At 37.5% G+C, this 288358-nt stretch overlaps 1 protein-coding gene across 6 annotated transcripts; it reads right to left on the bottom strand.

Moving 5' to 3' along the window:
• Positions 1 to 70619: 70619 nt before the first annotated feature.
• Positions 70620 to 179540, bottom strand: epha3 (eph receptor A3). 6 transcript variants are annotated; one of them, XM_032567246.1, is made up of 19 exons: positions 179241 to 179539; positions 169583 to 169647; positions 162008 to 162019; positions 160608 to 161268; positions 115101 to 115256; positions 111450 to 111809; positions 105785 to 105909; positions 99061 to 99223; positions 97526 to 97631; positions 97029 to 97093; positions 95875 to 96000; positions 93637 to 93822; positions 88680 to 88741; positions 85915 to 86124; positions 83420 to 83569; positions 82702 to 82895; positions 77064 to 77219; positions 74494 to 74609; positions 73496 to 73624 (listed from the first exon to the last, which is right to left on the bottom strand). In XM_032567246.1, the coding sequence occupies exons 1-18, from the start codon at positions 179332 to 179334 to the stop codon at positions 74531 to 74533; spliced, it is 2970 nt and encodes a 989-aa protein (XP_032423137.1). In that variant the 5' UTR covers positions 179335 to 179539; the 3' UTR covers positions 73496 to 73624; positions 74494 to 74530. The 6 variants fall into 6 exon arrangements, with proteins under 6 accessions (XP_032423133.1, XP_032423132.1, XP_032423135.1 ...); XM_032567245.1 differs by having other exon boundaries at positions 74494 to 74612; positions 179241 to 179536; XM_032567242.1 differs by lacking the exon at positions 74494 to 74609 and having other exon boundaries at positions 70620 to 73624; positions 97526 to 97628; positions 179241 to 179540.
• Between the last annotated feature and the right edge of the window lie 108818 nt (positions 179541 to 288358).

The raw sequence follows: 288358 nt of genomic DNA, 5'->3' as shown, positions 1-288358 counted from the left end.
TTCTTGCCCCTTTTCTATAAAGTTTAGATGTTTAGCTCAAACTGTAGTGTACTAATAGTTGTTTTTTTCAACAGATTCACACACCTGAGCTGTGGATCTTTCCAGCTCCCCATGTGCTTCTCGGACGTTTCTCTGATTAATTGTTGTCTGTTAGTTTAGGCGAACAGCCATGACTTGGTTATTGCATTTGCACTCTACTCTCTGATGGTGTTTTGTCAGATATTCAAAGCGTGGGGTATTGTTTTGTAATATAAATCTGTTTTAAAGTTGTCCACATCTTTATTCCTGATCTGTGTTCTCTGTTCCTTGGTCTTCATGATAATGTTGTATTCACTATTGTTAACTAACAAATCTTTGAGGTTTTCAAAGAACAGCTGGATTTACTCAAAAATTTAATTACACACAGGGTACTTGCCAATTATCCGACTTCTAAGGGCAATCAGGTTCCCTGAATTTTATTTAGGGGTCAAAGACTAGAACATTCTGGATACAAATACACATTTTTCAGAAGTAAAAAGAATTACAGTAAATTGTACAATGTTATTTGATCCCACATTAAAATTCTGGACTACATTGTCCTGGTCTATCAAATAAATTTTCAATAATACATAGACATTTGAGGTTTTACATGACAAAATGTGAAAACCAACGAATTTATCATCCCACTGAGATGTTTTTCAGTTGGCCTGATATCATTAAAAGACCCACCAATCTGTCTTTATGAAATGCATTACAGTAAAAGCAGAGAAGCTTTTCAATTAGCTAAAATAAGGTATCATTCAAAAGCATGAAACACAGTTTAAAACAAACAACCATAAATAAATTTAGTCTTTTCTCCTCTCTCTCTCTCTTAAGGAAAGATTTACTGTATCTGCTGCTCCAGTCAGAAAGTTTAGCAGCCACTCATAAGTGTCATTGGGTTATAGATTATAGCGGTGTCACCCAGCCCCGCTCTTTACCTCCGGGACTTCATAAAGCTCCTGACTCCTGGCCAGACTCTCATTAGGCCCACACACTCCATACGCTTTATCTGACAGCCCTTGGCAAGCGTTGTAACAAATGTGTGTGTGTCGAACTTCTAGATTTGTGAAGCCAAAGTTTATACTGTACATCACAGCTCACTGACAATGTTGTAAACACACACACTTAGACGCAGCTCTGTTCCTCAGATGATTTAGAGTAGCGAGGACAGCCTTTGTGTGAAACATGTCGATGAGAAACTTAATCTCACCAAACTCTGGCAATTATTTATTTATTGGTGCTCTTTGTTAGGGCAGCAGGGTTCCAGAGAGTATGTGGTGCACACTCTACTGTGGAGAGAAACAGATTAAAAGACTGAGAACCTCATGATTACATAAACTAAAAGAAGAAAATAAAGGTTCAAGGCTACATCATAAAAAGTTTCACAGATTAACTGCCCATTTATTTGTTAGTTTTTTCCTCTCTTTTTCATAATCTGTAAACCCAAACAACAATTTAAAAAAAGATTACATTTTGTTAGGCTATGCTGACCAATGACTATGCTATGTTTAATGCTGCTTTTTTTATTTAATTATATGCAAAAAACTATTATTTGCTTTTCATATTTCGAACCATTTATTTTTATATAAATAGTTTGTCAAGAAAACTGGCATAAGGGTATGAGATCTTTCCAGGCACACGCAGAAAAAGATGCATAATGGCTTGGAAGAAATAAAGTAATCCTGTAGTTTGATTAAAAGTTAATTAAGTTGAATAAGTCTGAATAACATGAATATAAGTAATCACTCAATAACTTTCTGCAAAGCATCTCTGATTAATGATCTGTAATGATTTAAACATGTAATGATTATGTTAATAATTAACAACAAGGAAAAGATGTGATGTATTGTCAATGAATATGAAGTTATAATCATCTGAAATCAATTTAACAACAGGTTGAATGTGTTTACTGAGTTTTAATAGAGAAAGGGAGTTATAGAATATAGAAAAGACGAATGTGCAGTACAGCCCTGAAAACAGGAAATGTCGCAAGCAGTTCTGAACAGATGGCCAAGGAGCACAGGAAGAAAGGAGAAGTACGGGAAATTCCACTGTGGTCGGCAAGCAGGTTGAGAAATGGGGGGACTTTTTCATGAGACACAGCGGCCGTGAAGAAAGTCACGTAGGCCAAACCTTCCCATACACACACATGGTGGAGAGAGGCATAAAAAGGGGCTGAAAAGAGGAACCAGCCGTTCCCAGTCCAGCGGCGCAGAAGAGGAGACAACATACAGGAGCAGATCGAACCACGGACCGCACTTCAGAACTACGGGGGAGCTCCGACTTCACACCGCTAAGAAAGGACTGGGTCCCATCGCCCCATCTCTAGTTCTTTATTTGACAGACGGTCTCGTCTCAACTCAGCACTTAAACTCTGCAGCAAGACTTGGAGGAAGGACAAAGGTCCCACGGGGAGGAAGAACTGGGTCTTGCAAAAGGATTCGGACCCGTTCTACTTTGTTTCCTTTCTAAGGAGGATTTTTCCACACAAGGCAAAGACCTCAACCAAGGATGCAAGAAATTCCTGTTGCCAAAAGATCCACCATCGTCTGGGTATGAGTTGAATCTGCTCATTGAAATTCCATTTCAGAACTTGCGACTTAACTCTTAGGGAAAGGAGACAGAGTAGTATGATTATACATGTAAATTTTATTACACTGTTTTTGATCTATATATGATTGATAATTGATTTGTATGTCGCATATCCCTGCTTAAGCTTGCTTAATAAATTTATACTACAAAATTCTAATGAGGTTGGTGGACATTGGAATTAATAGAGTCATTTAATCTTTGTCCAGTTCTTTTAATCAAGGTAAAACTAATGTACATGATTCCAGTAAATAGGAGGCTTCATAATTTCCTTTGGTGAGAGTAAATAATGACCCTGGGACTTACCTCTAAGTCACTAAACATAATCTAGCCGGTTCCAAGTGCAAGTTATGATTTAGAAAGTGGGCTACCGTTAACAGAAGTGGTTATTGGAATTATGCAGCTGCGAGGGCTACTCAGCTGATTGTTTCTTAACTGTAAAGGGTCATAACTTCTGGATTGGAGGTAGTTAGAGCTAGACGAGTCACTTTCGCTACCAGTTTAAATAGATTATCTCTTGTAGAGTACTTTTAAGGGTAATACCCAGGTCTCAGAGATTTTCCGGACCTGTTAGACGGAGAACTGGTCAGTAGGCAGCCCTGGGGAGTAGTGAGGAGTGGGCAGGGCTGACTATTGCAGGATAACCTACATGGCGCCCAACGTGGGGCGGCGCACAACTGAGTAGGCGGGCCCCAAAGACACCAAGTCAGTGAAAACAGATGTGAGACTCTGAATAGCTCACTTGGGTTGCTAACTCTTAGGGAAGAGAGTTAGTGGTGACTGATAAGGCCATCAGTCACAACCCTCGCAGTAACTGTATAGCATACAGGTGAGGGAAAGCTTCTACTGAGGATAGAATGACCAGATCCAGACAGTGAAGCCAGTAGCCAACACAGCCTGGACCCATCCCTACTCGAAAAGCGCAAAGAGAGGCTTTGGGGGATAGGCGACTCGAAGACAAAGACAACTATGAGTGAGGAAGAAGAAAGAGGGGAACTGAATCCCCTACAGAAGCCAGCAATGGAACAAGAGGCAAGCAACATCGGCCAAGGCGGGAAGATTCGTCAATCCCTTCTTTCCCAATCCACATTGTCACACTTACCGGTAATGTTAATATTACTCGGTGATGGATTAGAATCCTGGATTGAGATAAATAAGAAGATGTTCTTTGAATCTCACTACAATCAGGACACTGCTCTGGACACAATGAAATACTTGATACAGACTCAGATGTACTACTGCTCCCGGCTTAGGAATGGTCACCGACTGGGGGTCGTCAAATGCCCGGTGAAGGTTACCAGGAAGCTGGAGGTTAAAGAATGGCTGGAATGGTTCGCCGAGCTCCTGGAGGGATGGACGGCTGGCGAGTTGCGAATTGTCTACAGCCCCTCTGAAAAGTACGACGGAGTGGTAAAAACCGCTACATTGGCAGCAGGCATCGACGGGATCCTGGTGAACCAGCTCGCTAGGGGGGTGAGTCAGTACAAAGAATGCAAGGAGGCCCTACAGAGGCTCCTGACCTACAAGGAAACCAAGAAAAAGGAGCAGGCCCTCGAAGAGGCAGGGTCGGAGGTGGCCGAGGCTCCGTCCCGATTGCCCAGCAGAGCCACGACACCGACTCACCAGCGGGAGCAACCTTCGAGGGTTCTGATAGACCTGACGGGCGGCAGCGACGACAACGACGGCGGTGACAGCAACGACAGCGACGAGGGTCCCTCAGCTCCACCGGGTCCATCGCGGAACGAGGACATCCCACCTGCACCGGCCAATGAGGACGACCCCGAGGGAGCGCTCGTCGGCGGACTCACAGAGGAGCAGTGGGAGGATGCAGCCAAGGAATGGTCCCCTCAACGGGACCCGGAGCTCGGGTTTCATCCCCGAGTCCACAGCACGGAGAGAAGGTGTCCACTGCCACCTACAGAGACCACAGCGGCCAGCAGTTCCGACGAGGACGGGGAGGAATCGGACGAAGAGCAGCGGGGCCCCGGCCGCCCCAAGAAGAAGACTCAGAAATCGGACACCTGGAGGATGGCCCGAGAACTGGCCGAAATACCACCAGGGACCGGTAGCATAAGGCTGCAATCCGGGCTCATGATTTATCAGTTTATTGGAGGGATATGGGATCTTGAGGGTGATGGACTAATTGTGTTCACCAACGACAGATACAAGATCCACAATAAAAACTTCCGACGCAACCTTAAGAGCCAGGCAGGAAAGTGTTACAAAACAGACTCAAAATTGCTGGAAGCTTCCTCTAGTGCAGCAACTCGAGGAGACATAATAATAATGAAAGGCCATAATCTCCCTTATGGTGCTGTAATCCTAGTCCCGATTGACGTTTACCAAGAAGGAGAGAGTCTGGAGGAATATCGGAAGAAGATGTGGCACGGACTCGAGCGGGGCCTGACGGCAGCCAGCAACGAATGCATGAGAAGAGTAATAGTGAGTGTGCAGGGACTAAGATCACCGGATCTGCCGAGGGACACCGCCAGATCAATTGCGGAGAACGGAGTGGTGAATATAGCCAGAACCAACAGTCATTTCTTTGTGCTCAAAGAAGTGGTGGTGGTGGTTGACCCCCGTCTGCATCGACTCCGCACTGAGCAAGGGGTGAAATTGGCAGCTGAGATGGAGGAGCAATGCCGCATTAGCCATCCATCCCAAGAAATCAAGAAATATCCCTTAAAAATTCCCCAGAGTGAGGTTTCAAACACCACCCAGAAAGGTAAAGCCAAGGCCGTGCAGCCACCCAGGATAAAGATAAAGGAGGCATCTGTTGAACCAGGGTTCTCCGCAGCAAGGTACGTTAAGGAGTTCTCGTTTGAAGAGAGCCGCAGTGAACCGAAAAAACCCAATGTGGGAAGAGTCAAGAATGAGCAGCCGACGGTCCCGAAAGAAGAAGGACCGATGAAACCAGCTAAGATTCGACCGCTGAACTCCCCTGGGAGAGAACCTCTTCGACAACAACAGTATGAGGGCATCAGCGACTCGGAGGACGAAGAGGAGCAACCGGAGATCGAACATCCTGGAGAAGAAGAAGAGGAAAGTGATCACGGCAGTGTCCTCTCCGACCCGAAGCAACCACCGACAGAGCACAAGACACTCCGAACAGGACAGCACCGGGGTAAGAAGAAAGAAATGGAGACCTTTGACATCGAGAAATCTTCTGAAAGACTGGCGAGAGACGTGACCTGGGGTCCAGTGCAGGCTAAGGACGGACGGCGTACGTATGTACCAGAGATCGGCCAAACCGAGTACCAGATCCCGGCAGGATGGGCCAGCAGGTTGGGAGACCGGGTGCAGCTCGAGGTGGAAGCGACAATCGGAGAATGGGCTAACATCCTGATGACACCATCCTGCTCCACCCTGACAGCACACTATTCCCTGACTACCAACTTCAGGAACGCATACATTGGAATTATGTATGATGTGATGCTGCGACGACTGAAGAAAGCCGCCTACAAGTACTCCAGGGAAACTCAACAGCAGCTGGACGAAGTGTCGGCTGATGAAGAGGAACCTCAGGCGACGTCTTCGGAGCCAGGACCGCAGATCCCGGCGAGACAACCAGAGGTGTCAGCTCAGCTACCTGCCACTAATACGGGACAGGACGCTTACGCCGAGCTGAAGAATCTAAGGCTGGTGATCAGGAGTAAAAACGCAGACGAAAACAATGAGGAATATCTGAAAGATGTTTGGCCAACTGTGCTGTCTACCACCAACCACGAGGGAGCCAAAAAGTTGTGGCTGACCAGCGTGACCTCGGACCCGATGGTTGGAACAGATTCAGCGCAGAGCAACTATGAAAGGCTGGTGTTGGAGGACATGGATGATGAAGAGTCCCAGGTGAAGAGAGCCAGAGGACGGCTGGACAAGGGAAGCCGGTTGGAACCGCTGTGGCACACACTTAAGCAGACCGTTTCCCCTGCGAGATATGTGAAGGTACTGCGTGAGGTGACAAAAGGACGCAGAGGAGAGATCGTGTTCGTCAAGTTGCCAGTGAGAAGCACAACAATCGCTCAGATGGATGTAGCAGTGCAAGGATTCGACCTGGAACAGCAGTACTACGAGGACAAAAGGAAGAAGGAGGCTAGCCAATCGGCAAAGCCACCTGGAAGGGTCAACATCAGACAACCATCTAACTTCCAGGGTAGACCGTTCCAGCAAGGAGCACCGCCATCCAACTTCCAGAGCAGACCGTTTCAACAAGGAGCACCGCCATCCAACTTCCGGAACCGGCCGTTCCAGCAGAAACCACCAGGACCACAAGGGAAACCGACCAACCCTCCGGCTTCATCAAACCAGCCAGGAAAAGGTCAGTTCCTGACAGATGAGGAGTATAGGAAATTGAGCCCAGAAGAGAGGACGGCCCTCCGTGAGTCCCGTAAAGCCGGGGCCGGAGGGTCACCAAAGTAATGGCGTCCAGGTCGCGGGTCATTCTAGAAAATGCCTACTGGGAGGGGGACGAAATCTACGCTAAAGTGGAAGGAGTGCCCTACCTGGTGGACACAGGAGCGGAGGTGTCTATGACCCGCAAAGACCTAAAAACAGCAGGACACCTGAAGGTTCAGTTTGCTAATGGAAAAGTAGAAGAAATGCCATATGGGACCTGGAAAGGAGTAGTGTGGGTGAAAGGTCCCTACAATCTCCTCACAGTAAAAGACTTAGACGAACTCAGTAAAAAGAAAGGCACACATCGCCGACTGGAGCGAAGGCTGACAAGCCTGAAAGCAAGATTGGTGAAAGTCGGCCCGACCCAAACAGGATCAGAAAAGCAAGACTGGTACAAACCGGTCGACATACCAACGGTGACAGAACAGAAACTTGAAGAGAGTGACTTCTCCCCGGCTGGGAAAGAGAAGCTGCGTGAGATCATTGTTACGGCGCAGGTGGCACGGTTCAAGAACGATTGTGGAGATTTGGGCCCAAAGTTTGTTCATCACATCGAAGGTGGGGTTCATCCACCTGTTCGGCAGTACCCGTTGAACCCAGGAGCAGTCGAGGAGATGGACAAGATCGTGAAGGAACTGGGTGCCCTAGAGATCATTAGAGAGGAACTCAACCCGATCACCAACAGCCCCATCCAGGCGGTGAAGAAACCTGAATCGGCTGGAGGGGGTTGGAGGCCAGTTATCAACTTCAAGGCCCTGAATCGGAGAACAATAGCAAACCGAGCCAGTCTAATCAATCCACAAGGAGCGCTGAAAACTCTTCGAGTCAAGAAGTTCAAGTCTTGCATCGACCTAGCTAATGGATTTTTCTCCCTACGCCTCGCCAGACAATCGCAAGGTAAAACTGCATTCACCCACAAAGGCAAAAGCTATGTGTGGCAAAGGTTACCCCAGGGCTACAAGAACTCCCCAAATGTGTTCCAGTCAGCAGTGATGGAAGTACTGGGGGACGTAGGAGCAACTGTGTACATTGATGATGTTTTCATTGCTGATGACACAGAAGAAGAACACTTAGAAAGGCTACAAAAAGTAGTTGAAAACCTCACCAAGGCAGGGTTGAAGCTAAACCTCAAGAAATGTCAATTTGGACAGTTCCAAGTGAACTATCTGGGTTTCCAAGTCACGTCGGACTTGGGACTCTCTGATGGGTACAGAGAAAAGCTGACGAACATTCAACCACCTCAGTCAGAAAATGACTTACAGAAAATATTGGGACTGTGCAACTATGTCAGAGACCATGTGCCCAACTATCAGAAATATGCCAAACCCCTGTACCACTGCCTGAGGAAGAGTGAGGACGATGAGAAAGACGGAAAAAGACCCTGGGTTTGGACAGCAGCCAATCAACAGAACCTAGAGGAACTGAGAAAGGCCATTCAAGCAGCCGTGAGACTGGAGCCAAGAAGTTTATCAGAAAGACTAGTGGCAGAGATCAGCTGCGAGAATGACGATGCCATGATCAAAGTGAGTAATGAAAATGGAGGCTTGGTTACCCTGTGGAGCTACACCCTAACTTCTGTTGAGAAGAAATACCCGCAGGAAGAGAAAGAGCTAGCGGTGTTAGCTCGCTATTGGGGCGTGCTGAAGGATTTAGCACAAGGACAACCAGTTAAAGTCATCACACAAAGTCAAGTTCACAAGTACCTAAGAAAAGGGACTGTGGAAAGTACTAAAGCAACCAATACTCGGTGGGGAAGATGGGAGGACATCCTGCTGGACCCGGAGCTTGAAATTGGGCCAGCGCAACCCACCAGTAAGAAAAAACCACAAGAAACACCTGAGAAGCCAGGACAACCGGAATGGACAATCTACACCGATGGATCCAGAAAGGGGTCCGACCAGTCAGCATACTGGGGATTTATTCTGAAGCAGGATGGCAAAGAGAAATGCCGTCAGAAAGGAAAGGCCCCCGGTAGTGCTCAAGCCGGAGAAGTGACGGCAGTACTGGAAGGATTGCTGGAGCTGGTAAAAAGGAAAATCAAAAGTGCCAGGTTAGTAACCGATAGTTACTACTGTGCTCAGGCCCTTAGAGAGGACTTGGCCATTTGGGAAGAAAATGGTTTCGAGACAGCAAAGGGCAAGCCAGTGGCACACAAAGACTTGTGGAAAAAGATTGCTGAGCTAAAACTGCAGTTGGAAATAGATGTTGAGCATCAAAGAGCACACACGCATGAGGGAGCTCATTGGCGTGGGAATGATGAAGTGGACTGTTATGTCCAACAAAGAAAGATCGTCTTTGTCGGTACCGAGAAGTGGGACAGTACTCCCAGAGGACGGGAGGTCCCAGAGGAATACGTGGTCGAGGTCGTGCGGAGCGTGCATGAGGCCCTTGGACATGCAGGCGTGCGACCTACCCGTAAGGAACTGGAGGAGCAAGATCTTTGGATCCCAGTAAAACAAGTCCAACGCGTGCTAAGGGACTGTGAAGTGTGTGGTCAATACAACGCAGGTCGCCGAGGGCAGCGGATGGATGGGTTGTCCATCAAAAGCACGGTCCCCTGGGGCTCAGTCTGCATGGATGTTGCAGGTCCCATGGGGATAACAGGAAGGAGAGGTGAGAAGTACCTCTTAGTGCTGGTGGATTCTATGTCGGGGTTTGTAACTACAAAAGCAGCCAGAAAAGCAAACGGCAATAGCGTTGTCGGCATGCTGGAACAAGTATGCAGTGCCCTGGGAATCCCGAAAGAGCTGCGTACGGACAATGGAACTCATTTCCGTAATTCACAGGTTGACCAGTGGTGTCAGAAGTATGGAGTAATGCGAGTTTACTCGCCACCCTACACCCCACAAGCTAACGGAGTGGTGGAACGAGCCATTGGGTTAGTGAAAAGCTGGATAGCTAAAAATGCTAACACCAACAGCTGGAGCACCCAAGCGGTGGAAATAGGGCAGGCCCTGAATGACAGAAGCAGAGCCGAAAGACCCGCCCCTGCGATGGAACTCAACCAACGGCCGTTCACCACGAAGGAAGTGGGGCGGGGCTCCAGCGACAAAAAGGAGAAGCTGACGCCCAGAGTGCCATTCCGAGAGGGACAGCGCGTGTGGGTCAAAGCAAGAGAGCAACCTGTGCATGCAGCAGTGAAACCCAAGTTTGACACAACTGACATCGTCAAGCGAGTACTGGACAGGAACACAGTATTGCTGGAAAGAAAAGGGATCCAAGGAGTTGAGCAGCTCAAGCCAGTTCCTGACTAAAGCGAAACAGAAGCCGGTGAAATGGCCAGTGAATCATGTACCATTCCACCCTATCTCGGACTGGCCACCGTGAAAGGGGTGGTTGTAATTAGAAGAACACCTTCAGGGATTTGGGCAGGACGAGCCCTGAAGAAATTGGATTGGGCTAAAAATGGAGTCCTGTCGGAGGAGAGGGAGATGCTGGTTTGGGGGAAAGCTAAAAGCGGCTGTCCGGTCTGTTTAACGGACCACCATCTCCCCATTATCTGGGAAGGACCAGGCCGTGAGAAGCCAAGGCACCAGGGGGCTACCGCAGAGATGCTACAACACCTTCGCGTCTCCCCGGTCACGGTGTTGAACAATACAATCTGTGGGAACTGCCGAGTGGGTTACCTGCCCCGGCTTAAGTTGGAAACCCAATGGGGGTGGCTCAAGGAAGAACCAAGAACTTGTTATTGCACGTGGGATGGAAATGAGCTACACCACTGTCCTGTGTGCGAGGAACAGTTAAGGAGCGGAGAGGTAACACTGACAGGCGAAGCTGAAGGGTGGCAAGTGGCAAGGTTCTACAGCTCGCTGCGGTATTACAGAACCTACGGGCGAGTGCAATCGAACTATGGGAGCCCCATACCGATAATATTACCAGGACCTTCCGCTCCTCCGAACACTCCAGAAGAACTGGACCCATGGGTGTGGAGGAGGGAAGAAGGACCGCATGATGTCCTGTGGGATTCTGTTCAAGCCGCCTGGCCGTATGACGCTGCTAGAGCTTCCCTGTCATTTCCACCATTGAATGCCAACCACTCTCCTGTGGTCTTCCGGGTACATCGGCCTCATGCATACCAACCATCAGCCGAGGAGCTCAGTGCACTCCCAGATGACGCCCGAGAGCAAGCCGTTAGTGGTGGGTGGACAGGCCCCTGGGAACTGACCACCTGGGCACATCTGATTTTGGAGGTCATCAATGACTGCACAATACCAATAGTAGATCTGCCGGATGTACCAAGGGAAGATGGGGTGCGCAGCTCAGATATGTATTACTACACCACTGAGGTGGACGGATGGGGCAGCAATGCGGTAAGACCAAAGGAGAAGTCTTGCCTGTACTGGGTGACAGCGGAATCCCAGTTTCGGGATGGAGTTTTGCAACACCCGGGAGGCGTGGCTCACAGGGCGGGCACGCCCTCTGATCCTAGTACCTCCTGTCACGTCCAGCTGTCAGTGCGCATGATCACCGTCCCCTATAAAGGGATCTACTCAGTCGGAGCAGCCATCAAAGTGGTACCAGACGAGCAGACTTACGCCACCGTGTCCAGTACGGAGCCGGAGCCCCCCAAGAAGAAACCCAAAACTCACGCCTGGCAGAAGCTCGCCTTAGCATTTCCATGGAGAAAGACAAACCAAAACTGATGGACGCACCGGAAGGAGAAAAACGAGTCGTCAAGTCTAAAGGTCAGCAAAAAACCAAAAAGCGAAAGGGGAGACAGTGTTTTGTGACTAGATTGTTCAAAGTGGGGGTTGGAGTCTCATCGGGACTATCAGACAGAGGCCCGTTTTTAAGACTCCCTACCACCTCCATTCTACTCGATATGCCAAGAGAAGATTTCACTGTTTCCAATCCGCTTACCGAGGCCTATTTTCTCAAATATCTCATATATCTCCGACCCACCAATTTCCAAAACACAAAACAGGTGGAGGAAAGTGAAGAATACACGACGTCCCCTCCCACGAAGCCACATATATTTATCCCTACCGCACCGCCTGCTTGGCAAGGAAGAGGATCTGAAAACACGGTTAATTTTGCATCAATCTCCCCTATGTGTCCAAGATCTCTACCATGGACTTTTAATACAGTGTATTTCAGGGTACGGGGGATCGAGCTGCGGGTTAGGTGGGGTCCCCATTATCTTGAACCACTGCAAGGACTGTATTGTGAAATTACAGTTAATGACATGATCATTTGGACCACATCACCAAGCATGGCGAAAACCATAATACAGAGGGAAACGAATCCAGAATGTTATATATTTAATAACACCAAGCTTCCATTGAAATTGGAAATTGACAGGGTCTATCCCAATCCACCACACCAGAGGATTTATACTCCGTCATCCTGGGGGTACCGCACCAGGCTAACTCTGCATGGACAATCATTGTACACCTACATCTCAGTGCCTGCCCCAATAGGGTACAAACACGAATCCTGGTATGACCAGGCGCTGAAGACTGGCACCGCCCAAGGCCCATTTCCTCGGCCGGACTACTGGAGGGTGTTCCACTGGAAGTGGGTGTGGAGGGGGTTGGAGCCTGATTTACCCTACCCCTCTCCCATATTTACAGCCCTGCAGCAGAGAAGGGCCACCAGACGGGTAGGAAAGAACCCTGCCAACCAAGGCCACCTCAAGGCTTTGAGGAAAGTCTGCGCAAAGCCTGATACATCAGACCCCAGAGAGGCACTAATCTGGCCAGGATGGACGCTATCGGCTTGAAGCGCCGACCTACAGACCCGGAGTTGCTGGATGTTACATCGGAATCAGACAACTCTACTGACACTGACGACGACTCGGAAACCTCTAACGAACCTTTGCTACGGAAAACGACTACGATAAACGGAAAGTCCCTATGCCTGAAAGGGCTGCTAACGCTTCTTGCCCTGCTGTTTGCTGCTGCTGTTCTTGCTACTATCTTCTACTTCATCGGAGTTGGACCGTGGTATCTTACGCATACAAGAGTCACCTACGGACATTCCAAGTACGCCAACTTCAATTGTTGGAACACAAACACCACGGCTATTTTTGTACCATGGGACAACGAAACTTCTGTCCAGAACCGAACCGGACTGTTCGCCAAAGACAACGGAAAAAAGTACGTGGAACGCCGAGCTTTCGGATTGAACGACTCCACTCTGGACGACCTCTTGAATCGCACCTGGGAGATCTACAACTATGACTTCCTCGACACCGGAGTGCTCTGCTGGATACGGGTTCTGCAAAACAAAGAACGACGAACCGTCAGATGCAACTGGATTCACCCGGACCGAGGTATGCCAGAATGGCATTGCAACATGGCTTGTCGATCGCTGCTATTGTTGCCAAGTCAAGGGTACTGGGATACCGAAGTAGTATACCCAGCCCCACACAGGTCCTCAGGCTGTCGAGCCTGGCTTCCCCGAGAGGAGTTTTGGGGAGATTATCACCTGAATTGCAGGGTGGATGACACCATCCCAACTGCACCACCGGGGAACTGGACCTTCCGAAATGCCTCCCGAGGTAATCTTCCAGTCAATGCAACAATTTCGCCTACATCAGCCAATTTGACTAACATGACGGCTTTCCTGATCAGACAAGGACCTAGACGGTTTATGTATGACAACGAGCAACAGCACTGCTACAACCACCACTTTCGTTGGTTAAATCCTTGCCTCTGGAACAAGTTTGTGAAATGTGTAGGACAGAACTATATAGTATCAGCCATAGAAGAATACTGGGCTGATTTTTGGCACTCTACACGTCCACACCGTACAGAAATTGAACCCTGGCTGAACAACACGTTCCCGTGGACATACATAGCCAAAGACCAAACGTTCTTTATGGGAGACTTCCCAGAGGGGACAGTTCGTTCTCACACTGGATTAACGGATCTATACATTGCCAACTTGCGTACGCAGCGCCTTCCGACTCCTGATGACCTTCTCACCGTTCCTAAAACGGACTTTGCAAAAATTGACAAGTGTGTTGCACACAGAATTTTCGAGAGCCTAAATGACACCTGCTGGAAGAAAACCCTCTCATCGCCACGGTGCGACCTCTGGCAGGTCGGCAACGCTTTGCACTCTACCTGGAGGTATAACTGCCCTGATCCTGATAAAGCTCCTACGGCCAAATGGGCCCTACGAGCCTGGTACGAGGATTACTATCGAAAATGGGACTACGAGTGGTGGGGACTCCAACAACATGAGTTTGAAGCCTGGGTTACACCATGCCTTACAGAATCAACAAACTATTGGGTACAGTACCAGTACATCGCTACGGTCTACTCTAAGGAACGCATGATTTGGCCTGGGATTTTTTGGAGACCGGCCAGTTACGTTAGCCCAAGACCTTGGCGCATGACTTGTAAAAACAACACCAGAAATATCCTTGAATGTGTAATAGGATTGGCCAGACGACCCTGCGGAGAGCTCCAAGGTTGGGAAAGCTACTGCAACGACCATTATGCAGACGAGTATGACACTCACTCTTCTGAGGTTACTTGGCGAAAGTTCAATGGAACATGGCGAAGGGCGATAGTGAGCGGACGGACCTGCACCGATGCAATTCTAGGATATCATCTCCAGAAGCGCAAGAGTATACTTGGTCTTCCTGTTCCGTTCATCCCTGACTCCCTTATAGCCATCGCAGAAGGACATGCTTTCCGTAAAAGTCTGTGTAATGGCCACATAGATTCAGGATTTGACTGGGTAGGACCTAACCTTTTGTATTCCAATCTCACCTGCTCAACCACTACAGAGAATTGGCAAAAATGTGGCGAAGGCCCTGATCAACATGATTGTTACTGGTACGAGACTATGGGGGCAACATTGGTGGCCGCCATTTCTGAGGTTGCGGAAGAAGTTGCTCATGTGGTGGAAGAGGGCCTCAACATTGTTGAACAATGGTTGATGAGTGCTTTGAGTCTGCTGTGGCCATACCTCTTGGGCCTCCTGGGCGTCGCTGTCGCGTTGATCATCGGTAAAATCGTCCTGGAGGCGTGGCTAAAAGCACTGTGTCGTTGTAAAAAGAGGAACTACCAGCCCCTCCCCCCGAAGGAGGAGCCTACTTCTGCATAAGAGAGAACTGCCGTGTGCCTGCGAGCCATTCAACCTTCACCGCAGCTGCCGAGAAGACCTGATCCAGAGCAACCATCATCGGACATCATGGAAACCAACTCTTCATCCAACTCTTCAACCAACTCGTCGAATCCTAACTCACTTTTTGCACCAATTCAAGTGAGTACCCTTGAGCATTTTGGGATTACCCTGGCCTGGGTAGTCTTCTGCCACACCGGTCCTTGGCCTAAGGAACACCCTATGAGGATCTTCGTCGCGCTACAAGGATATGCCAAGCTGATCCTCCGTCCCGTCGTTCTCCACAAATGGGGGTTGGCTTCATCCCTTTTTGCTTGTTACTTGATGGGCCGTACCCGCATTAATTGGCGCAGGGGCGTTGTGGTTTGCCTATGGCTCATCACCGACACCATAGCCCTGATATTGGAATTGGTCCTTGGGGGCATACAAGCCACACGAGCCGCCCCATTTAAGATCCTCACAGCTATTCTAGAAGGGCTATTCGCAGTATCTATCCTCATCTATTTAGCGCGCCAGGCCTTGTCTATCAAGGGTCGGGGAAGGCGAATTTGGATGCAAAAATGGATAATTCTGGCTCTTTGGGCAACGGTTTGGGGGATCCTGGTGGTCCTCTACTGGCTCCGTGAGACCTCGGACCTAGCCATTGTTGTATGGCTGATGACCTACGCGGCGATATTCCATGATTCAGCTCATGTCTATGATCGAGGTGAACCCGCTCCGGATCATGACCCTCCGGCTCCTGTGATTAATTCACCTTGGCTCGCAAAACAAGCCGGCACACGGGCTTAAACCAGCCTACTCTCTCAGCTTTCGCTTTTGCATTTTCGTCGTTGTAAGTGAATGTAGTTAATCAATAACCACTGATCATGAAGTTACCTGGGTTACTGTTTCTCCTCAGGCATCAACCTGCTGTGTGGGATGTGGGATCACTGCAGAATCTTATGGATTCATTTGGGTTGCATCGTCTTCCCGCTGGTGTCACAAATGCGTAGGCGCCAATTTTAGCAATGTAACGGCAATCCTCTGCGCCACAGGGCTGGAGGATTTGCCCTACATAGCGGATTCCACCTCTAGATCCCTGGAACGGGTGCACAAAATCGTGTGGACCTCTGCGTTTGGCCTAGACGACGACGACTTCACAACATCTCCGTTGTATACGGGACTACGGCTGCCCGTGATTCATAAGTTATGGGAACACCAAATTACTCGGCAATGCCTCCCAACTTTACATCTGTTGGATGGCCGAGTTGTGGCGGTGGGCGACTACCTTCCGCCTACACGTCCCGGGTCTCCGGATTTGTTTATCGACGTCGGATGCCAAGCCGGCAGTGCAACTAACGAGAGAGGTACCCAAACTGAGAACCTCAGTTCATCTCCCCAAGCATGCCAGACTGAGGACATCCTTTCCCCTTCATCTCCATCACCAAGTGATATGGATTTCCAGAATCTGCTGGCAGAATTGGAAGGCTACTGCAACAACCCGTCCGCGCTGCCAGACTTTGGCATGGACTTGCCTTCGCCTCTGCAGCCTCCGCTGGAGCGTTCCACCCTTTCCGTCTCAGGTGAAACTACCCTTGACGACGATTTGGGTGCAGAACACTGGCTTTCTCCGCCATCCAATCTGTCGGAGTATGAGGTCGTGGATTCCTGGACACCTTCATCGTCTCCGGTTACCTGCTATGAGCGGGACATCCTCACTGCCACTTGTGGTGATGGACTTGATCTCTTTTGACTTTGGACTCTGTGTTTTCTGCGCAGCACCGTCCGATCTCATGGAGGGGGTGTCAAGAAAACTGGCATAAGGGTATGAGATCTTTCCAGGCACACGCAGAAAAAGATGCATAATGGCTTGGAAGAAATAAAGTAATCCTGTAGTTTGATTAAAAGTTAATTAAGTTGAATAAGTCTGAATAACATGAATATAAGTAATCACTCAATAACTTTCTGCAAAGCATCTCTGATTAATGATCTGTAATGATTTAAACATGTAATGATTATGTTAATAATTAACAACAAGGAAAAGATGTGATGTATTGTCAATGAATATGAAGTTATAATCATCTGAAATCAATTTAACAACAGGTTGAATGTGTTTACTGAGTTTTAATAGAGAAAGGGAGTTATAGAATATAGAAAAGACGAATGTGCAGTACAGCCCTGAAAACAGGAAATGTCGCAAGCAGTTCTGAACAGATGGCCAAGGAGCACAGGAAGAAAGGAGAAGTACGGGAAATTCCACTGTGGTCGGCAAGCAGGTTGAGAAATGGGGGGACTTTTTCATGAGACACAGCGGCCGTGAAGAAAGTCACGTAGGCCAAACCTTCCCATACACACACATGGTGGAGAGAGGCATAAAAAGGGGCTGAAAAGAGGAACCAGCCGTTCCCAGTCCAGCGGCGCAGAAGAGGAGACAACATACAGGAGCAGATCGAACCACGGACCGCACTTCAGAACTACGGGGGAGCTCCGACTTCACACCGCTAAGAAAGGACTGGGTCCCATCGCCCCATCTCTAGTTCTTTATTTGACAGACGGTCTCGTCTCAACTCAGCACTTAAACTCTGCAGCAAGACTTGGAGGAAGGACAAAGGTCCCACGGGGAGGAAGAACTGGGTCTTGCAAAAGGATTCGGACCCGTTCTACTTTGTTTCCTTTCTAAGGAGGATTTTTCCACACAAGGCAAAGACCTCAACCAAGGATGCAAGAAATTCCTGTTGCCAAAAGATCCACCATCGTCTGGGTATGAGTTGAATCTGCTCATTGAAATTCCATTTCAGAACTTGCGACTTAACTCTTAGGGAAAGGAGACAGAGTAGTATGATTATACATGTAAATTTTATTACACTGTTTTTGATCTATATATGATTGATAATTGATTTGTATGTCGCATATCCCTGCTTAAGCTTGCTTAATAAATTTATACTACAAAATTCTAATGAGGTTGGTGGACATTGGAATTAATAGAGTCATTTAATCTTTGTCCAGTTCTTTTAATCAAGGTAAAACTAATGTACATGATTCCAGTAAATAGGAGGCTTCATAATTTCCTTTGGTGAGAGTAAATAATGACCCTGGGACTTACCTCTAAGTCACTAAACATAATCTAGCCGGTTCCAAGTGCAAGTTATGATTTAGAAAGTGGGCTACCGTTAACAGAAGTGGTTATTGGAATTATGCAGCTGCGAGGGCTACTCAGCTGATTGTTTCTTAACTGTAAAGGGTCATAACTTCTGGATTGGAGGTAGTTAGAGCTAGACGAGTCACTTTCGCTACCAGTTTAAATAGATTATCTCTTGTAGAGTACTTTTAAGGGTAATACCCAGGTCTCAGAGATTTTCCGGACCTGTTAGACGGAGAACTGGTCAGTAGGCAGCCCTGGGGAGTAGTGAGGAGTGGGCAGGGCTGACTATTGCAGGATAACCTACAAGTTGAAAGTTGTGTGCTCACTGCAAGTGCAATGCCTTACAAAGGTTTCATGCCCAAAAATGTTTTATTTCACATTTTGTCTCATAGTTTTATGAGCACAAATCAGAAAAAAAATTGCTGTTTATATTTATTTATCCCCCTTTTCTCTTGTCAGGTAAAATCCAGCCTCTCGTACCCAGTCGTTAATTGTTGGCCGTGACATATGTAACGCGCCAGTTCAACGCTATGATGCTTACTGGGAATTGCCTGTGCTGTAAACAACAGTCCCTCACTGTGAAGAGAAAAGTGCCGATGTGAACCAGACGGCTGTTAAATTTGATTCAATATTTGGAAGCGTGACGTATTAAAAATGTGGAATATTTTAACAGTGTAATTTTGTAAAAACAAATAGCATTTTTACATGTGTCGTACTAAAAGTATAATTTCCTAAGTCATTTGGATTATTTATTTATTTATTTAGCTACTCTATCTTTCAATATGCATGCTGTAATTAGGAAGGTTTAATATGCAAGTATAACCAGCTCAGCTTTTGAGTACAACTTTTGTGAAGTGCCTCAAGATGGCATTTGTTGTGGATTGTTACAATATAACAAAGTTTAAATAAATGGATGATTTTTGTGTTCTTTAGTCAGATAAAAATCCAATAAAACAAATTAAATTTAGTGATTGTAATGCGATAAAATGCGGAAAGTTACAAGAGCTGTGAATACTTTCACAAGGCACTGCAGTGCTGCAGTGAATAAAGCACGTTTCTCTACTCTATAATAATTATGATGTCCAGCCACTAAAAACAAACAAAACAGCCTAAAGAAAAGCTGAAGAGCCTCACTAGTGTGATGAAAAACTCATACAAACTGTCTGTTTGTATGAGTATGAATCTTTATGTTACTCCAAACAGCCTGCTTTTTGATTTTTTTATTCAAACATGCACCGAAAACCTTGAAAAATAGGTCATGTGAGAATATTCACACAAGAAACCAAAACATTTCCCAAATAAATCTGTCTGTGCTGACTCTTACAGAATATCCCTTTAATTTGCCAATTATATCTGAATTTATACAGAAGCTGTTCTCCCACCACGCTTGACAGAACGGCTGTCAGTGAGAAGGCAATGCCATTCATTTTCACTTTTCTTACCACATCCTATTTTTCACTGTCTGTGAACAACCTCTTGAGTCAATTTAAATAGAGTGTATTTAGAGGAGATAGTGGGCTTCACCCTGAAAATGACTACTGACACTTAACAGACATAAGGTCTATGCTGGGAATGGAAGTGGAAAAAAAAGAGGCTAATCATGAATAAATTTCCTTCCTCATCCACATGGTCATGATATTCTATTTACAACCCATCTCTTTGGGTCTTTATATCAAGTTAATGAGATTTCAAATAAATGTGAATGGAGCTGCATTTAAATTGCTATTCAATCTGGAGGCATGGAACTGGAAACAGGAAGGATTCCACCAAATGACAGAGGCGCTATAACTAATGTATTCACTGACTTGGGCAGGTCTGAAAAATGCAATGAATGGTTGATAACTATTTGTGAATTTTAGACTTTTAATCTGATGAAAATGTGGAGTAAAAAAAGACAAAGGAAAGGATGTGAGCTAAAGGAGATGAATCATTTTTGAAAGTGATAATTACATGTTTTTCCATCATTCTGTCACATGAAAGTATAGGAAGGGTTCAAACAGTTTTGACAAGTTTCTATATTTAAACATACAACAAATTAAAACATTAATAAAATATTTTAGATGAGTAAGCAGCGACAAATAGCGCCATGTCTTTAACATTTGCTGTCCTTCAGCTCTCAAGAAAGTTCAGAGGATTTAGTCTAAATTAATTAAATAAATACCAAAGATGTATTTTGGAATTCAGCATTTTCACTGAATTATATTCAAATATTGACGTTTGTTGATTTTTTCTTTGGTTTGCTGTTTTTCTTTACTTTTATTGTCATTCATTCCCTATAAACCTGATCACTTATAAATTTGAAAAAAGGTAATTCCATTAAAAAATAAATGGATGTGGACATTTTATCTTACAATGAATCATTTACAATCAAACGTTAGATTATATATGTATAAATTAGCACCAATAATTTACCACATAGCAAGAGATTACATTTTCATCGCTTAACAGATTAAAGGAAAACATTCAGTTTTAAAATATTGTTGATAATATCAAACTCTGTTGCTCTGAGCCAAGAATGGAAAGTTTTAATTAAAGAAATAGTTTTAAGATAAAAGCAGAATATTGTAAAGGAGAACATCTGTCAATGGGTTGTTTGTGCTGCAACCCAGTTTTATCTTGTTTCTCTGGGTTAAAATAACTGATTTGGTGGATCTGGATATACATGGCTGAAATTCTTTCATTCCATGTTATAAACATGTCAAGATTGAAAAGATATTAAAGATAGTATTCTAGATAAAAAAGCAGCAGACAAAAACACCCCACCTGCATTTACACACACACCCCCACACGCAGTCCCAGTTTGACATCTCTATTAGCAGAAAGAATGAGATGACAGGATGAATGAATGGCAATGAGCATGAGAGGACGTCAGAAAAAGACACAGTGTGAGGAAGATGTGAATGAGAGGCAGTGGAAGACACAGTAAAAGACAGGGATCAACTGTTTGTGGGGAAACCAGGGGCCAGGAGCCTTAAGCAAGGGTCCCTGGGGACCTGCCAAATGCTGACAGTCTTCTCCATGACACCCCATTATATTCCAATGGAACTGTAAGAAGGGGGAAGGGAGGAAATAGTTTTTGTTCTGAGTTTTGTTGAGAATTTTGACAGGATTGTGTGTGGCAGGTTGTTTGTTTTGTACCCCATGCCTCTAAGTTTGATTTAACTATCAGAACAACCATGTCAGGATTATACATTTTAATTGCTTATATAGCAAGAATGACATGACTTGTTCTGCAGTACAAAAAAGCTTTTTCAATAATTCAGTTTCAAAATGACCAAATTGTTGCAATGAACATTAGCCATATATAAAAAAAAAAATCACTGACAGATTACGGAAGCTGCAGGCAGAGTTCTCACTAACTCCAAACAGGCAAACCGTCACAGCAATCTTTATATCATTGCAGTAGATCCGTCTTTTCTTAATGTCTGATCTGAGGAAGGCAGAGCAGTCGTGTATTTCACGTGTACGTCATGCAGATATTGTGCAACATCAGGTTGCGTAAGAGTTTAAACTGAGTGAGCTTGAGAAGATTTCAAATTTCAAAGAACTACTGAAAAACAATAAAACTATTAGTTCTGCTGAGGTATTCTACTGGGAATTCTTGCATTAAATTTAAAGTAAACCTTTGCTCCAATTCATTCATCTGTGAATGTGTTTTTGCTTTATTTGAATGTGCTTTCGTGTTGATGTTTTATGATGCATTTCATTATTTTTTATCTTAAATTGTCTCCTAGTGTACTTCATAAATGTCTTGTAATTGCAATACATGCTGCAATAGAAAGTCAAGCTTTCATAACAGTTGATTTACCGTCACCCTAAATTCAGAATCAAAAAAAGATTTAAATACATTTATAAGCAATGTCAATCTTTGTAGACATACTGTATATTTCCAAGTAAAGTAACATTGAGCCTTTTGACAACTCAGTTTGGCTACAATACCTTAATAGCAATTCACACATGCAAAACAGAGGCTGCTCAGACCAGCATTGGTATAAGCTTTCAGATACCAAGGTTGTAGAATTAGCAAGGTGACATGTTACTGGTCTGATGGAGGAAACCAGAGCATCTAACGTAAATAAAGATTTGCACAGCTGAGGATTGGATTGGAGACCTTCTTCCTAAGAGGCAAAAGCAGCAACAACCACACCTCAGCCTTGATGTATTTTTCTTAGAGTGAATTATGCTGGTACAGATTATCACCCCCACCCCAGTCTTTGTTCTTTCCCTCCTCTTCCTCTGGACGTCTCAGTTTGCGCCCCATCCTGTCTTGGCCCACTGAGGCTCTGTCATGTCGGTGCAGGTTCCACTGATTCCAGCTGAAACCAATACCTTCGGATTCCGCGCAGGAAAAATGTATGCAGACATCAGTGCAAGACATCAAAATGACAAAGCTGCCACAGTTGTGCTTCTAAAATTTCCTTGTGAATAGAGCACATAAATACTGATTGGACATTTTGACTTTTGGACAGCTGGTTTTCTAATGCAACAACATTCTTCACATAATGGTTTTTGGGGGATTTTGCAGCCACTGTTGCTTTTCCTCACAGCCGACATTGAGAACCAGGTAGCAGTGTAATCCATCTTGTCAGGGATCCTGCAGAGTCACTCACTGTGGGTCCTGGTCCTGATTCTACTACAAGATATTTATCATGGCTCCTACTCTTAAGTTGTACTGATTGTAACTCAGCAGTTACTTGGAGAATTTACGAGAAATGTAGGAGAACACGATTATACTCATCATCCTAATAAAAGCAGCTTATTTGTTCTTTCCCAAAAGAAGAAGTTGTCCTTCAGGGGGGCAGTTATGAAGGTGTTTAGAGTTATAGACACACTGCTAGCATTAGTTTAAAATCTTGAACAACGTAAATTTCTTTTGGATTGTTGTACAGCACATAAATACTTCAACATATCCAATTCTGATAGGGACAAACAGCACATTATAAAAAGAAAGTTATTTTTTCTGCTACATCTTTTTCCTTTGTGAAACTTATTATATGTGATCATAATGTTCTGCCACTAATCTCCAGAAGTCAGTGTCTAGTTAACAATAATACTCCAAATTCGATGGGCTACAGCAAAAGTACAGTAGATAAAGAAACCAGCAAAAGGGCTGTTTTTATAAAGAAAAACAGGAGATCTGCTGATATTGCTGTTTACTTATCTCTCTGGGAAAACAAGGACACAAAAACTGAATTGATATTCAAGTGAGAAATAACTTTTTTCTCAGTTGTTTTCTTCTTCACTTCTGAGAAGTGAGAAGACAGACTCGTACATTATTGCCCCCATGAGGCTGGAGGGAAAAATGTACATAACTAAGTTAAACTCGTTTTTCAAAATAGTATAAATACTGACGGATGACAGGAATCTTTAAACCTTTCATTGTGTGAAGGAACACTGCTAAGCAACGAATTTCCACTTATTTCACTCCTTATTTATCCATTTGTTTTCTGTCACTTTTTTCCTTCCTCTCCATCGCTCACTTCTTTCTTCCTTCAGTCTCCTGGGTCTTACTGACAGCTGGTTTTTCTGGCTCGTGTTTGCCAACAAAAGATTGTCTGACACTGATCACTCAATACTCCTCTGTCCAAATATTTCAGACTGTTTCCATATCAGACTTGAATCGTTGGAAATTCGACAGCATCTCTTATTCATGGTGACCATGAATTATTCTCCCTGATATGAGCTCCAGTCACGTAAGGCAACACCGGAGATGTTGGAACATGACAGAAAGATAAATATGGAGCGTGACAGAGATTGACTGGCAGAAAAAAATATGAACTGTGAGAGTCAAAAAGAGATTATCTGAACATAGAATCGCATCATGCATCAGAGTTTTGTGGATTCTTTGGGACCTACAACACAAACAAGCAGGAAAAGATTTCAGAATAAACTGCGACCAGACACCAGTGGGACTGGAAACACAAAATAATTATAATAAAAATAATTCATTTACTTTATCATGTCATATTGTTTTTGCTACACTTATCATTCATATTTTTAGTGCTTTGTTGCTATAAAAATTTCCATCTTGTGGTATCCTAAAAAATTTATTTCACTTAAATTCAGTACAGCTCATTTATAAAGCCCCAAATCACAACACATGTCAATTCAAGGTACAGATTCAATTCAGTCCAGTTATTCATACATTTCAATTGATCCTACTTGTCAAGCAATGCAATCAAGCTCAGTTTGTCCTTGCTTGCTTGCTTCCTTCCTTCCTTAACAGTCTGTATTTATAGTGTTCACATAAATGTGTGCTTTGCATTCAGTGAATTATTACACAATGAATTAATCCTAGCTGAAAACTCAATTTAGTTGTGTTCAAACTTTACAGCAAATAAAGTCACTTTAACATAGTATTTATTTTTTCTTTTGTGTTTTCTGTAAGAAAATGGTTAGTCTGCAGTAATACATTTTGACTTTGTTCCACGTTACAACACATTTAACTGCAAATGCAAACAGACTTAGATGAAAAGAACACTATATTATAATTTGGAAAATACTTACATTTTTTAACTTGTCAAATTGTACCAAGCAAAAACAATACAACCTATTACACAAAATGTATTTTATTCTAAGTATACATTACATTTTAGAAAAAAAAACTTAATTCTTTGAGATTTTTTTGCCATTTCAAATTTGAAATTTTTTAAAACAATACTTGGATAAATTACCTGTCTAGTTATTAGAATAAGGCTTACTACTCACAATTACAGAAATATTGCAGAACTTTTGTTAAATCTGTTTCTTTTTTACATGGTAAAGAGAAAGTGAAATGTGTCTGATCTGAACCATATTCAGACCAGATTCGGGTGGGGAAATTTTATTTTATTACCACATGCTGAAGGGTAACTAAAACACACACGCCGACACGCCCACACACATACAGAAAACACATTCAAGGTCATGTTCCTACAAATAAGGGACAGATCGGCATCATAATAAATCTGCTCCGCGTTTCTTATAGGTGTGTGTGTTATTATTGAACCCTCCAAAGCTCAGCACTAAAGTCTTTGATCCATGAGAGTGCCGATGTGTGTCACAGTGATGGATTTAGTCATTACTATGTCCTCCTTGTCTCAGAATCTGTCTTTATGTCGAATGTTTGTCTATTTCTTTTTTTTATTAGTTTCTAATTTCTCTCAATATTTTTTAAACTTATGAGACAGAAAAAATACATTTGTGACAATCATAAAGTTTGTGTGTATGTCCTCAGATCTGAATTAGTTTTTTACATTTATAGATTCTCAAAAATTTCAAATTTATAATTTCCAACATATTTTATTTATGTATAAAAACATTGATGTATGATAGGACACCACTAAGTTCCAAGGATAGCATTTTATTATTTTTTTTTTTTTTTGGTTAAGAAAAAGTAAGTATAAATGTAACTTTCCTTGATAGCTTGGCCTCAGCTTTCCCAATTCTTTCACAGGTCTTGTGTCTTTTTTATATTGCACGACTCTAATCCTTTCACCCAATGGTCTATTTGAACTTTCACACCACTTCAAGTGGGAATACCTCATCAGAAGGTGTAAAACCACCTCTGCGTGACCTCTCAAGGCCTTCAAGTGATCTCACGTTTCCTGCTTGTAGGGGTGCACTTATTGTCTCGCACATCAACCAGTTGTGCAAATTGCTTTCTTTTACACAGAGACCAAGAGACTCGGAGCACACAGCTGAACTGACAGTTGATATTAAGCAAAACCCTCTGTGTTGCTAATTATCTCTGTAGAGAAACAAGGCCACAGACGTGTGCATGGGCCTCTAACCCTGTTTGAGGAAGTTTTAAGTAGAAAAAGATTATAGATTGAATTTGAAAGCCCTGCGGACATGTGGACAGTTTCATGTCTCCAACAGGAGTATCAAGGTTCTCTTCATAGCTTTGTCAGACTTTTCAAATTAACCGTGTCATTAGAGTAGATTTGTAAAATTCTGGATAGGAGTTATATCTCAGAAGAGCTGATTGTGCAGTCCACCAAAAGAAAAACAACATAAAAACCAACTCAACTACACTAATCAGACAGAAGCTGACCAAGGATGAGTATATTTTGAAGCTAGTCCAATGCCAAACATGCTCAAAATTAACAAGGGAACAAAAAGAAGGGGCTTATGTTAATTCCTTTGATCATTTTTATTTAAATATATTAATTATTTCTTTAATCATGCTCATCTTACTTTGCAGTTCCTTCAGCATCAGTTTTATCTAGAAACAATTAGAAATGGCCAAAGTTTTCTTCTTGTTTTCTTTGTTCTTTGTTTTATTTATTTGCACGTCACTTTGAAAAAGGGTTTAAGGATTAATTACAGTATTTAAATAGGATTTTAAAACATTTATGAAGTATAAATTCTAAACGTGTTTATATTTATGTGGTACAAAAAGAGTGAACAGACACATTAAAAAAAATAAATAAAAACTTCTGTTAAGCAGAGTAAAACATCAGGTTCCTGGTTTAAGTTCAACATTTTAAACACGTTCAAATCAGAATATCACCCAAAAGACGAAAGTTTTCATTACACAAATGGTCAGGGTCTTTCTATTTCACAAGATAATGGTTGATTCCAACTATCAAGATTGTACAACAGAAAATGAAAAGAGGGGGAATAATGTCTTTTATTCAGTTTCATAATCAGATGGTTCTTATTTGCCTGAACATGCGGCAGTGTTTTTAATTGAAAATGGAAATTTCTCTATTTAAGTGCTGATTACCATAGCAGGTGGAGAGCAATTAAAATAAATGAATGGTGAAATGTCCCATATATGAGTTATAGAAATCCTCCAGGCATTTTAACATGCAGCCATACTTTTCTACATTAAGTCTTAGATCCTTTTCCTTACTCTTCGCACAGTATTAATTTAGCTGGTCTATATTCAAACGAAGTAGAAAAAAGAAACGATAGGTGTTAGGTGTTGTGCATGTGCTTGCGTGTGTGTGTGTCTGAGCACCCCTGTGGCTTTTGGTGCTCGGTCAGAAAGCATGACTTTTATTCAGTTTGCGACTATTGAACAGCTGAGAATGCAGGAAACTGAAAGCAGAAGCAGAGTGGAGACATGTGCCATATGGAAAACTGAAAGTTCACATCATGTATCATTATCATCATCATCTTGATCACAGACAGCTACCACACGCCCATACACACAGGCATAGAGAATGACAGGGTGATGAATCCCAGCATGAAGGGAGGAGTAGTGTGAGAGCTTTGAAGAAAAATAATATTTATTTTATAATGTGAACAGGGTCTTTTTAATTCCCTAAAATTAAAGTTCACCTCCACTGAAATACTGTTTTCAGTTTCCCAAGCACTGACATGCTACCTTTAAAAGTTTTTATATATACATATAATATTATCCAGTATACCACACATTCTAGCTACTGTTACTGATGAATATGCATGTTGTAAGAATACCATCTGAAAATATTAATGATTAACAGAAAAACTCCTTTTAGATATATATACTGTATATATATACAGTACAGACCAAAAGTTTGGACACACCTTCTAATTCAATGGGTTTTCTTTATTTTCATGACTATTTATAAGGCAAGAAATCCCACTTATTAACCTGACAGGGCACACCTATGAAGTGAAAACCATTTCAGGTGACTACCTCTTGAAGCTCATCAAGAAAATGCAGAGTGTGTGCAAAGCAGTAATCACAGCAAAAGGTTGCTACTTTGAAGAAACTAGAATATAAGGGGTATTTTCAGTTGTTTTACACTTTTTTGTTTAGTGCATATTTCCACATGTGTTATTCATAGTTTTGATGCCTTCAGTGTGAATCTACAATGTCAATAGTCATGAAAATAAAGGAAACTCATTGAATTAAAAGGTGTGTCCAAACTTTTGGTCTGTACTGTATATATATACTGTATATATATATAGTGCACTGAAACTTAACCAAAGTTTCATGCTCAAGTTAAACACCTTCTTTATAGTTATATATTCACTAAGAGGGGATAAAGTTAAACATAAAAAAGGCCCAACAACCTGGTTGAGGTGCACAGACTAATACTTTGCCTAACACACTTTCTGATTAAATTTGGTCAAATTTTACTCCCCTTTGATAGGTGTGTACCACCATGACAGACCTTGATTTTGAAATATTTTCCAATATGTTTTGTGAAAGTTCTCAAATTCTCTCGGTAACCCCTCAAATTTTCAGCCATATTTAATTCAGAGCTCTTCCTGAGCATTCCAATACATTCATTTTCCTTAGTGAAGATATGCCTTTTTTTGTGGGTTCACTGTGATGCTGACCTAATATAATCCCTCTTGAGCTTTCCAGCAGACATCTGAAGGTTTTTGATCAAAACTAGAACTGTTAAATGAATGTATCTCTCTTTTTCAGCTATGTCCAAATATTGATTGTTTTTAAAGTTAAGGAATCTAAGAAGCAGTGCAAAGGAAGTTTTATCAGAGCAAAAAGGCCATATGAGAATGATACCCAAAATACTTCTGGAGACGAAAAGACGTAAGAAAGTTATTGGTGTTTGAAAGAGATCTCAGTAGTGTGTCTGACAGGAAACAGAGACAAGGTGTCATGCAACACTCCAGCTGGGTGTCGTCCTCAGCTCCAACCCCCAATGATGTATGGTGAGACACCACTGGGAGCCGACTAGTGAGGCAGGAGACGGTGAAATGGAACCAATATCTGGAGCTGCCCTCTCTGCCATAAATTAAGTGAGGATGACAAGGATTAAATAGCTCAAGCTTTTGAGTGTTTGTGTGTGTGACTGTACTTTTGTCTTTGTGAAAACTTTCAAAATCTGACATAACAGAGGAGACAGTTTTATTAAATGAGATCATCTTTGTAGAGTGATGAGGGAAAAGGGTGAAACTGCATAAATGTCTACATTTTATTCAGTCAATATAAACTTTTATCACAATCCACATAAAAATCAATATAAACACAAGTGTGAATGTAGATGACAAAAGGTAACACAAAGTGAATTCATCTGGGATGTAGAGAGAAATATGGCCGTGTGAACAAAATAAGTCCATGTATGAGCATTTTTGCGTGCTTGCCCATGCGTGACGATCCAAGGGTATTGACTAGCATATGTTTGGAAGCTCATATTGCATCCAGATGTCACAGCAAATCAATTCCAGTCATAGAAGGCCAAATGTTTTTCATAAGCCTCGCAAAGCCTGGCAGGTGCAAGGTCTACAACAATTCAGTCGTGGAAACAAGGGCAGAAATGGAAAATGCACAGATATTAAATGTTAAATATCTGCTTTATATTAAATATCAATCAGCCATGTGTAAAAAAATAAGGGGGAAATATTTTTTTATAACTTTGTGCTGCTTGTTTAAAGGGGGTTAAATTTACAATGATTTGGTGAAATGTTTTTTGAAAAGAAAAGCTAATGTATTATAGGAAAATCGAATGGGTGTTTATGGGCACAATTAGCTCACTAGAAGTACGCTTAAGCTCCTGTTTCTATTTCTTGTCTTGCCACACATGTTGGCTTATTTAAATACAAGTACTGTGAGGATGTAAATTTGACAAAGGAAGAATGTTTTGTAAAACATCAAGTTCTGATGTGTTGCTTATGATGCAGCGTTGTCCATGTATTGGAATGAAGAATGTCAAATTAGGAATTTTCTGTCAGGTTAGAGCAAGCTAGTTTTCCCCATAACATCAGAGGTTTATTTTCCTTTTTTCTCATACTTAACTATAAATTCAGAACAAAGGTTTACTTTCTATACAAAGCATGCGAGTGTCTCCAAGAGTTCAAATAATTACCAGCCAAATTACAACACCAGAGTGCTGGGGCCAATTCTTGGATTTGACATCACCAGGTGATTGATTGATTATTAAATAAAATCATCTGTTGCAAACAAAATGAAGTGATGCAATAATAGGGGCCTTGCTGCACAGTGCCACAGAACTTTTTAATATGTCCAAAATTTACTTTGCCTTCTTTATATCTGTAGATCAAATTGACATATAACAGCATCTGATGCAAAGAAAGGTTATACTGAAATTGTACTGACTTAAAGCAACATTCCCTCATAGGACATAGAAACACCGGGTGGATATGCTACATTGTGATGGACATATTGAATTCCATTTCCAACTAACAGAAAATGACAAGTTTTAGATCAGTTTTTTAAAATCTTTTTTGACACTTGTTTTTGGCACGTATTTTATTTCACCAGTTCTCAAGTTTCTATTTGAGTTAGGTTACCAAAATGTCTTGATTCTGTTTGAGCTTGAGCCAAAAACCCAGAATACAATTTGTTTATGGGTGTTTGGCTGTAGGCATGAAGCTGGTGCACCATGTTCAAGGTTGCTGATTCCCCAGTTGAGCTGACCTAAGTTTTATTTTCAGCTCTCAGGCCTTTGCCCTTCCAGCCCATCCCATCAAGCTACCACTCAAGCAACAACAAATAATACCACACAACTTTTTCATTCAACACATCAGATTAGGGTTTCCTTCCTACATACCTTATGTGCATAGTCAGGATTTTAAATAAGGTGTTTCAGTTTTGGTAAATAAGTCTACAGACTTACTAAGTCACTATGGCATTGTAGACTCATTTTCCAATGAAGCTAGACAGAATAAACATAATAAAAACCACTTATAAGACTCTCATGTGTGCAGAAAGACATATCAAATTTGAAGATGAGCAAATAAAGACTTGTCAAGACAGGCAGAGGGACTTTAACAAGGCAAAGAAGCATTTCATTAAATTTAATTATGTATTATCAAGACTTTGATTGGGTTATGCCACACATAACATTTTAATATGAGTATTTATCAGCCCTCAACCTCTGTCAAAAGCCAACTGCATTAAAAAACTGTTAAGTATTTATTCTAAAAATTCTCTTTGGAACTAGAAGCTGCATTAGAAACATAGTTTTAAAAAATGGTAAAAGTGAAACTTATTTTTCTTCTGCCCTAGAAATATATGTTGGATATGATGATTACATGATCGTAAAAGTAGAGAAGCCTAATTTTGCATCAGTTATGGTTGTTCTTGGCAGTCTCGCAAGACTTAAATGTTCCCAACTTGTCTTCTTAAACAGGAAAGATTAAATGCTGAGTTTATTTTTAAAAACAAAATACTTCAGTTTTTGACACTTGACAGAAAACTGCTGCTATTAGAAATTTTCATGGGAAATTCTCATAAAATCTTTTTGTATGGTATGAAAACATGTTGTATAGTGGAGATGAGTTATATTGAACTCTGAACCTCTAAATCAAAATCATGTGCAATGATAACTCCCTCTGTAACTTTTTGTTACCCAATGTAATGCCTTAACCGTAAAAAGTTAAAGAACTTATACACACTTAAAATTGCTCATAGCCTTCAGACTCCATGGCAGGTTTATAAAAATATTTGTGACATGCCAACTACATTAAGTCGAAGTCATTGTCAGAACAATATGATCTATTATTCTAGATGTACATAACAAATAGTATTTTTACAAAATTGCTGGAATGAGAAGCAAGAGTAAAAGGGATCTCTGCTGGAAAGAGGAAGAGAGACATCGAGGGACAATTTGTCATCTGTCTGGTTTAGATTGTGCCGGAGAGAAAATGTACTTGGAGAGCACAAAGAAAACACTATAAATTACTCTCTGTACAACACATTCATAACCCAGCATTATCATCTCCGATCCATATATCACATGGAGAGAGCTGTTTGCATTTTGCACAAATTCACAACCATATGGAGAGCGGCACATCTGAGGACACACACACGTATTCACACTGAGCTGAATCTACGCCAAAAACCATTAATCCACTCTGTGACTGGGAACAAGTCCAAACGGGCTTGTTTATCTGCTCAGGTATCTGATGTTTTAATATGAAGTATGTAACAATTTAACTACCAAAATATTTATAACTGTGTCAGCTAAAATATGCAACTTTGATGGAAGTAACTGTGGAGTTTATACTAATATTACATAGAAGATGCGTGCTAGATAAAAATGTTAAAAAAAATCTGGAGCAGTAGTCTGTGAATAACAGACATTATGCTCCACAGCATGGTGCTGATTATAATTTCTTAAAATCTTTTGTGTAGATATGTTTTTAATTCTACCTTTACTGTTCAAATCAGTAAAACTTGCTTGAACTAAATGTTCCAAAATTTCCTTTTTTTATTATATCCTTGTTGATATAAAACTATCAAAAGTAAATATAATAATCTTTTGTTAATGACCCTGGAGGTCATTGTTGTCTAAAATATCCCATCCTTCTACTTTCTCACTTCATCTTACTCATCTTTTTACATTTCATCTATAGATACACATAACGTCTCTTGTTCCCTTTATTTCTCAAATGAACAGACATGGTAGTTTACCTGGAGATATGTGAATTATCTGGAGCAGTGATATAGATGGAGACTGTGACCTGCCAGCACCTCAAAGTTGTTCCAAATCAATTTACTGTTCCATCACTGTGACCCAGTTATTCATCCTTCTCCCCCTGCCCTGTCCCTACAACACTGAGCAATCTCCATTTATCAGTGTCTCTGTCTCCATTCTCTGCTCTCATCTGTTCTTTTAAAATTACTAAGAGTCAGATTTTCTTGACAATGAGAAAAGTTTGTCTTTTTGGGCATCACTTCAGAAAAAAGAAGGAACACTGGAAAATGAATTGGGATTTGAAAATAAGCTTGCCCTGAAACCTTTTGTTCCACTGCTCTCATGCAGTATTCATAGATCTCGATGAACAATTCCTCGCTTTGCATTCATTTTTTAACCTTGCTAGTCAGGCGCATGGTTAATGACCTTGAGGGAAAAGCAAAGCAGTGTGACTCACACCTGCTGCTTCTATGGGAAGAACGCATATGTGTGATTCAATTTGTGTTTATATGCAGGAAATGTCTTTTTTTCAACAAAAATTTATATGGGGTTGGATGTACAAAAGCTAGTAGCACACTATATCAATTGAAAATTTGATAATATAGATCCATAATACACAGAATAACATATTTCAAGCAAATATTTTCACTATTTTGATGATTTCCCTGAAAATCTGAATTTTATATTAAACAGAAAACATATATAATCAGACATTTGAGACTACTGAAAGGCAGGCTCATGTACTATACTCTTTTTCTACAAATTACCACATTTGTGGCAAATAGGTCATCAGTGATACTGCTAAGGTGCTATGGAAACCCAGGTTGTTTTCATAGTGGCTTTCAGCTCATCTGTATTGTTGGATCTGACATTTCTCATTTTCCTTTTTGGAATCCACTATAAATTCTCTGAGGGGTTCAAGTCAAACATACTTTCTTTCACAAATTGCTCTAAGAATTTTGACAAAACTGACTTGAAAACATTGTTTTCCAAATAATCCCTGAATTGGGGGTCATGTCATCAGCTGGATCTCAGATTACTTTGGATCAGAGCCTCCCTACTCTTCGCTCAGATTCCCTCAATACCCGAAGAAGATTCATTCATTTAAAAAATGGCCTTGGAGCACTCAGCCACACAGTTATCACTTTCCTTATGTTAAGAAACTTAAGGAAAATGGCAGTTGTAGCTCATGTCCAGGATACTTTTATGTGTGGTTACTCTCGAAGTTTGATGTCAGCTGCAGTCTACGCCTTTAGCACTTGTTCGGAGAATTATCCTTTCTCCATACTAAGTTGTTCATGTATGAAGTTGAAGAATAGTCAGTGAGTTGAATTCATGAATTCCATTTATTGATATCAAAATACAGCTGGTCCACTTCTCATGCTATCCTTGTGAACTAACAGAGCAAAATAGCATCAAACAGCAGTTTGTAATTCCCTTTATTATCCTAAGCTACCCCCTAAAGAGGCTGTTCCCTTTCCTTTAACCTTAGCGCATGTGATCTATGTGAATGCATGTATGTGTATATGAGCATGCAAATAGCTAAAAGAGATAGAGGGGAAACACAGAATTATTTATTCTCAATATACTCTTGAATTAACTTTCCTTCACAATCTTCTATTCATGCTTCTAAGACAACTTTTTCTACCTCACTTCTTAATTATATTTAACTTTCAATTTTATTGCATTAAGCACTTGGTGAACAACCAGCTTCTTTGCAATAGTGTTTTGTAACTTAATGGCTATCAAATCATCAGTCTCTCAATACCCGAAGAACATATATATGGCTGTATAAAACACAGCCATAGATATATTTGTGAATATAAAAGCCTTTAATTTCATTCTAATTTATGAAGGGATGGGATTTTTAATCCACATTAACTTTAAACTATAACATCATAATCATTTTTTTTTTGCTTTTTGAACTAAATTACTAAATTAACTAGTCAATGGTTTTCAACTTTATTGCACTGCACCTGTAGTTAATGAGAAATATTATTCTCAGAGGTAAATAACAGTTGCAAAACTATATTTTGAGTTTGGTAAAATATATACATTTTGCACCCATTAGTTTGCAGTAAGTCTACATGTAAATCTGAAATCTTAAATTTGTGAAATAGCTATTTTTATAACCTACTTCAGCTAATGTGACTTTGATATTTTGACAGGCAAAGAATAAGATTTGGGTAAATCCCCTTTGTGTGTGTTTAAGATAAATCATGTTTCTTTTATCCTACAGGGTATTAGAAACACATCAGCAATAGTATTTACACAATCCTAATCACATTGCCTATCTTCTGTCATCTAAAACCAAAGGATTACTTTTATATCCTGTCTCACTGTTGACAGCAGAGGAAGTAGTGGGTGGCAACCCTCTTTTCTTATGTTTTATTGTAAGAATAAACATCATTTCCAGAGCAAAAGCACATATTTTCTTACAATAATGAGTGATCTGTGTGCAGCTTTTTACTTTTTGTTTTTCCCTTGTTACACTGATCCAAGCAGAATCTGTAATAGACATTTTAGTTTATGCAGCTGACCACAAAAAAGTAAGTTTAGGTATGGATGTAAACAGTAAAGGACACCAGACAAGGGCAGAGCAAAACGGTTACATTTAACAAAAGGAGAAGAAGTGGATGAGCAAGACTAAAACTTGCAAAGAAAATTACAAAGCAGGAACATTTCTTTCACTTCTAGTAAAAGTGTAACAACAGAAGAATTTGTTTTGTTGAATTCTAAACTCTTGATGTGGTTAGCAGTTTGATGAGGGTGAGCACTGCAGAACCAGAACAAAGAGCTGAAACGTACATCTGTCCCCTCTACTCTGCATGCAAGAGACCACCTCCAGCTGTCTGCATAATAAACACTCCCTCATCCACACATGCACGCACACAGAAAACAAGAAAATATTCCAGCCACATTTCTGGACACAAAGATGAACACACATTGTGAGCTCAAACATTAAGATGTTGTAATTTTTGGGATAATTAGTTGGCCTGTCAGTTTTATGGCTGTTCCTTGCTAGCTCCAAAATTAAGCCTTTGAGACCTCTTGCTCTGTTGCACACACATACACACACGCACATTTTTGTCTCTTTATGTTTGTGCGTGAGAAAGAGAAAGACACATGCAAGAAGAGAGGCAATTGAAGCTGGGTGGTGGGGGTGCGTGTGTGTGTGTAGGGGGGGATATAAACCCACTATTTAATTAGGAAAAAATAATCTCAGCTGCTATAGCCCTTAACAAGATCAAGATTTTCTTCAGTCATTGTCTTAAATGTGCATTTGCTCATGCGATAATTTAAATTTGACCATTTGTATTCAAATACCCTTTGCGATCACAATCATCCCAACTTCTGTAAGCAATTATTTCATTAAAAGAAGAAATTTTGATGATGAAGTTGAAATCCTCATTCTGAAGATTAAAGAGAAAAACTCTTGAAAACGTTTGAACATGCAGGTTCTTGTTTTGCTGGGAAAACAGCAAACGTAAAAAAAGGTATAAACACTGTTGGTAGTTTTAGCTCAGGCCACTTCTTTAAGCTTCCAATTTTCTTTGCTGAATACTTACTGAAATTTAAGGCCATTATCACATATCTCCTTCGATTAAGTGACTACCTTTTGAAACAAAGCAACTTTTGTTCATTTCTATAAAACAATTCTGACTTATTTTTGAATAAGCAAGGTCCAGTCTAAAAAGTTATTTAAAGTAAAATAAAAAATCTAATTTTACTTTAGGCATTACAGCAACTTGTTGACGACTTAAAAGACTGGCCGTGATCCACTAGCTTATACAGTCCGTTAGTAACTGCAGCCCTATGGGTACACACGGAAACATACAATGACTCACATCCACAAAGTGATTATTTATGATCTGAAACAGGTGAGGATAAGTAATTTAATTATGTTCCATAAAAACAATAAACTCAGGAGAAATAAACCGGCTGCTTCTGCACTCCCGGCTTTGTACTCAACCCTCTGGCAAGTAACTGGTGTGTAACGTACATAAACACCGTTTCCTTTTTAACTGTCTAGGACTCTTGAACACCAAAAGTGCCTTGCTCTACCGCTGACTTTTATGAGTCAATGTCCAAAGCTATCCCACAGTTAAAACATTTTTCTAAGCTTTCAAATTTGCATTTTCCCTACAGCCAAACAAATATAGTGATTCCTTTTTAAGTATATATCCTGAGCAGGATTACTATAGCAACAACACATTATCAGTAGGGTAAAACTAACCTGTCTCATGACGGTCTGATCCCAGCTCACGTTCCCTATTAGTGGGTGAACAATCCAACGCTTGGTGAATTCTGCTTCACAATGATAGGAAGAGCCGCCATCGAAGGATCAAAAAGCGACGTCGCTATCAACGCTTGGACGCCACAAGCCAATAATCCCTGTGGTAACTTTTCTGACACCTCCTGCTTAAAACCCAAAAAGTCAGAAGGATCGTGAGGTCCCGCTTTCACGGTCTGTATTCATACTGAAAATCAAGATCAAGCAAGCTTTTGCCCCTCTGCTCCACAGGAGGTTTCTGTCCTCCCTGAGCTCGCATTAGTAAATATAAATATAAATATTTCCCTACTTAGAATATCCTAATCTTCTCTTTTCCAATGTTGCTTTTCTATCTCAAATATGAACAATTCATCAGTTTCAAAGACGGGATGGTACTTTTACAACATTAAAAGAACAGCAAAAAAGCATAATATGTAATGAGCATCAACTTAAATTGATCATGTGTAAATGCACTTGATTTTATGCATGATCACATTAATTCTTTTGCATGTCAGCTTGAAAAAGTTAGCTTATCAGCAGAATGCTGTTTAATATGCTAGAAATTTATACAGACAATAGGCTCAGTCTGTAATTCTTGAAACTGACCATCTGATTTTAAGTTGACTTATTTCTAAAATCAAACTTAGGAATTCAAACTTGCTGTTAGGCTTGAATACTAATGAACAACTGACAGAAACTAAACTGACATGTTTCATATTTTCTAGCTAAAAGTCAAACCAAGATTGTGCCAATGAGTCCTACTGGTTTGGATGGTGTATAATTAACTTTTTCTTTCAAAATGATATTCTTGTATACATTACTCCCATTCCCAACCTAAAGAATGCCTCCCTGGCACTCTAGAATCTGGTGTTTGGGCCTAGAGTTACATTATCATCCATCTCTTGATTCGTGCTTGTCTCCAAAGGTTATTTTCCTTTTCATACTTACTGCAAACAGTCTTAACATAACAGGTTGGGAATGAATAATAGTCTGCCTGATTTTTGAATATCTGCAAACATTGCTATTTAAAATCTAGTAGATCAGCAAAGAAAAAGAAACTAAAAATGATATCCATTAAAAGCAAAGAGGCTTCTTGGCTCCCAGAAAACTCAATAAGTGTTTATATCCTTGCTATCATTTGCACAGTTTTTCCTTGTACAAACTCAGTTGTTTTTATGTACAAAAGATGTACAAAAATAAATGCGTGTTTTGTTCATTTTTTGCACATTTCTATTAATCTGAGAATGCAAATTTTCATAATTGTACAGTATTTTTCTTATGCTGTAAATTTGCCCTTACCGTACAGTGTCCTGCTTGTATTTTCTGTTTTTAGATTTTATCTTTGTGTGAATTTGCATGCTTCTGTTACCCTGCAACCTCGGATGGCTGAGGGTAATGTAGTAGATGATCTTCCCTCAACGTGTGATGCTGCAATATATTAAAGACGAGACACAGACGTTGAGCTCCTTTTACCTTCAACAGGAAGATTTATTCTTCTTATGATGACCGTACTCCATATACAACACTACATATGCAATACTTCATATCAAATACTTCATGTATCACTGTATAACTTCAACAAATAACCCTTCGATTCAGTACATTACAAATGACTGCAATATCCCTTTAAACCGAACGAGAATTATTTTAACATGCTCCATCATGAATTTTATTGAATGACAAAATATTTTAGATAGCTTTTAATTCTCCAAACCAATTAGCTTTGTTTTAACTCAAATACCTTGTCCCTTTTCCTCAGACCTTTTATATTTTTAACTTTCAAAATAAAAATATATGGATTTGCTTTTAACTATTTTAATAGCTTTTACAATTTTTATTCTGCACAACATATACTTTAATATTTAAGCAATGTAGCTTTTAACTGTATCCACTGTTTTAACAACATTACAGTATTTTATCTCTTACACAAAAAAACTACAAACTGCTCCATTAATACTGTCTCTTCATGCAACCATTTACTCATTGAGTTTGACAACATTGTTTCTGTTATTGAAATAACCCATAAAGAAAAGACACCAGAAAAATATCTTTTACCATTTCAAAAGTGAAAAATACAATAAGTTCAAAATGAACTAAATCTCTAGTCCTTCAACTGTTTCTCAGCTAGCTCAACACATATGTACAATGTTCGCTCGCATTAGCATTAGTTAGCCTCCAGAAATACGTCCCGTTTTCTACACAATGTCCATCCAAAGCTGTACAAAGTGACCCACCAGTTGACTTTCGAGTCTATAACCTCTTAACTCTTAAAGGACACCACATTTATGCATCAAAATAAATTTTTACTGACCTGCGATATAGAAAAGACGAGACACACACGTTGAGCTCCTTTTACCTTCAACAGGAAGATTTATTCTTCTGGTGTGCTCAATCTTTTCTTGGTCACTAACGCGTCAGCGCCCCTAGCGGCCATGTGTAGAATTGCACGGACTAACTGAAATAACACTACAGAACTTATTACGACGAGAAATTAAAGATACAAAATGAAAAATTATGTTGGGGTGCCTATTTTCTTACTTCTTGGTTTTGTTTACTGACTTGTTTTTCACCCCTCTACACTTCCATTTACCTGAGGGACAGTAAAATGTATTTTTCTATTCTATTCTATTCTATTCTATTCTATTCTATTCTTTTCTAATAAATCAAGGCCACAAGGCTACTTGCCTTAATAATACTGGTTTCCCTGAGTGACCTTACAACCTTTGTGATTTGAACAGCATCTAGCAGGCATCATGGTGAGTCCTCTCCGGAGGCGTTACCCTGACCAAAACACACTCCCCCAAACACAGACTGTTCAAATTTATTCTCACATATCCCCTGGCTCTGTCCTGGGCAGCATATGGCTGACCATGAGGTTCAAGGACACCAGCCTTTCACAGATTTAGGAAATCCATCACTGACATACACACATTCATCTTGGCCTCACCCTGCAGAAAATAAACACACACACTCCGACCGTTCACGGACACACAAACAAGTGGGCACTACTTACATGACGGAGAAGTCATGCAGAAACAAAGGTAGTTGCTTTCTCTACAATGAACGGCTTCTGATGACAGGAGGTGGATGATGAGGTTCAACAAAAGGGCCCAAATGGAGAACTAAAAACAGAAACATGCACACATCAACACCCAAACTAACTGCCTGACCTTGTGTTGCGAATGTGGTGTTTTGTTTGAGTTGAAGCTGTGACATAACCCTCTTTTCTCTCTAACAGTTTACATCCTCAGAATTGTTTAAATCCTCATATTTACTTTTTTTTCCAACAGCAAAGTGAAGCCTTGAAACATTCTCAATTCCTTTGTTGATGTGAATAGGATTAAATATAATCCATCCACACAAAACTGAAATATATAGACATGTTGAACATGATACGGAACGCTGGTGCGCAGACAGGAAATGTAGCCAGTGTGACATATAATCAACAAAAACAAGCGTTGGCCAGCTTCTCTTATTTGTCAGCTGCCTGGCCTTGGTGTCTCAGCTTGACATGTTTGAATAATCCAGGTTGTGCTTCAATAAGCATGGCTCCTATCAGCCTCACATAGATTTGATGGATCATATCTATTGGTCCAATCATTTGTCACAACAAAAGGAGGGAACAAACACAATGGCTATAGTAGCTCAAATTATATCTAATACCTCACTTCCCAACCTAGAATGGCTCCGCAGGATGAAAGCAAAGTAGGGATGTCTTTTTCTTTGTTTTTTCACAATCAAAATTTTACAGTGAGTGGATTTAAATATTGTTTAAATATTTATTTGAATGACAATGATAATGTTAACTCTTTCAGAAAAGTCAGTCAAACTAAGTAAATACATATATATATATGTAACCCCTTAAATTTCTGCAATTTGACCTGGAAGTATGTAAAGTACCATATGCAGGACGTACACAGTATTGTTGAACACACTTGCATATTTAACTTTCATTATCAAAGGAATATTTTCTTCTTTTTTTGTTTTCTTTTTCAGACATTTTAATAGAAGAAAATATTTGAAAAAAGTATTCAATCAAAACCCAGTAACCTCTGGATGTCTCACTGTGGCACGGATTGTAGGCATAGATGTAAATATGGCTAATACTTAACAGGAACTAAACATTTTTATCATAAGATTCCAAAACTAGCTTTTAATTCTGCCATACCCCAATCAGATTTCTTCTTGTAGAAAAGGTCTACGTGAAGTGCTGTAGTTGATCAGAGTACTGTTGCAGTAAAATGTAAATTATGATCTTACGTGTGTGTGTAGGCTACTAATTAGTCAGTTTGTTCTACATGCGTTTAGGATTGTGGGGAGGACGGCAGGATGGGGGCACACAGATTTGTTTCCTACAGAGGCCATCTGTTGAAGAGATGCTCAAACACACACACATTCATATTTACACTGGAGAAAAACCATAAATGGAATGCATGAGGGGCTCACCATTACTTGTAATTTTTAAACCAATTGAAAATATTTAGTCAAATTGCCAACAACAATAATTTTTATCAAAATGTTGAGTAATAATCTAGAGGAGTGGGATAATTATCCAGGTAGAGGAGTAGTGGATTAGAGAAGTTGGGTTAATGCTAGGGTTTGTCAATTATGTATTCTTACTCAGAAGTGGGATGAATATGACTCCGAGGAAGTGTGAGGGTGGCTAAGTTCAGCAGGGGCTCAGGGAAAGTTGATAAGTCTTTCAATGTTGCCATATCTAATGATTTACTGGTGTAATGCTGGAGGGCAGACAGCAAATAAGTAGGAGTTGCACCGAGGACCAACGGAGGACTCTTGTGGGAGATCAGAGGGAATCCCAAATGAATATTGCAGCAGCAGTTTAAACAAGAAGGTAGCTAGAAGTTTGAAAAGTTACTTTGGTGGAGACATGAAGTAAATCTTAGGTAAGTGGTTCCAAAGCACTTTACTAGGGATATACACACATGGACATATTATTGGTGTCTTCTTCAGACTTCTTCACCTGTCCACAGGTATGTTGGCCCACTCTCTGTGGCCATCTGCTGTAGTTGTCTCAGTTTTGAGGGATGCCTTCGCTAAATGACATGTTTCAGCTGCTTCCACGGAAGTTAAATAGAATTTAAACCATTGCTCATAGAAGGCCAGTTCAGAATAGTCCAATGCTTTGCTCTTAGTCACTCTTGGGTTGTTTTAGCTGTTTGTTTTAGGTAATTTTTTTGTTGGACGACTTGTGACCTGTGATTGAGACCAGAGCTTTCTGACATTTCTCTCCAGAATGCCTTGATAGTCTTGAGAGTTTATTGTACTCTACTTATTCAAACTCCCTGTGCCAGATGCAGCAAAGCAGCCCCAGAACATAACTGAGACAAAGAACAATGAGTGGTCTGATCTGAAATTGATGTACTTTGACCTTGGACTTCCCCTTTAATTTCTTTATAGGTTGTTATGGCCCCTTTGGTTATCATTTGTGTTATCCTTCTCCTCAATTTGTCATCAGTTTTCTCTTTAGCCAGGGATGGTTGGCTGCAGTCCTGTAGACCTCAAACTACTGAAAAAAATTGAAACTATAGTCATGGGAGCATGAAGCTTCTTGGAGATGGTCTTTTATCACTTAACCTTTAACATGCTTGTCTATAATTTTCTTTCTAATCTCCTGGGACAACTCTCGCCTTCTTTTGCTGTGGTCCATGTTCACTGCGGTACACACCATGTCACCAAACAGCACAGGGACTACTTCTCACCCTTTAAATAGGCAGAATGACTCTAATGCTAATTAGAGAACAAGTTTTACATGTTCCTATGGTCAATTTATTTTCAGTCTTTTCTAAAGGTATCAACATTTTTGTCCCAGTCTTTTTCATCAGTTTAATTTTTTATAATTATGTTGAACCTAAATTCAAAGACAATCTTTGACTTTCACAGGTTCATTTTCAGTAATGTTTTAAAATGTATTATTACTTTGGTCAGCTTGTTGTGGCAACTGTTGTGGAGTTTTCAATCATTAACAGAGGGGCGTCCACATGTGAAATAGCAAGGATAGCTATTTCACATAGAACTGCAACTGTGGCTGGATAATCTGTCAATGTCTAGAAGTCCCTCCGGTCTCCTTATGTTGTGCTTTGATGAGCAGATTAACTTCATGTGAGTGAATCAGGCAAAAGCTCTGACCTCACAAGAGATGAGAGTGGAAGAGAAAAACCATAGATAACAAATTGACTCAATCTTGAAGTCCATCTATTACAATTATCATATATATAAATTATTTTTTATGACTTATAATGTACCTTTTTAAAATCCTTGCACTGGTTTGGTAAATTTAAATCTACTTCTCTGACCCATCTGCCAACCATGTCGGAAAGTTTTACACTTTTGTGTACATTCAGTTTCGCTATTAATAAACTTATATGCCTTTCTATCGAGCCCAACTTGGTTTTTAACATTTTTGTCTATTTTTGTGGAGTATGTGAAATGGCTCTCCTATTTGAAGTACTGTGGTATTTCACTTAGCAAGATCAACTTTCAAACACACATTCGAGGATTGTGAAAAAATATCTTTCAGAATCAAAAAGTATCCCTTCTCCTCATATGTTTTTAAAAACTCAAAGCCTAGAGGCTGTGAACAAACTGGTTGAATTCATTTGATTATCTTGCTCCAACACTGCTCAGCTCAACAACTCAAACAATAAGGAACCCCCAATACACCCTATCAAAAAACCTCCACAGCAACACAAAGAAAGTCTAAGGAATCAATATTCCACCTTTTGGAGGCACATATAACTGTGAGTCTGAGCTGTAACACATTGTGTGGTAAGCTCTTTCTCACTTGGCTGACTTTGAATGAAGCCTCAGATGAGAAGAAAATACTATTTTCACCTCACTCCTGGACCAGAAGTGGCTTGCTGTTGGCTATGTGTGTGCGTAAGAGAGTGTGTGTCCATTTTTGTGTCCTATTTCAAGTTAGAAATTACTTTCATAAAACTGTAACACCATCTTGGTATGCTGTGATCACTAAATTTCATTGATGAAAAGATTGGAATATATTGATTCCTCTTAGGTAATGCTGAATACTGTTGAAAATAATATTTTCTGCCAACACAACATAATTCATTAAAGATGCAGTAGGGAGTTCTGAGAAAACTGTAGTCTTAACTTGAAAAATTCAACAAACAAGTACAAAATAACATGTAGCGTTGTAACGCTACATGTTATTTTGTAGAAATGATAACGTTGTAGTTATCATTTTTTTTCTCTGCCATTTGCACAGCGGCAGCAGACCAACAATCTTGAGCTTGAACCATGGTATGTGGAGGACGGGTGTGAGCAGCATGTACATGAGCATAATTGACATTACTAAAGATGGTCCTCGTGGCTCTAATGGTTTTCTGACCATTATGACTCATTATGATTCTAGCAAGTTTAGCATTTGTTACGATGCATAGACATCTTAACAAATTATGTTTACTCATCATTTGGTACGATGCATAGACATGATGTTTTTTTTCAACAACATATTAACATATTAAGTACATAGACTTTCATCATCGCCTTTCTATACATCTAACACTGTAACAATGTAATCTTCAGCTTAATTTGCTGCCACTGATTATTGGATATGTTCTAACTCTGTAAGTGGTAAAACTTCTAACTACATACACCACACATGCAGCCGAGTGCTCAGGAAATGTCAAACCCAGGAACTAATTATAGTATTACCCAATGTTATGCTATGCTGCACAAATGCTCTACTTGTACTGATAATTTACCAAAATTCACACATCTTGGTAAGTCAAATGCTTGGAGTGGCTGAAATGGCCTCAAGATGCTCAAGATAATTATTAACAAAGTAACTTATTCTGTCCCAGACCAGCAGCACACACTAAAGTTTGCATCTTTAATCCCAATAAGATTAATCAGATTCAATCTAAGAATCAGTGATACAGCGACTGAAATTATTTCTGAAGTAAGACCTTAAAATTAGATGACAATCTCCAACAGGAATGGTAAGATAATTTTTTTTTATATAGCACATTTTCAGCAAGAAGGCAATTCAAAGTGCTTTACATGAATTAGAAGGAAATAAAACAAAACAACATACCAAAGGAAAGTGCAAAAAAAGAAAAGAAAACAAAAACATATGGTAGGATTTTGGGCCTACCATCTTTCTTTTGAGAATGACAACAAAGAGAGGTCAACAAGGCCTGTATTCAACAAGGAGGTAGTTAAAACCATGTTTCACATTCAGCTTGTAATGATATAGAAAGTAAAACTCCTGTAACACTATTTCCCATCTCACTGTGTATGATGGTGTATTTAAAAAAAGTTTCATGTGACACTTTTACAAACCAATTCAGTAAACTAAAATATTATTGAAAAGCCCATCCATTATAGGAACTTTATCACTAAGTAAAACACATTATATAAATTAATTACACACAGTTGGAATCTTCAGACTCTTTATTTCTGTCAGTTATGATCATTTTCCTCTGAGAGCTAATCGAAATATGACATTAATAATTAAAATATTACATCAAACCAATAAAAAATGTTTATTTAAGACACAAATGTGAGCTTACTTCAAAGTATGTTTAATACCTGCTGAAATGTTATTTTCAAGAGGTACTTGAAACTGACAGACGAGACTAATCAGCACATGTATTCTAATTGATTGAATAAGTGTAAACTTAAGAAAATGAAGGATAATTTTTAGTAGTATGTGAGGAATCAAATGAATCAGAATTTGATTAAGATAAATAAAAGCTAAAACATTTCAATTATAGATTCATGCTTCCTACCTATACACCAAATCACAGCAGGATGAATTTTTCATCCTGTTGAAGTTCATTCATCTTCCAAATCCTGTCCCGCTTATTTGTTTGGATGTAAAAGACCTTCATCACATGTTTTTCCTCTTAAACTCAGAGTCCCTTAGCGAGTTTCTTGATTCTGAACAACTTTCTCTGTCGGTGACCTTTTAGGTTACATCCTCTCTGTCCCTGACCCTCTGACTGAGAGCAGCCTTGGGAAAGCGTCGGCAGACTGATTTACACATTCACGGGACAGTGGTGCATTAGAGAGGTCATAAGGGCTTTGTATTTCTTCACTATTCCAAGAACCAGGCCTGTATTCTAAGTTAGTGGTGATTTACTGAAGGGTTCTGTGGATCTGAGAGGCCATGTCAAAGGACATGTGGAAAATATGCAGAAATCTGAGAAGTGTTTTGCAACAGAGTTATGTCTCTGTTTGTAGTTCAGTTATTTTAGACAAGGAGAGAATGGAAAGGCATGACTTCAGTTTATTTCTTACTCAAAGCAAAGAGAAGCAGATTATTCCATCTCCTAAACTGAAAAAAACCGAATCATACATATTTTATACTTTTATATACTTATATATAATTGTTCCTTCATTTTAAACAAAGGAAATTGCTGAAGATAGCAAATTTTGGATAAAACTTTTACTTGGTCGGTTTGTGGTTCTTCACTTCTGTTTATTGCTTTTGTTTTCATTCTGTTTATTACATCAGTGTTTCTTAACCTGATTGTGCTGACGGCAATGGAGGGCCATAACACAGTAATTACATTTACATGCTAGAAGTATTTACAATAAATGGTCGATCAGATTAAAAAAGTGTAAACACCCCAATCCAAATATTCTGATGAGATTCAGATCAATCGGAATGAATTTCTTATCTAAATGAGAGGTTGTAGATTATATGGTGTCCATGTAAACACTTCATGTTATTCTGATTGTGGTAAATTGACCTGACATGGTGGAAGCAAAACTGGTCTACTGCAGCACCAGAAATACTTTCACTTTTCTGTCATGTATTTGTTTTAGAAAGAGAAATCCATTTTAAGTGATGAACAGTTATACAACATCAAGTAAACACCCAAGAGCAAATGCTGAGACTTTTGTTTTTCTTCGATTTTGAATATGGTTAGATGTGCCATATAGCTTAAAGATCTGTATATATTTTAGTTTGCATCTCCATAAATGGTAAGTTTCAAATGCAGCTAAGACAGTAGAAATTGACATTGTTTTGGCATCTAACAGATTTTTTCTTCATTGTGAGAACACGTGTAAAGAAAACATTGAAGTACAAAAAGAACTGAATGAAATTTGGACTCAGAAAAAAAAAACCTTTTTCATGGGCTTGTTTGACATTGAGTACTACTGATATAAACACATTTTGTTTATTCAAGCATGCATTTTATTTATATGTCAAACAGGATTAAACATGTGGTGTGCTAAAAGAACCGTGTGTCTCCTCCATCACTCTTAGAGAATAGTGAACAGCCATTTACCATCTGCCAGAGTACTTTATTACATGAACTGCGAAATACCTCTAAAAATGCAAATTTCCCTCACTGAATCACTCACTCATTATGGTTATAAGGAATTAGCATGTTCAGAAAATTTTGTTTTAACAACTTGACATATAATGTTGTGCAGTTTCTCAACAAACCTAAGGCTGACGCAGCTTGTATATTTTTGAGAAACAGCTCTTTCATTGACGCCTGGCATTGAATTTTGTTTAATTTCAGAGACGACAAGAGAGGTCTATGAAAATGGTTTGAAAGTGCCTAATATTCCTTGTATCCTGCCTTCAGAGTCACCATCATGGTGGTCTTTCATTTATTGCTTCTATTAATCACCTGGTAGACATTAATTCAGTCATGGTTAGTATCCCATGGATTTATGTCATAACAAGCTTAAGACATTTCTGACATCTTGAGAAACAATGTCAAATTACTTATTGACATCTCAGAGTAAACTGAAATTTAAGTCCATGATATATGCTAGAATTGTTCCCCCTTTATGAAGCGTCACTCTAACATCATTAATTTTGTCAAATTTATGCCTTGCCTTTGTGATTAGGAGAAAAAAAATTATATTTTCAACATAATGTGTACACTATTTATATGAACTTACATATGTACAAACTTCTACCTCATAAGAAAAGAGCTACCAGTGGGTCTCTGACAAAACATACAGAAGATTTTCAGAAAATGGTTGTTGTGGAAACTTTGATTCCTTAAAAAATTGTACATGGATAATTTAAACAGCACATGAATTAGATGTAAACATTGGTATTTAGTATGCAAATTAATCAAATCAGGCATAATCTGTTGGCAAAATGCAAATTAAAAGAGAAATGTGATGTAATGTGGCACAACCAGAAAAAAATTGTCAGAGGAGGAACTGCAAAAACTGCTTAAGAATGGTAAACTTGGTGTTTGAAATCAGCTTATTTACACAGTAAACCGGAGCCATTTCTAGGGTGGGAAAAATCCAGTGCTGATTAGCATACCGACTTCGTTTGGCTATTCACATACTTTTCTTATTGGTTTCAGCCAATTCGCTGCATGTTCGGAAAACACACATGGCTACCAAACATTGCCACAATCACATTTGAAGAAGACAGATACAGTGAAATTGTGAAGATTCGTGAACTTTTATTGTAAGTCCTACCAGAAAAGAAAGGAGAAATCTCCACTTGGGACACCAGTGTTCATGTACAACGTGAGAAAAGATTCTTTAGCAGAAGAAAGAGCAGCAGTACATCAGAAAACACGGGCATCTTAAAGCTATGGCAGACATCCTGACTTCTGAGATGGAAACATCCAGAAGATATTGGTGGAAAGAAAACACACCTGGACCACTTATCTGATCTGAGGCATTTGCCTCTGCAGGAGAACTTTTCAGTTTTTCACAAGGTGGGTTTCATAACTTTTGTTATTTTTAAGACATAATTACAATACATAGCACTATTTTTTTTTGTGAAATGTATAAAATAATTTTTGCATATTATGATGGATTTGAAAGACCTCCTTGTCCATCATACATTTAAGTCTGCTCTGCTGCAACCTGTTTGGTCATGGAGACCAACACGTCACCACACGCAGATCTGTGCTGCGCTGCTGCAGCTGTCCTGACTACTATGACAGTAACCAGGTGGGTTTTTCCCCAGACAGCATTTAGATCCGGGCCAAATTCATTTATAAGTTATCAAATCTGCATAACAGTCAAAGGAGGTTTACGCACATGCGCCAGTTCTGGCGCTCAGGCTGGGATTATGAGCCAACCTGCTTTCTCACTAATCTTGTTTGCAGAGTGCCAACATTGAAATGGTCATAGCTTAATTTTTCTTTTATTTCTTTTTATTTGACATTGGAAAGCTTAGAATCCACACTGTCAGAATCTGTAAATAGCTCCAAAAGCCCCCGGGGAAAACTTGTTCCTGGTTTTTTATGTGGCCAGTCACATATGCCACCTTGGCTATGTGGTGGTTTGGGGTGATGTTGTTACAATAGTCCACAGGGGAACTATCTCCGTACTGAAATTATGTGAGGCAAGGCTTGCATGTTAAAACATCATATAACCTTCATCTGCTCAATTTAAATACCATCCTTTCTACTGTACTATGTTCCTGGATATAGTACATATGTTTTTTATCCAGTTACAAGGCTGCAGGGGAGCTGTATAGAGGGGAAAAGTTAGGACAATTCCAAGGGCCCCTGATCGACAGGGGGCCCTCCCACAAAAATAGTTTTTTTGGGGGGTTTTTTCTTATAGAGATATATAAAAAAAAATGGGGCCTCTGTCAGTTACAAAATTAATCACATAATGTTTTTAAAGGTGTTTTAGCAGTGAAAATGAAATATTCCCACTACCAGACCAAAAAACATACATCTATATTTGAACCCCCCCTGGATGTGCATAAAATGGTTCATTCCTGCTTAGCACGCTTCACGGTGAAGGTGTTCAGTAGCAATCAGTGGAAGACAAGAACGACTGTGGCAGTTACTACGCTGCCAAGAAAAATTATAGTCAGGTTTTCAAAACGAGAGAGAAAGAGTGTCAATTTATAGCCCAGTTTTTCTCCAACAGAGGTGGGTAGACTGTGAGATTATCAACCATTTAGCATAGTTACCTTAGCTACAGAGTGCTGTTTGCCTCCATTTCACTACCTTTAATGAATTAAGGAAATAATTTAACAACATATTCATATATTTAACTTGTCTCTGTACCTTTTAACACATTTAACAGCAGAAGAGTCAGTCAGCATAACCTTATAACCTTTAAACCCTGTCCCTGTGAAAAAGATGAGCTTGTGTTCAATGACAAGCTAGTTAGCATCATTTCAGGGAGTCTATGTGTTTATGTCTCTCTATTTGTTTTACAATTACACAACAAAAGTGATTTATTTATTATTCACAGAAATTCTAAATAAATAAATAAAATCTTCCATTAGCACACTTAGCAGTGTGCTAAGTGCTAAGACTGTCCTCCTGGTTCTGATTGGTTGTTTTGGTCGGAAAGTTGCATTACTTTAGCCAGCAATAGCAGCTCAGGGAGGAGGTGGAGGAGATTGATTTTTTCACAGATTATCTATTTCATAGCAAACTGTCACAACATGGTGACAGCTTTAACAAATATGGAGAAAACATATATTTTTTATTAAAGTTATATACTGCAGCTTGAACAAAATGCAACAAAATAGCATTTTTTGAGAAATCTGGATTGTTTTATGTATATTTTGCACGTTGCCTGTTACTGTTGCTGGAGGGAAGAGACATTTCAATAAGCTAAAACTAACAATAAAAAAAGTTTAAGCAACCTTTTCGCATGCAGTATGTGGACTGTAATTCACTAGTGAATATTGTGCTAGTATGAGTATTGGACCAAAGAAAGCAACACAGTTGCAAGCCTTAAAAATTGTAACAGCAGCTGCTAAGAGGGGGCCCAATTTAAGTTTTCGTCATGTGGCCCAAGATTTCTGGCGGCCCCCCTGCAAGGCTGATTTATATATGTAGAGCTACAGTAAATACTGTACATGTAGATTTAAAAAGGTTTGTTTAGCAACTTGTTCTGTAAATGTCGCTAAGAGAAAAAGTGGAAGTTGCATGTTGAAATCATATCCACCCATCCATTTTCTATACCTGCTTAATCATTACAGGACTTTGTAATGAGACCCTGCAGGACTCAATTTATATAGCACTTCAAAATAGAAACATATTCAGTCAGCCATACTCAGTATCGCAAACTCATTCATACACTGATACAAAGATACAAGGCTACATGAGGTTAAGCACATTGATTGATGAGGAAGCTGGAATTGAATGCATAACTGTCATAACAAAGAAACACATATGACAGGAGACCATGCACTCTCACATACCTAAAAGGAATTTGTAGGGACTAATTAACATAAAATGTGGGCTTATGGACTAAATTATACACAGAAAGTGATAGATTAGAACACAGGAGCTTGCTACAAAGCAACAGCGTGAAGACATTGCCTCTTTGCAGCTCTTGCTAAGAGATTTGGAAGGCAAACAAAGATCTTGAAAAGATAGGTACTGTAACACCACAAAAGAGAGTGACAACAGGCACTGCAGTAGTTTAGAGAAAATAAGGGGGATGAAAATCAACTGGAAACTATAAGGGGGAAACCGTGTTATTTTGAAAAGTGAGAAGGCTGTACCTTCAGGGCTCTCCCAGTGGAAATTATGCCTCTGCATGCAAGGGGAACTATTGGCAGCCTGCGCTGGAACCCCGTATGATGTTTTTATTGTCCCTCCTGTGGCTGGCAAGTAGATTATTTTGTAACTCCAGCATAAATTCAATTCTGATAAAAATAAGAACCACATCATAGCGTATGTTTGTCTGTGTCTGATCTTAGGAGAAAATTTTGAAAAGGTGGACTAATAAGTGATATTTATTTTTCCACTCCATAAACTGAATTCTTATTTCAGTCATACAGTTTAATGCTAAGTTTTGAGCATCGCGTGCTATATGCAGGAAATTTAAAAAATGTAGAAGACATAGGAAAAGATCAAGGAACACACCAGAGAGGTCCGGGATTTCTTTTTTTTTTTCTCAAAATGTTATGTAAAGTCTTGACTAAAAGAGGCTGAAAATAAATGCACACACCTATTTTTTCAGATTATTTTTTTTCAAAAAACAAATAAAATAAATGCATCCATGCATATGCTTTTTTCACCTAATTATGCAAAGCTTGGATTGGTGAATCACATAAAGTCCTAATTAAATATGATGCAGTTTGTAGTCTTAAGTGATAAAATGTTAAAAAAGTTTAAGAGTTGTGAATACCTTTAAGGGCAGTGTAAGTGGTGCCAAGTTAACCTTCAAAGAAACCTTAGACATTTGATTCTAAGAACTTCCACACAAAGCAACTTCAACTTCCTATACACAGCTGCAGCCTTACAGCTTTAGTTATAAACTGCATACTGAGAGAAACTTAAGGAGGCAAAACCTTGACACATTAGAGCAGCCAACATTATGCCAGCTGCATCAGCTACAATTCTTTGTAATAGCTATTAAGTTTACACCAACTATAAATATCTTCATCTTCACACCACACGATCTTAGATTCAACATCTTCTTTGACTAATGTTTAATAAGCATAGTCAGATTCAAAGCATGCATCAAACATTAACACAGGATTTACACAGGCCTGGTCTCCAGCACGCCATCCTTTTAATGCAATCAAAGAAAACTATTCATCCTGTTCAAAAGGAAATCAAGCAGCACACTCGCCTCTCTTCTCTGATCAAAGCATAGCAATTTTGCCCGACTTTTTTTTTTTTATTGTTTCGTATTTTATTGAAAAAAAATTATGTTTTCTTTTATTTGAACAATCAATGTTTGCCTTCTACTGTGATGTATTCTGTTTTTCTTTTTTTCAACGTTTGAAGAGACTCTGGTACTGATCTCCCGACTTTGCTTCAGACGTCGCGATCAAGTGAACTTTCTGAGACCTCAGAGTGGCAGGTAAGGGGTTTGTCAGAGTTTGTGTTTTTGTTTGTCATGCTGACAACATTTATAATAAGGTTCCAAATTGAAGGTATTATGACATTTTTCCTAAACTGTAGACCTGATGACTAAGTTTAAACATGAAAAGGGAAGCCTTCAATATTTACCAAACAATTTTCTCTGTCCCTTGCTCTCTCAGACTCTCACTTTCACACACACACACACACGCCCACACACCCCCACACACCCCCCCCCCCCCCTCACACACACACACCCACGCCCGCACACCCCCCACACACACACACCCACAAGAAAAAAGGAAGGAAGAAAGAAAGAAACAAGGAAAGAAAAAGAATGAAAGAAAAAGACAGTCTGGTCCTTGTTAGGTCCTAGCTGAATAAACTGTACCTCCATTTTGACATTAATTGACAGTTGGATTAGCTGTTATCAGAAGCAGATTGGAGGAACTGTGGGACATAAGCTTTCTTTCATACACCAATAATTTGGCCTCTGTTTGACTCAACAATGAAAATAAGTGCAAGCCGTGGTTATGATTTTTGTGACTACTGCCCCAGTCACACATTATTCCAAGGTTTCGATACCTTCTTTTTTCATGTCTCCTGTAACATTTAATAAAATGGTTTTATAATTCTTTAAGTTTTATGATGTCTTTGTTTCTACCAAGACAAATAATGTGTGTAGATTAACAGTATATTTAGTTCCAAGGTGGGATTAAACCATCGGTTGTTTTCAGAACACCAAAGAAAAACCCAAGATGTAAAACACAAATAAAACCCTGAATGAGTGGTCAAAGCAGAATCAGAGAGAGAAAAAAATAATTTTTGAGAAAATTGTGCTTTTTGTTTTTTTGCTAAGTATACTACTTGGAATGAAGAAGCCACCTCATGCTTTAAAGAGGAGCTTCAGAGGTTTTAAAATGGTAAACTTTGTGTCTGAAATCAGCTTCTTCCCAGAATACAATTTTATTTACCTAAATTGGCAGACAGACTGAACAGTATTGGGACAAGCAGACAATGAGTTCATTGAGAAATGCTCACCTATAATTGAATTACCTTATAAAACAAAATCCAAGGTTGTGAACATGACATGGGGCAATGCTAAATTCATCATGTACAAATTTAAAGTGTACAGCCCAACTGCACCCATTCAAAGACATGATTGTGCACCAAGTCACCTGTGTGACTGCAGCAGTAAAAAGGTTCATGGTTACTCTGGAGGAGCTGCAGAGATCCACAGACATCTAGCAAATAGTCCACACCTGAAACCAATAAAATATCTGTGGAATGACCTAAAAAAATCATCTAATCTGAGTGAGATCAATTGATTTTGTAAAAAAGTATTTTCTAAAATTTCCATCTCTACATTTTTGACGGAATACAAACGCATATTCACTTTTAATCTATAAATTTGTTGTTATTCTGTTTTCACATTGTACAACGTTTGAGTGGATCTTTCATATGAAACACTATTAAAATATATTAATGTTTCATAAATATATTAATATTTCATTAATATATGATTTTATGTTTACGTTTTGACAAAACGTAAAAAAGGTCAAGGGAAATAAATATGTTTGAAATATGTTTGAAAATCTAAAGTTATTAGGAGGTAAGAGTAATATATGTTCCTAGGAATCAAACTTGAATGTTTACGTGGGAGCAGTGGCAAAGCGAACACATCCAAAGCCTACTTCCTATTATCACACTATATTTGATAAATTAGAAGGCAGACTATGCTTGATGGCGCAATAATTAGGGGTCATGAATTTTTGCAAGCAATGTGTCACCGCAAACATTACTGCCATTTATTGTTATGAATGTTTAACAAGGCTTGCTGGTTATAAATATATTTGTTCACATTTGTATGTACATATTAAGTTTGTGGAAACTTTTGCTGAATACCTCAGTTTAAACTTTTCAGGTAGCAACTTTACCCCTGATGCTACTCCAGTTTCTCTTACATGTGTTAAATTTTTAGGAAAAAGATAAAATTATCTTTTCTTGTGCAATTGAATGGACTTTGAATATTTGAAATATATGTATTAAATTTGTTAATCAGTTAGCTGCTTCTAATAATGTATTCCAGAAACTAGGAGTAAGACTGAGTGACAGGAAATGTAAAAATTGAAAATCCTGCAAAAAGGGTAAATAAAGTCAACACACGTTTTCAAAAGTAAATTAATCATTGAGACAAATCTGCCTACACATGTTTGGGCACAAATACATGGTAGCACATTTACATCCATCAGACACACACAAAGCACGGTACAGTTGCAGCTCTTTTCCCTGAATAGCCTGATTCACTACACAGAGTCAACATCAGACTACTCACCTTCTTTTGGTGCTTTCTCTCTTCTTTTCTTGTAACTCCCTCCCTCTCTCTCTTTCCACTGTCACGGAGCTCTGCTGGAGTTAATCTTTCATCTCCAGGAATAAAATATCAACACCTAACGTAGGTTAATAGGAACAAAATGACAAGTCATCTAAAAGAACTTAACTCTCCATTGTCCAGCGTATAGGCCCCAGAATGAGAAGAAATTTGTTGAAGTTTAGCCCATAAGTGGGAAGCAGCTGCAGCCTTACTGCTGCCAGGATTTCATTTCTTTAAGCGCACATCGTCAGAAAGTTCAACAATTACAGCAGAGAGCAGATTGTAAATATGATTACCATGGATCCAGATGATAATGGCTTTACCATGCAATTACAACAAAAGGGGAATTAGCAAGTGGATGGGAACATTGTAGCCGAGGAATTGAGCATGACATTTATTATGATATTTTACATTTCAGTAAGTTCTCATCAGCCTTAAATTAGGTGAAAGATATATGAAAAAATATATAGAAATATAGTTTAAATCAACAATTTATTTGGATGTGAAAAGTTTAAATACAGCTATAAAAGCACTAAATAAAACAACAGTTTTCATTTACATTAATTTAACAAAGTAAGAACTGTACAATGCACTACATTAGAATTGTTTGGCCATAAAATTTCATGTGCCATACGTTCAGACTTTCCTTGACAGTAATATATTTGATATTTGCATTTTATGCCAATCTGATTTGACTTGAAATCATTCAATAATATCATCTACTTAATTGTGTAGATCCAGCCAAAGAAAAATAAGTTAAAAAAACACTTAAAAAAGTAAAAAATATGTGGAGAGTAGAAATGCATTTAAACGCCCACAGATTAATGTCAAAACATCAATTGTCAGAATTCTTTCAGAAATTTCTGACAATAATACCAAAAATAATTATCAAAAATAATAATAAACCTGTTTCTCCAGCAGAGAAACTGATTTATCCTGATGTTTCTAGTTGCTGTTAAAGCTTTTGTCAGTGCTATACTAATTTTAGTTCATAGTTTTAGTTCTCTGATTATTTTTGGGCATGTATGCTATACACAGAAAGTAATGAACAGTTTTCAAGTTGCAAACACACCTTAAATTAAATGCTTTGAATATTTAGTGGTATACAATTTGTTTTTCTCTCAGCAACCTTTAAACCTCACTGTAATCTTACAGATGTTTTTAATGAATAAAAACCCAGTATAATGTACTTTTATAGTTATTGTCCTAGTTATTGTAAAATAATCTAAATATGCTACATAAACGGTGCACACAGATTTTACCTTTTTTTGTAAAATTATCTAAAAAATATCAGAAACTGTGAAAGTGATGCACATACTCAGCGGACTTAAGGAATCTCTGACTTAGATCTGGGTTTCACCAGCAGAACCCTCTTCTGAAATTTGCAGCTTGGCACCTTAGAATAACGGCTTGGAGAACTAAAACATAACTTTTGACTATTGCCCGGCAATGCACTGCATTTATATAGTTTTGTCAATTGTTTTCACCATCAATGTGTCTGCTCTTTTATACTGGTATTCAGCTACAGTGCCAAGCAGTGTTGAGTAACCCTGAGTATAAGCTCTACAGCTTGTCTTGGTGTAAACAGATGGTCTGAACTGTGATGACTAGTTTCTGATTTCAGCCAGATAGGGATAAAGGCTGTCAGCCGCGTTTTCCAAGCTCTGCAGAGGTAGAATGAGTGCAATAGTTTGAAATATGCAAAGTTTAAATAAAATACGAGGTCCAGTTTCATAAGGGAAGGGATGTTTAGATATTTTCAATTCCACTGTGAAGAGTGACAAGCTGAAATCTAAGAACTCTTGGTTTTAAGCTTGTGTGACTATCCACCATTCTTCCACCATCTATGCATGAGCTAAATTCCATTCATATAGAATTTACTTCAATTTCTACATATATGACAAAATTATGTAAATAATTTATAAGTGCCCTAATAAAACAATATTTCTTTGCCCTCCACATCACATGTGTCTCACTTTGTGTCATTCTAATATCATATCCTAAAAAAAATTCTTGAAGTTTGTGGACATGTGACGAAATGTGAAATAGTTCAAGCAGTATGAATCCATTTCCAATGACCTGTAATAAACACTTTCTTTTATGTCAGATGATTTGAATAGCCTTCCAGAAATGTGCCTTTGAAACTGTTCTGTAAGCCTCAGAGTACATTTATTTATTCCATTGTTATTATCTTGTAAAATATAATCTCTCGTCATCCAAGATGAGAGTCCATATGATCAGATATCTTTGACCTTGGTTCAAACTGTCCTGTTATCATGACATCCGACACACTAAAATAATTCTTCCATTTTCTGATGTCGGTGTGAGATTGATTTTCATATCATAAATAACACAAGAACTCTTTCCAAGTGGGATGACGTTATGAAATTTTAACAGAGCTCTGCAAGCTTGCTGAGAACTAGAGCTATGAAAAGAAGCTGCCTAACATGAATTAAATGTTCCTTCTGATGTTACCACCTCGTATTTCAGATGGCAGGTGGAAGCGTGTAGTTTATGTGGGTTTCATTTGAACAGATTGGAACTTTACAAGAATGTCTTGTCATATTTTCCATCTGAAAATGCTGGGGAGTTAGCAGACCATCACATTATTGCAAGACCTTTGATAAGTGTACCTCTGTTATAAGGGAAAGTCGGCAAGATGCCCTCAGTCAGTGTGAGATTTTCTGTTCCTCATTTGCCAATTTATTCCATGTAGACGTGCCAACATGTGCTCATGAAGATTTTTAGTTTGGGTCAATGATAAAAAAAAAATCACATTCATGCCAAATCTTTATTGCATGCTAAACTGAAAATGATTTGTTCTTACAAATGACAGATGACATAAAGCATACAAACATTTGATGTGAACGACAACTTACAAAACTGTCTTATAGGTCACTTCACAGTCCTTGTAGAACCATTTGTTAAAGCAAATTTATTGTCATGTACCTGGTCAGTGAATGCTTTTCAGTTCTCAGAACATGATGAGTCTACAACCTTGTTAGGCTGTTATTGTTTCGTTTATTTAACTGAATGCCTGATAAAACATTGAGATAAGACTGAGGAAAGAATTTTATTAAAGGCAAAAATATTACATTTAAATTAGAAGTCTAGAACACTTTGAAATAATTTGTTATTAGCCTTAAAATGATTGATTGCTGAATGTGTCAAATTTTGAAAGTGAATGCTGTGTACTATTAAATGAAGTGAGTATGTATTTGGGATTACAGGATTCAACCGTCATCTAAAATATGGGAACTTCACACCCACAGACATGCAGGATAGATCTACAAGAGCTGAAACAGCAATAACTCTAACCTGAAGTGAGGTACTTTGTTCTGTTTTACTGTGGTGTTTGCCCAATATTGACAGTGTTCATTTCTGACTTAAATAGATTACACATAAAGCAAATATTTGTAGCTTTTCAAATTTTACATAAAGATTTTGTCTTTTTAATGGCACCTTCAGCATTTCTTGGCAATGTAATTAAACTCAAATAAAACAAATACACCTGATATGTGAACCATACACAGTTCAATTAATAAATAATGTGAAATTAACATAGAAGCAAAGACATACAGTATGTTTGTTCATCCATTGGTAGATTAACAATATAATGCCCCCACTTGGGCACAGTATCATCTTACAAAATCAATACAAAATGTCTGACAGTCCCCATGAGTCAGTCTGTCTGTCTGTCTGTCTTTGACTTGCTCACTGTTCATGTAATTAGTACATTATGGCAGTCGCTTCCCTGAACTGCTTGGCCAGCTGTAAGTGGAGAGGAAGTCAGAATCACAGAGCATGAAAACCCAGCCCATACAGCTTGACTTATAAATGTCTTTTTCCCTCTTATGACAATCATCGGAAGTGGAAAGGTTTAATAATTTCTAACACAATGAGTTCCCCATGGTTTTATGTCAGTCCTCAACGGGCCAGCAAAATGTCTTTCAAAATGCCTGCAGGTGTGCGTGTTGACAATGACAAAAAAAATCCCACCAAAGTCTCTTTCACAAGAAATCTGGGCCCTGCTAGTATTTGTTTAAACCTGCAAAATGGAAGCATGAGTTTGAATCGTATTTCTGCACTCATACTTTCCTTATTCTGCACACCCCCTCTACCATACACACAATCCATAAGGCCCCTATGAAAGCAGGGCTGAGATCTAAGGAGACCTAAACCAGGCTTGACAGTCAACAACGCTATTAAAGCAAGACTCGGCTGCAACCAAACACTGTGGTAATTGTAAATGTCAGGCAGGATTAACACAGAAATAAATACCTCACTTTCCTTGCATGTTTATGTGAAGCAAGAAAGAGAATACAACAAATGCCAGACAAAGAAAGTCAATCATCAGCTAAAATCGGAGCATCTATTCAAAATTTTGATGATAGCCAGAATATTAATAGGCCATAAAAATGGTAAAACTTGACCCTGCCACATTTATAACTTTTCATTATAATACATTTGCCATGAGAAAACTCTATACTTTTCCAGGCAGAGAGTCACAGAGGGCCTGGTGCCTATCTCCAGGTATCTTCATCACCACGATACCCTGGACTGGTCACACCATAACCGTATCAGAGACATACAACCAAGCACGCACACACACAATTCAGAGACCAATTAACCAAACAGTCATGTTTTTTGACTGTGGGAGGAAGGACCCCTGAGAAAACCCACACATGTACATAGAGAAAAAAAAAGAGGATTTAGAGTAACTTTATGCAGCATTATTATCATCAATCCCGATGCCAGTATTGATCTTGGTCAAACTCCACTCAGTGTTGGGTGGAGCATACTCATGCTATGCTAACCTGGTGAGTCATTGAACACTATTTGGCATCTTGTTGATGCCTCTTCCTTGGTGTGCTCATACACTGATGGTTTCCAGATGTCTCCTGGTCTACCTGACATTTTCCAAAGTGAATATCATCCATTGCTTTTCTTCATCTCATTAAGCTACTTTTTTGATACATTTATTTTTTCAGATCTAATCCGTGAAATTGGCTGTCCACATTGTGGGCAATTAAGTCTCAAAGTTTAAGATTTGCCATCATTTTATCAGCTACTACATAGTTTTTTGGGTAACTCTTATAACTATCTTGAGAGGCCAGAATTTAGTTAACACATCTAGTAGAGATAATTATAAATTCTTTGACCTCAGTAACATACTGCAGCTTCTTGTGTGTTTCGAGTCATTCAAGTGTTATGGAAATATATATAAAAAAACATGATTAACAATAACAGTAATAATAATAATAGAATAGAATATTATAACTTAAAGACAGTGTGGAGATACTACAATAGAAATATAATACAATCCAGAGGATGTGCAACTGGGTGAAAACTCTAACAATTCATTGTATTGTCTTTTATCACCTGGAGCACCTGAAAATGAAGTTGCAACAATATTGCAACCTACTTTCCAAAAATATGAGCATTCCTTATTCACTGTAGCAGCTGGTAAGGATTGACTTCAACATCCTATGCAATTTATTTGTTTAAGGAAATGGTGACACTAACATGTGGCCGTTCCATTCACTGAGGTCAAGCTGAGTGAGAAGGCAAGAAAAATGTGGGGAATAACAGTGGTCAAAGCAAAGGCTTGTCAAAAATGTATCTATGGTCTGCGACAACGCTCATAAAAATCTCTCAGACACAGAGGAAGCTCCCAAATAAATCAGCCCATGTGCTGTGTCTTCCAGACAGGGTTTGATACAGGTGATATATGGTTTTAATAAATTGACAGAAAGATGAACCAGTCAAGAAGATGAAAGGCAGAAGTAACAAATAAAAAATAAAAACTATTTAAGTTCTGTGAAAGTTTGTCTCAGAAAAAAAAAAATTGTCGAAAAAAAAAAAAAAATACTAAGATAGTTTGGCTACGAATGTTCATCTTGATACAACTGTAGTGAAGCAATTGTTTGCAATGAAGTTAAACCATAGATACATTTAAACATTTCAAGCAAAGTCGTGCTATCCTCAAAATCGTAAAAAAAAATCATACACAGCACATAAAAAAGAAAACCTGACACCACTACACATTTTCATGTGAAATTGGTTTTGTTGCTTTTGATTTTATCCTGTAAATGCAGTTGAAAAGTGAAACGTATAACTGTTTGCATCAACATGTCTATTAATGCCAAAATATTCTTGGAAATGTGGTTGTTGTTCAGATGTGCCAACCAAGCCCGACTTTCAGTGTCATAGTTTAGACACAATTTACAAGGACTTAGAATATATAACTTTAATTGCTCAAAACATTTTCTTTTTTTTTTGCATATTTAACATTTGTGTGGAGGGCATTCAAGTGCACAAATCCAATTAGCAGCCCTACTTCTGCTCTGTACTTATTCATTCACTGATTATAAGCTGCATGGTTCGTCAACATTTTTTTACAAAAAGGTCATAGAATCTATGATTTACAAGAACTTACTTGACAAAAGTACTGTTCACATGACTGTAATATAAAAGAGACTGAGCCCAGACATGATGACGTGAGTTCTTTTATGTGAAGAAGGCAATACTGATTTGTGTTCGGTGAGTACTTTTGGAGCACTTCAGCTCATTTGCTTTGAGGAGAAGGCAGAACAGCTATTCAACTGGAGCTTTGTAATTTAACCAAATGTTAAGTGAATAAACCAGATTTAATTATTTTTTTAATTTGTATTATGCATCATGACTCTTTAAAGTTCTGTGCACACAGACTTTTCCAATTAAATATGCTGTAGCTTGGTAATCTTTTTGGCATTCTTAGCATAGGTTTTTGTATTCAATTTCAGAAAATGTATGTATTCACAGAATCAAAAAAAGTAAATGGACAGAATTTGTCATGCTTTTTAAGTCATATAACACTAACACACATGCATACACACGCCTGGCATGGAAACATAACTTTGTGAATGTGAATCTCTTCATCAACAACAGCATCCAGACTGCTAATTTTAACAGAACAAATTATTTTATTAATAATCTTAAGGTTTCTTATTTACGACCTAGAAATTTTAGGTCATTTTTGTAACCTAAAATGAAAAATATTGATGTGCACATTGTATTAATTAATAATATCCTTTCATGACAGTGAAACATGTCATGTGAAATTAATGTGCCTTGGCTCTTAACTTTATAAACTTATATTCTTCATGTTAACGTTGTGTTCAGCGTTATTCAGTGTGCAAATTTTCATACAAATCAACAACAAATTCTTCTCCCTTTGGCAGCAATCTGAGCAAAATCTAAAGCTGTGCTGTAATTAAATAAAGGCCTGAATTTTTAATGCACTAAATATAGACAATTCCATTCAACTGGGGAACAATAGGTGAATGATGCAAACACGCACAAGTGGAGGAAATGAGTCTTTACCCCCTTTTCTCTGTAACTAATTTTCTTGCTGTTGAGCCAAGATTTAAAAAGTGAAGGAAGCCAGATATGTTTGTTTGCTTTTTTGGACTGATATGCTGAAAGTAAATTGTTCTTATATGGCATATTTCTTCTGATGTTAATTGGGCAAAATTAACACCAACTGAGAAACAGTGAGGAGAGATGAGAAACAGGAAGCGAAAGGTAAGAAGAGATCTAGGGGAGAATGAGCATACAAAAAGTTAAAAGTTCCAGGCACTGAAGTATAAGGGAAAGAGACAAAAACTTAAAAAAAGATCGGAGATAAAAGAATGAAAAATGAAGAATGAATTGAAGATGGTCTAGAACAGGGGGTTCAAATGAGAGATGCCAAAGTGCTGATATTACATTGGCAACAGTCCCACTGCATTGCTTTGCTCTACTTTTATGGAAAATCAATTGTCCCTAAAACAGTGTCAACAACAGCTAAGTCCAGCCTCTCCATAGCCTTTCTATGTAAAAGACACAGCAATCTTAACACCACTAACAGAGCTTTATTATCTTTATGAGCTTTTGTCTTTGTGGTAATAATGTCTTATTCACAACCCGTCAAATAAAGTGTTACCAAAATTTTCATACTAAAGTAATTCTCTGGATTTAAAAATGATGTTTGATATTTAACATACCTAGAATATTGTAAATAATTATCGCCAAATACATTTTGCTAAATGAATTATTTTAAATCATCAAAACCAGAAAATTAAAATCAAACTTTGTTTCTCTGGCCAAACCTTTTGTGTCTATAAATGAGTTTTTGTCATCTACAGTGTTTTGTTTTTTTTAGATGTCGGATGCCTCAGATGTCTATTCTACAACCCTTTCTTTCCTCTCTGGTTTTGCTGCCCTTTCATTTTGAGGACATTTGGAATTGTGTTATGCTGATGATTGTCAAGTCTACATTTGAAAAAAACAAATGTCGACTGCCTGAATGAAATTAAAGACTGAAGATTTTGAACTACAAAAGTGGCCCTTGCGACACCCAACATTTGACTCATGGTTAGTTGACTCTATATTTTCAATCCACTGCCACCAATCTGAGTAAAATTCAAGCAGGATTTTGAAACAATCATTCACATCTTTATTACCACATGCCTTAACTATTGTAACACAATTTATTTTGGGATCAGACTGGCTGCACTCTCTTGCCTTCGACTTGTCCAAACCGGGACTTTCTTCACCTGTACTCTCCTCCTCGGTCTCTAAGTCCAGATGACTAACTACTCTTGGATTTTTTAAAGACAAAGCTAAAAATCAGAAGTGATCAGGGTTTTAAGGTTGTTGCCCCTCAGTTAAGGAACAGTTTGCCTATTTTTTGACTTCTTTTAAATCCTTTTTGAAGACTTTTATCCCTGGCACTCAACACAGTATGAGATGTTTGTTCTTTCCATAACTTGCCACACCAAAATATAAATGCTACTTCCAGTCAGTTCCTTCAAATGAGAAAACATACTGGTAAAATATGTGGTCTACCACAATAATTTGGAACACTGACTTTAATCTCATCGCAGCCACCTAAACAGCCACTCATTTTGGAGGAACTCCCTTCTGGTGTAAGAAATTTCCCTTCGAGCTATACCAGGAATTAAATCAGCTCTGGGTAAATACTGTACTTTTAAAACTATAATCACGACATAGAATTTAGGTTAAATAAGCTCACGGTCAAAATTACAGGTTTTGCATGCCTTGCTTAGACTGACACCACCTTGTTCACCAGTGTCATTGTTTCACTCATGCCCACATGGAAAATCAAACTAGTTTAGGACATTTTTAGATGACTCCTAAGCAACTTGGCCAATAAAAGAAAGGAATACAATTCTTGGGTTTGGGACCAATTGGTCACAAGAGAATGAGGCTTTAGTGTTCCCACACTTTAGACTAAGACAATAGCTGTAATTAAAGCTTTGGGTCTTGGTCTTTACATAATCTGAATTTCTCCCTGAAATGAGGACATAATTTCCCTTTGAGTCTCTATACCATAAAGTATGTTATGACACTCTTGTTGATGTAAAGCCATTATTTGCCAAACCAGTGGATATTTGACTCTTTCAGTATTGAAACATTCATCTTATATACTATATTTATTGCACATGGTAGTCCATCAAAGATTAAATCCACTGAGAGAGTTCCTATAAAGAACTCAAACAGGTCCAAGTCCAAAGCAAACAGTGTTTGATCTTCCAAGTGTGTTCACATGTACACATCACCATGTAGTTTAAAGCTGTGACAGGTTGGTGCTCCTTGCAATGTACACAAGGAAATTATGTGTTTGCACTTGCACTCTGCACCACACTGGTAAGGCAGAACCATTCTTCCACAATTTTCCACTGCAGTAAGACTAACATGGTTTGTAACACAGATAACCAGCAGATGACATCTTGGCCCTTTATCAGTGAACTCTATTTGCAGGAAGTGATTTTACAAGACTGACATCCTCACAGCAGGCAACAGGACTTGCTGAATGAGGCATCAGGAGTTTGTCATCAAGCCATGAGCAGCAGCTGCACACAGCTTGGGGCCACTTTTTACTGGAAACCTAAAGGAAAGAGCAGCGAGATAGATGGATGAGACCACAGAGCATGCTTCAAAGGCAGAAGATGAATTTTCGCAGGGAGGAGATGAACCTTCACAGAGAGGAGGGGATGTGGGTATCTGTCTGCACAGCTTTTTAAAAATACATTATTTCTGTCACTGTGTGCATGTAAAAACTGTGCATATTCTCAATAATATACTCAAAGTCTATACAAATAAAAACACTGGCCTACAATATACAGAATATTTAATCTTTTGCTATAAGGAACGCACATTATTCAATCATGAAGACCAAACAGAGGTCACTAACAGCAATGGAATGAGTAATATCTATGCTCTAGTGCAGTGGTGCCCAAAGTTGGTCCTCGAGGGCCGGCATCCTGCATGTTTTAGTTCTCTCCCTGGTTTAACGCACCTGGACCAAATGATGGCTGTTAGAAGGCCTAAGAAGAACATTGACATGCTGAATAGGTTGTTACTACCACCAGGGAGAGAACTAAAACATGCAAGATGCCGGCCCTCGAGTACCGACTTTGGGCACCCCTGCTCTAGTGTTTCAAATCTATTCCCACTCCTTGAACTTTACTACAGATTTCAACAGTACAGCCACAAACAGTGAATTTTATAGAACTAATTAGCCAAAAGTATCCATAATTGTGAAGTTGAAGGGGAAATGTCATTATTTTTGACAATACATATCTGAAAGGTTTTTAATTTTGTCTTTGACATTACATGAAAACTGATTTTTACACAGTCTCCAATCAGATTGAGCGTCAGCTGTGTTGCCATGAAGAATTGAGAACATCTTTGGCCTGCAGACAAGCAAGTTTTAAATATGTAAAACTTGCTACACAATATGTCTAATTGCAGGGGAAGGTAGTTGAATTAGAGAGCTAAATACGATTACACACACACAAAAAAATGCATTACTATGTTTTGGTATTACATTTAATTTAATGCACTACAATAAATTAAATGTAGTGTATCACATGTGAATTACATTAAATAAAATTACAAGTTGACTATAAAGTGACAAAGTTGGAAAATTAAATGGATGAGAAAGCTTGCATAGTTACCTTATGCATCATTGCAAACCTATTTTAGTTGGTAGCATATCTTGCATATCTCTCCGTTTCCATTATCTATTACTTTCAGTTAAAAACATGTTCTTTGTTTTTGCTGCTATATTAACAGTGTAGGGCAAAACAAAAATAAATAGTGCTAGTCATATATTACGCACAAAAGTAGTTACAAAAAAAAAAAAAAAAGTTTACTTCTGAAACAATAATTACCTCTCCAACATAGACTTCAACATTCTTTAAGTTTCACATTTCCTGGACTCTGGATCCACCCCTTCAGCTAGCCTTCTGTTTTTCCTATCTCTCCAGTGGTTTCAGTGCTGTGAGGTCTTATACGTGAAAATAAACCAAAGTGGTGGAGGTAAGCATACGGTCTTCATTGTTTTCTGACTTGAAATGGCTAGTACAATTTTTCCCTTTTTTTTCTCTGTGCACATCTGCCTCAGAACATCTGGTTATTGTCAGAATTTGGACATTGGGCTGAGTCATCACCATTCTTTTCCCTCACTTGTCTCCCCAAAGAAAAAAGAAAAACAGATAATCTGCTTTAAAGTCAGACAACAAATCAACTTTAACCATGGATGATCGGAAACAAAATGCTTTATTAGATTCAGACGAGGAAACAAGGAGCAGAGTGGGAAGGTTTAGCAGTAGAGGCTTAACTTGGAGCAGATGTAGAACATTTGTGAAAAAAGGAAGGTCTTGTAGAGGTAGATGAGTTGTGGCATAAAATGTCTCAAGAAATATGTTGTGGAGATAAACAGTTTCTAGGAATCTTTTAAATATTTAACATTTTGTTTTATTTTCACATGTACAGTTGTATTAATCTGATTATTGAACTATGCTTAAAGTAGAAATCAAGGACTTACCTTTGCTCAAATTTATTCAAACCATGTATAACAATAGCTAAAAGCTAATGAGAAATTTATATTTAAGTTTGTCAGATTTAACATACCCTATTCAGAGACTCAGCGGTCTTAAAAAAAATATATATATATACACATATAATAATTATATTATTTATATAATAAATAATATTAGCTACACATGTATACATACACATCAGAGTCAAGATTAGCAGAATATGTGTTGGGTTTCATTATCATCATTGATGTTTTGCTTGTTTGCTTAATATAACATGTAGATTTGGGATATTTTCTAAACTGCCAATTGAAACAATTCTGCAGTAGTAGAGTGAAAACCCATTTATATTGGGCTAAAATGATATCAGCTTAAAGTGAAACTGAAAAGAAGTATTGACACTGAAAAATATAATTTTAAGTATAACGAGCTGGGATACTTTGGATCCAAAAATACAGCAAACACACATAATTGCCCGTTTAACAGTCTTTATTTAAAATGATTATTGCAGTTCTGGACACTGGAACCGTTTAGAGATCTGGAACAGTGAAGTGAGTGACTGAGGCATGACAGTTTAGCAAAATCTTGCCCAGAATGGAAATGACCGACCTGTTGAAATTATTTCATATGTGATGGAGAAATCCCAGGGGAGATGTGGTTGAAGTAATGGTCCATGTTTGGTGACATGGGCACCACTCTCCAACAGGCTTAAAAATCCAGCACAAAGAGAATAGTCAAAAATTAGATGAGGTCCAAAATGAAAGAGCAAAACCTAACCAGACAAGAAGCTGGCAAAGAGGCAGGAGTTCAGATGACAGAAAAAAAGGTCGACTTACTTTTAACTTGGCTTGAAAAGGCTTAGAGCATCTGCATGTAGGTTCTGATAATTTGCCACTAGTGCTGTGGCTGGGAGAGGCTCATATTCTGAAGAGCACAGGTGGAGCTAATTAGGCACAAATGAGCTGGGTTTGGAGTTGGGACTCAAAAGTTCTGACCTCCTGGTCCAAAAAATCAACTGGAATTTGACTTCCCATTGTGGGAGAAACTCAGTCTACCCCCAGTCAGAATTTATAAGCCCAATTTTGCGTTTCAATATGGCTGTTCTTCACATCAACATCAGTAATTTGTGGTGAAAGCATATTTATCTTGCAAGACACACTAGTAAGATTCTGTCTACAATTTAAGCTGCAGAAACATCGCAAGGATGATCAGTGGAAGAAGCTTAATTTTGATCTTCCTGGCAAAGGCTATGAATACTTATGTAGATGTGATTTCTGGGTTTTCCATTTTTAATACATTTGAAAAAATCTCAAACATTTTTCACATTGTCATAATGGGGTATTTGTGTGTAGAATTAATGCAATTAGAAATAAGGCTTTAACATAATAAAATGTGGAAAAAGTGAAGCACTGTGAATACTTTCCAGATGCACTGTACCAGTCAAAAGCTTTGTTTGCATTCTTGGTATGTTCAATGCAAAATCTGTGAGAGGCTTTCCTATCAACACTGGAATAAAACATTAAAGTTGGCACAAGGCTCTTTAAATAAGTATGTGGAAGAGTTGAATCTGTGTATCAGGAGACCTGTTTAATGGATACCTCACTCAGATCTTCAAGAGGAAGCATATGCAAGCCCACCATCGTTGTTTGCCAGGAATAAAAACATAAATACATGTCGAACAGCCAGTGCTGTCGGCGTTTACATTCTTGTACATCAAATTCAAGAACAAAGTCAAAAGAGAATGATCAAAGCCATTCTTTCCCATGTTGTGAATGAGGAAGTTGATATATAAAATCCATTTGAAGTTAGCAAATTAATACTTTTATTCTTGGTACATTGCTGTTTTTGTTCTTTATAGTGGAAGATGAATGTAAATGAAACTGAAGAAATGTAAACAAATGTGACTTAATTTTACGGAGCCTTCTAAAAGTAAGTCTGGAAAAAATATTTTTTCTAAGGCAACATCATACATGTTGAACCATCCTATAAGAGAGAAACTTATATGGTTCTACATTTAACCACACTGAATTTTTCTTTTTTTTCTTTTGATTCCTAAAAGAAACTTGTTAGTGTAAATGTTCATCATGATCCACCACCCTCCACACTTTAATTTCACAGTGAAAAGCAGTCAAAGTCTCATTTTTTCTCAGTTATCCAACTGCATTTCTGCCACCACAAGTACCATTTCTGGGCCAGGATGTTTCTGCAAAATCTGTGGGATTACTTAAGGTATGTATGTATGTTTCTGGGATTACACCTTCATTTTTAGCCTTTCTGTAGAGTAAAGATGTGCATTGTTTGCATCAGCTTATCGGTTGCATGCAAATATGTGAGAACGGGTGTCTGTGCAAAGCCCTGCACACTACTAAGTTATCCTAATATGTGGCAGTGCATATCTACTCTACATTACCAAAAATAAAGAAAAGGCTTCAATGATAATTTTTAATATAAAGATTCATAGGGTTTTGTTCCATTCTTCACAGTCACAACAGCTGAAATTATACTGTATGCAAATATTAGTACTGTGTTTATGGGATTATTTGACCATTTTCTCTGAGTATTTGTGAGGTCAAACACTATTGTTGACCTCACAAATACTGTTGGACGAGAAGGCCGGTTCACAGTCTCTGCACCAGTTTATCATTCAAATCTCTTCTAGGTCGAGATAAGATCTGCACATCTGTCAAAGTCCTCCACACCATGTTCATTTGAAAAGGAAGGGGACCAGACATCAAACATGTCTTGATGTACTACTGCATTCTGATCTCCTTCCACTGGAAATAAGCAGCTGAGCCATCTTTTAAAAAACACCACACAATGATGTCCTTTGCACCAAACTTCACACAATGTAGCAAAACAATTACTGTTCTATTGAGACCTGCCAATTCCCAGACTTATTGCACAGGTGATATCCCATAATGCTACCAGGCTGGAGTTCCTCAGAGTGGGCCATTCTTTCACAAATGTTGGTTTCACAGAAAATGTGAAAGCTATGTTGCACTTATCAACGTAGAGATGATCAGTTGTTGTTGTTGCCAGCCCAGTGTTGACGTGATAAACTTGTTGTCTTGGCCAGCAGCACCTGTAGCTGTATTGTTGTACTCACTGTGTTTAACTTGAGATTTTCCTTTTAGTAAAAACAAATATTATGTTATATGTTAAAAAAAAAGAAACAAAATAGTAGACTCTGCAGGCTAATGAGTCTGTGTATGTGTGTATGTGTTGCATTATGTGCGTTGGGCCTTACACTGTTTTTGTGTGCCACGCACATGGTGTGTGTTGGGGATGTGCTCATGTGGGTCAGGTTCAGAGATAGCTATGTGTGTGCCCCATAATATCCTGCAGGCGCCCCTGGTCATGGCATCGATCCAGTATGAACAGTCCTGCTTCAAATTTTCTGATGACCAATTCATGTTTTGTTGAATATAGGCTATATACCATAAGCTGCTACACTGGCACCTGGAGTGCAACATTCTCAGGACCTAAGAATGCTGCCATCACATAAATGAACTACCACAGTTACTTCCTTACAAAAGTTTTAAACATCCTCAAAGCAGTTGGGGAACTCTCTTGTTTAATTATGGGACATGGGGAGAGCGCTCCATTTATGATACACCCCAGAGGATCACATTCTAACAGATATTGATGCCTTAGCCCAATGAGACAGAGCCTGGATTGTGTGAGTTTTATGTTAATTATCAGTTGTTAAGAATAGCATTCTATAAAAGATTTTTTCTATTTTGTTTTGCTTTTTTTTTTCTAGAGTACATGTGAAATAAAGCACAGGAGCATTTGTGTAATCATTCATTTTTTTTGAAAATATTTTGTGAATTATTTATTATAAAAATATAAATGTTTTCACTACAAACCATTTTACATTAGTAGACAAGGCCATCTACATTTGCAGACAAACTCACACAGACACACATGTCAGTCTTTAGACATAAAATTAGGGATTTGTATAGGGTCCGTAACAATATTGCTCTCTCAGATGTCTCAGGTTTATGAAGTTTGTGTTAAAATCATATCAAGACATCACAGACACATAATTTAATCTACGCTCAAAAATCATCAATGCATTGTATAATGTTAACAAATAAATAATGTAATCATAATTGCCTTTTTATTGTAGAAAAAACTAACAAGTATGATTCAAAGTAGGATAAAATATAATACAGATGATTTTTTTCCTCAATTTTAATTAAAAATGTTGCACAATTTTTATTCAATCATTTATACATACAAACATTTGTACAAAAAAAATGGATGGCCATGTATATAGTGAGATCCGGAGTGCTAGTTGCTTTCTTTATGATGGTTTTACATTATGTACATGCTAATTTCAAACACATATCAGCAACAGCAGCATCCACAGGTAGACCAAGTAAAGGAAGACAGAATTGACACACTGAACAGGGCTGGGTTTCCCAAAAGCACCAACAGCACCCCTGTGCTTTAATCAAGCTTAGTCTACAGCCAAGGCAAAAACGTTGTCATTCAAAGTGCTACAGTAATGTGTACCAAGTGCTTAAAGAGGCATAAAGACAGCATCTTCATTGTAAATATCACGCGTTCAAGAGCACAAAGTACCAAAGTGCCAGTTCAAAAATACTGGGTAAGTGTTGCACTGAGGGACCAGCTGGGTGACATCAAAGCAGAAGACTAGCATCGTTAAATATGTACTCCATTTACATAGATATTTTAAGGTGCCTTTAGGAAATCCCATGATGGACGTGGCATATCAAGTTACTATTTCAGAAAGCAATAATTTATTGGATGTATTGCATTGTTATCAGAACATTTTAATATTGAGTCAGACTGGGGCAATTGATGATTGAGCTATACTCTAAAGAAAACATGAGAAACACTTTATTACATTAAACTAAAAGAAATGTTTTCTTGGTGATTCCACCATGATCAAGACCAACTACAGGAGGCACTCTATTTTTTTTGCTTGGAAAACAACAAGATTCATTAGTTCTAAGTTAGTTTTCTATATTTTTTTAAAATGTAGTTCAAATTATTTGAAACCAAAATTTAAAAAAGAGAGAGCTTTTCACATGGCTTTATTCATTGAGTTATTGTGTAAAATCTTCAGCTTGACCACCTTGTTTACTTACTTACCTTGCCCATTCAAAAAAAAAAAAAAAATCAGCTGTTTTGAAGTCTTGGCGCAAACTTGTCTTTCCCAAAGAAGAAACTTAATCTCAAAGTCATATTTGAAAACAACTCTGCATCACAAAAAACATTTCATACAGACAATTGGGTCTGTTCACCCCTTTGCCATCCTGTACCCCCATATCTTACCTATGCAATGCTACTTAGTTCTTTTTACTTCCAGTTCATACTTGTAAACAAACCATTTGTTATCCATAAAATTAAAATATTGCTTATCAGTATTTTTAGTAACATTTTTTATGAGTAACAGAACTCCCTCTCAAGAACTGTAGAAATCTCCAGAATAATTAATCTTAACTGTATACTTTATGAAAAATATTGGTACTATACCATATTCCCATTTATTTATGATACGGATGAACCCCTGATCAAACTACAGTAGCTCTGACTAATCTCCTGCTGGGTGCCATTATAAAGTGAAGTAATAAGGGATCACTTTAAAATAAAAAAGTGAGTATTACTTAATGGATGATAGGTGCAAAGAGTCAAACGATACATAATGCCATTGTGAACCCAGAACAGCTAGGTTTTGAACAACCACAATTACAAAGGTATGAAATGGAACAGGGTGAAATGACCAGCAACCGACAGATCACTTTTTCTCTTTTGGGCTCCTTGCATTTGCTCTAAGTATTTCCTCTTTACCTTCATGTCATTAAATTCCTTCCATCTCAGCTTTCCACCGGTTTCCTGTTGTAGGAAAAAACAGGATATACTCATCCTGAGATTCCACATGAAGGTGGTGGGTAATAGTACGTAACATTAGCACATGGAACAAAGATGTCACAATAATGAAAATTCTGGGTGTGCAGTGTTATGGCCACTTCGTCTTCAAAGCACAGCATTTAATACATACGATGAATGGATTTGATGGATTACAACCTTATTGCTTTTAGTGGCATGTCTACTGAATGCAAATGCTTTATGTTAGAGCTACAGAGTCAAACAATAGGTGAGTCCACATGAATTTGGCCATGTCTTGGACTGAGTACTGAATGTAGGTAGCTGCAACTCATATCCCAGCCTCAGACTTCATCAATTCAGATGATATAAATCAGCTGTGGATGTCTGCCATGCTCTTCTACTCATGGCATATCAGCTGTTCTCCTCCCTTCGGAAGACGCCGGCGTTAGCCAAGGACAGCTCCAGCATTTTGTCTCTCCCTGCTATGTTTTCCAATAACGACCAGGCTTGCGTTCCTCATAATGTCTTTCTGACCTCCTTACCTTTTGTTTTCTCTCTCCCCCCTCTATTAGTCAGTAAGGCATCTCAATGTGGGCTTGTAGGGAGAGGGGTGAGCCAGTCAGCTCACAAGGTAGCAGGTCAGTTCTGAACCCTTTCCCACTTCTCTGTTAGAAAGCTTTCAACAATGTGTGAAAGACATCACATGAGACATTTCTTTTTTCTTTTTTTTTCCATCCATTTGCATCTCCATATTATTTAGATATGTAGCCACTGTGTTAGTGTGTGTAAACACAGACCAACAGAAAAGTCTCTGGTGGTTTTCATTTCTTGTTATTGTTTTTAAACAGGTACTGGACCATTCTTGGTATGGGATTCTAGGGCTTTCAGGCTGCTCACAATCTTCTTTTGCGGTCCTGCAATAGTCACTCCAACCTTTTTCAGATCCCTGGTGTTTGAAGAACATTAAGAAAAAAAAGACAAAGAAAACAATCAGATAAAGAGAAGACAGGAGATAAAGATTTATCTGTAGAGTGCCTTGAAAACATAGTCATACCCTTCAAACTTTTCACATTTTATCTGACTTTCTAAGAGTTTTTTCTTTTTTGTCAATTGCATCATATTTACCTCCATCCATCCTCAAGAAAAGCATCCCCACGACTAAGTTTCTTTTTCCTTTACATATACAGTATGTACTTCTAATTATTGATCTTAATTATTGATTTTATGTATAATAAATACATAAACATTTCAGGTTGTAGCACAACAAAATGTAAAATATGCAAAGGGTATGACTTATGCACTGCAAGAGATTGTGAATGCAGTAGTTGTTAAATTTGATAACATGGCAGAGACGTTTGGTTAATACTTGCACAAGCAATCTTTTTTTGTACATGCATTCAGTAAAAGAGCAATTATTTAAAAAAAAACATTTGGGCCACTTAAATTATAATTGCTAGGAGCGTTAAGTGGCATAGACCTGAAGAAAAGAAACATAATTAATTGTTAGCAAATTCTGAAGAGACTGGCAACATTTTTGAAATACACAAATTACTAAAACTACACAAACAAAACCATTAATGTGACTACGATACACACAAGACACTGCTACATGTCAAAAAAGTGATTTTTTTGTTATGTTTTCCAGATTAGAGCATTGCATTAGTAGAATTGGTGGAGTTGCATACAAAATTATTGCAGTACTACAACACAAACTTTGCCATTATTAGATTGCAAGTTGTGAGTGGAAGCCCAGCAGCAGCTCTGGAGGTAAAGCTTTGCTCTCAGACAGGGTCTGGGCCTTAGTCCTTAACCCACCATCCAGAGCCTTTTTAGGGTGGAGAGGAGCTGGGCGTTAGAGGGTGGTGATTCCCATTGATGGCTCCCATTCTGGGCATGTAGCTGGTGTGATGTGGACCTCCGTCAGAACCACTCTACTGAAAAATAGCCAGGCCCATCAACATGTTATACAAGATATCAATAAGAGTTGGTACGTCCGGGATAAAATCCAACACTTAATGTATTTTGACAGATTTTGCAAGAGATTCATTTGAACTTGAAATGAGTTGATTGCTATTAGATTATTTGTACAGTTATACAGTATTTTAAATCTAAAACACCCTGTTTAAAGGTGTGTGAAAGACTTAAAATTAATATTTTTTTCTTGTGGCTGGATGATCTCACATTTGAAATGTGGCTAAAATTCCAACATTTAACTTGAGTGCATTTTAAATAGTATGAAGATATTTAAAAACTAACAAATTGTAAGCTAATTACTGGCTGTTGGTCCGTCTAACAGTCTTCTTAACATACTTTTAACTTTTTACTGAAGCATAAAACCAATTTAGGTTTACTATTTTCAACTATATCGGAGCTAATTTGTGACTTTCTGTCTTCCCAACATATGAACATGATCTTGACCTGACATAAAAGAAGAAGTAAAAAATTTATTTTCTGAAACTTTAATTAGAACTGTGAATTACTCAAACTAGACTAAGATTGACATTTTTGGAACCAAATACTTTGGGTGGGTTGGGGTTTATGAATTCATGGGCCTACTTTTCCTTCTAATGGCCTGGGAAAATGGCAAAAGAAATCACTCGTTCTGTGAATTGTTATTGGAGAAGCATTGTCGACTGCTGTTTTTTTGGCAAAATGGGGTTGAACAGTACTGAGTGCCAATAACTGTTCCATCACTAATTCTTTTCATAACAGGATTTCTTCCCTACTTAATAGAGTAACACAAATTAATTACATAGTTGATTTTATGATGTCTGAAGTTATCCCATTTATGGCAAACAATTTATTTTAGAACTTCAGTCCAGGGGTGCAAAATAAATTTTTACATATCAGTATGCTACTTCATGTGCTGTGCAGTTTAGGTAGACATTTTTTCACACTGAAGTTTGCAGATGGAAAATATGCTATTCCAAAGTGGTCAGTATTTTCTCATTGGTCCATCCCATTTTTGAAAAAGGGTTAATCAATTACTCCAGCAGATGAGTCAGCACAGTGTGCAGGAGTATGACTGTTCATCTAAGGTCAGAGCATTGCCAAGCCTTGTGCTGAATGTCAAGTAATAGATTAAAACTGTACAAATCAATAGAGCAATCTATATTGAGCAATACATAATCTGAGCCAAGGCTCTTAGCCTTGTACCTGAGCTTGGTGTCTTAGATGGAGTCTTCAGTGGATTAATACAACACTGATCCAATCAGACATTTACCAACAGGAAAATCACTGAGGACCAATGCATTTTTTCCTGTGTGAGATTATTATTTCCACTCACTCCCAAACAAGATGATTGAAAAAAAAAACTTTCAATATTTTAACAAAATCCATTGAGTAAGTGGATGAAACATGGCTATGGATAGTAAACCAATGTGTTTTTACAAACCATTGGAAATGGATAAAAATAATAGAGGAGACAAAAGGCAGATACAGAAGACTTCTTCAGAATATGCCAATGATGACCAACTGGTGATATCAGCTACACAAACCAACATTGTCTAATTTGTTACAAACTTCTTCCATCTAACATGTTTAGTTCAACACTAATGACTGCCTGTTTTTAGAAGCTGCACTGATACCAGATTCTTTAAAACTCAGTTTGAGTGCAAGTACTTACATTTAAGTATGTATGTATTTATGTATGATTTATTATTCATTTTTCTATGTATAATTAAAGGTTTCTTAAATCACAGACTTAGTTTTAAATATTCTGCTACTAATGTAAAATGGTCTAATACAGATTTTCAAGTATTTTAGTTTGATTAAAGATACTGAATGTTGTGAAAAATCAGTTGTATTTGCCCTTTAGCCATTTCCCAAATGGCAAGCTACAGTCACAGGCCCACTTCAGCTTTATGCAATGTTATGTCTGCAGTGTGGAGATACGTAGTAAGGAATCTCACATGTCAGCATACACAGAAGGCGTCAAAATCCCAAATTCTCATCAATAGATAAAGTCAATTGCATCCGTACATTTCGTCTTCTTGTTATGTGACTCACATTCAGTTGATGGTGCATTACTGTCACTTGCTGGGTTAGAAAAAGTATATGCAAACTAAAACTGTCTGTTGAAGGGAAACAAAGCCTCCATCACGCTGGCATCAGGTCCTGTATTATCAGAGTACGAACACACGATGTCAAACAGATATTTGTAGTGACATCTGTGAATCTCTAAAGAAACCCCCCCCCCAAAGAAACAAAAAGAACGAAGGACTTGGTAATGGCATTTGTAAATGATGTCATGACCTATACGTTTTAGGTCCTAAATGGACAAGAACTAGCTCAAGTTAGACCTGTGAACCCAGTTCAAAATATTTTGGTGATGAACTATGAAGATTAATCTATCCAGATAGTTTATCTGTTTGTTGGAATCTTACTCTGTAGAGGTCTTGGCCAGGGTGTCACAGGAGCTGTAGCTGACCCCTGAGAAGGCCTCCTTGCAAGGCAAGGTCCTCATGGCATCCATCCAGTCACCCATCGTCCCCACTGAGGGAACTTCTGCACTGCTCCTGTCCAACAACAGGTTTGCTGGTCTAAGGGACAGAAGAGACAAAGGCAGATGACAAATTGAGAAACAAATGTACAAAAGTGCCACATGATCTGTAAGTTTTCATAATATTTGATAACATATGAATTCAGAGCATCGTTTCAGGAAAACAGGTGGATAAGCATCACCTCGGTCATCAGTTGACAAACTGATATACTGCCTGACAGGTGCTGTCTGGCTACCATTCAACCACAACTTGTGCAAAGCAGCTTTTGCTATGTGATTTAAGTGTGTACATAGTTTATATTGCTGTCTTGGCTCCAAGCTTGTCCCGCAAAGCATGTGCCATGCAAGCAAATATTTGAGTGGGGTGTGATTGAAAAATATTTCCCCGAAGGGAAGTTGAAGTTCAAAGGTGAACACAATGGGGGCTCCTTGAAGGGTTTGTCTCAAATGTAATCTCCCAAAATCTTACTGACACCTATCATATATTATCACACAGCTACTGTAGAAGGCAGACAGATACAGATATTTGATACATTTTGACTGAGGAAATGCTTTGCTTTTAATTCTACTTAGTTTATGTTTTGTTTAAAGTTTTCAGAGTTCATCAAAATTTTTGTTGCAAGAGCATGGTATAGGAACATTGACAATGCTTTCAGAAACCCTTTAATGGCACAAAGTTCTTGAAGCAAAAATCTATGATCGCTTTATGACACCTAGTAAAGAACATAAGAAATGCCAGTTCTTTCATGAAAGTTAACCAAGAGGTTTTACATTTTCCATTACTGATGGTCACCTTTACACAGCATTACATTATAGCTAAGAAAAACCTTCCATGATAAATAAACTATTGTGCATGTGTGTCTGTGTGTATGTGTGGGAGTCAATTATTTTCATTATATATATTTAGAGCCAAGATTGCCATCAAAACCAGCATCCGTTTCTGTTTAACTTCGTTACCACTTCCTGCTGAGCATGTACTCTGTAGCAGAATGCAAAATTGGATGTTATTACATTGGATGGTTCAAATTAGATCAAATGAAATGTACCATGTTAGCTGGTGCTCAGTAAAACTGCCAACTAACAAAGATACGGAAAGCGGAGAGGAAGCTGAAGATGAAAAATGAACACAAGTTGACAGGACATCACGTTTTCAACGTCACTCATGATGCTAAAGCAGTCTGGCTTCGTTCGCAGTTGGGGAAACTGGATCACATCAACGCAGTGAATATGAAACCGGGTCAATCTATCTTGAGATCAAAGTGGAACTAACGATAACAGCAGAGCACTTTGTGTCCTTTCTTACTTTTTAAGGACATGCTCCACCTGTCTTTCCAAAAAGGCACCTGTACCGAGACAGGACAAAAGAGGAAAATGGAAAGCAGGAAAGTACAGCACCAGAGAAAGAGGTAGAGTTCCCTGGGGGGATGCTATTCATAGCAATGTAAACAAACTCATTAGAATAGCAGGAAGTCCACTTCTTTCTGGCAGACATAATACCGCTGAGGGGTTTGAGGCACTATCAGTGGTAGTTTGTGTGATCTGGGGAGATGCAACTCAGAGATAAATGCAAGAATAGAGACGTTTGAAAAGTCAAGAAGTTTAACATATTTTAAATAGAAGGCCTTTACACAAAATGTTGTGTTTTAGTTTTCATTCACTTTCAACAAGAACTCTCAACAATTAGGCATGTTCTCTGCAGTATGCATGATACTGAAGTAAGGATGTTTTTAAGAGATTCAAAATATAGTCAAGAGAAATTTACCAGTCTGCTATTAGACAACGCCATCAAAAGCACCACACTGAGGCAAGGCAGTATACTGAGAGAAGAAAAGCGACATGGGATTTCTAACGGAGACAGTAGGAGAGAAGAAAAAGGTGGAGGAAAAAAAAGATGCTCTTGAGGTGGTGGAGTGGGTGTTTTTACAATGATTGAGTCTTTTCCTGCCAGATCAGAGGCCTGTCAAAGTGCTGAGGGCCCCCCAGGACTCTCTGGAAACACTGGTTTGTCTGAAAGGGAGGGAATTTGTAGCTGGATAGAGGGGGTGGTTTGCTTGAGAAGGGAAAAGACAAAAATGTGAATATTTAATTTAAAAAAGTTCATTTGTTAGTTGTTCTTTTTCTTTTCTTGTTTATTTTTATTTAAATAGATTGATTTTATGTTGTTTTATACTGTGTAAAAAGCAACTCAATTACAAATTATATATAAAATTCCACCAAATTATACTGTTATAAAGTATGGAGCTTCATCTTTCTTGCAAGATTATTGATCTTTTTCTCCATCTTCCACCTGTACCGATTGCCTTCATGTTCCTTTCTTCTCTTTCTATATTCTGCTTACATTTCCCCCTCCACTGTGTCCACTGGGAAGTAAACTGCAAATGACCTTGTTTCCTCCCTCTTATCATTTTCTTTGTTTCCTATGTTGTTACATTTCTTGCGGCAACTCAAGAGACAAGATTATTGGTGAGGAAAGAGAATGATGTGATGCAAGGGGATAAACAAAGAAAAAGGAAAAGAGAGCAGCTGTTTGATGCCAGAGGATGTTTTTAAAGCCTCTTGTGGATTTAACAGCATATAGAAATGCAGAAAAATCCCGTTTGAGCAGAAGTAAGCATAAAACCACTGCAGAGAATTAGTCTGGCCCCTTTATTGGTGTCAGTTTCTGTGCTTTGTAGTCTATCTTTCAATTTTTCAGGCTTTCAAATACCACAGTTATGTAGTTTTTTATGGAGCTCACAGAAGAAAGAATAGCTGGATGAGTGCAACTTTAACAGATAAAGTAGATGTGGAAAGGGCATTGAAGGGAGAAATGACCTCACAATAGGTAGCAGCAAAAGCAAATCTGAAAGTTTAGAGACTCAGCTTAACTGAAATTTTTAATCAGGCTGTATATCTGTTTAAAAAACTGTGAAGTAGGACAATAAGTCAGAACTGATGCTGATTCCTCTTTAGCCCACTTTGCTGGAATTTGGACAGTCTCTGCAGAAAGATTTCTTGAGAGTTTCTCCCATTTCTCCCACTGTGAGAGTTCACACTCTGTTTCCTGAAGGAAGACATGTGGGAGAATCAGAAGTTATTTATCAGTGATGTGCAACCAGAACATTCTATTTAAGAGAATCTGAAACAACCAGCCTGGCTGCATGACCAGACTTCAGTCATTTTACAACCACACCAGCATGGTGGCAATGAAATATTTCTTGTAATATATAGATTGATACAGCTGCTATGCACCTGGCTTTGGTGTCCAACAAGATATCCAGGCAATAGAATAGACAATCAACCATACCCACTATTTATTTACAGAGCCATGTTTATTCCCTTGCACAAACAGATTGCTATGCTCTGGGTTAACCTCTTAACTGTCATGACATTATGTTGTTACCAGAAATTCTTAGGAGCTTTGACTGAGAAGTACTTTGGATGATAAGCTCAGCACAGTTTCTCCAAGTGTTTGACAAATGCTGCTGCTAGTGTTAGTCTAGAAGAGCCGATAGGTGGAAAGAGGGCTGCTCTGTGAAGAGCTTTGTGGAAATGGGCGGCACTTTGTGTGAACCAGCGTGTAGGAAAACTTAAATGACTCCCATGGGAGATTCAAGAATTCCTCAAACATGCAAGAAAAAAAGCAATTCTCCAGGTATGTTTTTGATTAGGCTATAGCATTATAACATGATGTGAAATAAAAAAACTTGAGTTTTTTGCTTTCTTTCTTTATTTTCTTTATTGCTTTCCCTGTAGACCCCATCCATCATTCTTTAGTGAAGCACTCTAAAAATAATCACTCCTTTTTCATTAAGTAATCACTTCTTGCCTTCTACGATCATTACTTTTATGTATGCTTTATGGAACAACTACAACAGATTAAAGGTGTCTTGGCGGTCTCGCCTAAACAGTGACGCAGAGCCATTTAAATGCTGAACTTTTCCAAAATCAACATCTGAAAATGCCAGCTGCTTCCAGACAGTGGTTTTGTGTAAACAAAGCCTCAGCTTGGTTAACGTCATGCAATATTCGGATTGAAAGAAAAAGCACCTGCAGAAACTTTATAAATGCATGAGGGCAGCATGCCAGACTACATAAAATGAGATTTGAACATATTATTTTCCTATCAGGCAGTAAACATATTGCACTACAACCTTTCAACCAGGTGTATCACTAAGTTAGATTTTTTGCCACTGCCACACTTTTTTTTCAAAATGAACAATGTCTTTTCTCAGAAAACACAAAAACCTACAGTTTCATGTTTTAAACACCTTGAAAAGCAATTTTGACAGTGACCTCCAACCCTGATTGGACTCCTGTTGGCCTATAATTTGTCTCTGACAGCCAACCTTGGCCCAGTGACCCCAACTCTTTTTCTATCCGCATGCAGAGACAGTAAACTCTAACCAACTTCCACCTCCCAAGTCTCCAGATGCTCGACTCTGGTCGCAGGCTTCGGTCCGAGGTTGGGAGGGAGGGGGGCGCAGTACATTAGCCTTCCAGGACAGCCCTGAGACAAACGAGGTGTGTTGAGCTGAGAGCAGCTGCTCCTGCTGTGCAACTGCCGCTGCCACCACACATTCTCTCCCTCGCTTCCACATACACACAAACATATCCGCACTAGCAGTTCTAATAAATCACCAGGCAGGACTCAGTTGGCCAGGCCGCGCTCACCCAGTGTTAAAAGCCAATCAAGAAAATTACATGCAAACTCCAAGGGACCTATTTTCACTTTCTTAAGAAATCATTAGTCAATGTTATGAGCTCTGACATCTCCATAATACCATTGCCGTCTGCTGTAGACCCAACGCCAGTCTCTCTCCCCACTCAGAACTGACAACTGTACATGTGCTGCCCTGCTTCCCCACGGCCCCCTGGGAGAATTGTCCCCCAAACAATAGAGACAAGCCCAGTGGAAGAAGAAAATAAGAAGGAAAAAAAACACAATGAGAACAACAAAAGGGGGCAAGAGGATGAAGAAATAAAGTGCTGTTAAAGATAAACAAAAACAAAAAATAGTGTTTTTGTATTTTTTTTTTAAAGTTTTGCCAGTTGTTCTCCCAGGAGAGCAGTTCTTTAGTTGAAGTTTTGCATTATGCACTGTCAAGCTGAAATAAACTATATAGAAATGCTTTTACTCACACATAGTAAACTTGCAGTTACCATTAAAACTATCATTTCAATGCCTTTGAGTCTTCCTCAAAGGCAGGGGGCTTATGACATGGGGTCATAATGTATGAGTAGAGAAAAAGATATGATTCTGTACATTTAGACTGTAGCAAGAAATAAACCAGAGCTTATTAACAAGTTTGATTGCAAATCAAAGCTGAAGAAAAAAATGAAGAAATATTTCCTTTGTTCAAACTACGACTTTCACAATTCCCAGAATTTACTCTCTTAGATGATTATAAAATATTGTTTGTTTTGGAAGATCTGGCTTAGCAAATGATGGTATATCCTTTATTGTTTGTTTTTCTGTGCTACATTCTCTATGTGCAAAATATCAAATGAAGAAAATCAAAGATTCAGTATACTGCTGATACCTGGATGTAGTGTTGGCTGTGATTTTGAGGCTGCAGGGGTTGCGAATGAGTTTGTCAAGGATGCTGACAATTTGGTCAAACTTCGGACGATTATTCCGCTCCTTCTGCCAGCAGTCCAACATCAGTTGATAGAGTGTGGCAGGGCAGTCCATGGGTGGTGGCAAGCGGTAACCCTCGTCTACAGCTTTTATTACCTGCAGGCAAGAACACACTGGATTAGAATGAATTTATATAAAGTTTCTTTAAAAATTTTGCTTTCAATTGTTTTGGATTAGAGATGGTTGAGTTATTAGGATCAACGTCAAATATATTCTTATAGCACATATAAAAACAGCAAAATTAGACCAGGTAAAAAAAAAAACAACAAAAAAAAAATTTGTTTATTCTTGCTTATCAATAACTGGTTTATGTTTTAATACAAATATTTGTTTAGAATTTAGGTTGTTTTATTGTTTTTCGTTTCGTATAAAACTCTCCAACTGTGGGAATGTAGGTCATTCAGTTTGTTTCACAAAACTAATCTTAATCTTTCAACAGAGGTAGCTGGTTTTGAATCATTTAGTTTTTGCAAAGGTTCTGAAAAGGATGCGAGAGAATCTGGATGAAGCTTGAGCGAAGCTGCCAACTCTTTTGGTGTCGTGGTTGCCCCACACCACACTAATAATAGGTTTAGTTGTCTCCCCTTCTTAAAAAAGAATAGAAAATTGGCAACACTTACATCCTGATTGGACATCTCCCAGTATGGCCGTTCTCCATATGACATCACCTCCCAGAGAACGATGCCATAACTCCAAGCATCGCTGGCTGATGTAAACTTCCTGTAGGCGATTGCCTCTGGGGCTGTCCACCGGATGGGGATTTTTCCTCCCTGTGATCAGTAAGAGAAAGAATTATCATATTATATGATTTTGCCTTAATATTTTTTTGTGGATGAATCCTATAAACATAGCTCAGAAAATACGTAAGACAAAAAAAAAAAGTGTGTTGCAGACATTGCTGGCTCTTGGGGGAGTCATGGAATCAAATCTGGCGCGATGAAAAGTGCTAGTCAAGTGTTGTTTCATGTAATTTGTGACCTTCATGTGCAAAAATAAATTACTTGATAGCAAGGCATAAAGTATAGGAGTGAATTTTCCATCCTAGGCTGGAATCTTATGCCTCTCCTTTGCCACCCTATCATCTCACTAACACTACTTTGTATTTTGTTTCAATGGTGTAGGAAGATACATTGTATTAGTTCAAAAAGCTCCATCACTGCCTTCCTACACATTGTTGGACATATTAAAAAGTTAGACAGCATTGGTTCTATATGTATATTACAGACGTGAACCACTGCTACGGCATTTACTGAACTGCAACTCAAATATGGCGGAAATTGCCCAACAGCAACATTTCTTAATGTCATGCAGCAACGTACAGACGCTCTGTCTGCAGCAATGAAGATTCAGTTGTCTTAGCATGCCAGATCCTTAAAACTAAAAGTGAAACTGACAGGATGACTGTCTGATTCATTCAGCTGACTATTATCTAAAACTTAGAGGTACTCACAGAGTATTGAAATTTACTTCCAAGTATGGAAACATTTGTGTGTTAACGTGTCATAATACTGATACCCACTCGCAATTTAAAGCTGAAGCACATGAAAAAAAATACACACTTAAAAATTTAGCAATACTCAAGGTTCCAAAAAATATTACTTTTGTCCCTCACATATAGACCAGCGTGGCAAATGTTTTCCAATATACAATGGTAAATGGCAAATTAGAGAACTTTTGAGATTTCTAAATTTACTTTTTATTAATACAAGTGTACTCAAACCAGTTAAAAGTAGAAGATGTCTGGATCTAAATTTCTGATTAATCAAATAGAAGCTAAACTAAAATAAGCCATCGGGTTTATAAAAACGTAAAGCAAAAATATTGACTCACAGAATTAAATTGTAACAAAAATATTTGAACAGATTTAGTCTCAATTAAGATTAATTCACATCAACATTAAAGAAAGGAAGGAAAATATAAACCAAATTATATTCCAATTATTTCCTTTGTGCAATAAAATTTGTTTTTCTTCCTGAAAAGCAAGACAAATGAAGAAAATAGTGCTAAGGAAAGGATGTTGACATTGGCCAGTCGTAGCAGAGACAGCCAAGTCAGTTAGCCTTTGCTTTGGAATGCAGTTATACAGACTGTTATCTAAAAAGATCTAAAATGTTATGCTGTCTAGTGCTGAACGAAACACTGGAAAATGCATGACAGTGAAAACACAGACAAACGAATAAACTTATAAATCTCATAAATATGACATATTCCTAAACTTATGCTCTATTAAACTCTGAAGTGGCGGTAAAGTAAAAAAAAAGTCTAAACATGCATATACGAAAATCAAAAGTTTATTCAAGTAGAGACAAGAAACAATAAAACACACTTCTACCAAGCCTTTGAGTCTCATGGATGATGGAGTTGTGAATCTGTGTTATTATTCCATTTTATTCATTTTCTGTGAGAAAGGCAAATGTCACACAGACTGTTTATTTGAAAAGCAATTCTCAACCAGCAAATTAAACCCTGTTTTAAAGGGTTGCATGCATTGTTTAGACCAGAAGACGCTATGCTGACCACTTATGCACATACACATATACACAGCAGAAAAAAAGACAGATGAACGTCTGGAACATGACACGGCTCCTGCTATGTTTCAGTTTTTGACAAGATCATCTACTGCAGAAGTAAATCAAGAACAAAAAACACAAAAATGCTAATGAGGTTAAGACATTATTTTCATCACAAATCCTCTTTTATGTTGTTTTTCTGGATTAACCTACATAATGTTTGCAATTATATATATATATATAATATGTCAACTGGAAAAATATATTTTGGGTTTTATATTCAATCTACAAATTTCCAGAGTAATCTTAAAACTCATTCTACTTTGAAGGGAACTGAACAAAGAAAAAATATATCTTCACATAATGTTTCACACTTTCTAAACAACATACTTCGAAAGAAATAAATCTGCTTTAAGAGAAGAAAATTCTGTTAAAACTTAGTGTGCAGTTTTGTGACAAATTAAAACACTATATTATATCTGTCCATACTATGATGTGCAAAAATAAAAACTTAAGCTTAAGAATAATGAGCCGCAGGACCTTTCTCAGTGCAATAATTCATGTAGTTCGTTGTGTTCTTGATTTGACTTTGTGGCTCAGCTTACCCTGGTGGTGTACGCAGCCTCCGGGTCGTCCTCCAGCACTCTGGACAAGCCAAAGTCTGACACTTTGCACACCAGATTGCTGTTGACCAGAATGTTTCGGGCTGCCAGGTCTCGGTGAACATAGCCCATGTCTGACAAATATTTCATGCCCGAGGCGATACCACGCAGCATGCCGACCAGCTGGATTCCTGTAAACTGGGCATCATGTTTCTAAAAGAGAGAAAAACAGGCAAGGGAAAAAGAGTTATAGGAAATAAACGTACAAAACTGCGAATGCTGTACTTTTTGAATATAAATAAAAGAGGTGGAGTCTGACCTTTTCTCATTAGCATTTGCAAAATTTTTATTAACCTTTAAAAAAACACCTCTGACATTCCTGTACTCAATCTTAAGCTTAACTGAATCCCACGGCTATAAAAATGACTGGATGAAAGTTAGGCAAAGAAAATTGAATAATTTGAAGAAGTATTCATACCCCCTAAACTTGTTTGGCACAATACAACCACAACCATTATTTGGATTACAGATAATGAACCAATGAACCTCCATTCTTGGCATCCTGTAGCTAGAAACGACCAAAGAGTCTACTAGAGGACCAAAAGTGTCCAACATTTCTTGTATGTCTCTGTTTTGTATCAGTGGTCATCTGCGGGTTTCCTCTTGCTCTGCTTTACCCTCTGCTTGTCAAACACCACAAGGAGAACTAAGAGTAAGATGAGTTTGTATGATGAGCGTGTTTTTCTTTGAAAACCAATCAGACCCACTTCTTCTCTTATTTCATCCGGACCCTTTATAGGCCAGGCCACCTGGTTTAGTCACTTCAAAGCTTCGGTGGATGCAGTATGCTGACATAAGCTGCGATGCATAACACAGAGAACATGAATGTGCGTGTATTTGTATGTGCGCCCCCGTTCTTGGTGATGAAGAACAGGCCTCCGGGAAAACATGAGGAAATAACAGTTATAGCCGCCATGGGTATGTTTGGATACAGTACAGACATGGAAAAAATGTGTAAAACAGGCATTGGCACTCATGCTTTCAAGCCAGTAATGTAACTTGGCTGATGCACTTTAACTAATTTCAGTGAGTGGATCAATTCTTCAGCAAACAACTGAGCCATGGCAACAGTAAAATTCCAGCTGAACTGGAAAAGCAATGAGAATACAACTGAACAAATACTGATATTTTATGAGACTGATAAAAAAAAATCTTATTTCCAGATTTTTTTCTTTTTTTTTAAGGTGTGTTGACAATTTAAAGTCAATGTATGTGAAATATGGACATGAACCTTATAATTGTGTATGACAAATTACACAATATCTATTTGGAATGTGATGTTCCAAATAGCAGAAAGGAAAACAGTTTTGAAGCAGAAAGGAAAAACAATTCCTTTGCACTACAAAGTAGAACTTGTGGTATATAATGTATGAACCTCATCAGACAGAGCAGAGCTAAAAGTTGAAAAAAAAAAACATGAGATAGGAAATAAACTGAAGGGATTCTGAGTTTATAAGTAGGTTTAAACATATTTTGTACATTAAATTATTATGTACGTATACATTTTGTATTCCTTGTGCTTTGGTAATTAAAATAAATAAATAAAACAAATATAAATACTGAATTTCTAACTAGATCCAACAACTCCTGATCCAGCAACAAATTCATTGAAGAAAAAGAGAACAGCAAAATCCAACCAAAGTATTCTCCATTGTCATGTGACTATTTTAATTTTTAGCAAGATTTCCCAAATGTCTAATTATAGGGTTTTGTATGGATTGTATGGCGTCTGCAATCATTCCACTTGCATGAGCTTAGCCATGGACAGATTTTTTTTCTTCTTTCATAGCAAATGAACAGATCAGAAAGTGCCATGGAAGAAAAAATAACAAAAAAATGTTTTAAATGAAAAATAAGTTGTTTCAATTAAACATATTGAATACATAGATATATACTATTTTCTTTCCACGAAAAAGAAAAAAAAACATAAAAGAATTTGCCGGCCTGTCTGTTCTTTCTCAACAACTGTTCCGTCCATCAACTTCAATTACAGCTGCTGCGTTGCCGTCATTCAAAAGAATGACGGTTTCATTTTTGGAATAGCACTGGAAGTTATTTAGAATGTTGTTAGAAACACAAACCATAGCTCAAACAATGGTCTTGTACATCAAGAACAATTTTTTAAAATGCCATCTTAGATTACCAACATTACTCTATCACTTTGTCCCTTGACTTGTCCGGTTAAGTAAAAATACAGACATGATGTGACGTGTTGCATTATTATTTCAGTTTCAGTTTATTGTACAAATTCATGAAAAATGTCATCTCCAGGCACTTTACAAAAGCTAAATAATTAACCTAAATATAAGACTTGATTTAGCCACTCAAATTAAAATTAAGTTACATACATTTTAATTTGAATCTAAGGCAAATTCAATTGATAAAGTTTAGATCAAAAGATGCCCAGCTGATTGAATCAGGTCAATGACTTTACAGCACTACCACCTAATAAGGAAGCATGTGGTGACAGTGGCAAGAAACAACTTCCTTTCAACAGGAAACGACCTCTGACAGAGCCTGGCTCAGCTTGTCATCTGCCAAACTAGATTGGGATTTTTAAAAGAACGCAGATGCAGACAACAAACTGTTGTACCTTTGGAGCAAAGACACTGTTTCTTAATTTTCAGTAGTTTTATGATTCGTCCTTCTAACATGCAAAATAAGTCGTCCAGGGCTCCATTGGTCCATGTGTTTGTGTAATTACTTACTCTTAGGAAGCTATCGAGGGATCCGTTCTCCATGTACTCAGTGACAATCATAACGGGCTTACCTGGAAATTGAAAACTTCTGTTAATGGTTATAATTTCTACAAACACAGACTATCACACTACCATAAAACTTGCAGCATAGAGTTATTAGCAGAAATGGGAAAAATCAAATTTATTCAACAGTGTGGTGAGTTAGGGCGTGCCGTGGTGGCGTAGCGGTTAGCGCGACCCGTATTTGGAGGCCTTGAGTCCTTGACGCGGCCGTTGCGGGTTCGACTCCCGGACCCAACGACATTTGCCGCATGTCTTCCCCCCTCTTCTTCCCCGTTTCCTGTCAGTCTACTGTCATATAAGGGACACTAGAGCCCACAAAAGACCCCCTGGAGGGGTAAAAAAACCCCAAAAAAAAACCAGTGTGGTGAGTTAAAGTAAAGTAAAACTAAAAGCCCCATTATGGGGACTAGACTGAAGATGGTCAATATTTTTTTTAATACAAGTATCGGTTACATCTTGTCACAGGTTTTCTATAGGTCAGATGTTAAAGTGAAACGTGTTTAATTCTTTGGATCATCTGATTGTATAACCATGCTTCCTTGTGCCATCTGTATTTGATCAGTCATTGGCCAGGGAATGTTTGAAAATTGCAGGGAATGTAAAAAAAAAAATCTTCAGATTACCCAGATGTTGATTGAAGAGAGTCAGAGTAAGGACTTGTTTGTGTCCCAGATACGTTCTCTGTACGTCACTCTTGACTTAACTGTGGTTTGTGCTTCTTCTCCAGTTTGATTCTGATTTATGTGCCCTCCTTCCCCCTGTCCCTTTTTATTTCTGACCTACCTTTCCATTGTTACCTCATCCCTCGATCTCTTCTCTAACCCTTTTTTCTATATTATTGAGAATATATATTTTTTTAAAGGACAAAAGTTGAGTCTTTTGTGTCATTTGTTAAAAATTTTAACTAAAATAAAAATCTAAGAAAATTGCTGTAATAATATTATTTAATCCAAATAAAGCAAAAACATCATACTTTGAGTAAATTAATATTCTATTGAAAAATATTATCCAGATTAAATTTAATGTGGTAAAATTGATCTATATCTACAAATTACTTTGAATTACTGTGGAATTACTAAATTATACTTTTATTTATTTCCCATAAAACCATTTTAATTCAGACATTACATTTGTGTATTTTTGTTTCTGTGACTATTTAATTAAGAAGCAAGGATTTTGCCAGAAATTTCAAAACTTTCAATAACAATTACAGTAAAACATCTCATCATTCAACTAGAGCTAGTGTAAAACAACCTCTGCCCACACCCACTTCCTAAAAGGCTGTGATGGATTGTTCCCTTTACCAACAAATGACTTTTATAGTGGCCGACAGGAACACACGCACACACGCCTACTATCGTCCTGCTTGTCCTCCGCCCTCTTCCCTTCCCTCTTTCTCTCTATTCTCAACTTTGGCAGTAAAGATAAAGGCCCCAAGACCCCTTTGTTCCGTCAGCTAAAGTGTGAGAGTATGTGTGCAAATGCAGATGTGTGTGTAGCGGTTTGAAAGAGAAGAAAGCACATGTGAGCACGCGGGGTGAGCGAGTGTGTGTGTGTCTGATCCTGCAAACATGCAGCCCATGGATCAGCCAAAAGCAGCAGCAAGGTAAATGGGGTGTGAAAGTCTCAGGATTATTAAGAATTAACAGGAGCAGCTTAATAAATCACCCTCCAGCTGTGTGTGTTTGGGCTTTTAGGTGTGTGTCTGCATGGGGAAGCATATCAAATGGACCCTCTAAAAGTAGGACTGCACTTGTGCTGCTCTGACTTGTGCACACGTGTTCAGAACATCTCTACAAATGTCATATGCACACACACATGCACCCGATGTGTCTTCCAGTCTTAGTGTAACAACTGAAACTAGTTGTGACAGAATTCAATGCTGGTTCAATAACTGCAGAAAGAGAGACATCATTCTCATCATACATTCGGTTTCAACTTAATATAAAAAGATCATCAAACATAAAGGTGTGTTTCAGTTAATTAGAAATCATTGAAAAATCAATTTGTTTCAACAATTCAGTTAAAAAACGTGGTGGTTATGACTATTTATTTTTTCCCAAATATGAAAACGACACAATAAAAAGTATTTTTAATATAGTAATGTTGTGATATCGCCTACACAATCATAGAGGAGACAGTTGACTTGATAGTTTTCCAGCAGACAGTCAGTGATACCCACCAATAGCAGGGTAAGCCACAAAAAGTCATGGTTTGAGAATCTGGGTTCACAGTGTGCGGTATCTTAAAATGTTTATGGAAAGTTGAGTGGAAAAAAAACATTTTCCCATCCATGATTCTAAAGCAAAGCCTATTCAAGATTTTGGGGCAGTTCATGAGCCAGCAGTTTATCAAAATCCAGATGAGCAAAAGCCAACCACTGTAGCCTCACAAGCTTTTCATCTTTATCTCACACCACATTCAAGAGAGTGCATTTCTGTATTTAAAAACCCTTTTCATTGGCCTGATATTACTTTTTTCTGAAGCTGTTTTTTTTTATGTGGGAGTTTTAACCAAAATTAACAAAATTAAACATTTGACATATCACTCTGTGTGTAAGTACTCTGCTTAAACAGTTTGAATCTAGACTCCAGAGTGGTGCAGTTGACCCTGGCATCAAGAAGGTTTCAAACCAAGCTCAACGTTTTGCATGAAGTTTTATTTCAGTGTTATTTTTGCAAAAACTAAATGCAGACGGAGATAAGAGTGATAAGAGTCAAGTACCTGAAACCAATTTCAAGAATCAACTAAGGCACCAAGTTTTTTTTAGATAGTGAAAATCAGGGGATGTAAAAATAAGAAATAAATGTGAGATAAAAAATCTGAGAAAGTAAAGTCAGAAAAATTTCTTCAGGTATTTTAAGAAAAACTGTAGCGGTTGAACTACTTAACTAGGCAAGTGCCGCAGGGATAGTAAGAGGCCAGGTCTTTTTCTTAGCAGCAAAGTTCAGACTCATTATTTTCCTCTTTCTTCAGTCGTTCCCTTTTAAAGAGGTCTTGTGTGTGCTAATGATGGTCTTATAAAGAGGCCCAGAGGGGTGCAAGTCAGAGATATGGATTTATGGATTTAATGCTTGTGCCTGACATAGACTTTGATCAGAGCACATTGATCTGCAGAGATTTATACCACAGCAGCTCAGTAAAAGTCATTGCTTTTTACACAGAAGTGTCGGGCATTTGTGGAACCATTTGTCACAGACAATTGCAAAATCCACAATTGGTCTAAAAAATAACAGACCAAAAAACAATAATCCTATCCTCGTAAGGAAAATATAGAAACCGTGTCATTTTCTGGTCAATGTGTTTTCTGTTTGCAAATTGTTTCTTTAAATAATAAACAAAACATTTAATTGACCTGAATTCTGGCTAATCCAACATACTATATCTTACAAAAGTATTTGTAACCTGGAATATTTGTAAATTTTATAACAATGGAACCACAAACTTTAAGTGTATTGTATTGGGATTTTTTGTGATGTATGAAAGTTGTGCATAATAGTGAAGTGGAAGGGAACATGGTTCAGATAGATTTGCATATATTTAGCCAACCTTCTGCTGCAGTTACAGCTGCAAGTGGAACTTCATATCCGGTATTAAAGCTTTTTCAGCTCTTATTAGTTTTTTTTTTGTTGTTGTTTTTGTCAGAATTTCTTTCCAATGTTCTGTCAGCTCTGACCAGCTTCTCCATATCATGATGCTGCCACCACCATGATTCGTGATGGGGATGATCTATTCAGGAAAATGTGGAGAGTAAACTTTCTTCCAAGCAACATTTTGCATGAGGCCAAAACTTTTGAATGTCAGTGGACCAATGGATCTTCTTCTACGTGTTTTCTGTGTGCCTTACTTGGCTTAAAAGCAAATGCACAGCCATGTTATTTTAATTTGTGAAACAATTCACACTGAAAAACATTTTTTAATGTGTCTTTTGCATTCTTTGTTCATGTGTGTGATTTTATACTACTATAATGTTTGAAAAAAAAAAAAAAATATCACTTTATCTTTTTGCTTTTTCTTTGGAAATATGGAAAACATTGTTTGGTCCATTATATAAGATTCTAATAACAAACACTGCACTTAGTGGTTGTAAAGTGATAAAAGAAAACAAAAGTAGAACAGCAGAACATGAAAATGAATTCTAATAGTTGTCTAATAGCTGTCACCTAATAGTTGCAGACTCAGTTTACAACTTTCATATGTATTCTTTTCCCTCTACTGTGATTTTTGTTTATTACATCAAATATCATAAATATTCATAGCAGTTGCATGTGATAAAATGAAATGTATCAGGATTATACATTATTTTGCATGTTTCCATCAATGTTTTTTTTATGTGCATCATGGAGTATTGCATTAGAAAAGATTTGTGGAAAAAGTATAATTTGAAATAATTTACTCAATTTCTCAACAAGGTTTTTAAGCTCACTTGTGGTGGTTTTTGGCTTTTCTAAAAAAAGAGTTAATGCACAAAAAAGGGAGATGGAAGCATATTTACTGAATAAGTTGTGACGTAGGAAAGTTTCCCCTCCAGAGTGGGAAATAGATTGGGGTCCAAACCTAAAGCTCGGAGGTGAAAACTCTCTCTGTTTTTCTAAGACATGAGATCCACACTAGTTTGCAACCAATACTTCTTGTTTACTACAGCCATGCATAACGTCAACACCTAAGAAAATTATCCTGTGTGTAGCCTGGTTTATTTGCCCCAAACCAGCAAATGGTAACATGCCTTTCTTTTTTTCCCCCGTTTTGAAACATGTCAAAAGTTTGCTTTAAATTTGTGTGGCAACATAACTAAAGACTGACACTTAAGATATTATTTGAACAAAATTATTTTGCTGCATTGACTGAGAAAAGAAATCTTTCGATGTCTATAAATGTCTAAATGGATTATGAATGCACTTACTGCGTGTCACTACACCCTCCAGCCTGATGATATTGGGGTGATCAAACTGTCCCATGATTGATGCTTCTGCAAGGAAGTCCCGCCTCTGCTTATCTGTGTAACCTCCTTTAAGAGTCTTGATGGCCACACAGATCTCCTTCTTGCTGGGCAGTTTTAGGCGACCACTGCACACTTCTCCAAACTCACCTACAGTTAAGATAACATAAACACAACACAAATCACTTGTTTGAATTAATATAATTTTTAATTTCAATTGTCATATACATTTAACTTCTTTCTGTCTGTCTGCCTGTCTTTTCGATAATATGATTTTTCAAACCTTTGGCCATCTGGAGTTAAATAGTGTTATCAGTATTTCAAGAGCTCATGGAGCTTTATTTGATCTTGAGGAGTCGGCTGTGTTTTGTCCATCGTAAGATAAACTGAGAAAGTCTGTGGAGAATGTGTATGTTTTTGTAAGGGAGTGCAAGCTTTTGAGGTAGTCTAGCCACTTCATAGGCCCATGTGACAGACTTCTGGCTAGACTATACAACAACTGCAGTCTGGTCATACCTCTTTGTGTTGTTTTTGAATGTGTGTTGAGCCTAAATGCATGCACACCCTAAATAAGTTTAGGTGAGGTGACGTCAGAGCTGAGACGTACAGATCTTTTTCTTAATCCAGTACACTTATATCCAAAAGCAGCTCTGGATCAGAGAGTGTGGGTCAAACAGTGGACATGAAGCAACAGTCTGGAATGACTTAAACCAGAATAATTACAACCTGTCTAAATACCAAAAAGTGTTCCTGGTCTTTCCTGGTTTGCTTCATTCCCCCGGTCTTCAGCTATGCACAGAAAAAAAAAAAAAAAAAACAGGCAGAGGCACTTTCTTCATGTGGTCACTCTCAGAAAGGGGATCCTGCTCTAATAAGGCTTAATTAGGAACACTCACCCCTTTCCTGTTTTAGGAGAACCATGGTGTTTAGATTTGATGCTTAGCTTTGACCTATCTAAGAGGACTGGCAAACTGTGTTGTTCTTGCTTTATAACACAAGTTCACAAGTTGCCAACAAGATCAAAGTCGACTTAACAATCAGAGGGGCTGAGGCAGAGTTGAAGAAATAGGAGGTTTGATGAGTTTCGGTTTTGTGTCCTCATTAAAGTTTCAAATTTGGATAGTAGGCAGGATACAGATAATGGACAGCAATGTTTGCATTTGGTAAATGTAGGGGTTCAGTTCACACTTTAAGTTGCCAAAATTAAATACCAAGATCAAGCTCCACTTACTTTTTTTTTAAAACATCAAAGGAAAGATTTGACAGTTACGTCACATATTTATTGGAGACTGTAAAGTTTAACTTAATGAGAAAAGTATTAAGTAGGTTCTTGATTTAATTCCTTAAAAGTATTAAAATTTGAATCACCCCTCTAAAATGAAAGCAGCTTTCCTGATTATGGCCCAGCGTCTCATCTGGTACTATTTTCCCAGGTCATTCCATCAGTTTTTGCAGTGTGAAGGTCTGATGGGACTCTAGAAAGTAGTCTGAACTTGTGTGCTAGAGGCTGAATTTATCTATTCTGACTGAACTCGACATGAATCATAATTGATCACTGTCCAGTCTTCACTCCTGCTCAAGTTATCAGCTTTACCATATGGGAAGTGATGGGGGGAAAAATAACAAGACAGGAATTTAGTTTTATTTCCAGAATAAGGTTCATGGTATTTGCTTACGGGTAGTTGATGGTTGCCTCACATTACCTTCTGTTTTCCTGTACTATAAGTAACAAGTAGAAAGATAGATGGAAGTTAAACCAAAACATAATATGTTTCTTATTGTTGTACATAACACAAATATAACTCATCCAGACAGTGCTTTGAAAATGTTGATACATGTAGAATTTAATTTATTCCTCATAAAGTACTCTTGTGCCATGTAGATTAATTATGAAGAAGTGAGAAAACAAATGGCATTAATGGTGATGTAATATTGAGAACTTTTTCTGCATTATTAATCTTAATATAATTGGTTCAATAGGTCATTCTGAAATCAGGGTCATGAGGAAATTTCTAAATTACACATTGCTACAATTAAAAATATTGGTGAGTACAAAAGGAGTATATTTTTACAAGTCTAATTAGAACCTAGGAGATGATTATATTCATTCTTCAACATAGTCTGGTATTACTAAAGACCTGTCCAAAACTACCCACATCTTGCATGTGTGACTATTGCAACGGTGTGTTTCCTCAGTCCTACCTGCTCCCACGACTTTATCAATAGCAATGCAGGAGGCGTCAAGTTCCTTGGCAAACTCATGAACAGCCTGGCTCGGGTCTTCATACGTGTGGGGATCCACATAAGTCCTGATTCCTGGCAGGCGCACTGCAGAAAAAATAAGAAGGAGGGATCAGTAAAATATAAAAAGGTAACTTAGGGAGAGGTCTTTAACTTTAGAAGAGGGTCACCATATATAAAGCTCTGGAAAAAATTGAGACCACTGCACTGAACCCCATTGGTTATTCCACCAAATATTGACTTCTGAACTCTAACTCATTGGTATCGTTATTTCTAAAAGCATATGAACTTCATTATTTTGACAATTTCTCATTTTCTGCAAATAAATACAAAATTTTTACCTGAACATTCAGAGACATAATGTCTGTAGTTTATAGAATAATGAAAGAACAATGTTCATTTTACTCAAACATACATCTATAAAAAGTAAAATCAAAGAAACTCACCATTTTAAGTGATATATATACAGTATATATACAGTATATATGTCCCCACCACATGCCCATTGACTGCTGGAGATAGGCACCAGCCCCCCTCGTGACCCTGCAGTGTTTGTATTGTGTTTTAGTAGTCTTGTCATGATGAAATTTATGTTTAGTAATCGACCCAAACAAATTATTCACAATGTAGCAGAGTCTGTTTGGTGCCTGGGAAGTTAGGGGCTGATGCTTGGACAAAGGTTAAAGCTACAATAACGTAAAATAAACATTGTTGCTTTAACAACAAAAAAAAAAACTAAACTTTGAATAAAGTTAATTTTAATTATTATCAAATGGTATTTAACAGAACTTTATTAAAAGCTAAAATCCTTAACTGTAAGCTAATTCTTGTGAAGAAAGAAAACTCTAACAGATTCTTAAACTTGTGCTGTTTTTGGACACAAAAACTTTTCCATTTTGTAAATTAATAACACATTTTCATAATAACATAAACACATCCTTTTCAACATGGCCCAGTTTCTGTTAACATTTAAAATAGTTAACGTGGAATCAAGTTGAGCTCAGCAACATTTGGCCTTAAGCCAGCATTGTCCGAGACGTAATTCTGCAGCTACATTTTCAAGTTCATGAAATGACAGAAAACGACATGAAAAAGACAGTGCACAGCATACTTACAGTGGCCATTGCCAAAGTGAAGTCTTTTCTCATCAGGATGTTTGGATTTGCTGCGGCAACAAAACCTGCCAATTCAGAGAGAAAAATCCAAACTAGAGCCACAATTTCCAGTAAGACTTCACCCAATGGCTCAGCCTGGAGACTGGTGAGAGCTTTGTGTGTGTGAGAAATCAGCTCTTATAAGCCTAGTGAGGATAAGTAAGTCTTGTAATGTGCCATGGATTTACAGTGTGGTCTGTCTGAAGACTCCTGTCAGCCAACTTGAGCCACACATCTGCTTGCAACCACCACGCACACAAATACACACAATATACGGATAGCTCAAGCGCAGATGTTTTGAATATAAATTTGTAGTGTGTGATGCATAAGGTAAATAAATTGTTTTAAAAACACTTATTCAATTAGTAATCATTTCCAACTGAAAGCAGAGAGTAAACAAACTGATGTGATTGAAGGAGACTACAATTTAAAATCCAGATGACTGACTGGGGACAGACCTTCCAATCAGGATGTAGAGCAGCACGGTGAGCAGTATGATGGCCACCGCACAGGAAATGGCAATTAAGACAACCTGGCTGTTCTCACTGGAGATTGAGAAGGCTGCTGAAAGAGAATCAAGCACGTGTTTAGGAACATCAAACCACATATATCATCTGAAAAAAGTAACATAACTAGTGCATTGTGGAAGAGTTTTTAATATTTTGTTGTACCACTACCATAAACATCAATGTATTGGAATTTTTGTTAGAGACCAACACCAGCTAACAGTTATGCAGTGAAAGAAAATTAGATTTGAATTTAATTTGTTTACAAATGAAAAATTCAAAAGTTTACTATCCATTTTTATCAAGCTTCCATTAGTAATTTTTTGTGTAACTACCTTGAATAAAGTGGTTCAAGCATCACACATCTAGTAACTGAAATTGTTGCCCATTCTATGCAAAACAACTCAATCTTTCATATTTTTGTTATTATTTTTTAAAAATTGGGTAGAAATCTTATCACAGATTTTCAGTAATGTGTACTGACATCAACAGAGCCGGCAAACACATCAGTGTGATTTGATCTAAACCTCATTCCAGTTCCAGAAGTACGTTCAGTATTATTTTCTTGTTGGAAGGTGAACATCCATCAAAGTTTTAAGTCTTATTCAGCTTCTAGCAAGTTTGTCTTGTTTTTCTGAAACTGCCCTACATTTAGTTCTGTTTGTATTCTCTGACTTACAAATGCCCAAAGCATGATGCTGCATCACCATGGTTGACTGTAGAGATTGTGTTCAAGGCAATCTCTAGTTTTAGTTTTTCACCTCATATTGTATTTTGGGTTGAAACCACGATGCACAACCTGTTTATAACTATTCCTTCAACATGTTTGCTCTGTCCCCTGCATGGCTTGTCTGAAAGTGCAAGCAGAGCTTCCCAGGGTTCCCCTGCAACAATGTTATCCTGTTGTCTTTCTTCCATAAAAGGCAGATTTATGGAAGAAAGACAACCAATAGATTTCTTTTTTACTTGTCCTGCCATTTCTTGGTGGGTTTGCAAATATTTTCTAGACTTTAAGTTACATAGTGGATTGGATTGGTATTATTTTATAACCTAACCCTGCTTAATACTTTTCTACAACTTAATAAACTTCATGTTTGGTCTTCATGATGTTGCTTATTCTCCAATGTCCAATGTAAAAAATATTCAACGCTTCAAATAACAGCTGGATTTACGCAGTGATTCAATTACAATTTACTATCAAATACACAGTTGGTTTCACTGGATCTTATTTAGGTGAATCAAAGTAAATGAGGCTATATAAATGTGTCTGCCAAACTTTTCAGATTTTTATTTGTACAAAAATAAATAAATAAAAAACAACTAAACCATTTGCTTTCACCTCAAAATTACACACTACTTTATTTGGTCTGTAACTTAAAATTATGTGTTGTTAGTGGTAGTGACGCAACAGAAATTGAAGAAAAAGTATTCTTGCACAGCACAACAGATTTTCAGTTAGAAAAAAATCCTCTGCATGCTAAGCTTACAGTCAGGGCTGGTTTCAAACTGGAAGCTGGGGCTGCTGGCTCCATATCCAGCGGCAGTGCGAGCTCTGATCTGGAGCAGGTAGGCTGTGTTGGGCTTCAGACCATTCAGGGTCACATTACAACCCCGAGCTCGAAGAATGGTATAGCTGGTCTCCTGTTCTTCCTGGAAGACAGCAGAAAACGGTTGGAAATTCTGTATTTGTAATACTAATGTTCTATACTCTCTTTATGTTGGTGCCATAACGGAATATAGTTCACTTAATACACAATGTTTAGTACTGTACAGACCATATGCATACCCATTTTTGAATACATGCACGTGTATACCGGAAAAGGGAGGGTAGAGGATTTGACAGCTTCCTTCTCAGGTTGATGAATTATCCTTTTTATATTTTATGACTTCTTTCCTACTGATCTCTAGTGATAGGACAACAGGTAGATTTACACACCAGGTCTGCATTCAATTCATTGTTTCCAGATGTGAAATGGAAGAAAGGACGGAGGAAAAAACAGAGAACAGAGCAAAGGTTGGATGAGAAAGAGAGGATATACAACATATCCATGTGTATATTTTACTGAGTTTTCTTAAGGACAAGACGAGACTCAATTTAGCTGTTAGATAAAGAAAATCACTTTAGACTGAAACTATTTACAACAATGAAAAACCAAAAGTTCGCAATGCCCCAAAGGTTTAAATTTTTTAACTTTCTTTATGCCTAAGATTATGTTGTCAGTCCATGGCCAACACAAAATTGCAAACACACTATTGTTGACCCAGTTCTAAGCAATGAAACATGGTTTTACAGATAAAAAACAGCACAAGCCTGACTTTAACCCTAATAAAAATCTGTTGCAGATGACTTCATCATCAATCCCAAAACTGAGTTATGCTTGGAAATGTTGACAAACTCGTAAAAGTCAGTCGAGACTAGAACATGTCAAAGACTCTTTTTATTGACCCAATTTAATGCCAGATGTTTATTTGAACAGGCAGTCAGCATAGGGTCTTCAAGACACACAGACATGAACACCCAACCCTGTGTAGTCAGTGTCCAGAGGAAGCTTCACGCTTCTTCATGGGGAAGAGCTTTAATGGTACGCAAAGCTTTTCAAACATGTACGTGTCTGAGGAGGAAACTGATACACCAGACCTGCGCTGGAACAACTTTTCATCACGACTATAAATCTTAGGCAGCCTGTCACAGGGCAGTGATTGAGACAACATGTGATCCCCTGAAAATAAAACACAGGTGTGATGAAACAACAAGAGAGGGCGGGAGACTATTTGCATTACACAATATAGACGTTTCACTAAAATCCTGTTAGGTTTTAACAAGGCCCCTGTGTTCAGCTTTGCCTTGATAGTCCAAACAAAGCTGCAGCTAATTACAGCTCTTATGTGTGCACATGCAGTCATGGATGCACAACAGAAGTCTTGCAAATACCTGTTTCAACAGGCATTCCTTTTGTTTAAGACTAAATAAACAGCTTGAACTCGATTGGTTTTTAAGCTATCTCTCAGCTTTTTAGATTAGAATGATAAAAAGTACAGAAGCAGTCAGCAAAGTCTACCCCCACAAATTATGTTTTCACAAAGTGCCCTTGTGAATGTCTTAGTAGCTGCAGAGCGCCCCTTCTTGCCAGTGGAAGCGACTGACAGATCATATAGATCATACAGGTCTACTGAAGATGAAACACATCTTTTCTTCTGGGAAGCTTTCTGGTTGGGAATTCCCAAGAATATCACCAAAGCTGTGTAGATCTTGCTACGTATGGGATAGGAAATGAACAACACGAGGGCTCTAACACGTAGAACATTTGAGCTGGTAGTTCCATAACTGTGTGACATATAAATAAGGTATGTAGGATTGGAAGTTATTTTAGAAATTAAAACATGTCACAGAGTGACGCTTGGCCAGAAGGATACTGCTTTAAAGTTTGATGCCAGAAATTCCTGATTAAGTGTCTGCAGACCAGGAATGCAAATGTGTTAAATAGATCATCTTTAAAAAAAATCCCTATGAAATGTTTCACTTATGTCCTTTGCTGTGCCAGGTGTTCCATTAACAATCAATCACTTTAATGAGCATTTTGTAAATTTTTCTCATGAACTATTGCTACTTCATTAACTTTTCCACATTTTATCAAGTTAGAACCACAATTTTTAATGCAATGTACTGGGATTTAGAAGTCATTAACATTGCAACATCGTGAAATGGAAAGGCAATGATAAACGGCTTAGAAATTCGAATTCAAATGAAGATCTGAACATTATGGTATCTGTATTAGTCCTGCTTTGTGTTGGTTTATCATACGAAATATGTGGTTATAATGTTAAGATATTTTGGATTACACTACTTATTATCTATGCATATTATCTTATGTTTATTTTTTTCTAAAGACCATATACACACAGGTAAAACTACATATTTGTGTAGATTAGAAAAAGAGACATTTCAACTTTTTTCACAATATAACATGAATTTAGACAACACTTTTCATGTTTTAGGTCAGCTATGATAATCAAATATATTGTTAAATGCTGAGTTAATCCAAAGAGATACAGAGCAATCATCATTGCAATATTCTTATCACAAAGGACAGCTTAGAGTGCAATAAGCACTGGCAAAAACAGTAGAGTCACAGCGTTATGAGTTTGCATTTTACATGCTGATTAAATATTTAGCCAGGTGGGCAGAGTCTGGCGGAAGCAGGTGCTCTTACCAGACACACATGACATTGCTCAAAATGCTAAATGTCAAAGACTGATGGAAGCACAGAAAACATAGAGAGGAAATAAGGAAATAGGCACATATCACACCTGATAACATCACAATATTTACCAATATTATCATATCACAAAATTATTTAATATCCTGCTACCTTAAGTAATATGTTTTTAAATCATTTAGAGAAGCCCAGGTGATGACGTTCTGGCTTTGCAAGCTTCTGATAGGTTAATTGAAAACATGTGATTTAAATGGGGGTAATGTCTCTGGATAAACTTTAACCTTCAAATCTACTTCATTATGAGACATCATGACGCAATCAAAAGAAATCACACAAAATAACATGTTTCATTCTTGTGCACAATTTCCTGATTTATACAGATGCCATATTCATATGTTTACCAATTCTACACAAGTCGAAGTATCCATTATAGCGCTCAGAAAGGAGAAGGATTCTTTGTCTTGGTGGAAAGGTGTACATCAGCATTAGAAAACCAACAAAAGACTATGTGCAGATGCTGACTGACACTGGAAAGAGAGTGTCATTATCTACAGTGAAATATGCCCTGAACTGATATGGAATAAAAGGTCATTTATATTGTAAGTAGCTATTACTCCAGGAGCAACATGGAAAGCCAGCTCACAGTTTGCATATGTTCTCAGAGACAAAGACCTTAACTTATGGAGAAAGGTCCTGTGGTCTGATGAAACTAAAAGTGAAGAGTTTGGCCATAATAACCATCATTACATTTAAAGGGAACAAGAGGGATGCTTTAAAGTTTGATAACACCATCACATCTGTACAGTCTGATGGGGACAGCACCATATTGTTTTGCTGCAGGAGAAACGGGACTCTAGACCTTCCCAAACTACATGGTGACAGTGAAAAAGAACATTATGAGGAAATGTTAAAGCAACATCTCAAGACAGTCAGGAAGTTGCAATTTGGATGCAAGCATGTATTCCGATTGAACAATGATACTGATCACAATGTAAAAGTGGTGAAACAACAACAAAGGCAACGTTTTAGAGAGACAGTCAAAAAGTCCTGATCTCAATCTCAAATAATGTTTGAGAGTAACTTTAGATGGTATGAGAGAAAATAATAAACTTAATATGACTTGACACGACTTTACATGACTTCAAAAATAAAACAGTACCAAGTGTAATAAGGAAGGGCAAAAATGCAAGTCAGCAATCAGAGGAAGCTTGTTGAAGGATACCTAGCATGTTTGACTCAATCACATAGTTTAAAAGGCAATTCTAGAATAAAATTAATGTACTCTTCTGAATTTGAAGACTGTTAGAGCCAAAAAAGTGATCTTTCTTATTAAGTTTAGCCTAATTTAATGTTAAATATAAGGGAACGAAATATTTTGCCTTTTATTAGGTGTAAACATATGATTTTCAACTCTGCATTTCTATAAACTTCAATGCTAAATTGAAGTATGATTTTTACAAAGAAAATTTTGTGTTCAGATTTGTGCACCATGGGCCCTAATAGCTGGTATGCTCAGTGAGAATCTGCATGCTACACAAAGGGGCCTCTCTCTTTCAGTGATCTAGGAGGAGTCTTGTCTAGTTGGTTAAGTTCTGGTTTCTGGAAGGGAGAGCTTTTTGACAAGGGATTAAAATCCTTGGACTGAATATTTATTTTTCTTGAAGGTTTTCAAATACTGGGACTTGGTGCAAAAGCGTCAAGATTCTCCTTTCCGTCTATCGTCTGAACTGATTCTGTTTTTAATTATCAAGGGTTTGCCATGGCAGAGCATATGCTAGAATTTCAGCAATCCCCGTTTACAATTAGACATGCAAAGAGATTTGACCCTTTGTTATTAACTTTTCTTGTTTTAACATCTAAGAAAAATATATCAAAGAAGAGAACAGAGTTCAGGAAGCAAAGAGCTTCTGTCAGCTTACTAATCAAGACATAAAGGGCCACCATTGGCATTCAAGCAATATGATCTGAGTTACACTGATGCTCACACATACACATGCATTAATACACAGAGAATAGGCCAGACTGATTAAACTTGCATCCACGGCTAATTACACCATCAAATGTCAACCTAGCACAGCATCGGCGCTGAAAGCCAGTGTAATTCGTTCTGCACTAATTTCCCTCACAGAGAAATGAGGGGCCCCACAGATGCATTTACTGTCTGCCATAAAACTTGTCTCCATTAAGGAGCTAACTGCAGAGGAGAACAGCATGAGAGATTAAGGAAAAGACGGAAATGAAGGATGAAAAATAAAAATGTGTTCAATGTAAGGGGAATGAGTATAAGGCATAAAAAAAAATAAAGGAGGACACAAAAAAACTATAGCAAATATGGTGAGAAAATGGTTGTTTTACAGTTTGAATTAAAATGCAGGATCTCTCTTTGAGCTGAAAGCCATTTGGTTGGGTAGTGAGATTGCCGAAGTGCGCCAAATATATTTCCAAGCTCAAGTGCTGATACAAGACCTAGAAAAGTATGAGTACAGATTCAGCTTAATATTTAATAAAAAATATAGAAAAAGCACATTCCTTGACATGTGTTTTATGAATTTAGTTAAACTTTGGGGGATGGAAAATGCTGAGCATTAAACCTTTTTCAGACATTAATAATAAAAATCACTATATTAAAAAAATTAAAACACTGACACAACAATTTCCCTAAGGACAGAGCTTAAAATACTTCCATTAAATAAAGCTAGTACTGTTCAAGAATACCTTCCTGCTCTAATTGTGCTGTGTCTGCAGTGTTGTCTGCTTCACTTTCATCCACTTCCTCAGTGAGTCACTCTTCTTGTCAAAAAGATTACATTCGGGAAGCTCTCTGTCGTTTTAATTATATTATGCCATTGCATCCTGTTAAAGACTGTTGTGTACCAATGGATGAACAAAGACATAGTTGCCTTTTGATCAGTATCTCATCTCTGTAAGCTGGAATCAAGTGGTAGTCTTTGATATGGTTGATATTAACTCCGAGGACAGAACACCTTTCTATCAGTATAAACACTAAAAAAAAACAACAAACAAAAAAAAAACACGTAACATTTGCATCTCAATTTTTTTTGCATAGATTGTTTGCATTGTTATTTGACATGATACTGAGTCAAAGTCAAGGCCCTGAAAAAAGGGTCCAACTCAAAAAAATGTAGCTAATTTGTTACAATTAATCAAAGTCAATCAAACCTAAATAAAGTAAGTCTGACTAATGTAATTTGATTAGATGTAACAAATTAATTCCATTTCTTATTGTTGGAGCTTCATTCTCTTTTTCCAGTGACGTTATGAGTATTTACTGTGTGCACCCGTTCATGCGATGTGTATGGGGTATGATCAAGTCTCATGGTGCTTCATGGCTATGTTATTGTGTTTGAAAACTCTTGATTTCTAAGTATAATTTTTAAAGCAATGTACCGGTACACAAAAACAACACCTACAGGCTCAAAACTGGTCAACACACTATTTCTTCCTGCAGCTAATTGGTCGGCATCATTTTATGGGAAACGCATAGGAGTGTTTTCATACCTGAATTGTTCAGGCTCTTTTAAACAAACTATAGTTAGTTTCCCTCTTTGGTACAGATCATTTATATAGACATGACCATAGCAATAACACTAGGGTATGGAGAAAAACAACCATACCAAGATCGTTTGGATGAGGTGATCTCAGTTCGGTTCCAAAGTTTAGAGAAGTTTGTTTGTGGTGTGAATGGGATCTGACCTCAGTCAAACAGAGCTTCCAGGTGTACACTGAAAACTTGAGTCAATTCAGTAGAATAAACAAACTCATAAACAACAGTGGAATGTCTTTTTCTTAAAGCATACTAGTATGTGCTATATGCATTTAATTGCTTCAGTCAGTTCTAAGAAAAATCATTTAATATATTTTTGAAAATGAAATCTAGCTCAAAAGAGGGTCTATAGATCACCCTTCCTTCTTTGAAGACACATGGACTAAAGGTTTATGTTATTATGACCCTTTAACTATTTTCTCCACCAACCTTTTCATAGTATTTAATCTCATAGTCCAGGATGATGCCGTTGGGTCTGTCTGGTTCCTGCCAGGACAATGAGACGCTGTTTCGAGATGTCTTCTCCTTTCGGATCACTGTTACTGGAGAGGGAGCTGGGCCAGAGACACAGACAGACACAAGGTGTAGGAGGGAGAGAGAAGGTTCTGTTAATGTAAGGTTCAATGGAAGTTCAGGGTCTGGTGCTGAATACTGGAAACTGTCTGTAGCTCCTATTAGCCTAATTCAGTTTGCTGAATTGTGAGGGTGAAACATGGACAGAATCAAGACAGACAGATAGATTAGATAGATTAGATAGATTAGATAGATAGATAGATAGATAGATAGATAGATAGATAGATAGATAGATAAAAATTATTATAGTTTGAAAAACAAAGAATATAACCCATAGCTCTACCTATAGATTTTTCCTAGTATCTTTACCAGTACCCCTTTTTATAGTACTATTCTTTCAACTGAGGGAGCTTCAATAATATATGATAAAATGAACAAGGCTTTAAAGACTCAAATCTACTTCCAAACATTTCAGAAAAACAAAAAACAAATAATACACCAAAAACGCCAAAGATCCAGCAACTAGCTAACTAAATAAGTCACTCATTGTATTATAAAGTATAGTAAAAAATATTCATAGTCTCATAGACCAAACTTTAGCCCAAATGTCATAATTTGTCTGTCAGATTTTACCGCAGATTCTATTATTTCAACACATGTTTGGAGGGCCTGTGATACTTTTCTGTGGAAACATTGGGAACCTTTTACTTCATTGTCTCCATCCACTGTCCTCGTTTCTTTTGGTTTGTTGAGCTCGTCTCCTTGCCAATTTTCCTTGCCAATCCTTCACCCATGCATCGCCTTGCCTCAGGGAGTTCACATGGTCCCAATCTAGTGATTCTACACATCTCTCCCTTTATCAAGCATTGCTTTTCTCCCTCATTCTGCTACTCTATTTCTATCTCTCTCTCTTTTGCTTTCTTTCTCTCTCTCCCTCTGTCTTCTCACTCCCTCTCTTATTTCCCTTTTTTTCTGCTCTCTAATTGCCAGGCAGCTTCGGGCCCAACTCAGCATCTGAGGCATCGACTTTTAATTTTATTAGACCACAGGAAAAAACATGTTTGTCTTTGAAATGTTCAAGCCTCTCTTGATTATGATTATATGGCCACAGAATGCGTCTGAGTGTGCATATGTATGCTTGTGTGTATTTCTGTGGGAAGTTATTTTTTCTCCTGTAATGAATCCAGATGGGTAGAATCTGCTTCTATACCCCCATGCGCCTCCTTTCCTCCTCCTCTCCCTTTGGCTCCGACAGCGGGGTGAGGCTGTGCTTTTTATTGGCTCTGTGGTTTATGGTGGTAATGATTTACTGAGTCTGGGTCGCTTGGAGGCAGCTTCAAGTTCCTCTCCTCCTTTTTTTTTTTCCACACCCCTCTTCTATCTCTCTCTTAATGTCTATCGCCAAGCACTTAAATTCCTGTCACTCTCTTTTTCTGTCTAAGGCAAAACTGTAAAAGTGACACAGCACAGAATGCATATAGCCGCTTTCAAAACTGACAATTGGTGTAATTCACGTTAGGAAATAACATACAACAATCGGGGGCAGTGGATAATGATTGTTGATTGTGGGTACTGTCTTTTAAAAGTGTTGTTACCATTTTAACTTTTACATATTTTCTCATAATGATACCATTAGTAGGCAGTACAGGGTATGTACCTCATACATGTGAAATTAAATTAACTTTCTTTTTGCAAATAAACACCTGAACAATGGGATGGTCATCTTTGTTTGGCCTCTGTTTACTGTGTTAATCCTATAAGACACACTGTGCATGTGTAACCAAATGAGTAACTAGAGTTCATGTGTGCAATTTATATCTCAGTATTTAAAAATTGCTGTTATTTAAAAGCCTCAGAGGAAAAAAAAGTAAACAGCTTTTTTAAGATCAAAGAACATACAAGACAGGTCAGTGTTCGGTTATGCAATGATATCCCAAACGTTCAACTGTACAATCCATCATCTGAAGAATGAAGTACAGCACATCTGTACCTCTATCAAGACATGGCCATCTACCTAAACTGACTTGCTGGCTGAGGAGAGAGTCAATCAGAAAAGAGGTTGGCAGGCCCATAGTAACTCTAGAGGGACTTCTGAAAACCACAGCTCCAGTAAGAGAATATGTCTGAGGGATCTTCACTCCGTAAATGTGATCTTCGAGGGTGAGGGGCAAGCAGAAAGACAATGTGGAGGGAAAGCTTTAGGAAGTGTCAGGGACACAAACATGTAAGAAAGGTGCTTTGGCAACATGAGATCAAATTCAAAGTTTTTGTCCATGATGCAACAAGCTATGTGTTAAGAAAGGCTAATGCTAAACATTGCTCAAAACTCCCCAGAGCTGCACTGAACATGCTAGTGGAAGTGTCATGTTGTTGGAATGTTATTCAACTCAATGAACATGAAAGCTTGTCATGTTTTTTGGAGTGATGAATGGAGACAAATACAGTATATGGCAATACTGGAATACCTGATAGAGACTGGAAAAGACATAAAACTTAGGAGATTATTCACCTTTTATCATACTTTTTGATGGTATTTTCCAACAAATTTAAAACTGTGGTCGCAAAGTGAGAACACTTTGAAGGAATTTGACTTATATAGGTATTTTAAGTGTTTAAAGTAATCAATACAAAAACTGTGACACAAACAGCCATGTTACATCAATATAATAGTTAAAATGAGTTTTCAAGATGTATCAGTCCAAATATAATGCTCCCATGCTTCCTTGTAACAACCCTGCATGGCAAAGTTCAACTGCAGTTACATCTCACCAACTCTATTCATGTGTGGATCACAGTTACTGTGTTGTTAGCATACTTATGACTGCAAGTGGAGGGCAATGGAGGAGAGAGGAGGAGAGCTATCTGACAGCACCTTGACAGGCCAGCCAGGACACACTGCTCCTTCCCAGGGAAACACTTAATCCAGCTTTTAACAGCTTTGGCATCTATAGTTGTGTGCGTGGGGGTGTGTGTGTGTGGGGGGGGGTTGTGGGGGGTGTGCGTGCGTGTGCACGCCTGCGTGTGTATTTGAGAAAAACTAGCAGACGGATAGGGCTGGTGCCCTGACATACCTAATCCTTGTAAACTCTCAGGGTTGATGGAAGGTGTGCAGCTGCAGTCTGAGATATTTGTTAGAGAGCAAGAGGTCTGTGTGTGTCTGTTTTGAACCGTGGGCACAATGTTAAGATGCGTGCTTTGGGTTTTTATGTATGTGCTGCCATGTAATTTAACTCTGTGTTTGCTAAGTACTGATAAAGGAGCTGATTGCTCAAACATTGGGTTGGTGTTTAAAATTCCTAGCACATGCAGGCCTCTTAGTAGTGATAAGCCTTCTTCAAATCTAATATATATTCACATTGGCAGAGAATACCCTGACTAATAACACGGATTATGAAGCTTGCTAAAGAAGGTTTTAAAGCTTTACTAAATGACCTCTTCGTTCTCAGTTGCATTGTTTTTTTGATACTTGATTTTTAAACACAGTTGACCTTTATCCTAATAACAATAACTTGTTTGTCATTTCTTTGATCTCATCTGCACTAACAGAACTACACACTGAAAATAGACACTCTTTTTTTTCTATGACACAAAAGAACAGCTAATGGAAGACATGTTATAAATCCACTTGCAGCAAGAAACAATGAATATTACACTTTTACTCAATGTCAGCTACTAGGGATATAGTTTGTTATTGCTTTTATATGAAAATGAGGGGAGGGGCAAAAGAAGTTTGCTTTTACATCTTGTTATCAGGTAATTTAAAAATAAAAAATTGCAGGCATGTCCTAAATTGCAATGAAGAGCTCCAAGGGCCTTCAGTGTATCGAGCTTTAAGAGGACCCAAATATAAAAACAGAAAAATAAATTTAAGTTTCAAGTTCCAATCAATCAATGTAATTACCACAGTTTATCTGTGGTAGAATAGTGTAAAACCAAATTGATTCTGAGTTTGAAAGATATTTTGAACAAGGAAAAAATGTCAGTCAGAAACTCATGAGATGATGATAAAGTAGAATATCCTGCATTCTGTTCTGAATACTTTCAGTCTCAAAATAAATCACAGCAGAAATTCTGATAAATGTTCTGATCAGCCTATGGGTGTTTTCATTATCTGCAATCAAGCTGTTCTACAGATGGTTCACACACATTGAAAAAGAAACTGAAGATTGAAGCAAAAGCAAGACAAAAATAGTATTAAGCTACAATGTAACCTTACTCTGTACATACAGTTTTAAAGCAAAGATCTTGCCTTTTTCCAATAATTTGTATTGTGATGAGTTTGATGTCTGCGCATACTTGATCACCTGCTAATTGTTTCACAAAGAATTCCTTTGTGAGAGAAATGTCTTTAACATGTCTCAAAAAAACCAAACAAATTAATAAGAAAAATGTTGTTAGATGTAGTTTGGCTGTGCAAAGGGACAGTTAGAAAGAAAAATGACTTCGAACAAGGGAGGAACTTCACCAAGAAGGATCAGGGATGTTGGAGAATAAACTATTAAACTGGCAGCACATTTAAAGACTGTCTGTACAGAAGGAGGGAAGAGGAAGTAAAAAGGAAATACAACGTAGCAAACTAGAGCTAGATCTTTATGCATTCCTTGCTCGAGTCAAGGATTTCTGAGGTTTGGCACTAGATTTATTTCATCCGTGGAATTTCACAACAATGGTTCTCTTTGCCTCCTTGTTCTTCAAAGAATGTGGATAGAGAAAGATGTTTGTATAAAAAGATTGATGGGAGATTTAGGAGGTCATCCTTATGGTATTGGACTTTTTAAAGAGAAAATACAGTTCTTTAGAAAGGAAGGAGGTTATATGATGCTAGTCGTTAAACAAGAGAATTGCAGTTGGGAATCGGCTTGTAAATGTCCGGATCTGATGGCTTGAGTACATATGTTTGGAGCGTATCAAATTTAGGTTGTTATTATATGATAAGAATCATAGGATATACAGTGAAATGTTCTTCTGTTCGTATATGATGTTCTGCAGCTGTTAAACATTCCTTTGTTTTTTCTAGAATCTTGTTTTGTTTTGCCTTAGAGGATTAAGATCAAACCCACAAAAATGTGTCAGATATCACTTCTAGATTTCCTTATGAAACAATCAGCTGAGTGAGAGATCCTAATCTATAAAATTAGGGAGTTAAGATGACAGTCTAGCCATCTTCTGATGTTTACATCCAGCAGCATAATCCATTATGTCCCAAAGTTCAGATCATCTCAATTTGGTTTTTTGAACATGACAATGAGTTCACTGTATTCCACTTGCTTTAATAGTCTCAAAGATTTCACTCACTAGATCAATTTGCAATGTGGTGGAAGAAAAAATCTTAATATGTATTTATAGTTGTCAAATATTTAGCAACTGCTTGATGCTTTCATGTCAACATGGACCAAATTAAACACATTGTTAATTATATGCCACAAAGAATTAAGACATTTCTTTTTCAAAACTGATGCAGTTCTAATGGCAAAGAGAATCCAATGAGGTACTAGCAAAGTGTTCTTAATACAGTGACTGGTGAGTGGTTTAAAGAAATTAGTCAGGCTTTTATCTGTCTAACTGTTTAAATTATTGTTACCTGCTTGATTGGTGGTAATGGTGACAGCAGCATATTGTCTCATTTTGGGAGCCAGTGATGATACGCCATTCTGTGCTTCAATCTCGAAGGTGTAATTAGTATGAGCCAACAGGTCACCCACTGTCACGGTGGTGTTGTGGAGACCAGTTGCTCTTGGCAGAAAGCGGACGTTGCTTCGACAAGGCTCACAATTCAGAGTCCCACTGGTGCTCCCATTGGCAGCAGCACCCCGGCAGCGTTTGCAGAGGACATTAAAAGTGATATCCCTACGTCCTCCTGTGTCCTCCGGCCAGCTCCAGTCCAGGATAACTGAGGTCTCGTTGATGGAGGAGATCACATTCCGGGGAGCAGAAGGAGGGCCTGGCGGGAGGATAAAGGAAGAGGTTGAGGCAAGGTGGAGGTGTCAATTCGATTTACAGAAGGGAAGAGAGTTTGGGGTAAAAAAATGATATTGCAACAGAAAGAGGGGAGTAAAACTGTTTAGTATACACCAGCAATCTAACTATATAAAATAATGTTTCTAGAAATTTCATTTAAACAATGGTAATTAGATTTATGACAAATGCTTTGGCAACACAAGAGATGACAATGTTTTGTTTGTAATTGCATGTCTTGTCATTATTATTCTCTTTTAAGATTTTGCTTTAAGACACATTATGTCTCTCTTATAAAAGGATTAATATGTGTACAATTAGTGTACAGTCATTCAAGATCCCTCTTTGAAAGCCTGACAAATACAGTTTGTATTCATACTTCAGCTGGAAGAATGAATACAACAGAAAATGACTCATATCTTCCTTCAGTTCAACCTGTGCGCAATCTGGAGTTGTGAGCCCTATTCAACAGTGAACCCAGCTTGTTATCTCTCTGTGCAAGATGCCTGAAGGTGGCACTGTGTTTATTGTCATGGAGAGTGAACTTTAATTTGAATTTGATTGTTCATTTCAGCTGGTGGATAAAATCCTTTTGCCATTTCAGTGGGAGCAGTGGTGGGAAGCAATGCTCAAAGAAGCTGAGCCTCCAAGTGCCTTACAATAAATTACTCAATCGCTGCAAACCTGATGTGAAAGGTATTGAAGCCTTGGAAAGAGGTCAATGTGGTCAGTTCTACTTAAAATTCCCTAGAGACTAGACCCGTCGACAGCAGTTCACATCTGCTAACTGGTACTTTCACACAAGACCAAGGACTAGACAGGACCCAGACTTTAAGCTTTAAATTTACGCTTTAAGTCTTGATTTAAATTAGCAGACATTTTAAAAAGATTTTTGGAACGCAATTGCCTTGCTTCAGATGTCACAAAACACATCTTTGAACAGTAAATCAAATATGCATTTTGTCTCAGAAACATTATGCATTAAAGAAACGAGCAAAAGTGTTTCACATTTTGTCTTATGACTTAATACTGGTCAGTGTATTATTTCAGTTTGTGCCAGTTTTCTTCTCTGAAACTACAAGAAAAGAAGGGTATGTCAGAGCATTTGTCAGAAAAAAAAACAGTCGTTCTTGAATAACCTTTTGACTGACATATAAAAGTACAATGTGCTATTACAAACAGATTTCCAGATCCTCAGATCAAATCTGTGAACAATGCACAGAAGACAAAACAAGACTGACATATAACTCAGTTAAATAGTGTCCAGACAGGGGAAGAAAATAAAAGGAAATGAAATGTTTAGATTGTGACTTAAGATAAAGTCCTTTGTTTAAATGGTTTAAATAAATTCTCCAGCTAAATTCGGTTTCAGATTTTTTTTGATAGATTACTTTAAAGAAAACCTATAAAAGGTTAAAGTGAGTCTTTTCAGTATTTGCAAGTCTAAAAACAATAATTTGTGGTGCAGGTGTTACAGGAAGTCCACCATTAACAAAAAAAAAATATATATAGGCAGATTCCAAACATGGAAATAAGCAAACACTATTAAAAAAGGGCCAAAAAAGTCAGAGCACAATATGTACAGTTTAGTTCGACACAAATAATGCATATTTAAAGTAATGCAAAAACGAATTACTTTGGGTAACAAATCTGCTAACACTGACATGTCTAATATGTTTGATATTAAATAATGAAGAATGGTACACTGTAGTATTTCTCCTCAACTGTCTGCGCTAACAGTTTAATTTTCCCTCTGCCCGACTTTCTTTTCCAAGAATGTAAATTAAATTTTCCGAGTCAACTTGAAACAACCTCTAGAAGGCTGCTAACAGTAAATTTCCTCTCCTGAGATAATCATGATCATTATCTCCTAACAACTCATCAATTCATTTTCATCTCTTGCGTTGCTCCAACTGTCCCAGTGAGGTGAAATTTGCGTAGTTGACAAGATGATGTTGAGATAATCACAACAGGGACCTTGCGTGACTGTCTTTCTAATTAAGATTCTGTCTCTGACTGTAGCCCCTGATTTATACTTTCTACTGTTCTCCGCACAGCCCATTTTGTAACGGATGCATACATAATCTACCATCAGGGAATGAGATGATTTATAGTTTTGAAGTGAAAGCATTTTGGAATGCCTGCAGGAGGCACCTGCATCTGCAAGCCAACCTCAGAAATTTCTATATTAATTTCTCACTTTACTTGAAAATACTTGGATGTTCTAGGATATTACAAATTCATAAATTTGCAAGAAAAAACTTTGATTTTCCATGATGAAAGACACAGATTCATCATAAAAATATTGATAATAATTTTTAAAAAAGCTTAGGATATTGTCTGGCATTGTCAAGTCAGAAATTTGTAAGAAAGGAACTAATACACTATAGTTTTTAGAAATAGATCATTTCTAAAACGTGTTACAGCTGGGTTGGTTTTCTGTATTATCACATCTCCCAGATACACACTTGATGAAGTCATGTCGCATCTTCTCCCTCTCTGTCCAAGACATTCTGGATCCTGTTTGAGGTGTTCACGGCAAATGTTCTGATCCAGGAAAAGAGTCCAAATATCCAGGATAGCTTCTACTCACATGTAGAAGATATCCAGATGTGCATCTCATAATTTTACCAATTCAATGTTACAGGACATTTGGGATTATTCAGCACAAATGTCTTACTTTCTAATTTCAATAAACTTCTAAGATTTAAATTGAAATTTCAGATTTTTCAATGTCAGAGAATTCATTTTAATTAACTTTTTATATGATAAATGCATGCTTTAATCATGGAAAACAGCTTTTTTTCCCTCACATTTATGACTTTTTGACACCAGAGAATATCAAAGTTTTGTATAGTAATTATGCAAAATTAATCTAGAAATTTCTGAGGTTTTTAGGTAAAAGTGTACATTTCTGTGGCCACATTATTTCTGTTTTTATTTATAATGGCCCTTATACTCCCACTTCCATTATTGTCTTCAAATACATCCACAGCTGGGCCTCCAATTAACTCAAATATTGCAGTTTATCTCCAAGAAGTTTGCAAACCCATAACATAATCATCTGGGGTTCCCAAAATGTTTAAAGGAATAAAAATCTTAGAGTACGTGAAACTCTGAATTTGAAGAAGGTAATAAAAAAATTTATGTAAAACACTTTTGATATCCATGTACTTCTAGAGTAAAAAGCGGATTGTTCTGGAAACTCCACACATATTGATGTGTTTGATATTAACCAAAAATGTTTATGCTAAGAGAAGTCTGAACATCCACTTACGAGTACATGCCATGGAGGCAGGATCTCCTTCAGCCCGAAAATAATTTTTCTCACAGCCACAGTGCAATGACCCCTCATGGTGGGAGAAGCTATGAGGCGGACACTTTGAACACTCCATGTTGCCGTGGGTAGATTTGTAGAAGCCAGCCCTGCACACTGGAAACAAAAGAACACAGACAGATACGTGAGCATCATGCTGAACCAGCACATCGACAGCTATATAATAGCCTGATTCTTCTTCGGGGCAACTACAACAATAGCAAGCACAAAATGAAAGATGGGGAGTGTTTAATGCAGTTCGTCTGTCACACACGCACACACACACCCCCGCACATAAACAAAGTGTGGGAAAAATACTGAATGTACTGTAAATCTGCAGTTATTGTACCAGGGACCTGCTGAATCCTTGTAAAACAATATTTTTCCGAAACATCTTTGTCTCTGTAGCTCTCAGAAGGCACAACATGAATAATGCAAATTGTCCCCTTAGATGAAAAGGATGTTCTCTTTAAATATCTGTGGTATTAAATTTGCACTCAGCAGCTCTTTTAACTCCTACTCAACAAAAATATGTTGCAATCCGCCCAACTGGGGTGACATTTCACCAACCTATATTGAATTTGAAATTAAATGGGTGACGGTAGGAGGGAGAAATCAAGGGGAAGGGGAAAAAAGAAATCGGATGTTTTATTTTTTCCCCCTGTAAATTCTTCTCCAGCTTGGTTTCATTTCTTCTTGTTCTCGGCTTCTTTCTTCTTCTCAAAAGATTTAAATCCCTATTATTCTATGTCGTCCCACTCTGAGATGAAGAACATTTGAACCAACAGAATTGTTTTTACTGACATACCTAAGCTGCTCCGTTATATGTTAACCTCAAGATCACCATGTCTCTAAAAACTAAAAACAGGCACTCGATCCTTTATAATAAAACCATGTTAAATCACTTAATGATTTAATAAAATTGAAGCGATTCAATCACAAGTACTTAACAGTGACGTATGTTAACAAACAAGCATGTTTTCTTTCTGTCTTTCTCAAACACACATACTCGTGTACCTGCACACAATATTAAATAAATGGCTAACAGCAAAAGCAGCAAGCCAGCAGAATGTGTGGGCTCAGCAGAACAGGCCTGACAGATCCCAGTGGTAGGCAGCACAGTTCTGCAAAAGCCAATACTCCCATATCCATCACTGACACTGCCACGCCAAGGTCCCTGCGCTGCACTAAATACTCAACAACGCATACATGTGCACGACTGCGTGGCAGCAGGTATGCTCCACTGTGTGTGCAGGGTAACAGGAGGAGGAGTGGAGTTTAAATAGTTCTGTGCGCTCCAGCAACAACAAAGCTCCCTGACAAATGCAGGACAGACCACCGTGATTGGAAAATACAGTGTGAAATTAAAAATGACAGCCAGCATTCCTGGCCAATCAGGTAGTAGAAACTGTAGTGGATGCTGGGTTGTGGAAGTAATGTTCCTGGGATGTGAAAAACACATCAAAAGAAGAAGGCAAAATGGATAAGCTCAATGTAACAAATATTCAGAAACAAAATCTGACATAATATGTCCAGCCCAAGCATTTCATCGCTGTATATCACTAATCAAAATTGCCAAAGCTATTTTAATGAACCATAAACCACTGGATTTAGCTTCAACTAAACTTATTGGAACACTACGATGTGAGATAAATCTGTGTTACCATGAAAAAGGAGGTCGTGGGTGGAGAAAGAGCAGAACAATGAGAGCGTAGCTGTCCAGACTTTTTATTCAACCTTTACGTTAACAGAACAGAACGTCTCGGGCCCTCTTAAAAAAAAGAAACAACGAAGAAGAAAGAAACAGCTCCTCTTAAAGGCACAGCACAATGGACCTTACCAGAGGGGTCGCTTTTCATTGGCTGATGCCCATTCTACGTGGTCACGTGCGTGGCCGTCTCACAAACACACTTAGCTTCCCGTTAGCTAAGTACAGCATAATGGCAGAACTGATACAACTTCTACACCTTGAAGCCTGTCTGCTACACAGTCTTACGTTAGCTAAACAGATCAATATTAAATGTGTGCTGTATCTGACATACACTAAAGATTTTATTTGAGCAGAAAAGGCTTTGGACTAAACTGTTACTCGTGTTAGCCACTCTAGCACCAAGTACAGCTAGTCAATCAACCATCGCTGTGTTCAGGGAAGCGCTGATTAATAATCGAGAAATAAATATCAAGCCTGGAAACTTGATATCGTAACGGACTGAATGTTATGTTTTTAACGTAATCTTTGCGCGTCTTGCGGGGCGCAGGCGGTTGCCACGGTAACAGGTGTGCTTAAACTACAAAGAGAGAGAGAGAGTAAAAAGGTAAGAGTGGTTTTGAGTTGATCGCCTGTTCGGGTTATTTTACCTTTGTTTCCCTTTGCTGTGGCGCATTACAGCCCCTGTAGTTTCTAAACGTTGGACTAATTACCTCGTTCGTTTGTGAGTTTACGTCATTCACAACAAACATCAAATAGAACAAACATATTTCATACACAACAAATGGCTTCTACCGTGGTAATTATGTGAAATTAAATTAATTATATCCCAGCTTCAGAAGATTTGTCTTTACCTTTACAGAGCTCTTTGGTTCCTCCTATCAGTCTGTAGCTTCTCATATTGACGTCATCAAACTAAATTTCAGATCTACCATAACTGACTGACACCTGCTGGCCTCAGGTTTGCAACCAGCTTGTGACTGAGAAACCAGTAACCTCCTCCCAGATGATGACATGAACTTGTTAGTTCCTCTGTCCATTGTAGTAGCTGATATATTGTGAAAATCCGGTAGCAATGATGCACTAATCCAGTCATGTTTACATAGAAACAACGCGCCGCGAGGCTTTGCTTGTGAGACTTGCGGTCACGTGGGTCGGTTGTGGGCGGAGCTTGGTAAGGTCCATTCCTTAGAAATGGATCAACTTTAGTAAGTAACCCATCTTGTATGTTACCACATTAATTGAAAAGGAAAAATAAGTCATCTTACATTATCAACTAATTTCAACTTTATATATATATATATATATATATATATATATATATATATATATATATATATATATATATATACAGTACAGACCAAAAGTTTGGACACACAGTTGTGTCCTCCTGTTACCCTGCACACACAGTGGATCATACCTGCTGCCACGCAGACACACAGTTGTGTCCAAACGTTTGGTCTGTACTGTATATATATATATATATATATATATATATATATATATATATATATATATATATATGGAACGACATAACCAAGTTACAGGCATAGTGTACAGAAACATCTGTGCAGAATACGGACTGGAAACCCCGAGATCAAAGTGGGAAACACCCCCAAAGGTGGCGGAGAACGCCAGAGCTAAGATCCTGTGGGACTTCCAGATCCAGACAGACAAAATGGTAATGGCGAACCAACCAGACATTGTCGTAGTGGATAAACAACAGAGGAAAGCCGTTGTGATAGATGTAGCAATACCAAGCGACTACAACATCAGGAAAAAGGAGCACGAGAAACTAGAGAAATACCAGGGCCTCAGGGAGGAACTGGAGAGGGCCTGGAAGGTGAAGACCACAGTGGTGCCTGTGGTCATCGGGGCCCTCGGGGCAGTCACCCCCAAACTGGACCAATGGCTACAACAGATCCCAGGAACAACATCAGACATCTCAGTCCAGAAATGTGCAATCCTTGGCACAGCCAAGATACTGCGCAGAACCCTCAAGCTCCCAGGCCTCTGGTAGAGGACCCGAGCTCAGAGGATAAGAACCACCCGCGGTGGGTGAGAAGGGAATTATTTATATATATATATATATATATATATATATAAATGGTAAGCCACTCAAATGGAAACATTAAGATTTTGATATTGATGTTGATTAAAAAAAAGTAATTCAGATTTGTATTTTAAATTTTAAAATGTTTTACTTTCAAACCCACTTGGTAATGGCCTTAATAAATGTGCATTTTTTTCACTTCGGCTGTCTGGACTTCAGCCATCTGGTTTTAGCTCTGAAGCCAAACTTACTGGCTCCAATCTAAATGGAAACATAATTAAAACAGAAATGTTAGCATATGGGAAGACATCACAGATAGGAATGTGATGTTTTTATCTCTGCTAAATTGTTACACTTTTGGAGGATATAAATGTGTTTGGCTAAAAATACCTAAAAAGTATCTATACACCAGATTGTTGCTTTTTCTCAATGCTAAACATTGGGAATAGAGGGATGTCCCTTTCCCCCTTCAATAGTTCTTAGAAGTGTGATTTGTTCCAAGAACACCTCCTCTCCTAACACTTCAAACATGCCAAACTCACATATAGTTTGCACTTTTCAGTTGTTATTTTTGTACTCCTGTTTTCCTTTTGGAAATATAATAAAACTGAAATGAAAACAAGAGTTTCTTTTTTTTTCTTAGTGAACAGTGCCTAGTAAAAGTATTCACCCTACCAGTTCTTTTGTTACATTACAACACCAGGGTTTTTCATATTTTATTAGGATTTTATGTGACAGGCCAACAGAAAGTCAAAGCCATGAAGTAGATGGGAAATATCTGGTTTTTAAGTTTTATTTAAAAGAAAATGGAAAAGTTTGGCATGAATTTGAATTTGCTTTACTCTGGCATTTTAATCAAATCCAATGCCTTTACAATTCATCCATCTATTAAATAAAGTCCACATCTGTGGTCAATCAGGAGGAGCTGCGGAGATCCACAAGTCTGTTTACCAGGCAACTATTAGTTGTGCATTCCACAAATTCAGCCTTTATGGGAGGTCCATCTATTGATTTGTAAAGGTGGTAGAGTGATAGGAAAAGTAAATCTACCAAGTATTGATAAAGGGGAACTGGATAATAATAATAATAATAATAATAATAATAATAATAATAATAATAATAATAATAATAATAATCAGTACGCTTTTAGGGTTTCAATTGTAAAATTGGAAACATAATATTTTAGTCCAAACCTGAACTTGGAAAATCACCATTTATCCATGTCCTGTCCGATCTTAAAGAGTATAAGCTATTTGACATAATTTAGCAATGAAAAGTATTCACCACCCTTAAGATTTTACCTTTTTTTGTTGCTTTTACAAATAATTCATAATCAACAAATTTTTGGCTTCTTTTTTTTTTTTTTTTTTTTTTACTAAAAACTCCATTTTAAAATTAAAAGAGAAAACTGATTTCTACAAAAAAATGATATATAACATAAAACAAGTAATTTCATAAATATTCACCCCTTGTAAAGTGACTGACCTAATTTAACTAAGGTCCAGTCAATCAGTGCTACTGATGCCACAATGAGTTGAATGGAGTTCACCAGAGTGTAGATTTCAAGTGATTTTAGCATAAAGTCACCTGTGTCTGGGAGGTCCATTTACTAGTTAATCAGTATTTCTGGCTTCCATTACAGCATAGAGACAAAAGAACACACCAAGCAAATCAAAGAAAAGGTTATTGAAAAGTATAAGCTAGGGGATGGATACAAAAAAATCTCTAGGGCACTGAGCATGAAGTGAACGCCCATGCGTAAATCTAGCAAGATCAGGACATCCTCACAGACTGATTTACTGTGCAAGAAGGTCACTTAGAAGAAGGCTTATCTTTAGTCAAATTGATTACTGCAAGAGTGTATTCTCAGATCTGCCAAAAGACAGCTGCGGCTGATCCAGAATGCTGCTGCATTTACATTTGAATTAATGGAAAATAAAATAGAATAAAGCATAGCAGGAAAAAGATATTGTTTGAGCAATCAGATTACTTATAAAGTTGATAACCAAAACTGGTGTTTTTTGTGACATTTTTATGATATATATGGATTTTTGTTACCACAGACCTGAAACTCTTTTTACAACTGTTGGAAATGGATATTATGGCTCAGTTTAAAACAGCCAGCTTTGTCAGAGTAAAAAGACTCTGACTTATGCTGATGGTAAAATCAGATTTTGCTTGCATAAGGTTTACTCTTCATTTTGTGGAAAATCAAGATGCTTTGCCGTAACATAGCAGTGTGGGGGAATCTGAGCTGAGAGTATGATACCATTTGCAGAGAGTTTTTGTCTTGTGTGTGGCCCTCTGCATCATTAAGTGTGACAATTTAAAATCTGTTTATTTTTTCTTTTAGTCAAACCATTTGATCTAAACAGTCACAATATGGGAACTAGTCTTTTATGCAAAACTATTTTCAGTCTTAATGTCATGAACAAACAGGAAAATAAAAGAAAGCGAAAGCCCAAATTACATGTGTGGACTGTCTCACTGCCACTGCAAGTCCAGGAAGCCTATAACACAGTGATCTGTTACCAACTGTACAATATAACATGTAACATGATCGTTTCACTTAAATGTGTGATGTACAAACATATCTGAACACATGATATGGGGGTTGTAATATAACTGGGGTTGCAATTTGCTCAATCAATGACTTGGGACATAGAACACCCTATCAATAATTAACATTGCTGCTGGGTGCTTTAGTGGTAACATGAGGTCTCTCTTTTCAAGACGTATAAGTGATGACCTAATATAAAGCATGATACACAAAGTACATTGTGTGTCTAAGTTACTATTCTTCCAACAGGTTTGATAATAAGTTTTTTATATATTTAGCATCTGCATGAATCTCAAATTAATTTAAAACTTCTTTAGATTTTGAACCATTTTGAGGGTGACTGACATACAATGATTTTAAAAGCAACAACATTAAGTGTTTGAATATATTTTGTATTTGGTCTAATTTATGTGCATACTTTTTGTAGCCATCAACTGGCTTCTGAAATAATCCTGGCTGGATATTTAATCATTTATTGCATAAGAAACAGTAAAGCCCATGTTAATTGGTTATTTTCCTGATATGGACTTGGCTTTCTGCATAGTCTTTACATTTTTAATAGGGTTGAGGTAGGGACCATTCCAGAAGGAAGCCTGCTTTATGTATTATAAAACCTGTTTTGATGTATTTGGGATAATTATGCTTAACTGAACACTGAAATGAACCCATGTTTCAATCATCTAAATGTTGATATGAGGAAAAGTTGATGAATTTGGAGGTACATGTAGTCCTCCTTCTTTATTATGTTGTCCACCCTGTATGATCCACCACTTACTGCGAAACAAGACTGTCAAGAAGATCCTGTTGGTAGCCTGTGTATAATGTATGCATATACTGTACATATTCAATTAATTAGATTATGTGTTCCAATGAGTCTTTGTGGGACTGTGAGATTAAAAGTATTTGTTGAAAATAATACAATCTCACATTTCTATTTTTAAAAAATGTTTTTCTATTGTAAGTGGAAATAAACGGTCATGTCAGCTGAAAGGGGGAAAAAAATCATAATGTCATAACTAACAAAAATAAAAGCTTAAAAACATCAGTCTGTGAGTAATTAATCTACATATATTTCACTTAGTGAATTAAGCTGCTGGAATAAATTAACGTTTCCGTAACATTATTTGGTGAATGGCTGTGTGTACACATTACCCATGTATGCATATTTCTATCTCCCAATCAGATATAATTGAAACTTTTGTTCCAAATGCTTGCTTGTGAAAATCACCAAAGTTGTAGGTGGACACATTAAAATTCATATTTTTCTGGACAATAATACTAATAAAAAATACATAAATGCTTGCATTGCTGATGTTCAAACATCAGCATTGCTATTTGAACAGCAATGCTGCAAAAAAAAAGGCAAACTTTTGTTTTTCATAATTTAACCCATCTGCTTTTCTGCACTTTTTGCTAAGCCACTCAGCAGCCGTCATGTTGACCATCTCAGTGCATTCACGTTCTGATTGGGTCAAGCATGACCCGGTCAAAGCAAGTTAACATAAAAGTTATAATTTGCCAGCCAAATAGAAAAATCTTGCAGGCTACATATGACCCAGCAACCACCAGATGATAATCATTGAATCACAATTTAATTAGAAAACTATATACAGTATATATATATATATATATATATATTTTTAGCATAACCAGTAATAAGGGTCATATCAGCATATTAACTCTCACGTGACTCTTGTCCATATGACCTCATCACTGATGATGCAAAAGCACGTCTCCTCTGTTCCTGATCTTGTTCTTATCTGCTTGAGTCACACAGTCAGGCTTGGTCCTGATTTTCTTTAAATGCAAGAAGGTTTAGTCTTATAAAAAACTGTGCTAGAGTAAGACTAATTTCCTGCTTCCATTCCTCCCCCTGCCTGTTTTCTCTTTCAAACTAACAAGCTTGAGATGACTTTTTCACTTTCCTTCTCCGCCCCTTCTATTTCACTCCATACCCACCTCCTCCTTATCCTGCTACCCCACTTCCACTTCTTTTCTGTTTGACTCCCCCTTCTCTTTATGTTGCTCCGTCCTTTTCCTAATTGAAATCACTCCCTTTGAAATGGAAAACTTATGTGCTTTGACAACTCAGTCTTTTTTCTGGCAGTCTTATCCGGAGCCACTTGTAACGGTGCTGGAAACATGGCAACAGTAAACATCACACCCCCTGCAATGAAATCTCTGTTGGGGACCAGCAGTAATCTGTTAAAGAAATCTAAAAATACACATAGTTGTATGATTTCTGTTTATCTTATAAGATTTATGCTATCACAATCTCTCTCTCTCTCTCTCATATATAATTTGAGCAAATTAACAAAGTTAATTTGTTCAAAAATTAAACAAGGACTTAGGATATCTACTCCCATAACAAGAGGCAAAGGTATCATTGAAATAAAATATTTTCACACTGAGATACTGGCAACTGATTCATGATGACAGGACTCTACACACAAAGTGACATCAACATCCATTATGCTGAATTACAATCAATTTGGTGAAGCTAATATGTCGACAACCCAATAAAATAATTTTTGATTTGTCAGAAGTATAAATGAAACCAATAATCAGACTAGCTGGATTGTGTCTTGGGGCAAATACCCATGTTTCCATCTGAGTTAATTTTGATTATTATGTCATTTTCCATGACAATCAAGCTGGAAACCCAGTAAACCCATGTGCCTTAACTAAAGCAGACCAGTGAGCTCATGCCTGCCACTCATAGGAGAAAAGTTAGACTTAAGTACCGTACCCTCCAAGTCTTAAATTCATCTACTGGAGAAAACATTAAAATGTCCAAACTCAATCCTCAAGTTTCTTTTGATGAATATTATGACAGTCAGATAAGCAAATTGTAAAATACTGATACAAAATAGTGCCTCGGCATTGTATGGTACAAAAATCCCACTTTTGAGAATCTTATAATGGCAAATGTTAAAAACAATCTTTTATTTTGCTTTATAATCAATTCAATGCATTTTTGGTTCCTAAGAGCAAAACTTTTTTTTTTATATAAGTCTTTTAAATTTTGCTTCAGTTTGTATTTATGGAGATAAAAAGTTATTACACACTTTTGAATGTCATAGCACAAATTTCAATTCATACTGACACTATAAAAATACATGCATACTCATTCACTTTTAAATACTTTGACATGTTAGAACCACAAACGTCAGCATATTTTACTGGATTTTCATATGAAAGACCAAAAAAAAGTGCATTGAAAAGTGAACATTTTCTTACAAATAAAAACCTGAAAACTGTGGATCATAATATCTTTGTAGTCAGTCTCCATTTTTCTGATACTACTAAAAATCAAGTGCAACTCATTTATAAACAACTAGTATTATGAAGACCAAAAAACACAAGAAAGGTCTACGAGAATATTATGGAGAAGCAAAAAAAAAAAGTTTAATTCTAAAACAATATCTCAAGCTTCAAACAGGTCACACAGAACATTGTTTAATCCAGCATGACGATCGAGGCACAACTGACTGTCCAAGCAAGACATGACAGTGTACCAAATCTGTGAAAGGCCAAGTACAGCACTGACCGGAGAAGCAGCTGAGAGGCTTAATTAAACCTTGGAGGAACAGCAGAGATCCACATCTGAGGTGGGAGAAAATCTTTTTTTAGCAGAAGAACTATTGGTCATGCATTCCACAAATCCTTAGAAGAGTGGCAAGAAGAGAGTCATAAAGTCATAAAATTATTTGGTGTATGCAAGACACTGTGATGGAACTTAGAGGTGGCATCATTATGTTCTGGGAGTACCTTTCTCAGGAGCCATAGTAAATTTTAACACAAAAAGTAAAGTCTTACACATAGGTTGAACAGAGTATCTAAAATTTACATACGTGTCTGGATGATGCATTCTTTTTAGTAACATGAGTTCTCAAGTTGTATTCTTAGCAGAAATATAAATAAGTTATAAAGTTGGCTTGATTAAGTGAGTATTAGAAGCTTAAATGCCCAGCATGGTGGGCATGCTAAGCTTCTGTGAAACCCCTCTGACTGCAGGATACATCATGATGTTTTGGCAAAAATAGCTGTGGTTTATAACAGTATAGTAAACACAGTCATCATGGCAAAGAGGAACAACATTAATGAGTTCACAAGATCAAAAAAGGGAGGAAATAATGATTGACAAGCTGATTTTTTTTTTCTTTCAATTTTATCAGAAGTCAGTAAAAAGATATGTAGGCTGAATGTTCTTCCGCTGCATCAAACCAGAACTGAGCTGGGGAAGTTTGGTGTTTTGGTACAAAAGTTGCAGCAGATGGATTGAGAGAAGTACATCATCTACTTTTGAGTGACTGACACCCGTTTTAATGACCTCATTCATTAGATTACCCCATTCCAACTCACACCAACACACAGCATGCTTGTCTCTGTACCGGAGAGGTTGGCAGTCACACTCCGTTTGTTAGCTTCTGGGAGCTGATAAACTGCTGAAGCTGCTAGTTAAAATTTAGGAAAATATCACTGCTGAGCTCTGTCCTGCATAAATAAACATCCATAAAATTCTGGCCAATTCCATAATAGTTTCGCATTCAGAGGGAGGCAAAGCATGTGCCAGAAGTGTTGTGATAAGAAGAGGTAGACGACAAGAGTTTGAGAACAAAATTATACGATTTTCATCAAGTAAATGTAGTAATGAGAACTAAATACAGCACGTTGGCTAAACCACGCTGGGCTCTTTAGCTAACTGCAGACTAGCTATTTATCTAATTGAGTTTGTTTATCTTAACTGGTTTAAATAAATGCTTCTGTTCCCTAAATGCCTTGTTTGTCTTAATGTGGGCCCGCAATGCAGACCTCCATTTGCTAATTGTCACCACAGCACCATCAACTGTTTCTTTCTGCCCAGGTGGGGGAAAAAAAAAAACCTTTCCATGATTATGTGAGTAGTCTGCGTTCCTTGTGCATCTGTGTGGGTGATCGTACACACAGACTGGCACAGTAAAGCTTAATTAAGTGGTCAGATCCACTTCTGATTTGCATAATAAAGCAGCCTGATGAGGAGCATGCTGCAGAAAGAGGAGCCTAAAAGGAGGGAGAGGGAGATGAAAAGAGCTGGAGAAGAAGTGGGAATGTTGAAAGAGAAGGGAAGCAGGAAAAGAGGAAGAATTAAGTAGGGCCATCATCACTGACACTATAGAAACATGAAAGCAAGAGTCATGAGTGTTGTGGCAGTTAATATGAAATAACAACAAACGCGATACTGTTTCTCACAATTCGTCAAGAATACTGTTTAAGTACAAGTGGCCAAATCCACTCGAACTGTTAACAAAAGGTATATTTTCAGCAAAAAATGATGATGCAAAAAGTAATTTTAGATAACAGCAAATATTGACCGTCATATGAACATCTAATTTGCATATGGAGTAGCACTGGATGAAGGGGCAGAACTCCAATTTTTCTCTTTTCCTTTTTATCAAAGCTCTCATGAGCTTAAGAGGAAATTACCAGAATCAACACAGCTGATACTTATAAGAAAACAGACTGGCTGAAAAGATGTGCTACAGCACTTGGCATCTCTCCAAACATGAGAAGGACTAAACAAGCTTTAAATCTGACATGGGGTGTTTCAAACCCAAACATATTTCTTTTCTCTCTAAGCATTGCAAGATTTTGCTTCTGAATGCGTCAAACTTCTTTTTTTTTGTTTCTCTGCTTCTTCTTTGGATCTATGCATCGCATCACATCCTTTTGCTTCTGTCCTTTTTTGTCTATCAGCCATGTACTAAGCTGACAAACACAAAATGAGAGAGAATGAAAGTGTGAATTCAAATGAGAATCAGGTGTTAGTAGATCAGCTTAAGCATGATTTAAGCATAAAGTTGTCACTATCATACAAGTTATGAAACTGTCTTCCATAAGTTTGTTGTGTCCCCTGCAAGGACTGTGACAATCTGAAAACAAAAAAACATAACTTTTTTGTGGGCTGTTTTCAGAATCGTTTTGTTTTGCCATTCTTTCATAATGGCTAGATTGGTGGAGTGCAAAACTAATAATCTTCATGTCAGTAGATTCCCTCCGCCTGAGTTTTGTAACTCCTTCTGAGTTATTGTGGGCTGCTTCGCTGGTTCTCTGATTAACTGTCTCTTGACCCGGTACATCAGTGTATGTGGAGAGCAACCTACTTATCCACTTTAATCCATCTCTCTTATGGTAGCTGTAAAGGGCAAATATGTGATTAATGCTTCACTGAGATTAGGTACACTGGCTACCAAACTCAAACATACTTGGGTAACATCGCTGCTCAAGAAACCTTCCCTCCATCATACTCATGTGGTAAACTATCAAATCTCTCTCCTTCAAATCTCCTTTCAAGTTCTTTCATACTTGAAAGTGCACTTCAAGCAGGTTACAGAACATCATACACCAGATAACCAAAATCACCAGATTTTGGGTTTTAAAACCCAAAATTTGGGTTTTAAAAAGGCTTGTTCCAATTCTGTTGGCTGTGACAGAACCCTTAAGAGAAACTATAGTGACAGCCTCAACTTATCAGCTGCTACTTAGTCAAACATCCTTTTGTTGCTTTCATCACTTGATTGTGCAGCTTTTGATTACTAAGCACAAGAAAGATCAGGTTGTAACAAAGCTAACATGCCACCCTGCTTCTAGTGTAATCTATGGTCATCTTATTCCTTGAATACTGGGACACTCGACTAGCTTCCACCACTGAGTTCCACCAGCTACTTTTAGGCACTCGTATCAAATCTGTTAATGTTGGCTGACAGAGTGTTTCATGAAACAAACTACTGGAAAGGATTTTGACATGACTCGGTCACTCCGGTCATCAGAGATTATGACATAAATATCAATACAATTCAGACTCTTTTTGCAAGTTGCTCCACAATGATGCGATAACTTACCGAGCTCTATCAGAACACTTTCTCCTATCTATCCTTGAGAAACTCTTTGGCCTTGAGTGAGCATTGCCTACCCTAGCACTTGTCTCTAACTAATGAGACTAATGTATCTAACTCCTCTACTGCATGCTATATGCCTACACTCTATTTCCACATTGTCATTCCCTGTTACCTCTGGAAGAGCTTGAGAGGTAGACTTACTTTTAAGTAGCTTAATGTTAGTTTTTATATTCCCTGCATTGTTGTATCCTTATTTATAAATCACTTTAAATTAAAATGCCTGCCAAATGCATAAACATAAATATGCTTGGTTCCATTTTTAAATGACGGGTTGACGTGTTATGTGAAATGCATAACACTCCTTAACTGTCTGGTGGCTACATTAGTCTTCCTAATGCTGTTTTTTTCACTGATGTCCTCTAACAAACATCCAAGACCTTGTATTTATGCTTACCTGGTCTCTGCTACTTTTTATTTTCAATAAATCAATAAATAAACTTAAATGCAACACCAATTTCTTTATTTCCCTAATTAAATATCTTTATAGAAAAAAAAAACAGTTGTGGGTCCTGCTCTTAACACACAATTAACAGAGAATGGGAAGGCAAAAGCAGTAAAACAGCATGCAAATGGGCATCTGTGTGCATGTGTAAAGCTGCTGTGGACGACAATAAATTGGGACAAAACATGGCAAGAACTGTGCAAACACATTTCACAGAGAAGCATGGATCAACTCCCTCCTGTACACATTAAGGATGCAATTACTGTTTCCTAAACACTTCACACTCCAGAGATTAGCCAGGTCACTCATATCCAGGGCATCCAGCACACTAGTCCAAATTCACTTTTGGCAAACACACACACAAGCTGGCATACATTTAATTTTATATGGAAGACATCAAAGTATATGGGTCTAAAGTATAAAGACTAGGGAAGGAAATCTGATGATTAACACTATTGTCAAATAGAGATAAGGCCACTGGTTTATATATTCACAGAGGGCTTTCAATGTAAAGTTGCCATGTCCTCTCTATGAATGCCTGGGATTCCTTGGGGTGAAACAGCTATGCCCCAGAATCCAGAAACATGCTGGGTAAATTGGAAGCTCATTACTTGATTAAATGCATTGTTATCTGTCTCTGTCTCTGATACACAACCTGTCGTCTACAGACCACTGGAATTTTCCACCCCAAGTTTTTCAAGTTTTTGGTTGATATTTTAAAAACACTAATGTGGCACTGTTATGCTTTGTTTTGTGCAAATTTGATTGTTAGAGAAAACAACCTATAGAAGGTTGAACATTACAAAACATCTACATTATACATTTGGCTATTGATTTGCAATCGGTATATACTGTATATACATGACTGTGCCTGTAGAAAATCTCATACTACTAAGGCAGTCAGAGCTTCAAAGATATCTTTACATGCCACTGATCTGATACATTCAACATACATGAGCATAAGTACACATATGTGAAACAATATACGTCCCTGTTTCCATCTATGTTTGATTTAACATAATGTGATGTGATGCGATACAAATATAATAAACATGAAAGAAACAAGAGAACATATTGAAACTGAATTTGAATTTTTAAAACACTGTTCAACAAACAGCTTTGTATTTTCTTTCCAGTATAATGAGGATCAGTGTAATACAAAACCTTCCATACAACAGATGTACTCAACTGTCTTTTAGTAGTTCAAAAAATTGTGCAGGGAAAGTGTTGTTTTTTTCCAGAGAAATAGTGCCATTTTATAGCACAATCAATATTCAGTTGTTATAAAAATGCTATTTATATAAAATTTGACTTTGTAATTTAATGCCTTGAAACTGGGCTTCTGTCTCTTCACAAACTCTTGCTATTTCTGAAAGTCCATCTTCAGGAAGTCATCACAACTTCGCTCCTTTATCAAGCCTTCAATAATGTTTTCAGCAGAAGCTCGGAAGTTTAGAAACTGCAGCTCTGAGGAGGAGCTGGGCCTCGAAGGCATTGCTAGGTCCACTCAGGCGTTTTTCACAGCTGAACGGTTGCCAAAGGAGAATAAAGGATTTCTCAAACATGCATGAAAGAATCAAGGTAACACTCCAGGTATGTTTTTGATGGGGGAATAACATTATTACATGATGCAAAACTCAAAATAGATGATTTTACATAACACTGCCCCTTTAAAAAAGACACTAAAATATTCTAAACACACAGACTGATGACCTGTCCAGAGTGTACCCCGCCTCTCGCCCGAAATATTAGCTGGAGATAGGCACCAGCACCCCTCCTGACCTCACTAGGAACAAGGGTGTAACAAAGGGTGTTAGAAAATGGATGGATGGATGGATGGATGGATGGATATTCTAAACATATTAGGACCCTGTGACAAGTCAGAACAATAGTGCTTTCATGCTGCAAGCACTACATCTAAACCACATTCCATGCCATATGGTGAAAATGGAGTAAGTTGATTAATGTATTAAAGGTGACCTAAACTGGTTTGATGAGGTCATCAAATATTTTCAATGTTTGCTTTGTTACACCACTACAGTTCTCTTCCCAAACCACAGCAGGAATGTCAGTAGAAAAACAAGAAGTTCATTCATAGACATAATTTTCATCTGAATGGAATTTATTTTAGCATTGAAGAATTCTTTCAGGTCTGTATCTGGTCACGGCTGGTACACTCGCGTTGTACATATAGATGTCCATGAATCTGTTTCGTACAAAGATGTGACAATCTTAGCATCTCTGCACCAACCCACTACCAGCAGCATTGTCTGTGTTGAAAACACATATTGTGTTGTGATTTTACTTAGCATTGTGAAGAAGCCACTGACCTATTAATGGAGCCTGACATCTACTAGAACAATCACATTCCTGAATTTGAATCCCAGGAAACAGCACACAATCCAAACCGACTTTAAGCCTCTTTGCTTCTGTCAGTCCTTTACACGTCTTTTATATTTATCTTTACACAACAGATAACCAGTCATGTACACCAGATGCCTTTTCACACAAGGACATTAGCTGCCTTCAAATTGGTGATTTAACAGGCCAGACCATTGTCCCATAATCCTATGTATGACAAAAGTATCCAAAGGCAACCATCTCACACTTGATCAGCTCATGCTGATAAGAGAAAACTAATAATGAACCCATTTTGATTTATATACTTTGCTAAATATTTCTTTTACATGTGCACACCTGCTTATTTGCAATAAAGCTGAAAAAAGTTAGCCAGTGTCAGAGGAGATATGTGAATATTATTTAGAACATTGCTAAACCACATTCCATGCCATATGAATGTGGCATATGTCACTTTGCTCTATGCTTTTACTTTGCACAGAGCAAAGTAAAAGCTTTTGACATGGCAATGCATTCCTTCACGTTTATTCCTTCATCATATCATAAAGAATTACGATATGATGGCTCTATCTATACTGCTTTTGATATATTTTAGCATTTGTACAGAAATAAAAAAAAATGCTTAGAAACAAATAAAGTCTTTTGAACTTTCAAAAGTGCATTTGAAGGCAAATTTTACAGAGTTTCAGGTTTTTTTGTTGTGTAAATGATACATTTTCCTGAAATATTTTTCAATGGCTAAAAGTATTACAGCCATTTTTAAAATATATTAAACTATCACAGTGTTCTTAACATGGCAACTGTTGGGGATTTATTTATCATTTTGGTTCTCATCTTAGAAGAGAACAAATGGGTTTCTGACTTGGGACTGAAGGTCAGAATGTTTTTGAGTGGCACACAACTTAGATGGCTAATTGGATTTTCTTACACGCAGCTGGGAATACAATGAGAGGCAATTTGATCATGGCCCCATGTAACTAAATAATATTAATAAAGTTCACAGCTTCATGCCAGTTTGTAGTTTCCTACTCAGCTCAGTCATATCAAATACCTTTTTCCATTTTCTCATGTTCAGGAAAGAAAAAAAGAACAAACAGAAAGCAAAAGATGCTTTTTGTGGGTGACTTGGCCTCATGTGCACACAAAAAAAACCCAGTTCGAAAATGAATTAACTTCTATTTCTCCACGTGTTTTAGAATTATAATTTACTGAAGACTGAAAAACATCTTTAAAGAACACTGAAAAGCAGATTTTGTATAAAGTTTTGGACTGATTGAATTTGTCATTGTTCTATGATGAGATTTCACGCTAACTCTAGCTGTCCGTGCACACCTACGGATTTTGATCATAAACACCTCCTTAAATTGAATCTGTTATTTCAATGTGCTTAGGATCATTTCATTTTTACTTAAAGGCAATCATTTGGTGACTGCTGTATGTGTGTACAAATGGTTTATGTTTTATGCACGTGTTTTGTAGGTAACCAATATTATTAAACAGTTTTTCCCCTCACTTCCAACTTGATTTTGATATCTTCCTTTTATAGCTATATTATAGCATTTTTTTGCACACCAGCCTTGTTGTTCTGTGCAGATTCCTGCTGCAGTGAAAGGGTTACCAGGAGGGTATCTACAATTACGTTTATGAGAAATACATAAGTGCTTGACTTGAAGTGCATCCTTTCAGAGAAGATATCATAAAACCTACGTTTTGGTGAAATAAACCATATTTAAAATTTTAGGATTATCATGGGAAGACACATAATTTCATTGGCTAGATTAAAATAAATGTTGTTTCTTGACTATTTTAGAAATTACCTTGACACTTAGCTGATAGAGTAGAAACACCGCAAGAACCATTATCCCTGAATAGAAGGACAAGCTCTGACATCAACCCTCAAAAAAGTCAATGATGAAGTGTATTTGCTCTAAAAAGGATTAAGTGGCTCATGACACTTCTGGAATTTATATCTAAATGCTTTAAACGATGAGCTGCAATGCTTTGCTGAAACAGATAAATGGAGTCTCATCTGCAGGGGAGTGATGCATGAGGTGGTAATAGTAGTGCTAAACTACTTTGTGCAAATGTGTCCATCATATGGGTGCGTCCTTGATGAGCAATGTGTGTGTACATGTGCGAGCGGGTGTCCATAGGAGAGAGAGCTGCAGGATTCCTAGGGCAGGTGTCTCAGCAGTGGTTAGGGCAAAACAGCACTAAATCACTCCTCAAATGACACACCTCTCCACGGGTGTCCTACCATGTGTTGCTGCTAAGAAAAAAACCCAGAGAGTTACTGTTTCATGCATCGACTGAGAGATATAAAACTCTCTATAAATCAGCACTTTGTGATTCTGGTGACAGACACAGATTATGTATGAATATATGCTATCTTTGCCCTTGCTGAATGCAAGTGAGCGCACATTTCTCTCAGTTTATTTGTAAATGTATGTGTGCACATGTGTTTATGTGTGTGTGTGTATGGATGACAGACTGGCGCAGGTGAACCACAGACAGGGCCAGACATCCTGGCACGATCCAAATACACATCAAGACTCTCGCCTTACGCCAGGCTCCCTACCTTCTTGCTTGCTCCTCCTCCTGAGACTGAGATTGCCCTCAACAGCAGACGCGCACACGGAGGTGCTTAGACAATTAAGTTACTGATTAATAGTCATTAAATTGTTGTTAGCATTTATCATTTATGATTCACGTTGAGCAAGTAATACATATAATGCATTGCTCACAAGAAATTTGAAAAAAAAAATTGACACCAAGAAAGACTTCAGATAAAATCATAGGATTCATTTAGGATGCATTTACAACATGTAGTCTGTCTAGTCTCTGTTGTGTTATAACTCATCACTGATGACAGAATCATAGATACTATTCACATGGGTCCATTCAACATAAACTCCCTGAACTACTGTAATTTTAGAAAATGCCCAATCACCAGAGATCCATTATAGCTTGGTGAAACAACAAAAGAGAAGCAAAATAATATAAACCCCGATGACTAAAATTAATATATGAATATACAAGAATTGAAACAGAGATAAATGACATGTATATATATATAAAGTTAAGCTATACATCCAAATCACTGATACAAAGGGCAAAGGACTTTTTTTGTGGTTTAAAAAACCACAACAGAAGTCATCAATGGTATGGTGTAGTGCCACTAATAGCTTAGGAACTATTACATTTTATCTTTAGATTATACATTAATTTCATACTTAAATTTTGAGAAATAAGAAATAGTAAAATGTATAAAGTGAAAGAGGGCAGTATGCAACCCAAACAACCAATATTTTATCAAAATCTCAAATAGAAGCATATTTATAAAAAAGACACAGATGCACAGCATTTTATCAGCAATAAAACCTTTCACAGTCCATGACCTTGCAGAGAAACATGTTTTTTTCAATGACTGGGTGTTTGGGACACCTAGAAAAGCACACATTCAGCAGAAGTTTATTTCCAGAGTAGAACCCCGCAGAGCTAATGCTAGTGTAGTCATGTCCGAAACGTCCCAACTCATTGTGGTGGAACAAAGACGTTAAATTATAGGGTTTCTTCTTGTCCTCGAGAAGCACCACTCACAGATTTCACTTAAACTTGTTCCAAGAGCAACCACATATTGTTCTGCTGGCAAAAGAACCAATTACATAGATGGACAAACTGATTCTCCCAACACAGTCACAATTAATTTGGTCCAAACTTCATAAAAAATGCAATGCAAACCAGTCATCAATTTACTTTAGGGTCCAATTACATGTAGCACAATTAAAAGCCATCCCTCAGTATGAGCAAACATGTCACTACAGAAGACAGTTGATATCACAAATTGTTGTCTTCTGCTTGGTGTCCTAAAATATGCTTGAATTTCTCACTCTGTGTGGAAAGAAGCACTTGTGCCCTTTTATCCATTTTTAAGTGCTTTAAACTTTTTTATGGCTTATTTTATTGTTTAGACATTAGAAAAGGACAAATGTAGCGTAAAGACTTTTTTCATTTATTTTCTGAGTTCTGTATTACTTTTAATTCTGGACCTTTTGTCTCTCCCATTTTAAAGAGTTGCTAACAGAAATTGCTAAAAATTTTGACACAGATATTTTGTTTTCAAAAAATCTGTTTAATAATCAGACTTTTCATCACCAATTAATTGTGTATAAATCAAATAATCATTTTGTTTTTTACACAAGCCTTCTTCTCCAATTGTAATAATAATATCTCATGGCCTTTTCCACATTTCAACCAAGGGTTCCAATAAATGTAACAGGCACTGTACATGGTGTAAGAGCTGCAATATTAGTTTAGTTGTGTTTTGTTTTTATAATAATTCAATTGTACACACAACATTTTCACATACTTTGAAGCAAAATCTCTGTCTTATAAATAAGAATCTGGTCTTGGACTGGTCTTATTCTTTCTCAACCGCAGTGAGTGAAACCAAACTTGATACTCTGTAAAAACCGCAATGAAACCTCCACCACTCTATTATAAAAAGAGTGTTATTGTCCCACAATGGTCTAAAAACACTTTTACAACTTTTTTTTTTCTGCCCTAGGTGGAGTCGTTGGAGTTTTCTTTTTCTTTACAGGTGTATAAAACATCTTTATTAAATTGTAAGAAATCTTATAGGTTCTGGCATGCTAGTAAAGACCCACTATGCCCAGGCCTCCATGGGCTAGATATAAAAAACAGAACAATTAGTCAAGCTCCTTTTTTTCCACAGTTCACATAGTTTGTTGACACTGTCACTGTTATTAACTGTGAAACTGTCTATAAGAACCAGACACCAAAACATCCAATCAATTAAGTCTCACTCAAGGAAACTCTGTCCTCTTTGGAAACACTGGTTAGCATTAATTTAGGTTGTTGTTACGAGGAATGGCAAGAGCGAGAAAGGCTTTCACTGTCGTCATTCATCGCAGGAGAAAGTAGACATTCATCATGAGGGCTGCCAATGCATCTTGTAAAGAATGAGCTGCCATGGCCCATTTAGATTAAAACCACAATTTGAAATCCTTTGTGTATTATTTTAGTATTAGGCATCAATTATTAAGACCCAAGTGTATCATTTTTTCCTATTTGGGAAATTATTTGCAATTAAAGTAAATGTGATATTTGGAAAATCACATAGCTCCATGGACAGTCTCTTTTTCTTTGTATCACTTATAGATACGTTGGAGTTTCTCCCCAACACTGGAGCCAGTGTCAGGCTGAAAGGCGAGAGTGATGGATGGGCAGGGCTTAATCACCTTTAATCAGCTCTATCCCTGAATAATGATGAACAGCCCTTTTTATACACGCATAATGAAGAAAGAAAGAAAAGCTTTGAGAAGAGATGTGTATTGTGTATATTTTATTGGATTCATGACCGGTGGCAGATGCCGTTCTTCTCTGTTTTGTGGTTACTATGTTCTTCTCCTTTGGAGTCTCACACACAAATTTCTCACATCGCAGATTTATAGTGATGTGCTGACCAGGATTGTTTTTTTCTTCCCCACAAAACCCACTTTGACTGTGTCCAATTAAAAGATCAGCAGGTTTGAAGTAAGACAATCTATTACAGCTTTTTTCAAGTTAATGATGTGTACAAGTAGATTTTAGCTTTTAGAAAATAAAGTTGCTTGTTAGATAAACAAAATAATGTGCAATTCTTGTAGTACAGTTTCACAAGTTTGGACCACAAAACTGGTCAGGAATTAAAAAAAGAAATCAAACTAAATGTCACATGATTTATTGAGGGTGTGCCAGGCATTAAAACTCAGGCAGTGCCCAACATCTTTTAAAAATGCATGAAAGGACCCCACTAAAACTTTTTGGAGTTGGAGTGAATTTTTGGGAACCTCACATCTTGTTCTCTCTGAATAATATGCTGTTCTAAAAGTGTAGGTGTACTGGGATAAAATCACAACATTTAACTTGACCAGGACAGGGTACATTGCTTTTCCAAAGTTGCTTTGATGCCAAAGTCTATTTTTTCCTCAAAATTTAAGAATCCACTGACTCGCATAAGTTATTACAACTATCAAAATGCATTACTCAAAGAAACAAAGTGAGTGTCAATGTCATAAACTGCATTACTTAGCTTCCTTTGTTTGAACTGGTACATTACATGTATCTTGGCCATACAGTAGTGATTGGGAAAATCAGATTAAATCGATTCTCAATAGCCAAGAGTCCAGACCTTCTGTAAAAAGCAAGTGCTGGTTTTTAACAGGCTTGATGTCCAATAGTGCAATAAGGGCATTTACTTACAGTTAAACCTCTCAATGCCAAATACAAGCTAGCAGACAAACCAGTTATTAATGAAGATACTATTTTATGTTAAAGGATTAGTAAATATTTTCTCTTCAAGCAGATTCTAAAGCATCTATTAACCTGGATACAGTTTAATCCAGAATGTACAAATTATCTTTCAGTAGCAACCAATGTTTGATTATAAATATTCACTGTAAAATAGCATGTGTGTAAACAGCAGTTGCAAGTGACCACTTAACAGTGTTTGCTTCATCCTTGGCCCCATTTCCCCCATTCCTCCCACTCTCCAATCACCCTCTGGAGCCTTGGTGTGGTTGACAGGCAGCTGAAGGGCAGCGCTGTCAGGGAGGCCAAAGGCTGAAGCGTGGGGGGCCTGGTGGGGTAGCTGAGCCCCAGCACAATGCCATTACAGTGGGAAGAGAGCTGAATGAATGACCTGAGGAAATCATGGGGCCAGCAGGAATGTTCCCCTGCTGAGCAAACACATGGTATTGCACTCTGCAGCAGGGCGATAACCCTCACTCTCCCAACAAAGAGTAGTCCATCATCAAAAAGAAACCTGGTGAAGAGCTGTCATTGCAGGCAGATGTAGGACGTGTCATGGTTACATGTAAACAAACACACAAAAGTGTCGGAAAGTTCATGACCTTTGTGCTCATCAAACTTTTAGATGGACACATATCCATAGAATGCAGACTCTTGGTTGTGCTGCCGCTTCTTTGGTTTTTATTTCTTCAAATGTTTGTAACCATATATGATTTTGTAATGATTATTGTACAATTACAAATAACTCTGACACTGTCCAAAGATTTAAATCTAAAGCTTTTCTTTGCATTATTTGTGTGGTTAGCAATCAATGAAACATTCTTAGTTAAGTGGAAGTTGCAGCCAGTGAAACATAGTTTGTAACTGGCCTCCAATTCAAAGTCCAGTCACAGCATAAATAATGTTTACACTGTGCACAAATAAGTGTCAAGGTTTATGATTCTTAGAATCTCAGCAACATAAGTGAGATACATACAGTATTATTACTGCTAATCAGAGATGACAGTAAGGCAGAAATATAACAAATCTCATTAGAACTTGATTGCTATAAGCAGGAATCTGTGACCAAATGCATAGCAAGTAACTAATGTCCTATATCATCTACTTGAATTGAATTCAATTAAATTAAAGAACATCACTGAAGAAAATACATGTATATCCTGCTTTTTTTGACTGAGGACATGAGCTCAGCTGCTCCAAAGAAGGCTTTGAGATTGGTTTGTAGCTCTTTGTTTGATAAACTCAGAGCATATGTAGGCATTGACACCTGTGTGCCATGTGTCTACACTGCCAGTTCACAGCAGAGTTTCTGCTGCTGCTGAATACAATGGCAACTGAAAACAAATGTTTTTTTTGTTTTTTTTTTACCAATACTGCCTCAGCGGAAAAAATTAAGTGATGAGAATTGCCAGTCAGTGAAAACAGTAAGGTGAGCCTTTACACAGAGTGGCAGAGCTTTGAAAGGGAGGAAACACCATAGCAGCATATAGCCTCAGGCGTTTTTTCAACTCAAATCACAGAGAAACAAACACATCCAGAAGATGTATTTAAAACTCAGCAAGTGTCACTTGACACTGCGAGTCTGAAGAACAGAAATGGCCATAAAAAGTTACATATGACTGTGCTGCTCTTGCCAATCATAAAAAATGCTTGTATCTTGAAACGACTATATTGTTGCATGTTATTTTCAAGTTTTTTAAGAACATCGACAAATTATAAATATTTTGAATACACCCTAACCACTACCCACAGGAGTGACACTGGAGCAGAACATCTGACCTTACAGTTAGTTATGGTTTTACCGGGAATCTGCCATATCATACTGGCATATCAGATGCTTATTTCTATGACAGCTGTCAGTCACTGAGTCACCTATAAAATTCTTAATTCTATTCCTCTTAAATAGAAAAGCCTGCTGCTTGGCAAACAATGCAAAAAAAGTAAAAGGAAAAAAAAGAAATAATAATAGAAATAATCTATTACGGTAATTTTACTGACACAGTCAGAAATTAGACCAGATTAGATGTTAGCTGGTAATGACCAACAATCAGAAAAGAAGCTCAGTGAAGCTGTTATAGAGCACTTTTGGTTCACTTATTTATTTTTACATATACTGCAGAATTTTGGCTGCATTTGGATTAATTGAAAATTAGCCAGTGTATTATGTGTGTGTTTTTAATCTGACTTCAAATGTACCTGATTTTAGAATTTGGAGAGAAATAAATTTTTTCTTTTATTTCTTTACTATGACCTGATTTACGAAATGTAAGAGTGGAGGGAGAGCCTCCTTAATCTTTTCATGACTGTACATGAAACTGTTCACCAATGATAAACAGATGTCTGGGGTTGAGTGCAATTAACTGAAAGCGATGTGGTGCGCTCCCTCTAGTTCAACAAATCCTGAAGTCTCGCATGCATTGGAAGTATTGTGCCAGTAAAACCCTTCTTCTTTTTCCCTATTGTTTTTATGGGACCATAAATAGTCCAGCCTAAATTAATGAGGCCACAGAGACAGTGATGGAGGACTGAGGGGATAAAGGAATGAAGACATGAAAGAAATGATAGATTGCATCATTATAATGCAGCATATCTTACTTAACAATAACTGTTAGCTTTGGAAGTTGCATATTTCAACATGTGCTAGTTTCAGTCTCAAAATGTATGCAATTATACACACACAAACACAAAGACTGAATGTTTTTCATAGCCTCACATCGTCTTGGTGAAACTTAAATATGCATTCACACATGAACACAAAAGCTAACTCAAGTGCAAGACAAAAAAATCCTGCTCAAATCCTGCTTAGTTTTAGGTGCAACATCACCTGCAGTTACAAGAAATAAAAATAGTAAATTTTCCCCACCGTTGGACAAGTTATTGAGTATCTTGTTTAGGCTAAGAGAAGCTGTAATTAACACTAAACCTCACTTAGCAGACAGCAGATTGCTCACCACACCACTTTGTTTTACTTAAAAACCACACAGCCCTTTTGTGAATACAACAATGAGTTATTCTTTACTAGAACATCCTCAAGCTTTGCGGAAAACCTAAATTACCATGGAATAAAAAGTAAAATACACTTAATGTGATTGGCTTCACATTGGATCCAAAACATTTCTGTGCCGCTTTGAACTAACAAAGAAAAACGGCTTGAATTATTATAATGTTTTCCTTTTTTAATGAACTCTAAGAAAACTTTCCAAAATCTTTTTTTTTGTTTGTTTTTACTTCAATGTCTCTTAGGAGCACAATTTACTGACGACAGTTTGAAATAAGAAAACTGCTCTTTACACCTAAATTTTCTCAGTGCAGAGTGCTCAAATAAAACTTGACAACTAGAGACACTGTAGTGAAAAATTGACTGGTGACCAGAAACAGCTGAGTTTATAAGCTCACAATTCCTCCTCATGAGGAATTACAAAGCTGTGGAGGGTTGTTATTTTAACAGGATTTCCAGCAGCTTTCCACAACAAATCATTATAAGAGCCTTTAATGACAATGAAAAAAAAAATGTATGAATAAAATGAGGCACTACAAAAACAGCAAAACAAGAAAGACACACTGATGAAAGACATTTGGATCATAATTATACGTGTTCACCTGTGGTTGAGTTGTGGCGTAGTAATTTACACCCTGTTTAACTGATAATGCAATGCAGTGCAATCTATCAACCAACAATCAAGGAGTCTGGAGCTATATTTGTCACACAATCCATCACACCCTCACCCGTTAAACTTTTTATGTGTGTTGATGTGTCACTCAGAACAGCATTAGCATGGTAAGTACATGCAGATCCAAACCACAACCAGTAACCTTTCAGGAGCAATTTACATGTAAATCGATGGATTAATTGGCTAAAGCTCATTAGAGTTGAGCTCTCATCAATACCTTACAGCTCAATTAACCCAGACTTTGAACTGTAATTCCCACCTGCCCAAACACCTCCACACACACGCAAACACACCCAAGCAATGCCAAGTAGAATTTATGACAGAGAAGCACAATGGATATATTTATTGGTAAACTTAATACTGATGTTTTGAAAATACACATAGACTCTTTTTATCTAAGTTACAATCCTCTTTGTTAATGCACCCACAAGTGACACAAATTATAACAAAAGTGACGTTGTTCTTTAATAAGTAGGGGTGTAATCACACATTCAGTTTATTAGACAAAATTATATGGCTTTATGAGGAGAAGATAAGATTTTAGTGATATTTTTGAGAAACCTAAAAACTATGAATCTTTGTTTCTAATAACATTACTTTCTTGACAAATTAGAAACTGTTTATAGAATATGTAATATGAATATCCCAGGATATCATAATCCAACTGCACCAAGACTAACAATAAGACTGATATAGTAATGCCATAAACATGACAATACATGTCATGAACATGAAAGAGTCTTCATAAATATTTATGACTGTGGTCATGAAGTGTCATTTAGTAAATAACAAACTTTTAATGGAAAGTTGACATGTTTAATGTCAACTTTCTAACACAAGTTTGACACAACTTTTCTCAAATGTGTCATTATTTACCAAAAAGTGCAAAGTTGACACTTTTAATGTAACTTTTAATGCAGCTAAAGAAAAACCATTTACCAGATATTAGTTACACAAACAGATCTATTGATCATAGCACATTTTTTCCCCTCAATTATAAGACAAACCTATCTAAAGTGACCTTGAAAAACTAAAAAGTGGGTAGTCGTGGAATTGTTTTAATCAGTTTTCTCAAGCATTTCTCAAGATTTTGCACTTTGACATCACCTTCAGGCTCTGAAATTGAACCCTAAGAGTGAAAGACCAGCAGAGCAGAATGAATGGAAAAAATCAGTGTGTTGTATCTCAGGGTGTGGGCCCTGCTACCTTCACCTTGAAAAATGTCTCCTGCCACCCATTTGAACAGATAGGGGAGGAGGGAAATGAATAAGCGAAGGTGGGAAATCTGTGGATGATGAGTACAGTAATCATGTCGGACACTGCTGTCTGCCATTTTGCCCGGCTAATCTTCTCACTGCCTCTAACCTGCCATGCATATTTGCGGGATGAATGTGTGAATGTGTGTGTGTAATCCACAAGAAAGGTCAGTGCTCATCTCTGAAGCATCCTTCAACCTTTAAAGGTTGGGTCCTTTGTCCTGGTGGAAATGACACTTCATTCAAGCTGTCGTAAGAGGAGAGGCTGAGACAAAGACTGATATTGAGGGCTTCAGTTTGACAGAAGAAGCAATTTTGTCAGTGCAAATGCTTGCTGCTACAAAGGCTACTATTAATGAAAATTGACCTTAAGGGCTGATGGGGTAACTAAAACTACTAACCTGTGTCAGATATAAAAGCATGTCAAGAAAAATTCTATTATTTTTGCAATTCTTAGGACATGAATATAATGGCAACATATGATAATAATTTAAACATGTTTTTAATGTTTTTCAAAGCCAGGAAAGTAGTTGTCACCTTAGACGAACACAAAGGAAACATCAGAATAGGAAAATATGCATGCACAAACACATCTGCAGGACTTTTAGGTGGTCCTCTGTGGTCTTAGGCTGGAATGTCCATATTTGGCTCTACTGAGAATGTGAACGGTTGAAGAATGTACCGTGCAGGGAACGCTAAAGGTTTGACCACTGAAGCCTGACTGCGTTTAATCAGCACTTGCAAACTGATACACACATACGTGTCCGCCCCCAGCCGAACATTTATCACACACAAATAACCTACTCCTCTCTCACAGATTGTACACATGCAGACACACCCCACCGCGTTTTGTTCCGTCTGACATCAACCGACACAGATGAAGCTAAAATGTCACCACTTGGCTCCTCGTGGTTCGCTCAAGTACTCCACATATGAGTGCAGAGACCTTTTACTTCATCTCTATCAACTGTGGCAGCAGGCAGGATCATGGATGCATGGAGTCAGAATCTATAGATCATCTTAGAAAGACCGGTTAAGATCTGGGAAATCACAGATGTTTGAAAGGGCAATATCTTAACTAACATACTGTGTGACATTAGAAAAGGGAGTGTGTCTTAACCCTCCTGTTATGTTGCAGGTCAAATTGACCCGTTTTAAAGTTTTTTGTTTTTTTTCCAAGATTCTCTCACCGCCAAGAAAGCGCAGATAAATTTCCCGTCTGATGCACATTAAATATATTTCAAATCAGATTAAAGTTTTCAAAGCAAGTTATCAAGCTGTCATCTTTGAGATTATGTCAGACTTTTTTGTCATCCTTTTATTAGCTGATAAAATGCTTGTTACAGCAGGCATATTTACTAACAGTGACTCTTACCCAAAACTGCTTTTTTAGTGTGCATGGGCGTGTACACTATTGCATACAGCGTATTTATGGACCTGAAAGTCTGAGAAAATCAGTTGTGTAAAAGTGGCTTGTAAAAGCTTTTCTTTTCTTTTGTCAACATTTTCTCACACCCACAAAGTGTTTGAATTTTATGTGACACACAAACACAAAGCACTGGACAGTTGTGAAGTGAAAGGAAAATAAATTACATTTCTCTTTATTTTTTAGTAAACAAAAATCTGACAAATATGATGTGCCTTTGCATTCTACCCCTGTTAGTCCAATGTAACAGAACCAGTAGTTCTAACGTGGTTTGATGTCTCTTAATTAGTAAGCTGAGTCTAAACTCAGCTGCAAAATACTTGAGAATGAGAGGGGAGGTAAACAAAAACCTAGAGTTGTGACAACAAATAAGCCATCAATGAAATGAACACATTTGCAATTGCAGAGATTTTTTTTCAGTACAAGTCAAGTCTAAAGTGTTAGAGCCAAATCCAAATCAATGCTTAAGTTATTGAAACATAAATAAATGCATGTACAACTTCTGAATGAACCAAAGATGATGTGATTTTATTTTGATATTTTCAGCTGGATGTTTCCCTGCAATGACAGATGCATATTTTCACAGTAAAACATCAGCTGAATCGCAGACACCGGTCTCCTTTCTCTAATCATTACATGAGGTAAATCTCTTACTAAGACTTGAAGCTCAGACCAGGAGTTTAAGTCAAGTCTCAAGTCTGTAAAGGACAAGTCTAAATCAAGCCTGAATTTGAGTGACCTTATTTGGATTTACAAAGAAAAGCATACTTGGCCAAGTCCTAAAATACTTCAGTGAAACAATTAACATTGACATTGACCGTTTTTAATATATTGATATTGGTCCAATAAGTAAAACAGGGCAGAAGTGAACAGTCAATGTTTATTTAACATCTAAAAGTAAAATAATTGGTTTTACGGTTCTGTGGCCAATCTATAGATTTGAGTATTTAATGATTACAGAAGTATATTTAAGTTTTTCTGTATTTATTTTGTTACTGTTTTAACATGTCACTTGTTGATTTACACAAGTGACATAAAACATTATGTTAAACATTGTAAATGTTATTTTACTTTTTTACCCCCACCATATATTTTACGTTCAGTCCCACTTTAGTGAGCTTCCATCTGGCTTTAATAGTCACAGCTTTGTACCCTCTAAATTGCAAAAAGACCAGTGGAAGCCTGTATGTGTTATAATTGTTGCAGCATTTTACCTGAAAAAAAAAAAAAAAAAGATTTTGCTTTTGAAATGAAAAGCTTGTTAAACACTGACATCTGTAATGGAGACAGCCATTTTAAGAGACATTTAGGTGGTGACACAATGACTTTTCACGACTCTGCAAGGTCTCTTTTCACAGTGAGTCCATAATGATTCTGACAACTATACGCATTATTATACATGCCTGTAGGGTGTGTTTAGATTAACTGAGACACTTGATAGCAGCAGCCCCTAGAAGAGCCTAAGGTTACAGCTTCGGGCACAACCAAGTATTGTACCATGTATTTTACAACATATTGTAGTTCATAATAAAATTATCACGTCTTAAATGCATTGTTGCTTATGAATATGACACTAATTTATACTAAAAATGACACACAATCATTTTAGTCCAGAATTGTTATTTGGATGATATTCAGTTGTCTTTGTGTGCTGGCGCTTCCTCTGAGAGAAGCGATCACAGAGATCCACACTAGCTAAAAACGACAAACATCATTATTCAATGAAACAGTCGTGATTAGAGGTGGATTTTCTGACAATAATTTACGGTGTATTAAAGCATAGCAGACAAATAATAACAGTAATCAAATCAGTATTAGTAAGGAAGATTGAAAGCAGCAGAAAGACAAAGAAGCCTTTTGATTCTCAAATTTCAGCATACAAAGAGAACAAAACCAGGATGAAGAGTTTCTTGAGTTGAGTCATTTGGTTTGAGTAGAAATGATGAAGTGTATGTCCTGGCTAACAGATGCAAATCTCATCAAAGTTAAAAAAAAATCTGTCAGGAGAGTAAATTCGGAATGATTTCCAAAGATATTCCACTGACCACATCTGACAGGCCAAATCTTTTTCAAATAAAAGGACATTTGCAAGGTAAAAATGTTTTTTTTCATTGTCAAACAGTTATTTTATGTGAAATGAATAAAATTAATGTCAGCATTAATATATCAATAAAGTTGCCAAAAAGAAAACCTTACACAAAGTACCTGGTTTTCAGCATGAGCAAAAAGACAGACATTTGTTTTACTCCTTGCTCAGAACACGTCAACTTTTTCCTTCGTCTATCCAGCTTGCCTCCTCTCATTTATCACAAATGACAAACTAACTCCCATGTTCTGCTCCGACATTTCTCCTTCCCTGGCTCTTACATTACATGTGTATCCAAACATTCATTTTGTGACAAGCGAGACGTTTCCTACTGTTTTCATTCTCCTGTCCCTGTCTGTCGCAGAGCGTGAAGAGCCCAGTCCCAACAGAAAAGGTGCAACACTGTCAGATGCTAATGTTGTGATGGACATACTCTAGTGGCCGATCCCTGAGAATGTAGAAATGTGGCAAGAAACATTGAGGTTTTTGTGTGTTTTACACAGTGAACCAATGTAGCTATCACCTGTTTCAGACGGAAACATGCATCTTGAAGCACAAATGAGTTATATCAGCAACAGCAAAGTTATGAACGATAAATGAACACAACAAATGATTTCTGAAACATGTTTAGGCTTACTGGACTTTTTTCCCCCTTTCTCAAAAGTATTTTAAAGGGGCGGCATTATGTATTTTCCAGACACATTGTGATATTTCATAACACAATAAAGTAACAATGTTATCTTCAGTTGTAAAAATGCTATATATATATATACAGTATATATATATCACAGTGCTCCTCTATGATGCTGTTTACAGTGGTTCTTAGTGGCAATGGACTGAAGGAGTCCATATAATGAGCTCAGCAGACTCATAGTTTGCTAATTGCTGCTGCCGCTAGTCTGGAGGATCAGAGTGGAGAAGACTGTGCTCTTTGAGGAAGGAATTCAACTGAGGACTGCAGATCCAAGGAGGAGCTTTGTGGAAATAGGCAGTGTTTCCACAGGAGATTCAAGAATTCCTCAAACATGCATGAAGGAATCAAAACAACACTCCAGGTATGTTTTTGAAGGGGGGTATTTTACACAATACCCTCCTTCTACCTTATTAAAGCTGAACCACAGACTGGTCATGTGGAGCTTCCCTGCATACATTGAGATGTCCCCATGGGAAATAATTTTAAAAGCACAAACCTAACTTTTTCCAAAGTTTCTGGAAGAAAATCTAGAAAACCTAGGTAATGTATTAATTTATTCGTGGGGCGGGGGAAATTATGTTAAGAAATACTTGCTGAAACTTAATCACCAATGCCACAAGTTTTGGAAACCCTGCTGATAATTATTTTCACAGCTCTATTGCATAAAGGGCAGCACTTAGTCTTCTGGCATATTTCACAAGGCTGAAGCATGGAGAGGGATGGATTGATTTTTCCTTCTTCTATTATTTCTCATATTTTCTCAAATCCAGAGGTCCTCTTATGCTTACTTCCCCTTGGCGCACCTTATAGATTTTCAGTAGTATTTTGTTCTGGGAACTGAGGAAGTAGGTTGATTTTGTGTCTGGTCAGCCATTTTTGTGTGTCGAGTTGTTGAGCATCACAGATCCTCCAACATGTTTAACAATTGGCATGAAGAGTTTTTACACATATTCATCCTGTAATACACTAGATCTTAATGTAGTGTTTGTTGCTGAAAAGTGACATGTTCAGTTAATGTCACACTCAAGTTTAGCCATCTTCCCAAGTGTAAAATTGCAATGGTAAGACAAAACAATTTTTCTTCCTGCTATTACCCCAAGCAACTGTTTGTGAAAAGTATTGCATGGTTGTGATGGAGACTTGGTGACCCCAACAGTGAACGTTAAAGATTTTGTTTTACCTTCTTCACCACCAGCCTCACTGTGTGTGGTGGCAAGATAAATGTGGGTCCTTGTCCTTTCTAGCAACCAGCAGCTAAGTGAAATATGCCTCTGTAATGCTGTATTTTTACCCCAGGGAAACAGAAAGCTTTGCATTACTAATAAGTTCCTAGTATACATTAAAATAATGTTTCTGTTACATTTGTTTTAAAAGGATTTGAGTGGTTATGGGTCCCAATAATTATACCACTGGGAATTTAGTTAAAAACAAGTCGTTTCATTAGAGTTTATGTTTTTCCCACATCAAATAAACAGACACACATTAAAGGTTGGATTTCTCTAAATTTGTCTGTGTGCAGTTATGGAGCTATTTCTTGCAAGTGTTTTTAAACAACTATAACTAAACTAAATGAGTGCCAATACAACTGTCTATGTCCATGAATTGATGATACATTTAAAGAATCTACTGAAGATATACATGCAATGACACACCACACATACACACGTAAACCTATAAATTACCTACTGTAAAGATGTTCAGTCAGCTAGCAGGGCCTCTCAAACAAACAAACGCCCCATGCATTCAGACCTCCATCAGTCTCCTGGCATCATTCTGTTTCTATGCATTGGTGTATATTTGTGTGCAGGCGTGTGTGTGTGTGTATGCGTCAGCCTCAGAGTTAAGTTGAATTCCTGAGCCTGTGGTTACCAACAGCTTTGAAGTCCCAGCAGCACCAGGGCCCCGGGGTGACAGGCTTTACCCGCTGCCCCCAGCCTGCATTGGAAGGCCCACAAAAGAGAAAAGCAAACAGGCAATAATACCCAGAATGAACAAACCTTTTCTGGGTCCCTGGCTACAGCTTCCTTTGCTATTCCATGCCAAAAACACATTCACACACACTCAGAAGCACTCACAAAATCCACTGATGTGAGCCACTTTATGTGTGCAAACACAGATGAAGAAGAACCTAGTAAATTAAATGGGGTTGACATACATTGTATCAGAAAACATATGATACATTAATCTCATATTTTGTATGGCAGTGGTGGCTCAATTTACTGTATTTGCTTTAAGAACATATTAAATTATTGAAAAGTTTTCTTGTTTGGTGTGCACTGCACTGCTGAATTTGAAAATAGTATATAATCATACGCTATGTTTTGGTTATTGTAACTTCTTTCCTTTAGAACACATAATTCTTCTGCTGCTTTACGGAGAGAGTAAATATGATTACTGTTATGTTCTCAGCATGACAGCCCTAGCTCCACTTTTATTTTATTTCCACAGTAAGGATGCACTTATAGAAAAAGTTAGGGCTGATGTTAATAATTTACAGCCAGTATCAACATAATCCTTTTTGTATTGCAAACAATGGAAAATGAACAAAAAAAATATGTTATAAAAAGTACCAACATAGATCTGTAAGCTATTTTAGCCACATTTAAAGAACTGCAAACTAAGTTTGTCACAACACAAAAATTTCAAATGATACTAAGAAAAAATTATGCTCAATATGATTTTCAATGCAGTAAGAATTTTTTTAAGACATATGATTCTTTATATTTTATGAGTAAAAAATATAATTACAGTCTACCATTTGACTGTGTTAATTAAACATATTAGTGTCCTAAGGCTCTACAACTACACTTAGGAGTGATATAGTACCATTAATTTGTATCACAGTAGAACAAAGCATTGTGTGATTTGAATGGAACATGGTTCTGAAGTTCACACAAGGGAAGTGCGTCTTAGACAGACAGAACACCGTCATAGGAATATCTGTAAAGCCTATACATAAACACATAGTCTTCTTTTTAGCATTGATTATATCCAAATTTCAGTTATTTTGAAAATCCCCAGAAAACTCAATTTTAGAAAAGTGCATTACTTGCTTCACATAAAAAAGTTAAATTTTTAAAAAGAAACTCAAATGCTTAATTTAAGGGAAAAATAATGAAGGAGCAAAATAAATCTTCCCTTATTGCTGCAAGGCAACAGCTCCACAAACTGCACCATATATACAAAGATATTCTGTATATCTTTGTATATATCTTACAAGTCTAACAAATCCTGTTAGTTTAAGGGCAAAGTTGATCCAGGACACACTACACAATATTGGTCAGTGCCATCGAGTGATTTCCTTTTTGTCTTTAGGCCAATGGAAGCTTTATATTGATCAACACTGATTTTAGGCCAATCAATTGGTGCTTCCTGACAAGTTCAAACCACTACGACCATGAAATAAAAGCATTATCAAAATATATGCTTAGACATCATTTTTAAATGGCCATTTGTTTACTTGCTTTCAGCTTTGGGCTTGTAGAATCATGACTTTAATCTCCTTCATTTAACTTTATACATTATGGAGATTTAATTTTTCTACTTTTCTGTCACATTATAGTCAAATCAATCAAAATGACAAATAGAATGGCATGTAGGGAAATACAATAAGTAAATAAATTAAATCTGTTACATAGCTTAGAATGACAGGAAGAGAAGGTTATTTTTGATCTTAATGTGTTCAAAAGTTAATGTAAAATAGGTTTCTTTAGAACATAAACTAATGAAAAATTTACAGCAGCTCATGTGATTATTGATTTGTACAGACTAATGATGCAACCATGTTAACCATCCCAACATATTTATGAAACAATTCTTCTTAAGGGTCCAAGCATGAAATTTTTTCAGAATCAGGACAGCATCTCTTATTCACATTCAAGGATGTTTAAACAAATCGCGAATCGTTCTTTTTCTGTGACAAACTTTAAGCTTTGAAACAGTTTTTGGTTGCTGATCTAACCCAATAGCCCAGTTGTTTCCAAACCAGGAGGCTTTACAGTGTAACTACATCGCCAGGTAACCTATCCAACTTTAGATACAGTACAATGATTCCTTATGTGATCATAAAAGTGACTTTTAATCTATGAAACATCTGACCAATGCTCTAAGTCTATAGAAAACTTCTCCAGAGTGAGTTGCTACAGATGTCTTTGAAAATGGAATACACTGTAAAACCATTTCTGTAAAATTTACAGAAGCTTTTTGGCAGCTGGAGGCCAGGAAGTACTGTAGGTAATTTTGTACATTAGTATTACTGTATGTAAGATTGATTAAAGGATGTTGTATTTTAATGTAGATGTTTGCACATAGTTTCCGAGGGGCAAATGGCTCACGTTTTCCATTCATCCATTTTCTATACCAATCTAATCCTGTTCAGGGTCACAGGAGGTTCTGAAGCCTTCCAGCGGTCAACGTGAGAATAGTGGAGCCCACCCTGGACAGATCACCAGTCTATTATGGCAAGAGGGCCCGGGTGTAGATTTGAATCTGGCAAATATACTGTTAACAATCTGGTTCAAGACCTTTCCTATGAGAACACTCAATTCAGGGCTTGTCCTTCTTTTCCCGCCTCTGTTCTTCTTTTCAGGTCCAAGAGGGCTAAATGCCAGGGAGCACACAGCCAAAGAGTTGCAGCAGCAAAAGCCTCCACTCTAAGCTAAACTGACAAGAGAAGAGGAGAGGAGACTTAAGCAACAGAACACCAGTGTTAGAACAAAGCTCTGTACTGTATCCTTGGTTCACCCAAACAAGTACGCACAGGAAAGATTGAATTGATCTGACTGCCTGGATTCGGTTTAGAAATTTGTAGCGGAAGTGTAGGATACTCAACCGTAAAGAGTGAAGGTGCCCTTTAACAGGGAATTTCCAGTAGGAACAGGACTATGTAGTGCCTGTTTTTCGCCCATTGTGAGTGTACGCCGATACAGACAATGCAATGAAAAGGGTAACAGCTCACACATATAAATATACAGTATGCAAACACATGCTTGGGTATAGATCCACAGTAACTGAGTATTTTTCTTCAGTCCTGGACAAGAGGAAGACACTGCGCTTGCTGCAACTCATGGGGGACAGACAGCACCACTGCTGTGCGTGTGTGTGGATTTCAAAGGGGTTTGTGAGTGTGTGTGGAACTGACGTGTTTTTGTGAGAGCCGGTGGTTATATAATGGCCAACAAAAACAAACAGAGTCCTTCCAAGGGGACAAGAGGAGAGCCAGCAGCTCCATGTATTCACAACACTCAATCTCAACAGTCTGGCAGACAAATATACAAAAAAATGCAGTTCAAAGACCAATGTGTTTGATGAAAATCATGAGGAAAGAGTCAGCACAAATGTGGGAGCTCTGCAGTGACGCATCATTTTAATTTATTAATTCAAGTAAAAAACACAGCGTATTATAATGATGATATTTTCATATTTTATCCATTATTGGGGCCTGCCCATAGCAATGCATAAGGAGAGCAGTACTGACTTGCGAAGCAAGTCAGTACTGCCTCCATGCATTGCATGGCAGGCACCTATTATTCTACACCCAATAGAATGTCTCTTTATTTATATCTTTATTTATTTTTCTTCCATCACCGTTAATGCGGCTCGTACCGCTGCGTGCACCCCCACAAAAGTGGTATCAAAACGTGCGGCTCGGTGCCGAGAAGGGAGCTATTATTTTTATAAGGAATCGGACTTACGATGGCGACGTAAAAAGCGTCAAACGAGCCAAATTTCCAACTGCCGAAACGCAGAGCCTAACTGACACCAACTGCCGCTTTTTTAGAGTGAGAAATGAAGAGAATTTTTGACCACAAAATAATTTTGAAATCGCCCTCATGCCCACAAATATCGCCCAATTGGTATCAAACTCGGTCATGACATTGATACGCCTGCCTGCTCCGGTAAAATGTTTTCGAAATTTCTCTAGGGCTTACGGTTTTCTGTCAAGGTGCTTCAGAGCGAAATCATGCGCCAGGATAACTGACGCTCTCCCAGATTCACTTCCATGTATTTCTGAAAAATTTCTGAGCTCTGCATACACCATTTTTGTCTCATCACTGCAATTACTGTGAGTGAGCTACAAATATGAATCGCGGAACTATGGGAGATGACAAATAGCCCTCTCATATGCTTCAAACGGTTTTCCAATACGTCTCTCGGTTCCTGAACGGCAAGGAGTTGTTCAGGCTGCTTTTTCCATATAAACCAATGGGGTGTCTCACAAAGATAGAAATCTTTTTCCACCTCTCTGTGTCACACACACATGACAGTTAGCAGAGGATTGATAACCATAGCAATGGAACACAGGAGGGGATTGGCTGCTGGTTAGGACTACAAATACGCATCACTGTAGTTCTAATCAACACTCAGTTAAAACAGAGGGCTGAGCTGCCATTTAGAGCTATTGGCTGTTTTGGCCAGTAAATAACGGATTTAACCCAAACACTGTTAGACATTTTAATTAGTGTGATCATTTAATATGAAGCTTATGTATTTTTTCAAAATAAAAGCCTCAATATCCCCCTCAGGTTAATGCACCGTCGTAGCCGGTGCAATAATATTAGCATGCATTATATTTTTCTCTCAGGTTAGGGAACTGCCTTGCTGCGCAAGGCAGTTCATTAGCATTAGCCTTTCTATTAGCTATTTTCTTACTTATTAGCCATGTTTAATATACTGAGTGGAGTAAGTCAATTACAGACAACATTCTAATGATATGCCACTGCTTCAACCAGTTAGAATTCTGTCTCTCCCTCTCTGTCTCACTCACATGACAGCTGAACTGCTCTTTAAAACTACAATGACTGAAGGTTAGAACTACAACATGGCGGACACTGAGTGCCTACAAAAGAGGTCTGAGCTGAATGTCAGAACTACAACATGGTGGAACTGTCAGTTACTACAGAGGAGGACTGAGCTGGCCTTTAGAACTACTTGTGTTTTGGGCATTATATAACTGATTTTACCCAACCATTGTTACACATGGGATTAGTGTGGCAATTTAAAATTAAGCTTAATAAAAATTTCAAAATAAAAGCCTTGAATAGTTTTACATCATGTAGTTGCTCTTTTTGGCTTTATTTGACTTTTTCATCCAAAGCACTGTTACACATGATATTAGTTTAGCTCTTTGAAATGAAGCATACTGAAAATTTCAAAATAAAAGCCTTGAATATTTTTACATCAGATAATTGCTCTTTTTGGCTTTATGTGACTTTTTTATCCAAAGCACTGTTACACATGGGATTAGTGTGGCAATTTAAAATTAAGCTCAACAAAAATTTCAAAATAAAAGCCTTGACAATTTCTACATCAGATAATTGCTCTTTTGAGCTTTATATAACTGATTTAACCCAGCAATTGTTACACATGGGAATAGTTTGGCACTTTGAAATGAAACTTAACAAAAATTTCAAAATAAAAGCCTTGAGAAATTTTACATTACGTAATTGCTCTTGAGCATTATATAACTGATTTAACCCAATGACTATTAGACATGGGATTAGTTTGGACCTTTGAAATTAAGCTTAACAAAAATTTCAAAATAAAAGCCTCTACATTCCCCTGAGGTTAGTGCACCGCCGCAGGCGGTGCAATAATATTATTCTGCATTATCTTTTTCTCTCAGCTAGCATTTTAGCTTTAATAAGCTATTAGCTATTTATTTTACTTTTTAGCCATGTTTAGTCTACTGAATGGAGTAAGTACATTATAGACAACATCCTAGTGATGTCCCACATGCTACTGACAGCAATCACGCTAACATTAGCATTTTTGCTAATTTTAGCTGATACACTTAGTTTATCATACTGAATGGTGCAAGTCCATGTTAGTAAACATTCTTGTGAATCTCCACATGCTATTGATTACATTGCAGCTTTCTTTAGCATTGATGCTAATTGCTAGCATCAGAACGCTGGGTCCAAACCGACGGGCACACTTTGGCAGGCCCCGGTTAAATTTCTTCAGGAATTTTCTAGTTGTTAAATGTACTATACTTTAGATCTCTAAAAAGGAACAGTGAGTACAGTAATAAAGAAATCTTTATTGAACCATAAAATAAAGATTGAATTATATAAATTTGATTACTTCAGACTCAAGAGCAAACTTTTTTTGAAACATCTGTGAGAAAGAGAGCAAAAATCTATCTGTGTGCTCTCACCAGGTTCTACGTAGAGGCAGCCACAATGTCATTACAGAAAATCATTTAATTCATTGCGTGAGCGCACAATATTGCTGAACAGAGCTTTGGTTATTATTAAAAGCAAAAATAAATCAGCTCAGGCCCAGCCTAAGTATATGATTGGTCAAGTTGATGGAGGCTCGCGTGACAGCCTCAGTGGAAGATGTATAATGCGAGTTCAAAATATCTGCTTGAGAGCGAAGCAATTCTGTGCACAAGGGCAGCCGCTAAATCACTTAAGCCGGAGAGTGAAGAGTGATATAAAACATTTGACGTGATATGGACCAAGTGCTTTGAACTCGGCAGCCAAGACCATCAGGCAGTGGGATGAGAAGAACATGTGGGACGAAAGAGAAGGAGCAATCACCAGACATTTTTGTTTGATTTTGGACAGCTAGAAACTCACACAAAAAAAAATTCAAAATAAAATCTGAGTATTTATTGATTATTTGTGTTTGTATTTATGTTTTATGGATGATATATAGTTAAAATGTGAACCAGAAAACTATAAATTTACATTAATATTAATAACAGATTAGAATGTTTATTTATTTATAGTTATGTGTTACTTTTGAAGGAAAAAAGGATATATAAAAAAATACTTTGTATATGTAATATTTAATTTAATTTAATTAATTATTTTTTAATTAGCTTTCCTTTTTTATTGCTGAGAGGAAAAAAAAATTAATTTGAACATTTCAAATCTTTTACAGTTTAGTCAGAAGGATGAATTGTAATTTATGACTGAATGAATTTAAAGGAAGTTATTGGTAAAGTGCCTCAAGATGACATTTATTATGAATTAACACCATATAAATATAGTGTTAATTGCATTGAATTGAATACTAATTATATTATTCAATTTCCCAGATAAAAGTCTTGTTGAAATTAAAATATCTTTTTCAAGACTGATCTAGGCTGGGTTGATGTAATAAATCACGTCTAGGTCATATTGATATATTGTTTAAGTCTAAAAGGACTTAGAAAAGTAGGAACAATATTGAAAGCGAGAAACTGACAAAACAAGACGTTTGTGTATAAAGCTAGATTCTTCACTTCAAATAAATGAATGAACAATTTCAGGAAAGTGATTCATATGAGCTTGAAGTAGATTCTATAGTGTGTCTTTGTGCAAAGATTTTTTTCTGCAGTACAATGAATATTGTGGAGCTGGCTAGTTTCAGGGCTTTGTTTCTTGATAAATCCAGTAAGAATGTAAACCTGGATCTCCTCTCACCGTACAGCAGAACAGCTGCTTGCTCATGCAACACATAGACACACACACCGACACACCCAATCCTCTGAACACACACCGTTTTCACAAACAGGCCGCCGTTAGCTGTTTTAGGATCAAATTAAGGTTGCAGGAATTTCACACTGATGGTAGATACGAGTAGGTTCACCTGCTCCATTTTGTTGTATTGACAGATGAAAGATGGACTTAGCGAGATTAGATCTGGCTTCACATTTGTGTGGAAAAGCTGAAGGCTTCTTGCAAGATATACAGTAATCCAGACGAGTGACACCACTATACATGTTGGACGTTTCTGATTACTCTGCATCAGCGCTGAATTTCTACATGATGAATAAATCAATTGACACCAGCTGCTCTGATAAGGATCATATAACTAAAATATGTTCACATAAATACTCATTGAATCGTTTCAGTAATGCATTCAGTCTTCCACAAAAAAATTTAAAATAAAAAAATAAAAAAGTACATGTACTCTCATATATCTGCAGCTTGGATTTGTACTCTCACGGCCTCACCCAGGCAGAGTGTGTGTTTTCTTTCAACGGCGCCACTGAAAAAACAGTCTGACATTTAACCAGCAACTCTGACCTTGCACACAAGCAAACAAACATGGACACAAAATTACAGCCCAACAACGCAATGATTGTCTATTAGTGGTGTGTACTCAAATAATTAAGTTAAACATACTTTAGAGTCTCTGGAAATAAAAACAAATATTCTCACACTCCCACAATCCCACTAATAAAATATTTTACTGAAATAGAAGAAACTACATTAAAATATTAATGAAAACAAAAATAAAGTTTATTTTAATAATTTCACCACTCTTTAGTAAATCTTTCTCCTCTCTTCTTTCATTTGAAAATAGACAGTGGTGTGAGAAAGTATTTAACTCTTTCCATATTTTTTCCATCAATGCTTCTTTGTTTCCAGTTTATAGAAAAAAAAATCAAAGGCACTCTGTGTAAGTACAAAAACAGTTTTTAAATTATGATTTTGTTTAATCTAGGGGAACATTTTATTCAAACCAGCATGGCATTTTGTGAAAATATGAATGCACCATAAACCTGAAAGATATGCATTTGAATAAATTTGGGACATTTTTGAAGAACCAAAAAAAATCTCGGAGTAATTTTGGAAGGTCAATCTGTAAAGATTTTTCACCTGTTCATGTTTTTGCCAATTGTAGATGATGTCTCACTGCATTTCTTTGGACTCCCAAAGTTTTAGAAAACACATGACGTGTGGCTTTTTAAGATCATTTAGCCTGCTTTATGTTGTCAGGGAGATTGCTTTGAGTGATTCTTTAGCACAAATAGTACTCAGATCTGGGTGTGGCTAGTAAAGTTGAACATAGGCGTCCAAGACATAAAAGTTAATTCGCAATTTAAAAATGGGGGCAAATGTTATTTTTGTGTAGGGCTTAGGTGGACAGTTTTCTTTTTCTCTTAGCAAGAAAAATGTCATTTGAAAACTTACATTTAAAGGTGCAGTTAATTTTTCACAGCTGATTTTGCGGTTTTAGCTTAGAAATGATAGACATTTTTAACAGATTTCTCAATGTAAAATCACAGTGGATTGTACAAGTACAATTAAAGGCTTTCATGTCCATTTACAATAAAATTTTAAATAGATCACAGACTAATGCGATAAAGCTTCACAACATGTGCCGGCTTGAGCATCTGTAACATGTGTATACTTGATAAACCATCCCTCACGCATCTGTTTCTATCATTTTACTCCATGTGTGCAGCCTTGTAAATATGTTTTCCTCCTCTTTATGGTGCCAGCATATATGGCGACCTAACGCCATTTGGCCATCTATCTGTTAACACAGAGGGCCTGGTGAGCGTGCGGCATGATGGGGGCCCCTGACGGCTGCTTGCAGGGGGCTGCAGGGGCCTCTTGGTGCAGCTGTCCCACTCCGTAGTAACACAAGACCTTATTAGAGTCCATTAGAGCACTCTGAAACTAATAAGAGATTGTCAAATACATCCAAACATTCACACAATTCACAGAGACGCAGGAAGTGAATGGAGGGTGACAGCGAAGTGGGAGGGGTGAGGGCTGGGGTGTGCGTGTGCGTGTGTGGTTGTGTTGATGGGAGTCCAACATATATTTCCATGACATCATTCCATTATATCTATCAAACTTGTTCTTTTGTTACATTTTTGAGAAAAGTCTGAATAACAGATAGAAAAATGCAACAAAAATATGACAGGTTATGTACTTTTTCTAGCTACTGAAATATATATTCATTCGATATATATTTTATTCCCGGTCTCTGTTTATTATATTGTTTTTTTCTGACTTTATCCAGCGATGCTGACTAAAATTAACCTTGCATCTGGGCGATGCGAAAATGCTTGTCTGGAGTCCAGAGTTCCAGAAAAAGAGCGTCCCCTGGCCCTGACAGCAGGGGCTTGACCTAGTAGACTGCCTTTGATCTTTAATTAACACCGGGCATGTCTCTGGAGAGAAAAGCACTGATGAACAAGGAACCGTTTGGGACAAGCTACAAAAGCTGAGAATGCAAAATGGAATATTCTTTGCTGTAATCCTCAGTATTGTTTCTGCTTTAAAGCCATTATAGGAAGTAGTTACTGTCTTCCCACATCTAGAAACAGACAAGTTGTAAAAAGCTCAAGATCAGTAAGATTACGTTTTCTGTCGGAGTCTCAAGTCTTTTGTAGCTTCGAACAAGTTTTCTCTCACAATTGCCCTGTTTTTAGCTCCCATCTTCCCATCAACTCTGACCAGTTTCCCTGTCCCAACTGAAAAATTCTCACAGCATAACATTGCAACTACCATTCTTCACCCCAAGGATGGTGTAATTAGAGTTCTGTGTGGTTTGTTTCACACTCTACATAGCATGTGGCGTAAATGCCAAAAAAATAGGCTCAGATCACTAAACTAGGAAAGAAATTTGAGCTATGTGGCTGTGACCTCTACAAGTTTCTTTCAGGTTTCTTGTGTATCCTCCATGGATTGTGACAAACTGCAAACAAAACTTACTTTATGGCTTTCTTTCATACATGGCTTCTTATTAGCACATTTATAAAGACCGGATTGTGATCCACATCTAATGACACATGGACATGACCAGGCTCCGTGAGAGGTGTACGGAGCCTGGTGCCGGAAGAAAAACGACGAGTGACTGAGGGTCATTGCGCGTAACGGAAACCCTGTAAATTCTAGACACTAATAGGTACCATAGCATTGCACAAAAATCAGTGAGGGACGGCATAGTCCCTGCTCGAAATTCCGTGAAAGAGGTGTACGGAGCCCCATGCCGGAAGAAAAACGGCGAGTGACTGAGGGTCATTGCGCGTAACGGAAACCCTGTAAATTCTAGACACTAACAGGTACCATAGAATTGCACAAAAATCCGTGAGGGACAGCTTAGTCCCAGCTCGAAATTCCGTGAAAGAGGTGTACGGAGCCTTGTGCCAGAAGTCCATTAAAATGCTGTCTACATCGTTTTAAACTGTGTGATTGTGAGCGTGAGTGGGAATAAAAATAGCAATAGGTATTTTGTTCCATATAACACAGTAGGAGTGTAACAGGTAAACCTTCTATGGATGCAAACTCGACTAAAAACCCACCTGTTTAGGATTGTATTTGAAACGTAATCAATTACAAATTTATTGATGGAACCTGACTTAATGACGTGTTTTGATTGTTGATTCTATGTTGCATTGTGTTTCTGGGTTTGATATGATGTAAAGCACTTTGAAATGCCTTGCTGCTGAAATGTGCTATACAGATAAAATTTGATTTGATTTTGATTTTTGACATCTGCCACAATTCCAGAGTTTAAACCATTTAAAATTGATAAATTACGTTCTCCAGCTTCACAACTACATTATAGTTTGTGTTGGTCTGTAAGAAAATTTTTCCAAGGAACTACAACAGGAACAATTTCCCTTTCAAAACATGTGTGAAGATTGTGCAAGCAGCAGAACAGTCATGATGACCAGACAATGATATACAAAGATATTTGCATCAATCTCAGTTTAACCTCCTGCCATACTTTCACCCGCACCCACAATCATCACCACAGCTATTCCATTATAATCCACTCCAGTCTATTCCCTTTGTCGGACCTGTCTGTGCAGTTCTAGCTAAAATCTTCCAAAGCTAATGATGTGTCAAAGAAAAGGTTACTACCAAATTACTGCCGGCTGCACCCGCCTGCTGACGGACCTGGATAACACATCGTCTACATATAGAGAGATACATGTGTACAGCTGGACAACCTATCCAGAGACACCTCGGGAGCCTTGGATTTGTTTGAAGGTTTCCCAAACAGAATGCATCCACAGTCAAGTATGTAATGTGCACACAAAGACCAAGTATTTCACATTAAAGCCCTTAAACTGACAGATATGAAGTGTAGAAGTCTTTACATCAATCTGTGACCTCAGAAAGGTCTTTGACTTATTTAGATCAGAGAGGTTCCACACACAGGAAGAGATGAGACATTGGACATTAAAGAATGCAAAAAAATATTTTTAAAAAGTTTCTTACTTTGGCAGGTGCTGATTCTCTCCTCGTATCCTGGGTTACAGAGACACTTCCCAATAGGCACGAGCCACTCCCCCTCTGTGCTACAGTACATTCGTGGGGGTTCCTCCTCTTTTGAGTAATTGACACACAAGCCTTTGACCTCAACCAGGGACTGGGAGTCCATGGGCACAGTGTCAGGGAAGGAGGCCAAATTCTTCACAGTTTGTGGACACTTTTTAAAGTAAACTCTGACTGAGACTAAAGCCACACAGGCACCCACGTCCTGGAATGCCAGGTAGAAACCTTTCTTGCTCAAAGGGCCCACCTCACGCACCTCAGTGTTGAGCTTGAGGATGCGATCTCCAAGGTCTGTTTGGGTAAAGCTCTCATCGGCAGCAATGGTGTCAATCTTCAGAAACTGATGCTCCCTGAAGTGGCTTCCCTGGTCATCGTCTGTCTCCAGGTAGAGGAGGTTAAAGGTCTCCTTACATGTGCCAAGGACCAGTGGGATGGAGTTGCAATCCCGCAGGGTGAACTTCAGCTCCACGTAGATCTTCTGCGCCGACTGGCGAGTGATCCAGTTGGTGCGAAGCCAGTTGTTCTGGCTGTACTCCATCACATTGCAGACCTGGAAGGTCCTGATGGGGGTGTAGTGCTCGTCCACACCACTGATCTCCTCCCACTGCAACAAACGAAAAGAGGGAGGGGTCGAAAGGAGAAGCAGAGGGAAGCAGGAAGGAATAAAAGAACAGAAATGCAGCGAATAAAGAAAGTAATGAGAAAATTAGGAAGTGAGAATGGGAGTAAAGATGGTGAAAAGAGAAGAAAATAGAGGCAAAGAGATTCATATAATGTTGAAGACAATTAGGGGTTTGGAATTAGAGGAAAAAAGAGGGAAGGAGGGGAGATAGAGAGAAAAATAGTTATCTCCACCCTGTAACCATTTAATGATGAATTATTTAGATCCAGATTCATTCTTTCTGAATACTAAACATCTAATAAACACTTAAGGGTGAAAAAAATCACACTACCAGATCTTTTGTAAATGATTCAAATTAATTAAAAGCAAACTTGCTGCCATAGCCAATTTTTCTCTATTAGGATGCTGTGAAAATATCTCTAAGATAAGCCATGAAGTGTGATGTTTCCATCTCAGTTGCTCTAAATTTGTGTGAAGCTGCATAATTAATATTAAATATTAACAAAAATCTCATAGTGGTTTTTTTTCACCCTTACACTAACATGATCTCTTTAATTTCTCTAATAGTGAGGACTTTCAAGCTGTAGTCTTTGTTATTTGCATCACAGAACTACTTCTACTTAAAAAAGAAAACGTGCTGAATCCACTAAATGAAACAAAAAGAAGCTACGAGGTATAGACAGATGTGAGTGTATACCAGGAACGTTCGTGTCTATCTTACATTTTCCCTCCACTGGGAGAAAGCAAAGAGAGGAGAGGAGAAAAAGAGAGCTGGGTCATTCCTTTTGAATTCAACACAGCGGGAAGACTCATTGATCATGCTCTTCGGCTTTGCTGTCTGGGCAAATCAACATTGAGTCACAGCAATGAGGGATGGACACCTGTAACAGTGGGCTTATAATGGTTAAGATGAGATAATGGGTGTAAATGAGCAAATGGTTTTCCTTTTTCGTTTTAGTGAAATTTTAATAGAAATTTGCCTAAATAATAAGTCCCTCTGTTGTGTTCAGATATGAAAGAGTTCATTAATTCACAAAGACTAGAACAATTATTAATACCGATGTAACTTTTTCACATTTTGGTGCATTTAAGATTGCATGCAATAGGCCAACATAAAGAGAAACTATTTTTATACATTAACAATTCAGAACTGTACTGTGCATGTGTATCTAATTCCCTCTTAATCATGATGCACAACTACATTCCAAATGCTTCTATGGCTGCATGTGTTTTGGGGGTAAAGTCTGACATTTCTGTCCATTCTTCTTAGAAAAATATTACAAGTAACTGGATTCTACCTCCATCCTACTCATTCTAGCTCAACTCTATGCCTACATTTACACAATTTCAAATCTTACTGTATACTTACTGTACACATTCCCTGAATTTAGCTTTATCAAATGTTACATCAACTCTGAGCATTCATATCCATATTGAGATTAAAATACATATGCAGGGACTCTATTTAATAATTATGTAACCTCTGAAATCTATTGGTTGGACTGCACTAAAGGTGATCAGAGTAAAGAGGGCAAAATACAAAATTACAAAACTGTCTTTGTTAAAACAACAACAAAAGAAAACATTGAAAACTTTGCACCCTTTTTCTTTGCACGTCATAGTTGAACGTTGTGTTGGTCACGTCTCATAAAATCACAGTAAAATACACTGAAGTTTTTCAGGCAAAATAAAAAAAAATTAAGGGGTATGAATTTTTTGGAAGGCACCGGAGACAAAAGTAAAAGCCTTAAAAAGTAAAAGCGGAAGTAGTAAAAGAGAGGGACATAATTAAAGGAAATCTCAGAGGGAGAGATTTCGTTTGTGTTTAGTCTCTCCCGTCATGGTTCCTTTGGCATCCCCTCATTCATCTGAGAGCAGTGAACGGTCCCTGAAGCTCTTACAATAACAGGGAAATGATGGGAGAATTCAAAGGAGTTAAATATAGAGGTGAAACTAAAGTTAACATTTCACCTGACTGTACTCACAGGTTTAAATGCTCAACTATAAATACAAGCACTAAATGATGTGATGACAAGCCAAAAAGGGTTGCTGACAGACTTTAACAGAGCAGAAACCAAAAGGAGTACCAGCTTTGTCATAGTGATTACTGACTGCTGACATTGTGTTTGATAAGAAAATCTGCTAGTGTGAACACACTGACAAATGTGCATGCTTAAATGTGTTTCTCCATTATCATTAAAGATTTTGGTGTTTGTTTGCATTTTTAGGTCAACTTATTTTGTTGAAATTTTTTGCAGAGCAGCAGGTATCCAATTTTTCCAGCAATTCACAAAAATATGTTTACTATATTAAACATATTTTTGTTTAATACCAATAGTACCAATATCTTTTTAGTACCAAAAAGATATTGGTACTAAGTGAACAATGTAGTATATACTAATACAACTGTGCTTAATTAAACTTTAAACAAGAGTCTGGACATTTAAATATTTTAATTTTTACAACTGGATTTTTAATTTATTTTAACTCTGATTTTATGTGTTGAAGTTCAATTTGTGAAGAGTTTGTTCTAGATGCATGTCACCCCTGTTTAAATATGTTGGTTCTGATTCATGAATCACTTTGTATAGCATGCAAACTTGAGTCTACATATTCACTAATACTCATAGGTATTGCACAACCTTGCTTTAAATAGGTTTTCACCAACTATGGTCATTTAATAAATCAATGTTTCAGTTGAAGGAAGTCATGGCTGTCCTATCTGGTTATTTTCATAAAAATCAAAGAGGTTCTAAGATAACTGCATGAATCAAAGCATAACTTCTTCCATAGAGTTTCAATAGACTGTTACTGAGTTTGAAATTTTACAATTTACAAACATGATCAAATTTGTTTGAAACTGCCTCCACAAGAGAGAAAGATTCACGATGAGTTACATTTGACCACTACTTTGAGGTAATTATCTTGTTCTGCTGCATTCAGAGCATCTGTTTTTCTGTTTGAAATGCTCCCTGGATTTTCTACTCTATCTTCCTCTGCATGTGTGCATTTGTAAAACATCACAACTGTGTGCCGAGTCTACAGCTTTGACCTCAAGACCACATAAAGGACTTCATTTTGACAGCATACTCTGACATTTCACTTCACTTTGCATGTCTTCATGCATCAGTCCCACATTTTAAGACAGTCTACATTTCAATATGTTGTGAAATATCCAAGCGAGTTCAGACTGATACATGTATTTTCTCCTTTAGATACGCCTATTCTGATTCACAAATGTTTGCAGAAGCCTTTAAAACTTTAAATTGCAACATCTTTATGACATAAAAAATAAATGCTATACTGTATTTTGTTTTCTAATGCTTTTCAAGGGTAAGTTGTGTTGCAGATGCATGTAGCTATATGAAGATTTCTATAAAAGTTTTCAAGCTGAATGTTCTCTAATTGTGTGAATCACTCACCAATATATTTAGAAAACTAAAGGTGGATTATTTGCTAATCAGGAAAAAGAAAGCCATCATCTTATATTTCTTCAGCGCAACTCTCCTCCTCGTTGTACTCTAATTGATATATAACAACATAGTGACCCTACACTAGTCTCTATGACCTCTGACCCTGACCCTTAATGGTCGCAGCTGAGGCACAGGTTGGTGTGATGCTGCCCTGGGTTCTCTGATCTGTGCTGTAGGTGAAACAGCAAAACGGACAGTAATGAAATGTGGTAACTTGAGCTGATCAACACATAGCTATGGCAACAGGACCTCCTCAAAAACACCTAGTCAGCACTCTAATTCACCTAGTTCAAAGATGTTAGGGTCTTTGGTAGTTAAAGGGGGGCTATATAGGGTGACAAAGCACTTAGATGTAACAGTGACTGACATATTTTGGAAGAAGTAAAATAGATCAACACCTGCCGGGAGTCTAAAACATCTTTTTTCAGAATTAACTTCATTATTGAAACATATTCCACATTGGTGCTTTCAGATCTGAGTTTAGAATGTATTTTGATTAAATTGGCCATGAACCAACATAGTGTTGGGTTTGAGGATGATCTGACGAAGGGTGTTCTTTTTATGGCTTAGGGTTAAAAAAGAGCTTGAGTCATGAATGCATTTGGCAGCTCCATCAAAGACACAGCCTTGGCTCCAATGCAAGATTGGCGCAATCATATATGATATCACTAGTTCAGAAAACATAACCTGATGTGCCAGATGGTCTGCTTCACGGAACCATCTGGAAAGTTCTTCTGGAGTTTTAACTATGCTCAGAAAAAACAAAATTGTAATTGTTAGTAAAGCAAACAATGTTGCGTGACTAAAGTATTAATTGTTGATACTGCTAGTGAGGAGTGCTCTTAAAAGCTGAAATATCTATGATAGGTCTGCACCTAAAAACGACAGCAGGGCAACTGCGAGGCTATTTCATTAGCCGAGCTTTGAGACCTTTCTGTGGATGACTCTTAATTTGGTGAGCCTAGTTAATGCTTCTAGTTTTTAAAGAAATATAAAACACATCACTAAGGGATGCTAAATTTATAGGAGCTCTCTAAAAGTTTGTGTTAAAACAGTTTTTGAAATATTAATATAAGTACTATCATTTTAAAACACGTGTTATTTTTTAAATTTATTGTATATTGACTATTTTCCAAAGGCAACACATCTCTTTACTTTAGCAATAATGATAATAAAATTACATAAAATATGGACTTTCAAAAGGCCACACTTCTAAATATTGGATTAACAGTGACTGCCTAGTCCAGATCGGCTCTTCTATTTTTGACGTGGACCACAGTTGTTTACAGTGCAGGCAATTTGTAGGAGAAAAAAGTTGATTTTTCATCTGATCTGACTAGACCATTCTTTTTCCACATGTTTGATGGGTAACCTACATGTGGCAAACTGCAATAAAAGATTTGTTGCAGCTCCTCCACACCAACTTGCCCAGGATTCTGTAATAGGTATTTGACTATTAGTATGCCTGCAGTTGTTGCACAAATACTAATGTATTGAACCAACATGTTGTTGGCTTCATATTTTTCAATGAAATTAATTTTAATTTAAGGACAGCCCTTTTGCTGTAAAGTGTTTATGAGGAGCAAGAGCTATTGTTGATCTTGCAGGCTTTACTGTTGAGATGGTCACAAATTCCTTTGCTGTAGCATTACTTTCTTTTAGTTGGTTTAAAACTCACATTATCCATTTTCACATCTAAACTGAAGTCTAGAGTTGACTCTCTCCATTTTGAATCAAGATATTGAACACAGAAGAAAGTAACCTTTCTGACTTGTGACTCAATGGAATGTGAATCCCAGAGAATCCTCTGGTATAATACACCCTTGCTATGTCCTATCAAGCAAAGCTCCTCAAATGTAAAAACACATTTCTATCCTGCACTGCATGTGTGAAAGCAGCTACCTAAACTTGTTTAAAACAAATTAATATTGGTAGCCATGAATGAAGATTTGAAATACTGCAGCAATAAGCCAAGTTCCTGGCAAAGACAGCCACGTTGTATCCCCCGTTGCTTTGAAGACTGTACTTCACTTTGTATGTACCCATTAATTCTATTCTGCATGCAGAGCCGGTGTCTGGGGTGTTGGTTTGTTGCTGAAGAATGCTTTCAAAGCATGCGAGAATGTAATCTTTAACAGTCTTTAGTGATGGGTTAAGCCCCCCGGACACTGCAAAGCAATCAGCCTGCCTCCCAGACAGATAACAGTATATCTGGATCAAACACACTCAAACACACAAACGCACAGCCATCAGTCCATTCGGTGGCTCCCGAGTGAACATCCTGGGGAGGCTAAGCTCTTAATTTGTTCTGACCAGAGCACGTTGCGTCTCCGTAGGCCAATAGTTGAAGCCTCTCTATCAGTGTGAATGAGTTTGTATCTGCGTGTATGTGTGAGGGAGGTAGAAAGGGTACTCCGCCATAGCCACACATTTGGAGAAATCATTTCTGAGCAGCGTTCTCCGAGGGGCATGCTGCTTATCAGAGCGTAGTCAGTGGATGACGTGAGTAATTACAGATGATTCACCTTGAGGACCTGATCATCAGCAATATTTATCTGTGTCTGTGTCTCTGACTTTCTCCCCTCTGAGCTTTTCCTGCTTCCTTCACAGCCTTTCATTCACCCTCCTTACTCATCTTTTTGATCTCCCTGTCACTCACTTCTTTTCCATTCTCAAAAATGAAGGTTCTCTGGTCAGATGAGACAGGCAGCATCATGCTTCGGAAGTCTTTCTCATAAAAGAAGAATGGGTTTTATTCAAATAAGATGAAAACTGAACTTTTTATCCAACATACAAAGTGCTATATAAGATGGAAAACTCACATTTGACATCTCCCTCAACACAGATATCTAGTGCGTGTCATGGCAGTGGCAAATACTTTACTACAAAAGCCCGATTTTTACCAACATTTGTCTTTCTACATCTCTGTCATTTTCTCCTCTCACTTTCCTCTGCATTTTCAACACCTCTCCATCTATTCTTTCTCCTCATCTTTTCAGCCCTTGGTTAATTCCCTGCTCATTCTGCTTGGAAAGGTTCTCCGTAGGGAATAACATCAACGGTCATTCTCATAGCACTTTTACAAATTGGATAACCACAAACTTCTTATCTAAACTAGTTCAAAGAAAAAAATCTGAAATAAAACAGACGTTTCTCTGCAAACTGCATAACCTCTGTCACACATTCCAATGGCCAGGGCTGTATCAAGTACCCGTATCAGTGCACATTTTCCTAGTTGCTCACACGCAAATAACTTAAGCCGGCACAACATCCATCTCTTCCGTCATTTAGTCGCACAGTTGCAATTGTGTAGTCTGCAATCGTCTGTAGACCAAATGGATTTTAAAGTGCATGCAGTTTTTTCTGTGATTTTTTTTTGTTTTTTTCATTGCGGTTGATCCTCATTGGAGAAGTTCAGCATACTCCGACAGTGCCAGCGCTGTATACGGCCGAAGGAAACTAGGTTTGGCAGTCCAATGGAACAAATGACGGGATTACCTTAAGCTACTGCCAAAGAGTAATTCTAACACTTAATAAAGGAAAAACAGGGAATTGTGTATGTGTGTGTGTGTGTGAGAGAGGGGGAAGGCGTGCGTGAGTCTGTGTGAGAGAGAGTAAAAGAGAAGTGGGGGTGGTGGGTGACAGGAGGCCAGCCCAGAGGCGCAGGAGTCTAACTAGTTAGACAAATAAACACTGAACAAGAGCCCACTGGAGGGCTTTGGTGGAGAAAGACAGACTCGCAGATGATAGAGGCTGCATTTTCTTTTTTATTTCACAGCTTTTTCCTATAACTTCTTTACATAAAGTGTTGTATTATTTACAAAAATGTGATATGTTTTGAATTTAGGAGGAAAAAAGGACAGTTTAAGATTTTTCAACATATGTTCGAGCTGCAGAATGAACAATATGCTATGTAAATTGTATTTTACTCTTATTCATACATTGGTTTCATAATTGTAAACCAGCACTAAAATTTTTAAGGGGTGACAATGCATGTAAAAAAATGTTTTGAACCACATAGAATTCTGAAAATCTTCAAGTAAATAAGATTGTGGTTACTATTTTGTGGATGTTTCATTTAAATTAACCAAATTATTAAGAAAACATTTTATCTCTTCTCCTAATTGATTAGGAGTACCTTACATTGGTGTTCAGATATTTTTTTTTATTAATTTATTAGGAGTAGATTAAGAATAAGCAATACTTGTTCAATTCACAATAAAAACCATACTTTTTTTCTATGGTAAAAACTTATGAATAATAACATTTGAAGACATGTTTTGTTCTAAATTATGCGATAAACCTTTTCCTACAAATACAAATGTGGTGAAATAAAATAAACTTTTGATATCAAAATAGAAAACGCTGTGGTTTGAAGTAACTCAAATAATGTTCAACAAATGAGACTTCTAAGTTTGCATGCATTGTAAAAACACAATCAATGTTGTTCTTGTAATATTTTATTAGAGGTAGTCATTTTTATATCTCCTCTTACGAGGATCATTTGGGGGCAAGAACCTGAAGCCCGTTAATGCCTTAATCTCTCTTTAAACACACACACATATGTGCACAAACGAGAGCACATGAATGCCGTACAGTTTCCCTTACGTATCTCAACCATACGGCACACTGAATACTTAACCTTTGACCTGCAAGATGAAAAACAGGCAAAAACGTCTGAGAAAGTGGGTTAATCTACACTTGATTCTGTTGTTCAATAAGAGGATCAATGGAGTCTAAACATCATGATTTTTGTGGTTTAAGTCTTCATGCAGTTCAGGCATGATTAAAGTGGTGAAGGTAAAAGACTTAAAGATACTCACCCCATGTGATGGGTAGGAAATCCATCCTAGCTCCCCTTGGCTTGCTTTAGAGTCTAACAGGTTAACTGTGGTAGGAAAGAAAAGGAAAAGCAGACAGCATATGAGTGACCAGTTCTTGTTAGCCCCAATTAGCCTTCATTTAATCCCAAAGGAGAAATCTCCAACCTCAAGGACTGATTATTTACTCAGCTGCCACACACTGTGACTCACACGATGGCATTAAATGGCTCCATGGCTAACTTTGTGAAGACAGTGATACAAATAAAGACTCTCTGTTTCTGTTTTTAAACCTTTATTAATTATTAGGTTCCTAACCTGGTCTGTAGCTTAACACTACAATCAGACCTAAACTATTTTAGATGTTAACAATCTAAAATAGTTTAGATTGTTCCTTATAATGCATAAGGAACAACATCCTCATTGTTGGTCCTTACAGATTATAGCAGCTTGCAAAAGTGTTCATACGTGTTAAACTATATCTGCTTTCTGATATGTGACCAAAAATCACAAACTTTAAAGTATTTTATTTTATGTAAGTGACCAATTCATGTGAAGTGGAAAGCTTTCAATTTTTTTTTTACAAATCTCATGCTCCTAAATAAAGTATAACAGTGGTGAGAAGAAAGTCATTATTGAACAAGAATGACAAGTTATGTTATATTGATAAGATAATATGATGCTGTTGAATATATATATATATTTTTTCAGTAGCAAGAGGATGGTTGAACAGAGTTAACTGGAAGCTGGAAGAAGCTGTGTCAATTCAATCCAACGTCTGAAAATAGAAAGATGATAGGATGAGGTCAAACTGAACCTTTTGCCTTACATGCATGATGCTCTAACATTTTTTCAACACATCATCCCCACAAAAAAACATGGTGTTGGCAGCATCATGATGTGGGGATGCAAGAAGAGGTATGCTAGTCAGAGCCATTGGTTTAATACAATGAATGGAGCTAAATCTGTTTTATCTCATTAAATCTCAATAACATACAATAAATCATGTGTATATATTATGAAAAATTGGAAGTTGCAATTTCATTATTTCAGTGAACTGCAATATAAACTTGATAAGGAATATTAAAAGTTTCTAAATGTATATGCCATTGCTAAAAGTTGACTTTCACAGTAATAGAAGGAGCATACCTCTGATCCATGCGAAAGGGAGAACCCAATGCTTCAACCCTGCAGAATGTTTCAGGATCCTGACAGAGCTACTGAGATGTTAAGATTGTTTAAGCTTATATTTAGTAACTATTAGGTTCTAGGTTAATGATCTCGACTGTTTGATGGTAAGCCTTAGTAAAAGGTTTGCATGAAATAATTAAATCATGCATCTCTGAGCATAAGACTTTGAAAATTCAGCATTACTACTCAGATATGCTTCTGACTCAGTGGAGTTTAAGCCAATGAATATGTTTCACAACTAAAATAACTCTCCTTTTTCCATTTAAGGCAAATGCTGCATTTTAGTTTGTATTAGCTGAATATGTTTTCTCAACTGTGAAAAAGGTTTATATTGCCTGGAAAACTACAAACACCCTGCATAAGACACAGATGAACACAGAAAGCATATCTTTCCTCGCAGGTATTTTGAAGGTGGTGAACAAAAAATACGGCCAGGATTTAAAGAAGCCAAGAGACAAGCTTAGTTTCAAAGAGTCGTGCTTTTGACCCATTCAAACACCAGCCTACCTTGCTGCACACTCATTCATGGCGACAGAAGTGTAACCAGGTAAAGCAAAAGTGCTTCAAATCAAAATTTAAATGCAATCACCACTTTCAGAGGTAGTCCAAAATTCCATTGGCCACACTATGACCAAAATATGAATCCATTTAGAAAGAATGGAAATGTAGCCTGCATATGTGAGTGTGTGGGCGTGTATGTGTCTGTGTGCTCAAGAAGCCACTGTCAAGAAGCCGCTCTATTTTTCAAACAGGCATTCAACAGCAGATAGAGTAAATCCATGTCTAACAGAGGAAATATGACATAGGACAAATAAGACAAGGAACTCAGCGGTGCTATGATGCAAGCTGGGACCCTGGAAAACAGTTTTCTGTGGTGAGCTGAAGTCATACCCTTGTCAGTGGAGCAGAGAAGCAGAGTTTTATTTTATTTTTTAAATTCTGCAGTGCTGATAGAAATTCTATGACCAGCAGTGCAGGTAAATAGTACTATTGGAAAGTGTCATTCCTGCTGATGGATATGTTGAACAAATTACCTCTGACATACAATGTATTCCTTGAGCTCTGAATGGAATTGGAGCATTTTCTGCTGTTGTGTTCTCGCAGAGTGAAAGATTGCTATTGAAGCAAGCTGTCAGTATGGGTCACGCAGAAAGAAGAATATTGAGACAGCTTATTTGCTTAACATAAACCTGACTTCAGCAGGCAAATTGTCACAAGCAGAAACACAAACTTGTGATGCAAATCAAACATCCAGCCATGAAGGAAAATTAATCCCACAATGCACTGCATCAACCCACTTTGAGATTCAACAGGAAGAGGAGGAGTTTTAGGAAGGAAACTGTGCGGTCGAGGTCTATGGCACACCTTTGTAAAGTTCTATAATAAACGATCTCTCTCTCCTGCCACCTGGGAGGGCGATCATGGGGAGACAGTGGACTACCTGAACCCCGCCCTCATTTTTTCTACAGGCAGAGAGAAGGGTCACTCCAGAAACCGCAGCAGCTCTGAATCCAAAACTATGCAGGTGACTATATTGACCCAACCAAAAGACTAAGTCTTGGTTTCATTCAAAAATGTGCAGAAAGAACCTTGTCCAGTTGTTGCCAGTTCCCCAAAATTGCCATTGATAACCCAATGCTAGCTGACTCCTCCAAGAGAGAGAAGAGGAAACAACCAATTCAGCTCCAGTCCAGAGCTCAGAATCACATCTATGCTGAGTTTGATGCAAAAGAAAAACTCATTTTATATGGATTCATTACACAAAGAATGCGTGTAATGAATCCGTTGCCAGGCAAAAGCCACAGATCACCGTTTGATGCTGCTTTACCATTGCTGGAGAGCCATGCCAGTCTGATGCTGAGCTGAAAACGACACGTTGTGAGTCAGTAGTACAACATGCTGCAGCTGCTGGCCGATATTTTTCAACATTTATTTCAAAAAAGTTTCCTCATTTGTTCAGAAGCACAACTGAGTATCTCATTTGAATCTGCAAGTGTCAAAGAGAACTCTAAGCTGTAATTCAGTTTGCCATTTTTTTGTTGAGAAAATGCTCATCATTATTTTAATGTTTTTATTAGTGAGCTAAAAGACTTTCCAAAGCAGTTTTTTTTTCTTCTAAAGTCACAAAAGATCACAAAGTAAAGCAAAAAAAAAAAACTCCCTGAAAGATTACTCTTCCAACAAAACTGACTCATCTCTATAGTTCATTTCCTTCCAAAAGCAAAGTGATTTAGATCCAAGCACGTACAAACAAGTAACTTGCACACACCCATAGCAGAGGGAAGCAGCAATGCAACTAGACCTTACAGCTATGACATCAAGCACTGCAAACGCATACTCCCTGGATCCTCCTGGTCAAACTAGCGTACCGAATCCAGTGACGATTCTTTTCCAAATGTTATCCCAGGATAGCTGGCAACAATCTAATACGGACTAATATAACAATTTTCTTTATAAATATCCGCAGATTTGGCAACAAAGAAGTTCAGAAAGGAAGAGAAACAAAGAGACTTATCTACTTCTGGCTTCTAAGTCGAGCCACAGCAATGCAGCAGCACTCAGGCAGTTGAGTGGCAGAATACACATTACTATTAGAGTCTAATGAAGCTATCTGTTCATGTCAGATAATAGCAGCTCCGCATCCAGGCCCATTGCTTCCAATTTACATTTCTCAACAAGCCAAGCCCACATCTCAAATTGAGCTGAGCGAAGGAATTTGAGTGCAGAAAATTAGACGGCTCTCATATCGCAGGAAGGGAAAAAGGGCCCTTCAGCTGTACTTGGCATGAGGAATCAGCACCGACGCATATACAAGTAAACACAAATAAATTTTCCCATCAAGGAAACAATGGGAATACACAAATAGAGATGCACAGATACCGGCTACAAAAATACAATAAAAATACAAATAAATATATAAAATGATGCACACAGCTGCATCGTTGTTGTGTCCTGTGTTGCTGTGTCAGTCAGTTAGACTCTGTTCAACAAAAATGAATGAAAGTGAGATATTTCTCATGTTGTTTGATTTACTTCAATGTCTGAGTCTGTATTGCTGGTTCTGGTATCTCTTATCTTCCTCTTCACAAAACTTAACAGATTATGGGCTTAGGTGAAATTCATTCAGGTTTTCTGGCCATTCATAGTTCTTTAAGCAGGTGTCCGAACTTTGACAGTGCCATCACGTGTCAAGTCCTTCTTAAAAATAAATATCTAAAATCAAAGTTTGTCAGCATAGGTACTCAGGAAATGCTTCAAAATGTTTTGGTTGGTAGCTGAGCTTACTTTGGACTTGATACAAAACAATGAACCAACAAAGCAGATTATGTTCCTGCACAAATAATTATTAACTCCACAACTCTTCATTAGGTGTGCTTAAAATCTTGTTAAGACTATGGTTAGCCCTGTCCCTTGTGCACATTTTTCTACTCCATTTCTTTCTTCCATTCAACTTTTTATTGATGTGTTTTGGTGCAGCTACCTGCGATTCTTTAGGACTAACTCTCAAGTCAGTGGTCTTCCGTATGATTGTGCAGGCCAGAATTTCTTTTTTCAAAAATGTGTCATTATTATTTCTCTTATATACTATTACTGTTTTCCTAATAAACAAGATTTTTGGACTTCGTCACATTTGAGCCATTGTCAAATTTAAACACACCACTGTGCGTAACATGTCAAACACATGAGTTTCACTGCTTGGATTTGGTAACATTGAGAAATATTCAAATACACCAGAATGTACATGTAAATGTGTGTCTATATTGTTACCATTGGCAATCAGGTACCAGATAAAGTTCAAAATTTTTAAGGCACATGTCATATGCCCTCGTATGCAGTTGTGCCCTGAGTTACGTATGCTGAAATTTCGCCACAAGATTTCTGCTATTACTGCGCCTGAATCCTCAAACTAACACAAAATAAGACTGTACACAAAGATTTGCTGACAGTCTTTACGCTCTCTCTCTTTCACACACACACATGGACCCACAGAATCAGTTAGCAAGCTAACGTCAGCCAAGAATATGGCCCCTGCCCCATCAGGGAATGCTTCTAAACGGGAGTATTAATAGCAAACTCAGCCAGCCTGTCTGAGAGGGAGCAAAACATCAGAGGTGGAAACAGGTGAATCAATATATATAAAGCAAACCAAGACCACCGTCTAAAAACCCACAATGTGTAAGCTGAACCTGACAAATGGAGGCAGTCAATGACACTAGATATATGATGATTGTGCATGCTGTATAATCATATATCTGGTATTGCCCAGCGTAGTATATGTTGAGCAGGGGAGCACGGGCACGTAAAGGGGGAGAGGGACTGCTCATTTTGATGTCTGTGTTCTCATAATTTACAGCTGCTGATTTTTCCAGCACACATTTTAATTCGAGCTTCCCCTGCAACTAGTGCACAGCTGATGAACATGCAGAGGCAGACTAACGGCATCAAGATGTTGATCAGGCACATAGATTGGAGTAGAATAGAATAGAATAGAATGTTTCTGTGTAGGATGCTTCTGTGCATGTGAGAGCTGGCAGGCCGCACTGCAGGCAAAGCAAGGCGACTTGTGTCTGTGTTAAAGGGTGAAGTGTTCACCTCCCATTATGAATTATTCAAGAGCAAAGTCGCTCTGTCTGATGTTGTTGCTACTTGCCCAGCCCCTCTGTCCCCATTCTTTCTTTATTTCATATTCTTTCTATCTTTCTCTCTCTTTCTTTCTTTCTTTCTTTCTCTCTTTCCTTCTTTCTTTCTTTCTTTGATTCCATCTGTTTTCACACTTTATGCCTTATATTTTTGCCTTACTGTAAAAACAAAAACACTAGCACTGACATAAGTATGTTCCTCTGCATACTGTGTACATCATGGGAACATGTAGTATCTACATAATAGTTAAGTTTCACTCTAAACTAGTTGAAACCATGTTAAACTGACGTTGCCAGTCTTCCTCATTTGGTGAGCACACACAATGGCTTACAGCACATACAGAGAAGCTGGGATTTATTTATTTATTTATATATATATATATTATTATTATTTTGTGAGTGCACTAAAATTTCCTGCAGTTCTGAAAGGTACCATAGCTCACAAACGTTCATGTGTCCCAGAGGGACCGCAGCTCTGGGCTCTTCGGGGCGAGCAGCTAAAAATACCCGCGGCCTCCAGGCGTCCCGCAGCGGGCCTGTACCTCACACCACCTGAGAGGACAAGCTGCGCCAATTCACAACTTTTTTTTGTTTTCTTCCATCAGTGATGAAAGAAAGAACCGCGACAATCAAATGTAGCCTGCAACTTACTTAGTTGAAAAATAGATAAATAAATACCTTGCAACTACGTCGAAAGGTTTCAACGAGATCGTCGTGACCCACTAAAGGCCACACGAGTGCATGAAACAAAAAAGAAAAAGTAAAAAACGGTTGAGCCATAGCTGGACATGGGGAACGAAAGTACAAAAAACCTTACATTTTTTCTCAATGAGGAAGAACTAAATAAATAGAAAAGGGTTCATTATCGCTTGGTTAACCTGTGATTACATGTAGCTTCCTGCATAAACATTTGTATTTAATTTGGAAGTAATGCTGCAACACTCTCCATAAAATCTGTAAAAAAAAATTAAAAAAGAAAGAAAAAAAGGCATTTTCTAAAAAAAAAAAATAAAAAAAAGAGAAAAGGTCTTTCCCTTCTAGACCTTTTTTTTTTTTAATTATTCTCTACCAGCTAAATTGCTCAGTGACTGAAAGATCCCGAAATATTGCTGTATAGCAGGCATGTTCAAATGAATATCCAATCTACTGCAGGCAGGATATGTAATTACCAGCGTGTTGAGTAATAACTAACTGACCAAATATATAAATAAACAAAAGCACCTACTCACAGAGGCACACGAAACAATAGACAAGAAGAAGAAAAAACTTTCTTTTGTGATATGGCAAAAGTGAAATTTTAGAATTTCTTCATCATATAATTCAAACAAGATTTATATTTATTAAAATAGTTTTGTTTTTGATTTACAAAAACTGAGCTTGGAGCACTTTCCACTTATATCGTATATGGACACACCCATAAGTAAGGTAAAGCAGCTTGTAGTGGTTTTGTAGTGACTTTGGAACATGAGTATGGTGATTAATAATGTTAAATCAATGCTTATCGTGTGCTTTATAAATCAATAGTCTGCGTTCATCAGCTCTGCTATGTGTTTTTGATCGTTAGGCAGTAGCCAGATCCGTCCTAATGATGGACGCTGTTATATATTTTGCAGTGCATTTTCACTCTTGCGAGCTGCTTTTCGTGTTGAAATTGTGTTTTCACCCAGATCATAAGCTCCTGATATCTGCATGTATTTCTGTAAGGACGGAGCAGCTCCACGCTGACGCTCCCTGGCAGATTTATGAGATCGAAAACTGTCAATTGACTTAATTGCCTAATTTCTGGCATGTTACGCTTTTAACTAGCCACACTCTAAAGGAGTTGGTTTTGATGCGTTTGTGTGTATGCCTTTTTTTCACGAATGCCGAATGATAAAGTGTCTTCTCAGGAAAAAAAAATACACAAGCAGACACACACACACACACACACTCCACCGTGATATATTTTTCTTATATTTTGTGAAGTGTTTATCTCTTTCAGTTTCACTAACGTGCATCAGCAATATATCTCTTTCACACATTCCAGTACTGATATCTTGCACCATTGAATAAAGTTCCTCGCGCGGAGTCTGAGCTGTTTGCTGTAGGTCTGCGTAAGCGTTTGGTTTTTATTCCATTTTGTCACGCAGCATATTCTCCTAACTCACGCCGTCAAGGAGCGACCATAAATTACATATAATGCTCTCTCCTCTCCTGCACTGCTTTATACAAACGAACCAGAGTCCGATCGTCCCTGACTGCAGGGAGACTAAAGCAGACAACTCTCTTCTGTATTTTCTAAAAAAAAAATAAAAAATAAAAAAAAGTTTAATGATGTCGTTCAACAGGCATTTCAAAGCGTACAAAACCGAAATCAGCTTCAGTTAGATTTATCTGTCTTACAAACGAACCTCGGAGTTCATAAGGACACTTTGCCCAACTCTTGAAAAGTACATTTTCAAGTTCATTCACTTGGGAAGTCTCAAATAGGGAGACCACTGTGTGGCCTAAAACTTGAGAGCTTCCAGAGAGCGGTGGCAACAGAAAAATAAAACATAATTTGATAACTCTAGATATGATTCGTATATCTAATAAATTTGCTTTTTTTTGTCTTTGATCAACCACTTTCCTAAAAAAAGATTAACCTATCTGCACTCATTTGAAACATCAGTGAGTTTGTGTCCGACTAACTAAACAAAGAGGTATAAATACAGTGCATAATTACTGTATTTATAAACTCTTAACCAACTATATTATACGTCAGCCTGTTTAGATTGCTTTCCGACTTTAATAGTGTTGCGAGATGAGCATCTTCAATACTCGTCTGACTTTTGCTTCTCTGCTCGGCACTAACTGATATCGGACAAAATTACAGCATTTTTGAGAATATACACTGTTTTAAGAATTTCGTAAAGCTTGTCAATATAGTAAAAATTCAGCAATTTATCGTTTTTAAAGTCTTTATTTTTGCTGAGCGTCGTTTTACAGATATGGGGAAGTGACAGTGTAGACTTATAGGACCCGTCTAATAACGGGCGAAAAAGTCTCCTTAACTTTCACAGGGATCACAACTGAGAATTAACGAGTTTGATGAGAAGGTAAAATCCATGTGAAAATTTAAAGTGTTGCAAAGCCTTTTATCTGTTATAATGTACATGTTCACAGTGGCTTGCAAGTATATTTTGGGGTCAAAATATGCGTTTTCTTTTTTTTTCTTCTTTTCTTTTTTTAAAAGTACAATCCTGTGCGTTTTTACGCGCACTGCGACTGTGCTCATCCTCTACTTATTGCCTTAAAATGAAGTTCGGCTCACAGTTATCCTGTAACTGGGGCGTTTACCCCGAATGGATTAGTGGGTAGGCAGTAACCGACAGTTAGACATGAAGAGTTCCCTTGTATCTCCGTAACAACTCCCAAGGTGCGCATTTAGCAGGAGCTTTTTCAAAACTGACCTTCAATTCATGTAGATTTAAATAACTAATAACAGTCTCAAAACTGCCTTTCACGCCCCCTTCTCGAGATCTATGTTCAGTTTGAACGTCCGTAGACAGTTTGCTAGTTAAATGACGTCTTGTGTCTGTTGATGCCACACTGTCATATCCGTGCGCTTTGGATCATCTTCCTATTGTTGTCGCAGTTATTTGAAGAGTGATCCGCGACGGGCGCATGGCATGCTGCGATCAGTGCCGAGTGAAGCGCACCATTTAAACACACACATGCACACACCCTCTCTCTCTCCCTCTCATACACTCACACACACACACACACACACGCACACACACCCCGACTGACTGACACACACAGAGTAGCGAGCGCTCACGTTGATTCAAATGTCCGCAGAGTTGCCTTACCTTCATTGGGGGGGTAGATGATGAAGAAAGCAGGGACAACGCAGGAGATTAGAAGGTGTAAAATGAAAAGAAGTGATCGCGGATTGCAATCCATGGCGGCGGATCAGAGGTACAGAACTCCATGAAGCCACTGACTGGTCTGGGAACGTCTTCTCTCCACTCAGCTTTCCCCCCCTCTCTCCTGCTCCGTCTCCCTTCAGCAAGAGCAGTTTTCCGCTGGGTCCTACAGAGTCAAACCAACAGCAAAACACAGCGCTCAAGTTCATCACAGGTCAAGCAGAAACTGAAGTCTAGCAGGAACGTTTTTAGTTATAGGTTTTATTTTACATTTTACTTTTATTTTGCATATTATGTTTTTTTAAAAAAATGTTTGAATCGAGCTAATAAGAAATACGACCTGGGTTTCAGGGACGAGCTAAAAAATGGAGTGACATAGGGACTGCATGATGCTATTTTGTTTTACTGAGGCAACGATTTGGTAAGATTAGTGAAGTATTTAGTAATTCTAACTACGCATTTATGTTATATTATAGCTTAATGAGGTTAAGAAGGTTAATGCACACCTAAAGCTGTAATATTTTGTGACAAGTGAGAACAAAAGTCAGAGGTAGACTGCAGAAAATTATAATGAAATGTATCTGTCTATAAATGTAATGTTCAATCTTCTGTATCACTTAAAAAATCTTTCTAATAATAAATGTCAAAAGCATAACTGAACCCCTAAAATTTTGGTCATTTATTTTAGTGAATTTCTGCATGATTATTTGTGGCTACTATCATATTACCCCTTAAGTTAATGCTTTAGCTTAGCAGCTATGCTACTGTTACAGTTAAACTTTCTAGCAGGCTAATCAGGTGATATTCATGGTCATTTATGTCAGTAAGAGTATTTTGTAGTCTGGGGGCCATTTAAAGGCACAGCAAAGCAGCAAAAACATAAACACAATCACAGAACTGAACTTAACATTCAAAGAACAACACATACTAGCCAATGACTCTAATGCTCTTTTGTTTTATTGAAATTCAGCTATTTCACTTGTGTATTTTATCTGTTAAACATACTGATTCTAAGATGCACTTCACTTCCTGCATCATCAACAACAGAATTCATGGGGCAAAATGTTATGGTTCGTTTTTTGCAGTGTAATCCAGCTGTCTGCTTTAAGTTTTTACAACAACATGAACAACATGAGAATAAAAGTGATCCCAAAAAGTTTTTAATACATTTATTTTACATTGTCATTTCATGAGATGTTTTGCTATGTTGAATCTGTGACCTAAAATAAATTAACAAAGTTAAGTTGATATTTTAATTTTGTATTAGATGTATTTCTTATACTACCGAGATTATATCTTTTTACTTGTCATACTAATTTCATGAAGGGACAATGTTTTATTCATTTCTATGTTGATGGACATGTGATATGCATGTGGTCAGGTCTACTGTGGACAATTCTTTGAGAAGACCATTAGGGGCCCCCAACATCACAAAGTTTGTTGTATCCTGAAAGGCTTGGGTGGCAGTATAACGTCAGGGCTCTTGCTGAGACACCAGCTGTTGTGGTTGGGGGTTGGAGCTGGAGGTTAAGGCAAGGCATGTGATATATGGGAAAAGTTAAAGGACACAGCACACTGTGAACACAACAATATAGCGCCATTTGGACTTTGAGAACTCACTCCAAAATTCAAATGATCTCATTAGTATACACATGGACAAATACCTCATGTTTAATCATATATTAATCAGTGTTACATAAATGATATTCTAAGCCAAATATATATATATATATATATATATATATATATATATATTGAACAGTATAACTTAACACAGAAGTATAGTTTTATGATCTTCTGTCTGCCTTTTATTTGGGATTCTCATGCCACTAGAATGACATCTAGCTATGCTGTTCATAATCTGGCACTGATGACGCTGCAGCTTTTTAAAATCATTAGTTCAATGTATATGTGCACATTGTGGAATAATGGAAAATGTTTGTAAACATAATCTATAACACAATGATGCAAATTCAAGACAGTACTAAATATTCAGATTTTTAGGGTGTTTTCACATGTTATGCTCTGCATGCTTTTGGGGGATGGGATGATCAAGAACCCTTTGGATTCAACCTCAGAGTTTTACAGCGTGCTTAATGGAAATATGTTGGAACATGTGTAGCATAACTGTGGATGCAGACTACTTCATACATCTAATTATGCTATACTGCTAATCTTATACTAACCATTATATGATAAATTATTTAAGGCTTAATACAAGTTAAAAAAACATGCAATTTCTTGAAGATGATTGCTAAACCGATTACGCAATTTCAAGCAAACAGTCCATGTTTTGAAATTTTCAGTTGTTTGGTCATCATCCCCTGTGTATCCTGTGAGGTCAACGTGTTCAAGCACCATTTAGCTTTAACTGCTGAATTTTTACAGTGTATTTACTGTAAATCTTAGACCAACTACCTTAATAGCCAACAAAGAGCACCAGCTGTAAGATTCACAGCTCTTGAGCTTGTGGTGAATGCAGAGAAGAATGATGCGAGTGCTCTCCTTGCTACATTATTAAATGACTATGGCATGTGGATTTACAGCAGGTTTTAGACACGCCAGCCTTTGTCATACATCATCCTCTACATCCTACTAATTCACTTATTACACAGAGAAAAAGATTAATATGAGAGCCCACACAGCTAACAATCAATTCAGAAGATTGACATTCTGGCAATGAACGTGCTGTGATTTATTTTTTACAAATATATTATATATGTAAGCAGAGAAAAGATCTCGATGCAGTTGCAAAGAAAGCTATAGTGCTTTGTAAATACTTTCACACTTTAAGTTTTTCACCAAATAGCTGTTATTACCATTAGATTATATTACATGCAGATGATTTTCTTTTCTATAGCTTTGAGATTACGTCTGTAGACTGATGGTTGCACTGGATTTTGTTTAGTGGTATGCGAGTAAAGGTGGACTGAATACAAATACACACTCTAAATTTGTTTGTTTTTATTCTTAAAACATTTTTAAAATAATCATTTATTGTTACATTAAAATTTTGCACTACTTTGTGTTTTATTCATAATAATGTACATAATTATATTGATATGTGGCTTTATTATGTCAAAATGTGAACATAGATCAAAGTGGTGTAATTACTATTGCAATGTTCTTTAATTCAGATTTAGTGTTTTGTTACGATAGTTTTACCGTTTAGAATCACAAAAAGATTTGAGGTAGTTAACTAACTGTAAATTGTCATGAAAAATAATGTAGAAAATCTTTTTGTGACACAGTAGGAAAGAGCTTAACCAGTCATTTCTGATAATAACATACGAGTGACGTGGTATGGCGTTGCTTTGGAAAAAAACTTTGAGCTGACAGCCAAAGATAATAAATTGTAATTGTTTTTCTTTGGTTGTCTGAGAAGCTATGTCAATGCTTTTAGTCAATAAACCAAGTCAGTCCCAACTAATTGCTGAAAATCTGTTTCTTATTGCGGTGAATTGGAAGAATGTGATGGGTCCCTCCCATCTACATTCACTCCAACATTTTCTTTTTCTACTTTTCTCAAAGAACGCTTGTCCATCCTGATCTCCTGCCAGTGGAACAATCAAGTACAAAAAGGAGGAAAATATTGATTTACAGCCACAGTTCGAAGTCGTGGTGTGTCCCGACAAGGCTGAATACCGCTCCAGACTCATGGAGCAGATGTTGTTTAGAAGCAGCTTTGAAGCTGCCATGTCCTGGCCCTCTTACACAGTAACGCACAAACAAACAAACACATAAGCTGAGTGTGTTTACTGCTCGCTGTCAGTGCTCTCTTCCTCCCTGCGGTTCTAAGGGCAGTGCATTCCTCCATACTTGCGGGGTTGCGAAGGAGGAGAAGCCAGCAGGCTGCTGGCATGTAACTCTATCCCCCCACAGCAAACATCGTACTAGGAACGCTTTCATATGTTTGCCAGCACCACAACTCTTCATCCATTTTTCATCTTATTTTTTTTCTTAAAGAACTATAGGAGATTCTGAATCTAAACAAAAGTGTAGAAGGCATTGCACTATTTTGGACTGAAACAATAAAACTGTTATAATGCTTAATGGGGTAATTTCACGGGAACATGTCTTGGTTAGATGAAAATACAAGTTTACTTCCATATGACAAAATGTTCAACTTATCTTATTCAAAAAGAGCGGGACCGAGAGTGACCGTTTATATGGAAAAAAATATTAAGTGCCTCTCTGTTTTCCGTATTTGGACCAGTGATTAATTAGGTTATGGTTCATGAGCAAATCCCCCCAACTCAGTCACTGAGAGATAGTCTTGACAGGACTGACCAGCCAGCCATAACAGGGCCGGACACAGCCGACTCTTTTTCTGCGACATCTCATCTCCCAAAACCACATTACACCTCGACTAGATTTTTAAGGTATGGGACTATTACTATAATAACCAAAAGGTGACGGAATGGATTATCCTATGCCAAAAAAACCCCAACAAGGATAAGCAGTGAGTGTTTGCACCTTTTCTTTTTAGTTAATTATTGGTTTCCTATGGCTCATGAGCCAAAACACTTGTTTACATTGCACAAGTCCTTTTTAGTCACCATCAAATGTTATTTCATGTGAAAATGTTTTTTTTTTTATTTATTTAGGTGCTACTTTTTTCATGACGTATTTATTACATGAAGGAGCCTTAAGACTACAACTTAAAACCAAATGTTAGAATTTCTGGCAACCTGAAGTTTATTTTATTTTTTTGTTATTGTTTGTTTAATATTGTTTAGTTATTTACAGGTTAATATTTATTTTTAATATCACTTTACGGTGTTGTCTTAAAAAAAATATATCTCAGATTAGTGAAAGCAATTATAAAACAAAAATAATGCATTCGTGTTTGTTTATACTTGACCAGACCAGACTTTTGTGAAGTAATGTCCATTTCTCTTTATCAATGACCAGCATGAAAGAACATCAAGTAAAAAAATAGAAAAAAAGAAAGAGAAACACAATTGCAGCTGTTGTGGAATTTCTGCTACATATACAACGGTCAAGCTAATAAGAGCATAAAAAGTTTTTTTTTCTTCAGTTTGAAAAGTTGGAATTTTTTTTGTTTTACTTTTGTGGAATTTTAATAGGGTGTTGTTCTACTATAGCTTGGTTGAAGTATAATAGTAACGCATCTTCAAAATAAATTCATGGTAACATTTATCATTTTACTGCTCTGGAACTAGGAGGTAGCTGGTATGGGGTACATGGCGCACAAACAAAGCAAATGACTCCCACCCAAGAAACCACAATTTCATTTTAGATTCCTGTGTGTGGTGAGGTTTAGGTAATAAAACTTTTTTAAATTATAAAAAGGAGACATGAATGAAAAATATTATCATAAAAATCCAAATAAAAAAATGTCCCTTGACTATCTGAATTTATAGAAGACCGCAACTTAACCTCAACAAAGTTCTGCCAATAGTAAAGTGGAGCTATAAAAAAAAGTCTCATTAATGCCTTATATGAGGAAGTGGGCAAAACACTGTAATGCAAGAGTGTCAAAGTTATTTTCATTTTGAGCCACATCAAGATCATGAACATTCTCAGTTTGCTGGTTGTGGCAGAATGCATTGATAAAACTACCTAAAACAAACTATTAAAATGTCATAACTTTCTCTCCATTTGAAGTACTTCTTAAAATTAAATACTTAAATTCTTTTCACACTGATATAATTTGGCACTACACAAATAAAAACTGATTTGATTTGACTGGTGAGTTTATATTTAGGCACACGACAGTTATCTTAAAGTTTATTTATGTGGCCTTCTAGACTCTCGAGAGCCGCATAAATAGTTATGGTGGGCTGGATTTGGCCCGCAGGCCTTGAGTTTGGCACATGTGCTGTAGTGTGAAATCATGTATTTCAAGCTATGAGAGGAAAAGCAAGACACATTATGAAATCTATTGCTTTTGAATTACGTAGGGTGAAAATGCAAACTGTCATCCTGGTAAAGATGAGTAAAAAGTCTTTTAAAATTGCATTGTCTTGCATTAGTTTAATTTCCATTTAAAAAATCTACACTAGCTTTCTACCAATAACAGACAGATGCTTTTAATATTGTGACTAAACAATTGAGAGACAGACTTCTCCTGCCTTTGTGAGCCTACAGTTCAAACCTACTAACCAGGAAGATGACAAACAACCTCCTTTATTCCTTGGAGCACTTGATTAGAAGAAAAGCAGTCATGAATTCCGCTCACTTTTTATTTAACGGTGCCAAAAAGAAGAGAGTGAGTACATTTACTCAGTAAAACAACATAAAGAAAACATTTACCATTTCATCTGGGAACACATTAGGTTAGCTAAGCCTTTAACTAAGGATTAATTGAACCTTAGTCAGACAAAAAGTTTCTTTTAGTGTGGTAAGCAAACCAATCTCAACCCCACCATAAGAGCTGGTAATTAGAGAAACAGGGGACAAAATTTGGTATCCTTGATGGTATTGTGGCCAAAATTTACAGGGAAAACTACAAACATTTCAAAAGGAAGTCGTATTTTATCTTTTGTACACTCACCCCTCTACATGCAAACACACCCCACTCAGTAGTGGAAAATAAAGTTCTGAGACATTAATTAATTAACAAATTCTGTGTAAATTAATACAACTATACACATTTTTTTAAGTTATTAATATGACCACAAACATTATTCTACTTTTCAGTCACCAAATAAATAAAACCGAATGAACCAGTAATTTGAGTCTTGAAATGTAAAAGCATTGTTCTTTTTTGCCTAGAAATGCAGTTGTTTGAAGCAAATGGAAGATCATTAGTTTCCCTGTGTTTGTTTAGTAATTTCACAGATTTGTGATATGGGACTCATGGCCAAGTGCTGCCTGAGATAATCAGCAACAGTAGAATGAAGGCATTGTGTTGTGGTGAGGACGTTCTGTGTTCAAACACTGACGTATAATCACTTGCTATCCATCTCTGAAGGTTAGCCTAAGTACTCTGGCAAACCTTAGAGTACAGAGGTTAACCTTCCTCTGCTGTTCCTGTTGCCAGACTTGAGCAGGATACATTCCTTCTGCAATAAGATTAAAGTTATCCAGTCCACCCAGGTTTCAGAACAATATCTGACACATGAAATTAGATATTTTTATACCCAATCACATTTCAAAAGCAGTATGACTGAGCTCTAATAACAAGCTGTCATAGACAAAAAAAACTTTTATATTTTGGATAACAATTACAGATACTTTTTTTAAAATAGATTTAATATAATGGGTTTCTTGCAAAATTTCATAATCCTTAAAATGTTCAGTTTTTATTTTTTTTACATTAAAACCACAAATGTCAATGTGGTTAATTTGGACTTTTTGTGGCAGACTAACACAAAATAGTGCTTAATTATGAAGTGCAAGAAAACATGCATGTTTTTTTTAAAACTCAATCTTTCCCTGCACTTGTTCCCTGCTACAACTACATTATAATTTTCCCACTGAGGAAAAAGGATAATTCTATTCTATTCTATTCTATTCTATTCTATTCTATTCTATTCTATTCTATTCTATTCTATTCTATTCTATTCAGGCTTCCATAAAGACCAAGTGCAAAACTAATATTTCTCCTGTTGACAGATTGTCCTAACTAAGCTCTTGATCTCTGCAGGTCCTCCAGAGTTATTATGGACTACTTGGTTTCTTCTCTGAAAATTGCAGTTTTATCCTATTTATCATTTTCTGGAGACAGATTAAACAATACTCTGTGAGGTGACTAAAATTGATGCACTAATTTTGATCATATTCCTGCTTTAACCTTGTCTACAATTTTATTTCAGTAATGGTCTCCAACAAACCTCTGCGACCGTCACATAGCAGCCATAGAATTGAAGTTAGCTTCTTTGAAATACGTGATTTCTTAATGTAGTTCAGAATAAAGACGGTTCAATGCAAATGAATATCACACATTTCGGATATCTGTTTGAAAAAATATCGTAAACTATGGAAAGTTTGTAGTTTTTTGTGCTCCATCAAGTAAAATCCTACTAAGACACAATAATATTTGTGGCTGTACATGAGAAAATGTGAAGTTCAAAAAGATGTGGATAAATGTTTCAGGCAATATATCTGACTGAGGTGCATATTAATTTATTCTGTAAAATTGGATGTAAAACACTGTTGGCACAAAACCATATAAAAACCCATAAGGTGGTATTAGCTATCAAAAATACCATAAACATAATAGCACTTTCTATTGTTTTTTTATCCATAAGGGTGCATGCTTGGGAAGGAAGCTGGGTGAGCTGCTACACTGTTGCAAACACATTTAGCTTAAATGTGTTTAAGTTAGTACCTTAAAATATTCAGATGAAACACATCATAACTGTTCAGATAATGGAGTACAAGCCCTGAAGTAGAGTGTGTTAATATCACAGAGCTTTCACATAAGCAGCCAACTGGTCAAAGGCTCCTTCGATCGCTCAGACTCATTGGAAGCATCTGTTCTGACTTGACTATTGCTGTTCTTTTTATCTATACATCCTCCTTAATATCAGCCCATATAACCAGACAAGCTGCATGTATGTTTATTTCCACATTCTACATTTATGCCACATATTCTATATATACAGATGTATGTATACAATCAGCTGCTATTTACGTCCAAATAAACAAAGTCTTTCCTTCTGGTCTTGCAGGAGAGGAAGACGACAGAAAACAGAAGTTGCTGTGAGTTCAGGAAGCACACAAACATACACCCCCACAGACAAACACACACGCAGTCATTGCCTGAACTTTGCTAAATGTACTGCATGAAATGTTCCTTTTCTATCAGTAATGGCTAGCTTGGAATTTACTTGGACAGATGTTAAGCTTTTGAGCAAAAAAACACAGTCGCTCCTCATGTTTTGGAGGATTTAGTGATTTTGGTCACCTTTGGATCATTTATCTCTCTTGAACAACAAGGACAAAAAAAACAGCATTGACAACCTGGTTAGCAATTATATTATTCTTTCTATTGAATCCAGCTGAATGTCTACCTGGCCAATCAGTGAACAGGAGTTGTGAATGATGACATCAGTTTCCTGCACTCCTTTAGAATTGTAGTCTGCCTAAATGGGGATTGTAGTTTGGAAATGGCAGCAGAGGAAATGAAGTGAATCAGTTATTGTAGTCCAAGGTTTCCAAATATTGAGGAATTTAAGTAAGAGCAAGAGGAATGTAGAAGACATTTTATTGCTGTCAAAGATGTCGTGGGCTAACTCGCCACAGGGTTCTTTACTGCACACACAATTTTCTGTTATCTTCATCAAACTCACACATTACATATGTCACGGACAAACATTAGCGACTTGACTAAAATCATATCAAATCATTTGAAACTTCAGGTGAGCCCACACCTCCAGCAAGCAATCAATTCTCAATAGTTCAATAGAGTCCATTCCCTTGGTTTGTTTTTTATCAGGCTGAGAAATGTCAGCTCATGCTGAAATGGAACGATTGATACAGAATGTTGAGGTTTTTAACAAGACATAGAGCAAAGTATTCATTTACAAAAATGAAAGTGGTGTCCTACGTTTGTGGAAACTAAAATTAGACATGTTCTCAGCAATTACAACTTGAATTGAATTGAACAAAAAACATATATAAAAAATACAGTGAGATATATATATATAATTGATAACTTTTGGCAATTGTTTTTTAAAAGCTAATTATTTAGGTTCGTTCATATAGTTTTTTTTGTCACATCCTTGCAACATTTTGTTGTTGCAAGGTTTACTGTTCCAAGAAGTTAAAAGTTATATTTATGATTTATTATCAAGTATATTCAGTACTTCATAAAAATACATACCAGTGCTGTCAATTGAGTAAAAAAATCTATCAAATTAATCACACTATAGTGTTGTGATTAATCATGATTATGCTTAACTTGGTAATCTTGAAATGTAAAAAAGAAAATGTTTCATTGTCTCAAACCACGCATCTCAAACCACGTTTTGCAGGTCTTCATATTCAGGAAGTTTTTTTTAAAAAAAGTCATTTTGCTTTAAACATAATGTTACAAACGTTTTGCCCTGTAGTGGAAGGATAATTCATGTTGCAATAAGTAGCGTATATACAGTACTACCCTGGTGTTATCCAAACATCCATTGCAGTGTTTTAAAGAAAATTTACCTCTGAACATGACTGTCCTCGCTCATCTTCTCACGTCGTTTGTGACTCTGCATTGCTGAATGCAGTACATGACAATGTAGCACTCTGCTGTGAACTAGGTAACTCTCTGAGGAAGAGAGGCTTTTAGGTCAAAATAGGTAATGCAAATAATTTGCATTATGTCATTTTAATGTGTTAAACCTTTTAGATTAATCACATGCATTAATATTGACAGCCCTACTAAATGTGTTCAGCTAATGATTTGGCTCTTAGCAACAGTCAGGGTTGCTTATGTGGTCCTTTTGGAAAAATGATTTCCTACCCCTGCTTTCCTTATTTTGTGCTAAGCATGTGTTTTTCACTGAAAGATCAATGGTAGCACACCATTTCTATTGGTGTGCAAATAATAAGAGACCTCTGTGGAAATAACCACTCAATACAAATTAATAATAGTTTAAGATTAATAAAATAGTTTTTGTATCAACTTTAAAAATTGTGAGACTTGAGCTATTGAAGATGGTAGTCTGCTTTGGTCTTTACCCTTGTGCTTTCTGTTAACCTTATTTAAAGACCAAGTTATCTGAATTCATACTAAATTAAAAACTGATGTATTTGTTAAAGTTCCCACATGTTGATTTGAATTGTTCAGTCATTGCCTTTAGGTTCTGCTTTTCCAAGCTTCAAGAAATTCAGGAGTCATGCTGAATAAAGAAAACCACGGGTGTGGTGCATTACTACCAGTCTAAATCTAAGTGCTTTAGTAAAACGCTCTATTGAAACACGCAGAGTCTGGGTTAAGCTCATGAAGGAAGTTTCATTCTTACTGGAATGCTGCTTTGTTTGTGGCAACACTCTTTAGGGTGCTGCTATGCAAATTATGAAAATTACAAGCACACAGAAAACACAACTAAGCATTTTCTACAATGCAGTTATTCATTAGTTACTTCGGGAGTCAAAGCGTTCAGCCACAAGGCAGTTTAACTTTAAAACCATGCTCAGAAGTGTTTTCTTTTATATTATTTTTAAACTGACTCAATTAAGAATTTTTTTCTTTTTTTTATTGACCAAACAACTGCAATTTGTATTTTTTTAGGTATGAATAAACTAAAGCCTCATTTTAAAGATAAATTTTACATAATGGGAGCAGCTATGAGTGCAGCAATAAACACAACTTTACAAGAAGCTTATGGAGCTTTAGAAGTTTATAGAAACTCAAGTTGTTCATGGATAAGTAGGCAAGACTCTGTCAGGGAGCTCACAAGAGAAAATGATCAAGAAAAGTGAAAAGCTGAACTGCTGATTTGAGCAAGTAAGCCACTGTGTGCCTCTTAGACTGCACGTGATTGTGTTTGCTCAGTTGAAAATAATCGCATCAACTCATAATAAGAGGTTGTCACGCTAATGATTATACACTGTTGCTGATGTACAAGATGCTTGCTCATCAAATTAACTTGCACACATAGACAAAAAGTAGCTAAAAAGAAAGGTAAAACTATTTTGATGCTTTCCCAGATTTAGTGTAGTGAGATGTGTTTGTTTCTTCCAGCCAAAGCAATGGGTACAAAAGTATGACACTGTGGCAAAGATCTGATCGTTTTGCTTGTATAAAGTGTCTTTAGGAAAATTTAAGGAAGAAACTGAACTCATTAATTTCAGCACCATTCACCATAGGTAGAAAATAAATTGCCACAGTCATCTCAGTAACAACACAGACACTGAAAAAGAAAACAAAAAACAGGGAAATCCAGAGAAAATAGTTGAAAGCAGAAAGCTAAAACAACCATGCAATTACTGAATGTGCTACAAGTGCAGATGGAGCATGAACTGGGGTATTGAGGGAGAATGGAAACAGGGACCGCAGGGAAAAATAAGTGTTGAAAAGAGTCACAGACAAACACGGATAAAATTAACGATAACTAGAACCACAGAAATCTAACAAAACCCCCAATAATTTAAAACACATTTTGGGTGAATGGCCAGGAAACTGCTCAGATCCCATTAAGGTTCTATGAATGCTTTGCAAAAATCAAATATATTATCCCAAGAAAAACTGCTTAAACATCAAAGATATTGAAATCCTTATTATTGAACTTCAAAATACTATACACACATTTGACAAAAAGACCTGTGTGTCTTTTTGTTTGTGAGAAAACAAAAATTATCTCAGCCTCAAAACTTTTGGATACAACTATTGTATTATGACAGTTTGTTTGTCCAGATGACTTAAAACATTAATAAATCCTCCAGAATTAAACATCAGACAGCTCTCTAAATAAGGCAACAGCACTTGATCATGGCTCACCATTTCCAAATGTTGTTCCCATAAACCCACATGGAACTCCATCATAGAAAAGGTATGTTGGCATTCATTAGCTCATTATTTGTCAGCATCGTCTGAGAACGAACATCCTCTGGAACACATGGATATAATCAGCACAATTCAGGCCACAAAACCACAGTGTTAGTCTAATCTCTAAATACCATGTATAATGGGCTGTGTGTCATTATGCTGCTTCCTTTTATGACACACATAATGTCCACAAAACAGCAGTGTGATGAATTGTATGTTTACATAGAATCCAACCAAAACAGTGAATAACACAAACCTCATCAGGTGTCAGAGCGGGCGTCTTTCAAGCCAAGAGTATTTGATTCTTTTCCTAACATGTTTTAGACGTTTTAAAACACACTTGAGAGGGATACAAGAGTTTTTCTAAGAAGCGGGAGGCTCCCTGACAAAACGCTTTGATTTGTTCGTGTAGGTTGTAAGGTTGAAAAGCCTAGACATTTGGAAAATTTTGATTATCCTGTCTTTAGCTGTCTTAATCTTTCTTTCTATGTGTCCCCCTCTCACTTTTGCTGCTATACAGGCTTCCTGAGAGCAGAGGGATTACCTCCATTTGTCTTCATTAGCATATTAGCTAACAGGGTTTCATGCCAGAGCCCGTGGGAAACTGCTGTAATTGCGAAGATAGCTGTGGACTAAACCACTGAGCTTGATTCAGTAATGGAGAGATTTTAGAGAAACGCTTTACCTTGATGCTTATGTCTCATGCTCTTTTCTGTTTTCTTTCCATGTGTGTTCTAAAGAATGGGGACGAAACGACTGAGAAAAAGACGGCAACTCAAGAAATTACTCTTTGCAGCCAGCTGGTTCCAAATCTTGTCACAAGAATTCAACAAACATAATCAGGGTGCTACATTTTTATGAAGAGAGTCATCACAAAACTGTCAGCCATGCTTTTGAGATCAAGCTGCTTTATGATGAGTATTTTTAACCCTTCATTTCATTCAGATGAATGGAGCAATAAATTTTCAGTGCAAATCTGAATCTCTTTTGGAGAAGACCTTGTTTGATCCGTTCTTACATATGGATGGTTTCAATACGCTTTGATTGCTCTCACTTCAAAAACTTCCTATAAAGCCAGATAGGCTCCCGAGATGTTTTTAATTGCAAGGCACAAACAAACATGAAAATTACAGCAACTGAGTCCAATTAGTGCATGCTTTTCCATTGCTTTCTATAGTTTTATGAGTTATTATGTGCCTGTTTAATGAATTAGTTGGCACTGTATATTGTGAAATTTCAAAAGCTGAGGTCAGAAGTCAAGTTGTAAACTATGATCTGAATCAAAATTCAAATGTTGTAAGATTATGATCACATAAGCTGGCTTAAAAAAATAATGAATGTTTATTAATATGAATGATTACATTGTGAAAAATGTACATTTTAAATAGTGAAGATTAGCAGTACTGTACATTACTAAACAGGTTTTTTTTCTGCAAAACCTCTTCTGTTTGTGTGAACTTAATGTATTATACTTCATGACACAGTACTGAATTCAATTATTAATACTGGATTTGAGCCAGGTACGCCATTTTTTTTTACATCAGTTTAACCATGCACAACATTTGTGTCTTTTTAATTGAAACAGGTCAGTGGAGAGTCTAATCAGCATCTGTGAGAGATGCGTTGCCAAAACTCATGTAGAGCTGGCTGGCATGTTTATGTAGCTCCATTAAAAAACAGAAATAAGTATTTGGACAACCTTTATATGAACAAATAAACTTTATTTAAAAGGGGACAGTGTGCAGCTCAAACATAAATGTCACAAATTGATTAATTAACTAATTTGCATCTGCAGTCCCAATAAATAGCAATACCATTGTCTAAATATTGGTGCTATGTACAGATTCAAAAATCGATTAATATTAATCACACTCTGTGATCAATCTCAATTAATCTCTGTGCCTAACTTTGTAATTGCCCATTTAGCACATGTCATTCTATGCTTCTTTAAAAAAAGGAAAATATTCTATTGTCTCAAACCAAACACGTCTGAATATTCTAGATTCTCCAGGTTTTTAAATTCAGATAGGTTTCAAGGAAGTAATTTTGATTTAAATGTTAATTTAGAAATGTCTCTAGCCATTCATTTCCTATGGAACTTGTGCGATAAGGCGACCGTCACTGTCCTCATCCAGCCAAGCGACTGGATTTTCAAGCATATACACTTAGATGTTCAACTTTGGATGCAGTGGCAGAAAACTTCACCTTTTGTTGTTGTTTGTCGCTCTCCGTGTGTAACATAACTCATACCCTAATTACCTAATAGAGTTACCTAATTCACAGCGCTACTGTGAATTAGGTAACTCTCATATGGAGAGAGGTCTTTGGGTTACGTTTTAAATTAGGTGGGTTGAATAATTTTAACACCTTAAATATTTTGATGTATGTGTTAAAGTTGACAGCCCTACTAAATAATCTTGAAATATAGCTAGTAGCTATAGTATATTCCAGAAACCTGACAAAGTTTCTGAAATATACTATAACCTTGTCCAGAAAACCTCATGTTTTCTGGATCACATAAGCTTGAAATGTTACTTGTATGTTTTGAGAAGGTTTCAGAGAATAACCACTTAGTTCTGGTAGCATTTGAGTTGTGCTGTATACTAACAGTTATACTTAAGAATGTGAATGTGCATGAGCAAAAAACTAAAAATTCTGTATGTGCATTTTTTATATTTGCAAATAGCAACTTTGTGCTTCAGTTACAACATCAACAATAGTGTAGACCATGGTAGTAAATTGAAAAGTGATTTGGTTCTAACATTGCCCCTGGTAATACACTTTGTGAAGAGGATCTGAGCTCTCAGCTATTAAGAAATGATCACTTTCATGGAGGCATGGACACTATGAAGCTTACCGGAAATCCGCTGTAAACAGTCATCACTGCAAATAGATTAGTGCCGAGCCAAATGAGGTAGTTGTTAATGTTAATAATTGGAAGTGTGGCCGACACGGACTGAAAGACTTTGTTCACTTTCTCCACTTACATTGCTAAAACTACAGGCAGACTACAATTCTAAAACAGCACAGAAAATCGATGTCAATGTTCACAACTTCTCCTTCTGTTTGTGGACTAGAAAATTTACTCGAGGGAATCCAAGTGAAGGGGAGAAAGCCCAGACTTAGCTGTAAGCGAGAACTAAATAAAAAACAGAAAAGTGCAGAAAGGCAATAGCCAGGCTACACTGTTAGACCTTTTATTGTAATTTTACAGTAACTTACTGGCAACACTGTTGCCAGTAAGTTACTGTAATTACCATTCTACAGCACCCTTACTGGCAACAGTGTTGCCAGTAAGTTACTGTAATTACCATTCTACAGTACCCTTACTGGCAACAGTGTTGCCAGTAAGTTACTGTAATTACCATTCTACAGTACTCTTACTGGCAACACTGTTGCCAGTAAGTTACTGTAATTACCATTCTACAGTACTCTTACTGGCAACACTGTTGCCAGTAAGGCAACAGTACCCTTACTGGCAACAGTGTTGCCAGTAAGTTACTGTAATTACCATTCTACAGTACCTTTACTGTTATGATATTTCACAGTTAATTTTTACTGTGAGTGTGCTTTACAGTTATAACTGCATTACTGTAAATGTAGTTTATAGTATAATACAGTAATTGTATTTTATAGTAAAGCTGGTCTACTGTAAACTTGTTTCACAACATAATGTCAGAGTTTTACTGTAAATTAAAGTTTACATTTCTTTAAGATAAGAATATTTTACCATAAACTGAAAAATTTCATAAAAGAAATTTTAGTCCAAGTACTGTGAATAACAGGTATTTATTTTCAGCAGATTTGTAGAAATAAAATCCATTTACATATTCGCAATGTCATAAAAAACAATGTCACAATACAATATAATGTGCTATAAAACAACAAAACCATAGAACACATTTCCTACATCAGAAGAACTTTTATTCCATTCGTCAAACAAAAGCAGTGGGATCCATCTTGTGGAAGCTGAACTGTAAAGAATAAGACAGACAATGTGGGAGGTCATGAGATGGTCAGGAAGTTATCTACATTTTCAAATCGACAGGAAGTTGACAAATTAAGCTGAAGTGACAATGTTCACATGCATAAAATCTTTGTCATAAAGCAGCATTAAGTTGATAATTTGTTTTAAAAAAAAAATCAATTGGACTGAAGTGATAATAGAAGCTGCATAAAGAATGAGCAGGACTGGCTTCACTTCAGGTTTTTGGATTGTTTATGGCAAAAGCAGTCAGTCAGTCAGTCTTCAGTAATTCAAAAGATTGCGTACTACAAATGTCCCCAAGGGGACGATGAAGTACAACAATCTTTTTAGTCATTTTGTTGGTGCTGACGGATTACTGCAAAGGTGTGCCTAATAAACTGAAAACTGCATAGTATAAAAATACACCACACTTAAACAACTACACACTTATACATTTCTGTGATTTATTAAGGGATGCAGCGACATCCACTTTTTACCACAGACACAGAAAAGATGCAGGCTACTCTAAAGGGCTATTGTGTAGGAATCACATGGCATTTATAAATAATCATTAAAATCATATTAAAAAGGCTGAAGTAAAGTCAGAGCATGCAAGATAGGAGGAAAAGACAACAAAATAATAAACATTTACATTTGGTAAAATACTTACCTAGTTGGAAGTCCTCCATTCAAATTCAGCAAGTTGTTGGAAGAAGGTGGTGATCTGGGAGTTGACACTGACTACTTTCCTCTTGACAAGACTTCCCGTCTTGCGGCTTGTACCGACTTTGGCAGTGCATTTGGTACCAACATCTGGATTGATCCTCAAAAAGAATCTTTTAACAGAAATAAAATATATTAATTGTATTTTTTAATGAAGACGTACAATACAGCAATCAACTATGGTTCTTCATCATCAAACTGTCATTCAATTTAATTCATATATGGCTTGGTGTAGAGTACTTGCCGTTGTATCATCTCCAGCGTGGTGGATGCTGACTCCTGATACTCCAGATTGAAGACAGAATATGACCCAAAAAAGACAGCAAGGACGCTGGCAAAGTCATGTAGTTGCTCAGGCTGGAAAAATACCTTCTCCTCCATACTGACCATCCACCGGGTTGCAGACATCAAGCTATTTCCTAAAATAGACAAACCCTTGTCAGGCTAACGCTAGTGAGTAAAAGTACAGACTACCATAACAATTACATACATTGCTACGAAAAAATTATAGTGATAGAAAATATTCCTCTTACCAAGCATGATTACCCTTGGTGTAGTGGGTACGGTCATTTCCATTTCAACAGACATCTTGATGGAAGATACCTTTAAAACATAAAAGGAAAACTCTCTTAAATATGAATTACTGGTAGTAATTTATATTTAAAGGGCCAGTTCACCCAGATTACAACAGGTTTTTGAGAACCTCATCCTGGAGACTAGACTAGATTTTACCCCTACATCCTGCTACCACTCTGAAACAGCGGATGTGAATGACAGTTTGTGGGGCTAAATGCATTTTTTAAAGCATTACATTCCACAAGTGTTCAGTCTGACTTCTGCAATGGCGGTGACTCCTGTGCATGTGGGACCTGAATGCAGAAAATGTTCTGAAGGAAGCAGGACATTGCTCTATTCCACATGCAAACCGATAATTAGCTGTGTGTTGATGTTTCTTCACATGACTACAAAATTCTGTAAATTCTGAAGTACAAATGCTGCAGAATTTACACCTGTACATAGTTGCACCTGTTAGTACTGACTTAACTTTAAATTTACAGGAGCATGGTTTAAACATGTGAACAGTCCTTATATGTAACCAGGGTTGGAAATTAACTTTTTTGTCCACCTGCCACTGTGGCTGAACAAACTCAAAAAATAACAGAAACCACTTTAATGTTTTTCACCTTTGTCCTCATTTACAGACTCTTATACACTATGTTGGAGATGTAATGGTACTTTAGCAGGCTAACCAGTTGTAGCAAGCTCAAAGTTATAGATTAGGTTAGCTGCTCCTCTACATTTCCAGACTATTTTGTGGCTTCAAATATGTTTGAAGAGCTGTTTTTTTACCTGTTGTCGTGTCTTTTGAAGAGATGAAGCTATGTTAGCAGTCAGCAGGACAGAACTGCACAGCCACTTGGAGGGAAAAAGCTTGGGAGTTAAAAAAAAAAGGTCATCTGAAGAAAAGGAAAAAAAGAACAAAGTTAGAAATTCATCCTTGCTGACCTACATAGCTAATCTGCACTTTTAACATTTGCAAGATCATGGTTTAAACAAATGAACAGTCATTAGATGTATATAAAAAAAGAAAAGGGGGGCGGGGGGGATCAATTATCAGTTAAGGTTATTTTGTTCGACAAAGGATGTAACAACAATGCTAACAGACACTCAGCACTGAGCTCATCTCAACCCAAAGCCGCCCGAGGAAGATTAAGCGGTAAAAGTCAAGCTAAAACCTTCAACGGTAAAATTAGCACCTTAGCTAACGTTAATTCCGAACCAGCTCAAAAAATAACACCATCATATTTTCCTATCTTTCACCTCATTTACAAACACGTAACTTATAAGGTTGCAATATGCCAGTTATATAAAACACCAGAGTTAGTAACGTAAAGGTAACGTTATGTTACCAGGCTAACCAGCACAAACCAGCTCATGCTATAATGCTAAGTTATAGCATTATAGCATGATGCTATAAGTTACGTTAACTCCATCTAAAATGTACATTTCCAGACTAGGTTTTGGCTTCAATCAGTTTTCTAAGAAGTGGTTTTTTACCTGTCTTGAAGAGCTGAAGCAGTGTGAGCCCACAGCACGGAGACAGAGCTGCACTTGCACTTGGAGAGAAAAAGCTTCGGAGTTTAAAACAAACGTCATCAGAAAACAGTTGTAAGCGAAGCCACGCTTGATGACGTAGCTAGATAAACTGCATATTAATGTTAGCTAGGATGTGAAAAAACAAAAGTACATGCTCTCTTTCTGCCTTAAAAATATGTTAACCACTAAAGGAGTAAAAATACAGAAACAGGGAACCACGATGAAGCAGCTATGATGACCGTTGGAAATCAAATATAATTCTTACTGTATATTATAAGTACAGTACCACTACTGTAATGTGTAAACAGTAAATTACTGCAAATTCAAAACATACAGTAAGTTACTGTAATACTATGTACTATACCCATAATGCAATGCAAACTACAGTAACTACTTGTAAAGATGTCTTATGGTAGGGTGACCAAACGTCCGTATTTCCCGGGACATGTCCGTATTTCACGTCCTGTCCCGGGCGTCCCGGGTTTTTTTTAGAAAGTGAGGAAATGTCCTGTTTTTTAAATTACCTTCATTGGACCATTATATTTACAGGCACTAGGGCACTGCGCACGGCCCTGCGTGTGACGTAATCCCTGAGCCGCGTCAGTGCGGGCAGCCCTGTTCTTAATCAGAAGATAGATAGCGTGGCTGTCAGTACGAAAACAACATACGAAAGCGCAAATGTATGTTTACCTACTATTTACAAAAGAGTTTCCCCGCTTTCAGACCCCCCCTCGCTACAACGTGTCCTGGTTTTCCCAACTGAAAATATGGTCACCCTATTTATGGTAGTTTTACTGGGCATTTTGTGGTATTTAACTGTAAAAAATACAGCAAAGGCTAACAGTGTATGATGACCGTTGGGAATCAAATATAATTCTTACTGTATATTATAAGTACAGTACCACTACTGTAACGTGTAAACAGTAAATTACTGCAAATTCAAAACATACAGTAAGTTACTGTAATACTATGTACTATACCCATAATGCAATGCAAATTACAGTAACTACTTGTAAAGATGTCTTATGGTAGTTTTACTGGGCATTTTGTGGTATTTAACTGTAGAAAATACAGCAAAGGATAACAGTGTAGTTCTACTAGGTAAGAAACTAGTGAATAGAGATAATGTATTGAACTCACTATAGAGGACAGATTGAATGTTAATGGATATGCCTGTCTATCTGCAACAGTCCTTAGGCATCATTTATATTCTGTTCTAATTGCCAATATGTGCAAACTTGGACTTACTGTCCATCCCTTTGGTTATGGGGCATACCTAGATGGGCAATTCCAGAGAAAACATCTTTGCAGCTGCACTAAATGAGAAGAGATTTTAATTAAACTGTCTATTTTTTTAAAAAAAAGCTAGTTTGTTAGTTAGACTACTCCTTTTTTATCAAGTCTCTTTTGTTTTACGTTTCCAACCCTCCCCAGTCTATTTGTCAAAGCCACAGTCATTAGAAGACATGCCAGGTCAAAGAACTCTGCCGCAAGTTAGACATAACACTCCTGCAAACCTTTCCTCGTGTTCTTTTTCTGCCAGCCACTCACTCACCTCATTTTCCCAGAGGCTTTCATGGGAGCTAGTGCTGTTTAGTTGTGCCAAAAGTTGCATCTTTACTCTCCTCATCTGCTGTTCCTCTTGAGATATTGAAAGCTTGAGGAGATATTCCAGACAGATTATTTTACTTCTTACTCGAGTAATAAATCATATTATGGATCATGCAGAGGGAGAGCTGTACATATCTCGCTACTTCAAAATGACAATCAACACAATTAGCTTTTCAAGGATTCAGTGGATTTTAAGCAGGAATGGGCTCTTATAAACATACAGTAAACAGTTCAGTCGAGATTTATTCACTTACCAATATAATGCAAAAGAAATTGTATGGTGCTTTACAGAAAAAACAAAAAACAAGCTTTTGCAAAAGTCAAATCTGAACTATCTCTTTCATCATAAACATTTAATCATTTAAGTGCTCAGAGAAAAATAATAGGACAGATACAAAAATACAAGTCAAGAATACATGCTCCAAGACAGTGGTTTAGTCTTGTCGTTCTTCCAAATTCAGATTGAGAGCAGCTCATTGAACTTGCCCAAAATTATCATGTTACGATAATCCAGGATGATCAGAATCATAATGGAAATTGTATCTCATTAAACTATAACATAATTGAAAATATGCCGTTGAAACCAGATATCATCTATCACATCAAAATACATAAAAAGAGATACACAATGATTTCAGAAAAAATAGGATTTGACTATTGCTCTGGTTATATGCTGTCTATTCCTGAGGATGAACACAAGATAATAAAATAGTTATAAATCAATCATGACTTCTACTAATATGGAAATAATAGCAGCATTTGTATTCTACCTGTGTTATATTTTTTGGTAGAAATTGTATTTTTTTTTTCAATTCTGCTTAGAATCATAACACCGAGAAATGTATAGTACAATTACTTTAGCAACTGACTTTTTTTGGATTTGTTTAATAAAAATATGAATGTTGCCTAATGTTTTTGCAAACTCAAATCTATCCAAAAGATCTACGTACTCACAATGCCAAAACAGTGGGTCAATATTTAGACACTTTTCAACAATAGACTGCCTGACTCTCACCTTCACACTTCACAGCCATTGAAATTGTGTTTGCTTTTCTCTAACTCCTATAGATTTACAGTGAACCACCTGTGAAATGAACTAAGCACACACACACACAGGGAGTGCCTTGACACACAAATACAACCAGCTGGAAAGGAGCAATGTTGCTGTAAAGGAAGTGCGATGATTGATGTCAAAACACAGGAACAAACGAAAGTAATCAAAACTAATCAAGAATGGCAGCTCAATTCAACAGAGTATGAGCAAACATACGGAACATGGCCGTAGGTTGACAAGGATGCAGCTACATCCTGATTACAGTTGTGGCATGTTGTACTGTATACAATCTGCTCTGCTGTTCGTCTCAGTTTAGTGCACAAATGTTTACCTAGAGGAGCATTTAGCAAAGAATGACTTTGGGAGGAAAAAGTTGACTAGAACTATTTATATGTACAATGGTGGCAATGTCTCTAATAGATCCACAGCAATTCAAATAAATTTATTTTACGTTTCCCATGACCCTGCAAGAATAAAATGAGGTAGATTTCCTTTTTCATTCCCAAACTACATCATAGGTTGCCTTTTGTACCAAATTTTGGCATGAAACTGGTTGAATATTTAGCCACTTTTCACCTCTTTCTTTAGAGCTTATTTAAATGGGATGGTTTCCTGGCAACAGCCAAGCTTTTGAGCATAGTCCATTTCAGGGAAAGAAACAAGACTAGTTATTCCTAGTCCAAGACCAAAGCTGAGGCCAAATGTTTAGAACTTCAGCAAATATTTCAGGACTTTGCTCTCTCTACCCACAAAGCCATGTCAAGCTTTTTGATGTTGCTGCAACAACAATTAGCAAACACTTGGTGGAACTGTGCATTGGTGACCTTATACAAACTCAGTCTACCTCTCCTTTAAACAGTTAACAGCATAATGAGAATCATTGTTGTGATGACAGGCTGAGGAAACAGCTGGAGCTTTTTAAGAAGTCAGGCCAATTTCAAGCCATCAAAATATGAAGTCAAACTTTTTTTAAATCATATTTGCTATGTACAGCTTTTTCATAACAAGTGAAGGTAACAGAGTTTTGTGCAGTAAAAAGGCACCATGTGCCTAAAAAATTAAAGGCTTATTGCTTGAGCCAAAATGCAGACACTGGATGCACAAAGAGTAATCTGAAGTTACTTTGGGTTCAGGGCTTCTTGGAGGAAGCATGTCTCCCTTTCTTCCAGCAAAGAAAGAGGTGCCGTCCAAGGCAGCAGAAGAAGGAACAGGGAACAGCGCTCTGCTAATGAGCTAATATTGGAGCCAGGTGTTATGAAGCAGAGTGACATCTAAAAGGTGCAGCACACTGGCCCTTGAGAAATGAGTTTGATATCACTGTTGGGGAGTTATATACACCCTATGATATCACAGAGTTTCCTCTCCTCAATCTCCTCCTCTTCCTCCCCCTGGAACCAAAACAAGGTTAATGCAGTGTATTCTGAGATTCAGAGTTTTTATACCAGACTCTTGTTTAAGTTCGTCATGGCTAGAGCCCCAACACTCACAACTTTAAGATTTTCAACAGTCAGGATCAGTCAGGTGGAAATCATGGCAATATCACACCAGGATTCAGGTCTACTAATCAAGGCAAATAGACAAATAACACAATGACAACAATATGCTGAGCTGTAACAGATTTTACAAGCAGATTAGCTACACTGCAGACCAATTTCAAATGGGTGTCCAATAACTTGACTTATTTTATTTAATCTTAATTAGTCCTTTGACACTGTCAAAGGACTAATTGAAAGAGTTTCACCCCTAATCTTTCTGCAGTGTGTGCAGGTTCTGGTCCTATTTAATGACTGATGATCACATTTTTATTCTCTGGAAACATTACAAATACATAGGCATTAACCAAACCAACACAGTATACATTAGATTCAAAGCAGAAACAGGGAATTTTCCTGCAGTGTTAATTACACTTTAGGACTTTGTCCAATTTGCATTTTATGTAGCTTTTTCCACCCATACAGAGCTCCACACATGTTGACAACAGATGTGTTTGTCTCCCCCAGTTACTGGCATCACTAACTGGCAGTAAAAAAAACATACATTCACAACTGTGCCATCAAAATTACTTTTGTGGTGAACTTAAACATACACACATAAACATTAATACATTACACTGGAGTCACTACACAGTCTTAATTAGGCCTTGATATTTACCTAAGTGGCCACAAAACGGAAATTAAACTTTTTTTTTCATGCTTGTCTGTCTGATAGGCACACACACCCACCCACCCGCTTTAAATACAAAAAACACAAGTGACAATAAGGTCAAGCACGTTCTGGTTTAATTAAGAACTTCATCACAATCTCTGTCATTAAACTGCTCTATGTGCAGGACACACATACATGTCCTGCAGGTAGTCATATTGAAACTACAACTGCAAATGTTGGGGTCTAGGTCTCTACAAACTGGCTCAGTCTGTCCAACTGAATGGAACATTTCTTTGAACAGACAATTTTAAGTCTCAATTTTCTTGTATTGTTCCCCATTATAGAGATTATGGTGAGGCCTACCACCTGGCTCTGGATTTTTCTGGCTGGGAGCGGTATATATCTGTAGATAGCAGTAAGGCCACAGCAGCTTGATTTTTTTCACAGGTTATCTGTCTTATGTTGAAACATAAAACATAGTGACACAGCTTTAAAAATTATGTAAAAAATATACAATAAAAGTTATCTACTGCAACTTTAATAATCAGGAGCTTGTTTTCCAGTCACCAAAGAACATTACGAGAAAAGTATCATCATCACTAATCATTTTCCTTTATCAGTGGAATTTTAAAGGGCCTAAAGTAGCAAAAAAAACACAGAGGAGCATCGTGTCTGCTAAAAAAACAGTCAAATGCACACGTGTTGACATCAGATCACTCAGCAGATCTATGCGATTGCATGTATCTATACAAACTTCCATTGTTAACAAAGAGAATTTCATAACAGGATTGGAGAACATTGACTGCTTTTCACACTGATGCCAGAGAAAGTGAAGCTATATACAAGAGGAGAAGACACAGTCCCACAGAAGTCAATACATCCGAAACAGAAAAATACAAACCCAATTTTGTCGACAATCATTGTATTGAATTTTTCTCTAAACTGGCCTTTCGTCTGTTGCAGCCATGTTAAGTGATTACACAGTGTGAGGACGATGATGTCTCCCCGGGAGGTAGTAAAGAAGTAAATTGGAAGTGAAGTGAAGGGGTCTATGTCCACTGAGCTTAGCAGAGTAAGGACAAACCCTGGGGTCTTCAGAGCCTTCGTTAGCAGACGGGTCTGCATGTTTTCATTTGCAGGCAAACTGCAGGAGGTCAATTGCTGCTAAATTACTAGCGTGGCTGGGAAAACAGCATGCAGATAATTGGTTCACTCTGCCCGTCCACACGATTGAGTTTTCTAAAAAACTGTCTAAATGATGATTCAGGGCTCCGGTCCTGCAATTAAGCCGGTATTAGTCTAAGATTTGTACTTCTCTGTGTATGTGTGGCTGAAGGGTGAGTGGCCAGGTTGAGAGAAAAACAACATCAAAGAGGATCTGGTGTTAAATTTCAACTGGTTTTCTAATTTATGTCAGGTTCTGCTCTCACTCTGATGAAATTACATACTTTAATTTTCAATGGCACATTAGCTTTGGCAATTTTTTTCTTAAAAACTGGGGGACAACATTCAGTAAAAGTTAAAATGGATGAATCACTCTAATGAATCACTAGAAATCATTAGGAATTTAAGGCAGTCTGTTACATATTCTAAGTAACTGCACCTTCAAGCACATTGTGCTTCAGATAAGATCATAAATGTAGGACTTGAAGTATAGTTGAAGTAGTTGAAGTATAACCCTCGTCATCTTGGATGAGTGTTCCACTCGTCCAAAATGAGACTGAGGTCGCAACAGGTCCAGGAGGGAACCCCAGACATTACTCTCCCAGTGACATCTTCCGACTCTTGGGGTTTCCCAAAATTTTCCCATGCTAGACGAGATGTCTCAAGCAAATATGGTGTGGTCTCCTCCCAGTGGGGTATGGCCAGAAAATATGAACTGACTGTTTAACGTGGAAAACTTGTGATTCAATGACTTGAAGTTGTCCTTCTCCCTCACACCCCTCCAGATACTGCCGTTGCTGCCCATGTTTTCATTGAAGATCCTAGAGGTACTGGATGGAATCCGTTCCAGGACACCAACCACAGACTCCAAAAAGGGCTCGGAATCTGAACTGCTACTTGGCGTATTGGCACAGACAACACTCAGAGTTTTAGTCATGTATCTTAAAACTGGAGTCCAAAGAAGCAACAAGAATCAAGGCACAAAGCCAGGGGCTTGTGACTATCTCCAACCCAAAAGCTCAGGAGACTACAGAAAGGTGCCCAAGTCTCACTCGAGTTCCTCTCTTATTGTTGTCCAGCCATGACAACTGCTTTACTCTATGTGAATTGTTCTTACACTTCTTTGATTTCTAAATATCAGAATCTCAAAAACAAAAACATTCACATTCAGCTTCTAAAGTACTCATAAATCAACGGTCAGTATTTGTGACACATGTTTTGCTTAACTATTTAATGCATTGATCTATGTAATTGATCTATGAGAAAAGATATGGTCAGTCAAGGTAATTTTCAAGCCTTTCTACTTATTTCTTATTTGCACTATTTGATCTTCTGTTGGCTAGCTTTAACAGAATTTTACAGTCCAATGTGAAAACACATGCCAGAGGCCTGAATTTATCGAACATGACATTTTATTTCATAATATGCATCCTGCAAATTCAGGGGTAGTTAACCACCATGTTCACTTGTCAATGGATTTTTCATAGCAACATCATGCCTTTTTTTTCTCAAGGCTCTAGTGTTAAGCAATAACAGTACAGTAGAAACAATTAAGTTTTGGGTCATGAGGCCCACAATGAACCCCAGTGACCTGGGATTACTTGGCATTGTCCTGGGTCTTCCCTCTGTGTTTCCTAAGCAACCTAAAACATTCCAAGGCAATGAGATCCTTAGACTCTGGCCTAGTTGAGGAGTATTGAAATAGTTCATGCAATTTCACACACAAGTCATTTTGTATGAAAATCTAAATCCTTATATGCAGAATTTACATCCTTTCTCACGATGGCAAACTTTTATGTAGAAAATAGTTTGCCTATGTTATTTGATTTAGTTTAGCTAGTGTTTATCACTGCTGAACTCTTAGCAATTAGAATGTTTATATAAACATCTATGATTATTGCAACAGATTTGATTTAATAGAAGAACAAAAAAATCACTGTCAGTAAAAAATATATTACCTAGCATCTTAGCCATGTAATCTATCTAAGTCTAGGTTCTGGTATGTTTATTGTGTTTATCAGAGTTATACTGGTATCCACTCCTATTGTTTTCTCAAAGCATAAAGAGCTATTTTTTGTCCATTGTTCTGCAAATCTTACCTGCAATCACAAATCCCTACCAGTCATTTATCACAAAGTCATGAGGTGTTATGTACGGAGCCCCCTAGGGGACATGGGGAATTTTTTTTCTTTTGCGTTACCTCGCAATACTTTTGCGTTCCCTCGCAAAACTTTTGCGTTCCCTCGCAAAACCTTTTGCGTTCCCTCGCAAAACTTTTGCGTTACCTCGCAATACTGTACTGGTCAGTTATGCAGCATAATTCAATACTGCAAGCCTTTCTTACGGTGGGCGCCGTATTTTCTGCTTTAATATAAGGTTATGTGAGGTATTTCCATGAATGTTAGTATCTTTTTGTGAAATATCTGAAGTTTTATATCTTTCTTTAGGATAGAAAGGCGCCACAAACCTACGATATAAACAGAAACTTTCCGTAAGTAGGAAAGAAATAAAAACACATTATAATTTGGACTATTTCTGAGTTATTATCGCGGGGTAATAAATCATCTGACAGTTTTGATTGTGTCTCTGTTGTGTTCGTAGTCTGAATGGTTTAAAGAGCTGCTTTCAGTGCCGCTCCATCTTAGCCTTAACAGACATAAACATGCAAAAAAAAAAAAAAAAAAATCGATTTTCAATCAGTGTTTTGCACCAAACAGTTAATAATAATAAACAACTTTTCACTGAGGCTCTGTAAGAGCCATATGAATGAAATAAGTAATTATTGATATGACAGGAGCAGCGGATTTGACACTTAGGTGTGTCGAGGAGGGAGTGACGTCACCAGGTTTGAATGGGAAGGATACTGGCTTTGTGTGTATTAGGAAGCGGTGAGCGGGGCGGTCAGTCCTGGCAAAGTTTGGAGCATGATCATCAAAATGGAATAAATCGATAATTGTGACAGAACAAAGAAAGAAGTGGTTTGGAGTTGATTGATACACGGACAGATGCGATTCCCCGAGTTACCCTAGTGCGGCCCTTTACCATCATTAGTTTGTCGTGTTTTTAATAATAAAAACTTGTTAATAGTAAAAACTGTTTGGTGCAAAAAACAGATTGAAAATCGATTTATTACTGCATGTTTATGTCTGTTAAGGCTAAGATGGAGCGGCACTGAAAGCAGCTCTTTAAACCATTCAGACTACGAACACAACAGAGACACAATCAAAACTGTCAGATGATTTATTACCCGCGATAATAACTCAGAAATAGTCCAAATTATAATGTGTTTTTATTTCTTTCCTACTTACGGAAAGTTTCTGTTTATATCGTAGGTTTGTGGCGCCTTTCTATCCTAAAGAAAGATATAAAACTTCAGATATTTCACAAAAAGATACTAACATTCATGGAAATACCTCACATAACCTTATATTAAAGCATAAAGTACGGCGCCAACCGTAAGAAAGGCTTACAGTGTTCAATTATGCTGCATAACTGACCAGTACAGTATTGCGAGGTAACGCAAAAGTATTGCGAGGGAACGCAAAAGTTTTGCGAGGGAACGCAAAAGTTTTGCGAGGGAACGCAAAAGTATTGCGAGGGAACGCAAAAGTTTTTGCGAGGTAACGCAAAAGTATTGCGAGGGAACGCAAAAGTTTTGCGAGGTAACGCAAAAGTATTGCGAGGGAACGCAAAAGTTTTGCGAGGGAACGCAAAAGTTTTGCGAGGGAACGCAAAAGTATTGCGAGGTAACGCAAAAGAAAAAAAATTCCCCATGTCCCCTAGGGGGCTCCGTAGTTATGTTGACAGAATTGTTTTAAATGGTTTAAGTCTAGGCTAGAAGTGATACAGTTGTTAGCATTGTACTGATTTTCAGTCTGGACTGAGGCCTTTCTGCATCAGTTCCTTTCAGGTTCCGTGGATGTTAAATTAATCTGTAACTCTAATCTGCCTTAAGCTGACTGTGGATAGTTATTTCTTCTCTGTCTCTGTGCTGCTTTGTGGTGGACAAGCGACCTATCCATGCTGCAGCCCTGCCATTAATATGGCTGAAAGTACAACTCTGTTTTAGCAACAAGGCAAGTGGTTCACAAAATCTCTACAATCATGTAGCTATTTTTGTTCATATTCAACATGAAATAATTGTCCCCACACTAAGATGGCTAATTACATAAATCTAGTCATCTGTGTATTTTGAAGTAGTCTGAAAAGTTGACTGACAAAGAATGGTGAAAGCTTAGGCTAATGTGGTGCTACTGTGCTTCTAATCTTGACTTTGAGCAGTTATATATTGTCCCCAATAATTTCCTGTCTCGCTTTCATTGAACTACATCCATGTGGCTAAGGGAAAACATCTCCATCCGTATATCAAAATATCACTCCAGATTTTTCTGCTTCCTGTGCCTGCCTTCTCAGTCTTTATGTAATTCAATAGAAAAAGGAGGACTCAAAATATGAAAAAAAATATGTAAATCATTTGTAATAAAATAAGGCACTGTAACAAGCACTCACTTTATACTGGACTACTCCTGAACAAATGAAGGTTAAACTCAAGAGTGCCAGAAAAACACCAACAGCTGTACAAAGAGGCTCCTGATAAGCTTAAATGAAAAATATATCTACAGGAACACCCTCCCCCTTTATGAGCTGGAACTCCCACTCGACTGGAAGAAATACCAGCCCTTCATCAATCTGTGACTTCCAAATCCACATCAAATTCCAAATTTATCTTTCCCAATGTTATAAGTCTTTTGTCAAACAATGGGAGAAAAAGTGATACGTGTTGTCATCAACAAAACCCATCAAAAAATGGAACTGGAGAAGCTTTAAAGGTTGAAGAAGGTTAAATAGTTGTGATTGCAGAGCTCCGGTTTGATGTCTAAATTAATAGACTTTCTCTGCTAAAGAAATAGTTACCTTGCACTTAAATTACTTTAATTAGAAATCTATTTTTCTGGGTTCCATTGTTTTGATTTTTGAACATAGAGCCACAAACAAATGTTAGCATTTGAAAGTGAATAAATAAGAAGATGGCTGTAGCAATACTGACAGCCTTCATAAGCAAACCTGTTATCTACAATTATCTGCATTATACAGACCACTGGGTAAACAAAAAGTAATATCTAGAATGTGTTCACAAGGATTTCCTCCCGTACGTGTGGCGATAGAGATGCAAACACAATTATCTGCTACACACTCAGTGCGCTACTGGCAAACCGCACAGCTTTCAGTGCTGAACCGATTATTACCTATGCTGCACACACAAGCCATCAGACTAAGCAAACACACTGGCATACTGAAATGGCTTGCTTTTTTACACCAAGTGTGCAAACAAATTGACTCTGTGGATTCATTCATGTTTTTAGCACAGGTGCAAAAGCAAAGGAAAGAAAAAAAGATACATACTAGACATACTATAATTTCCTTTTTTACTGGTATCTCCATCATGCAGGCCCTCCATGCCCCTAGAGGGGTCAAAATTGGACATTTGTTCTCTGGCACAATGACCTTTGTTGAGGCTTGTATAGGAGACCCTCAAGGTCGAATTGTGCTCATCACACTACTGAGTTCAATGTAATTTATGGTATTTCATGAGATAGACCAATACAAAATAGATCATAACTGTGATGTGAAAGAAAAAATATAAATTATTTTACATTTTTACAATTAAACATTTGAAATGTGGGGTACACCTGTATAAAACCTTCTTTTCAGACAAGCTTTTACTAAAATCTTTTGCAAGACATGTAATTGGTAAATTAAGTAAATATAAAAACAGTTATTTGGTAAGGACATCAGAGGTTTGTCAGAGACAATCAGTGAAGAAACAGCTTCACATTTACCAAGGAACACACCAGACAAATAGTGTGTTCCTGTTATGAAGATATTTAAAGAACGGTTAGGTTATGAAATAATTTCCTCAGCTTGGAACGTCTCTGTGAGATTGTTTTTAAAATAAATATGTAATAAGATTGTTAAACTATGTGTTTATGTTACTGACCTCTTCTCTTTTTTAAAGAGGTTTTGGTCTTGAATTGATTTATTTGAACAATTACATTAACTAGATGATTATAGCAGTCAAATAATAAAATAAATTGGAAAAGTCTGATCCAAATATAAAGTTTCCCAAGACATGGTTAACTACACTGACAGGCTAAGTAAAGAAAACACAATTCAAAGAAGCAGCTGGAAAGCTCATAATAACTCTAGAGGAGCCAAGAGATAATTTATTGACACAGAAACTCAACTAAGTCAAGCAGTCCTATTATATGGTCTTTAAACAGGACACATGGCAGATATGTGGCAGAAGGTGCTCAGGTCAAATGGAAGCAAAAAACATTTTTTGTCTACCTGCAAAACTCTGTATTAACAAAGCACCGCACATTGCCCTGTACACTCCATCCAAGTGGTGAGATATCCTGTTTGCAATACCATGCCATTATGATGTTTATCTTTAGAATGGACATGGAAACTTAGTATACTCTGTCGAATATAGATGGAGCTTAACAGGGAAATCCTGAAAGAAAACCAGTTAGAGGCTGCAAAAACAAGTACTGAGAGTTACAACAGAATGGTTTATATCAAAGCATAATATGTATTAGAGTGGCCCAGTCAATGTCCAGAGTAGAAAAGGCTAGAAAATAGTTTTCAGAAATGTTTTCTGCTCAATCTGAGTTTGAGCTTTTCTGCATCAAAAAACAAATATTTCAGTCTACAGTTGTTCAAAGTTCAGACCCCAAAGGACTTGTGCTATATACGCAGGTTGAGGTGGTTTTGTAAAAATATTGACATCTTTTTCCCTTCATTTGCACTACTTTGTGTTGGTCTATCACACCAAATTTCAATAATAACATTAATGTTTGTGGTTGTAACATAATGAGCTAAAAAGTTTAAAAGATATAACTACTATTGCTAGATGCTTTATATGTTAAGGGACATATTAATTCTAGGCTCAGTTTACTAACACACATGAAACCTCACTGAATAAAGTTCAGTACAAGATTTAATTTACTGTTTCCGTTGTTGTACATAGCAAATTAGTTTGCAGGAGTTCAGAAGACAAAACATCTCCTTAATTGTATTAAAAACAATGTGGTTTGAACACATATATAGTCTTGTATGTCATAACTAGAGAAAAGTAAAACAATTATTTGCAAAAAACACAAAAAACTCGGTATGTGAACATTATGTAGTTTATACATTTTAGATTGTTAATAATGAAAATGGTGAGATTAAGTTAATAAGAAAAGCTTTCTGAACAATTAGTGACAAATATGTCCCGAATAAGATTTTTTCCAGTCTGAAGGAAATAACTACTCTCTTTCTTGCCATGCAAATCTGTAGGACATCATTTGAAAATGTCTTTTCTATAAGAGATTGGCTTTCAGTTAATCCACCTATTGTTATTCATTAGGTCTGTCTAGAATTGTAGCTTCATCAATGACCTTTGACTCCTCTGTCGAAATAGATTAGCTCATCGACCCTGATTAGGACATCATCTGCCCACCCTGGGGGTCAAGTTCATTATGCATCATTCTAATTACAGATCTACCGTGCATGATAGGATTCGGGTAATAAAAAAAAAAAAGTCAGCTTAGATGGGATTAACAATTAAGATTAAGCAAGGTCTCTCAAAATCAGTGGAAGTTTTAAAAATGTGCCTTCCTGTACAGATCTGCTGATTTTAGAAATGCTGTGCTGAGGTGGAGATTATTTCATAATATATATTTTCTAAATCCCCCGAGAGGACTGATGAGGCTGTAAGTATCATTAAGAAACGTTTTCTGAGACCGATCATCAAAAATAATTGCACCGTTCTTGTTAAGGCTTCTCACTGACGCTCTCATCTATTTCAAATACTCATTGCAAAGGTTCTTTTGTCCTGCCGGTAGATGTTAGAGGTGGCTATAACTCAAGCAGACGTAGTACGGATGAGAAAAAGGAAGAAATGGGTTCAGCTCTCATATGTGAACAGTAAAGTGAAATACACACCTGATATTCAAAGAGGGACATTTCTTTTTCCTGAATCCAGTGGATAGAAATTGAATTTATAATAAGGCTATATTTAGAGCTTAATAACATGACTGCACTGAGTAATGAAATACTGAAGGTGGGGATTCATTACCTGCCACATTGTAATTTATTCAAAGTGCGTAGAATTTTATTAATTTTTGTCTGACCAAGCGCTCCTTTATATGTGGCCTTTTCATCTTCTTCAATATATAAGGTCAGGGGACATTGTGGGTTAATGCCTAAAGGTTTACAGCGAGAACAAGAATTTTTAAGCTCCTGCTATATTGGTTTCTGATTTTACCATATACTCTGTGTTAGTGAAAAACATATCATACACAGGTGCAGCAATGAGGAACTGAAAAAAAAATACTGAACATCTTGTCAAGAGTGTTACTGCTGAACAAGAGTGTTACTGCTCTATGATTGTAGGTTTAAATGAACTGGTTGTAGGTAGATCTAAATCTGATTATATGACTGCACTAGTAAATACTGGACTAATATTAAATAAATGTGTATTGGGACTTTATAAGTCAATTGAATAAAATTTTCTTTTGTAAGTGTTAATTTTTTGACTTTGTAAACACATCCTGTCTGAATTCAAATCTGAGTGAGTCTGAGCCAGTCTGAGTGAGTCATTCATCCAATTGCAATCAGAAGCACACACACATTCAGACATTCAGACCAAACGTTGAGAGGTACAGGGCACAAACAATGTGTCAGTGCTGATTGATAAAACTTATTTGCTGTACACCTCAAAAATCCTGTGTCCAATGTAAAAGAATGTGGAAAAAAAGAAACTGTAGTAGATATATGGCATTATAATCTGACTTCTAAAACAAAGTATCAAAACCCAGTACCGACAGCTTAGGCGTAGTTTGTCTTTGTGGTCTCTAGGGATGCAAAAGAAAGCAATATATTTTCATAGCTGAATGCTTTGCTGTATCCAAAATCCTGTTCTGGTCAAAGTTCTGCAGTTACTTGGCTGACCTTGAATGTGGAAATGTCTCTTTTATTTTAAATCATTTGCACAGCCACACATTAGATATGTATAGACATGAACATGTACTTAGCCAGTAGATCCTTGTAGGGGTCAGTGGGGCTATATAGAGGGAAACTGCAAGAAAATGCAGTCTCTCAACTGTGGTTATAATATCTTGTTTTTCAAAAGGTTAATGTAGCAATGAAAAACATTAGTTATAAACATTTTAAATCTAAAACGTTTTTGATGAATGCTGAAATTTAACAGAAGATACAACTCCCGATTTTGCAGAAAAACAACATTTTCTGATAATTTAATGTAATGAGGTGGTAACAGAATCTGTCTGTTTTTATCAAGAAAAACAGTCATTCCTTATTTCTTCATTCAACAGAAAATTGTTGGAAAAATATTTCCCAGGGGTTGTTCCAACAAAACAACATGAGCATTTTTTTTCTCATGCCATTGTAACCTTAGAAGAATCTAAAAAGTATTTTTGCCAAAGAAAAACAATTTCCATTGGCTGATAAAAATCGTTGAATAACAAGTTTGACTCAGGCTCAATTATTTTTTTTTGTACATGCACTAAATTTGAACAAAATATATGGTTCTATTTACCTCTTCTTTCAAGAACATTGATAAATCTTGACTGTGCAGATTCATGTTGTATTTTTTTTAAATTCACCTTATGTGGATTCAGTATTTGTAAGAGCTGTAAATAATAAGTTATCCAGTTGTATCAAATGACTTTGTTCTTTTCCAAGTGCCGAGTAAATCCTGTTTTTGAGAAGATTATTTGATAATTCCACAGAGTCTGATATGTTCTCTGTCACTGTTATAACTCATTGTGATGCACACTTTGCAAGGTAAACACTGTTCTAAAGGATCCTAAATGAGGTAATCCAGCTGTGGCCTCTCCTCCTCCTGCCTAAGGCAGGATTTTGAATGCGAGAACTGTTACACTCCCTCTTTTATGTTAATCTGCAAAATGAGAACCACATGTCTGGCCAAAAGTGCCACAGAGAGCACTGACAGAATGCTCTTTCACATGGTGGATGTTATAGGACCTGACAGGGCAGCTAGCAGATTGGCTTAAAGGCAAGAGGCATAGAGTCTTGGCACGATCTTGTCAGATCTGGGGTGGTTAGATACAGTAATTTCATAAAGTTGACAGTTGGCAATCTTAATTAACTGGAGCATAAGACATAAGTGTGCTTAATAACAATTTATGGTTACACTTCAACAGCCATTCACTCAAATTTTCTCCAACTGATTTTCGTGTTGCATTACAATGCTGACCAAAATCGTAATTTTATATGCTGTAGGTTGGGTCACAGCAAAAGATTTTAATGTAAGCTCCCATTGCTACTAACATTTTAAGAGTAACAGTCAACCATGAAGTTTGCCTTCAATTTGGTTCAAAGCCTGGACACCATGAAAGAGTCGTTTTGGGAGAAAGGAATGAACTATAAATGCTACAATCAGTCTGTGGTCCCAATCAAGAAATTTAGAAACTCGACATTCAAAATCTGGTGCTCTGTTTGTAGTTTTATGGCCGCTGTGCCTATTCAGTTCAGTGGCTAACACTGTGAACACATTTTGTGCAGACATGATATTAAACAATGGCCTGCTGTCTCACGTGCAGCATTATAGACATTTTTGTTTCAATCTAATTGTTGCCTCTAAAAACAAGTAGTTTTTTTTTCACTTTATGTATTTGGAGTGAAAGAAAGATTGGATTGGCTGCTGGAGCTTCCTGTGTATATGGCTGTGCTTAGGAAACTCTCTGTGGGGATAAGCAGGACAAAGAGTAGTCAAAACACTAGTTATAGAGTTTTAAAAGATTCAAAGCGAATGCTAAGGTAAGCACTTTTGTCAACATATGATTAATCCCAATTGCAATAAAACTGACTTATAAACGAGTCATGTCAAACCAGAGAATAAGTATGAAAATAGTTATTCTCTGTGCAACATTCACAGTATCTTTAGAAACTAATTAGCTAACAATTTTTACCTGGTCTTTATGCTGAACCTTAAGTTTGAGTTATTAAGAAAGGAATGAACTATGAATGCTACAATCAGACTGTGGTCCTAGTAAAGAAATTCAGGAACTCGACTTTCAAAATCTGGAGCACTGTTTGTGATTTTAAAGCAGGTGTGCCTATTCAGTTCAGTTTGTCTAACACAGATTGGTAAGTCTTACTGTGATTTCAGGATTTCAAATGCCAACTTTCATTTAAAAGAACAACAGTCTTGGACTTTCTCTTTGTCTACCTACCTTACCTTGTTTGTCAAAGTTTTTTAACACAGCTCTTCTGGTCAAAGCATTGATTTGCTGTCTGACTGTCTGTTACAACACAGCCTTCTTAAAGCACCAATAAGCTCCCAGATGTGTTAGTCTAATTAAATCTATAGTGTGGTTTACTTCTTTGACAGCCCATTCTTTGACTTATCAATCTCACCCTTGAAACACGCTTGTATTCACTCTGTGTAATTGAAAGATTTCTCTGGAGGTTCTCCAGACTTTAATGTGTCTGGTATTTGCAGCTCAGGGTTATTTGCCTATTTCTTTTGCACTTCTATTACATTAGCCTTGTTGGTGTGATTCATGGCAGCGATAGATCTTTAAAAGGCCAAACAACCAGCTATTACAGTTATTGTTTCCCTGAATACTGTGCAATTTCAGTTCAGCCTCACAGACTGAAGATGGGAATATGTTTATATACTTTTGAATGTGTGTGAAGTTGACCCTAAATTGAAATTGTAACTGAGAACACCATTTAGTACACATTAGATTAAGTACAATAGATTTTAAGGGCAGCTTCTAAATAAACTTGACATTTTCTATGTAAGTATTGGGAGTACATTCTGAGAGGAAAAATATTTCTTGTGAATGACAACTCTGAATACGATGGAAAAACTTCCACAAACATTGCACCTTTCCTACTGATTACAGAAAAAGTAATCTTCTTTTAGATAGAAATTGTTAATGATAATTTGGTAATACAAAATAAAGAAACATAATCCCACCATAAGCTTATTCAATTTTCAATGTTCACAGTTTTGCATTTGGTGACCCTTAAATGGCACAGATCAAAGACATCTTGATATTAGACAAAAATAAACAGAGTAAATAAAAAGAGAGGTTTTTTAAATGATGATGTCATTCATGAGTGGGAAAGACAGCTATTCCACATACCTTAGCCCTATATGAAAACATTTTTGCCCTCCTTGTTAAATCACAAATTAACTGTAATTAAAATGTTTTGGATTAATTTCAGTAAGATTTTTTGAGCTACGAAAAGAAGCATTAATTTATGATGGAGATTACCTGGATATTTATAAGAGTGATCAGACATCAGTTTGTCTCACTGTAGACAAATGATGAAAAGCACAAAAGAAAGTTTTTGCTCAAAAGAAAATAAAAAAAAAGACAGAGAGGCCTAGTCAAAATCCGGACTCAAATTTGATTTACATCCAGTGGCATAACCTTAGAAAGGTCATTTACGTTGGAAAACCTTCCCACGTGGTTGAAGCAAAGCTATTCCAAAAAAGATGGGTGTCTCAAAATTACTCCAGAATTATGACCAATTATGGCAAACACTTTATAGCATTTGTCGCTATCACAGCCAGTTATTAGATTTAGATGAAAATTACTTTTTTGGTTTGGATAGTGTCTTTTCCCCCTAATGAAAGAAAGAGTCACTTGAAAACTAGTTTTTGTATTTACTTAGGCTACATTTGTCTTATATTGAAATTTGTTTAATTTGTTGGAAACATTTAAATGTGACAAAAAAGAAGAAGAAATGTACAGGAGAGCAAATACTTTGACACATAACTGCACCTACTTTTTGTAGAATTTTACCAATTTAAATGGTCTAACTAAATAAACAACTTTCAGCAATAGCATCAATGCTGTTTATCTAACTTTGTACCAACCACGACCAACTGCAAGTGCAGCAAATGGACAACCAGATGAGAGACGAGTGAAAACTAATTGAGGAAGGGTCTCCTAACGTGAGAGGGCAGCCAGTGGCTGGGAGTATACATGTGTAACCCATTTAACAGAACCACACCATGGGAAACATTTACCGTACGCTTGGCTCCAATTTCCATAAGATGAATTCAGTATGAAATAATAACAAAACTGCAGCACTTGTTAACAAGATCATGTTTCTCCACTTATACATGTCTGTCTATTAATAATACTAAAAGGCTCAAGACTGAAATGTTTTCTTACAGCCGATCTTGTCCACAAAAAAGGTTGGTGCTTAAGAAGTTGTCTTGGATTCAAAATAAACCTTGCTTAAGCTCATAGGCCTCAATCTGCTTCAAAGAGTCATATGAGAGCATTGTTATCTTTTTGGGAAGGTAAAGTATATAGTGGATGGGTTTTTCATTTCCCCTTAATTTTTTTCCCATTACCTGTGATGCCTGCAAGCCAGCCAGTGTCTTTGTCTGAATCTGGGTGGTCACCACAAGTGGCAGAAAAAGCAAAAACATATTTGCCTAGTCATAATTCCACTACCAAATGACAATTGCCATTTCACCCATACATGTCCACCCCTGCATAAGATATTTTGCTAAATTGCATGTAAAGAAATATTTTATAGTACAAAGTGTCATGAAGCGGTGTGAGGTGGAGTGGTGAGGCAGATGCAGCGGACCCAGGTATGATGAATATGATGATTTTTAATTATAAATAAGTCCAGGAACAAGCAGCAGGCACAAGGAAACACTGACCACACAGAAGCTAACATGGACGACGACAATGACGAACATTGACAAATAATTGACGAGGACCCGACGAGGAACAAGGAACACAGGTGGAGTTAAATACACGGGAGGGTAATCACAGAACGAGACACACCTGGGAACAATCAAGGGGAGGACAGGGCAACGAAGAGACTCAAGGACACAAAAAACTCTAACTAAACACGGAAAAACACAGATCCTGACAGTACCCCCCCCTCAAGGGCGGCTACCAGACGCCCAAAAAAAAAACCACAACAAGGGTGGGCGGAGGGGCGCCGGATGGGGGGCCAGAGTCCAGAAAAAACAAAAACACAACAAGGGTGGGCGGAGGGGCGCTGGACGGGGGGCCAGAGTCCAGAAAAACAAAAAACTACCCACCATCGTGGGCGGAAACACAAGAAGGGCCAAGAGTCCATAAACAAACAAAAAACTACCCACAGGGTGGGCGGAGACAAAGGAGGCAGGAACCACGGAGGTGGTCCGGTGGTCGTCCGCGGCGGCGGGAACCACGGAGGCGGTCCGGCGGCCGTCCGCGGCGGCGGGAACCACGGAGGCGGTCCGGCGGCCGTCCGCGGCGCTGGAGGCGGGAACCACGGAGGCGGTCCGGCGGCCGTCCGCGGCGCTGGAGGCGGGAACCACGGAGACGGGAACCCCGGAGGCGGGAACCACGGAGGTAGTCCGGCGGCCGTCCGCGGCGCTGGAGGCGGGAACCACGGAGGCGGTCCGGCGGCCGTCCGCGGCGCTGGAGGCGGGAACCACGGAGGCGGTCCGGCGGCCGTCCGCGGCGCTGGAGGCGGGAACCACGGAGGCGGTCCGGCGGCCGTCCGCGGCGCTGGAGGCGGGAACCACGGAGGCGGTCCGGCGGCCGTCCGCGGCGCTGGAGGTGGCGATGAGTCCCGGGGACCGCCCACAGACGGCGACGACGAGCCCCCCGAGGCAGGGTCTCTGGTGGAGCACAGGGGGTCTCGGTCGGAACGCTGGGGGTCTCGGTCTCGGGTGGAACGCAGGGAGTCTCGGTCTCGGGTGGAACGCAGGGAGTCTCGGTCTCGGGTGGAACGCAGGGAGTCTCGGTCTCGGGTGGAACGCTGGAGGTCAGGGTCTCTGGAGGAACGCTGGAGGTCAGGGTCTCTGGAGGAACGCTGGAGGTCAGGGTCTCTGGAGGAACGCAGAAGGTCAGGGTCTCAGGAGGAACGCAGAAGGTCAGGGTCTCAGGAGGAACGCAGAAGGTCAGGGTCTCAGGAGGAACGCTGGAGGTCAGGGTCTCAGGAGGAACGCTGGAGGTCAGGGTCTCAGGAGGAACGCAGAGAGTCTGAGTCGGAACGCAGAGAGTCTCGGAAGGAACACTGAGAGTCTCGGAAGGAACACTGGGAGTCTCTGGAGGAACACAGGGAGTCTGAGTCGGAGCGCTGGGGGTCTGGGTCTCGGAAGGAACACTGAGAGTCTCGGAAGGAACACTGGGAGTCTCGGAAGGAACGCCGGCTGGAACGCCGGCTGACTCGGCCTCGGGTGCGCCGGCTGGAACGCCGGCTGACTCGGCCTCGGGTGCGCCGGCTGGAACGCCGGCTGACTCGGCCTCGGGTGCGCCGGCTGGAACGCCGGCTGACTCGGCCTCGGGTGCGCCGCAGCGAAGCCTTGGAACCGGCCGCGGAGGCGAGCCGCAGCGAAGCCTTGGAACCGGCCGCGGAGGCGAGCCGCAGCGAAGCCTTGGAACCGGCCGCGGAGGCGAGCCGCAGCGAAGCCTTGGAACCGGCCGCGGAGGCGAGCCGCAGCGAAGCCTTGGAACCGGCCGCGGGGGCGAGCCGCAGCGAAGCCTTGGAACCGGCCGCGGGGGCGAGCCGCAGCGAAGCCTTGGAACCGGCCGCGGGGGCGAGCCGCAGCGAAGCCTTGGAACAGGCCGCGGGGGCGAGCCGCAGCGAAGCCTTGGAAACGGCTGCGGAGGTGAGCCGGAGCGAAGCCTGGGAAACGGCTGCGGGTCCGGAAAGCGACGAGGGGCCGGGTGCACCGGCGGCTCACGTCGTTGTCTCCGAGCGGGCAGCGGAGGTGGCGGCTCCGGAAAGCGACGAGGGGCCGGGTGCACCGGCGGCTCACGTCGCTGTCTCCGATATGGCAGCGGAGGTGACGGATCCGGAAGGCGACGAGGGGCCGGGTCCACCGGCGGCTCACGTCGCTGTCTCCGGGCTGACCGTGGAGGTGGCGGCTCCGGAAAGCGACGAGGGACCGGGTCTGCCGGCGGCTCACGTCGCTGTCTCCGAGCGGGCAGCGGAGGTGGCGGCTCCGGAAAGCGACGAGGGGCCGGCTCCACCGGCGGCTCAGGTCGCTGGCTTCCCGGACGGAGGTATCGACGGGGGCCATATCCGGGGGGTGCCAACACCAGTCTTGTCCCCCGGAATAGCTCCCGCTGCAGGTCGGCGAGGGCTTCAGCCAGCTCCCTGTCCTCCCTGCCGGACCTCCGCCTCGGGCCGCTCTGCCCTTTAGGAGGTAACCTCCTGAGTGCTGGGTCCATGTTAGCAGCCTCACCGATCGGTCTGGTCGGGTCCTTCTGTCATGAAGCGGTGTGAGGTGGAGTGGTGAGGCAGATGCAGCGGACCCAGGTATGATGAATATGATGATTTTTAATTATAAATAAGTCCAGGAACAAGCAGCAGGCACAAGGAAACACTGACCACACAGAAGCTAACATGGACGACGACAATGACGAACATTGACAAATAATTGACGAGGACCCGACGAGGAACAAGGAACACAGGTGGAGTTAAATACACGGGAGGGTAATCACAGAACGAGACACACCTGGGAACAATCAAGGGGAGGACAGGACAACGAAGAGACTCAAGGACACAAAAAACTCTAACTAAACACGGAAAAACACAGATCCTGACACAAAGTTTTAAAAAAAAAATCTGAATATGTGGTTAGGTATTTAATTAATTACTGAAAACTGCAGAAAACAAGGTTTAGTTTTAATTAAAGAAGGATTATATTTTATGTATTTTGCATTCTTGTTTAAATTTAATAACTTTCACTCACTGACTGATGATTGGCTAAGATATTTAAAGCTACATATGGAAACAAAATTATTACTTACCAAAAATCTCTTTAGTTATGAATCAGTAAGCTACGTATATCACTTTTGAAATTTCAAAAGCAGTAAAAAATATCTGTAATTTGCATTCTTAATTTTTTTTTATTCAGTTGATTTCTTTTCACTTCATTTCAAAAGAACTGACTGCATAATAGCTTGAAATATTATGTTCTGACAAGGTAAATGTTTCAGGTAGCATTATGAGCCTAATGACTTTTTTGGTTTGTCACTTTAGTTTTCTCTTTAGCCCAGGTTATTTTCTGTTGATGTTTATGATTTTTAGTGAAATTTTGTTTTGATATAATTTTTTTTTTTACCTTGAGTCTGAATTTTAATATTTTGAGGAGTTTTAAATTTCTTCAGTGTAAGCAACAAAATGGTTCACATATTTTCCAGATAGTTTTGGAAACCACACAAGCAATGACAAGCAATAATGCTGTTCATTGTAGCAATATAACTGGGGATAATAAGTAAATATTTAAACTTGATATACATATTTCTTTCTTTTGGTTTATTGCAAACATAGAGCACAGCAAATTAGCAGTAGCAGTCTATCCAAATGCTGAAAAAAAGATTTTTTTTTCATCTCAAAAACATGGCTTTGCTACAAAAGATGCATGTGGCTGCATCTGTTATTTTAGAGAAACATCTGAGCTGCACAGAATATATCACTGGCATAAAGAGTGTAAGCACATTTATAGTATAGATTGTTTACCAAAGCCCAAGCTGATTTTTTTAAATCATTTTTTAAAAAGTACATAAGTAAGCTATAAAATACCTTGGCTACCCCAGGATTTTTACTAAAAACACATTTTATCTGAAGGGATAAAACAACATAGTTTGTCTCACAATAACCTTTTAAGAAATGCAAAACAGTGGGGACATACGTGTATCATTTTTGGAACTCTTAAAAATGTTACCAATTATCAATATCTACACTCTTTTCCACAGTAGACATTCATAAATGGCAAGTACGGTGAATAGGATGGCATGACTTTGCTAAAAGTGATTATCAAAAGAAAGAAAAATGTTAATCTAAACCATGTAAATGAAGGAAAGCTTTTGTGTTTAACCTCAGATAAAAAGACTTCAACCTAAATTGAAGGGCTTGGGATAGTCTTAAAATTCAAAGGTCAAATCCATTTGAAACTTGAATAAAAATGTAGTCATGCAAATCTAATTTACACATGTTGACTCTTTAATGAGAATAATGAAGCTGGAAGTTTGCTCAGCCTTTACCCTTTCTCAACCCATCTTCATTTACATTTCTACATCAACATGTATTGCACAGCCCCTACACTGCAGGTGTCTTTCTGTTTGTCTCCCTTCACTGTAACTTGCTTTCCCAAAGATATTGTCCAGGCTCCTTAAGTATTTTTTTCTCCCTGCCACTGTCACACAATGCCCTTACACCAACAACTGTGTTATGGTTGTTCAACTGTACAGCCACCTCTATGCCAGGACCGATTAAGACCATGCAATAGGAATTAGACACACACAAACACATACCAAGAAATGCATGCACACAAGCGCACACAAGTTGCACACATACACACAAAGAAAAGTATGATGTTAGTGCCAAGTGAATTGTCGGATTTGCATCTCATTTGACCGGTGTGTGTGTATTAGTTTTAGTGTGTGTGATTTTTTTTAATAGCTCCCTGAATACCTTGGTGCCACACAAAAGCTTTCCCTCATTTACTCTAGAAAGGCCTGAATCTTTGCAACAGGGAACAGATTTAGATGTGCAGTGACAGCTTAATAAACGGAATGCTTTCAGAAGCCTTGGTCTGTGGGGGTGGCAGGGGTGTCTGGGAGGTTCAGGGATCTGCTCTGGATGCATCAATAGAAGGTGGATCTTGCTTTGGTGGTGGTAAGGCCTGCACAAAGCCCACAGTGGCTGACCTACAAAATGGTGGTCAAGATGGGGCTTTATGCTTGGGGGGCTGGCAGGGAGGAGAGGTCTGATTAGCAGGTTAGAGAAAGTTCAGTGGCTCTGTAAGGCTCTGGAAGACCTGCCGACTGGGGTTTGAATAGGCCTGGTGGCATGTAAACACTGTGAATAGGGATCCGAGGCAAAGGGAGTGGAGCAAATGCACAAGGTGGGAGGGGTAGCACTTGTCTGAGTTCAGGGAACCCTCACAGGAGTTGTGTAGAGGGCACTGGCCCTGGCTATGGGGCTCATTCAGGCAGATGCTCTGCAAAAATGGGGCACCATGGCGAGGTGTTAAACCAATCCCACTTCACAGCTAACCTTCCATTATTCATCATCAAAGAAGGCCCATGATCAGAAGAGCCTTAGCATAAACTGGTCCATGGAATGAACATGCTCAATATATAAAAAATGAAAACATTTTTCTCATTCCTTTTCTTCATACAGTGGCTCTTAAGTTTACGTGCCACTGCTAAAATGCCAGTTAATTTTTTGTGAGGTAATCAGACAATGGTAACTACTTTGAACACTTTTCCACAAGTAATGTGACATCAATCCAGCGCAATTCAACTGAAAAGCAATTCTGTAAGAAGAAAATTGTAAGAACAATAAAAATATGTTGCACAAGTGCATGCATCCATGAATTAATATTTAGTCAAAGCACCTTTTGTCTTTGTTTCAGCATTTTGTGTTCTATGGTAGGAGTCTGTAGGCATTTCAGATTCTGACATGGTAATATTTACCCACCCGTATCCCAAAATTGATATGACTGTGAGAACTCTTTAGGTAACCTGGCAGGTTTTCTTAATTAGTTCTGAACTCTGTCTGGGTCACTGAAAAACTCTAATTTTCCTCTCATAAAATGACTGTTTTCGATTCATGCTTGGATTCACCACAATAAAAATGAAAATATTCTACATATTCAGCTTTTTAGACGAAACTTCATGGTTATGGCTGAAAAGAGCTTTGTATTTGAAATGTCAGTTCCATCTTAAGAGCTACCCCAAAGCATGACGTGGTGCTTTGAGGTATATGGGGATATACTGTAATACCCCAAAGCACCCAAACTTAATAATTTTATTGTGGGGATGATAAAATACATCATCCTCACAAATTTCACTGTAGGGATGGTGTTATTTGGCCATGGACAGTGTTGTTTTTGCCATTGTGCTGCCATTTAAAATTAGATCTCGAAAGTTTAAATTTTGCTTCATGAGGGAAATTTCAGCCTGGTCAGGTTATTTTCTTTGGAAGAAAAGATACTTTCTTTGGAAGAAAATAATCTATTTTCTTGCAGTCGTAGTCCTTATTTCAGACAAATAGGAAACACTGCAGACTGATGTTACATATACAAGACCACCTGCACTTGTCACAGATTCCTGCAGCACCTTCAGTGTTGCTGTTGCCCTTTTAGCAGACTTCCTGTACAGTTTCAGTCTTAACCTTTCCAGTTTGGAGAAACGACTCTTTCTATTGCATGAGTGTAGTTCCACATTTTCTAAAATCACTCATGGATATTATGAACAGACAAACCACAAAATTATTTCTAAAAATGCAGACAGAGGGAGAGTCAAACTGCAATCAGAAGGAAAACAGCTTCACACAAATTTTCTCTCCTCAAATTTCTCATTACACATGGAGCTATATTTGGCCCACTGCCACTCTTATAGCAGTACCTCCAGATTTGCTTTGTTTTCTTGGTTCACATAAAACTATGCCTTTCTGCTTAGCAGTTGAAAACAGATTAGACAGAATTTGTTGATGTAATCTATAATCTCTCTATTTCCTGTCATAAATCAGGTTTTTTTGAACTACCGTGTTTACTCAGCCTTTGTGTTATCACTGTGCTTCATTTGCCTGCACGCAGAAACACAACACTAGGTCATGCTTTAACTTGTATTCTTGCCACAGTAAGTGATCACATGCTGTACTACTAATAGCTTATAGAATAGATCTATGAATAAAGTAGGCCGATAGCCCTGATCCCCACAGCACAAACACATTAAAGATTCAATGCATTGTAAATTTCCATATCTAGCTTGCAGAGTTGACAACACAGCAACGTTCACAGCAATGTCTTTTCAGTCTGTTATTTCCTACTCAAATCTTAACCTCAATTTTTTTTCTAAGCACTGTTATTCTTCTGTTGTAGTTTATCTACTTCAAGGTTTGACATGCTGTGCATTCAGAAATTGATCGAAGTATACCTTGGTTGTGGTTATTTGACCCACTGTTGCCTTTCTACCCTCTCATGCAAGTAAGGCATCCTTTTTTGATAATTCTTTGTAAATCTGAAAGACCTGGCTTGTGTGTACATTTGCAACAGCTTTAATTGCACTTGAAGAGAATATTCTGCTTGGTAAGTACTAAGTTATTGAGAAAATCATATTTTCTCTTTAATAAGATTAAAAAGCAGATATACTTGTTCTCCATACTAACCTTGATAATTTGCTTTCATTACTTGCTTTTGTCTTCTAAACTGATTTAGTCATGTACATTCATTGCAGACATCTAGAAGAAGGGCTTCCAACCTTTCTAATCATTTCATTGGGTTTTGTTCTCTTTTCTTGATCCTTGAGATATTCAAAGAGTTCAGCCCTAGTTCTTCCAACTCAGTCGAAGTGAATTAGAGGAGCTGGAATGGGGAAAGGCTCAGTGCCTTCTGCACTGGTGTCCAGTAATTATGCTAATGTGGCTGAGTATGCAGAGCCCATAGCTATTGAGTGGACCACTCCCCATTCAAGCGCTTAACCCCAATCTAATGCTCCATTATAGTTACAAAACCGTACCTTTTAGTCTGAATGCAAACTGTCTGCCTGTTTTGAAGAAAGATCAAGAGATTCAGCCTTTAATTTTCCAAATGGGATTGATTGACCAAGGATCCCAAAGACTGGAATTTACAATGGTGTCCAACCATCCAACTCAGTTAGGGAGCATGCATGGATAGGTGCCATAATGAATCAAAATTTTAAATGAAGGCTTTTGAATAGAACAAAATCACAAATATTTAAATTAAACATTGTTTTTTAACACAATGACATCAGTAAGTTGCCTTGCATCATTTCAATAAAAACAGCCATACATATACTGACTTACTTACAGTATATTGACAAATCCCTTTAGAACTACAGTAATATGTCTGTCCCAGATGCAGAAGGCGAAGATAGTTAAGGTTAATTATCTCATACCCCCCTTTCCTAAGAGGGGCAATGAGGTAAAATTTACTTTTTTGAGCTTTATATCATCTTGCTTTGATTCTTTCATGCATGTTTGAGAAATCCCACAGCAGCCATTCAGACATGCCTAAGCCCTTGCTTGTTCAATGCACTGTCTATTTTCCCAAAGTTCTTCCTTTGGCCTGGAGTGTCCAGCCGAGCTTCTGCCTCAAGCTTCAGCCACGATTTTTTTAAATCATCGCTTTGCTGGACGTGGACATTGTCTCAGATTTGAGTTAGCCCGATCACTTCACAAGTAATACAAGTTCCTTTAAGGTCTGTCTGATAAGATATAAGATGATTTAGTCGTCATCCACTTTTATATGTTTGTTTAATCCCTCTAGCTGAAGAGTTGCTGATTGTCTGCTGTAATGATTATTATTGTCTTTGCCAATCTTGATGCTGTAATGTTGCAACCTGTTTATAACAATTTGTAAATGAAGCAGAGTTTGAAAAACACCCTAAAGTCATGCTCAAAATCACTCTTTGCCCTCTCATTCCCTCTCCCTCACTATCTTTTTTTTCCCCCTCCTACACATTCAACCTGTTGCCATACAGACACAGAGCTAGGCTTTTCTTTGTCTACCTCAAAACTAAACCTGAGCTAATGGTCAAGAGTTATAACTATTGTTCCAAAGTGGTAGATTAGTCTTTATCTGGAGAGCTTCTTCATATCTGACTGATTTTCTCACCCCTTTTGTTTCCACCACCTCATCCCAACAGGTTATCAATGTCTGAGAAAAAGATTGAAAGTTATTTAAAAAATAAATCAGGGCACCATACCAAGATACCAAATCATTAACTTTAGATCAGAAACAATTGTTGTAATAGACATGGGTTTTTACCGTTTAGTCATTTTTTTATCTTTCAATTCAAAACATGTCACTGTCATAAAGCTCTAGGAAGAAAAAAAACATACTATGAGTTGCTCCCTATAGTACATAACATTCATTGTTTCTGTGAATTTTTGACCCAACTTCCTCTGTTTGTTGGATTTTCATGAATATAATATCTTACCCTGTGTGGACACCTCTTAATGAGTCTATCTGGAGCTGTTTTCCCATAATAACCTTGAACGCTACCCAACACTATGACAACACTACTCTGAAGATTGTTCTGCAGAAGAGAAGCGAGTGGAAGCCATTATTAAATTCCAACAGAGATTCTCAAATTGCACCATACTTGCCTCATTAAATTAAAATGAGGAGGGTCTTTGTTTGCTGCAACAACAGCAGAGCCTGCTAATTGCCTTTTTCTGATATGTGGAGCTTTGGACTCAAAAATAAATTAGTCAGAATTTTTAAATAAGCTAAGGACGCTGCAAGACACTGATTTTGAGGAACATTGTGTGAATTTTTCGCCATACTGAGAAAAATAATTGTTCATTTTGAGTAGAAAAAAAAATGTTAGTGTTTTTGGATTTTGTGACTTTTTTCTTTTTTTATAACAGGGTCTTACTGCCACTAATTTCACATTATTTAATGTTACTTCCAACATATAAAACTGAACAGAAAATCCTCTTCCTTTCACATCCAAAGGGGGCAAGAGATAATCCTTGCTGCTACACCAATGGAATATATAAGTCTGATCATGCTGGTTAAAGGCTTGGTCCTACATGGCCTCTGTTTGTTTTAGACAAACTAGAGTTCACTATGGTTAAGATGAACCCTCTAGCCCACATTACTTGGCTTGGAGATGGCTCTTGTGTGTGTGTGTGAGTGTGGAAGTGCATTTGTGCCTGGAAACAGGATTTATCTATCATGTTGTACAAAAGGCTGTGGTAACTGGAAATCTGGATGACCACAGTGGGAAACTAAACCTCACAATATTGAGTCTCCCTCTCTCTTTCTCTCTCTCTCTCTCTTTCACTACACACAAACACACACACACGGGGAAAAAAAAAAATCAGTGAAAGACGCCAGAAAATCCTATTTGCTTGGTGCTTGGACATGGTATTCTAGATCAGTACAAATGCAATCCTAAAAACACTAAGCCAAAGCTCTATTGTTTTGTCATGGACATAAAATCCTGAACATATGCATGTAGTCAAGGTAAAACATACATATATCCTATTCAAATGTTAATTTTGTATAAAAATATAGCATATCAGCACATGAAGAAGTCTTTGAGTTAAATACATTAGCAAAACCACATATTACCTTCTGTCAATAATAAGTACACCCATAGAATATTTTCTTTATCTCTTTCAGTACCAAAATAGATGTGAATACAATTCATTTCAAAGTCAAGCAGGTGGTTATTTTTTGATGCACACAATAAGTGATAGTAATAAATTATAATTAAAACTTTGAGTGACTACATTATCATATACATTATTAACACACAGACTGATCTTTTCAAGCCATTATTTCTGTTAAAAGTTTGTGATTTTCTGTCTTAAAGCACTGTCTTTAATCACACAGAATTGTTTTATGAGAAACCTAAAATATGTTTTAGCTTTTATCTTCACTAATGATACAGTCAATATTTTTTTTTCCTGTATTAAACATAATGCATTCTATTTCCTACACTGAACATAAAACATCAAACTCATTATCATCAAAAACTACTTTATTCTTATTGTGGTCTTTTCCTTACATTCATTAGGCAGTCTAGTCCGAACTGAACAATGTTTATACACCGCTACCTCACTGAGTATTGTTGTCCATCCCTTAACAATAAAGTCTGTCTATGTCAAAAGTCAAAATCAAGTTAATATGATTTCTTGAACATGACAATTTCAGTGTATTCTAACAGCATCCAAAGTCAGGAAATAATAGACCAATATGGCACATTTAACATCTACTAGAGCAGTAGATTCACAATGAGGATTTTCTCTCTTAATCGTCTTACACTACCTACTTCCTCAGGAATGTTTGTAAAATGGGAAATGCAATGCTAAATGATCACAAATGACTGGAACGCAGAAGAACAGTTCTTTATGGAGCCTGGCTAAACTGAATAATGACCAATAAACCATGCAGATGGGAAAAGATGAAATGTATTGTGAATAAATAAAAATTTTAACTAAAAATTATTTATTTCTCTCTTTCATAAATGTTCAGAGCACTCGCTTTGCAATTCAAAAATTCAAAATAATAAATTTTCAGAGAACGTTATGTCCCAGATTCCAGTTCAAAAAGTCTGTTCAAATCTGTTTCAGAGTTCTTTGTGGTTTTATTTGTTTCCAAAGTTCCTTGTGGTTCTCTTTGTTTTTGAAAGTTCAGCCCTGTCCTCCCAAGACTATAATCCAATACAAAATAAATCAAAGGGAAGGAAATGAAAGAAAAAGGTCCTACCAGCTCGCCATCAGTTCAGTTCTGTTCAGTTTTCATTTGAAGGTAGAAAAAAAACCCTGACCTGTAAACTGCCAGAACAATAATCAACAACAATTCCAATTAATCAGTAATTCAAATAAGTTCACCAATAAACATTAATACTATAAACAGTTGAACTAAACAAGCAGTGCAGAAATCACTTGATGCTTTCAATGTGGTTTTCCTTAGGAAAACTCTTTAATCACAAAATGAGTCAACAGTAAAAAAGAAAATAAAATCCAAAATCACATTTTCTACGTTCAATTTGACTATAAAGGTTTAAAGCAAAAATATTTACTCCATTTACTCAAAGGAGTTAAGATGGATTTCCATTTAATTTCCACATTTAATTTCAAGAATGTCTTCAAACTCACCAGAAACAAGTGTTTTTGCCTCTTTTTATGTGGCTTTCTTCAGTGTCTGTGGCAAATTTGTGGAGTTTAGGAATGAAAATAAACCTTGGAGAAAAACATGAAACACTGTCTTACACAGTAAGAAGTAGTGTTGTTTTATGATTTGCATTCATTGTTAATGCTTCAAATTGAATCATGGCCACTGTCTTTGCCTTACTCCCCTGACCATATACACACTTGCAGACAAACAGAACCACAGAAAGCACCTTTTTTTTTCTCAATTTCTCACCCTCCATTTATTTCTTCCTTCCTTAATTCTTTCTAAGGAAGAGACCATTACAACTGTCACACAGACAGTTAGGAACTATTAATCAGGCTGTTAGTCTTCTGGGACTTGTAGCCACACAGTTCACAGCATGGCTAAAGAGAGGGTGGGCTGAACAAGCTGCACAATTAGCCCCAATAACAGATGGGAAGAACCACACAGAAATACAAATAAACATCCAAAAACTATTAATGTAAACCTTTCCAGATGGATAAAAAACCACAAACAAAATATATCAATAAACATTTCCTACAATATGTAAATTCAGTTTTGTTGCTTTGTTGATTTTCCCTTTAAATGTTTTCTGAAGGGACTTAGTTTTTTGGTAAGCCGGATTTTAAACAAAAATCAAAAATGTCAGCCAAAATGAAACCCAGTAAAGTTGTCTATTCATTCATAAATCCTGTTTAAAGTGAATTAGGTTTGTCTTAATGGACATCCAAAGCTTGACTTTCCATGTCTTTATTTCTAATTTCTAAATGAACTGGAAAGAAACAATAAGATTATTCAATTTGACTGATACAGCTCCATCCTCCTCTACAAGACATGATGTAGGGCAGATCAGTATTAAAGGTCACAATGGTTTGATTAAAATCATGCGATGAAGAAGAACAAAATGAGAACTAAATGGCCCCTGTGATGGAGTAAGCCAAAATGCCATCAAGTGGTCAACTAATTGAACAGTAATGACTCTCTGAGGTCATGGTCATAAGGATTAGGAATCACTGAGCTTTGCAAGATTTATTAATAATTCTTCATTTTTGATTTATTAACTGCCATGCCAGATTCATACAAATTTTAATCCAATCACAACTTTCAATAAAGCTTCTGAGTTGGTGTCATTAAACTTGGAAGTACAAATGTATCATTAAGTAACACATTTGTCCATATTGTGAAAAAATAATCATATATTTTTAAATCATTGTCCATAAATGTGCTTATTTAAATTTTTTGACACACAGGTAAATTTTTGGGGGGGTTGATTAATGCAAATTCAACACATAGAGTGATAGAGTGGTTAGCTTAATAGTTTTTCTGTCTTCTGTTTGTTAGACAAGAGTTAGAAAATTAGTGGCCCGTGGTTTTTAGACCCAATCAGGGAAATTGTTCAATCTTGATCTCTGACCAACTGATGGTTCAGTCTCTATATTTTTTCTTTCTATATACTGTAGATTTAAAATTAAAGGAGAGAATTGATGGTGATGGTAAGTAATTTTAGAAATTTCAGTGTCTTTAGAATGTGTTTCAATGTCAATATCAGTCTAAGTGCAATTGCTCTAGTTTTTTTCCTTGTTTGAGAAATATAAATCAGGCATCGTCTTTTTAAAAACTCTTTTCTAATCCTGTTTTTTTTTGTTTGTTTTCCTTTAACTTAGTTGAGTACTATCCTATTTTTCCAAAATGTTTTTTTTCTTCTTTTGCCACTTAAAACCCTCAAAATCTCTTTCTCTCAGTCCTATTACTGATGCAGCATCTGCTTTCCTGTGCATATTATTGTCCCAGCTGGCAAACTTGAGGGTCATTTCAGGGTCTTATTTCAAGGGATGTAATTCTTCACTGCAGATGAAATTCACTAAGCTTCCCTCTGGAGGCTGAGGACAACACAAAGGAAAGGGCATCACTAGATTAGAAGGTAATGACTCCATTAATTAGAAGGTTTTTCAAAACTGTCTATGTTCTCAGCCACAGAGAGTGACATGCAACCAAGCATAAAACCAAGGTTCAGAAAAGGTAACACAGGTGCCTGGTGTAATTCTAGTCTCCTATGATTTATACATCTTCCTGGTCAGCTCCAGTGGGGCACATTGTATTTGGTCAAATGTATTCTCCTCTGTGGGCAAATAAATTAAATTAAATGCATATGGACAATTGATGCAGGTTTCCAAATCAACAATAATTTATAGACAGTACTATATAACACTTCATTAATAATAGATGTTGAAAACCAGTGATGTTCATTCACTCTTCCCTTTAATCCAGTAACTGGTGTTTCAGATTACTCATGGACCTTCATGCTTAGCTTCTGGTTACTGAGCTTTGACTTATCTGCCTCAAATACATGGGTTTGGCAATGTGTCTACATATTTGTGTAATTAGAGGATTAAAGTGCACATCAATATCAAATTCAGTACCAATGTATACCCAAACATTACAAATATAGGGAAAATGGTTAAATTTCTGAAATTTATCCATGAAAATTTAGAGAAGAATTTATAAATCATTTATAGCTGCAGTATGTTACTTTAAGTAATCCTATTTTATTTATTTATTTATTTACATATGATTATATATATTAACAATGTAACATATCATTGTATTGTGAAATATGGTATGAGAAATCATCTGTTCAAAGAGTCAAGCTCTTTCAACTCCTCCAAGTTCTACACTTGTCAGCTGCACAAATACATCGCTCCCCGTTAAAACCAACCAGTCAGAGTCAAATTTTAGGAAAAATATTTGTACTTTTACTTGAGTACATTATTTTTGTACTATTTCCATCTCTGGTTGTTAAATGTATCAGTAGAGTGTTCAATGTGAAATCACTTAACACAAAGGAACTAAACGAGCAAAAACAAGTAAATTGAGTGAGCTCACAACAAAATAAAATTGTCAAACTAGCATCATTACATTCCCATGTACTTTTGAAGTGTATTGTTTTGTTGAAGTATGCATTAAACTTTGTTCCACTTAATTTCAGTCTGATCTAAATTGCATTAAAAAAATTATGTGCATTATTCATCTACAGTATGCAGTAAATACGATATGTCTTATGCTTATTTACTTTTATTTCTGGAACCATACTTCTCTTTTTCTTTACAGATGCAATATTGAGATATTGAAATCTGGCCCGTTGGGCCTTCTCCAGCACTACTAAGAGCTTCCACCTTCCAGGAACTGAGTGGTGTCGCTTCATCCAGCGCTGCTCCTGTTCCCTCTACCTCGCAAAGATTTATCCATGCATCAGAAATAATGGCTGCACCAACAAACCCTGCTGACTGGCCATATCCTTTAACTGATCAAATTATTTTGAACATTTTCTGTTTAATTACAATCTGTGTTTTGGTCAACATTACATTTCTAAACAAAGAAATAAATAAATCAAAGATAACATTGAGTGGAGGCATAAATTGGTGGAATGATGAGGAGAGGAGGAAGGTTTCCAAATAAAATCTCACCGAGGGCCCCAAGGTGGCTATGGTGAACCATGCCAGTTAAATTACACACTCATGCAGGAATACACCCTGCATCGATCACTCTGACATGCACTCAGGATGACATACACTGACGGTAATCAGCACAGAATGTGAAGAAGAACTTTCTGAAGAGCTCACCAGTTTATTATTGACTGTGGCCCAGAGATGGACAGATTGACATACTGATGCATGAAGACAGGTAAAAAGATGAAAGCAAAGTTGGGGGAAGACAAAGATCAGACGGGGCAACATGGAGACATGTAAGCTTGACCGACAGAGCCTGCAGACAGAGAAGGTGGAAAATGATGCCTGCTGGAGGTCAGACAGGAGCATTTCCCCCAATTGGTTGTGTCCTTCATCGGTGTATAGTTTCACACACTCTCTCACCGCCCTCCCTTCACCATACACATACACACACAGACCAGCACTTATACATTCCCCCCCAAAAAAGACTGAGATTGGATTATTGATTGCATTGAGAGAGACATGTCTCAAAGGAAAGCAGAGGTCTCTTATGGAAGGACCTCTTTTGCAATAGTCACAGCTAACAGGAAAACAATAGGTGACCTTAACTTTGGAATGATCAAATGATCACCTACCCTCAGTTATACAAAACTGAGTATGTCAGAGATTTGTGACCTGAGATTTAAGGCAGAAATTTAATTAGTTCGACAACATTTTTACACAACTGACAATACTCTATTTATCTGCCTCTCTGTCTGTCTGTCTATTTATTGTATAAATGGTCTTTGCTGTGCTTGTTGTGGGAATCTGAGGTAAACCCTGTGAAGTTAAACTGAAAACAGCTGTGCTCTATTTATCCACAGGAGACCACAGCTAAATACCAAATAAATAATTGCAAATTAATTTTAGCTCCACTTAAGTGTTTTGTTGTTTGAAATCCAACCTTCAAACTAAACTTCCAATAAGAAGACAGGGATGAAGAGAAAAGAAAAACACAATTGGCCGTTTTCTTCTTGCTCCACTTACACTTTACTAAGCCATTATTGAGTGCAGGTGAGTTTTACTTTAGCAGGTGAACTACATTAGAGTGCATCAGAGAGATTACAGTATCTAATGTACAGTACATTAGAGTATTGAGACCTTAATAATTTAATAGCATGTGATGTTCATTTGGACTTAAGGTGAGTTAGATCTCTGACCTTGACTCAGAGGTTAAGGTCAGAGGTGAAGGGATCTAATCATGTTATTTTTTTTTTTAAGATTTTCACTACATGTACTTTCTGCATTTAGAAAAAAACATAGTTTAAATCATTTACTGTCACCTTTCTTAAAATAATGGTGTAAATAATTATTTTGCCAAAAGTGATTTTTGCTGAAAAATCATCATGTCTTTATTGTCATAAAGGGATTTAGGCAAAAAAAAAAAAAACACTTTTGGCTAAAACATGACTCAAACCATGATTTTAGGAATGTAAACACTCATAAAATTCTCACCTAGAGTTAGTTGGTAGTATAAAAAGCTGGTTGTAAATCTGTACTTGTTTAGCAAGTTAGTTTGAGCAGCTTACCAATATTTTGTGTCTTTTTTCTAAACACAGTCCCAACTTTCATTGCCAACTTTACTTATAAGTATGAAGATCACTTGCACCTATTTGGTAGAGTCAGAACATAATATCCAAAGAATCTTAAAACTGTAAGACTTAAGACAATATAAGACACATGAATAAAAACAGGAATACTAATAACATTGTGTGTCTGTGTCTGATGAAAGGGGAATGGTTTAAGAATAAATGTACATAAAAGGTATTGCTTCATAATTTAGTCTACAATAAAAGTTCACAATTAAAGAGGACATTCTGGACAGGAGGCGTTCCGTCTGCATCAACCAAATCCCTTAGAAATAACCATTCAGTCATTTTCATTTCCTTCGATGCACAAAGTCTTTTGCTGTTATTCCGTTTGACTTGACTTCTTGTCATTTGATTTTAAGCCCTTTCCATCACTGACTATGAAAACCAAAAGCAAATTGACATAGAAGGTTTTCTTGCCAGTGCAATTGACTAAAGTGGTCTATAGCTACAAGAAACTTCATGTACAATGGTCATCATGCATGTACTGACAGGTTCAACTTTTTACTAAAGCACAAAAAGCACAACTTTCTCCTCTGAGAAAGCACAACTTGAGCAAACAACACAAACTGAGGACAGATTATATGGTTTTTATACATTCTCTTCAACTCCAGTGGTGATGTTTTGTTAGGCTGACTGAAGATGGCCAGTCCTTGTCTATATGTAGGTAAAAAAAAAATGTCACAAATGTGACTTTCTGCAGTTGACATCTGTACTGTGGACATCTTTTCACCTTTTTGGCTTTCGATCACATTTTCCCATAGTTCAAAACCTCACGTCAAACCTTTACTTTGGAAATAAATTATTTTAAACCAAACATCAATAGTGAAATTAACTACTCTTACCACTTGGTATTTCCCAGTCAATTGCATTAGCCTGAGGATATCTTCTTAACCCCTTGAATAAAAACCTTGACCTTCTACCACAGTTCAGCAACCCCCTACGAAAACAAACCAGCATACAGATTATCTGATGTTAATGGGGCATTCATCATCATCCCCTGCTTGTGATGGAGTACAATTTATCAGTACACCAGGATAGATTTCTTAATGCAGTAGCAACCAGATGCCATCTGTGAAACCTCTTTTCTTCCTTTCAGTTTCCCATCACATTGGTGTGAAGATGAGAAATAGGATGTGAAGATGCAGCGGAATAAGACATGCATTCCTGGGCTGAAGCCATGGCAGGTCTGTACAAACATGCTCCATGTGGTAAGAATGATTAGACTGCAAGAGGTCACTGTTTGGCTGTTCTCCCGCTGTTTGGACAGGAGTCCAAAAATCACACTGATCTCAGCTCACATAGACAGTTAAACAATTGCCTTCCATGACAAACCTGCAATACGCATTTGTTAGGTATTACCGTGCCATTAGAGAAGTCCCCAAACTTGTGCTGCATAAATATTTTGGAGAGCTTTGAGACAACTGGTGATCTCAAAGAACATACTGGATTAGTTTTAGGTTGTGTATTTTATTCTGAAACTGTTGACCCAAGATCATGGAAAGATTGTCAATGACAAATTTTTCAGTGCTCAGTCAGACAGTCAGTTACTGATCTGAACAGTCTGTTCAGGTCATCATTATTTGATATATGAAAAAAGTTATCGGTTAAAGCCTTGGTTGTTATGATTATCTCTTCTTTCCTTTCATTACTTTGAATCAACAAGTTTTTAATCCTTAGCCTTTCCCGACATTATTTTAATGTATTTAACATTTTAATGTAATTCTCTGTATATGTGTTGCCTTTTTCCTCTAAAGGACTTTAAATTACCTTGAGTATGAATGGTACTACATAAATGAATTTGACCTGTCTTGCATCACCTGTCAGAGGATAAGCATTTTAAAAGTTAAGAATTTTGTAAGCATTTCTTGGAGAGATGTCAGATAACAAAGGGAAATCATGAAAATAATTTATATTATTTGAGACAGTTATTTGTCTGACCTTTCAACAAGATGAATTATCTTGAAGCAGAGTGAATCTATTTCTTCAATTTGTTGAGCTCTTGGCATGGAAACTTATCAAAACCAGCACTTATCATTGACCTTAAGTGGTTCTTTTTGTTGTTTTTTCTGAAGACTGTATTATGCCTGGCTTAAAGTGGTCAAGGATTTAGAGTAAGATTCTGTTAAGACTAGAGGTCATAAATTATCCACTGCTGTGGATAACTCTCTTTGCACCTTCATAGAGTAAATGCAGATTTATTTTACTTAGAGGTTGAGGTTTATCCAGGAGGAAGCAACTCCATTGCAGACTTGTCCAATCAATATTCTATAAGAAACTCTAAACTTTTATGAGCTGCTTGTAAGGGTAGTAATTGTAATTGAACAATCAAGTACATCATGCCTTACTGACAACTGAAAAATGTAGCATTAATTTGCATAAATACTGTTTTTTAAGAATAAAAAACAAGAATTTGTTTTTCAGAATAAAAAAAAAGTGAAAAACATATTTGTAACTCATCATGTTTCTTCTGTATATGTTTTTTCAAGCTATTATTCCTGAGTCTATCAGTCTCTACAACCATGTCCATCTGACCTTTGATTACAGTAAATAAAAAATTCACTATAATAGAAATTTGGCCAACATTTAGCCTAGATTGTTCTACACATTTCATCCTCAGTACATTTCACAAAGGAAGACCATTGGTGGACTGCCTCCTGCCTCTATTTCCTGTGTAAATAACTATTGACTAAATAGTTCTGGATACCTCACCACAGAGGTATCCTGAATAGACCTCACCAAGGAATAGACCTTACCAGGAGGCTAGGAGTGTGATCCTCTTGTAGTTGGAACAACTCTACAGGTCCCCCTTTTGAATTGGTCTGCCAATGCAGGGAAATGGCTCTGATGTCCATGCAGTATTGCAGAGTCACATTAATCAACACAACCCTACAAACCCTACTCTAGCAGTAAAGTGTTTGTATGAATTGATTTGAGAATGGAGCTGCTGAGGACAAGTAGAAGTATGTTTTAGTCACGGTCCATTAACTAACAGTTAGGCTCATCCACTGCAACCAACTAAGCTGAATTTATAAACATTTCTACTGCAGGTGAGATATTAAGGGCTTGTACAAATTAACAGGACCTCACTTAAAAAAATGGAACATCACTTCCACATTAAAGGGAATAAAGCCCAGTAGAGATAATTAATACCTGACCAGAGAAATAGGGTTTGACTGTGAAATATAAACTTGCCCTCATGCAAATTCTCCCTCCACTATTTACTATAACACTTGTCTTCCTTGATTGTTTATACCCTCTCTTTTTCACATTGCTCATCACTGTGTCTGGCTGCTCTTGGCCAATCACAACTCTCATTTGGTGCCAGGCGCTAGCTCACTCTCAGCCAAGTTACTTGGAGAGGAAGCTCATGAATTTATTTTACTGTTTCTATCTCCTAACAAAAAAGGTGTGGATGGGTGATGAAGACTGGGAACCATCAGTGTCTTTATTCAACCATTCATCTGTGCCTGCAGCATCCACTATGTTCAGTCCAATGACCTACCCTGCACTGCTCAATGATTATCACTACATAGAAAATCCCCACCAAACAGAACAGATGGGGGAGAAGGGGATCTTTGTTTGCAGCAGGCCCTATGATGTCAGTGTTTATGTGTTAGAATGGAAAATCACCAAAACAGACAGTTGACTGGAGAGAAAATTGCAAATAAGATTCTGGATTGCAGTCATTTTTTGGCCAAAGTAGAGTGAGGAATCTTTAATTAGAATGCGTTGAGAGATCATAGTTTCCCTTTGAGCTATCGGGCCTTTTCATGTTTATGTGATGCATATGCATGGACTGGAGCAATCATCTGAAACCAGATACCAAATTCCACATAGTGTGACTGAAAAATGTTTTACTTAGCAATACATTTGTGGACCTGAGACATCTGCATTGAAAGGTGATGGCTAAGGTTTCAAACAGATGTGTAACATCTGATGTTCGATGGCATGCAATATCTATAAAATATGAACAAGCTTCTCCCTGAAAACAGTGAAATCCATGTTATTGGAAACTGAATCATGGCAGAATGCAGGACGAGATGAGAGCAATCCACACAACAGTGCTTTGTCTTTTAAGAGACAAGTAAATGCACTGCTGCTGGTGTGAAAAAGCGCGTCATCTCACAGCCACGAGCCTAAGAGCTTTGACGTTTGCAAGCATCGTCAGAATCAGAGCAAGTCCCCGCAGGCAATCTGACAGAGATCACAGTGAATTACTCCCACACCCTCTTCCCTCATCTGAACTAGCAATAATATGCTGCTGGATTAATTTTTGCCCCTTTTAGTAAGATATGAAGATGATGGAGAAAGAAAAAAAAAAACGCTTAGTGTCCAAAATAATGAAACATTCCATGACACGTCCTTATCAGCTAAATGAAAAAAATCACATTATCTTCAAAAGGAGTTTTAAATGCCTGCCCGCTCGTTTGCTCACAACCTCAAGCTTCATGGGGAATATCAACTAAGAGACAGTAATTCGCTCAAGCGCTTAATATTCAGTTCTCAGCTATGTAATATGCAAATTTGTAGGGGTCAACCAGAAGTCATGAAGAAAAAAATCCCTTTAACTTAATTTGAGAGGCAGTTCAAGATTTTTCTGAGAAAATCAGTCAGTTATGGATAAGGTTCAGTAGAAGTCAAACTGTCAGATTCCTCCAGAGTGCTGAAAGGTCCCTGCAGCCCTGACATGAGCTGATCTCCCAAGATTTACTGTGCATGCACTCTTTTAAACCCCACAGCCATCATATTAACACTGAGCATCTCCGTCAACTTCTGCATGAGAATCCTGAACAGCAGTGAGTAGGATGTTACACAAATGAGACCATAGAGCTTTCAGACTTTAGGGGCAAAAAACACTCGTGCACTTTGCAGCAAGAACAAATTACTGTTTACATATGCTAAGTCATCTGGAAACAGTTTGCCCATCCTATTGTTTATGCCTCCACAAACATATACAAAGCGTATACACAGCACCTAACATGTTAGCAGAAATAAAACAATATTCACAATATTGTATATACAGAATCTTGAACATGTATTCTTACTTCATGAACTTTCTCAGATTTTGTAATATTACAGCATCAAACTTTAATGGATTTTATTTTATTTGATCTAAATCAATCCATTGTTGATCTGGCTGTCTGCTTAGGGTGCAGCCACCCTAAGCAGACAGTATCAAGTCAGTATCAAGTCTTTTGCCCCAAACATGTTTTCTTCCAGGATCGACCTTAGCTCTATGGATCTTCCCGTCAGCTTTCCTCCCATGCATGCTGAAGAAAAACTTAAAAACAAGCAAGATGCTGTTACCACCATATTTAATGGTGGTAGCAGTGTTCAGGGTAATGTGCAGTATCGGTTTTTCACACGGTGATTTGACCATAGGCCAAACAGTTCCAAAACTCTGGTTCCAAAACTGACCAGAGCAACTCTTTTGCCATCTTTCTACATGGCTTGAGGCAAATCTACAAAAAGGACTGTGTATAACTTTCCATCAACTTTCTTCTTGCCACTTTTCTAGAAAGGCCATATTTGTGGACAACCAAAGGTTGTCCTGCCAATAGTTTATCCCACCTGAGCTCTAGATCTCTGTTGGAACTCTGTTTATCAACTAGGTTACTTCTACAGGCAATTGGGTGCACTGGATTTTATTTAGACCTAACAGAATGAGGAATGTGAAAAAATAGGTAAGTGCCCAACTAAGCAACCCTTTTATTTGGTCTTTAATATAAATTTCCATAGAAATTCTTATTTGGTTGTAAGGTGACAAACTGTGACAATTTTCAGGAGTTAAGAATACATTTTAAAAGTATACCTCACTTCTCATCTTAACAGGAATCTTACTACAAACACAAAGTAAAATGTACATAAAAATGTAAAACAAGCATCTACTTGACAAAAATACCCTAGGTGTTGAACTGCCCACTGAGAGTCATGACACTATTTAGCACCTCTCACTGTGGGATCTGTTAGTTGGTAAGAGTGATAGGGTCTCTTATAAACCCTGATACCTTTGAGAATTGGATATTGATCTATCTGCAATGGCTCCAGATGTGTCATTTTGTTGTGGCTGCACATTTTGTAAGCTCCATTCTGGTGCGATATCACATGTCCGGCAACAAGCAGGAATTGCTGTTATGATGATAGCCCTGATCATGCAGAAAATGGGCCGAGGAGGCTACGCCACAGGCCTTGCTTGTTGCTGCCAGAGAGGAAGAATTAGCCATTTGAAAACAGGCAGGACTGATAGAGGGATCATGAAGCTATTAACCTCTAAACAAGCTGCTGAGAGCCAAGCAGATGGCAGGGCTGATGGCAAGTGTGTGCCAGATTGGGCAGTAGGCAGAGCAAGAACCCAGATTGCACATAGATGCTGATATCATGGATCTCCCTGGTTGCCCTTCCATGTGTTTTCACAATATGTGCATTTATGTTTGTGTGAATAATTGCAACAGTTGGTTGTATTTGCATACATCAATATATCAAAGTTTAGTTAATTTAGACATATTTACAGTATGTCTCTTGTTTGCTGTTGTCCTGTCATGTATTGACAATATTTTATAGGACAATGATGACTGCTATATCTTATGTGTTGCAGTTTCAAATATGAAATCCTGGGCATGTTTGCTGATGTAAAAGATTGTATAAAACTTCCACATTCCCATTGTAATATTTTTAAACCACACATTTCTGGAAACCGTGCACATGACAACTGGGACCACCCAACCTATGGTGTCAGCATGACTGTGTTTGACATTTGCCTGCGATTTGTATATTCATCATAGTGTAAAAAAGTGCTGAACTTGACAGTGAACCAAGCTGGAAAACCAAAAAAGCCTAATATTTGACTCTGAGTCAGACATGAAAGCTCAGTCAAGAGCTGTGTGGAAGACAATTTTTCCCAAATGAAGACTTCAAGCTGGAAGCAGTACGTCTGTTGTCTTTCCCCCGTACCACAGAGCAAACATAAGCAAACATGAGCGAAGAGCAACTCTGAGCTATTAAGTGTTTGTTGCAGTGTGTTGGGATTCTAATTACTCTTCCTTTCTGATTTGGGAATTCTGTTTGTTGTCATGTGCATGCACAGCCTTCATGTTATCCACCAATTCAGTGTCTTCATAACAAGAAAATGCATCACATCCATGTAGTTTGCAAAGGATGTATAAATTTCAATACAGAAGCACTGCAGAAAGAAAAATAACTATAAAGTATTTTTTCTTTAATTAAAAGGAAAGAGGGGTAATTCATTTAGTTGGATTTTTTTACATTAATAAAAGGAAAGGGTGTTCAATAAACAGAAATAAAAAAAGAGTAGAAGGTGTTGATTGAACGTTCGCCCACTGCATCGGCCCAGAACCAAGCAAGATGTGTTCAGTGTTTTGTTCTAAAAGTGCATATTTCCTCAATTGCTCCTCAGAACTATCCATTCTGCTCTTTGGCTGAAAAAATGGCTTCTGCAAGTTGAGTACTGCATAAACAAACATGCCCAGGAAATTCCAAGCAATCACACAATAGTTTTATATGGAAAGGGGGGCAAAAAGTTCACTAAAAGGTTGTAACAAGAAGGGGGACAACATGAGACTAAGAACAACATGATGCAATTTTTGTCACACAACCACAGCAATGAGAATTGATTTTGCTCACCCATGGTGGACCTTTAAAAGTGGGTATTACGTAAAATTGACTTTTTTAAGCTTTACATCATGTTATAATGTTATTATATCATCAAAACATACCAGAAATGTTGCTTTGATTCCTTTATGCATGTCTGAGAAATTTTTCAATATTCCATGCATAGACACTTTCTCTCACCGAGTGCTGCCTCACAGAGCACCCCACTCCCAAGACTTCCCCACTCAGTTCCTTCAGACTAGCGCCAGCAGCAATTAGTGAACACCTATAGGTACCATGCATCTGCTGGGCTTATCATGTAAACTAATGCTCAGTACAAATGCTCCTATGAATGTTGTTAAAGGCTTAATGGAGAAACATGATGATGTGCTGAAGGTGGAGTGTGGTAAAAAGCAGGAACTTCTTAAAGAGACAAAGGCCCAATTTCAAAGCACTAAATAGTAAAGTAAATGTTCTTTTAAGTCATGGTTGATATGTACAGCATTTTTAGAACAACTAAAGGTAAAATAGTTACTTGATTGTACTACAAAAAGGAAAACACATAATACTGCTCTCAGCCAGATGATGCCATGAGCGATACCTTCAGATATTTGTGATAGTGGAGAAGTTAATACAGGTAACTACTTTTAAAATTAAAAGCTCATACTGGGACTGCTCAGCAGGATTTGTAAAAGGTCATGGAACAAATGAATGGGTTAGAAGGGCAGGGAGTTAATTAGTTCATACTTACTTAATGCCATGTGGAGATCTTATTCATTTATATCCCTACGGAGCTTTGGCCAGTACCGGTAATCCTCAGAATTGCAAAGTGAGCTACAAGTTAACACAGACATACACACAAGTTGTGATTCTGGAACTTTGCTTCCACTTGTCTTATGAATCATTTTTAAGAATATTTGCCAGAAGTGAGCACATGGTGAGAATAATAATACTGAAAAGGTAGTTTCACCAGTTGCCTTTATGTTGGTTGTTTATTCTTCGCATCAAGTCAAGCACATTTCAGCAAGAAGGCAGGTCAAAGTGCTTTACACTATCATAATCCATCCATCCATCCATCCATCCATCCATCCATCCTACTCCCCCTATACCAATAAATAAAAAAAAATAAAAACTTTCACCTTAGAGATATGTTCTTGGACATTTTTTTTGCAAGTTATTCCTCTCTCATTCCTGCTTTGATAAAACTACACTGGTTTAATGTTTATTCTCCTGTTTTTGTTGGAACTATGAAGTTTTGACACTTCTGGCTACTGTATGCAATTTGCGCACATAGTGTTTGCTTTGAAAGTAAAATAGGTGTTTCTGCTTATCTCTGCTGGCTCTTCCCCACACAAGACAACTACAGTATATTGGCACAGTGTGACACAACAGACAGGGAGCTGCAACAGCAAGGGAAATATTTATTTGACCATGATTGCCATACAGATAAAAAAAGGTAAACACCTAATTATGTGAGGAAACTCAGATTAGCAAAAATCACCAGCCCTTTCTGTAATTTTTAATCTTTGAATATGACAAAAAAAGACATGAATTTTAATTAGTCTCACAAATTACGTCAACACAACTCTTTCAGTCTGGCTTTCACAAGATCACAGGCAACACAACAACAGCAGATATGAGAGGTTAAGTTTATCACATTGATCATAAGAATAAATTAAAACTTAACTTTCAGAACATCCCACATCCAGTGGTTGATTTTGTGCATTTATTACTTTTATATAGCAAAACAATCCAAGAGGTGTCTTCATCCATTGATTTGGTTTTTATACCTGCTCAGTTTAGTTCACTGTGGCTGGAGGATATTCCAGGTTTCAATGGGTTAAAAGTGTGGCATTGGAATGCTTTATTTTTTCCACTATATTAACATAATCTTTCACAGAAAATATTAAATTAGATAAATTAAACATTGAATGATATATTTACCTGTGCAACTAAATGATCAAGACTCTCTTCATAACGTTTCCTCTATTATAAGTGTATGTTAGTGTTGGCCTACATAAAACATTCACAAGTATGTCTGTGTTCAGTCCTGTGGTTGTAAGCATGGCTTGGGATCTGCAAATTGGTAATAGAGTAAATATTGCTGCAGGTCGCTTTAGGGTAATGGTCCTGTTTATCAGGGTCTACCAAACCGGTTAGCCACTGACTTCACCAATGAGATTAAGACAGATTGAGGGGAAAAGGTGGAAAAGATAAAGCCTTATAGTTGGAGGAGGGGAACAAAACAGAGCTCTATAAATGCAAAGATAAATACTATATATTTTCAGAAGGTAAAAGTAAATGAAAGATGTCTATGGGATGAATCCTACCTACAGTTTTGTAGTTGCTTTGAAATCATATTAGCTTCACCAGGAAACACAAAGGAAACAAATTCTATATTTAAGTACCTCCAAAAGCCATTTTACCAAGCTATTGATATTTACAAAGTATGACAAGATTAAAAATGTCCTTTCAACCTATAAAGTAAAGATCACACTTCACAACAACTGAATTTTTGTATTCTACCATCAATGCACTTTATAATTGCACGAAATGTTAAGTCATGGCAAAACAAACAAACAAAAAAATAGGGGACATAGGAAGGCTTGAAAAATCTGTTGCTTTTTAAATATAATTTGTGTAAATGCTAAACACTTCATAGGAAATACAAAAGTCTCCTATGATGAAGCCCAATACAAGACAAAACAGCAGAGAAATGTTGCTCAACCCACTGGGCAGGATGGTTCAAGGACTTTGTTCTCAAATTATCCATGTGCTGTCATTTAGGCTCTTTATTTGGTGCTGAGGCTGTGACAAAGAGGCAGGCTTTCCATCTATATAATTTAGTTCCTCTTCTACGAGGCAGTTCTTATGTGGTGGTAATAAAGTTTACGGAGTATTATGTGAAAACATTTACTGTGTAAAGTGATCGACATGAACAGCTTTCCGTGGGAAAATGCAATATATTCATGTTTCATAGTGTCATGCCAAGTTTAAATGAATTATGTGTCAAATTAATCAACACCTTGTCAAACGAAGGCTTAAAAACAGCAGTGGATAAAGAGTTGATGGATTGTATGTGTTGCTAATAATTATACTGTAAGGACATTATATTGTTTGAACAGGCATGTCATGGAGACATCTTGCATTACAAAGACTTAAAACCTGGTCTGGTTTGTGTCGTTACATGTTTAAAGTTTGCTTGTGTCTGTATGTCTGTAGAGTAGCTAAGTTTTTTTTACCAGGCTAAGTGAAGAGAAGTGTCCCAACTAACAGATCAAAGTTTGCCTGGTGTAGCTGTGAATATAGTCTTTTTGGTTTGTCTGAAAAACACATCATGTGCCAAACTGGGATCTGCCATGCTGTCTGCACCTCTGTTTGTGTGACTGCAGACTGCATAATCTAAACAAAACAGCTATAGCTACTTTTTACGGAAAAGCCTGCTGACTCTGACATTTTTTTGATATATTTAGCTGCCACTAAGTTGAAAACAGAAAGTTCTAAATATAGTGTCTACCTAGAAATATCTTGTATAACCATTTTGTTTTTCTTTCACTGAATTACCATCCTTAATCTTCAATAGTCAGTTTTCTATGTTCTGGCAGCTCTTGTTCCCTATTGTCCTTTGCAGTTAACTTTGGTTTTTGTGCATCGTTGTTCACGTCTGCCTGCAGCGTAGTTGTATGGTAATCAGTTGGAGGAGGGGTGGAAGGTGAGTTGGATTTAATCATCATGGGGGCTGACTGGATTGCTGCTGGAAGTTTGTCTACTGAGACTAATTGGAACAAAATGCTTTCCTGTTCTCAGAGAGGAAAAAGAGAAAAAGAGGGATAAAGACCAAACCATGTCTGCAACTGCAGGTAATTAAAAGAGTATGCTACGGTTAGATCTAGAAAAAGCCAATATCTCAATACCCAAATTCTCTGTTTTTTTAGGCTTCTGTGACAATTATAAATAGGGAGCAGAGAGATGACCCAGGACAACCACATTGAGGACTACAGCCTCTGCATATGCTGTGTGCACACTCTACCAAATGATTTTTTACTGCTTTATTTTGCACATTCGAATGTGGTGTGCACATATTTCTTAGCGAAAGGTAGTTATAAGTTATGGTATAATATTTTTTTTAATGAAATGTGTATTGTTATTACTTGTAATGAATTGCAAAAACAAGAATTTAACAGAAGAGACAAGAAAACAAGAAGAATATCCTTTATTGTTCCACAGTGGGGAAATTCAGGAGTGGCAGCAGTTAGTTAAGGTAAATGGGGTAATGCATATTGACACAAAGGTGAAAAAAACACATAAAAAAATAAGAATGAAAGACTGTCCATAAAGGACAAACTTACAGCATAAGAAAAATAATATCATACAGCTATTTTAAAAAGACTATACTCACATTAAAAGTAATGTGCTGCTGAGAAAGTTCATTTAGTGAAGCAAAATGTACAGGATGTGCACAGATATATAAAACTCCAAACACAAATGTGCAAATAACAGCAGAGTTATAAAAACGGAGTTTTTTGGGAACAGTGATGGTTATAAAGTCTTACAGCTGCTGACAAGAAGGATCTTTGGTAAAGTTCCTTTCTGCGCCTAGGAGCAACAATCTTGTTGAAACTGTTCAATAACAGTTTCATTCATGGCCTTGCCTCTTAAAGCTGCAGCAGGTAACTTTTATAAAAATAAAGAAAAAAAAGTTTTTCATATATTTGCTTAAAAAGTTACTGTGTCCTGACAGTAGAATATGAGTCAGTTAATGAGTGAAAAGTAAACTTCACTGCCTCCATCCAGTGGTTCTACTGCCATTTGCAGAAATACTCCACTTCTCTTCAGAAACAACCAATCAGATTCAGAATGTCTTAGCACTGTCAATCATTCTTGTGTATGCGCTGCTGTTCACAGCATGTTTTCATCATTCAAGCTCTAGATTGCTTGTTTGCTGCAGCTGTGGTAATGGCTTCAATCTGTGACCGTGTCTTGTTGTTTTGAAAAATAGTTTCTAGAATTAAAAAGGAAAAATTTCTCATCAGACCCTCAATTTAAAAATGAAATAATCCATCCAATTTCATGACATTGCGCCATGAGATCAGACAGACATGCCTCAAAGTGACACATCAGCAAGCTTTCAGCTGGTAACCATGATTGAAGGTTGTGTACTTCTGTCCTTTCACAACTCTTTTCTGCTTTCTTCCACTGCTAACACTTCATCGTAAGATGTCACTCTTGTGTCAGTTTACCCTTGAAGATGTCTGTAAGTGGATTTTGATGAAGTGCGAAACACATGGGTGATCACTGAGTTGTGAAACTCTGTAAAGGACAAAGACTCCCATCTTCACAATTGCAACAGACATCAGATCAGTTTGTCCCTCTAAAGTGCAATATAGTGAATGTCGTTATATTGTTTGGTGCTTTTCTTTGTTTCTCTTATATCACTCAGTGTACATCTGAAAATTGTTTATATAATATTGTCCTCCCTTGAGTTCAAATGAAATAATCAATATTTATACCAATATTTATCAATTTACTTCCTCTTCACAATTATGCACTACTTTATGTCACTCTCTCATGTGAAATCCCATAATGGATTTTACAATTTAACATTAAATTGTACAAAGTGGTATTTAATATTTTTCACTCTTTGAAGTCACTAATTGAAATTGACTTATGGAAAGAAAATCGGAGAATACTTCTGAATAGTCCTTTTATTATTATTATTTTATTATTTTTTTTTTTTTTACAAATTTGAGCATTGTGGTACTAACAGTTGTTTTACTAGGTTTATAGAAAGTTCTGATTCATGTTTGCATTGTTAGCTTAGACAATGCCAAGCAAGAGGATAAACCCTAATCATGTTAATATTACATAAATATTATGATTAAAATTACAGATCTCAACAATATTTTTACACAGAAATCTTCTGTAGAGATTTATGTGACTTTTGAGAATTTCAGAATCCATGCCCACTCTTTACTTGGCCCGGTAGCAAAATCCAAGTTAAATAAATAGTATTTTTAATCTAGTTGGGCTTAACTGACTGACCTAAAATAGATTAAGTTTTACTTGATTTAATGTCAGACATAAAGAGGTATGTGTTACTTATCCAGTGCAGGTACGGGTTTTGCTTAAACTGCATGGCATAGAAAATCTAGAAGTAGCTCTATATTTCCCCCATGGCCACTGACATGGCCACCTACAATCTCTGCCAGTCACCTGAAGCACTTCCCTGTTCTCACAGCTGTTCTTCAATCCTCTGTTGGCCTCACATCAAATATCTCTCCGTGCAGAGATTTGAAAACATGAACCAGCAAATTAGAAGCAAAAATGTGATGAGTCTCCCATGAGAGGTAATTTAATTTTTACACACATCTCCTCAATTAAGTGCTTGACATTCTCATGCGGGACACTAGGAAAACACGACTCCTGGTGCACCTGCTCGTATAGCTCAAGAGTTACATAAAAAAAACATGCAAACACTACACATACACATCATGAACCAATTCCAAATCTTACAGAAGTTTGAGAAAAACGGGATAACACTAAATTCAGCTCACAAGAGAAGACATAATTTTGGCTTCATTAGAATAAGACAAGAATTTCTAACTTTTTTAAGTCTATAAATTTTAGCTTTCCTAATCTTAAAGCTTTAACAAATCACAAAGCAAACTTTAAATCTGTAATGAATGGAGAATATTTCGGTTTGAAGTTTAACTTCTCCATTTATAGTCAAATATCTGGCTGGTCAGATCAAACATTTATTCTATAATTTATGTCTCATAATAAACTGAAAGGTTCTTTTCTTGGAATAAGAGCTTTAAGTTGACCCATCAATATAACACACCAATTTACCTCAGGAGATATTCTCCATCCATTAATACTGTGAACTGTTACAGGTTATGATGTGAATGTGTGGTGGTGCACACAGAACAGAGGTACCACAAGTCTGTCTGGTCTATCTGACTGGAGAAATATTCTGTTAACAGAATATGATTCAGATTTTCAGACTGGTGTCATCAGCTCTGCTAGTATTCAATGCGTTCAAACTGTCTCCATGTCATTGCAGGTCAGCCTTGCAATGATTGACCGAGTTTTCCCATCTCATCTTGTGGACATGTCTTATGTGAATGCTGCAAATTGTAAGCCACATTTTTTTGGTTCCCTAATCCCAGCTGCATATTCTGAAATCACAGATGGCCCAAGGTCCTTGTGAATAGACTTGTATACTTTGAAAAGACAAAGTCATATATTGTAGGGATTTGTGGTTGCACAGTTACTTCATCAGACAAAGTCTACATATCACAGCAACTAAGTAATGCCTAAGGAGAAATACTTTGATGAGAAATCTAGTTTGATATTAATAATTTTTCACCCTTACTGAAAAAACAGACAACATGCTGGTTAAGTTGTGTAAAATACTGAAGCAACATTATATTTTAGTCCACCTGCATTGGAGCACCTTGAACACTGACATGACACAACGGTGAACTGTGTCACATCCTCTCACTGCTCATAATTGCTCTCCACTTGCCTTTAATTAAAAGACATAATCCCATTAACAAGCTGAAATAGGATTAATACTGCCTCAGAATCCAGCTGCCGCTCTGTAATGAGTGTGATCGTGTACATGTATGTGTGTGAGTGAATGTGTCTGGTCCCCAGAGCCAGAGATATCACTAATACCACATGGGTGATGTGGGCGAGAGGAAAGAAAGGAGGGTCAGTCAAAAACCAAAATGGGTGATTTTTGAGCTCAATACATCAATGAAAGATCAAAACACAAACTTCACTTAATTTTCCATATATTGTTAATCCTTTTTTCATTTTATTTTGCTGGTTTTAAAGTAAACCAATATTCAAACTCCATTTTGAATAACAGTTTGATCAAAATCACTCTTTAAACAAAGTAGAAAGTGGATTAACATAAGGACAATTAAAAAGCATGAGACAGAATGATTCAATGACAAACAACGAGAGGTCACATCTTCCCCTCAGAGACGTTCCCTCTCTGTTGAGTCGAGGTGAGAAACAATGACCGTGAAAGGATGACATGCTCACACAACACCACTATTGTAAAAATAACAAAGACTGCCACTGAGCCACAAGGATAAGAGGACACAGTAACAGGGGAGCCTTCAATGTTCCTGAGTCGATTATGTCGTTGTTACCTCACAGTAATGCTACCCTACATCTGTTCTATTCTCTAACGTAACTCTTGTAAGCCATCTTTATTCCCATGCCTGCTCTGGGATCAACACATTTTCTGCATTCCCCTACAGAGAACCCATTATTCCTATCATTTGGGAAAAATATCAAAGACTTTATCTTCCTCCAGTGTAGAACAAGGGGAGAGGATTCAATTTTTATTATAGTTGAAACCTAGCTAGAAATTGTAAAAAAGTGACATATCTGGAAAATCATACTCATATCAGCCACTCCTGCTTCCAACATGGTCATTTACCCAGTCCTTACCAAAACAATCATGTCCTTTGAACTTTTTTTAGATCTTGTTACACTAGAATTACAAACCAGTTAGTGTGCAAAGGCTTGCTGCTGTATCGTGCTATTTCCATTTTTGTATGATAGAATAAGCAGTGCTCAGTGATACTTTTAAAGTCTGGGAAACTGTTCCTACACATTTTTTGCTGTAAAGTCAATAACACAATGAGGACAACTGTGTTGTGCTGTGTGATCGTATGAACTGAACTTAAAGCAGCTTGATAACTAGGATCAATTGGAATGTATGTATGACTGGATTTAATTGTTTGTAAAGTGTTTTGAGACTGTTATATTTGGTGTTATAAAGATAAGCTAGCTTGAATTAAATTGAATTACTTCAATTAATTAAATTATTAATGTGCGAATTAATAATTTTTTATAACTGCAATAATTTGCTTTTGTTTATCTCATAAAAATAGTTCAATGATCAAAACTGAGAAACTTTACAGTTGTGATTGAATTTAACTTCTTGGACATTTTTTTCTCCTATTAGTGTTTCAGTATGGATTTACCAGTTTATCACATTATTCTTGCCATTTTCTGCCTACCAAAAATAATAAAAAAAAACTGCAATGAAGTAAAAAAATTGCCCTTAGTATACAATGAAGTCTTGAAAATGTAATACAAAATAAACAAGAGAAAATCAAGGGAATATTTCTTTTTAATTCCTTACTAATATCAGAGTCTCTTCTGGTTGTACATAATGACATATTCTGTGTGATAATAATGGATTTTCTGCAGTTAATTTTTCAGGTAAAATGATGTGCAAAGGCTACCGCAAATCAAGTGACCTTGTTCATTTTTCGATGGTCATCTGCTGGTCAGTATTCTTGTAGCCAGCTCTGTCAGTCATGTGTTTGTGGGTGTGCGTGAGTTGGGGTGTGTGTGCTTGATGTGTCAGGGTTTGAGCCAGTGAGTGGTGGAGTTCAGAGGGCCTGTCTGAGCTTTCTCTGTGGGCTTCTCTCTGACAAGACAGTAATGTGACAGCGCCAACAAACGGACACATCACTGACATCCAAGGTTAAACTGATAAATGGAGCAAAAGCTGCTTCTCACGTACATATCGGATACACCCAGTTACTGCTGTCTTCCACTTTTATGGTATGTGTGATATATTGAGATGCATTGCAATGTATTATTGGCTAATTTACTCATGTGAAACCTTTTATGCTTTATGAATACTAATTACTATTTGTTTAGGATATTGTGCCCTTAACCTGTTTTTGTTTTATTTTTTATTTTTTTGAAACGTGATCATAAATTTCAAAATCTCAGTTATCAGCTCCAGGTCAGAAATCTTAGTATGACTCCTCAGGCTTCAGGACATCAGTGGGCACCATGAAACCTGAGCGTCAAAGGGCGATCAAAAAGACACCATGTCCGTTCCCACGGAGAAGAGGGATCAGCGGTCAAACAACTTCGGAAACCAACCAAAACTTAATTCAAAGGCAGCGGTACATCAGCCATGCTCGGCAGATGGGTGGCTATCACCTGAAAAAACAAGCAAAAATCAGATCAATCACTTATTGACATCCTTAATGAGAAAACTTGATTTGGAAATTTATCTGATTGTCTTTGTTGCTTCATCTAGAGACAATGATGATCATGAATAACACTGAGTTTTATTAACAAAGTCCCAACATTAGTTATAAGAAACTAACTGCAAGGAAAAGCGGCATTGAATTGGGGCCCAATAAAAATGCTCCACACTATTCAAATTCTGTTTTTTAAAAATGTTGCAAACATTGCATTATTTACTTTATAGTACACATGCATGCTCTACAGAGTTTTTTTTTAATTAAATAACATTCTGATAAAATACATTGAAGTTTGTTATTTTAAAATGAAAACCTCAAAAGTCTAAGGGATATGAATACTTTTGCAATACAATGTAAGATTAAACAGGTTTTGAAAAAGCAAGAAACCCAGTGATGGGAAATTAATAAAATAAATGAGATTATGCAGAAATCATTTAACCAATCTGCCTGTATTCTAGGTTAAAGTGGTGAAAACATTGATAGAATTACTTACCAAAGATCTCAGGTTTGGTTCTAGCTAGGATACTTTATGAGACAAATTACCTTTCTTGAAACAGTCTTTGTTTTGAACTTTCCCAAGATTAAAATATAAACCTACGCACAACTCCCATTTGTTTTGCCTTTGGTAAAAAAGCAGTTCAAGTTCCACACTTGTGTTAAAATGTGTCAGATCATTGCTTCCCCAATGCAGATCATTAATTATGTGGCACACTTTTTATTACACTCCTTCAAAGACACTCGGTAATGTGGAGAAAGTGTTTCAGAGGTAACCTTGGATCCTGTTGTAAACAAACCTCAGTAAAAAGCCAATGTAAGCAATAAATCTCCCAGTACGAAGTGTCATAATATATAAACTAAGAGATATAACCAAACCCCAGATAACGACAGCACAGAAGTATGTAACTTTGTTTAAAGAAATACTTTTAATCAAAGAGCCCAAGGTCAAAGACATTTAGTAGTAATAGTGAATAAAACGAAAGTGAGAAAGTAAGTGTTACAATGCAACATATATTATTTATATGAATATTAAAATGACTAATGAATGAGTTAATGAAATCAGAAAAATTCTTGGGTTTGACTGCTGGAGGGAGTTTATAAAAACACACTAATAAAATAATGCAAAACTAGTGAAATGTATTGATATTTACAATGTATACAGACAAGTTGTTCAAAATAGTTCATGAAATACAAGATGTTTTTTCCCCCCCCCATTTATCCAAGGAATTTAACCAGTTCAGCTCATTGATGGAGGATGGAGATGAAATAGAAAAAAAAAGAAAATAGAAAGGATCCAATACAGTTCAGTGCAGTCCAGAGAGAAGGTGAAGGTTTGGCTAGAATGTTTCCTACCAGATGGGAAGCAGTAGACAAGATGTGATGTTTCACTTGATTCGCTGTGCGGTCTAGCTCGCCAGTCTGGTCCACTTGGCAACAGGCAATCAGAATCCTGGATCTGGAACTGAAACTGGATCTGGAAACGGGAATCTGGAACGGGAACCTGGCCTGTGTAAAAACAGGCCAAATTGATCAACCCTGGGTTTTAATAATACATGTACATGTTTTTTTTTTTTCTCTTCTCATCCCTATGAGTTTATATTTTTCAATTTAAATACTTCATCAATGTGATAAAACATACTGGGATCAGTTTACACTGACCGAGCCCTAACAATAACCAGGAGCAAACAACACCACAAAGGCTCACCAGTTCCCACTGGTCAAACTGTGATCAATAGAAAGTTTTGATCCACAATCGTATATGTGAAGGTTGAGAGCCATAAGAGTGGAAGACAGCATTATAGACATTTGCTAAAGGTTTACAAACGGCTAGAAGCCTGCCTGCACACTGGTGCACCAGTGTCACCAGCCATATAAGGCTCACCAGCCTTATATGGCTGGTGAGCCGCAGCCATATAAGCAGCAGCTGTCTATTAAGACGCTGACGTGCGGCTGGTCATGTGACCCTAAAACCACGTGAGAACAAACAGAATGGTGTTTGTTCTTGTTTGGTTTATTTTTGTGCTAAGGAAATTAAGGAAAAATATTTTATATTAAAATAAATTAATAAAAATAAGTGAATCTAACAAAAATGGGAAAAAAAAATTCCTCGTTACAAGGATTGAGAAGTTGTAGCATTTTTGTAACAATAAATGGATATAAATACAGAAAGAACACCTGATGGATTCTTCAAAAGAGAAAGACTCGCCTTCTAGCAACAAATTGACTCTAAAGCAAGAGCTTAATTGAACTGGTTTAGATCAAAGCATATTCATGTGTCAGAATGGATATATAAAGCTCCAAACCTAAATTGTACAGAAAATCTTTGATAAGATTTGAAAAATTGTGGTTCCATATGCTCTCCAACCAATATGACTGAATTCAACCCATTTTTAAAGATAAATAGGTAAAAATGTCAGTTTCTGCATTTGGAAAATTAATGGGATCATTCCAAAAGAGAATATGTGAAATAATTTGTTACAACCCCTCCCTAAGACAACTGAGGGTAAAATCTGAAACTGGATGTAACAAAAAGTGTAATCACTAAACAGCTGGTGTCAGTAGCAAAAGATAGCTTATTTTACAATTTAGGTAAAATTTCAGTCACAAGAGAAGAAAAACACAGGAAAGTTTTAAGCTTCAGGGTCTCTAAAGCCAAAACAAAACACCCCCATTTAACTGTAAAACAAAACCACCACATTCTAGAGGAGAACTGAAAAAGGCACAGATCCTGAACTCCCTGGCTAATAATAAAACAGGAGAAAAACAGCTTAGCTTTTTGTTCTAAAAACCCCCCAGCTTCCACTGTGAATAGAAACACACTATTTTAGTTAGACACTTAATTCCTAACAATATTGCTCACAACAAGATCACTTAAATCCCCACAGACAGTCAGCAGACAGACAAGATCACTGCAGAGCAAGTCCCAGGAAAAAGGGGCCTGACATCTGTGGAATAGAGCTCTTTATGGAGTGGCTGACGAGCTCCAACACATTTCACCTGTGGCAGCCAGGTTGAACTGAAACACAAAGAGAGAGCTCTCTCATGAAGAGAGCCCTTAGAGGCCAGTGACCGTAACAAACTTTTATTTGTAAACATTTCAGACAATCCTTCCTTATCTGTCCACCTCTAGTTGGTCTAGGACACCAAATTCCAGTATTTGAGTTTGTGGTGTGATGTCACAAAATGTAAAAACACAACAACACCCTTCAGCTTGTGTTGTTTATATTTTTTGTTAAAATGAACTACATAAATAACTAAATAAAACCTTCATGCATAACAAAATTACATTTATTGTCTTCCTGAAATACTCCTCCTTTCCGTAAATTACACTGTTATGTACGCCTAAATGGTATAAATGAATTTTATGTCAGCTTCAGTGCATTATGAACAACTCCAAGTCAATTATGGACTGCTTGCTGTTCTTTTATATCACTTAAACGGACGTATCTGCTGGAAGTGGCACAATGGAATATATATCAGTGGATGTAATGCCCAGCCTGAAATACGAAATGGGGAAAGTGCCAGTGCTGTCTGAATAGAAATGCAGCCCGACTGTAAGGCCTTGACACATAGATTGCATAACACATCATACATAAAACATTCAGCTTTGCATATGCAACGCACACAGGCAGGAAAGGCAGGCGGGCAGGCCAACATATGGTGTAACCTCCTATTCCCTTTTTCTGTCCAGCCAAAGAACCACAAGTCCATCATGGGACAGTGTGTGTGTGTGGGTGTGTGTGTGGGTGTGTGTGTGGGGGTGTGCTGTGTGTGCCTGGGTGTGCACTCATGTGTGTTGCAGGGTGCATAGCTCTTGTGAAGAGCTTCTAATTGGAAAAGTTTTTCTCCTTCACTTACCGTCTCCTTTATTCTCCCACTCACTTTTACTTTCCACCACCTCATCCTCTCTGCAGACCGGAGAGGAAGTCCACAGAGTCAGTTCTGCACATGTTCATCAAGCTAAGGTTTGTGGAGGACTCATAAGGGAAGGGATTAGGATTTAGCAGGCTGCAGTCCGGAGGCAACAAAGGAAAAAGACACATCCAGGATCATGTTCCCTTTAAGCAAAGCACGTGTGAGCTGATTAAAAATGAGGAGAGGAGTAGCACATTAAAAGCAGCTGCGCTTTCCTTCAAGTGTTTTATATGAGTCACTTTGGTGTATCTTTCAAAGATAACGATGGGACACAAAAAGGCCGAGAGAAGTTTTAAACTCCAGGCCAAACGAGCTGAAGTCTGTGATGAGGAGATGTGGAAAAGTGTGACAATCCTCAAAAGAGAGAGAAACTTCAAAGTGAAACTTTTCCAAAAAGAATAGTTTAGGGGATAATTATTAAACATAAGTGTGAAATTTCCCCCCATCTCTTTGCTCCGCCTCACTGTCCTCAAATTCACCTCTCTGGCTTGTTTTTCCTCAAAACGTCCTCCTTGTTACCAAGCTAATCCCAGCCACTGTCAAGATTTAAATGCTGCTTTCAGCATGTGCCATATTTTCAGCATTCAGCATCATTTCCTGGAGCCTGACAGACAAGGAGAGAGAGTGAGAAGAAGGGGGTAGTGGAAAGGAGATAAAGAGCTTCACTCTGTGGATTACACGTGCACATATACACATAAATATGCATATAAACATTGTGTGGGTCTCCATTTAATTAGCCTGGCGGTTTATCAGGGTGATCAGGAGTTCAACACGGTAAAGTTTCCTGTGGATAAAACTGTTTGGGGAAGTTGGGCCTAATGAATACTGGAAAACAGAAAGGAGAATGAGGAGGAGGAGGAACAGGAAGAGAAAATGATGAGCAAAGAGGATGCTTCGGTTTAATTGCTTACCTGATGCTTTCGCTTCCACCGGATCATCCCCCTTTATCCAATACAACGGATGAGAAAATGGATTCTAACAGATGCATCTGACACATTCTTTTAACTGGTAGGAAAGGACTTGAAGATTTATGATGACATCTTAACCGGGATGGTATAGGATCGTTCCTAGCTCCACTATTTAGACATTTAAGAGCTTTCTGTACTGATGGATCGACCAGTGCAACTTAATTGAAGCCAGTTTTATTTAAGAGAAATTCAATTTATCCTGGTTGTAGTAACACTTACAAGATTAAAATTTATCGTACTTATTTCTGTTATTCTCAGAGTTACTTCGAAGCCTTACAGGTATTATTCTGTTGTTGTAGTTACAGCAACTTAGTTTTAAAATCTGATTACCCACTCAATAATTTTTGTCAAATAACATTCTTTATTCCATTTATATTTTTCTGAAGTTGCAGTGACCAATAGAGCCTCGCTGTCACTGGTTTTTCATTATCTACGCCATGGAAAAATTGGGAAACATTTTGCATAGTACGAAAACACATTTATAAAATCAAAATTCTTTTTTTACGGTATTCCAATTTTATGATAAACTGATAAATTTCTTTTTTATAGTGAAAGTAGGATATGGCAAAAGTAATTTGAATACATGTTATTTGTTAATTATACAATTTTTTGTGATTGTCTGGTGGTAAAAATGAAATACTTAGTCCTTCAAAATTATATTACAGCATTCAGCCTTTGCTCTCCAGCTGGACCCTTTCATTCGGTCGGCAAAACATTCCTGAGCCAACACATAACGTCAATATGCTCAGTGAGATCTGTTGGCACATTTCCTGAGCTTCTTTTCAATAAAGTCATTATTTTCTATGATCATCATAGTGATGTAAATGCCAAAAGGTACTTTACATAATCAGAAAAATTTTTTGAATTACACAAACACTGTATTTCATATCTTTACACTATCACTGTCGTCATAAATTTTCTGCTTTATTTAGAATTTAATAAGGAGTAGGCGAGAAGACTGCATATACAATGTACATTTATAAGACATTATTATTTATTGAATTAATTCTATCTATTTCTACTGTACATTTACACTTGTGTTTACATTTACTTCATGGATACATCAGAATGAATTATTTGGCATGCGGGCTTTAGATCACTTCTCTGGTGAATGACCCATTTTTTCAGAGCTTCAGCTGTTGAGCAGACAATCTCAAGTCTGACTATAAGATACTTTGGTGTGCAGAGGAGTTCATGGTCAGCTGAGTAACTTCAAAGTGCAAAAGTCTAATGGCTTTAAGTTCAATTCTTCATCCCTTTACTATACTCTGACGTTGGTATGAAGCATTTGCATGGGTTAGTTGTGTTTGTGTTTTACCAAATGTGTTACAACACATATTATTGCTCATTATCTCTTAATGATGTTAACTGTTTGTTGTAGAATGTGCTTAAAAAAATTGTGGTTCTTTCTGTAATTTGCTGCGAGTTACTTGTTCAATGGAACATTGTGTACATTTATTAAATGATGACTCTCAGTTGAACTTGACGAAGAGGACTCGAAGAACTTGGCTTGCTAGACTAACAAATCATTGCTCAAAAATGGAGCTGCCATACAGTAAAGCCTTTATGCATTGGCTCAGACTATATATTAAATACTGGACTGATTTAATAGATAAATCTAAACAACAGCTTTCAAACCACTTGATGGTGGTGAAAATTGATGTGTCAAATGGATGTTGAATACTAATGCAAACTCTTAATAAAAAATGTAAATGAGCAATAAATGGTGCATTCATTTCAAATCTTTCTAAACATCCATAAATGTGGAAAGTATTGTATATTCTATCTGATATTTTGATTTTAATCTCAAAGTGTTTAAACGGTGTAAGTTTTGACAGAATGTTGTGCAGCGAGTATACTTTTATTTGAAGTAGGAAAACATAAAACATTTTGCAATACAATCAGAAACATTTAATCAAAAGTCAGGTCAGGTTCTCACCCAACAAAATGTAGTTTTATGTCAGCCTCAGTAACGTTATTAGTTTTAATTTTTGTGCGTTTATTCCCACCAACCTTCAGAATTTGGTTAAGCAAAACATGCTGCCATTTGATATTAAATGAAATCACAGTCGATGTTTTTCTTCTTTTTTTTTTAAAGAAAATTAATTTAATAGGAGGCTATTAGTGGTACAACAACCACACACACAGTCTCACCCTTCCCAGCAAGTGGAATCATTCTCTCCCAGTTAGAACACAGTCGTGTCTAATTAGAGAGGCTTCATCGTTCCAGCTGGGAGGGGAAGTGTTGTCTTACCTCCTTTCTATTTAATCCAGTTCCATCGTTCCCCTGTAGGCTTTGCTGGTGTTTTTCTTTCTACCGCCCAAGAGTTTCACTTTCCAGTCTACCACTGACTGTCCAATCATTGTTTTCAAAGTTCATGGGTGGGAAAATGTGGCCATATTTGCTGTCCTTCTCATGCAGAAGAATGTTGGGTAAAAAAAAGGAGACAAATTGGCCAAACATTTATTTTGGCTCTACCTTTAAATTAGCTGTTTTGTTTTCATTGTTTTCTTGAATTTTTGGTTACCACATAGTTTTTTGTATTTAACTGTAATATTGCAATACAGATTAATTGCAATAATATATACTGGATGTTTTGTGGTCTCATATTTTGATGAGGTCACTTTTCAAAATACAACATTATCAACTAATTCCTAATCCTAAACTGCAAGATTTTGCCGTTTCTTTCACTATAATGTTTTTTTTTTTATCTCTTCTTTGCGAAAGATAGTCAACACCACATGTTTTTTTATGCAAATAAAAAGCTTCGCACTGGTTTAAAAATTCAAAAGAAAATTAATAAAAAACAGAAAAGAAAAAGGAAATGAAGGTAGTTGTCCATATCGTTTATAACATCCCATAAAAATCAATATCCTACAGAAATAAAACGACCTAATTTTCAAAGCAGCATGTAGTGCATATAAATATTAAAAACGTAGAAGAAGGAATGATAATACCATAACCAGAAAATCTATTCGCAACAAAAAAATGGCATATTCACTTCAAAACCAGCGGTATATCATTGAGTTCTTTGATAAGCAGTTCACAAAAAGAGCCTTGAAAGGCAGAGATTCATTTCAGAGGGAGAACTGACGAACAGAGCCTGGAGAGAGAGGCAGCCAACAGACACCATCTGGGTCCAACAGCTCCAGAGAAGGTAATGAGTGCATACATGCAAACAATAATGCACACACATACACAAAATAACTCAGAGAAGCAAAACATAAGAGTAATGTGCATTATTCTTCAGTGGTCTACAATGTAGCTGGACAGCTTGCATGAAACATATCGACCAGAGCACATGCAATGTATTGCCTTCCTGTATTATTGATGTCCATCACTTCTCTGCTCTCACTACTCTTACTCGGTACACTACCCTAGCCAATAGGGGTGGTGTTGGTGAGACTTTAGTGACCCCATCTGGCAGAGGATTGGTTAAAAGGCTTGAACCAAAAAGACAGGAGCATGAAAGTACTCAGACCACCCATCAACAACAACAGCCGGGATTGGATGATCCCACAGCTCCATCTCACTCCTTTAAGCCATCGTCCTTGTTCCCAGAATGTGGAATGTGTTGACTGAAGGTAGTCTTGGGGCACGTGGGCCAAAGTGTGCGGCAAAGAGGAAATTGAAAATTGCTAATCTGTGCGTGGCAAATAAAGAGCAGCAGTGTTACAGCAGGCTGTCTTCTTGGTTACACCACCCACCCTGACAGCTCGGCCCCTTCAGCGGAGTGGAGAAATGGAACTAAATCTGAGACCTTCTGCTGGATAGGATGTGAGCTTGCTGTGTGCACATGTGGATATGTATACATATGAAAAAAGAAATTTGGACACGCTTGTGTAATTTTTTTCCTTCAGTGCTCATTTGTTTTGAATAGTAGTTCTGTTTCCTTAAACAAAATCTTGACCTAAATTGATAGCATAAAAAGAAAGGAAAATGCATATGTAACTCTCATGACACGTTTGAGGCTGATCCAATTTGCTGGGGTTTCCCTTCCTCTATAGACAAGTATGACTTAGATTTCTAATTCATGCCACAGTGACATCTGTGAGATAAAATATGAGTATCAGTTTAAGCATTTATCAAGCCTACAGGAGATGTCAAAATACAGTTTTTTGCTGATAGAAATAAATAAAATAAAAATACCAGATTTACCCCAGAATAAACATATCTATTTTTAGTAATTCTATTTAGATTTAATGAACATATTACTCTCAGAAAAAGCATGTTGCATATTTAGTTGGTTCAAAATAGAAGACTTGAAGGGCAAAAAGGGGGCGAATTGTAGTTTATTTCTATTCTTCAATGAGTTTTAACAAGTACATTTACAAACAATAATCTGCATAGTTTTTTATTTAATGCATTCTAATGTGCTACTCTTATGTAGAATAAATGTACCTATAATGTACAATGTTGAAATGCTTTCACTCGTACTAAGTATCAAAATACTTTCAGTATGTTTAAATATTTTTCTACTTAACGTCAATTTTGAAACAACTATGCACCATAGTAAATGTTTTAGAAAGTTCTACTTGATCAAAATCCATTTATAGCAAAACATCTGACCTGTATTTTTCACTGACGCCTGCCATCAGAACGCTATTTCCAAAATACATGCAAGTATGCTCAAAGATGCATGGTCAGGATTAAAGAATCAGCAAGAAGTGATTATTATTCTTAAAGGAGTGTCACATTTATAGGTGTAAAAATTGTCACCACTATTAGAATTAAGTGCTAACACGGAGGAGATGGGACAAACCAGGGAAATAAGATAAATTTGCTAAGCTTTAAATGTACTCAATCTAATACTTTAAGTGTCTAATAGCAAATAAAGTATATCTTACACTTGGACAGTAAATCAGAATACAACAAATTTAGGATTACAAATATTTTAAACTGAAATTGTATGTGCTACCAATTTTAATGAATTTGAACAGTTTAAATCCTATTTTTCAATATAATTTGGAAGTTAATTTGCAAGCACAACTTCTACTCTACCTCAAAATGTGAAATATAAAGCTAAAAAGATCATTTAGATTTTATTCTTAAGTGATGTTCTTTGTTGCTAGTACTAGTAATAGTTTCCTGTACATGTAGAAGAGATGACTCATATATATAGCTGTCAGTCTGCATAAAGGTCAGAGTTGTGAATGTTTAACTACTTTTCAGATGAATCCCTGGCTTTTTTTTTCCTTTTCAAGGTGCTGCAATTGTATGGAAATCCCACCGGACTGCAATTTGGGATTGCACAGCCGGCACCTGTCTTCAACATGATTTTAGTGTAGAGGCACGGATGTTGCTTGACTGAAAGAACAAGAATAAACTAAACAGTTTCCTCTGGAAGTGGGGATGGTTAATAATTTGCTACTATAGCATTATGTCCCATAGATATAAGTATTTTCATTGCGAGTGAACTCTGTGTTCTCACAGTCATTTTTATGTCTTATAGTAGCCACGGGTATGCACATATATTCTATGTGCATATGTATTAAACGTATGCATTAGTATTAAATCTAAATTGTATGGGCCATCCTGTCAGAGCAGTTAGCAGGCACTGTGACTTTGCTGTGGATGAGGAAGGGTTGTCTGAAGGTAGAGGAAGGATTAGAGCACTTCAAAGCAATTCTCACTTCTAAGCTGTCTGATGCAAAATCCGCTTTGTGCAGATGGACAGCCAGCACTCCAATAAATTCCAAGCCTGTAGCCGAGGACAATTTGACTGTATCCTCAATATATTTATGCAACCTTAAAAGGAACTAACTTGATATTATGAACAAAATGAGTTCTGATGTAGGATTTCTGAATTTAAATAATAATTAAAATTCAAATATGTCAAAAATACTGATTGCAATATTAGTTGCTATAAGCTCTTAACATGTTTGAGCCTTTAAAAATGACATGAGCCTATGTTTACATGCAAAAGGACGAGTAACAAGCTGTTAATATGCAATGTAATGATCATTGCAACTTCTTTAGGAAATCCTTAAAGCAAGAGAAAACAGACATGAGTTGAGCTATTGGTTGTTCTGCAACATTACGATGTGGGTGGGTGATAGAATGGCCGTGGTCAGAGTACACTGGCCAGAAGGGCCACCTCAGTAAGTCCTAAATCACTGGAAAACCAGACTGCCTTAGTGATGTATGGGCATGGCACGCCCCAGAACAGAAGCCCCACTATCTGTCTCTGAGATCTCTGATATATGCACGCACACAATTGTTGGCATACTAACAAACATGAGCATAACAGTGCACAGAAATACACATTCTGTAAAATGTGCCAGCAAGCAGAAGCAGAGATTTATATGTGAAGAGGTGCTGTGGTCAGGTGAATAGATGAGCTTGCTGGCAAGGTGGGTGGGTTCTGTAACATCCGTGGCCAAAACAAACCTTCTAATCACTCCGAAAGATTGGTAGATTTATGCAGATAAATTATAGAGGACTCCAGCCTCAACAGCTCTGACCAATTAAGACATACCTACAGTAAAGTTTTAAATGTTTGTACAAGAACAAATAAATAGGAATCAAAACTATGAGGCTTGGAAAAAGAAAATTGCAAGCTTTATTTTTCCTCATTTCTTAGAGTGAAAAACGTCTGACTTAACATCAATATATACAGTACATATTGAATTTTTTCTTCACTTTTTTGCGTAGCAGTTTTCTACAAATTCTTTTTAGACTCTTGTTTAGAATTTAAAAATTCATGTGTATTTTGAGCACTAGAGCATGTGTTCTATAGTTTGTGGATAGGAAATAAATGCAATGAATCAATAAATACATCATAGAAATAGTATCTGGTGTTTAAACAGTTTGAAATGAGCTTTTACTTAAATTTTTTTAATGAAAAAGAAATTTGTATAAGATTCATATTAGACATTTATCTTCTTTTGCTTCTTACTTATTTTAATACAATAAAATGTGACTCTCTGCAGTGAATGTTTTGAATTTACATGACAATAACCTGCAACTAAGCCTGGCACTTATACAAGATCCATAAAAATCTCAGATGCTCTTTGTTGTCAGTGAAAAGGTCCCTATCCTTAAACTTAAACTAGAAAATCCTTACCAGCCATTTTTTCTGATAATATTCTTTTTTGTTTTTACTACACCCTGGCCCAGGAATGCTCCTACCATTAGCTTAAAACCACAACAAAACGGTTCTCCACTGCACAAAAAAATTATTCTTTACCGCAAATTAATAATCATAGTAATTTTTATATAGTTCTCTCTCTAGCCACCATATTTTGTAATTAATAAGCACATAAAATGAAACCACAAGAACTTGACAAACCTCTCATTAAATGTAAAGGGAGAAATAATTCACAGGAAGTGATTTTGCAGGCATGAAAATGTTGTACCACAATGAACGCAGCAATTAAGAGCCCAACACTTGAATTAATAGCTAGTAGGATTTTAACACTGCAGTATAAACCAATATAAATATTTTAAGGTAAGCACCTAGCTGTAGCAATTACGTTTTATTAGCAGCACTCGTCAAATTGTTGGTTTTCTGTTTAAAATAAATTATATTTGATCATATAAATTTGATTTACTGTGAAACTGTTATTTTTAGCCAGGGTTACTATACTGTGGAAATCTCTGTGTAATTTTAATACCTGTTTTGGTACTAAAAATGTGAGATCTGCTAGTATAGCATTTACAATGTTTCTGTAGAGGGAAAGAGAAACATTAGTTATACTATATTCTATAAAGAACACCTTTCAATACGAAGTAACAAATTTGTTAAACCCTATAACGTAAACACTCATTTGGGTTGGGTTGTGTGTGTAATTGAAGAGATACCCCAATAACCCATTTATTCTCCACAGATTTATTTTGCTCCTTCTAAAACCTTTTGGAAAGTAGGGAACCACTTAAAATTTTTCAAATGCCAAATGTCACATCCAAGACAGTATATCAAAGACTGATTACACTAAATGTGACTTTAAACGGTTACAGATGTCACTTTGTATGATATTGATCCACCGTACTGCTCAGTGTTCTGCGCCTCTGCCAGCAGGTAGGCAGCACCAGTCTTGCCCCGTGTCAGCATGTGCATGGCTGCATTGATTGGGTGTGACTATTCAGGTCAGGGGCCAATTTGGGCTAGCTAGAAGGGTCAAGCGTGTTGTCCAATATAACAGCGGGACCTCCAGACTGGATCCGGCCAGTATCCAGGCAACATGCAGCCCCCTACTCTTCTACCGCCCCCACCCAGAACCATGAAAGCACTTGTCCCGTGGTGATTGAAACTGCAGGATTCCATTCTCTTTTCATCAGCTTCACTTCATCTGCTCTTATAACTTGTACCAGATGAATTAACTTGAACAATAGAAACTAAGGGTCACTAAAGCGTCTGCCATTGTCAAAGGGAGCAATTAAACTAAGTGTTCAGTTTGTACCGTTTCAGGGTGAAAACAGTTTAAATGGCTACTCCTTTGAGTTTGTACTGAAAGGCTCGAGAAAACAAAATCCAGCTAGGTTTAATTTCCTGCTAAATAGCACAACTTGCACACAGATGTATATGGTGCAAAAACAAATACGAGCAGGTACATTGTAAATCTTTGAATTTCTCTTGGTTTGCTTGGTAATTTCAAACTTAAATGTCAATGGACTTAATGCATAAGGAGCCAGTCATTTCTCATACGAGATCGCTAAGCAAGCACAGTGCTGCGCCATCAAACTGTCCCAATGATGTGTTTCAAAGACACACGAGTAAGTCATTATATTAGAATAACATGTGTGTTAGTATCTAATAATGTCAAGTGAATTACAAAGTGGTTTGAAATAAAGAGGAGTCAGCGATTCCAGGATTACATGCTCAGATGAATTCAATAAGCTGTTGAATACGGTAATAGGAAACCAAAGAAAAATCCATACTGAACACATCATCTGATAAAAATGTCTGCTCGCTGCTCTGCAGGATTCTGCTTTATCTATCACCTAATTCCAAAATAATGTGCTCGTCACCACACAACGATAACAGAAACCACATCATATAACACAAGCCATTTAAAGTATGTCTGCCGGGATTAAAATACAAGTAACAGAAAAGGGAGCAGTCTTCAATGGTATTTGCACACAGACGGCTGTGTGGAAATACCATTCAAGTTGAACTTTACATTCTCAATGTCGCACACATTTGAAATCGAATAAACTCTGCGGTCTACTGTGAATAAAGTATTAAGCTGTGGAAACTCAATGACCAGTGTACAATATTGATTATATTTATTGGATATGTTTTTTCTTTATCAGTATATTTTGATTACCTTCTATTTTTAATTTTTCCATATTGTGGTATTAGTCACTAAACTAAGCTAAGACATACTTAAAAACTGTTTTAACTTAAACTTAGGAAATATAATCATAAAAATGGTTGAATGATTTAAATTGATACTCTACAGTTTAGATTGCATCTCTGCACATGCAAAAGACAGCCAAGCTAGGTTATAGTAGAACTAAGTATTAGAGTTTTAAATTATGATCTAATTTGTTGGATTAGAGAAGAAACGAGAAGGAGTCTCATTGTTTTCTATATAGGCATTTGAACCCTACAACATTCTGGTGATATTTTATTGGACCTCTTCCACAAAATGAAATAAGGAATACTACAATGACATAACTATGCTGTATCATCAAATCAGTGTAGGTGGCGTCAATGACTACCTCACATTAATGAACAAGTTTTTGCACTTAACTGCCTTTAAGTAATTCAAATTATTGGTTGCAATGTTAAACATCAGGACCATTCCTGAATTAATTTTTTGAGTGTAGACGTTAATATACTTGCAGAAACAAATATATAAAAAAAATTTAAAGACATTTAATATTCAGTAGAGCTCAAACACACCTTAAAATTGCTTTTCCAATATGTCCTACTTTCTTTATGGTAACAGCTTCTCCTTTTAAAATAGGTTTCAAACATGTTCCTGTGTGATTTAGTTGGTGTCTGGTAATTGTTAAAACAATTTGGTCAGATATAATTCTTTTAAATAGGATTAATGTACTATTATTGGAATAGATTGTGGGTTTTGGATGGGATCTTTCCAGGACTCTGTCTTCTGCCTAGAATCCAAAAATATCATTAAAATCATGCATGTAAGGTTGACTGGCCACTGTGAATGAGCAAAACCTGGTGTAACATATAATGGATTTAAACAAGGCAAAGACAAAAGAAAAATAAGTTATTGTTTAAGATGAAGGCTGCCCAAGACAGGCATAAAAACAGAAGAATTCATAACCTTGATTGGTAAAAGAGAAATATTTATTCAAAATGAAAGTATTAGTTTTATTTATCTGTCAATTTGCTGTACCTTCTTTGTGCTTGCAGAATTGTAGGGGGCTGATAGATCTAGCAGTAAATCGGCGAGAGGAACAATAAATATATAAAGATAACCATATTAACCATATTTGATCCTTAACTGGATTATCAAAACAACCAAAAGTCTAGTTAACAAAGCAATTTTAGGATCCTAAAAGGAGTTAATTAATTTCTTTCTCCTTAGTTTTATCTTTTTCCATTTCAAAACAAAAAAAAAATATCTCAACAAACATTAAGCAATGTGCAGCATGGAGGTATGTCAAGTTTGTGAATTACTACCCCCTTGTTGTGTGCTGCTGTTAATGGACTGTAACAAACAGTCCACAGTGAGCACTTCCAGAATCCCTGCAATGATGCCCAACTGAGTGCCCGTCCCAAATCTGCGCAATCAGGAATGTCCATTTCCTGGATAATGATACTCGGGGCTGTAAAGTGTGTCAAGCGGTTTACACATGAGTAAAAATCAACTTATGCATCTAGTACCTTCTTGCAAAACTCATCCACAGCTGTACGGTCTTTCCTCCCTGCTGTCCCCTGGAAATCTCTGTAAGAGTGTGTATGCGTTGGAAGAATCGCTGCGGTTTGCTGATCACAGTTCTAAATATTTGCTTTTCCCCATATCTGATACAAAGATTATGTCCTTGCATTTTTTCCCCCAGATTGAGAAAAAAGCTTGCGTGACCAAGTCTGTAACATGCACATGTCTGAGTGTATGTCCATGCAAGCTTTAGTAATTGGGACAGCTATGCTCTCCCATGGAGCCCCCCGGATGTGAAAAAGAAGGGGAAAGAATCTCAACATGCCATTACATCCTCCTCCTCCTCTCTTCCTTCATTCAATCTGTCACACCTCTCCTCATCCCCGAGTGCAGGAGAGCGAGGGGGTGCACCTGCGTGTGCGTGTGTACCGTTTATATGCTGAGGATGTGTTTGGTTGCGATTCTGTTTGGACTGTTATGAGCTGATGCATAGTGTACGTGTAGGAGGATGTGTTTGTGTGCTCCTCATAATGAAGCCATATGGCTTGTCTGTTAGTATGCAAGCTGCCAGCACTGGGAGCTGTGACGTTGGCAAAAAGTACCGAGATGAGACGTGAGGGACATACTCCTGTCTTTTTCTTCTTTGATTCTCTTGTCTATCTTTTATTCACCTCATTTTTTATCTTCCGGTCTTTTTCATGCTCATCCTTCTTCTTCCTGTTGCCTTTTTACCAAGTCTCTGACTTCATCTTGTCTTCTGTGACCTCTCCTTTAGTTTCTCATCCTCCATTAGTCTTTGCTATTCCTGCTCTGCCCCACTTCTTCTTAAATTGACATCCTTCTTCCATCTTAATTCTCTTGTTTGTTTTTTCTTGCGCTTTCCCTCACTTGTCAGTACTTCTCCTTCTTTTCGCTTTCTTGTTCTCCACATTAGTGACTTGTTTTTTTAGCTTCTCCCTTCCTCTCTCCCAATAAGATTAACTGGTGTGAAACGATCCATTTCCACATTTTTCTGTGTAGCCGCGAGAGGAGAGTGCAGCCTGACCTAAATTTACATGTTAGCAAGAGAATCTAAATGACAGCACATGGAGGGAGTTGGAGAGCGAAAAGATCGAGGAGTAAGCGTTTGTCCGACTAAGTGAGGGATTTACTTTTGACAGTAAGAAAAGTTTCATGTTTTTGTTTAGAAATAAATAAATCCAGGTACTTTTCAAAAGTTTATTTTTCTTTAGGGATTTTATTAACACACACACACAGTATAAAAAGAATAGCTACTAGATAGATAGATAGATAGATAGATAGATAGATAGATAGATAGATAGATAGATAGATAGATAGATAGATAGATAGATAGATAGATAGATAGATAGATAGATAGATAGATAGATAGATAGATAGATAGATAGATAGATAGATAGATAGATAGATAGATAGATAGATAGATAAAACTAATCTAATTTATTCTCTCAATCTATCTAAAACATGATAAAATCGAATAAAAACACCGAAAACTAAAATTGAAAACAAATTGTGACATTTCAGAAAACACAGCAAAGACATAATTAGAAAAAAATATAATCTATGTGGCTATTTTCATATTTCAGTCTATTAATATATAAAATGTATTTTGGGAATTCAGCCTCAATCCAAATATAAACATACACAGTGTAGATCAGGATTGAAAGTAAAATATTAACAAAATAATACGGTAATCATAAAGTAAATAAACATTAGTGATTATTTAAAAGCTTTGAAATAAGCAGACGTTTTCTATTAACAGAAATAGAAATATTTTCTTCCCTCTTCAACTATATTTTTCTGTGCAGGTAAATGCAAAATAATTTAATGAATGAAAAAAATGCGTCATGTGTAGTGATTGAATGTCTTGCTCAAATTAGTGTAAACATTATTAAAACAGTAAATCCACACAATAAAGACTGTTTTATTTCTTACTGCTCTACAGCTGCACATTTTACATGATGACTAAGGGTAAATACTCTTTGGTTGCACCAGTGCATTTATAAAACAGTTTCTGATTTAATGGAAGCATAAAACCATGAAAAATATACTTTGTTTTGCCTTATTGATTTGTATTAATAATAATTTTGTTGTGTCATTTTGTGATTAAAATAAATAATACTGGAGCAATTGCCACACTAAAACAGACTATATGAAAACAGAAATACTTTAATTATTTTATTACTACACTAAATATTTTTATTCTCCAAGTCACAATAACTCATCATTGAAAGGCCTCTTGGTTGCATCAGTTGCTTCCAAGCCCCTTAATAACTTTTAAAAATGGAAGAAAATGTAGGATATGGTATTTATTTATTTAAGATCCCAACAGACAACCTGCATTTCAAAATTTTATTTATTGTAAATTATATATTTTCTCTGTTTAATTTTGCTGACACTGGCCTGAAAGACAAAATTCAATTCCTTAAAGAGTAATGACCATTGTTTTTTGGCACAATTATAAAGATTAACTGATAAATTTAAGCTTACATATATATTATTACTTGTATTATTTTATAGTTAAATCTTTATTTCTTTTAGCATACTGGAAGTGATACTTTATTTCAGAAGTTAGAAACTTTATTCAGGAGCTCTTTCAGTTTCCTTACTCTTTTCATCCCGAGTGTTGACTCTTTCTCTATTTTACACTGACATTTCTGTTTCACTCTTTCTCTATTTTACATTCCACATGGTGTGAGAGAAACATTCAACACCCTGTGCTTGCAGGAACATAAAAGTTAAAAGCTGACTTAGTTTAAAGTGTGGTTGTGTCAAATATACTCACGCCATGGAACAAGTCCCACAGTCTTTCCAAAAACAGGATTGGGACTTCCCCTACGTGTCGGGGTGTTGGGCGGGGGTGTAGGGGTGTGTGTGTGTTTTCAGTATTTGTTTAGCATGACAGTTCTTATGCATGCCCGTGTACGTTTCAGCGTTCGATGGCATGAGTTAGCCCTATGTGCTCCTCCATGTGTTCCTCCATGTGGGATAGCAGCAGATTGCGTGATCAGAACAAAGCAAAAGAGCATGACAGAAAATCCCTCAATACCCGCCCTTTAAAAAATGCAAGAGGCCAACGCACGCAAAAGCATGTAAGGTAAATGTATAAATTATAGACCAAAAAGTCTGCCTCAAAAAGAGGGAGAGATCCCCCACATGAGGCAAAAAACTTTACTGCATGTGAAGACGGAGCAGCTTCAGCTGCTGGGAGCTTGCTGGATTTCCTTCCACCGTTTTTAAATAATGAGTGAGCACCTTTCTAATAAACGGAGCGTGCAGACCGCCGCTTGCAATTTTTGGCAACAAGCCAGGCTGGTCCCTGTATGCACAGGCCTCCATTTGGAGTCGAGCTGTCAACTCGCTCTTTCAATTTATAGTCTTCTTTTTAACATTTCAAAGCTTCATTAGTTAACTCTGAGCCGCTGATTTATGTTGAAGAAAAATGAATGCTGAGAAGTTGACATAATAAATAACATCCATTATGATATTAAATGTAACTTCATTTGCAATGTAAAAATAGCAGCATTTACAAGGAAAAGAAAACTAAAAAGAAGCTAAAAACAATCTTCGGACATGTCGTAAGAAAAAAACTCAAGTGAATAATAGTTTAATGTTTTTTAATTCACTTTTAAGAGTTTTAATTACTTTTATAGGCAAATGTTAGTTTTTTTGTTTTTATAAAAATAGTTTGACTAAAGTTTTTACTAAAACTTTACTTTTTCTAATCAAAAATAATGAAAACTACTTCATAATATTGACATAGAAATACTTACAAAAATTATTGATTATTCTGAGTCAAAGAATTTGACCACCAGTTTATAGCAGAAGTTTCCTTTTTACTTCATTATTTTGATTGCTGTTAATTACATTTAAAAAATATATTTTTCATTGTTTGGTTATTTATAATCACAGACTGTAACTTTATTAATCAACACATAAAGAAAAAAGATTTAGTTTGTGTCAGGTAAAACTCAATCAATTACTAATGGTCTTAACTAATCACTGATAAAATGTTGGAATCTTTTCTAAATTCTGGTCAATTTTATGACAAAACTGTACACAATAATCCTTGCACTTTCTAAAACTCTTGCTGAGTATTACTATTAAGCAAGTCCAGGCCATTGCATCAAAAGCCATTGCCATCTTTAATGTCAGAAATATCCAAAAATCACAGAGAGGTTTTTCTTTTATGCTCAGAGAGACTGTGTTCTTTTTCTTAAAATGTGAAAAAAAAGTATAACTTTTCCATCTGTGAGTTGGCTTGCGCATGTGCAGGAGGCAGGCTTCCAGGAGTCCTCTTTAAACTGTGCATCAAAGCATGACTAACGGGTCGACACACACAAGTGGGTCCTTGTGCGCCGCAACACAGCAGCATCATCACTGGGACTTAGATTTTGTCTATCATCACTCAGATATGGTCTGAAAAAATGTTGCTTTTCTGAATTTGCCTGTCGACATACTGTATGAATTTGCAGCTAGTGTTGGCATTGCTGGTGAAAATAATATTATGGCCGTTGAACTCGAAGCAAAGTAAAAGCAATCCATTGAAAAATACAAATGACAAAACCACTCATTTTGGAATTATGGAATTTAGAAGCATTGGTCCTATAGAAAAATCTCTGTCCTCCACACAGTGTCCTGTTCACAACCGTCAGGAGATGACAAGTAATTTCACTACCTCTAAATAAATTTAAGCAGTTATCTAAGTAGCAGCTATTTGCTGGTTCCAATTGCAAAATAAGTATTTATTTGATCCAAAAGCGATTTAATTATTTAAGATTTATTTAATAATGCAGAGCAGGGAGGAAGGGACTCTGAAAATCATAGCAGTGAAAAACTGCCTGCGAGCGCCAGCCACAAATACAAAACATACCATATGTACCATATGTTTGTTTCCCATTTGAAGCAAGTCCAGTTCTACCTGACATACAGTCTTAATTTGTACTTTTATAGCTAAGCATCTAATAAATGTCCTATTTCAAAGGATATAAATATAAATAATAATTTTGAATATGAATTTCAATATATATTGTTTTTTACAGGACGTTGTTAGGATATCATTACCATAATATATGTTACTGTGATATTAAGTGAACAGATGTGTATAAATGTGGGTGTATGTACACGTAGTGGTACTTGTCACTAAGCAGGAAAGGCCCAGGCACAGTAGACCTAAAGCAGAGTCAATATAACGTCCCATGTCTCTTGCAAACATGCCCACAGTGTACTGGGCTATCTGTTTAGGTGAGTCACCACTTCTTAAAGCAGCCGTGGGCGGTTATGGCAGCAGCTTTAAATAGCATACTGCACGAAGTCGATCTGAAGAGTAACAGAGACTGAGCTAGAGAGAGAGAGAGAGAGAGAGAAACTGAGTGGGACAGAAAAATGGAGAGAGTTTCGAAGAGAGTGTGCGAGTTGTGCTGAGTGTGTCGTGCTGAGCTGGAGGGCTAAGAATCATCTCACATCCGTCATGGAGGCTGGTTGCAGGGTCAAACTCAGTACTGTGGCGAATGGCCCTGTTATCACACAGCTTTACATTCGCTGCGCTGCCTCTTCTCAAAGGCAGCAAAACACGGCTGGAAGACAACCAAAAATAGAGACGCCCAATTAGAACTGTTCCCAAAGCTTTGATGGAATTAGCAGTGAAAGAAGGCTTGCATAACCCACCCTCTCAGTGAAACGACAAAATGAGGAGAAACATATGCAGCGTTTGTCCTATTTACAGGAAACAAGTTCAGGGTCACATTTTTGGTGTGTGGAAATGAAGAGAAAAACTTTTGAACAAACTACGCTAAGTATTAGCTGTCCATTTGTTGTTGCTAGACATGTGTTTTCTGACTTGTTGCATTATTTTGTCCTTTTTTTGTTTGTTTATTTGCATGGGAACAAGTGTTAAGTCTAAGCAAAAACAGAACACTACAACATTTATAGGCTTAGCTAATTCGAAGTGCACATCCCTAGATGGGCCTTTAAAAACCTAAAACAATTTAAAAGACAATAAAACAGCACAGAAAGATAAAATGTCATACATAGCACAAATCCTAAAATTAACTTAAAACAGACCATAATGAAACAAGAGACATCATGGAGCCATCGATCGTGAGCTGGCTGTTAACTTTGACTTCAAGACTTCTTTTAGAAACTCCTTCAATCTTAATCTAAAAATGTGCCAGTCTGGGACCAGTTTCAAGTTCTTAGGTAAGGAATTCCACATAGTAAAGGTTTGCACAGAAAAAGCTGTTTGGATGCACCACAAGTTCTTAAACCAGCAGATCTGACAGAAACTATGAGATCACTGAGCACCTGAAAAGCCTGACCTTTCAACCATTTTAAGAATAATGATACATTACAATATTTAACTAAGTTGTCAAAGTTTATCATATTGAGAGCATGGTATTAATGAAATCTAACAGGTTTTCAGTCCAAAATTTTAATTGCTTAGTTATGTATCGTCTTTAGAATTTGTGAGTTGTGGTCATCAGGCTTTTCTGGATTTCTTTGAGGTCTGACCTGAGAAATATAATTTTGACTGATTCAGATTTGGTTTGTTTGTCATGGGAATGGATGAATAAAAAGAAAAGTGGAACTGTTCAATTCAGAGCCTCATGTTGGTCTCTAGCCCCTCATGCTCACAATACTACATAAAAAGATGTAGAAAGAAGAAAAGGTTTTAGCACTTCTGTCTCAACAGCTGCACAGAAACAATGACTAATGGTACAAGGAATTTGTGGATTTTTTTTCTTTTCCGTACTCTTACATGGATTTTCTTGTCTGAGTGTAGAATAAGCATTTTTTTTTTCTTTTTCTATGATAGTGCATTTTACTCCCATTGCAAAGCCTTAATATATTTTTTAATCTGAATACTAAAAAAAACAATGTTTGAAGCTCTGACTGGCTGACATTTGTTCTGAAAAATATTACGTTGCTTTTGTTTCATTCTATTTTTAAAAAAAATATCAATTATTGTTTGTATCTACAAAAATAGTTAAGATTTTTACATGACAGAAGCAACATTTTTGGTGCCCACTCAAGACTTTATAGTTACAGGATTTAAGTTAGGTTTTCCTAAAAAAAAAAATAATAATAAGTCCTTATCCTATTAATTGCATAGTATAACAATAACAGTGCAAAATGTACACAACCAAAGAAAGAAACATATAAAGTGGCCGCCTACAGTAGAGTATCCGCCTACTAAGGTAAGAACAAAATTCAATAAAATACTGTTCAATCAAACCACTAACTTTTTGATGCTTTTTGCGCTTTTATACTATTCATTGTACTGTGCATCATATTCTACTTTCATTTCCTGTGTAAATAAGCAATGAAATAAATGACCCAATGCAAGGATTTAAAGATTCATAAATTCTGTTTGCCTAACTCATAAGCTTTTTTTTACATCAGTGTTGAGGTCTACGTTTACCTTGGCCCCTCTCAGACTAATAATTGAGAGGTAGAACTGTATAACGATTGTCTTGTTTTTTGTAGCATGTGCCCTAACCCTGCTCTCGTAATAGCATGAGATGACATCTACTGGTGAATATACACCAATCACAAGTTTAAAAAGGGAAAATAAATATTTGTGGAGAGCTATTTTTTTTTTTTGTTTGCTTTGTTCAACCAGACAACAACTATATAAAATATTATTTTCTGCTTATAAGTGTCACTGAACTGAAGTATAAATCACAGAATAAGAAATAAAGGTGTAAAAACAACACTAAAGGGAACACTAGAGCAAATAATGGGTTAAGTCTGAGAGGGCTTTCCTGCTCCTGCTCAAGCACGAAGAGAGAGAGAGTAATAAAAAAAGTTAAGGTTGTTGGGAACCTCATTCTACTCCTGTTATTAAATAGGAATCGAATGGGGTTTGGCCAGGGGTGAAGTGAGTCAGGGGGGTGGATGCCGCTGAGCATGCCTAATCAGACAGGACAGTTGCTGCCTATTATAGAACCAAGAACAGATAATAAAATCTGAAACAAGCTGTTAGCTGGGAATTGTTAGAGGAGCACCTGTTTTCTTTATTTTTAACATTGAGGAAACTCGCACAGAGGTTCAGATATCAGCAGTTTGTTTGGAAATATCTATTTAGTGAGCCAGCATGGTGCTAATCTGTGCAGGTGTGTGCAACTGCAGTGCCAGCTAATTACACCGGAGGCCTCACAAGACTGAGAACTGCAGCAGCTCAGAAAACACTCCACTCCCCTGCAACAACAATACATAAACTTTTAGAAACACTTTCACAACTTGGCACAATTGGTTTTCTTCTTTCTTTCTGAAAGTGATCACAATGAAAACTTCATGTTCTTGCAGCTGGAACCTGGTTGCAAATGTGGAAAAACTAAAATACCCAAACATACAGTAGGAAGACTGATGTAAGGGAAAAACCAAGGAGAATGCTGCCAGCTTGGAGTGAGCAGCATGCCAACCATTATCTCTTTCAAATTACACTCATATGCACATAATTTGTCTGTATTTTGAGGAAAACATAATGCTTCCCGGATGGAGTTATTCATGTTGTGCAGCCTAAATTTGCTCTGCCAAAGCCTCTGAATTGTTTGCGCATGCAACATGATTTGTGGGAACTTTGGAGTGCTTATAATAAAGTAACATGAAATACAACTCAAATTTACCAATTACCAGAATAGATGATTTGTGCAGAGGTCCATTGGATAGAATCTGGTTAGAATCTGATGCCATTTTTAAGTTATTTTGTAGAACAGGGAAGCAGCTGGACAGACCCCTTGTTTTGACAGATTTTAGCTATTTAACTTACAGTAGTTTATTTTAGGTGTTATATATTTTTCGACAGGGACAATGTGCAGGAGCATTAATCAAAAAGATGGTTTGTACCAGACTTTAGATCTGTGGGGTCATTTCAATCGGAAGTCTCTCAAACATACAGCAACAACATTATACATACAAACAGAAAACTCTACAATTTATAGTAATACATAAAGTTGTATTGGTCAAAGTTGTTTTTTAGATAAATTCACATTGGTTGTAATTCATCAGTCCACTCTATTTTCATCAAAAGTGAAGTAAACTTTTGAAGTTTGAGTCAGAGTCTCAGTCATTCAATGTAATGTTAATCCTTTGTCAGGTTTTGTTTTATACATACTCCAAAGAAATGTGTTCTCACTCTTGGGTTGCAAAATCAAAATGACATCATTCTGTTTTTCAGCTTGTTCTTAACACATCATGTGGGCAGAACCTGTTCTTGTGAGGTTTCTGGCAAGTATTATACACTAATGCTACAATAGGGGAATCTACGAGGATTTATCAGGACTTGATTTAAATTTTTCCTAATTATGACAAGGCTAGGCTAGAAAGAGCTTTATTTTTGTTTCCCCCAACTTAAATAAAGAACAAATTTGTTTGTTCATAAAATATGTGTTGTCCCTTAGATTTTCTCTTCCCATTGTTTTTTGATTGGAAATTATTCTGGTGGACCTATGGTTTGCCAATCTTTGCCCAAATAAGTGATCGAGTATATTTATACAGTCTAAACCAATTAAACTGTGCATCATAATAAAATGCATGACTAAGAAAAATAACAAAAAACATGATCCTCTGAAACTGTTGACATTTATAGCATTGTATTCCACAGATATGAAATGGTTCACTCTAAATTGTTTCAAATTGCTAAAATCTGCCGTACTGGGAGGTCTATCTGACTATTAACTCCCCTCCCTCATCTCAACAACATACTTTAAGAAACCTCCCTTTAATTATCAAAAATACAAATTTGTCATATTTTACAACCTCATTGCCATGTAGGCAGTAATACTCACGTTTGAGATGAATGTCCTGGTAAGAGATGTGTGGAGGAACTCAACCACTTGACCTTTATTTAAAAAATTATAGACTAGAACAAGCAAACACACAATTAATTAGCACCAGCAGGGCTTCTATAAAATAAGACAGATTTGCTGCAGCCAATAAATCTACAAGCGGTTGTCCTCCTTTGAACTCCTCATGGAAGGAACCCTGAAAACAAATCATCTCTATGGCTAATGGGAGTAAAAGTAACAGGAAAAACTCTGTGAGATTTGTGATGCCACCCACTGATCTCCAACGCTATCCAAACAGAAACTGTCCACCAGCCTGGGGTCTGAAAGAACTCAACAGTGAGTGACTTTCAAAGGACCGACTATTGCAAACATCGTCAACAACCGAGTATCTTGCTAAAGGATACATTAGGCCCAGTAATGCAGTACCCTCAATATTTGCCTGATGGATTGGGTGGCCATTCATCTTCAGGCTACAAGGGGAAGTGTGGGAATAAATCAAAAATCAAGAAGCCTGAGACTATGACTGTGAGAGATTTTACTCTAATGGGTGTGAGAAGACTATACTGCAAAAACATTAAAGTGCTTTGACCAGGACATGGCTTTTGACTTATCACACAGAATTGGCAAAGTTAAAAGTTTTGGGGGACCACTAGTTTGTAGTACTTGCTGTTCATTATTTGCTACACTAAAACATGTCTCATTTAAAGTTCCCTCAGCAGTCTGAAAAGCAGTTCAGATTTTTTTAAAGAACTCAAAATGTGTTTTGAATCACTAACTTAACAGAGTAGTTGGTAACAAGTTTGTATTTTTCCAAGGGATTTAGAATTGGATTTTTATTTGTAAAACCATTTGAATGCCAGCCCATACAAAGATTTTATGTCAGGACTGCCCTCATTTAGCTATAATAATCTTTAAATCAATCCTGACTGATCTTCTTATTCCTGCTGAAGAAGACTATCCCCACAGCATGATAGATGTTCCACATTATGTGTTTGCTGTTACGAGTGTCACTGTATGGTCTATGCTGCAGTAAAACACGGTTGTTGCATATTAAATTCACACTTTCCAAACAAGAATCAAAGAACATAACTGGCTTCATAAACCAATTAATGAATGGTAACAACATATTTATATTAATTAAAGTAGAGACACTGTAAGAAGTGACATACTATAACAGTGGGATGCCACTAGACAAACACCATTGCCTTTTTTTTTAGAGTGCCTTTAGAGCCGCTGCTGTGGAAAATATATTGGAGACTTTATGCATGTTTATCCCATGTATAAAGTCATTAGTTTCTTAAATGTGACACAGACTGTTCTCTGTTTCATTCTCTTAAAAAAAGCAACCCATTGCAATTGCTTATTCATGGGAAAAAGATCACTTGGTAAATCGTGTATGTTCTCTGTTTGTGTTCTTGACTTTATGCAGGAAGGGGACTTTGTAGTAACCAAAGCTTTAATTGTTTATTGTAGCGTGTCATGGATGGTTGGTCGAGTAAAGTTTCCCAGCATGCTCAGCACAGCACAGTTTGTTTGTTGATATGAGCTTGGGAGAACTGTTTGTAGTCCGTTGTGGGGTATATACACGGTAACAAATACAGTCACTGTTAACCAGTACACAGTGCACATTTGCTCTTGGTGGAAATTTATCAGCACAGGATGAATTCTGGAGGGCCAAAATGACATGAGAGTAAAGATGAGTAAGAGTGGTACAACACAAGGAAAAACAACAAAGGCAAACAGCAGGAATTTAAGACATTATGTCATATTGTGGCAGAACCAAAAGTGCAGACTGGAGAACGGAATTGTGATCGAGTTCATTATTACTGGAAAACAGGCAAACCGCAGCGTAATTGGATGGCAAAGTAACAACAGGGTGCAACAGAAGGAACCAGTGGAGAACAATGAGACCAGGAAGGTTCATGCACAGATGAGGGAGAGGAAATGATACAATAACTAATTACAGACAAATGAATGCAACTGGGGAAGGGAGCAGGTAAAGCTAATGAGGAGATGACTAAGAGCTGAAAGGGTAGCAAATGGAAAGCTCAACATGTACTACGGACTGATGAAACTAAAGCTGTTGTGTTGGATCATAATGCAAACCTCACAACAGTCTCAACTGTGTATGGAGCCTGGGGGAGGCAGAACCATTTTGTGTTTTTTTTTAGCTGGTGCCAGGAAGTTAAAGCTTGGATGTAAATGTGTTTTCCAATAGGAAAATTGCCCTGAGCACTTTGTAACTAATTTGTAACCAGTTTATACTTATATTATAAAATATGTTAACTAAAGTTTTGAGAAAAATTGTAGATGGAGCTGAATAGGTGTGTGTGAAAAAGGTGGCCCACACCATTTCTGTCTGGAGGAATGGGCCAAATTTCCAGGAAACTATTGTGAGAAGATGGTGAAAGTATGCCAAAAAAGTTTGACTTGTGTCTTACAGGCAAATACTTACAGAATACAAGGAAGCAAAGAAAGAAATTTTCTCCTAAAATATATTTTTCTAATTATTCTGAATTTTGCAAATCTTGTGTTCAGTCATACAAACAAAAAAGCTTAAGTGTTAATTTATACAGCATATAAACATTTGGTTTTAACTATAGACAAAATGCTCAGCTGTAACATTTGTTGCATAGGAGCAGCAACATTACAGACCAGTAAGGGTGAACACATATTGCCTAATGGCTGTGGCCTCTTTTAACAGGATAATGTGTTTGACCACAAAGCAAAATTGTTGAGAAATTGGTGAGCAAAACAATCAGTGAAGTGAATGAATCAGTTTTGTCAAAACAAAACTGATGCATTCACTTTGTTTCCAAATACCTTAGATCTCAATCTAATCAAGCTACTGAGGGAAATTCTGGACCAGGGGTCTCAAACTCGCGGCCCGCGGGCCAACTGCGGCCCTCAGGACGATAGTTTGTGGCCCCCGCCTCAATATGAAAGTTTAATGTTAGTGCGGCCCGCGAGTTTGATATAATTGGCACTTTTCAGTGTTGTGTGCGGAGCTGAACGAACTTACCAATCACGGTGGAGTATATTGCTCTCGGGGGCGGGACATCGGCCGGGCCTATTTGCATTTTCTTTTTTTAAAGGTTTTATTGACTCTAGTGGCCTTTATTTGATAGTTAATTGACAGGAAAGTGGGTAATAAGAGAAGGGGGAAGACATGCGGCAAAGGTCGCCAGGCTGGGAATCGAACCTGCGACAGCCGCGACGAGGACTACGGCCTCCTTGTGTGGGTTGTGCTTAACCCCTGCGCCACCACAGCACATCCCTATTTGCATTTTCTATTTGTCATTATTTGCATGCGGTACATGCGCAATTTCCGCAGCCGCTCCCGCTTCACGTGCTTCAGCATCCAGTCTAGACCCGGAAGTTGCTGATCAGTGTAACGTAATTAAGGTTAGGCGCTGTAACGCTTGGGTTGTGTTTAAGGGAGGAGAGGAGGCGGCAGATTCGTCAGGACGGTCAAAAACTCACAACCACACTGGTACTGGGAATTCCACAGTGTTGTCCTTTAATAAAAACGCTCTTCACCAACCTTACTAAGCCCGGTTGAACGGCTGCTATATTATCGGACATGAAAATTGAGCAGCGTCCAAACAACCTGTAACATTACTAAAAAGTTAGGGAGCTAACATGTCCGTCTAGCACGTTTCTCCCACGCTCTCTACAGAGAAGCCGTGGCGCATACTTCTGACATCATTAGCAATACTAGAGTATCTTAAAGAGACACTACACAATTACGGCTGTTACAGCACCTGACTACGGCCAAATATGGTAATAGGCAATCAGAAAGGTTCGGCTGAGGAGACCGTGTGTGTGAATGCGGCCCAGCCTCACCCAGACTCTACCTCCAGCGGCCCCCGGGTAAATTGAGTTTGAGACCCCTGTTCTGGACAAACAAGATCCATGGAGGCCACTCCTTGCAAAAGAAAAAAGGAAATTATTTTATGATTTCCACACACAAATATCTAAAATAAAAAAACAAATATGCAGTATATAATTAATAGCATAGGCAAAAAATTAATCTCTGTAACATAACATTAGCAGAATTAATTTTTGGAGTAGAAATTAAGGAAAAATGTAATAAATTAAATTGGGAGATTATCTGGTTTGGTTAGCAAAAGTTCCCTTTGCATAAAATGACTTTTGTTTTCTCTTTAGCTTCATTTATGTCCTCTTGTCTGCATAAATCAATTTATATTAGCCAAGTAAAGATGGGAAGGGATTAAAACAAATACGAAGGAAGCAAGGCAATTTTTTCATCTCAAGAAGTTCTCAGAAGACAATTTGAAAAGTGAGGGGCATTTTGTTGATGAAGTAGGAAAGCAGTTTGTAGTTTCATCCTAATTAAAAGATAAAAAAATAAATAAACCAGGTTAGCCGAGGTGAAATAAGAAGTAAGACATGATAAAAAAAAAATCACTTCCCTTGTTCCCTAATAAGAGAACAGAGCCTCCAAGACACAGGCAGATCCTTATCAACCAACTGTGTCCTGTCGCCATAATCACTGAAGATGTGATAACTGAATTATCTGTCTCCTCTGATCTTTCCATCTGATAGAAAAACTACACTTCCTTTTCTCCAGGGCACAATTCAACTCCAGTAAACTGCCATCATTTCCCTGGCTCACATCTGCAGCCCAGCTCTGATCGTATCTGCACAGTTCAGCAAGAGGAACATGCAAGATCACACGGAGTCAATTGCCTGTCATGATACATTGGTTGAGAGCCAGCCATGAAGATCGGTGGTTGTAATGTGTATCATGGATCATAGGCAGCGTACGTTCAGAGTTACTGAGTGGTAAATGGTCTGAGGAGATCAAAGCAAAGAGCAAGAAAGACATAAACATGCTTTCAAGTTGTTTCAGCGGATGTACAAAAATATATGAGGAATAGTTTTATGTATTAACTGAGTTCACAATCTGTGGAAACAGGCTTAATCAATAAGATTATAATTCATTCATTGAGTCAATATGAAACCAGTTACAGTTACTGAAAACTGTGGTGTACATACTGTATATACAGGGGTTGGACAATGAATTGTCGCTGTATTGGCTGCAAAAGGAGGCCCTACGCCATACTAATAAGTTATTGTGGTCTAAAACCAGGTGTTTCAGTTTCATTGTCCAACCCCTGTATGTATTCTGTATTCAGCTCCCTTGACTTTCATACCTATGAAAAGTATCAGTGCAACCTCAGCAGTCACCTTAAACTTGGACACTAAATACAAATGCATGTCACACTTTTCAGATTTGTATTTGATAACGTTCTTGTAAAACATTTATCATTTTCCTTCAGCTTTACATTTGTCCACTACTTTGTTTTGGTCTGTCTCATAAATTTCCACTGAAACACATGGAAGTTTGAAGATGTAATGTAACAAACTGTTACAGATTGGGCATGAATTCTACTTTAGGAATCTGGTCAAGATGAAAAGAGTAAGACATTTTGACAAAGCAGATAAACTCAGAGCCTCAGAAATGTGAATTTATTCAAAGTAAATGGAATCATGTTATGGTAATCACTCAATTGACCAGTTGTATTTCTTGATGTGATGAAAACAGTGAGGTCCTTCATGCATGAAGCAAGTATTTTTCAAAACACGCAGCCAAGTTCTCAGTTGACACAACATTAAAATCCAAAGACATTTCAAACTATGCAAATCTCACATTTGCTTTCTTATAAAATAAATCCTATAGTTCAGTATTTATTTTGAAGTGTATCATGTAATTGCTTTTCAGAAATGGGAAACATTTCCAGTTTGACAATAACACGGTTCACTTCATAGTACTTCTACAAGGGGTTAAGTTTATGTTCAGGTCAAAACAACCAGACAGGAGTATTTCACAGTGAGTCTAAGTTTGAGTCAGGCCTTCCATAAATTTAACAAAAAATATCTGCAACCAAGGACTATATGAAGTAAGGTCATTACCTTTTCACAGATCTGCCATTGTGCACATTATGCAAATACTGACAGGAATCTATTAATTGGTTTAAAAAATCTCATATCCCATGATCTAACTTTAAACCAACATTTTTTTAGTTTTAAGGGTCTGCTCTTGTAACTTCCTTTGACAGGCAGTTGTGCTGCAGTGCTAGCAGTAGCTTGTATATTATCACAATAAGCAAATTGAGATTTTATTAAAGTTCTTTGTGGTTTTTCTCCACTAACATATAAACATGTTGGGTTCTTTTGCTCATATAAAGTTACAATTGAGTTAAGCAATAGTTTTTAACCATCATATTGTAAACTACAACCCTGGTTGCAATATACTTCCCAAAGTCATTTGTTTTATTATCAACAAACATATGCAGTTCAGTTTATGATCACATTTAAATAACAGTACCTATTTGTTTCGAGGATATGTTTATAGTAGTAAAACCCCTCTTTATTATTTACATATAACTGTGGTTAAAAATCTTCTCATATTTCAAACACCCTCTAATCTGCTTTGATCCAAGCGTTTTATCACATATTACTGATCTAGGCCTAATATAAATGCCACTCTTGTGCTACAGGAAAATTGATTATTGCCAAATAGACCTCTACCTCAACCCTTCAAAAGAGAGCTGCAAAATAATAACAGATACCCAGTTAATGAAGCATGGATGATTAAAGAGCCCCGTCGGGAGAGGTTGTCAGACACTGCAGACAGTAAACCTTTTCCTCATCTTTTTTCTTCAGTCACCCTCTTAACTTTTAGCTGCAGGCGGATGAAACCTGCACGCCACATGAAACGAGAAAGGAGGGGGCTGTTGTCCTACAGGATGAACTTGAAAAAGACATTTGAAAAAAAATAAGATGAAATCAGGTACTGAGCATAGATAAAATCTTCTTCCATAGTCCTTAGGAACTGATCAGCTGCTACTATGATGTGAGACAATATCAGAACCTTTACAGATTTTGTCTTTGTTTTTGTCACACTTGAATGTTTCTTATCAAATCTATTTTGATACCAGACAATGAGTAAATATGAGATGTAGTTTTTGAAAAAGGATTAATTTGTGGAAAAGTGCCATTTAGATCCATGACTTTATGTGAAAAGTAATCCCACTTGAACCTAATTACTTTTTGTGCCACTGTTTGTCTGCAACAACTGCCACCAAAGCATTTGCAGTAGCTAGAAATAACTCTGGACTTTGACTAGGTCACTTTGAAAGTTTCATTTTGTTTTATGTTTCTCTTAGCAATTCAGAGGTGGACAATAGGGTGCTTTAGATCCCTTTAGAAAATTCTACAAAAAGTTCCACTTTTTTCTTGTAAATCCACAAAATATTTTTCCAAATGTCATGAGGATCAAAAAGATGTTTTTTTTATTATTATTATTTGGGATAGATCTTAATGTTCCTTTCGGGCAGCTGTGCATTTTGTCACCGATATCTCCCAGATCTAAATAAGATATCAATTTAGAGGCTACTTTTGTCTATACTTAGGTCATCTTTGTTAGACATTAAAATAGTTTATTTGAAACACTGAAGTATGACAAAACAAAGACAAAAATCTGTAAGGGAGGAAATCATTTTTAGTAGAGTTGTACATGAGCTTAAAAATATCCAAACAGCCAGCAAATGATCATCTTCTCAACTTCTATGAACTCTTCAACCCCAGTGTTAAAAGTATCACCCACAAGAATACACTATTAACTTGTCAGTATCTTAAGCACTCCTACACTGACTCAGCTCTGCAACCTTTTCCTTTATTTCATGTCTCCCCACGCAACCCTCCTACTCTCACTCTTTCCTTTGATCATGAAACCTCAGTAAACAGGGGCAGGATTTACATGAGTGACAGCAAGCTGCTCTCATCACTTTCCTTTGGCACAGTTTTCCAACAGCAAAACATTTGAAGCATCCAGCATTGTGGAGAATTACATCAGCTCTAGGATTGCATATTTTTTGTCAGCCAGACTATGACTGTGTCTTAGAGCTAGTAAATAATCCTTAAGTGCTCCTTATTTGACCTCAGATTGATTTGCTGGATATAAATCTTGTTACCGCACACAGAAAGTCAAACACCATAATGGAAGTGTGAAAACAGTCTGTTGTTGCATACCAAGATGGTCTCTGCCAGCAAATCAAACATGAAAAACATAAGCATGAATCAAACATTAAAACAATACATCATTCTAAACTGCTTTGCACAGGTTTTTTTATTTAAGAAATGAATGTAATCCCCCAGTGATGCCTAAAGATTTCCTCTCATGTTCTGCTTCAAACTGTAAGCTTACATACAGCACATCATGTGGGTGTAATTTAAAGCCTCTTTAATCCCGTCAGTGTTTATGATCTTATTCACTTTAAAAAATCATTAATTATGTAGAGTTGCAGACATTTTTCACAAGCTAAACTGCCTTTATAGACAACACTGTTTCATGTCTTGTGGAGCCAACTTAAGCATTTCAGTTTTCACAAAGTTTTAAGGTTTCATTTTGGTTCTCTATTTACAAGATAATACAGTTTTTGCTGTACTACTCTAACATTGAACCTTGGAGCATGTGGTGAGAAGATAAAATATGGGTCAACTTACATCTGGCTTTGGCCTGACAACCACAGTTATTAAGAAAATCATCTTGAATGTGTATGAGCTTGATGTACCAAAATTATATTACTTACTTCCTCCACTTATTTGTTAAGAAAGTTGCTAAACTGAAAGGTTTGCTGCTCTAGCAGATTAGGATCAAACAGATTCAATCAGTGCATTAACAAATGGGTAGCCTGTTTGAGGTATGTATCCTGTTTTCATTGGACTCTGAAAAGAGGATGATGGGGGAAAAGAGACAAGTGAACACAAAAGAGGAGGATAGGGATCAGACACCATTAGCAGCTGATGATCTATATTATTTTTCATATGTCGTCTTTGGTTTTGATTCTGACAGCCAGAAATGTCCTTACATTTTTTTCACAGACATCGTCTAAGACATGGTTGTCCAGCCCCAGCGTTGTGCCAATTTTAGATGTCTCTCTGGTCCAACACAGCTGATTCAAATGGTCTGATTACCTCTTCAATGTTCTGGAGAGGCCTGCTAATGCACCATCATTTGATACAGGTGAGTTGAACCAGGGAAAACTCTAACAAATGCAGGATATTGGCACTTTAGGACTGAATATGGACACCAATGGACATAGAAAATTAGAGATAACCTAGCCTTACTTGAATGTCTGTTCTTTTTTCCATCTCATCTAAGTGGCTCTGACAAGTTATACCATGTTATTGCTCACTCCTTTGGAAAACAACAAACACAGAAGCTGATTTTATACTTAAAAATGGTTTGAGATACATAAATTTTGTTGGAATTGTTTATAGGGTACTTAACAACTGTGTCACTGGTCATTTTCATAAAACTGCTTTTGTTTCCTGAACACCTTTGACCAAAATAATCATGCAAGATTCCGTTTTGACAGAAAACAATTACTATTAACAAGTTCTCAACAATTGTATTTTTAACTAAAACAAAAGGGCTCATCTCCTCATTTGAATATTGAGTGCTCTTTTTTTCTATTCTATTCAATTCTGTTCTATCCTTTACTTTTTCAGGAATGTTCAGAATGTGTTCTTAGCAGAGCAGATGGTTGCAATTCTGGCCGTACTAACTGGTGCAGAGCGATTATGTGTGATGATAAGTTGCTTCCCAGTTGAAAGCCTACCATTAGAGCTTTAATTAAAGCAGTAGCCAAGGCGGGTGACACGTCTGTCACTGATTTCTCGTACCCATGGGAGAAGAAAGAGGGGTGTCTCACACTCACTCTCTTTTTGCCAGAGCCACGTGGTGCACATGTGTGCGACATGAATCTCTTTTTTTCTGAGTAGCTGGGAAAACCAGATTAAGCTGTATGAACACACGCATATGGAAATATCTAAACTGAGGACAACCAGTGTCGCCTTGTGTGGTCAAATGTCTAGACTACTGTAAGTGTTATTTATAAAGGAGATGGTAGGGGGAGAACAACACAGTCATGCAGA

Source organism: Xiphophorus hellerii, chromosome 7 (assembly GCF_003331165.1).
Source record: "Xiphophorus hellerii strain 12219 chromosome 7, Xiphophorus_hellerii-4.1, whole genome shotgun sequence".
Taxonomy (NCBI): Eukaryota; Metazoa; Chordata; class Actinopteri; order Cyprinodontiformes; family Poeciliidae; genus Xiphophorus; species Xiphophorus hellerii.
This window is presented reverse-complemented; position numbering and strand designations above follow the sequence as displayed.

Excerpts from the sequence above, each read along its gene's own strand:
- epha3 (XM_032567241.1), bottom strand. The coding sequence starts at position 179,334 with ATGGATTGCAATCCGCGATCACTTCTTTTCATTTTACACCTTCTAATC. Across the intron at positions 105,910-111,449 it reads CATTACCACCAATCAAGCAG|CTCCCTCTCCAGTAACAGTG; the intron begins GTAACAATAATT and ends TCTCTGGCCCAG. Across the intron at positions 86,125-88,679 it reads CCCTCGATAGCTTCCTAAGA|AAACATGATGCCCAGTTTAC; the intron begins GTAAGTAATTAC and ends TCTCTCTTTTAG.